This window comes from Meleagris gallopavo, chromosome 4, assembly GCF_905368555.1.
Source record: "Meleagris gallopavo chromosome 4, MGAL_WU_HG_1.1, whole genome shotgun sequence".
Lineage (NCBI taxonomy): Eukaryota > Metazoa > Chordata > Aves > Galliformes > Phasianidae > Meleagris > Meleagris gallopavo.
In genome coordinates, this window is record NC_139407.1 from 14,157,654 (window position 1) to 14,403,160 (window position 245,507).

General features: G+C 39.0%; 7 protein-coding genes and 1 long non-coding RNA gene across 16 annotated transcripts; 6 read left to right on the forward strand and 2 right to left on the reverse strand.

Annotated features, from left to right (window-relative positions):
- Positions 1-9,428: 9,428 nt before the first annotated feature.
- LOC104910564 (uncharacterized) lies at positions 9,429-69,902 on the reverse strand. 2 transcript variants are annotated; one of them, XR_793197.4, is made up of 3 exons: positions 69,476-69,614; positions 42,799-42,970; positions 9,429-35,890 (listed from the first exon to the last, which is right to left on the reverse strand). It is a non-coding gene; the product is annotated as an uncharacterized LOC104910564 (long non-coding RNA). The 2 variants fall into 2 exon arrangements; XR_014882763.1 differs by having other exon boundaries at positions 12,212-37,059; positions 37,183-42,970; positions 69,476-69,902.
- SLC20A2 (solute carrier family 20 member 2) lies at positions 12,181-42,787 on the forward strand. The gene is made up of 10 exons (XM_003205466.5): positions 12,181-12,469; positions 16,693-16,833; positions 18,054-18,139; positions 19,722-19,818; positions 21,869-21,985; positions 22,662-22,865; positions 24,262-24,850; positions 35,979-36,164; positions 36,853-36,937; positions 41,301-42,787. The coding sequence occupies exons 1-10, from the start codon at positions 12,181-12,183 to the stop codon at positions 41,463-41,465; spliced, it is 1,959 nt and encodes a 652-aa protein (XP_003205514.1). The 3' UTR covers positions 41,466-42,787.
- Positions 69,903-69,906: 4 nt separating the features above from the next.
- Positions 69,907-109,172, forward strand: INTU (inturned planar cell polarity protein). Its single transcript, XM_010709585.4, is given in 17 exon segments — positions 69,907-70,168; positions 71,818-72,404; positions 80,204-80,289; positions 85,984-86,098; positions 86,101-86,186; positions 90,897-91,015; positions 93,786-93,875; positions 94,436-94,513; positions 95,588-95,777; positions 100,393-100,446; positions 101,632-101,694; positions 102,337-102,558; positions 103,048-103,470; positions 103,987-104,084; positions 104,734-104,923; positions 107,238-107,392; positions 108,300-109,172. Coding segments are annotated over 17 exon segments (2,799 nt in total). The 5' UTR covers positions 69,907-70,037; the 3' UTR covers positions 108,412-109,172.
- A 7,442-nt stretch (positions 109,173-116,614) lies between these two features.
- Positions 116,615-137,993, forward strand: HSPA4L (heat shock protein family A (Hsp70) member 4 like). Its single transcript, XM_085221842.1, has 19 exons — positions 116,615-116,968; positions 120,151-120,208; positions 121,589-121,729; positions 122,531-122,653; positions 123,938-124,037; positions 125,672-125,805; positions 126,735-126,979; positions 127,067-127,143; positions 128,368-128,519; positions 129,022-129,128; positions 129,517-129,650; positions 130,237-130,439; positions 132,616-132,717; positions 133,217-133,354; positions 134,224-134,349; positions 134,860-134,967; positions 136,089-136,208; positions 136,734-136,895; positions 137,311-137,993. The coding sequence occupies exons 1-19, from the start codon at positions 116,862-116,864 to the stop codon at positions 137,503-137,505; spliced, it is 2,532 nt and encodes an 843-aa protein (XP_085077968.1). The 5' UTR covers positions 116,615-116,861; the 3' UTR covers positions 137,506-137,993.
- A 16,770-nt stretch (positions 137,994-154,763) lies between these two features.
- Positions 154,764-169,740, forward strand: PLK4 (polo like kinase 4). Of its 2 annotated transcripts, none has more exons than XM_085221840.1 (16): positions 154,764-154,942; positions 155,443-155,538; positions 156,299-156,394; positions 156,497-156,611; positions 158,522-159,554; positions 160,451-160,551; positions 161,865-162,235; positions 163,140-163,244; positions 163,581-163,683; positions 164,482-164,631; positions 165,446-165,576; positions 166,311-166,402; positions 166,739-166,874; positions 167,797-167,937; positions 168,391-168,497; positions 169,148-169,740. In XM_085221840.1, exons 1-16 carry the CDS (start codon positions 154,913-154,915, stop codon positions 169,245-169,247), a joined length of 2,907 nt encoding a protein of 968 aa, XP_085077966.1. In that variant the 5' UTR covers positions 154,764-154,912; the 3' UTR covers positions 169,248-169,740. The 2 variants fall into 2 exon arrangements, with proteins under 2 accessions (XP_085077966.1, XP_085077964.1); XM_085221838.1 differs by lacking the exon at positions 154,764-154,942 and adding an exon at positions 155,141-155,341.
- A 694-nt stretch (positions 169,741-170,434) lies between these two features.
- On the reverse strand, positions 170,435-180,903 carry MFSD8 (major facilitator superfamily domain containing 8). 3 transcript variants are annotated; one of them, XM_085221862.1, is made up of 12 exons: positions 180,752-180,903; positions 179,912-179,997; positions 178,861-178,904; positions 177,502-177,742; positions 177,082-177,195; positions 175,596-175,740; positions 175,033-175,091; positions 174,434-174,542; positions 173,534-173,668; positions 173,048-173,151; positions 172,698-172,954; positions 170,435-172,387 (listed from the first exon to the last, which is right to left on the reverse strand). In XM_085221862.1, the coding sequence occupies exons 1-12, from the start codon at positions 180,826-180,828 to the stop codon at positions 172,172-172,174; spliced, it is 1,587 nt and encodes a 528-aa protein (XP_085077988.1). In that variant the 5' UTR covers positions 180,829-180,903; the 3' UTR covers positions 170,435-172,171. The 3 variants fall into 3 exon arrangements, with proteins under 3 accessions (XP_085077988.1, XP_085077989.1, XP_010707890.1); XM_085221863.1 differs by lacking the exons at positions 178,861-178,904; positions 179,912-179,997 and having other exon boundaries at positions 180,752-180,872; XM_010709588.4 differs by lacking the exons at positions 178,861-178,904; positions 180,752-180,903 and having other exon boundaries at positions 179,912-179,996.
- Positions 180,904-180,972: 69 nt separating this feature from the next.
- Positions 180,973-204,168, forward strand: ABHD18 (abhydrolase domain containing 18). The gene is made up of 14 exons (XM_085221906.1): positions 180,973-181,107; positions 184,040-184,175; positions 184,871-184,979; positions 188,514-188,598; positions 189,586-189,686; positions 191,492-191,570; positions 191,651-191,745; positions 192,416-192,433; positions 194,180-194,318; positions 196,214-196,303; positions 196,951-197,052; positions 197,894-198,263; positions 200,288-200,450; positions 201,417-204,168. Exons 3-14 carry the CDS (start codon positions 184,888-184,890, stop codon positions 201,466-201,468), a joined length of 1,386 nt encoding a protein of 461 aa, XP_085078032.1. The 5' UTR covers positions 180,973-181,107; positions 184,040-184,175; positions 184,871-184,887; the 3' UTR covers positions 201,469-204,168.
- Positions 204,169-206,632: 2,464 nt separating this feature from the next.
- Positions 206,633-239,945, forward strand: LARP1B (La ribonucleoprotein 1B). 5 transcript variants are annotated; one of them, XM_085221829.1, is made up of 19 exons: positions 206,633-207,151; positions 213,723-213,784; positions 214,860-214,919; positions 217,791-217,971; positions 219,330-219,473; positions 221,698-221,841; positions 222,094-222,262; positions 225,949-226,093; positions 229,398-229,572; positions 230,352-230,524; positions 231,001-231,369; positions 233,311-233,434; positions 233,758-233,960; positions 234,355-234,461; positions 235,002-235,162; positions 235,587-235,731; positions 237,604-237,713; positions 237,931-238,058; positions 238,920-239,945. In XM_085221829.1, exons 1-19 carry the CDS (start codon positions 206,878-206,880, stop codon positions 239,133-239,135), a joined length of 3,090 nt encoding a protein of 1,029 aa, XP_085077955.1. In that variant the 5' UTR covers positions 206,633-206,877; the 3' UTR covers positions 239,136-239,945. The 5 variants fall into 5 exon arrangements, with proteins under 5 accessions (XP_085077955.1, XP_085077954.1, XP_085077952.1 ...); XM_085221828.1 differs by having other exon boundaries at positions 206,634-207,151; positions 233,755-233,960; positions 235,005-235,162; XM_085221826.1 differs by having other exon boundaries at positions 206,635-207,151; positions 233,755-233,960.
- Positions 239,946-245,507: the final 5,562 nt, after the last annotated feature.

Genomic DNA, 245,507 nt, shown 5'->3' on the forward strand with positions numbered 1-245,507 from the left:
CTGTGTTTGATTTTTGCCCTTCTCCGTAAAAGCAGGAGGAGAGGAATGTTCCTTTTGGGATACCCTTTGCTATTACTGACCTCTCAGCTGTATCCATGCGGTCTTTCCTCCTTTGGGCAGCCATCGAGGTGCTGTAATGCATCATTATCGCCATCACAGCTTAGCCATAAACACCTTTTTAAGAGGATAAGGCATACCAGTCACTGGCACTGTTTGCTGGTGCTATGTACTCAAGGAAATATCTCCTGCTACCTTAATGACTTTCTCTTCTCTTTATAGCTTGTATATCAGCAAGCAGAGAAATTTTAGCTGTTTGAGCTCTTGCCACAGACGAATGCACTTGTCAGTTCACTGGAGGCAAAAGCGTGTCCCATTATCCTGCCTGTGCCTTTAGGACCCTTCCATGTGCTCCACTGAGGCATGGGCTCTGGACTGCCAAAGCAGAAACACTGATGTTACCAGGGCTTGCTTGCAGGTTAGAAGAACCCCAGATAAAATACGGAGTCATCTCTCCATCAGCAGTCACTCATCTGAGGGAATATTCTTGATAACAAGGTCCATGACCAACTCCCTATATTAATCTTCTTTGTATGTCTACTTTTCCCAAGGATTTCAGCACTTGGTCTAGTATCAGAGAAGCACTGAGGTGGAGACTGACCCTTTGCAGAGAGTTAAGCCTGGCTTTGCTTGACCTACTTCACAGCACATGCCCTTAGTAAGTCCCTTTTGCAGGTGTTTGCCAAGCCACGCACCCAATCGTGGGACATTCTTTGGCATGTCACACTGGCAGTGATTTAGTTACCAGCCAATGTGACAGGTCTGTCAGCCACCTGTTTGCTCCAACAGCACCACCAGCCTACAGTGAAGCAGCATGTTAACTCTTTCTTATAGATGGATCCCGTCTCACCACTGTGCTCCCCATGTTTGTAGCAGTGAAGACTGTAGGAGGTAGAAGTGGACCACTACACGGACTCTGAAGAACAGCAGCTATTGATCTTTGAGGGCAAACAGATCTATTGGGTGGCATGTGCTGTTATTCATATAACATATGAATACAGCATGTACTGGAGAGTGTGAGGAGGGAGCTCTCTCTGGTGACAGAAGTGGCTTGGACCTTTCTCCAGACAGCATTAAAGCCCATGTATGTCATTACCGGGCTCCTAGGTGTCATAGCTGGCTACTGTTCCAACAGCATGAAGCCGTAGCCACAGCTTTCAGTGGCTGCATCAGTGTTGCCATCTTTATAATTTCATCACTGGTTCTTCCTGCTTTTAGCAGTCAGCTAGCTCATTTCAGCAGTGCCTGATCTTCTTTCATGGTGGATGTGCTGGTTTTGGAGGATGCCAGCGTGGCCACTCAGGATGCTTGAATGTGTTGATAACTGCTTACTCATTCTGCCTCCCTCTTGAGAGAGAGGTTCACTGGCTTCAGGGGAGTCGTAGAGTTCTCTTGTAGCTCAGTGGAGAAGACATCACAGCAGTCACGTGAAATCCCAAACAAAATGAGAATGGCAGTTAATTTGGGGATTGAAGTGTCATACTTCCTCTATCTGAAAATTTCCATTATTGAATTCTGGCAATCTCATTCTGGCTTTTTACCAAGGGGATCTTTGCATAAGCCTTTGAATTTGTGAAACATTGAATTTCCAAATTGCCTTTAGCATTTTACAGCCAATTTTTGTGTTCTACATGTAGTTAATGTAAGTTGATTAGTAATTTGGAATAATGCTACTTGAATTGTCAGCAGCAGCCAGGGTTTTTAGAAGTGCGTTGCCTATGTTGGTTGCTTACTTTAGAGGTGGGGCTCGGGAGGGAAGATAGTTGATAAAGTCCCAGGAGACGCAGGGCAGCGGTTCTCCCATTCCTTTGCACTTAATATGAATGTTGTAAACCCAGCCTCAGTGAATCAGCCAGAGTTGGGGTGATACAAGTCCAGTTGGTTCCTGGCATAAACTGGAGCAGTGCTCGAATCAGCACTGACTCTCCAGAATGGTTTTGCTGCCTTTGAAGTCCTGCTGGCTCAGCATGGGCTTGTTCTGTGTCAGGCACTGGAATCAGCCTCATTCTCCCAGCCTCTGTTGTCCTCCAGACCAGGCTTGGCCTCCAGCAGTTCCAGCTGTGGCTTCCTCCTTTCCATTTTCCCAGGGCTTACTTGCTCAAAAGATGATGGGTGGCTACAAGTGGAGTCACACTGCAGTATGGCAGCTCTCCCTGCATGCTAATGTAAGTACAGCAAGTTCACCTTAGCCATTGGGAATGGAAGTCTACTCATTGGGATGGCCTGTCCACCCTGGGAGACCAAGGGCTTGCTGGAAGAAAAGTTTCATATGACGGCGTGACAGAATTTGGAGTTGATAAAATAAGACCCCCTGAATTTTTTGCTTTCTCAGAGCAAAAAGCGCAATCCATACCTGAAAGTCCACCAGCTTTTTAATTTTTATGTATATGACATTGGACTTTACAGACAGTCCTGAGATTGTTTGAGATCATTGAGTGAAATAAAGATATATCTCTTTCTATTCGGAGATTATCCTGATAAATTACAGAATGTGTTGGAGCTTGACACCCAAAATGCAAAAGCGAGTACACAGATGTTGATCAGAGCAGGCTAATTCCAGCTCAAACAGTGTTTGTGGCTTTGCTCAGGAGTGTCTCTAGGTCTGGCATCTGCAGAGGAGATATTCAGAGCCATCCATCCAGCTTCATCTTTCCTTTATGCCTGTTCATTTTCTCTTCGTCATTTGAAGGTGGGGATTCCCAAAGTATCAGGAGCACAAGCACAGGGAAATCAAAAGTGCTGAGTACCAACTGCATGTGGCTCCCAGTTTTAGAGTATCAATATGTATGCCAAAGTCCGAAAACTGGTCAATTACCTTATTTAAGACATCAGAGTGCAACTGGAACAATGTTGTGCAGCTTTTGGATGTTTTTATTGCATTGCTTTTTCTGACTAAACACAGGTTGCAGGTATTCAGATTCCAAATCCTACAGTTTTTCATGTTAGAAAATGACAGCCAACCCCCATTATTTTCTTCTCAAACTGTATGCATTTTAAAATACCTCTAACTGCATAAATATGTAGCTTTCCCATCTGAATGGGGAAAAAAAAAAGGCAGTTACTTTTGATATAACAGTGCCCAGAAGTTGCCAATTAATGCTGCTTTAGTTACTGATAAAAAAGAACCTTGGCATCTTTCAGAAAATAATGCAAATTGATTATTTTAATCAGCACATCCTATTAGTCTATTTAAAGCAGAATATAAATCTGTCGACACTGGAATTGTTGAATCAAACAGCGATCCCTCAGTTGTGGACTTCCAGAGTAAATTACAATCAAGAAAAAAAAATTACAATATCTAATTGTGATTGTAATATGCAGTATTTATAATTTCTACAAATATTTGTTTTGATGGGAACCCAACCGGTGCCACCACTGCCAGAAGCCAAACCTCATCATTTATTTTGTGGTCGTATAAATTTTCCTTTGCCTGTTTCTTTAGTGGTATACCAAATTGTAACTTTTTTTAATGATCAACCTATCTTGGATCGACTTTTCCCATGCCTGAGGTCCACAGTGCTGATTTAGCAGAAAAAAAGCTTGAAAGATATTTCCTTTTTCTCTGCTGTTTATTATATCCTTTGCAATTGCTCTGAAGTTTACGTCAACAAGAAACCACGGCTGTGGTCAAGCTGGCTCATGGGAAGTGGCACCCAAAGGGTTCTACTTTGTTGTCTGTGTGGGTCTGAGATGGTTCCCACAGCGTTGGCTGGCAGCTTTGGCTTTGGGGAAAGATGGAGGTACCTCCCAAGTAGCCCGGCCAAGGGGTATCCTCTGGAAGGCCTTCCTACCTGCATCTGCACGCTTGTGGAGGCACTCCACGCTGGATGAACCATTGTTTATGGGGAACTGGAGGGGGGCTGGATCTGCTTCTGATCCTTCGTGTCTGAACCATGCTTTACCGTGCCAGTCATCAACAGCATGTCGGCTATAAACAGAACGTGAAATAATATTTTGTGTTCTGTTTTTTTCTTAAGTATTTTTTTCATTTGTTTTTCCTACTGTATAAAGCTAAATAAGTACTCCAAGAAAGTTTCTGTGTTTGTTTATTCACTTCCTTAAATCCTTGGAATCTGGACCTATAAATACAAGCTGACTTCATGTTTACAATCAGGTTCACTCTCATTTGGATTGATTGATGCTGCTTTTAAAAACTAGGATAAAAAGTAAGATATGTTTAGATCTTCAGGAAAAGATTTACCTTCTCACTGTCAACATGTGTGGCTTTTTTAAGAAGGGAAAACCAGTTTCTCACTTTTCTAAAACTGGTGAGCTTGTTTGCCAGCAATTACAACATGAAAAGGAGAGACTTTACATCCAGACCTGAGATTTAGCTGTGCACAAAGCTGTGGGCCTTGGGGCAAGCTTATTAGTGGTTGGGTGTTGACCTTCTGTAGACATTTCTTATAAGAATTATAAGAATTAACATTTCTTATAAGAAATCCTGGCCTGACATTTATCTTTTTTTCTTTTTTTCTTTTTTTTTTTAATTGGAAGATTTTAATGTCATTTCTGCCTTAGAGATTTCCAGCTGGAGATTTGCCCTAATTCTCTGTAGAAGATGATGTAGGTTTACTAATCCACCTGAGTTTTTTTAACAAATATAAACCACTTTTCAGATTTACCAAATTATCCCTGACTGTGATCTGCAGCTGAGCTCAGTTTGGAAATCGTTTACCTCCTTGTTAAGCAATATTATGACTTTATTCGAACTTGAAAAAATAGATGAGGTAAGAATTAAGTTTCCAACTCTATGTTCGCAGATTTCTCAAATGTGGAGGACATGGCAAATTTGAGTTTGTTATATTTGAATGCGATTTAGAATGGAGTCAAACCTAACAGTTTAGTAAAAATGTTAAGTTTGAAATGCCATTTACTTATAAACCAGAAGCCAATCTACATGTATCAGGTTTTTAAACCACAACGATGAAGTTTTTATTTCAATTCCTTTCTGCTGAATTAAATAGTTTGATTGTATCCTCTGGTATTCAAGAACATATTTTATATAAAGCTAAGCCAGGTGCTTTTAGGCAAACATTGCTTTTGCCATGACACGCATGCAAAATTTCTTCCCACTCCAAGGAAGGTGGTTCAAGGAATTATGCCTATGTAATCGAGGCTGAACTTTTGTATGTGAAGTTGCTTGCTTAGGCATTGCTCCAGCCCACACTCATGCACATCTTCAGCTTTCTGCAGTATGCGTAGCCTGTGAGACCTCTACTGACATGGATAAAATAACGAGCGTGCAACATCTTTCCTCAATCAGATGTGCATACTTTCTTGCTAAATGCACTTGCACCACTTACATGAAGCGTAGGCTCAGTGTGCTTGCAAAGTGGGCTTTTCAGAGCCCACCCCATCTCCCCAGAATGCCCAGCGGTCACTGCTCCTGGTAAGAGATTTTTAAAGAAAAAAGAGGTTCGCTGTCTGGTCTATGCTTGTGCTTGGGGGGGAAAGAGAGAAAGAGAGAGAGAGAGAGAGAGAGAGCGCGTTTTGTTGTTTTAATATGAGCTTCCTTGGATTGGTTTGCCTAATGAGTGCAATTGTGACGCAGTGTTGTGTTTTATCAGTGCCCACCCCCAGCAGAATTCTTTGCTTAAGAGGAGGCAGATTTCCACCTCCTGAACACGGCTCTGGACTCGTGCTGATGCTTCTTGGAGCTGTCTTGAGGGCTCCCCTGTGCTGGAGGGAATTCTATCCGAGGACTGCCTGTGTAAGTCGCCAGCACTTTTATGCCCTCTGGAAGTTTGCATGTTCAGATGTGGCTATGCTGAATGATAGGCTATCTATTTTAGACTTCAGCCTCTATTTACAATCAGGAAGGCATGTTGCTGGGAGAACTTAGCTCCTGTCTCTCTTGAAACAACTTTTAAGTATTGGGTGAGTTACAAAGGTTTCTGTGCATGGCTTTCTTTTATAAATAAATGTAGTTTAAATATCCACAAAGCACTTGTTTGTTTTCTCTGAACAGATCTTAGAAATCTGTTGTGCAGAATCATAAAAACTATTTGCATGTTAGAAAGACGTTGCTCAGGCACTGAAAGATAAAACTGTTCTTTAGTACATCAAAATATCTTTATCAACAGGTGAATGAGAACTTGTTGGTACCTTGCCTAGCTTACTTCGTTGGAATTACTGCTTATGCATGACTGTTTTCTATCACTTGAGTGAATGTTTTTGGCAACATGATTTCACACTAAATATTTTATCTGCATTTTTGGCCTTTCAGTAGTGGGAACAGAGGTTGTTAGGGTCTAGGAAAACACAGCATCCTCTGCAGGTTTTGGGAGCTGAATGTGACAGTCCCTCTCTGCAGTGTTAAACTTGATAGGAGTCCCTGGAAAACTGTGAACTTCAGTGCCATTCCCATATCAAGTAGTAGTGCCAAGTATGCACAAAAACATAGCGACTGCATGAAAATAGGAACTGATTGATACAAAATTGGTTCTGAGTATGTGGTAATTGATTTTTAAAAGTACATTGGTGGGTTTTGTGTCCTGGAGCATTAAACTTGCATCACACTTGGCCTTGTGACAAGTCCTGTGCATGTAATTTAGAGCCATATAGGGATGTTCTTAGTCTTGAATGACTTGAATTGTACCACCTTCCATATCACAGATGTAATATTAGTAACTTAAAGCAGATACTTTGTGAGTCTTACGGTCCGAGCAGGAAATAGAAAAGATAAGAACTATTTTTGTGAACTGTCAAGGACTTTGCTTATTAATCAGGTCTGATTTCTGTGCAGCACTGTATTTAGTACCAATAGGCTGTAATGCCTGAGCTATTGCAAATTTAGAAGATTCCTGCACTTATATACATAGGTGGCAAGCCTTACAAATGTATCTTATGTAAAGAACAGCACACAGAAATTTGGGAGGGACGGAATAAACTCCTGAAAGCCCCAGTGTGGTAAACGTTTGAAACAGACTATTCAGCCACCGGTAATGAGAAGTGAAGGTCCTGTCGGTGCAAATTAAACACAGCAGTCTAACAAAATATTTGCTTTTTTGAGCACTGCAGGGGAGAAGAAATTGTCCTCCCCTGTATCTCTTGTAATAATGTAAAGTGGAGTACTTGTAATAGTTGTCTTTAGAAGTGCTACATTAGTTGCTGTCTATTGATTTTTTGTTCATACGTGATCAACAGCAGAAAAAAACAACAACAAAACAAGAGTTGAAAATGGAAACTCACTGAATCCCCATCCTGCCTGTAGCAGGGTGAATCTTTACACTCCAGGACAGGGCAGCTGCTGAGAGCAGGTGCTTTGCATGCAGTGTGATTTATGTACATTTTAATGTTTCACGTGAATGCAGTGGATTCTCCCCTAATTTTCAGGAGAGAGAAGATGAAAGAGCATTTATCGGGTCTCTGTTTGTTCCTCTCTGTCATCCAGCTGGACTGCTGGTGGGTAATGCACTGGGATCGCTTCCTCAGACTTTGAACCTAGTCCTTAGCATTTGTTTAACCATTTGTCCCTGTTGTTAGGTAGTTTTGCTTTCTCTCCACTAGCAATCTGTTTGCCTAAAAAATAAGAACTGACAACATCATCTATCCAACTTCCTGTTAATTTTTCACCAAAAAACTTGCCTACGCTTAGAAATGTATTATGAATAGTTTCCAGAATAGCTCTCTTAGTAAGTACCCACATATAAACATGTCCTGAAATGATCTCCTGCTTCTCACTTCCTGACTTTTCCTGCCCATCTGCTTGTCGCTCACAATGAGCTGCGGTGCCCCTCTCCTGGCAGTCCTTCTACTCCTTTCCTCCGGGGAGGAGACAGTCAGCAAGAGGCAAACTAACATCACAGGGGCTGTCTGGGTCACCTGCCAGCGCGGATGTGCTTAGCATTTCCAACAATCAGGTTTTTTGCATTGAAGTGCAAGTTAATAAGTCCACTGAAAGAGCCCATTTCACGAGGCCCAAGTATGCCACACTAATTATTGATCAGAAGAAAGCCACGTAAGCTAAAAACTTTGCCTTTAATGCCAAATCAGCTTCCCGTGGCCGGAAGACTCGCCCCAGCGTCATTCCACATGCACGCATCACAGCATCCCACAGGGGTGTGCACTGTGGCCCTGAGCCCTGTGCCCTGCGCCCTGCAGGCCCAGCCTCGCCACAGACCGCAGGGCCCTGTGCTCTGACAGGGTAACCTCTCTGTCTGGTGCAGCCAGCTGGGGAGACCATATCGGTCCCACAGGTGAAGCTGAGGATCTCCCAGTGCTGAGCAGATCAGGCTTAATTGCATTTGGCATCACGGAGGCGTATTAAGAAAATACAAAAGGGCAAAATGAGTTGGAGGCTTCCAGACGTCATGCAAAGCCGACAGTCTGTCAGACTCTCCTGTGTGGTGTTTTTACCCATTTCTTTTTTGTCCCAGCAACAACTCAAAATACCACAGCTCATGGGCTAGATTAGGTGAGGAGGGGCATAGCTCAGCGTGCCCAAAGCATGCCAGATGTATTTTGGGCTCCAGAAAGAAGCACGCTACAAGATTTAGTCTGTATTTAGTCACTGGCCTACTTTGCAGGATATTTTGCATTTCTTTCACAGAGGAGCAGATATGACCATTTTTTTCTTCCTTCTTTTCATTTCTTTCTTTAAGCTTTTAACATCTCCTACTTACTTAAGGAGAAACTAGTAACACCGCTCAAACACTGCCTGCGTGTTAGTTTCTAAACATGCCCATTCCCTTTCCTCTTTTCACTTGGATTTTAGATATACTAAAGACAAGGCATAGCTACTGCTGTGTTCTGGCCCTGGTAAAATTGAGTCAAGACTTCAGAGGAGGACCTCTGTTTTGATCCTTGCAGTGGCACCTTGCTGCAGACATCCCTTCCTCCCCATATCGCATTCCAGGGATGGCGGTCATGTAGCTGCCCCTCAGCCCTTTGCCAAGAGCCCCACCAGCACACTTTGAGACTCTGTGGCCTTCATCAGGAGATTTTGGAGCTCTTTGCCTCGGCACATCTACTTTCAGCCTTCATTTCTTTGGGACCACCTGGAGCTCATCCCCCAGGGAAGCTGTAAGGGCAGCCTTTTGACTTAGCAGTTTATTATGGAAGCTGGATGAACTGGTTGAATAAATGCTGTCCTATGAGCTCTGCTGTAGTGGGGAATGTCACTATACCCATGCTTTCCCTCATCCGAGAGATTGGGTCACCACAGAAAATTGGGAGGTAGGTTGATAAGTAGGAGACAGACCTCTGCTGGAAATAAGGATTTGTTAGCATCTCATGGGTCTGTAGGAAACAAGACTTCATAACCACTGTGTTTGTGGATACATGGGCATTTCAGGCAAGTTTTCCCATTTTCTGGAGAGGATGCTGAGGCACAGAGGCTAATTTGGCCAAAGTGCTGTACAAACGCATGCAGAGTAAGGAATTTAATCATGAATCTCCAGTATCAAGGCAGGAGCTTGGTCCAGCACTTCATCTCAGCGAAAATGCAACATACATAAATAAAAATGAGTGAATCTAACAGAATAAGGAAAAATGTTTCTCTGTCCCCATGCCTGCATGCTTATGCTCTCTACGGAGAATTTTGAAGCGACAGTTCTCAGCTCAGGCAACAGTGAGTCAGTTCTCAGAATGCCTTGCAGGCTGAACTGCTCAAACCACCACTTCGTTAACACTTTATCTTGAGTAATTGTGTTTTCTGTTGTGGTTCCATCTGAAACAAGGTATGTAATAAGGCTCTCAGTATGAGGATGACTGGGAAAGGCTCCCGAGCTATGGAATAGGCATTGGCATATCTCAGTCTCTCATGGTTGCACACGACAAGTTTTGTCCCCCTTCTCAGGCAGACAAGCTCTAACTTAATCAATTCTTCTGAATATTGTTAGCCTTTCCCCCTTTTCAAGTCTTTTCCCCTCCAAGGGCTGAGTGCTCATGAATTATGGGCAACAAGTCTTCAAATATGAAAAATGCATTGGGGCTTCGTTTTCACATGTTATCTCATAGTATAAAAATCCTTATACAAATGTTTTCAGCACTTAAGACCTTCCAAGATGTTATTTTGGAGTGCAAATCATTCAGGGGTTGATGTCTGCTCCATATCTGGAAAAGACCGGAGCAACAATCACCCAGCCTCTGCGGAGTCTGGAAGAAAAAAAGAGAAATCTTTTCTCCTTAATATGTATGTTTGGATAAAAAGATCAATCCTTGACATAAACTTCAGGGTTTTTCAGGGAACGATTACTTAATTATCAGTGTGATGTTTCCCTTGTGGTAATTCTCAATGATCCAGCATCTTAGGAGTATGCAAAATCTCATTATTTTCTAATTTCATCATGATCTCTGAGGTTTTGGATGTTCTCTGCAGAGACCCTCCTTCCCTCCTAATTCAGACCTTCAGTGTATTCAAAAGAACTTCAGCATGGTTTTGAAACCATGTGTGTGGATTTATTGAATGAGGCTGAAGAGCAGTAGTTGGGCTCAGTGTTTGCCATCTGACTTCCCCCAAGTCTCTGAAATGTTTTTTGCAAGGTATGCAGTTGGCTGGCAGGTATTTCTTGTTGAATATGCCTGTGACCCCTCACCACCTTCAGAGTGGCACTTCCCTGGAGCGTAGATAGGAAGATGCTACAAGATGGCTTCATAGATGTAGATGACTGCTACAAGAGAAGCAGCCAATAGGAGAGGCAGATGGATTTCTCCAGGCTGGTGCTTGCTTCCAGCCTTTAACCACCTTCGTCCTTACTGGTTATGGGACCCGTGAGTCCTTACAGGCTTGAGTTCAGCAATGCTTTGCACCTGTGACATCTGATTTAAAGATGAAGAGCTTAGGGGGCAAATGTATGAAGGATTCATGCAGTCTGCCTGAGCCAAATCTGGAGAAGGGTAATTTTTCCCTACATACTCTCAAGAATACTTTGGTTTTAAACTGCCTCTGTTTCATAGCAGTCAAAGGAAGCTAGGTGACTGCTGAATGTAGAAGTGTGGTTTTTAAGTTTGATTTATATAAATATACTTAATGGCTTTCTCACTGATCTGGAGATCAAGATATACCCTTTTGGATGGTGAAGCTTTTATTTTTAAAAGCTCTGCATTTTTGGCTTAAAGATCTCACTCATATTTCAGATTAAACTAAGTAAAGACTAAGACAGTTCAAAAAGGATTTCATACAATCAAAGTCATCAAAATATTCAAATATAAGAATGGTTTGAGTATAATAAGCTTATTAGTAATTAGTAACTATCTACAGAAAAGAGGAGAGAGCTTAAAACTTTTTAGTCAGACTTTTCCCTACACTTAAATAGATCTATAGGAATACATGGGAATATTGTGATCACTGTGCTGATTCAGTGGCTGAGAAGCTGTAAGAAGATGATATCCTTACTGCCTGGAATGTGATAATAGCAATATATGAATATCAGTGCTCTTGAGAGTATTTTGGTGACGTTTCATAGACAAAATCATTTTCCAAAGCAGTGCATCCCATTTACAGCTGGTAAAATGAGACAGCTTTGCAGAGGGAACAGAACTGGGCAATGCCCATCAGCTGGGAATGAGACTGTGTGGTGTAGTCTGTATGTCCTACATCCTATATGCTTACGTGGTGCCAAGGACCAAAATGAATCCTTCTAGAAAGAGAGCTGCTCAGTAAATGCGGCAGAAAACACCAACCTCTTTGAGTCCTTTTAAAGCAATCAAAATATTTTCTCAGTCAGTGATACTTCAAGAAGCGTGTTGCTTTGGAGGTGACCTAATTTTAACCTTTTTGAATTGCTTTATGATTTAGAACAGTCACATGCCAAAGCAGGGTCCCATTAGGGGATTCAAATCATCTGTTTACTACAGAAAACGCACACTGAGACAGGCTCTGCAGGCTCTTTTTTTTTTAATTTTCTTTTCTTTCTTTCTGCTGCAGGACAGGACACCACTGCTGTACCAGTTTGGGAGCAAAATATGGAATGTTCTTCACTGCTGACTGAGTGCAGGCAAATGAACAGTATTTATAGTAGTGTGAAAATCGGCAGTTAGCAGTTTCTTCACATTCTAACACTACCAGAGAGAACTCATTGTTTACAAGAAATCTGCTTTCCAAATCCGTTACGGTTCCCTTCAGCCTTGACTATTAACTATTTGCAAAGGGGAAACTGATCTACGCTTTGGGGAAAGATGGCAATGGAAGAGTACCTGTGGATGGTCATTGTGGGTTTCATCATTGCTTTTATTTTAGCATTTTCAGTGGGTGCAAATGATGTTGCCAATTCTTTCGGGACTGCTGTGGGCTCTGGTGTAGTGACTTTGCGCCAGGCTTGCATTTTGGCTTCAGTTTTTGAAACTACTGGCTCGGTACTGCTGGGAGCAAAAGTAGGAGAGACGATTCGGAAAGGTATAATTGATGTTAACCTGTACAACGACACTGTGCCGCTGCTGATGGCAGGAGAAGTCAGCGCGATGGTTGGTAAGTAGTGCTTTCCTGTTCCAAGTAGCAGTCACTGCATGTTTGTCATCCTGCTCATTGTGAATGTTTTAATTAAATTTACATCTTCCCATCTTCTGGACTCACGTCTGGTTTTGTACAAATAGTGGGGTTTGCATTCCCTTTTTAGGCTCCTACTTTTTAAAAGCATTTTTAATCATTTTCATTTTCCAGCTATTCAGCCATTTAACTAATAGAGGAAAAAATGTTTAACGTAATGGATTGTATAGATGTATTCCTAGAGTACCTAAAAAACGATTTTGGAGATTTACATTGTGGTAAATGGAAAATATGTCAGCATACCGTTTGTGACTGCAGAGAAAATCCTGCAGGAAGTTTACAATGAATTAAGTATTAAAGCAGTTGCCTAAATAGTTTTTAAAAATTAAAGAAAATGAAGCATATTTGCTTAAACTTGTGGTTTTTTCTGACTGATTGCAATTAATCATACGTTTAATCCTGCCCCATGACAAAACTTCAAAGAGCAATAAAGATATATGGTCACACATTAAAGGTATTTTTACTTTTTCTAACTCAAACCAGCAGCAGTTCTGCGTACCTCTGAGTCTACTCTGTACACTTTTGTTTGCAGTTAAATTAATCTCTGTTCAGAACAAGTGGCATATTCTGAGGTAAGTAACATTAAGCCCTGGTATTTCTCCTTTGTTTGTATGCAAGAGGCTTTGTGAGCTTTTGGAGAGCTCCCACAAGGATCAACAGCAAACCTGCTTTTAAAGGGCAGGATACAGCAAGCAGGAAGCACTCTCCCCAAAGTTTTCAAACAGAACCCGCACAAAAAATAGGTGATTCCATACAGAGATCTACTACATGCATTTTTTCCCATTTCTACACTTTTAAAAAATTCTAATGGATCAAGATGGGCTTAGACTGCCACTTTCTGGGCTGGACTGACGTAGTTTTGGTGAGTGAGAGGGGCAATGCTCCTCTTCGACCTTCACCACACCTGAGCTTCCTGAGAGCTGGCTGCCTTCCCTGGTGAAGAGGAAGAAGAGCCGATTAGCTGCTGTCTCATACAAGGCAACTGCAAGGAACATCTTCAGCACTTGTGAGCTACATTTCTTCCTCTATCTTGATGCCTTGCAAGGCCAGCTGCTGATTCCTGCTCTTGCCCCCAGGCTGTGGGATGACTAAGGAGTGTCACTGTGCTTGCAGTATTTACCCTTTTCTTCCTGAGATAGCTCCATCATTTCCGACTCCCACCTGAGAGCAGCTCACACCACATGAGACGTAAGTAGTGACTTACATCTCCTGACCACCACCTGCAGAGCAGGAGTCTTTTCCCCTTTCTGTATCTCTTCATGATGTTCTGATCCTGGCTGGGCAATGTTTTATGTCCCTTATGCCCCCTGTGGAGGCAACTGGCCAGAAGCTCAAGGAAAACAACTTATTTGCATGTGTGTTTACGTAAGCCTGTGTGAACTTCATGACCGGTTGCATTCCCTTCCTTCACTAAGGGCATTAAGAACAAATCCCACATTTTAAATCTCTGAATTAAGCACAAATTACCAACTGCAGGTTCCATTTTTTTTCCTCAAATCCACCTCCAGCTCTCCTCTGTATGTACAATATTTTCTCTTTGTTTTCTCTCCTGTATGTTCACGTTTCCTCTTTTTCATCTGCACATTTCTCTTCATTCTCTTATGCGTCATGGTCACGGTTCCATGAACAGAGTTAGCTTCTGAATTTCACTGAGGCTTCCACGAGCCAGCTGTATGGAGGAGACCAACAGTCATGGTGTCCTCTTTCAAGTTGTTACTGGAAGATCTCTTGATGCTTGCAGACAGCAGATGGGGATTTTCAGAGCAACCACCTAGTCAGAAGGAAGGAAGCAAGGAGCACTGGGATTGTCTGGGGATGACATAATCTGCATTTACATTCTGTAATGCAGCATTTTGTAATAATTTGTAACCTACTAAAATGTTGATTTTTGGTGGTGCGAATATTTGAGACTTTCATTTTTGGGATGCTGTAGCATACTTCTATACTGGAGCATTCGTGCTGTGGGCCAGGAAAACCTCTAATGAGCCCTCTGGTTTCAGGGCTGGTTTTGTCAAGGTTGGAAACATGCATTTTTCATTGGAGAGGAGTTAAGGATCGATGTTGATAGTTTAGGTGTCTGCCTTAAGGCATTGCAAGCCCCAGAGGGAAGTCCTGTTGTGGCTTAATTTGTATTTTCTTCTGTACTCTGACATGCTTGCTTTAACTTCTTTAGACTACAGATTGTCCTTCTTAGGCTGCTTATCAATCCTCTAATACTTTCCCTCCTGTTTGTTTTCTGGATTGATTAAATAAGAAATAGTGCCATATTCCCTGTTTCCCCATAAAAAAAACCCAGCTATCTCTGCATATTTGTAGTGCAGCTGTGACTTGGAAGCATTTTCTCTGTTTTTTAAAATGACTTCTTTTTGGTGCAATTATGTGGCTGACTTATCTCTTTGTTCATTTGGCTCTTCAGAGATGTTACCATGTGTGTTCCCTTTCACCTCACTTCCACTTGCTGATCTCTTACGTTCATGTCAAAGATTTCTGAGGTATTTATTATTGTTATAGTGTGTGGGAAGAGAGGCCAAAAAATGAAAGGGCAGGTGTTCTTTGATTGATCTAGAATTTCCAATACCAGTAGGAGTACCAGTTGTTTTGGGATAGCGCTCCAGGAAAGATCAGTTTTACAGCCTGATTGAGTTCCACACTGCATATGATGCCAGCAGATTGATCTGGCAAGACTAAGTGGATGGTATTTATAAGGCAGAAACTTGACTGTATAATGGCTTGTTTGAAGTGACAAACCAGTCTCTGAGGCTTGTTCATCAGAATGCCTTTCATTCTTCTCTTCAATTCTCTATACCTTCCCACCTGTCTTCTCTACCAACCTCTGCTGTCAAGACTGTTCCTTCACCATGTCTCATCGTGTGCATCACCCCTACGCTCCTTGCACTGGAGCCCTTGTGCAACTTCAAAAGGCATCAGTAATTGGCTCCTTGCTCTCTCCCTTCTTAATGTGTATGTCGTGGAGCTGTAAAGCAGCTCTTTTTCAATACTTTTAAACCCTGATTTGTAGCCAGAGTCCATTTCAAGATCTTCAAACCATCCTCCCCTGTTGGAATTGAGAATGGAGGCTGGGATTTGAGTGACAGTGTGTGTTCAGCAGCCTTGCTTTATCACCTGTGTCCGCTGCCGATCTGTGAAGACTGATGGCATGAGCCAGAAAATATGGGATCTCTCATTGCAGTTTGATTGCTGTCACCTTGGAGCTTCATAACATATTAAGATTTTGTCTCAAGACCACAAAGTCTTAAGATGAAAAAGAGATATTACTAAGAGCTCTCTAATATTCGACAAGCAGAAAACTTGAATCATGGCCCAGATGATTTTGATGTCCCCACGCTAGCCCATTGCAAGAGGAGCAGAGGACCTTTTGTGCTGCAGTATGAAAAGAAGAGCGTGGAGCTGTATGCTGGTGGGCTCGCTGTCCAGCTGTGGTCTAATCTAACCATCACAATCTTGAACCAAAACTGAATACAAGGTTCTCTCTGTGGTGCTAGGAATCTTTTTTTCCACAACTTGAATTCTCCAGTGCTGCAGTGAGCTACAAATGAAGACAGTGAGCATCTTCACTCCCTCCTCAGTCAATTTATCCTGTAGAGTACTCTGGATAGTGGCTGCACATCACTGAGAAGAGGCATGAAAGCCCCTTGAGCCAGGATTTGAGCCTTTCTCTGGTAGCATCTGAATTCAGCATCTGGGGTATCTCACCAGTGAAGCCATGGTTGGCTCCTAACACTGGTCATTTGGAGGCTTCCAGGTTTGTTTCTAGAGAATGAGGTTTTCTAAGCTTGATGCATACCTGGAACTGTTTGTTCATGTGATTCAGTGAATTAACTGAATAGTGAAAAATAGTGAAAGCCTTCAAAAAAGAACAGTCTTGTTGTGCAGTGTTAAGTGCTGTTAATAACAAAAAATAATAAATAAGATGCAGCGTTCAAAGCAGCCATTAGACTACTGTAGTATCTGCTTTTGCAGTCAGAAAAGGAACAAAATTCTCTTTAGGAGATCTCTTTTGTGCATGTGGAGTGTAGTCTGTGTTCATAAAAGAGCAAGGGTATGTCAATGAGAATTTTCTGTGTGACTTTTCTTTTACTACTGTTGTGTACAGTTTATGCTTTTTCCCCTTCCTCACTTTCCAGGTTCTGCTGTTTGGCAGCTGATTGCATCTTTCTTGAAACTCCCAATATCGGGGACACACTGCATTGTAGGTGCTACTATTGGATTTTCCCTCGTTGCAATTGGCACACAGGGAGTTCAGTGGATGCAGCTTGTCAAGATTGGTAATTGCCATTTCCTTTTATGTGGGAGGGTCTGGGAAAAATTGTGCACTGACTGCAAAAGCTTTCACAGAAGCATGGTTTTTCTGGCAGCACTACCTCTTTAAATTATTTTTCACCTGCGGCTTGCAGTGCATCTCCAGGCCAGCCTGGAGAAAGGTAAAATGCAAGTTATGCTTTTCCAGCAGTAAGCTGAGGAAACATTTTGCTTCCCAGACGTGCTTCAAGGTGACATTCCTCCTAATGCTTTTTGCGGCAGCTCACACCACCTCGTTCTTACTCTGAGGAATATGAATGCCCATAGCATGTGTCTCCACCCACCAGATCTAGGAAGGTGGAAGCTGAGTGCACAGCACATGTTTACATCACAATCTCCCACTGCCGCCATCAGCACCGCCAAGCAGGGATGTCAGGGAGGTTTTTGTATTGTTTTGGAAGCCTTGTAACCCAAGTCATATCCTGAATTCTGCATTAAAAGGATTCAAGGTTAAAGGCACAGGAATACAGTTGAGCTTTAAAGAAGTTTTAGCAATGTGTATTTTTTTTGTAATTCTGTCAAAAGTAAAATGAAGTTTTTAGTGAGCTTGGAATGACAGCAGAATCAACCTGTTAGCCATGTCACAAACAGTAAGTTTCTGGATCCAATAAGAAACTGGATGAGATTCCAGAGCCATGCCCTAATCCTGTTTTATTGAAATCAGTGGGAGTTTTGCCACCCACTTCTGTTAAATTAGTACTGAACATTTGCAAATCTTGCCCGCAAAAAAATTTATGTGCATTGTTCTCTGCAATTTGTGCTTCTGTGGCATTTCGGAAATTGAGACTCTTACCCTGTGAGCCGCATGACATCCTGATAGATGCAGTTACTTGCCACTTACTTGCACCGTTCACAGTTACGGCGATCAGGAATTTTTAGTAATTCTCTTAGTCAACTCTGCATCAGCTCAGATAATTTTTTCCTGATTAATTTGATAACTAAACTTGCAAAGTTATTTGAAAATGTTTTGGCTGATGTTTCTAATAGTGCCTAGCAGTAGCTTGACTTTCAGGAATGTCAGTAGAAATTGAGCTGCGCCAGTTGTAAGTAAATATCTGAAACATTCCAGTTCTACAAGAACAATTTTGAATGCATTGCTCATTGACTCTAGCTTCTTGACTATTATACATGTATATAATACTATATATTTCATGTTCTTTTCTGTCTGTTTTTTTTTTCAACACAGTTGCCTCTTGGTTTATTTCCCCACTGTTGTCTGGCTTGATGTCTGGAGTACTTTTTGTGTTGATTAGATTCTTCATTCTAAAGAAGGTAAACAAATTCCATCATTATAATGAGTGCCTGTTACAAACTGCTATGTTCTGGCCCATCATTTGAACGTGGATATTTCCACAGAGTTGAAAGTTTGTGGCTTGCTTTTTGGATAGGAGACCAGTCATTCTTTACCTAGCCATTGGAACTCTGTTTGTTCTTAGCAATTCTGAAAGCTCAGATTAAGTAACAAGACGCATATTTGAGGCTTAGAAAGCGCTGTGCAAGTGCTTCATAAGCTAATTAATGTAGTATGTTCTGTTTCGTTGAAAGATTATACTTTGACATTGCTGCTCTATTAGTACAAATATTTCAGTGTTGATTTAGCTTTATGGTAGCAATTCAAACTGTTATTTATAAAGAATAGTTCTCACTGGGAGAAACTCTCATTAATATTTCAGAGAAATTTTAAGCTTTGGTTTTCTTCTGCATCAGATATTAGAAGATGGGCATCTGTTTATTTACTAGATTCTCATGAAACCTGAATCAAGGGGTTTTAGTGATCTCAGTCAGCTTTGAGGTAGTATTAGTCCATATATCTCTAGTGTGGAAGATGACTTTCTTCCCACCCAGCAGAGACTGGAAACCAGAACACTTTTATCTGCTCTTTTCATTTCTCTCACACTATTCAACTTGCTAAAATAGGTGGTACAGCACATGACAAGGACCAAAAATAAGGGATACCATGTTAGTGGTTATGCAGGGAGCTTAAATAGACGAGGAACTAATTCTTTTGCTATATATAGCACCACCTGTAACCTCAGCTTTATCATTCTTTAGTTCTGATGTAAATAAACTTCAGTGATAAAAGCAGGTGGCAAATTTGAACAGACACAGCTTTGAATTTAAAATGACTTGATCTGCATAAAGGGTGAGATTCTGTAGGGAAAACGTTCCCATTCAAAAACTTCACATGAAATTAATCATCAAGATCACATGAACGTGCCCTTGTGCACGTAGCCCTGGTGTCTCTGCATGACTTTAGGAAACAAAATCTGGCCAACCACCTCTCGGCTTGATCAGGCTCTTCCCAGCTATGTAGAGCCCATCAAAAGGCCAAGGCTCTCTTTTCACAAAGGCTTTTTCCGTGCATTGCATGGTGCATTTCCTCAGCCTCTTTCCTCAGCACTGTCAGCTGAGCCTCTGCTTGTGAGCACCAGGGGCACAAGGCTGCACAGCTGTTTGCCTTCTGTGCCCATTGCTGAGCTCTGTGCTGGGCAGTGAGGCATGGTGACATGCCTGCTTCAGTTAAAGTGCTTGGTCTGGCAGCCAGGACAGACCCCTGCAAAGTAAAATGCTCACAGAAAGAAGCTTGCCTCCAGGTCAACCGACAGGTCTGCAGCAGACCTGAAGCTACAAGAACAGTGTTAGGCTTCCCCAAAATACTGGTGCTTGCCAAGACCATCTCTGGAGGTTTGACTGTAGCCATCCAGGTCAAGATCCTTTCCTCACCATCCACCTGAAGGCTCCACCTGCTTGGCACTGGCTTGGGAGGATGTTTTTTCCTTATGTTGGTTCATGTTTATATTAATCTGTTGGAAAACCTAGCTAATGCTTACTTTTTTTCCTGATTTTTCTGCAGGAAGACCCTGTGCCCAATGGTCTTCGTGCACTTCCAGTGTTCTATGCTGCTACCATTGCTATTAACGTGTTCTCCATCATGTACACAGGGGCACCAGGTGAGCAAGCTGTCTGCAGCCAGAGGCATGGCTGGGAGGTTTCCCGCAGTTGTGTTGTTGCGTTCATTGTGGATAACAGTTTTCCACCAGTGTGCTTTTGGGTAGCTGTAAACGCTACATTGCTACTTCTTTCATTAGGAGTTCACAAGGGCAAGAGTAAAACATGTACTTGCATGCATTCTTCTATGTGTACTTGTGTTTTTGTGATTCCCCCCTGAACACTGTTTAGTGCAGATGGGCACAGCTATAAAAAAATTTTCTTTTTAGAGGAAAGGGAAATATCGACCTGCCAGCTTCAGCTTTATAAATCTGAGGTGCAAATATGTAGAGCAAGGAGGGAAGATCAGAGCAGTCTGGTGCACTCCATTAGTGCACTCCATCTAATGCTATAGCTCCACTGAAACCAGCAGAGTCATGGTTCTGATGAATCTGGCACAGAGTCTATTAATTAAATATACTTCTTTATTTCCCTTCAGTGATAAGGAGCCCAAAGTCTTTTCTGCATTTAATACATCTTTTCTCTTGGGTGCTTTTCATTGCAACTCAGTAGAAGGAAATGATACTTCATTTTCCTGACTTTCACTACATTCGTATTTTTGTTTTTGTCTATTTATATATTTTAACATGTTTCTATATTTACATACTTTAATTTGCATGTATATTTTTATATATTTGCACTTATGTGTTTATGTTTAAATTTGCTTAAGCAATGAGTACTTAAACATAACCTTGCAGTAAGATAGTTCAGAAAAAAGTGTTCAATTCTCTCAACTACATTACTGAAGAGTCTGGTCACTGAACGTTATCTTTAGATTAGATCATTGCCCTGGAGCAGTGAACGATCACACAATTGGAAAGAGACTCCAGTCTTTAACGTGCCCCCTGAATTAAGAAAACAGGTTTAGAAAGTGACCTTTTCTGAATGGAAATCTGTTTTCTCTAAAATGTGCTGTACTAAATGTACTAGACAAATGCATTTGTTAAACTGCGGTTTATCAACTGTGGTTGATAGCGTAGCATTAATGAAATTAACAAAAAGCTTGCAAAGTTCCCACTTTGAGGGAAGCATAATTCAACTTTTCTTTTTTCTTAAGTCAAAATCCTCATTGGATGGATATCCAAGATGTTTCACAGTAAATCAGCTGTATAACCAACATTTCCTGACTAATTGTTTTGCAGAAGTAGGTCAGGCAGTCTGCAGTGACTCATTAAGCCAAATAAATGAAATAAGAATCTTAATGTCCCTTCTGTTTCAGCTAAGCAGTCTCTAAAGTGTGTGAGTGAAAAGGTAGGATTCCATTTTTGATATGAAGAAAATACGTGTTTACAACATATGTCAATTCTCTATCGCCTCTACTCTGGCAGCGTTTACGAAGAAGTATGAATCAACAACATAAGTTGCAAGATAAGCACGCATTGATGGAACAGAAGGGTCAGAGTCCGGGCTCTTTCTTCATCAAGGGCCTGATCACACTGGTTAATTGAACAGGAGCAAGGAGATCTCTTGGGAGAATGGAAGCCAAGCGGTCTTAAAGGAGTACAAGTTGTTTGCACAGTTTCACATTGCAGGACTGGAGCCTCGGTTCAGAAGTGCCACATGAAGCTATTATTATAAGCAGATAATGGCTTAGATTAAGCTAAGCAGCAGGTTTTATTGACCAGAGCAGAGGTCAGGTAAATACTTAACCTAATGGGCAACAGAGTTTAACATGCATTAGTATATACAGCAGTGACAAACTAGTTTTATAGCCTGATACGCTATACAGCTTTATACCCTGATACGGGTGTTTTGCCACTGACTTCTTTGGAAATGAGGTCACTGGGAGGTAACAAATTGCTTGGAGGATCGGTCCCATAAATGTTAGCAGGTCATCTAGACCTTTGAATATTGCATGTATCTGACATATTCATGTTAAAAATGAGCAGCTCATTCATGTTGGGTTTGAATACAAGGCAAACACGGGCTTTTGCAAGTCTGATGTTCCACTGCTTGAGATAAATAAGTCAAGTTAATTTACAGTTTGCTTGGGTTTTACTTTTGTCTTCACAGTACTTGGACTGGTACTGCCAATGTGGGCTATTGCTCTAATATCACTCGGCGTGTCCTTAGTATTTGCTGTCTTAGTTTGGATTTTTGTATGCCCCTGGATGAAGAGAAAAATAGACAGTAAGTACTTGCTAGATGAAATGTGAATGATTTCAAATTGTGGAGAGTTTCATTTCAGAACTGAAGTGCCCTTGAAATGTCATCTAGTCTAGTCCTCACCCAGGCAGGGCGAGCTGAAGCTGTTCCTCATGTATTTATGTAACCTGCTCCTAAAAACCTGCAGTAGAAGAAACTCAAAACCTCTTTAGGCAATCCATTGCAGTGCTTATGCCTTCCAGAATCTAGCAGAAACAGGAAAATAAATCCTGGAATATAATCCACTGTATGTTTTGTTAAGGAAATATTTAAGAAAATCTGGCAGAATGATTATCTTCAAGTGACTAACTCCACAGTGAGCTGGACCGATCGCAGCTTTTACTTTTACAGTGTTTTACTTGTTTGCTTTGCTACTTTCAGCAAATAGAGCATTGCAAAATCAGAGAAAAGTTTTGGTTTTCATTAATTAATGAGCAGCTTGGTGCTTCACGTCATAGACCTGTGCTGGTGAAGTTATAGAATACTTTAGCATTTTCTCAGATGAATTTAACAAAGCTAAATGTTAGAAATAAATAATGTGTAAGAAACAGAGCCAAGCTACTGTATCTACGTGGATCTGTTCCATTGATGCAAGCATTGGAAACATAAGCAGTGTGACAGAGAGGCTGAGTTTAGAATTACAGTTCTGTTATTTCTTTAGGCCGGTTAAAGAAAGATGCTGCACTGTCAAGGATATCAGATGAAAGTCTTGATAAAATTCAAGATGAAGAAACACCAGTCTTTAAAGAGCTTCCCGGTGCCAAAGCGTCTGATGAGAGCTCAGTTCCCCTTACTGGCTCAGTAACAGAAGCTGCTGGGGCATCAGATACTATTGCAAATGGAAACCATCCACGTGTACCTTATGGTAAGAAACTAAGACAGACAACAGTCTTCTTGTTTTGATAGCATGTTTTGCATGTAAGTCTCTATCATAAATGATAAGTTAGTGTTTGGGATGTTTGGCTCTAATCCCTCTTCACCACTTGTGGAGAAAGATTCTCATTTATAAGTGACATTTTCTAGAGAGAGCCTGAAAACAATTTTGTTTGGTTGCCTGTGCATTTTATGAAAGCAGTACTTACTTTCCTTCCTGCTTTACTTGCTGTTCTTAATGATCTTTCTATCCTTCCAAGTAGTGGAAAAATACAGAGAACATAAACAGCTGATGTTTGAAGGTTATGTGCAGCATAAAGATTACTAGCGGGAGATGAAAAGATTTGGGTTTTAGTTGACAAAATGTATGACCATTTGGAGCATGTCCGCTAGAAAAATCTCATTGTTTTCTGAACGTATATTCATCAGAAGTATGCTTGTGTGCATAAAGCCCTTTTTGTTCTATGTGGTGGCATCACCCCTCTCCCACCCACTTGGAGTCAGCTGACTCTCATATCATTTTACTACTGTCTATGCAACCCCGTAATTTGGTAAGTAAATGCCTGAGGTATTCAGCTGATTCTCACAAAATCAAAGAAGTCACTGTGGGAAGCTCTTTGAGCATGAGCTTCCACTTCAAAAACAGATAAAACAGTTCTGAATGTTGCACAGTGGTAATTTGAGTTTCTTCAGAAATATTGGCTTAGCTGTGATACGTGTTCTACTGCAGACATTGATGCTAAATGCGTATGGTAGGAATAACTATGTTGATAGAAATAAAATATACGTAATACTTGAGTAGCTGAGAACATTTTTTTGCAGAACGTGAGCTTTTTGTTTTGTTAAATTATTTTTGAGATGTGTAAATGTTTTTTAAACATAGGGGTTTTTGAAATGTGACCTCATATTCAGTATCAAATTGCAGAAAGACCACCTTTCCTGACATACTTACACATATTCAAAGTAAAGAAAACCTCAGAAAAGAACTTACTTAACAGATAAGGAATTTTTACATAACTGAGTTTTCAAAAAAAAAGAGCTCTTGGGCTTCAAATATCACCTTTGGGTGGCGGGTCCTAAATGACTTACTGCAGGTTCTCCCAAATGTTTGTGGAAGATCCAATGCTGGAACAAAGATGTTTTGTTTTGTTTTGTTTTAATATACTTTTGATGCAATCCCAATTTTTGATGGGAGAATTTATTTTGCAGTGGATTAACTCTTCACTCATTCAAAGCATGTATTGCAAGTTAGCTTTCTTTGTCCCATACCCTGTGATGGCTTTTTCTTTTTTAGCCATTTCCTCTCTTTTTTTCATCTTGTGAAGTGGGAGGGGGTTTTAAAATTGCGTTTCATAGAAATAACATCTCTAAATCTCTGCTTTTTTTAGGAAGGGCCTTTTCTATGACGCACACTTCTGTGAAATCCCCTGTCTCTAATGGCACTTTCAGCTTTGATGGCCAGGTGAGGAGTGATGGCCATGTCTATCACACTGTGCACAAAGACTCAGGTTTATACAAAGACTTGCTACACAAAATGCACCTGGACAGGTCCACTGATGAGAAGCCTGCTCAAGAGAACAACTACAAACTGTTACGACGCAACAATAGTTATACCTGCTATACAGCTGCTATCTGTGGCATGCCTGTGCATTCCTCATTTAAGGCAGCAGATACATCAACTCCTGAGGACAGTGAGAAGTTAGTAGGAGACACGGTGTCCTACTCTAAGAAACGAGTTCGCTATGACAGCTACTCCAGCTATTGCAATGCAGTGGCTGAGGCAGAAATTGAGGCGGAGGAGGGTGGAGTGGAAATGAAGTTGGCCTCTGAACTCGCAGATTCTAACAGGCCCCCAGAAGATCCTGTGGAAGAGGACAAGGAAGAGAAGGACACGTCTCAGGTCCATCTGCTTTTCCACTTCCTCCAGATCTTAACAGCCTGTTTCGGATCCTTTGCCCATGGAGGGAATGATGTCAGGTAAGAGTGTAAGATTGCACAAACCAGCAATTTTATAATTTAAGTGCTTGGAGCAAGATTTGATAGCTGGTCAGAAAACTTATTTTGGCAGGCAGATGATAATCGGCCTTGTATTTTCAAAGATTGTTATGCTGATGTCCACAATGCTTTTTACAAGTTTGGCTGCTAGGTCTATAGCTTCTTTTCTTCTCAATGGCAACATCTTTTCTCAGCTAAGAAACTGTGTAGTAGCTAGGTTAATTCAGGCTTAAGCACTGAGAGTCCCCAAGAGATAGATGCCCTGGCATACTGACCACTCTAAAAACAAACAAGACAGTCGCTGTCCTGCAGAGTTCACAGCCTATTTTAACTACAACATTGGTGACCAACAGCAAGTGACAGGTTTAGGCTATTTTCGTAATTAGATTAATTTCTTCTCTCATCATATTACATGACAAAAAGAGGTGTATGAAGAATGTCTTTCTGTGGATTGCTGCAGTCTTTATAAAGTTCCTTTTGCTTTGAGTAGTCCAGGCACAAAGAGGGTCAAGGACTACGTGAGGCGGTATGCCACTAAATAGCCCAGAAACTTTTAAGAAGCCTTGATGTTATTTTGAAGTTTATAAATGCAACACTTCTCCATCTGGCATAACTCTCTTACCAAACTAAATGTCGCTAACCCTGAGGATCCCTGGGCATGTTTCTGTGCCTTGTGCAAGAAGAGAACATGAACTGGGACAAATCTCCTCAGAGCTCAGTTAGAAGATTCCTGTCTCCTGACGCAGTTCTGATACGCAGGATTTTTATCTGGAGCTGCTAGCACTGCTGACTTACTCCTTTTTTTGACAGAAGAAGCCAATCAGCTCATTTCTCAGTCATTTGGCTTAAGAATATCGGTCTTCAAACACTGTGGCATTAGCATCATTTTCAAGTAATAAAGAAAAAGGATCATCCTCTGAGAGTCTTACTTCCTGTTTGTATTGACTCAGCTGACAAAATCTTGGAATTAGCCTTAGAAATAGTTTATCTGCATCTTTTTGCCATCCACTGCCAGATAATATTCTGTCAGAAAAACACCCTTACAGAGAGACAGTGTCTCTTTACTCTTTTGCCCATCTCTTTCCCTGCTTTTTTTTTTTACTCCATGACATACAAGACTTTTGACCAAAGGACTCAGGAAGTAGGCTCAGGGTGGAGCACTTTATGCCTTCCTCAATTGCTCATCTGCTTACAAAATAGCTTTATCTGCACAGACATGCTGCACCCTGCCCTCTCAGTGGGTGAAAAGTGGTTTGCATGCTTTTCCTATGGGAAAATATTTTCCTTTAGGATTGGTCTGAACTGCCTCTTCCCCATGCCTGCACTGATCCACATGATAATGTCCCCGCAGAGATCTCCTGTGACAGCCTGCTCAGAGGGCCTGACTGTAGAAGCAGCAGTCTGTTGGGTTAAGCTTTGGCCATCCCGAGTCCCCTTCTTGCTGAACCCTTACAGTTGTAGATGTGAGTTACTGGTGTCAGTTTCAACATTTGCAACGGGGCTTTACAGCAATCATAGCTTTCATAGCCCTCCTTAAGCATCTGTGCAAACACTGTCCCACACAGCAAGGAGAACAGTTATTGCTCCTAGCTGTTGTCAGCTGCCCAATTTAACTCACAGCTCATCTCAAAAACACTTAAAAACATCTCTGCTCTCCTCATCCATCCAGTGTCCTGGAAATTCAGCTTTTTGAAGAGCCTTCTTGTCCTCACTCTTGCTACTGCTCTCTTCATTACAGGGATCTGGTTCTGAGAAGGATGCCTTCTGTCTGTGATGATGTCTTCCCTCTGGATCAGAGGGCAGCATTGTGACTGTCTTTTTACTTGGATGTTTCCCACTGATCAGGACCCGTGCTCAAGCACTCTGAGCAGGAGCAAAGGCCCACGGAGGAGTGTACCCAAGTTCTGGCAGTGGCCAACAGCAGGTGTCAACAGGAAGATCATATGAGGAAGAGCAAACAGTACTAATATTACTTCTCATGTATTCCTTCTCCCAGCATCTGTAGCTGAGAGGCTGCTTACCACAGAGCTTTTGTCTACAGCTCTGCTTTGATGGCTTTCTATTCTAGGACTTTGTCCCATTACTTTCTGAGCTCTTTTTGTTTCTTTGCTCGTGCTGAAGATCTGTTGTCTGTTTAACTGTTGCGTATATGGGAGCTGTCCTTTTCTTGCTGCACTCTCTGCATCTCATCTCTTCCAGGTTGCCTTTTTGAGACTGAAGGGAGAAGAGACATGCCCACGTAGGGTATGGATCTGACACTTGTATTCCTTGTTTCATTCCCTGCTCCTTTTGTAATAACTTGTGAAGCCCCTTTGTCATTTGTAAAGAGCTGAAGTGCTATTTGAATAGATTTACTCACCATTTCTGTTTTTCTCTTGCTCCCTTTTAGATGGTTATTAATCCCGAAGAGAGGCTTTCCTGTCATCTCATGACAGCTTAATTTCTGTGAGGGCCCTTGTTGAAGGACCCTGTCAAAATCCAAGCACAGTGCATTCATTAAGTCAAGTCAAGGAGGCAGCACTTGGTTATGTCAAGATTTCTCTTGTGTCAGATAATCTTGAGCTGAGCTTCTAACTTTTGTAGCAGATGAATGGCTTTCCTTTGCCTCTCTTCTGGGGAAAGACCATTGTGGGAAGTTTGCACTCTACAACAATAAGTACCTGTGACACTCACATGTGCTCTCTAACTGATGTCTATAGGTATTCCTCAAGGACTGATATGTTCTTGCAAGCACCGCTTGTCTTTTCTGTCAGCAGATGAAGGTAGAAATTATTAGAAGTGAACTGTAAGGATGCAGTCCGTTCAAAAATAAAATTTTGAGTTATCATAGAATCATGGAATGATTTGGGTTGAAAAAGATCTTAAAAATGATCTAGTTCCAGCCCTGCTGCCATGGGTAAGGACACTTGCCTCTGTATCAGATTGCTCGAAGCCCATCCAATCTGGTGCTGACCACCAGGGATGGGGCATTCACATTTTCTCTAGCCAGCGTATTCCAGAGCCTCACCACCCCCTTAGTATAGAATTTATTCCTAATGTCTCATCTAAATCTACCATCTTTTCACCTAAAGCCATTACCCTTTGTCCTATCACTACACTCCCCCATAAAGATTCCTTTTCCAGCTTTCCTGTAGTGCCCCCCCTTTAAGTACCAGAAGGCTGCTATAAAGTCCCCGCTGGTAGTTGGTAGGAGTTGGACAGGATGAAAGACGAAGTTCAGACCCTGTTTGATGGTGCTCTGTTGTGCCAATAGCATAGTTCCCCCAGAATTCCCCATTTAGACTGGCTTGTTGCCTCGGCAATATCCTTTCCTGGATATTTTTTTAATGTTTTACAGATCTGTACTTACTTCTGTCAGTGTGATCTTCCCAAACTTGCTAGCAACCATGTGTTTTTATTAAATACATTTCATTCCAAGATCTCTTTTAAGCTAAATTCATGTAATTGCAAAACAAAGAACAAGTTAGCACATTTTGTCAGAGCTGTTAAAAATGCAAGAAGATGGTCATGGATCTAAGATCTTATCCCAGGTTGCAAATGAATCCATTCTTGCAGATTTACTGAGTTCCAACTAGCTCATGGAAGCTAAAGACAAAAATGCTGAGTTGATAAAATGCTCTTGGGATGCCGATTTCTATCCTGTTGATTGTGTAGCGCAGATATTTTGCCTGTCTGCGTGTCTAGCAGAGCAGAAGATTTCTTACTGGGCTTTTGGCTCCTCAACATATTACATAAAGATCTGCAGAGCTTAGGAGACAGTGTGTAATTTTAAAAACAAGGGAGCAGAACCTCACTAGTAGCACGGCTTTCTGTCCACATTTCTGTGTGAAAGCAAGCGTTGGCAACCTGTCTTCCATCACTCTCTCCTATTTTTTCTCCTGGCTTCCTCATTCCCCTTCCTTCTGCTCCTTTTGAGTGCTGCTGCTGCTGCTTTCCTATTCTTTCTCATCCTTGAATCCTGACATTAAAATCCTGCTTGCCTCTGCATTTGATTTTAAACTCCTCACTCCTATGTTCAGGGCAGCACCTACTTCAGCCACAGCTTTTTCCTTGGATTTGCCTTCTCCACTCTCTTTTTTTTTTGTCTCAGAACTGTCCCTCCTCATACTTTTTCTATTTATTTTCCATCAGGCTGTTTGCTATTATCCTAGAGATGGACAGGAGCAGATGAGAGGAGCAAAGAGAGACAAATTAAAAGCTGATAGAACAAGTGCAACTTGCAGGTGGTTAAATGGTTACAATAAAAGGCAGCAGCATATGGTATGGACTGAGCCATGTTACTGCTCTGAAACTCTTGATGGAGCAGAGGTGCCTTGTATGGTTTGGACAGCAGTGTAGCGAGCAAAAAAATCATATGTGAATTTCCCTTGTTTCATTCTGCAGTCCTTTCCCCTGGACCTCGGAGAGCTGAATCAGTAGTCTGCTTTTGACTGCAGAACTAACTCAGCATAAGGGTAGATAGACCTTAGTTTCTTCAGAGCTCATCTCTGCCATTCAGTGTTGCAGTGATAGCTATCAGCAGAGATAGCAATTGCTATCTCTGGGCACTGATGTTTGTCACTGGAGTTCTGGCCAGCGGCTGCAGGGATCCTTGCCAAGGCAGCTGTATGTTAAAAGGAGCAGGGAGCCATGGTGACTCCTTATTTGGCAGCCTGCTCTGTTCAGACCATCCCTTCCTGCTGCAGTACTCATACACATGGTGTTGGGGATGCTGGAGCTCTTCCAGGGCCAGGACTAACTGAGCCAGGCCCAGAGCCGCCTTGTGACACTCTGATGCACAAGGGCTGAATGAAATCTAAAGAATTAAAAATCCCAATGAAATGTGTTGGGACAGACCCTCTGAAAAAAATGTTGTTGTTGGATTTAATCAGTGGCGCTGAGTGAGCAGGTCACACTGGCTTGGCATCCGAGCACAAAGGGAGCACGTCAGGTCATTGCAAGGGCAACGGAAGAATAAAAAGGGCAGGATGGAAAAAAAAACCTGGGCCAGGAGCGTGACATGGGGAAAGCTGCCAGCTTCCTAAACGCTTGTTCAGAGCCAGCTTTCCAGAGAAGTTAGGCTTTATTGGTCATCAGGGATTATATGCACCTATGGTTGTGCTGGACCGAGTGCATTTCTGTATTTCTGTAAATACAGTTTTGTTCAGCAGGAATCCTGGTGATCCACAGTTCAGTGCCACAACTGCAGCAGCCTGCAGTTACTGTATAGATGCAGACAGGGAAGAACCATCAAAGCTGTAGGACTGATGCTACATAACAAAGCCTGAGTTAGTCCTTTCCCGAAAGCCAGGGAAGTTTCAGACCTATTTCAGAGCTAGAGAAAAGTATTTTGTATATTTCTAAAAATTATTTTAATGTCTTAGAAGCTGAATCTCTACCAGACAGGGAATATATTGTTACTGAAAGTGATGCGAGTGAAACTAGGAAACATCTACTTGCCCAAAGATGGATGAAGGAAACTTCTCCTTTCCCATCCCTAGGCTTAACTGGACTTAAGGGTCAGAGCACACCAGCAGCACTGGGACTCACCTTTTCCCCTCTTCTCAGAGTAGATGCAAGGAAATGAAAGGAGCAAAGGGCTAGAACTTGTCAGTATCTCACTGCACACAGAGCGCTTAGTGGGATTCAGTTTCCTTACTGAATAAGGGATCTACAGGAGATAGATATAATGAGGCCAGATTACAAAATAAACATTTCTTATTTCTTCCCTGAGAGCTGCAGCCAAGATCACTTAGAATATTTTGGAAGCTAATCTGTCTGTTACTACTGAGAGCAGCCTGAAATCTGATTTCTTTGGTTTTCAATAGCAGAATGTCCTGAAAGTGCAGCTGGTCTCCTGAATAGATTTGGATCTTGTGTCTTGAATTACCCAGCTAAGTGCCTCTGTAGCTGTGCCATCACTTCCTTGCCACACAGGCTAGTGAGAGAAGAGCAGAAAGAGACTATTATCTCTCCGTTTGCCGGAATCACACAGCACAGACATTTTTGGGAATGGCTTGTCCCTACTGGTGGTGCAATGGCTCAATGCCGTTTGGGAAGCGGCATTTCTTCCCGTGTGTCTTTATCAACCCTGCCTCTCGAAGAGGTAGGACTGGCAGGAATGTGTATTATTCCTGTGCTGCAGTGAGTGGTAAAATGTATTTCATCCTTTCATGGAGCCTGCAGGGATTTATGTTTCAGGGCCACCATTTACAGTGCACATGAGTGAGCTACAGGAAGAAACATGTGGTTTTCGTGACTCAAAACACGCCCAACGCTTGCACTTCATGGGGCGTAGCTGTGACACACAGTTGTCACACAATGGTGTGTACGCATACCCATGATACGCAGTTCTGTAGATTTTTGGAAGTAGGTTAAAAGCAAGAGCCCTTTCTTGATAATCTGAGATCTTTGGAGATTAGGATCTATTTTTTGCTGTTGGCACACTGCGTGGGCAAACTTTCCTTGCAGTGTTAATCAGTTACGTGATGTCTCCGAGCAGGACGGCAGTATAGAAAAAAAATATATCATCCCACTTAATTTCCCAGTTGAAGTTCAGAGGCAAGTTTACTGTCATTTGTGAAAGCCTGTTTTGGAAAATACTTGAATGAATTGGAAATTCGTAACTGTATGTGTAGTACTGGAAGTTTAATATAGATTTCTCAGCTATTTTGCCCATAGTTGAGTTTGAATCAGCAGTAGCTTCTTCCAGTCAATTTGGAAAAATGGCAAAAACACAATCTGACTTTCAGGTAGCAAAGAATCAAAGCATGGTCATCACATAGCCTGCAGCTCACAGATTTTATAACAGAAAGCTTAGTCAGAGTCTAGCATTCAACTACAATTAGATTTTCTTTTTGAGCAAATCACTAAAATAAGAAGTAGCTAGGAAATAGAGTGTTGCTAGTTCACAAAATATTATGGCAAGTTGCATGAGGTTTGGTGATTTACAGAGTTCTCAACTGATAGCATCCTTTCACTTCTGAAAAAATATTGCACTTTAAAAAAAAAAAAAAAAAAAAAAAAGTTGTGATCTTTGTTCCTATAGACAAAGAACTGGACATGTGACCCAAAAGCACATAAAATAAAATCTCTACTTGCATGCATGTGTGTGCATGTATGTTTGCATGGCAAACTGGTAATTTCTAGGCCTGTCTTATGACAGCTGAATGTTTTTTGTTATTGGTGGTAATACTATCTGTCTCTCAGGGGAGAGGCGAAGCCAACTCTATTTATAGTTCAGATGAACTGTCAAGCGTTGTCTTTCACAACAGTTTTATAAATGCTCTGGGACAGATTCTCAACTGGCACAAATCAGCAGGAAAAGAGAAGTCATGCCAATTTATGTTAGTTGAGAAAGCTAGAAGATAACCAGGAAGATCAGCAAGCACTTTGGAAATGGTCCAAGCTGCTTGACCGTGCCATAGTGACACGTGTCTGTGAGTGCAAGTGCTGCTGTAGGTGTTTGCTAGTCCTGGATCATGTGTCTGCAGGCGGCAGGCAGCTTGACACCTCTCATGCAGCCAAGACCAGCAGAAATAGTAAAAACTGGGCATGGAGAGCATGCTTCGTGGCAGACTCAGGAGCTGGGACTCTCTTGCCATAATGTGTTATAAATGCAGCATAAAATTAACTTGCATTGGAATCCTCTTGTGCTCAGTGAAAAAATGCATATTATGACATTGATTTGTAGATATAGGAAACTAAAGTAGCACCCCAACAGAGTCTGTGTTATCTTGGCTTTTATATGCAAAACTAAGTTATGCAGTAATGTGCTCCAAAGCATCCCAGTTGCATAGGAACCTAATGGCAGTTTTACAAAGAGATAGAAGCAGATGGGAGTCCAGACCCACTTGGTGACTACCTCAGGCCTTTTTCTTTTTTCTCTTTCTTCTCCCTCTAAACTACTATGAATAAGACTTTCCCAGGTGGGACCTCCTGGGACAAATACACACTGGTTAAAGCAAGTAAAAAAGCTGCCATGGGAGGGTAAGAGAAAATCACAACTTCAAAATATTTGTGAAATGAGTGTTGGCCAAACGCTTGGAAGATTTTAGGTCTGTTTTTCTTCTGATCCTATCTTGAATCAAATGACACTGGTGGGAAATATTTTGCAAACCACATCCTAGCATAGCCCATATCATGGTTCAACTGCTTAGTCACTGAGCTGCAGGAGACATCTGTTCACCACAGAAGGTCTTAAAACAAAGTCTTTTATCAACCTATTACTGATGTGTTATCTCTCTCTTACTCTCCTGTTGGGACCGGTTGTCTTCCATTGATGAACTCTTCCTAGTCCCAAAGATGGCTGGTTGCACATGGTAATAGCAGTGTCTTGAAGATGACACATGGTGTATCAAGATCCTAATCTCAGCAGTTTGTAAATCAGATTTGTTCATTGATAACTTTTTGGCAGTTTTGTGGTGGGACAAGGCCAATGGCTTCTTCTAGAGATGTTTCTCACTTGGCACAGGAAGCTCTGATACCACAAGTCCCTGGGACTGGACCTGCTGAACAAACCCGGAAGCCATGCAGGTAGTAGATTGGAGACCCCGGCTCCACACCACTGCCAGTTTGCTGCTTGATGGTAGCCTCTTGCAGGTATTTAGTCTGGGAGATACAGTTGTTCCTAGGAGTTGAATGTTTAAGCCATATTGAAAACAATACATAGAGAGGAGAAATGTCTGTGTGGTGTAAATAGCTACCCAGTGGTGTAGATACCTATGTATGACAGTGCAGTTAATTACCTTTTCGACTTCTCAATATACATTGATCCAGCGCTCCTCTGTTTTCTTTCCATCCAGAGATGGTATCAGAAGTGTTGCCCTCTGTGGTTTGGTACAGTCTCCTTCGATCTGCAACATTATCCACTTCAATCCTCCATAGCTAGGTACAAGTCAGTGGAGTTTTGCCTCTCCCTCTCTTGCCACAATAAGAAAATAAGCTTTTCTTTGAGGATTAGGATTAGTTGATTCGCAGAGTTGTAGCATTTGCAAATAATTAAAACTGGATTTTAGTACAAAAGACCATCGTTTTCTGCTGTTGTTTTTGAAGCCTTTTCTGCCTTCCCATTTATATTAGGACTGACAATTATCCATGCATAATCTCTTCAGAACAGTCAGGAATCAGTGCTTGGGCTTGCTCCAAAGGCACTTGTTATTTTCCACAGGAAGGTTGTCCCTATCTCATTCACCATTATAAGAAGGGAAAATCAGTTTTCCCTTTACTGATCAGATCAGTGTTTTAGTTACTCTCATCCACAGCTGCCTTCATTAGTTGAAGGTACAGCGAGTTACCTTTCATGCACAATAAGGCATTAAAACATGCATGTAATTTAATCTGCACCTGCAAACGGTGGCCAAGAAGTTGCAAGTCAACTTAAAAATAATAGAAAAATGCTTAGTTCGTGTATCTTTTCTACTTTCAAAACAAAGCAATTCTTGCATTCAGGTATTAAAGCATGACTGTACTTTGCATTCACAAAATTCAGCAAATCAAATGTATATTCAGGTATTGAGATAGAGCAGAATGTCAAGGTATATTTGTTAATGGAATTCACTCTTTATTTAAAAAGTATTTAGTTCTTCATTGAAGTGTCTTCAAACCCACTGGATTTTATTATTCATGTTAGCTCACAAATTTATTTTCAGCACTTTTCTCAAAATCTTTAAGAATTATTCATTCCTTTTTATACCAGAGAGTGTTTTCAAGCACTTTTGTTTGCCTTGGTGTTTGAGTGTTGTGTATGTTTACAAGGCAAAATGCCTTCCTGGTCACTTTTCTGCAGGGGCACTTCTCAGTTTTAGGGTCTGGTTCCACATGGACCAGGAGAAGGGAAGGAGGATGTGTTGTGTTGCTCAGACATGCTGTGCTGGCAGTACTGAGAACTTGTCTGTTAGTGTGCAACCTCTTCCCCTGTAAAGATGAGATTCAACTAAATGATTGACTGTAGGTTGCAGTAGCTTGCTTTGCTCAACAATTGACGTTAAAAATGTCCCTTGTTCCAACTGTGTGCTTTGGAGCAAGACCAGCAGCTAAATTGAGACAGGGTGAGCATAGCTGTTGGTGCTGCACGTGTCATTCACCACCACCGGCTCTCTGTTATCACTTTACAAAGAAGGGAGCTTCCTGTTCCTATTCAAACTTTTTGAATGACATTGGGCAGGTTTGTGCTGCTCTTTTTGTTATTTAGATTTACTTATAATACTGCCTTGCTCTCTATGCTTTTACAGTTTGTGCTAAATGCTACTCCACAGGGCAAGCTTGGTTTTAGTGAAAATGGAAAAAAAAAAAGAAAAAAAGAAATGTCAAAGTTCTTATCTGCTTTTTTTGAATTTAAGCCTCTACAATAACTGGATGCCATCTTCCAAGTTCTTCTGCTAACTCTCATTCTGAGAAATGTCATGTGTTTTTTCAGAATAAGCATAGTCAGAAGCCTTCCTGCAGGCACTGGAGCGCGAGCAAGGCACCAATATCCTGCGGCATGCCTTTGGAGTTGGGGACTTCAGTGTCACTGAATTTCCATGGATTTCTAGATAGCAGTAGCAGGATAGTGAAATGAGCTTATGCCATCTAGATGTCACGAAGCAGTTCTCTCTGATCCATACTAATCAGTTATGCAGTGCATTTGGAGTCACCTTCCCAGCCACATTCTTCTCATACCTCTAAAAGTTGTAGGTTATCAGACTAGATAATATCTACATCTTCTCTAAAATTCTCTAGAATTATTCATTAATTTCCTTCTTTGACAAAAGATCGTTTAATTCTTGAATTTTAAAGATGCAGAGCTCTTGAATTGGTAAACTTTTAATTAACTTCAGTATGATACTGAAAATGCTGCTTTTTGTCCCAGAACAGACATGTAAGGTATTACCAACTCTGACATTGCTGGAAATGATTTATTAAAGGTGAATTGTTTTTAGTACTTGCTATAGTTATCAGTGGTGAAGTAACATCTGAAAAAGCAACACGATAAGAGTCCACTGCTGCAGTCTTCACAAGTGAAGAGGAGTGTTGCTTGTAGGGTCAGCAGTTCTGCACACACTATGAAGAAAAATCAAGCACAAAAAATTCCCTTTGAAGGCAATTACCTACATTTTTATAACTTGAGTGATGTTCTTTTTTTTTCCAGCAATGCAATTGGTCCACTTGTTGCACTGTGGCTAATCTATGAACAAGGTGGTGTCATGCAAGAAGCATCAACTCCTGTCTGGCTGCTGTTTTATGGAGGGGTTGGGATCTGTGTGGGTCTCTGGGTCTGGGGCAGAAGAGTTATCCAGACTATGGGTAAAGACCTCACTCCAATCACACCCTCAAGGTAGGTGATCAGTTGTCATTATGCTGGTTGATCTTTGTGTGCGAGCCAGTCTGAGAAACTGCTGTGGCAGTACTTTGCTGGTTTTGCTGTGCTTTAATGATAACCTGGCTTCGATTTCTGTGTCTTTCTAAAAAATGAGAAAGAAGAGAAAGAAAGGAAAGATGAAAAAAAAAAGAGAGAAAGAAAGAGAAAATTGAAAAATATATATATACTTGTAAACTAATACAGAGTGAGTTTGAGGTGTGGAGGTCTGTGTGAACAGAATCTTCTGCTGATGACCTGACTAACATGGCACAAGGTATATGTGGAAATTGTGAGGTTACAGTAGCTTTCCTGGTGTGCTTCAGACTATTTAAAACCTATGTATTTATTACAGTAATTTTTGTCCTTGGTACGTATTAGAGCTCTACTGGTGCTTAACCAAATCACTAATCAGGCATGATTCACTGCAGCATAACATAGCAAAAGCTCCTGACGCAATGAGCCGTGCCACCAGTTGCTGCAGGTGAACTAGCTCATACTGTTTCCATTATTCAGCAGTTCCTTGTTCTCTTTATTTGTATGACAAAAATCAGTTGGAGATAAATGGCTGAAGAAGACACAGGTAAGACTTTGGCAGACCGCACGTGGTATCAGTCCGAGCTGATGCAAAGAGTGATTGTGAAGTGTTTTCTTATGCTTCCCGCAGTGGATTCACTATTGAGTTGGCTTCGGCGTTCACAGTTGTGGTAGCTTCCAATGTTGGACTTCCTGTCAGTACTACACACTGCAAGGTATGCCTTCGCCGAGCGACTGCAGTCAGGGCAGTCTGGACTATTCATCTTTAACTATGCTGCTCTGATCAGTGGATAATGGCACATTTATGCAAGGGAAGTGTGGCAAAGGGAAAACAGCCCTTAAAAAAAAAAAAAAGATTCCAAATATTGCATTGACGTCACAGTAAAGCTGTTGCAATCGGGCATGGCAGCCACCAGAGTGTGAACTCCTTTAGCTGTGGTTAAAGAAAAACATTGCTTACCTACACGTGAACTCACTTTAAAGCAAACAATTGCAGGGGCATCTGGCAGTGAAAAGCCTAGTTTCCTCCAAAGGTGCCATTAGAACCTGGTCGTGTAGCGTTTCTCCCTTGTTCAGAGGCTGCACACCATTCATCATTTATACTTCACTTTCTTGATAAGTGCATGGCATGGGATTTCCTGCATATAACTCTTTTACTACAGGTTTTCCATATGTCTTTTTTTTATTTCTTCACAGTGGATTTTGCATTGAAGTAATGTGTGCGCTAACGGTACTTGTAGCCTCAAATGTGGGTATTCCAATAAGCTCCACCCATTGCAAGGTATTGGAGTTTGCAGTGACCCCATCAGTAAATCACATCACTAGGACAAACCATAACAAAATACGAGATATACCAATTGCTGCAGATTGCCTTCACTACGCGATGCACCATGCAGACAAAACACCAAAGACTGTAGAAAGCAGGTACAGCTGAGCAAAGTTAGCATTACAAGTAATTGCACAAAAGTCTGGAATGTCTTTGATCCTTGCTTAGTCATATTGAACTAATATAGACTTCTTAAAATAACATAGGTTCGTGGTTTGTGTGATCCGGGTTACATGTAGTTTAGAGCTGCTTGTATGAAAAAAAACAGCGTTACATCCTTACGCTAATAATTTAATTTCTTTCTTCTATTAAACCAATTCATCCTCACTTTTGTGCATTATAACACAGAATACAGTCTCTGTAATTTGATATTTTATATATAAATATATGTACACACATATATATTTTTAAAAGCCCATCTTGAAGTATAGCCAAGATTAATAAAGATTGTGTCACATGTTATAGGAGGAAACCTGTGTAGAACCTTGTAGACATCACAGAGCATTTGTACATTTGCACTGCAGAAAAACACAGTTGGAATTTCGAATTTGATTCCCCAGGAAATTCATGAGTATAATTTTTGCCTTCCCTTTGCTTTCCCATGGACTCCTGGGCACTCAGAGCTGGCTGTATGCATCACCTTCCAGTAGGGCGTGGTGAGGATCCCCAAAGCCAGAGCTGCCAGGCGCTCTGCTTTGAGATGTACCAATAAGCCCTAGCAGAGCCAGATCCTGAGGGATTCTCTTCTGCACCTGGGGGACCTTGCAGCCCTCCCAGCTCTGCCAGGGCAGGTTTTTGGCAGTTTTCTCACTGCTCTGCAATGCAGCAGGCAGGCAGTGAGATGCTGGGATTACTCACCAGTGGCATTGAAAGAATCTTAAAATCCACAAATCTCGCAGAACACCCAGAGTTAGTTCAGTTGGCCTTTTCTAGTAAAAACTACTTCTTCAGAAAGCTCTCGAGTTGCAAAATCATTTATTTCTTTCTGCTGTAGAGTCCTTTGATCAGTAGCCAAGCCTGGACTGTTCTGAAAGGCTGTTCCCAATGTTGGCCTAACTGCTTCCTCTGATTCAAGCAGGAAAAAGTTTCTAACACATGAACCACTTGTGAAAATGGTAGCTCCAAAACATCTCCCTTTCAGCTGACTCAAAGTCAAATCCCCAGTGAAGAATTTGCCAGAGAGAATAATGCAGCTTTGATTATCTGCACTGTGTGCTTGGAGCCTTCTAGTCAGCCATCAAAAAAGAGAAAATGCACTTTGGTGCAGACAAATAGACCAACTTTAAATGCAAAAGGGAAATTTCTTGGAAGCCATCAGCTAATGAGAGGGCTGTGTTAGAATGTATTCATTGACTCAACACAGTCAAAGGCTTGGTCTTTTCGAAGGGCAGGGCACATTAACTCTTCAAAAAATGCTTCCATAAAAGTAATTAATGTGGTTAAGTCTTCACCTCCTACCTGCAGTTTGCTATGTATAATTAGATAGGTTGTTCTTAGTAGGAGGATCTACTTCCTAACAGGATTAGGCTGTTCTAGAACATCACGCTACTACACCAACTCAGTGTTTCAGCAAAACAAAACTGTGAGTTGAGAGATCAATTGGTCAAGGGCCCAGAGAAGGCATAAGAGAATGATTATCTGTCATTCAGTCCATGGGAAAATGTCTCCTGACAGCATTGCCAGCTCCTCCATCTTTTCCTATGGAATTTGCTGCAGACACATCAAAGAAGCAGTTGCCATTGAGACAGAAGTGTCTTTTTTTTTTTAAACAGCAGAAACATGATTTCACCTGTTCAGCCTGGCCTGAGGTTAGCATGTAAAAGCCAGTGTGCTGTGAATGCATGCCTCCCCCTTCTGCTGCCCAGGTAGGCAAGCAGCCAGTGGTGGGTCTGATACACAGTGCCTGTTGTTTACTGTAAAATGTGAGATCTACAAACAGGTGCTTCTCAGCTGTAACACACTGAGAAAAGCAGAGTGCAGGAGGTAGGTGCTTTTTCTGTACAAAAGTAACTTTGTTGAGGTCATACTGCCAGATCTATTTTGCAGTTACTATTTCAGGTGTTGTAAACATTCTCTGTGTTGCTATTAACAGTTATGGTAGTTTGGGTATTATTTTGATGCACCACTGCACAGGAATTTCCTGTTGATCTGCTCTGAGCAGAGCATACTGAAGGCAAACTGCGCTGGTTTCAAACCAATCTCGAAGTAGATGTCATCTGAAATTCCACAGAAGGTGTAGTTGCCCTACACCAAAGTTTTAGCTACTCTCCTAACCGTTAGTCCATCTGGATTACTATTAATCAACTAAACTTTGATGATGTTTAAAACAAATTACCAATGCCGTCATTGCTGATACCTTTTAAATTTCAGGAAGGACTCAGAGATTACCGTATGTAAATTTCAGGCTTGCTCAATAAGCAACGCTCCTTGTTGTAGCATGTCACTGGTGCTAAAAGCATGCAAAGTGTAAAGCAGAGCCTAACAGCTGAGCTTTTGGAAAAGTACTGTTTCCCTGGATTAACACCTGAGATGTTCAGAAGCTGGGAGTTCCTTTTTTCTGGGCAAGGTGCTGCTTTTTCTTGAGATTCCTGCAAGCCACATACAGACAGGCCTCATGTTCCCCCAGCTAAGCCTAGCACATTATCCAGTCCTGGTGTATTCAGATTAAATATTATCTAGCAAATTTCCTTATTAGATCAGGTCAACCTACAGACAAAACAAAACAATCTTTTAGTTTTATTCCCTCAGATGAATACCTCCTGTAAAGCATGGTCCTTCGTGTAATTTCACACAGCCTTGAAGTTGACCTTCAAAGCATTGGGTCCACTCCTCTGTGGGGACTTCTCACGCTTTTTTTAAACCAAGGCCTTTCAAGTCCCAGAACATCAACTTAAGTTTTTCCTTGTTCTGTCAAAGGAGCATTTGTTTCAGTGATACGAGAGTGATAGAGTTGTCAACAAAGCGCTTTTGCCTCTAAAAAGAGGCAGCAGTTAGAAGTTACATAGGTATTAACAAAGATGTGGATCAGATATCCTCTCCTATCACACTCCAGCATTTATAACTTCCCTGGCTCCACGCATCAGTTGCTTGTAGTCTAAAGACAGGGACTAATTCTCCCATTAAGAAAATGAACAAGGAAGAAGCAGGGATGTCATTTCAGCCTGCAGGAGGGGAGCATAAGCCTGGTTGTGTTTTGGAGTTTCAGTTCCTTCAAAACTGAATATTCTTTCCACATTCCTTAATGCTTTACTATCTGCTTTGAATAGACATGTATGAGTCTACAGGTTTTGTTAGAGGCAGTGAAGGGTTTACACCCAAGTTCATGAACTGAAAACACAGTTGAAGGAATAAATGATAGACAGATAGTAGCTGTAGCTTTGCTTCAGCGTGTTTTATCTGAAACACTAATCTCCTCAGCTGCCCTGTTTGTGTCTATGAGGATATTTTCCCCACCTGAAGCCAAGCTTCTTGATATTCCTGTAGTTTGCATGCCCCCTAGAATCAGGCTTATGTGTTCATCTGCAGGGAGGATGTTAGCTCTGGGTGCTTTGCTTGGTGGTTTGTCTAGAAAGGCTGACTTTCTGTGGAGGGCTTGACTGAGGGCAGCCATCATCACCAGAAGCTCTGTATCTCAAGTGCACCGGTTTCAAGTATCGCCTGGTATCAGCTGACTGGCATTGGTGCAGACATGGTGCAGGAACTGGGACATACCCCTCACATCTCTTCTTTCTCTCTCTTCCCACGCTTACAAGGTGGGTTCTGTGGTGGCCGTTGGCTGGATCCGCTCCAAGAAAGCTGTTGACTGGCGCCTCTTCCGCAACATCTTCCTTGCCTGGTTTGTGACTGTCCCAGTGGCTGGCTTGTTCAGTGCGGGGATAATGGCACTGCTGATGTATGGTATCCTACCTTACGTCTGAAGGGCCACAAACAGGGGAAGTAGCCAAGCTAGCATCAAGGAGATACGCGTTCCCATGAAAGGACCGGTCGGAGAGAATCCATCTTCCATATCTAACTTCTTATCTACTGTACATAACTATGTGTCATATTGGTGACATGGTGATGTGGTGCCATTCTTATGTATTAAATAAATATATATGCATATAGTAGGTAACAATACCTAAGTTATATTATTAGTGGGGTGAAAATAATTGCCTAGAATTTAATATTTAGGAAAAAAAAATTGTACATAGTATATCATTTTGGTGGCAATTTTTTAATCTTTTGAAGAGAAGTATGGATTAGGAAATGTTTCTTGTCCATTTGATATAAGAAGCGAGGTACAAGACTGCGTAACACATGAATTTTTTTAAAGCTACTAAGATACTGGAACAAAATGTGCATAAAGTGCTTTTCATAAGATAATTGTTCATATCATATTGATCTTGGTGTATCATAGCATAATGGTTATGTCTTTGTAAATACTTACAAACAGTAACTCTTAAATGGTGCATTTCCCCCTTATATATTTTGGATAAGAAAGTTTAGGAAGTACCAAAGAAGCAGGGGAAAGAAGCTTGCCAATAGTACATTCTTGTCTACACGTATGGATGTGTGTTGTGTTTCTTCACCTCTAATTTAACACTATTTTCACCAAGCTACCAACAGCCAGGCTCTTCCCATCTTAATGTAACTAAAAACAAAACAAAAGAAAAAAGCACACAAAAAAAGTTTGTTCTACTTGTTGTTGCTTAGTAGGCAGAACACTGTTGTCCACGCTAGCTGGCAGTCCACTGACTTTGTTTCGTGAAGTGTCTCACTTCTTACTTTCCACCTTTCCCTCAAGCCCTGGTCCCATAGCCCTGCCATAAGTCTCAGTGCCAGCACAGACCATCAGTCTTCTCTGTCTCTGTCCAGTGAGCCATGGCTGCCTGCCTTCTGGTACAGAAGTGGGGCTGCCTGGCGTGGCTGCGGGGCCACAAAACCCACTCAGCCCCACTCTTATGGCTAGGGGCTTTGGCTATTGGCGGCCTGCACTTGGGATGCAATTCCTCATGGCAGCTCAGGGGACTTGACACAGGAGGTGGTGAGCTAAATCCCTGCACAGCTTCGGGAAGCACATTTGGGTGAAGGTTACTGTTTGGTGGGTGGGAGGCAAAGGGCAAGGGGTGTCTGGAAGAGGTTTGGCAATCTCTTACTGTTTAAATGCTGCTAAAATTTTGATAAACGGTCTTGGTACTCCATTGTGACTTTTCCATTGGTCATTCATACTAAATTTATAATAAAAGATAAACAGCCCCAATCACTTTTTACCTCTCATTTTTTAAGCGTTTCTCATCTGTGTTAGCCGTGCTGGGGAAGGGCACCAAAGCAGGAAAAGCTCACCGACTCATGCCGTCTCCAAGGTGGTGTCTGTGCTGCTGACCACAAGCAATGTATGCTGCTCCCAGGGATATCTGAGATGAATTTGAAAAATTGGAAGGGCCTAGAAAGTTGAACAAAGGAAAGGAAAGTATGAGGTTCTGTTGGCTTTTGGGGCATCATTTGCAAGCTGCAGTGCAGAATTTAGAAGAGGACACCTGCAAGAATAACTCACTGGAGGATGAGGAAGAAACAATGACACCATTCTGGCATAGCATCATATAAGAAAAACAGTGCATACAGCTCAAAAATCAGAACATGGTCCTAGAGTCAAAACTGCAGCCTTGTACCGCAGCCAATGCCCAAATACACAATAATTGCCTACTGTAATCTACTCAGCTAGAGCCAGTTTGGGTGATAGCTTCCACATGTGCTGAGGCTGGGGCCAGGTCAGGAGCATACTAGCTTCACCCCAAGTCTCCTAATCTCATCCCTCATCCCACTATTTTCATGTTATATTATTTAAATTAAAGAATTGTAGGTGTTGGTAGGTACCTCCACAGATCTAGTCCAACCCCCATGCTAAAGCATGTTCACTAGAGTAGGCTGCGCAGGAAACCATCCAGGAGGGTTTTATGTATCTCCAGAGACTCAGAGTCTCTCTGAGCAGCCTGATCCAGCGTTCTCTCACCCTTGCAGTAAAGAAGCTTTTCCTCATGTTTGTACGGAAATCCCTATGTTCCAGTTTGTGCTCACTGATCCTTGTTCTGCTACAGGGCATCACTGAAAAGAGCCTGTCTCCATTCTCTTGAGACCTGGCTTTTAGGTATTTACAAGCATTGACAAAATCTCCCTTCAGTCTTCTCCTCTCCAGGCTGAACTGTCCCAGGTCTTTCAGCCTCTGCTCAAAAGGAATATGCTCCAGGCCCCTCATAATCTTTGTGATCCGCTCTAGAAGTCCCCTGTCTTGAACTGAAGGAGCACAGAACTGGACACAGTACTCCACATGTAGCTTCGCGAGAACAAAATAGAAGGGGAAGGATCCTCTCCCTTGATCTGCTAACCATGCACTTTTTCATGCAGTCCAGGATCACGCTGTCTTTCTTATCCACTGCTGGCTCATGGCCAACCTATTTCCCACCAGGACACTCAGATCCACCCTGTGCTGTACATCACACCTGCAATGATCTAAAGTATGAACCTTGCAAGGCTGAAGCTTTTTGAGGCTTCCTGAAAAGATCAACCTTTTGAAGTAGAATGGTTATGTTGCAGTATCACCTTTCATTAGCAAAAGGTTTAACGTTTTCACCTGTGAAGCATGAAGTGTGGTGGTCACCGGTAGGGCTGCTAGTGTCTATTTTAGCACCAAAGAGATAACCACCAAAGGAGCCTAATACCAGAAAGATCTTAATTTTACGTGTAATCAGTTCCAATCAGAACATGAAAATGAGGACTTTCACTCACACAAATAATTTTTACCAAGATGGGTAATCAAATGTGCTACAAAACCTAGCTTCACTCCTACCCACTTTCTCTACCAGTCTAAATGCTTATTAATATATTTAATACACTTTTTCTTTCCCTCCACAATTAGCACACTGTTCTTTCTTAACACGTATAGCTAAACCAAGAGACAACAACAAAGCTATCTAGCCCCTCTCAAAAGGGTAGAATTTTTATATTCTACCCCTTATTCTTCCAATATTCAGCTTCTCACTCAGAAAATCCCACTGAAAGCCTCATGCAGCAACATATGTGGTAAAAGCAGAGGAATCCCAACACAATTTCTGACCTAAGTTCCAGTACCTGCAACACTAGTGCTGTTTTCTCAGCCATAGCACAGCTGTGCCATGTGGAATGACAAGGATGATTACAACCCCAGTTTTCTCACCTCGTTACCCTTGCTAAATTTAAAAAGAATGGGAATCAAAGAACTGCTTAAGTGCAGCAGCCAGTTTAGTTCAGCCACTATAAAACACATTTAAGTGTGAAGAAGGAATGCAGAAACATAATTAAAATGTTCAAGACAACTACAACTCCTTTCTCAGAGGAAATAGAAACACCTTCAGAAAATGAACTGTCTGCTTTCTCTTACATCATATGAAGGACCAGTGGTAATATCCTTAATTCAAATCAGATAGAAGAGAGCTAAGTAACTAGCAGGGCTAGTAAGGGCTAATAGGCCTCTCGGGTATCTCCGCTCTTTGGCCATGGCTCATAGCTCTATAGAAGCCCAGTCTGCACTTCCCTTCTTGGAAGATGTGCTGTAGAGTGGTTGGAGGTAGCCTTGTTCTCTGTTAGACCTCGCTTACTTGCCTTCAGAGCTGCTTTGCTCTTGCACATCTTCTTGATGGTCTCTACTGGGACTGGTTGTTGCTACTAGTTGTTCTTTGCTTGGCAGTGTGATTGCACTAGAGAAGCTGCTGTCTTGTGCTGTAGCAACCTGTTTCTCTGTTTGTTCTCCTGGTGGGAGCATCTCTTTTTCCCGCACCTTCCTGTTGGACTCATGACTCCAAAGTGAATACTCCATGTTCTGAAGGCAGTTAAAACTCAGAACTCCTGGATTTAGGGAACTGCCTATTCCAACTGTGCTGAGATTACTTTTGTTGGATATAACTTAATGCCGTTTGCAGGGTGTATTTGTGTATGTATGCTCCTGGGAAATACATAGGGTAGTGTAATAGAAGGTTATGGGGCACTACTTAGGGCTTCTTTGTTGTTTACTATTAGTAGAGAGACTCAGGATTCTTGGTGAGAGCTTATAGCCTAGACCTGGGAACTCTTGAGCAGTGAAGAGGCAGAGTATGGTCTTTAAGAAAAACAGTTGATACTGAAAAGGATCTGGATAAATATGTGCTTTTGGAGAACAGAAGGCTGTTTGGATGAAGGTCTATTTATATGGTTCTATTTATATGTTGATATTTCTCCCTAAGGAAGGCAACTGTTGGGAAAAGTCTTTTTGAAAGGTTTAAAGGTGTCTGACCTTGTCTTTTACCTTGTGTTTACTTTTGCTTTAAAGATGCTGAGGTGGTATGATAGATCTGATGGAGCACTGCTTCCATCTCCTGGTCTCAGAGAGAAAGAGAGCTGGAACTGAAGCAAGATTTTATTGCTGCTGTGAAGATCTCTAAGCCCCTTCCTTTCTGCTTAGCAACAGAGCCGAGCAGAAAATTATTGTAAAACACAAACATTGGCAGAATATGTTGTTCTATGGTTTGTTTGTTTGTTTGTTTTTGTTTGTTTTTGGTGTTTTTTTTTCCCCCCAGAGCTCGAAGGTGAGTTTGTACAAAGATCAAAATCTAATTGTGTTGGGTGTGTGATACTTAACTATCTTAGATCCCAGGAGAAAAAGATTACTTCAGTTGCAATGAATCAAGTTAGATTGTCACACTGATCGTCACACTGATTGCCACAAGTGAGCTTGGCTTGTGGTTATCCTACCAAAGTAACCTTTCTCTGAAAACATGTTACTGACCAGTGATGCATTTTAGAATTGCATGGTTGAACACTTGGTCCAGAGTGTGTTGTTGGTTTGAAGGATCTCATATGCCTATTGCATCACTGTTCAAGCTAACTGGAGTTTCCAGAAATACTTGGAACACCTACAGAAATTTGCCATACTGTTGATCAGCCTCTAGATACAGAGTCTGTTTGTGATGTGGGATCAGCACAAGCAACAAAATCTGGATTCTTTCCTTATCAGTCTTTATAATTGAAGTTGCTGTCTCAGATGTGGTAGCATCAGGTAACTTAAAGCACATAAAAAATAGAGGATGTATTTCAGAGAGATGTTGGGGTATCCACACTCAGTAAAACTAGTAGTTATCTGCCCTGAATGACTTCACAAACGATTCTAGGCAGTATGCCCAAGAGCATGTAAGTCATCAGCACCAGTGCATAACACTACTTGTTTCCCTGGATTAATGGATGGTAGAACCAAGAGGATCATAAGTAGATCTACTAGTTTTCAGACTAGCGTGGCACATACAAACTTATAGCTCATATATACAATGCTTATGAGTTACCACTGCATTTTCAGTTCTGGTGGAGCCGAGCAGCAGATATTACCCTATATAGAACTCCTGGCAAGAGCAAGCATTCAGGATTTTAATACTGCCCTGCACCATTAATGGAAATAAGTCTGCTGTGAGATGTTCTGGTAAAGAGTACTTAAAAGGACTGAAATGAAATTAACTTCCAAACACAGGGATGAGTTTGTCTTATGGTGACCTTGAACTCTACTGCTCTCAAATAAATTGTACCCAGTGCTATGTCTGATGGCCAACACTGCCCACTTCCCTTTGTAGAAAAAAATAATGTAATTGTGCAAGAAAAATAGTATGTAGTCAGTGGGTAATCACAGCTGTGTTGAAGCAGGTGTTTGAAGCAATGAAACAGTGAAGTGTCAAGGAGAAGAGCAATGTGAGCAGTAACTGAAGGACTATTTAGGTACAAAGCATCAGTAGTTTGTGGTGAGCAACATGCAGATGCTTGAATCAGGACCACGGAGGTGTATTTCCCAAAAGCTAACAAAATTATGATGTTCTCCAAACAGCTTGTTCTTACTGTCAAAAGAACTAGGATGCATCAAGATTTCTCAGTGTTGATAAATTTTCTGACCAGGGATAGTTTTATTGGGTCTCAGTTATGCTATGTGACTATGTTTGTCTTCTCACTCAAAGCCATTCTTCCCTGGAAAGAAGTCATGGGACTGTAAAGGGGCCCTCATTGACTCAGAGGTGTTCATAATGCTCATGTTCTGACGTGGCTCAGAGTAGTGTCTTCCTTGACAGCATTTATGTGGAGCTGGGGGGTGAAGATAGAAAGGCAGAAGATGAGAGGAAACAGCAATAATGGCAATACAATATCCTCATGTATTAGTCTGAGCTGGAATAGAATTGTTTTCTTCACAGTGTCTGGTATGATGCTATGTTTTGGTTCTAGGAAAAAAATGTTGGTAACACACCAGTGTTTATAGTTGCCTGCTAAGCAGTGTTGTATAGAGCCAAGGCCTTTTGTAGTAAAGGATCCAAGGAGCTGGGAGGTAATAGAATTAGGATAGCTGTCTGAAAGTGACCAAAGGGATATTCCATACCATATGGCATCATGCAAAAGGATTTTTGAAAGGAGTGGGAGCTCATTTGGTTCTTCAATGCTTGGGGGTCTAGCTGGGCATCAGTCTTGTGCATTGCTTGTTATATACATTTATATATGTTTAGTCATAACCATTATCCTTTTCCTTTTCTGCCTCTTAGTAAATGGTATTACCTCAACTCATGAGTTCTACTTTGTTTTTTTAATTTTCTCCCCAGTCCCACTGGGAAGGGGGAGAGTGAGAGAATGGCTATGTGGTGTTGAGTTACCTGCCAGGCTAAACCACAACACTATGGCAAGTAGATGAATATTGTTTCTAATAGTTAAGTGCCTAGAGAAAGCTATTGGCTTTGCAAAAGTTGTATTGTTGTAAAGTTGTCAAGTTGTATTTGACCATGTTTGCAAGCTATTTAATGGGTAGCCCAGGAAAAATGAGAGGGGGTAAGAAACCAAAGGATGCATTTTTCTTAGTATTTTAAGTAGTTAAATGTGTTGCATGATGGCAAATAGTCTTAACTACCAAGAAAGTGTGAGCAACAAGGAGAAGTTCAACAAAAAGAGAGTGGCAAGAAATAAAAGGTAAGCTAGTAACTGTACTGAATCACCTCAAGAAGGAAGGAAAAGGAGGGGGGAGCAGACTGTTCGCTGAAACGACACATTTCAAAGCGTTTATTGTTAAAATTCCAGGCACTTTCTCTCACTACAAAGGCTGTTTGAAAAGGAAACGTGCTGCTGGTGAGGACATGGCAAAGATGAGAGAGAATTGGAATGTAATATGAGAAGCAGAGGCTCTGATTTAAGGTAGTCAAAGAAAGTGAATATTTGACTTGGCTTCTTCCAAGATGCTGACTGGCAGCTGTCCTCTGCTTAGCCAAGCTTGAGTAACTGCAGCACTGTTACATAAAGAGTGATCTACCCTCTGGTCTTCAGCTCTTCTGCTGTAACAACCTGACTTCTCTTTAAAAAGCAAACCCTAGATGACTTTTCAGTCTCTATGAAATGGACTAAGCCTATTTAGAGGGTCAGGGCCAACGAAATTAGAAATCTGAAGTGGTATCTCAAAGCTGAAAGATGGAAATAGCTCATCTTTCTTCACTGTCTTAAAAATGAAGTTAACATAGGAAGTTTCAATGAATTCACCTTTCCCTTTCATCTGCTCTACAGTCTTACTGCAGCTCATAAGAGTTCTCTGATTTCCAAAAGTATTTTGTCATAATCCCTGACGTTGCGCCGGAAGGATAAGAGCTGTGCCAGCCTGCAGCCATCGCTAGGTGGTGCACGCCAACAAATTAGCCTGAGCTCTGCTTTCCTAGTGTCAGGGGGTGCACAGCACCCAGCCCAGGGCAAAGTAGCTATAAGTGAGTTACAATGAGAAAGCTAAGAGAGAAACATATCTGCGTTGTTGTGTAACCTCGAACTGATCATGCTTGTCGATAAAGATGTATTTTGGGGATTAGGAAAAATTTCTGTAGGACAGGTTTTTTTCATGATGAGACAGTGTTGAAAGGAATATGTCAGTCAGCTGTACAGCTGTGGGTGCCAGGGAAAAGAAAGGTGAGCTTTGGAGTTCCTTAAGCAGTTTGTTGGCCTGCAGAAATGTCTTGTGGTCCATTAATGAACCATCTGGTACCACATCAACTCAGTGTCATACAACTAGTTTTCCAAGAGTGTTTAGATTTTAAGTCTACAGCCTACAGGGATGAGGAATACATTTTGTAACAGGAGAAATCAGGTTGATAAGCAAGTTAAAAGCAAGCCAAAGGAAATGCTTTCTTGTATATCATGCAGTTAAATCTGGGTAACTTGTCACTATAGCATGGTGGGGCTGCAAAGACCTTGCAAGCACTATGTCTAAATTCAGAAAAAATCAAAAACCCTGTCCTCAACGGCTTTTTGACCCTAGACTTTCCAGTCCTTCAGTCCTGGAGTTTTATCTTGCCTTGTTTACTCTGGGCTGATACCATGGAAGCAGGCCCTGTGAGAAAAGAGCTTCACTTATAAGAAGACAATCATGAAAATGCTTGCCAAGAAAGAGCTACTCTAAAGATCTCTCTGATTAAGACCAGACACATGATAAAACGAGACTCTGATGGGCAGGGGTAGAGCATGAAAGAAAGTGGAGGAGAGAGAAATGAGAAGGAAAAGAGTTCAAGTAGTTAGAGGTAAGCTTAAAAATAAAAACGGAGCCAGCATATTTAAAAGCATACGATTAAGAACTAGATTAAGAACTATGCAATGGCCTTGCTGAGAGATGGATGGCTTGGAAGAGAAGAGGTTGAGTTCAGCCACACTCTACAGCCACGACTTGACCTAGGTTGAGTGGTAGTCTGTTGTTTGTCATAATAAATGGTTTGATTTCATTTGGCCTTTATTCTCTCCTGAAAGTTTGTTTCTTCCCGTTTAGCAAAATGCCGTATATCCTGCAAAGGCATCATGTAAAAAGGTCTTCTGAGTGCATTTTCTGCCTAAACCAAGAAGCAACCCACATTCTTGTTGTCTGTTGCCTTTCCTTTAATGATTTCTATAATAATTTTTGGTTTTGAAGCAGTGGACTGACTTGGCCATATGCATCATTTGCAGGTTATGAGATCAGCTTGTGTGTACTTGGAGTTAACCACAGGGAAGCTCTCTGTTTCTCGTTACTCTTTTTTGGGAGGAAGCTTTTTTTTTCTCTCTGGCTGATAGGGCTAAGTGCTGGGCAAGGTTCTCCTCGGAGCAACAGAAATAACAGTGTATGCCCACTTCTTTCTGCATATGTATGAGAGCCCTTTCTATAGTCTCAAATTGCTCAATATGAAGTTTTTATGTAGTGAAATGGTATTGCCAGCATTTTCCAGCCTTTAGTCAATAGCACCCTATTGTTACTACAGGCCCCTTCTGGAGAAGTGATCCAACTGTGTTTCCCTCCAGAGACAATTCCTGAGCCTTTGCAGAATCTCTTCAACTAGTGAGAGTGCAATCCTTCGTGCTCTCTGTTGCAAGCCAAAGCATCCTGTGTTTTGTTATATTGATCCTAATCCCTTTGAATTAAAGCTTGGAACAGAGTCAAGGTGTTGACTGAGTAAGAGGGTGCCTTAATTTATTAAAACTTCGGAGAGGGCATGAGGTTAAAAAAAAAAAAAAAAAAAAAAAAAGAAAGGAGAAGGAGAGAGTGAGAGGGGCTAGGGAAAAAAAAAAAGGCAGAAAAGCAAGTCACTACTGCAGATCTCTCGATGTCTTGAGGGTCAGTCCACCTGCTTGTTCTTCTGGGCTGGTCGAGGATGTGGTGGGGCCTTGAGCCACCAGCTGTGGGATTGGCAATGCCTTCTGATGCCATATGATGGTTCCTTCAATTGTCCCAAAAGCTGTTGCTGGGTGGAGAGTGCCCAGTATTACGTGCCATGTGCGTACCATACTGGCTGCACTTCTCCCTTTGTATGGTGGTAGTGTTTGGCAGGGGGAACACCAGAGGCCACATTAAGTCAAGAGTTAGCCTTCTTGCTTCCTTTGAGCTTGAACACAATGTGTGTTTGTTCTGCACCACTCCACAAGTTTTTGTTCTGAGGCCTTCACAAGATTGTTACAGTTCAGTTTCACTAGTCACCAGCTAGCTGCAAGTCCCTCTCTTAATCAGAGTGAGAATTCACAATTTTACAGTTCTGTACAGTGTTGTGATAGTGTCTGAACCAGAAAGAAACATGACTTTATTCCCACATTGTCTCTCCAAGGAGCTGCCTGTTGCCCTACAGGATGGTGTCATCCATGTTTCAAAGGATTCTGAAAAGTAACCTGCTAGTATTTTAATGTTCTTTTGAGGGGTAAAAGAACAACCTGAACTTGTTCTCTCACTCTTCAGTGAGAAGTTACTCACAGATCCAAGTTTAGTTGCATTGACCAGCTGGTGTTCTCACAGATCTTTGGTTATTCCTCTCTGTTTGGAACATTTATCTCCAATAAAATTAAGCAGGATGTTTCAAAACATTGATATGCAACAGTGTGCACAGCACCAATGTGATACTTGTCAATACGATGAAAGATGAAAGAGACAGTATGATCATAGGACTTAAAATGTGTTTGTATTTTAAATTGCTTTAAAAAAATACTTCTAACATAATATTAAGTATGACCACAGGTAATATGAGCCAGAACACTCAAAATTTTTCAGAAAGTACTGCGGATCTAAAAATTACTGTTTACTATAAGTTGGAAACTAGTACATAATACAAACAGTATGGTTGCACCTTGCCCTTCTGGCAGTGTCCAGTAAATTTGTAGTATGACTTCATCAGTTACCAATCAGAAAACATTATGCTAAGTTACAGTACAACGTTTATTGAAAACCTTGTCACTGATTTATTACCATCATGAAGGCCTGTTATACATTTTGACGTAACTGGGTATTAATAAAAACAGAGCAGCATTAGTTCTACCTTTATAGATATTTCTGGAATGCACTGGTATTATTTTGGCTTGCTCTTATAAATTAAAAGCGTGCTCTGCTGTAACACAGTTGAATTTTTCTTCATATGAACCACTTGTACTTAAGAGAGTTCACAATAAACACAAGTTGAAGTGGCTTGGGCAGCAGCTGGCAGATATTATAGTTCGAAGTCAGATTCTTTTCTATTCCAGACTAACAGATGAGGATTCAGGACAGGTTCAGGTTGAATACCAAGAAAAAAACTCTTCTCCAAAACAGTGATAAGACACTGGAATAGACTGCCCGGAAGGTGGTGAAGTCATTATCCCTGGATGTGCTCAAGAAACATGTGGATGTGGCTCTTAGGGACGTGGTTCAGTGCATGTGGTGGTGATCAGTTGATGATTGGACTAGACAATCTTAGTGGTCTTTTCCAACCTTAATGATTCTATGACAGTTGTACTGACTCCTAGTTTTCAGTGGTATGGTAGCTATTAACACTTAATGTCATTTGGAAGCTGAATGTTGTGGATTAAAAGCATGGATCATTCTGCTAAGTTAAGAAGTTCTCATTAGCTGTAGCTAGAAAAAAGATGGTATCATTCACTGCTGTCTGAGGTGCACAGTAGTTAAGGACTGATCAGCTGCAAAAGTTGCCAGCTACAAGTGATTAAGAACAGAAGCAATTCAGTTTGTAAAGAAACCAAGCTTTTAAGATGCACATGACTAGACACAAGGTATTTGTGGTTCAGCAGGGACACATATGATGTTCCAGTGCCTTAAGATCTCTCATTTACTAAGTTCCATGTCTTCAGCACCAAGCTTTACACTTAAGTCCCCAGCGTTACCAGCCATTAGTAAAAAGCAGAATCTGCAACCCTGAGCAGAAATATTTGCAAATGACATGATGCAATTGTTCTAGTGAACTCAATATTGTCAACTCCCAGAAGTATGTTTTGGTTAAAAATAAGCTGTTAGCAGCAAACTGAACCGGGGACTACAGATTTGATGCTGCTCCACTGGGAAGCACTGTGGGAGTAGAGCTCTTTTGTTTGTAAGCATCCTCTGCAGATTTTCTGTAATTTCTTGAGATATTTCTGTGTAACCACAAGCCTTAAAGTTTTTATTGACTGCTTGTGATTCATGCAATAAGGTTTCCGTTATTTCTGTAAGCCCTGGGGCTTATGACAAAAAGAGAAAGTCCTTTTGATGATCCCCCTTGCCAAGAATTGTTCTTTATGCTTGTTATTATCAGACAAATACACAATGCAGTAACTTGGCCACCTGTGTTCTCAGAAGTAGTTGCATTGCACTTTTTTGCGTATATTTGTTTTGGTCAGATGTGTTGAAAGTGAATTTGCAGCATTAGTCTGGTGATAGGAAAAACTCCAAATTTCCTTTGTTTTTTTTTTTTTTTTTTTTTTTTTTCTTATAAAACATACTTTTTCCAAAACCACTTCTGTATTGTGGCCATGGAACACAATTCAGATCCTCAAACTACTTATTTTCTGCTTGTAAAGGCACACCTTAAGCCAGTATTACTATATGTGCAGATCTAATACTATGATTGTAATGCTGGGATTCTACATTGGAATTTGCACCAAGGCTTTGAAGTAGCAATGAAGAATGATTCTCCTTTGGAAAAGAAGTGTCATCTTGTTTTCTTATTTCAGGATGCGATTCGTAGGATTTCTAGCTACTACGTGTTTCAGTTCTCCAATGGGAATATGTCTTTTCTGGGGCTCTGTCACAGTCATGGGACAGAATAATTTTCATTGGAGTTGTATTTTTATCTCTCTGCATGTATCTTAGCTCTGTATAACGTGTACTTCATTTCCACTCATTTTTCCAAAAGAAAACTCAGTCATAAAAATGAGTAATGACTTTTTCTTGATTTGTACATCCTTAAGGCACTTCAGCACTGTTCAGTTGTGACAGACAATGCTAAGGGAGCTACACAGGCTGGGGAGCATAGCAATATGCAAAATGACTAAAGAAAAAAAAAAAGACAGATTTCATCATTTTTTGTCACAAAAAGTTATTTGGATATAAAATACCACAGAACTACTTACAGATAAAAGCACAATAAAGGCAAAAAGTCTGGACAGATCCTTGGCCTGTGATGGTGCATAGCTCAGCGTAGGTTTGTAAAACTCGAAAGAATCAGAGAAGCAAGAGGAAGCGGCCTTTCCTTGCACCATTTCACACTGCTGTCTATCAGTGTGTCGGGATCTGTGCTTTTCAAAAGAATAAATACCCTTTTGGGCATCTGCCATATTATAGATACATACAGACATGTAAAAGAAATAAAGGGATAGGAAAAGGTAAGCAACCTCTCTCCTCGAGGGCCTTTCTCGGTTGTATTTCATGTGCACAGCTGTGTCTCAGGAACTTTCGCATCCTTGGAATTTTCTTTACAATATTCTTTCCAGAAAGAAAGATCAATGAACATGTATAAATATGACATGGGAAATTCTGAAGAGCCCACATTTTTTTGCAAGAAAACCAAAGAAACATCTTGCAAGTTCTCCTATCACTGAAAAATGAATTCCAAGCTATTCCTAAAATCCCCCTTTGTGCGTACTCACTGTCTTTACTTTGCTTCTCTATGACAAAAACATTGAGTTTAGAACTCACTTGAAACAGCTGCTAGTGAAATTATCAGTAAATCTGTTAAGTTTTTAATTGTATTTGTACAACACATGGGGAACAAAAATATATATTATTTACTAGGCCAGATATATCCTGGTGTATATAATCCTACCAGCTGCCCATATCATACTGGTGAAATGCCACTTTCAGAAATGGATCTACCTAATGTTGTTTTCCTTCCTTTTTCTGAGATAATAACGTGCAACTTCAATCATGATAGTTTGTACTGTGCATGATATAAGTGTTTGCGGACCAAAACAATCACACTAGAAGCTGTTTCTCTGTCTTGAGGTGGCCTTCACAGCTTTTCCCATGACACTAGTAATCTTTTATATACTCATTCCATTGGGAAGATTGCACAGAAGAGTAATGTGGAGTTATCAGACTTATGTGTGCAGGATTTTTAAGGCTCCCCAGTGTTTCTTACTTGAGAATTAGAATCTATAGTCAGTGAAAAGACTTAAGCATAGCTGGTTACTTGGATTTTTAAGTCCCTCTGTTGATACTGAAAAAAAAACCATTGCAAATGCAGCCCTATTATGAAGCAAAGAAGATTAAGTATAACTGTTATCAACTGAGAGAGGCTGTGGGATGACTTCAGTGTTTAAAATTAAAGCAGTGTGTAGCAGGACTTCAACTTCTTTCTCAAATTGCAAGACTTGGTTTATTGGTAAATCCATGCATTCAGCATGCTCCTGCACAAGAAACACAACTAATAAGTGCTTGTACCTACAAGCACCTAAGGTATGTGGTGAGAGGGTAGCTGTGATGTGACACTATCCACTGCCAGTGCATGAACTTCCAGAGGCTTTGGGCACCGATAGCCCTGTCCCTGTAGCGCCGCAGTCTCCAATCAGCTGTATGATCCTATGTGCTGGATGAGGATGACCGAGCAGAAGGAATCAAAGTAGAAAGAGGCCATCTCAGATCAAAGGTCCTTGATAAGATGGAAGACAAATAAGTGAGATTCCAGATATTGGAAGCAGCTGAAGTAGCACGATAATTTGATTAAAACTGCAATAGAAGAGAGCATTCTGTCCCAAACGGCTCCATTTTTCATTTTAATTATGGCAAAATGTCTGCTACTGTAACACAGCAAATTTGAACCTAAGTGGCTATTTAAATAAAATTTTACAGTCTTGAGTTCAAGATCTGATCCAAAATGTTGGATGTAGAGATTTGTTTTTTAGCCTTTCATAAGTCTTTGTGAATTAAATATGGGGACTGGTGATGTAGCCATTACGTGGCTTCCACACTTCAAGTTTTTATGCACCCAGACATGGACACTAACAAGTACAGCTGCCCCACAAAAGCTGTCAGAGCTGAAGCAAAAGACTTTGGAAGACAGGCTTTTGACATCTGTGGATAGGAAAACAGCTGTGAGATACATAAATATGTTTTCTGGCTACCTCTTCAATAATTCATGCAATTGAATGTTTCTTTTTCCTCCAGCATGTTATTTCCGGCCACCCTCAGGTGCATGGCTATATCACTGAGGCAGTTTAAGTGTTATTTACTTAGCCAAAATTTCCTTCAGGCTCCAGGTGGTAGGATATAGACAGTGCAGGCTATTGGTGGAAAGAAGTGGGGATGTGGGAGGCTGCCATTAAACTATAGGAGAAGGAACACAAAGAAATGAGGAGAGGTTCTGGGAAAGCAGGGTCTTGGAACTCCCTGGGTTCTCTGTGTAGTACAGACTTTCATATTGCATCCATAAATATCAATTTACTACTTCAGTAATTTCCTGAAAATTGTCCAGTATATACTTGATGAACAGTTGCTGGTTATCTTGTTCACAAAGTATCTCCACTGGAATCATAAAACAAGCACCAAAACTTACTAGCAAATTGCTTTTGCACTTGAGAGGGGGCAGTATCAAACAGCTTATGTTTAGAAATTTCTTTGTGCATAACATTGTTTTCTGTGGCTTTACATGGCAACAACCAACATAAACTATTGAGTGCCTCAACCTAACAAAATACAGTCATCTCATAAGTATTTTAATCTGAAGGACAAGAAAATGAGCTCAACGCTTCTCTGAATTCATATACGATATCCCAATACATCAAGAGATGGACTACTCTTCAGAGCTGTTCAGCTTAGAGAAGTACCAAATATTTGTCAAATACCAGTGTAGTCCCATACCTGAGGATGTTCACACTTTCACAGATGTAAACTAGATAGTCAGGACAGGCAGAAGACAACAGGCCCTACTGTACTAACAGAACAGGACCTCTATCATAGATTATTCCTGCCAGTGCATCCTCTCCTCCCTGGTTCCAGCATCACTCTGGTCACATTACTCCTACCCATCCCACTGGCCAGCAGAGCACCAATAGTGGACTGCCAGGTTGAAAACCTTGTTACAGGCAAAGCTGAACATCCTTCATGAGCTGTACAATACAAAATATATTGGTTTTATTAAAATTATTTTGTCATTTTACAAAAAAATACATGCAAGGTGTTTTTTTTTTTTTTTTAATAGCATAATGGTGACATCAAAGTGAGCTTTGTGGGACAAACGGACCAGAATATTATTCTTGGTCATTAAGGAGGAAGGAATGGTAAACTGCAACACAGAAAAAGGGGAAAAACTTCAACCAGGTAAAAGACCTCCTTCTTGCTCTTTTATGTTCTTCAGAGTAAATAGCAGTCAAAACAAGTTAACCTTTTTGCCAGTATGTAACATTTTGTGGCAGTTTGTCATCCAATGAGTTCAGCAGGAAGAAAATTAGGCTCAGTGTTTTTCCCAGGTGGGCTTATGTACTGCTTAAGGGCAAGACAGGTAAGGAAAAATACAGCTAAACTTGGTAGGGCAGGGTTTGTTTTCAATTTTAATGATGTGATGTTGGTTTCCTTTCATTATTTGTGCAATCTGCAGAATCAGAAAGCCTTAAAAGTGATGGCACATTTGGACACTAAAACCTAAGCTATAATTCTAGGTAGCTACAAGAGGGAGATGGAATTTAGTGTTTCTGCTAGGCTGCCACATACAAAGGGTTTTTTGTACTTCTGATGGTCAAGATAATTGAGAACCTAAATACTATCTTTAATTCTCTTATTTGGAAAAAAAAAAAAACACCAAAAAAACATCTAGAGATTGAATCCTTAATTGAATTCTTAGGGCTACATCCTCAGGCAATTCCCATTGATTTTGACAGTTTTCAGGCATCTTTACTAAGTCCTTTCAGGATGTAGGTCTTAATCTCAATCAAGCTTTTCCTTCCAAGGACCCTGTGGAAGCCCAGAAATAAGTAAGAAATTTTAGCTTCCCCTCCTCATATATACACCAGATGGAGAAAAGACTAGAAATAAGATTTTAATTGGTAACTTTTCATGTGTCTAGAATGTTTAATCTACAAGAAGAAGTTACTTTTATAAGTCCCTAAACACTGGTAAATAATGGATAAGGATTTAGAAAAAAAAAACCTATAAGAAAGAGGGCCAGGAAGCATTAATAATAGAGATAGCAATAATGTAACATCCTTGATTTGACCAGGAATCGTTTGTGAAAGGCGTTAGCTTAGCAGTACAGCAATTATCTCAAGTTCATAAAAACTTTGCTCAGCAGCAGGTGGTGCTATTCTGCTTTTTAAAAGAATCTTATTAACTACTAAAATATTAATTAAGCTCTGATTGAAAGTAAAATTCAATCAGATAAAAGTACCTATTTTCTCAAGCTATAAGCTATTTCTGGGGCTGCTCTTTGCCTTATGTGTTCATATTTTTAAGAAGTAGATGATTGTCTGTACACCTGATAAGAAAATTTAAAAAGTTTTTAGTTTTAAAAATAATTCTACTTAAGTTATGATTAACCTGGCAATATAAATTGTTTAGTCCAAAAAACAAATGCTACCTATGCCTCTTCAAGCAAGAAAAATCAGCTGAATTCAAAAGCACTGGTTGTGAAATAGCACATAAAATGTACAAGCAAATTTTGGAATTATGGACTGGATATTGAACTTGTTCTCTATAATTTTCCTTGTTATATTTTATCAGTCTTTGCAACATATTAGTTTTATTTATATTAATTTTATTTATATTAATTTTTAGGTCTTTTTCTGAGAGTAAATGATACATTGATGCGAGCTGAGTGACGCCATCCTACACTGCAGATTATCAATTGTGCTGATTGTGGAATGGAAACAGCAGAATGCAAAGCTACTTTTTACACGTCTTGAAGAGTGATTTTTAACAGTCTGATAGTAATAGGACTAGGTGATGTAGTCTAATAGTGATTTAGGCTAGGTGTTAGAAGGAAATTCTTTACTCTGAGGATGGTGAGGCCCTGACACAGCTGCCCAGAGAAGCTGCGGATGCACCATCCCTGGAGGTGCTCAAGGCCAGGCTGGATGGGGCCCTGGGCAGCTGAGCTGGTGTGTGGCAGCCCTGCCCACAACAGGGGGTTGGAATTGGGTGGGCTTTGAGGTCCTTTCCAACCCAAGCTGTTCTATGAATCTATGATTCATTCTATGACTCTATGAAAACCCACCTGTGCCACAGCTGCCTTTTAAACAGAGACAGGCAGTAGCAGCCTAAGTACACATCTTGTGAGTGATAACCTATCCTGTTGTCTGAAAACAAATATCCACCTGACAAAATTGCTGTCATTATCCAGTAGTAATCAGCAGAAGACCAAGCAATACTGGAAACAAGCCAACATAGACTTGAAGAAAGTTCCTACACAGAATTGCAGAATTTATGCATATTTGTCTGTTACAGGTCACAGAAAAACAACATTTGGAATTATCTGTGGTTTTAATACAGCAGAAGCACATTTGGTAATGAACCCATTTACCAGAAACAGCAATATAACACTGAATGACACAGTGCTAACTGACCGGTTTCTTTATTGGTTTTCATCCTCTGTGGTAATGTATAGTCCCTCCTTGCCCACTATATAATACAAGCAATTTTCTATTTATAAGTAAAAGGGAAAATACATATGACCCTCTCAGATGGAAAAAAAAAAAAAATCCGCAGGCTGTCAAATCTCTGTATTTTCAGATGAGCAGAAAATGTGGTCTCTGGTTTGTTATTCCTGGATCCCTTCATTTACCATAGCTTAATGAAATAAGAGATGTGAACTTGATACTGAGCTGCCCCAGTTTATAGCTTGGCATAACAAAATAAATGGAAGAAGACAGGGGCTTAAGTTAATATGTTGGACTGTGAATTGCAGCTGGTAGGACACATTCACAGTGCCTGCTTCGCTGTCTGTTACAGGAGTGGCTTCATAAGGAGAGACGTGAGGAAGGATGCAATAGTCAGAAAAGTAACCTTGTGCTCAATCAAGGTTTGTCACAGTCCTTAGTTTCTGAGCTAAGTACAGTAAAACACAACATTCTTCACTTGTAGGCATGATTAAACTGAAATAACAGCTTTTCCTATGAATGTATCACCAGGACAAAAAACAAAAAGAGCAAATACAAACCAAGAGGAATCAATCTTACTTGCTTAGCACTCCTTATTTCAATCAGATCCCCTACAGTCTAGTCACAACTTTTGTTTTAACCAAATGGAGTTGCAGCTGACTCACCTCCACACAAGCTTCATACTTATCCCATCCCGGGTTTGCAGCCAACAGCAGCTCAGAGTTGGCAACTTTGCAGTATTTTGGGCTAAAGAAGTACATGCTGACTCATGAGGAGTGGAAAAGTAAAATATGTGTAGAACTGATTCATAATTATCTAATATTTCATTCTCCAAATTCAGTGGAATGATCGGATACTTTTCCAAAAGATTTCAGCTATCCACACAGAGCTAACAACTCATGGCTAATGATATAAGAGGCAAATGATAAGCACAAAGCAATGATAAGCTGATTTTCATCTCACGTAGCTAATGAAAGCAGATAAGTCTTTGATTCCCAAGCACACTAAAACTTACTAGCCAACTCAAAGAGGGTGTTGCAATATGGCAAAAGTAGCTTTTTTTTGTCTTTTCCAAAAAAGTGTGATGATCCAAGGACTTCTGAGACTGATCCTACAGGGAATTGTTTCATACCCAAGAGACTAACAACTACTTATTTAAGAAAAAAAAAAGTAAAAACACTATGTCAGAAAGAGATCTCTTTCATAAGCAGAGCATCACAATACTTTGCTATTTCTTTTACATAAGAAGCACCAGAATAGCTCTTGAATGCAGTCAAAGGGCCTTCAAAAGGCAGCTCAACTGGCAGTAAAAGTGCACAGATGGAAGGGGAGCCCAGGCATGCTACAATTATTTTGCATGCCAGGGTGCCTGCTAAAATTCATTTCTGTTGTAACTGCTCTGTTTTTACCAGGCTTAATATCCCTAATGCTTTTGTTTCTTTGCATTGCAGAACTTTTTAATTTTTCTCCAGTTGCATGAATTTCACTTGATTCAAAAAACACTGCAACACCACGTTCTTAATACATAGTTAAATACCAGAACTGACAAACCTCCGATGTAATGATGACCTTACTTTTCTGTGGCATATTGTACACGTACTAAAATCTTGCTGAAAATACAATAAAACAATACTTTATATTCCAGGGAACCTTTAATCTCTGACTCTACTAAAATAATTCTTGTAAATGTCAAAGGCAGGGGGATTTGTAGAAGTTGCTTTGAGAATTAATCCTTCCAGCACTGAACTCTCTTTTAACTTTAGAAGCTCGCATGCAGCAAAGGGAACATAAACTTATCCAGGGGAAAAAAACTGTACAGCTCTGAATGTATTCATTGTATCACTGTTGAATTTCTGATCCCTTTTTCCAGTTGTTATCTGCAAATATTGAGCTTAGCCACACTAAATGTGATAAAATTCTAATTATTATCGAGGAAAACATTCTATTTTTCCTGTTTATCAGCAACAAGATATTGTCATTCTGTATCTGTTATTTCATAATCTACGTGCCCCCCCCTTCCCCTTTTTTTTTTCCATTTCAGCTCTCTTTTTTATGCTTAAATGCTTCTTTGGTGAGTTGTAAGCAATTCTAATGCAGGTTTTCACAATCAACTTTAGGCTTGAGTACAAATATTAGTATTAGACGATAGGTCAGCATTAGCTGGTTGTAAGTAACACAAGACAACAAGTGGACTCCTGTGAGAAGGATCACGAGGACAAAGGAAAAATGACAAATATCCTGGACAAGCCTTCCGGCGATGCCGTGGGGGTTTGATGGTAATGTCTGGTCATCTTGTTCTCTACAAGCAAACTCCAGCCCTACCAACAAATTTTGCATTGCCCTAAGCAAATTGGGAAACCCAACACCAAATTAAACATCACTGCTCCCTCGGGCATAAAAACAGTATGAAGAACAAAAAATATTTGTACCAAAGTAAATCTGTGCCGCTTACTGCTCTGCTGCTGTTATGTAATGCTGAGCTCATAACCATGTATAAAGGACTGATGGGAATGCAGTGCTCCAGATAAGCTGTTCAAATCCCAGGTCTATGTTAAATTCTAGACTAACCTTTACAATCTTAGCATGCAAATGAAGAGATTTTTGCTTCTCGTTTGCCTGAGAATAATAAACACTGCTAGCAGCTCTGGTTCTTAATCATGCTGCAGTCAGATGTTAAGCTGCTGAAGGCTGATTATTTCAAGTTACAAAATATTTTTTAATTAACTGATGCTACTTTCAGCAGCACCAACTTCACTTTTCATTTTTCCAGTTCAGCTTAAAAGATCTTCATTTACTCTTTCCCAGTTTCACAAGTCTCATTTACCATAGCAGACACACTGTGAGAACACAAAAGTAGCTCTGTAAATGGAGAAAAATTTCTCTTCCTGCCATCTGATGCATACTTCCAAAAACATTTGTAGGTGAAACACTCCAAGTTTTCATAGCATGTTGCCCATTGATGTAGTCATCCAGAAACCTGAATTGTGCCTGAGTGGTATCTCAGGGGATACCTGAGATGGCCTGAACCACTGATTGATCACTTGGGGAAAAGATCAGCTCAGCCCTGGAAGCACATGTGAAGGCAATTCGGCTGTGTGACCAGAAGAGGTGGAGCCTGGCTGCACCTCTTTTAAACCCCACTTAAGGGCTGATTGCCAGTAGGGAAGGATCTTTATCTGGTGTTCCCTTCCTTGTATAGTTTTTCCCTGCGTGCCTATGTCTTTGGAGACAGGTGAGCATTCTTTTCCTGTCTGTCTCGTTGCTATTCCACTGCACTACTCTCCCCAACTGTAACAGTGTGGTATTTTAGAAAGCTCTTCTCACAGTGCTTGGTGTAGAAACGTTATGGTTATTTAGAGACTGAACACCCAAAGCTCCATCAGTCACTGCTTCTTAGATCTAGAATACTGACACACTCTCAGTTCTCCTATCACCACAGCCCTGGTGCTACAAAGCATGGCAGAAGTTTTAGAGTTGTAATCCTGGATAGTACTGGTGCTGTTGCCCATCTTAGACACAGCAATTTGGCTGTGGGTAGTACCCCCATCTCTGAATGCAGTAGGATTTTAAGGAGATTGCCCTTCCCTTATAATTTTTAGCTAGTATAAAAGGAGGAAAAAAAAAAAAAAAAAAAAGGATGCTAAGAGAATCCTATTCCTGTTCATGGATTCCTGGTAGTCCTAAAATGACTCTACAGATTGAGTTGTTGCCACTGCGTCTTTAAGGCAAAGTCTTCAGAAAGCTTGGAACTTTTGTTTGAGGTAATGGCCAAAATTCCATAGATTTGGATGATAAAACATGCAATAGCTTACGATTTGTTACTCATCTTGTATTATACAGTAATTCTCCTCCTAATGGTCCTTCTAGAAAACATCATCATTTTTGTCTTACTATAATTATCTCAAGTACAGTAATTGAGAAACGAAATCCTCTATTTTCACTAACTGATTGCAAGCTCTTACTAGCTATTGATCTTAAATTGCTTATAGAAGAAATCTGGATGATGTGCTCAACTGAAGCATCACAGAAAACGGACCTCCCTCTAAATGGGAGTAGAGAACACAAACGATGGCCATGCACAGGTGAGAACTAAGAACAGCAGAGATTTGGGTCACATCTCCATTCAGCCAGTGCACTGTGTCAGATGGGAAATTGTTAAAGGGCCCTGCAACTCTCTCTTCATCTGGAAGGACTTGTAAGTTTATATATATATATTTGGGGGGAGAGGGGGAAGGGCAAAGGCTGGACTAGATTTTGTGAGATTGACAGTCTTAGCACTGATACCTAAGGAAAGAGAATCAACTGGATAATTCGATTCCCTTAACCAACAGGAAAGCAAGTGGGGAAAAAAGGTCTTCTCGCCCCGCGGGGAGGCTCTGGAACGAAAGAGTTCTACGGCTGTCAGTTTGAAAGGATCCCACCGAATCTGCGACAGAACGCCGTTTCCTGAAAGCCGCTCCCCGCAGGTGAGGACCGGGACGAGGCAGGCGTCAGGAGGCCCCAGCGGCCCAGCAGCGGCCCGGCCCTACCGCCCCCGCCCCTCGGCGCGGGCTGCGCTTCCCCCGCCCCACGGCGGGCTCGGGGCCGGACGGGCGGGGCGGCGGAGGCGGGCGGCTTGAAGGGTTCCCACCTGCCCGCTGCCGCCCGCCCGCAGTCCCCTGTACCGCGGGGCGGGCGATGAGGGGGCCGCGGGCGGGCGCGATGTTCGGGGCGGGCAGGTACAGCATCCCGCGGCCCGTCACCAGGAACCTGGAGGACCTGGACTCGGTGCAGAGCGTTCTGCTGCACAGGTCAGCAGCGGGACGGGGACGGGAGGCCGTGGCGGGGAGCGGGCCCCTCGGTGCAGCCCCGCTCGGAGCGAGGGAGGGGCGGGCGGCGCTGGGGCCCGAGCTCCCCGGCCCTGCGGAGGGGCTCCGCGCGGCGGCCTTTTGTTGCCGGGGCAGGAAATGAAACGGGCCGAGCCCGTGTCCGCCCTCGCCTTCTCCGGGCGCTCGGGCTCCCGCGGCCCCTCGGCAGGCAGGTGGGACGGCGCGCCCGGCTCCGCGGTAGCCCTGGGAGAGAGCGCGGCGTATGACGCGGGTGCAGAGATCGAGGCGACAGAAGCTGTTAGATCGGTTCGTGAGCGCTGGGAGCGCTCCTTCAAGGAGAGGAGGAAAAACTGAACTCGCGAGCAGATCTGAGGTGGGCAATCGTTAGTCAGTGTGCGGGAGAAGCGCTGCCTGCTTTATCCCTGCCTTCCTCATCTCTAACGTGCAACGTCCCGCGCTGTTCCATCACAGACAAATCGTAGCGGTACCACCTTATCCGATGGACCGTCCGTGGGGCTCTGAGAGCCGCCTCGGTGCCGCCTGCTTTGTGCTTAGCTGTAGGAGGGAAGCACCGACAGAAGCGCGTCCGCTCTGTGGAGTGCCCGTTTCCTCAAGTATTTTCTTGGCCGTGCTGATCTATTTCCCACTAAAGAAAAAGTGCGCTCTCGCCCAGTGCCAGCTCCAAACAGTTATTGCTATGGGAACTGCCAACTGATTCTTAGCTCAGCTTCTCTCCAGCTGAAAGCACCCAACTGAATGAATAGTTTGCTTGAAATGCCTGAGAATGAAAGCAGTGCTTGCAGCAAGCGGAGTGCTCTGCAATTGGGCTGTTTCTACGCTGCTCTCTGGAGCAGCTCTGTAAGCAGAAAAACTTGCCTGTATGCTACCAGAGATCCTCTGGTATCTGAAATGCCGTGAATGCATTTGTTAGTGTCTTGATAAAGAAACATCTTGTTTTGAAGTCGAATTAAATACGCTGCCCAGTGGTATTGCTTACATCAGTGCAATTTCAGTGCAATCAGGTACTTATTCATACGTGAAATATTTGCATGTTGACATTGCAAACAGTCACTTCATTTCAGGCGTGCTGCTATGTGCAGCAGGTGATGCTGAAAGAGCTTGAAGGTTTCAAGTGAAGTAAAAACAGTGGGACAAGTCGTATTTGAAATTACAGCTGCTTTCCATGCTAAAGGGAGCTCTTAACCATACAAGACTTTTCCTCAAAGGAATGAGACAGTTGGACTACTGCTCCTGAATTCTCTGCCACTGCCCTCAGTTGCTTTTATGCCCTTGTTCTGAAATACTATTTGTGATCCATTTAAACAGTTGCATAGAAGGGAAGGGATGCAGGAGCTTTAACAAAACAAAGAACAGTCAATTTTATTTATGCAGTATTGATTTGTTTTCGTATAAAAATTCAATTATTTTGGTCATAAAGGTAGCTTTCATTCTCCACAGTCTGTTGAAATGTAAATTTGCCAATTAAGATGAGTTCCAGTATCCCTACTCAATTTGTGCTGCTTTGCTGCGAATGTTGGCTATGCAGTTATGTCAGAAAAGCTGTGAGCAGCAGCTCTTGTAATCATAGTCTTATTTGTGTAATCTTGTGTCAACCTTACTGTAATCACAAAATCTTGTTTATTAAGAAAAGCCTATGAAAAGTGCCTTTTGCCCCTCTTAAAGAAAGAAAGGCTTTAGTTGAGTAGGGAAAGCTGTACTGTTGTCATTAAACTTGAACAAAAAGGAATTCATTCCTTTTTTGTATTTTTGCTGATGCTGTGTACAGGAGAAATAAAAATTGAATAGGACTTCCCAGCTGAAAGAACTGGAATAGGTTCTGCTTAGCAGTCCACTACTTTTTCCTGTTTGTTATCCTTCAGATGTTTGAGTAAAGGTGCTAACCTTAAGAAACAGAGATGAAAGTATTTTTCTCTTAGTACTGGTTGCTTGCAATGTATCATGTCTTATTTATAGTCTATCATTTTATGTCTGCCCAGTTGTCAATAGAGTCATGTCGGAAATATTACTGGAGTTGAAAACTCGTAGAAAGGAAAAAACGAAGGCATAATGAGCAATTTAGGCTTTCTTATTTAGTCATTGATAACTAGGAGCTTGTAACTTGAACTAAGTAAAAGCAAAGGGACGCTTAAAATCTTGATTAAAAATGGTGACTAGATGAAGAACAGATTCTGTTGTGAGGTGCAATCACTAGAGAATGTTCCCAGCTTACAGCAGCACAATTGAGACGGTGCTGCAGTCACTTCTACTGTTCATTCACACCAGCACTTAGCAGAGGAAATGACCCTGAAGAGGCACGGGAGGCAGCTGAAGGCTCAGTACCCCATGATCCAATGTAGTTTCTGGATAGTGTATTGGCATTACACAGGCCAATAAACTGGATGCTCCTAAGTGTCAGACAGAGTTCCCTTGTGGTGAATGGAGCAGTCATTTGCTCCTGTATACAAAAGACCTAACGCTGCCCCTGTTTTTAGCTTTGTGTTGAACAGAGCACAGCTACATCCATATTCAGGTCTAGCACACCTTCTTGAACGTGAATCAGTGAAATCAATCTGACATACTGTCAGTGAATCATAGGTCCTGGTGAAACTGCTGAAGTTTGGAGTAACTATACATGACCCAACAGGACAAATTAGAGTAGTTACACAAATGCTAACTTTTCCTGTGCTCTTACAACTAACTGCTAGAAAAGATGGCAACTCCAGTCTCCTTTTTTCGTCAGGGTGGAGAAATCAGTTGTTGATGTATAACACTGGAAAAACTGTTAGTAGTTGAAATTTTCAAGGACATGGATAGGGATAGGAATAGGAGATAAGTACTCCTTCAGCCAGACCTAAATTGAAGTTGTATGCTTTTTTTCCTCCTTCATTAGAAAGGACCAGTATACCTCATTGATATGTCCTATGCATTATCCCCTTTTAACTACAATCTGCTCCTGAACACAAATGTGGATCAAGATAGACTTATTTTTAGAGTGTGATACATTTTGAAGCATGACATTAACCCAAAAAGAAACAAGGAATTTCCAAACATAAGAGTTAGTTCCTCCAGAAAAACCTTCAGGCAAAAGAGTGTTAAAAAGCACTCTTCTAATCCTTTACTCTTTTAATTATTCCCCTTTAAATGTCCGTTAACCAGTTGTTCAGTAAGAGTGAGCAGTAGGGCGGTAGCAATGATGTTCTGTGGCAAATTTTGACCATCTGCTTGTCAACAATAGCAACAAAGTGCAGAAGGGTTAGGGGTACTTTAGCGAGAAGCATCAGCCCAACCATTTGGCCTAAATGTAAAGGATCTACCAGAAGACAAATTGTTTCAAGTCTTTTCCTAGTATTTATGCACAAGAAATGATGGGAAGCTTTCTTAAGCAGGATGGTGTGGGAATGTTTCCTCACTCAAATGAAATCCTGCTGCGTGAGATAAATCCTTCAATTTTTAGTTGTTCCCACAGCACCAAAACCCCATGTTCATTTCAGAAGTGTACTTAAGTGATTCCCAACTATCTCAGTGAACTAAAATCTTCCAGCATCCTTTCCTCCATGATAAGTTTATCCCTGTAAAATTGCAAGCAGTGTAAGACCGCTTCCACTTTTTGGAGAGCCTGTGTTACTCACTTATTGAGCAAACAACTGAAAACAATTAACCAACTCTTGAACTCAGTGAAATTTGACATAAGTAAAAGGATAATCTAGCAGCTGTAACTTCTCTACAGAAACACTTCAGTGTAGTATTTACTGTATTAAAAGTGCTTGCAAATAGTAGTGGAATTAGGGTGGATGGAACTGTATCTCATCTACCTCTTCTAAAAAAGTAACTCCTGCAGTATTTCTTCTAGAATATTATAACTCATCAGGCTCTTTGGGAAATGTTGTTTATGCAGATTCTGCTTTTTGTGCAGTAAATTGTTTGGAAAATTGGGTATTTCTAAAACATTTTTCCACCTGTTTTTCTGGAAGCAATAGAAATTACACAAGTTGTTGCATAGCTTGCATTCTGGCAATTGGAAACAAAGATCTAATTTATTTTAAGAATCATCTACCATGCTTGAATTATATACTCTGCATAAAGTGGTTCTTGCCAATTTGGTTAATTCTTTTCACTCTTTCTACCATGACTTGTCCTAACTTGAATAAAATCATGCTGGAACAAACTTGCCTCTTTTTTTCTTTAGGTAGGGAATATTTGTCTTCTCCCTTAGATAGTTGCTTATTCAGAAAATCCACACAACAGTAACATTTCCTTGAAAGAAGCTTTTCTACAGGCGTATCAGAATTGCTGCAACATTTGATCTAAGTATTTCTAACTACTCTAGTTGAAGTTGAATCACTGGGACACAAGTCCAAACCGTTCCTGTCTGTTAATTCACTTGAAATCACGTTGATCAACAAATGCTTCCCTAAGACAGTTTCAAAGGCAGGAATCTCACACCAGAATTCTGCAACTCTAGCAAAATACTGCAGTGCTATAAAATCTCACAGCTGAGGCTGTGCAAGCATCCCACTGAGCAGAGATTAAATCCAACACGTTAAAAATGTTCCAACAATTATTCTCCATCCCTTCCCTTATTCACCATGCGTGTCTTGATAGGTTTATTGACACAGCTACACAGCGAGTTGCCTGCAGGGCTGCCATGGGTCTTGTTTTTCATGCATGTGAATAATTAAAGCCCTGAAAACAGAGTTGCTTTTTGTTTTTCTATCTCTCTACTGTGCATTTACTGCTTTTAGAGGCCAAAACACGTAGCTGGTTTGGCTGTGCCTCACATCCCTGCCTTTTTCGTCACTTACCTGCTGTCCTAAGTTAAGAAGCCATCTTCGTCTTTTGTGCTTCTTTAAATGATGATGGGATGTATTCTGCTGCTAATGGTTTGATGGTGAAAGTCAGTTTTTAATTGGATTTTCTTTCTCCAGATAAGTTTTTGATTATAAGCAATGCTTTGGAGTTCAGCCCGGGCCTGTGGTTCCATCAGGAGTCTCTTTTATGGGGCTGTTGCTGAGGCCTTGGTAACAGACAACCAAATGTTCTATTCTCCATTACATTTTCAGTGCTGGCCCACTGAAAGATGCTCAGAAGTCCACTGAGACTCGGATGTTGCTGCTGAGGGAATAACAGGGGAGGCTGGGCGCTTCCAAGCCTCTCTTATTCCGTTTAGCCCGAACACAGAGGAGAGCGGCCCTCCCAGCTCGAGGTCGCACTAACGCTTCCCGCACGTTGGCGGGGCCCTCACAGGCGGAGCTGCGGCCGTTAACTCTCGCGCGCGGCACTGCCACGCGCTTCCCTCGTCTCCATGGCGCCGGGAGGAACCGCCAATCAGAAGGCGCGGCGCCGGTCACGTGCGGGCGGACAGTCATGGCGTCCGAGGAGGACGGCGCGAGCGGAGGAGCTGCAGGCATGGAGCCGCTGCAGGATGGCAGAGCGGGGTGCGCGGACTCCGGCAGCGAGAGCGGCTCGGACAGCACCTCGTTGTCCGTCAGCTCCGAGTAAGGGCGGGACAGGGTGCAGCCCGCGGGGAGCGCGGATGGGCTGAGCGTTGGCGGGCATCATTTTGGGCAAGAGTGAATAAATGCGATGTGCGTGACATTTGTCCTACCTGCAGCACCCTTACGCGCCCCTAAGTCCCTGCGGTTCCAGGCGGAGAGCAGTATCACTGTGGGCGTTTTGTGAGCTTTTTTTCCAGCCAGACCTTTTCTCTGAGTCCTAAAGGTGCTGCGGTGTGGTGTCTTTATTATGTTCTTTGCTCAGTTGTGTTTTCTAATTAATGCTCTATTCAAGTTGTGTGCTGATGCTAGTTTTAAACAAAGCTTTATTCCTCAATGTAGTCAAATTATCTCTTTCTAGTGCAAGATTTATGAATGCATGCTAGCTTTATTCAATTATTGATATGAGTACATATGTCTCCACTGTGCTTTTCCTTGTTTGATTGCTATCGGGGCAGTCTCAAGTTGGCAGAAGAGATCTGGCTGCCTTCAGGTCAGCCTGAGTTGCACTTGGCCATTCATGAGAATCTTTCGTGTAGAATATCTTAGAAGTTTCTTACAAAGCTGCTAATACTGATTTCTACGTGCATGAAATCAGAAGCTTTCTAATGTTCACCTTAAATGTTTTGATAAACTAAATCACTGATGACTTTCCCTGCTGTGATGATTGCTGATCCTCATGCTCCCGTAACAGCGCTCTGAGGTTCATCTTGGTGCTGGGAGTGGACAGTTTGGCCTGTTGCCTCCTCAGCTATCTTTTTTTTTTTTCCTCAGCCAAAAGAGTGTGATATCCTTCAGTCTCTTTCCATTTAAGAGATGTTTATAAACTACTTTGTATTTGTCTCTGTGCTCTGGGCCTGTTCCAGGTATTATGTCTTTTAGACTATACGATCCAAAGCTGGACATGGTTGACTTGTCACCATTGCCAAACTAGAACAAAAACTTTTTATGCCTTGCAGATGGCGTTCTTGTTAATCCATCCTGCAGTTGTATTGCCTTTCCTATGCAGTATCTTGATGCAAGTGATCTACTCCAGCTGCTAGAACTCTGTCTGTAGCAGTGCTGCCTCTGTATTTTATTATTTTGTATTTCTGCATGCAAATTGTGTTATTTTGACATGTCTTAAAAAGTGTTATGTGGATTTCATTTTATTTTTTCTTTTTGTTATTTTAAGATGATTTAAAAATGCTAGTCTTGTCTTTCAGCGAGGTTGCAGAACCGTCCAGCCTTTAAATGCATAAAGGGAAAATAATGGGAGAGAACAAATAGGTTGCCATTTTTTCTCTAATCCCCATCATGCCCATGAATGTAATTACTAATTAAAACTAATTAAAACTTAGATATGAAAGAAACTTTTTTTTGCTTGCTTGCTTCCACAGAAGTCAGTAACAGTACTTTTTGCAATGGCTGGAAGGCATTTGGAGAATCTGTTTTAGTGTTTGAAAGGGATGTCTTTTTTTCCCAAAGCTGTTTTGGAAGAGTTCCCCTTCCCACGGCAAACTTAAAGCGTTAAACTTTTAATAGTCAGGAGATCGTATGCTTTCTTGCCTTATACTGTCCATATACCTTCCCTGCTTGAAGTAAGTAGATGTCATTTGCAGAGCAGTCTTTCTTATCAGTGCTATCACTGCTTATTTTTCTTTGTTTCCCAGTGATCTTGAGCCTGAATGGTTGGATGGTGTGCAGAAAAATGGGGAGTTATTTTATTTAGAAATGAGTGAAAGTGAGGAAGAAACTTTACTTCAGAATGCCTGTCCAGAAATACAGTCGGTGAATCACGTCAGATTTCGTGAAAATGAAGCCGAAGTTATTCAAGAGGGATCACGGAAAGAAAGAAAGTATGAACTGAAGAAACTGACAAAAATATTAAAGAAGAAGAATCTTTTACCAAAGCATTCTAGTAAAAAAGGAAGTGGAAGCTGTAATGTGCGCTCCAGTGGTCCAACTTCCATATTGAAACACAACTCCACTCAGAAAATGGGTGAAATACAGCAGAAGTACAAAGATATATATGTTTATGTAAATCCCAGAAAACTGTTGGAGAATGCTGGAGAAGATGAGCAGCACAGGCTGCTAGAGGCCTTGGTAGGAATTGTCCATCAATCTTCATGGAGCAGCAGAAGAGCAGAAAAACAAAGCAGGAAGGATAAGGTTACCAGAGGAATCAGTGAAGAGAAGCTTGTAGTACATGGCTTGGTGCCAGGCAGTTCAGCAATGAAAACAGGCCAAATCTTGATTGGTAAGTTAGTCAAGTGAACACACTCTTCTTTTAAAATGAGTATTTTTATTTTATTTTATTTTTTGAGAGGCAGCTGCTTTGAGTATTCCCAAGATATAAGTAATGCTTACAAGTACTGTTTTGTAAATTCCAGAGGTACTATTTTAAGTAAATGTCACTGCGTTTTGGTGTTTTGTCACCTATTCAATGTTACTGTATTAGTGGTTTTAAGAGTATGTGACGTAAACCAGAAGGCATTAAGGAGATGATTGTCCCTTTAGCCTACAAGGAGCAAGCATCTTCAACTTAAGAAAAAGAAGCACTGCCTCACATCTTCAATTTAATGCAGCATTTACTGTGTAGATAACTGTGCCTATGGAAAAACCTGAGTGTGCCAAATACTGTATTTTGTTTTAATTCTTTTCTACCGCTCTTCTTATAATATGCTTTGTATGGATTTTGAGACACACACAAAAAAAGAGAAAAAGCATGGAGTAAATATATTTTTTAGATTTCGTGCACAGTCTTGTTTAGTTTTTCTTCTGTCTAGCAATGAGAAGAGCTTCTTCAGCAGTTGTGATCAGCAGGCCTCTCAGCTGCAGAACGAGAAGGCAGTGAGCCAGCGGAGCAGCTCTTTTGTGTTGGTTTGGCTCTTGCCAGACGTAAGGCAGTGCAGCTAAGTAACCTGGCAGGAAACAAACCCAGAAGAAAAACTGTTCATCTAGTTTTTGCTGGTGCGCTGAGTTAAACCGGGTTGCAGAAAGCCTGACAGGCACCAGAGCTTGAATAACATACAGCAATGAACTTTCCTGGCCAGTAGTGAAGGAGCAGATGCACATGCTCCTATTTCCAGCATCAAGAGGCCAGTGAAATAAGTGACTTAGTACTCATGAACTCCCAACCTCAGAGACTGTACATGTGAGACAGCTAACTTGTGTCTGCAAGGGGTGGAAGGTGGTTAATTGCCCTTGAAGTTGCTCTCTACTAAGAGCAAGCATTTTGGTTAAAAGATCATGAAAATCTTAATACTTTAGTAGCACAAATTGCACAGACTCAGCATGAGTGCTTTTGGAATTCCAATGTTGTGTGTGTTAAAATGCAAATCATGCTTTGACTAGCTCATTCTTCTAGAAAAGGTCTTCAGTACATTGCTAAAGAATACTCGAGGGAAAATTGGATAACTTTCAAATGTTACCAGAAAGAACTGATTAGTCAAGAAGTGAGGGATGAAGAATGAGGGGGAGGAGGAAGAGAGTTTCAGCTTGATCTACTGTGCTTAATGGTATTTAATCTAATTAGTGTAAAGCTGGGTATTTATAACCTGTAAGTTAATTTTGGGACACACGTTTGTTACGTAACCACCTGTTTGTAAGAGCAGCTGTGAAGTCAGAACAACACAGACACATACCAAGTCCAGAAGAAAATGCTAACCTTCTCAGTGACAATGGTACATTATCTGCAGCATTCAGTGTTTCCTTGAGTTGATGAGCACAATTTTGTTTTTTGTTTTGTCTTCTCTTAAATAGAAGTTTACATTTAAGTTGATCTAAAAAGTCCAGCAACTTCATGTGTTGTAGCGCTGACAACCAATAGTGCTTTGGTTTGGGATGTTGGAAAGAAGTATTTTCAAGCATATTACAGTTATCCAGCTTTCAGTCGGGAAAATGAGCTGTATTCTGTGCCAACAGTATAAAATGTATAATTTGGAAGTATTTTTATATGAAAATTACACATCTACACTGAACACTGAGTACTCTAAAAATTTTATGTGGTGTCTAGAAACAGAGCTTTGCATAAATTAGGCGTTTAGATTTCAGTGCTGTCAGCATAAAGATATACAGTAAAAATAATTTTGATTCTCTCAGAAAAACTGCTTGGCTTACTGTCTCTGTATTGTACTTCGGACGATGAGTGTTACATTATATACCCAAAGCCTTACTTAGAAACAGCTGTAGTTTAGTGGAGGGCCTTTTTGGATCCTCACAGGAGCTGAAGTTACACAGAAAGTTCAGGAAAAAAGTCAATACAACTTTGCTTGTAAGTTTTAGGAATTTTGTTCAGAATTGTGGACAAGCACAGTGAAGTATATTTCTGGGTCAGTCTAAAACCTGATCAATATAGCATGATGTTAGCTGACTGGTTTGGGTATAACTTTGTTCATCTTCATTGACCTTCATATGCACAGATGTTAACCTGTTCCTGATATATTTTTTTTAATATTCATATTTCAGTGGCCTGCAATGGGTGATGCAGACCGTTTTTGGTTTTTTTTGCTCTTTGTTTTTAAGTGAATGCCAAGTATATTTTCCCTCTTAAAAGCCATGCTTTAAAGTGGTATACCGTGGGTTTCCTGGTGACCAGTTTGCAGTGGGTGTTGCAGGCATTTTTGTCGCACGTACTGTTACTGAATTTGATCTGTTGGCAATCAACGTAAAATTTGAAGTCATTCCAGTATTGAGAAGACAGAAACAGAGAAGAAAATTAATAGCAATTTAGAAAGTGCATTTTGCCACCTTCTTTGTGCTCAACCACCTCTCCTCTCCCTCTTCCTCATCTCAGCCCCCCCGTTCTCTCACTGTATGGTAACTGCACATCTCCATCTCTTCAGGAAGGTAATGAATGGGGTGGGAGGCTGGGATTGTACGGGTGACGCCTTCTTTCTGCCACCCCTTGCTTCTTGTTTTCCTTTGCTGCGTCATAACTCTTCCACAGGCTGTAAGCTTTCAAGGAATGAGTCCTCAGTCCTCTGTGGGCCCCAGCCCTTCCTGTAGTGGCTGCTGCACTCTTAAATACTCGGGCAGAAGTGCCACTAGCTGCCGTAGCTGGGCTAGATGCGCTATGAGTTGGCTCCACTGAGTGGCAGGAGGTGGTTCATGGCTTTCCACGCAGGTCACTGCTGCAGCACTCAGCTCCCCACATCCTGGCAGGGCTGTTTAGTAGCATAGTCTGCCGCTCTGATTTTAAAATTTGAACACTCTAGATTTTTATGTTATTTTCCACCTCACTATTTGTGTTTGTGATATGGTAAATAATAACTGAGTTACTGGTTACTTCGTCTTCTCCTTAGCAAGTTAGTTATAGGTCAGCAGTAAGTATGGTTGCCACTGAAGTGGCTGCTAAGGCTGAGTCATGGGGGAGGCTGGGATTTTTTACTTTGAATGACCAGTTAAAAAGCTGTTATTGCTTTAACATTTTTAGTAGAAATAACTGCTTTTTTCCCAATAAATAATAACTTTCCTCTGATGACTTCTTCAATTGATTCTGATACGTATCCCTTACAGCATCAAACATTAGAAAATAAAATATCTGTTTATTATTTGTGGAGTGTACTTCACTTTTTTTTAATATCGGGTATGGAAATCATAATTCTTGTTGCTATATTTTATCAACCAAGTAGAACGCAGCCACTGACTGTGTGAACATAAACATAAGTTTTGTAAGCTAAGAAACTGCTGCTTTACCTCTGTAAAAAGACCGGACTCTGTTTTTCAGTTCTTTTTAATGTTGTTTGGTTTTTTTTGTATTTAAAAATCCATTAGTCTTAAATTGTCAAATAAAAAAATCCTCATTGCTTTTAAAATTCTTGCTGTCACTTAATTTGGGATAAGAAGTACAGTTGCCTTTATCTCATGTAACTTAAGGGTCTTTTTTTTTTTTTTTTTTTGGAATAATTTCTCAGACATGAATTTCAAGAAGTTTTCTGTGGGCTTTTATTAATTCTCTTGGTGTTATGTGGGAGGGTTATTGATTTCCTCTGGATGAACGAATGTTCAAGTAGTAATCTTTTCTCCTTTCATTTGAATAGTAAAAACACAGATAGTCATTGTTGGAGGTCCAAAGCTCGAGTCCTATGCACGATATTGTTATTCAGCAATTGATTACAGATTGGTAAAACAGGCAGTTGTTGCTGGAAAGCAGAGTGCAGCATGAACTGGTTGTTTAAAACAATAATCCATTTACGTAAGCAGCTTGCAGTCATCTTCTGACAGTTAAGGTAAATAATATTGGTGGTTGTTGTTGCTTTTTGTCATTTGCTACAAGCTAAGAGTTCTGTTAGAAGAATGTTCTTGAAAGGACCACAATCCTGTAAGAGTCTGAGATTTTCCATGGGAAATTGCCATATATGGTGTATTGTTGAAAAGTCTCTCCAATGTAGAGATGTTAAGCATGCAAGATAGAAATACAGAGCTTGCGTAAGCCTTGCTGTGCTCTCACTGTGGAGTTTGGGATGTCGTTTATGTTCTTTTAATCTCCTCTTGAGGCATAACAGCATTGGTTTGGGTCGAAGCAGCCTGCTAACACATAAAACAAGTAATTGATCTGGCTTTCTTCAGTAAAATATGTTCCACGCTTTGCCTTTTTTGGAAGGGAGTATGTGAGTATTTATAAGCACTTTTATTGAGCCATTAGTAGAACAGAGGAAATTACATGAAATTAAAAAAGTCTCATTCCTCTCCCATGTGAATGGCATGGCTCTGATTTTTTTAAATTCAGATTAAAATGCTCACTTGCCATCACAGCGTGGAAGTGACGTTCACTCATCAGCCAGTACCTTCTGGCCTAATGCAGAGTTCTGCTTTTAGAAATGGTGTGTGCAGGTTTAGTTGTATGGAACCAATATTTAACAAAGGTAATAAACCTGTGCCTCATGGGACAAAGTGACAATCTGTCACTTGACTGTCTTCTGTGTCAGTTATATCACGTTAGTTCTTGGTTCTCTTTGGCACTGTGTGGAGAATGTATATGGGCATCTAATAGTTTGTGGACTAGGAGCAAGTTTTTGCAATAAATAATAGAACTCAAAACTTGATGATTCATTCTTATTGAACACACATGCACACGTGAATAGCTTACTGTATTCCTTTAAGGATACGTGTGTTTCTATATTTTTATTGACTCTAAGTTTGATATCCTGGTGCTGTCAGAAGAAAAAAAATATTTTGTCAAGTGCAGTTGCTCAAAATCTCTCTAAAAATGGAAATGAGACCTTGTCCTAATGTTCTTCATCTCGTGTCTTTCAAGCCAGGCAATAATGAGCTCAGGGACTTACAGAATGCAAGCCAATAAGAGCAGGTCAAGTGCTATTTTACATAGTATTTTATTATGCAGTATAATTTGAATTTGCAACTGTATTAATGAAAAAGCTAAAAAAAAGTTTTATGTTTCTCTATAACAAGTTTGAAAAAAAATATTTCATAGAAACATGTGCTCTTGTAATGTCTACCTCAGCAAAACAAGAAACATTCAATGCAGTCTGTGTACTTAAGAAAAGTCAATTGTGCTTTTTAGGTTTTTTTTTAATCTACTTTGTAGAGCACAAAAATGATTGAAAAATGTACTTGCGGTGCCATCTGTACAACTTTTCTATCTTCTAGCAAAATGTCTTTTTGCCTGTCATTCAGCTACGTTTTAGTCTGGAAATTGATCTAACTCTACAAATTACCAAATTTAATAAACAGTGCTAGTTAGGGTTTTTTTAGTTTATTTAATGTAAATTGATAAAATATGACTGACTTCAAATTTTGTATTTTGCATACAGTCTTTTTGATAGATTTAACATCTAAGAACCTTTCAAGTTGTTCACACCTTGAAAGGGAAAGAAATGTTTCTTAAAGAAAATGTTGGAAGCAGTATTAACAAAGGAATACTTGCATATATAAACTTTTACTGTCATTAATTACCACACTGGGTAGATCTTGTGGCTGTGTTCTGCTTTAATGTGCTCCATGTTTGTACTTTTACATACTTATTATTGTACTAGTAGTGTCTTTCATTCTGTTATTTAATAGTCTGTGTTCACTGAATTCTGTTTTGTTTGGTGAAAAGGCCAAGAGCCCCACCATCTCTGCTCTGAAAAGTCAGTACTGATGGGTGTAGTTTTTCTTAGTCAATTTGCAGTTCTTCCATAGCGATACTGCATTTTCTGGCAAAATGAAGGTAGCCTTATGGGGCTGCTTTGGCAGTGTCTTCTGGAAAGCTGTTCCATTTATGGTACGTGATTACATTTTTACAAATTGAATGGAATAAATATTTATCTCTCCAATGAAAGTTTTACAGACGTACATTAGATGTCAAATAAATGGAACACTTTGAGTATAAAGCGTGTAAATACTGATGGATTTTCTTTCAAAGAGTATTTGTGTATTCCACCCCATCAGATGTGGTCCAAAAACATTCCTTTGAAGTGCTAAGGTGCATATATCTTCACTAAGCGTACGGAGTTGGTTTGAACGCCATCATGGAGCAGAAGATCAGATGCCCACACTTTGTCTTTACTGTAGAATTCATAATTTCCCTGACAGAACAAAAAGAAGACAAACAATCTTTTGTTTAAACAGTGCTTCAGATTAGTACAGGAGCAACTTAGGTTTTCTCCTGTATTTGCGAGTGAGTATCTTAAATATGTGGTACTACAGTATTCTTCAACAAAGAAGCTAGTAGTTCTGATGATAATTATTTATTGTATTAGTGCTGCCTGAATGCTCCATTCTTGGTTGCTTGCTGTCAAGTCCTAGGACTCTGGCTTGGGCTCCTCTACTTGCTTTTAAATACTGCTGCAACTTTCAACTATCCTATCTTTGAGTTGTTCTTGTTGTGGTGACAATTCACTAGATCAAAACTTTACTGTGCTACGCATCTAAAATTGCAGAGATTAGGGAGAGAGCTACTCATACTTGAAAAAAGAAGTCCTTCAAAGGAGCAATAAAAATTTTTTTTCACTGATTTCTCTTGTCTTTCTTGCACTCTCCATTGTTAAACCTTCTGTCTGTTTGAGGAGGATAAGGCAGAAGTTATTATAAATTGTTAATACCTCTACAATATTTTCCCTTGCTTGAAATAGAAATTCTACTTTGATTTTTGTACCTTATAGTTGAGGACGGATTTTAAGTTTGTAAGCTTTAATTTGGTTCTCTTTGCTTTTTATCTGTGCCTTTAATTTTTCAATCCTTTTCCATCTGCAGTTCAAGACTTTCTGTGGGATCCTGTTTTTCAGCTATATTTTTAGTAATGGAAAAAGAGCTTGATTTTAGTAAATGCAGGATGTCATTAGGCAGGAAGAACTGGTAGATTAAAAATATGGAGAGGGCTAAGAAGCCTCAGAATGGAGCAAGGTGTGGGAAAGAAGGGAGAGCACTGAACTGTAGTGTGCCTTAGGAGACCAAGAAGGTATAGGCATGAAATGAAGTAGCTGTGATTCTGAAGAAGATCAATGACATTTCACAAGATGATCAGCCAAACTAACTGTTCACCATGCAGCGTGACAGTGGCCAAAGTATCACATACTGTCTATGCAGTCCTTTTTTTTCCTTTCTGCTAACTTAAGAGCTCATTTAGAGCATCTGAGATTCAAAAATTATCTACCTGGGGAGTGCTTGATTTTCTGCCAGTTTACTGAACTAAGCTGAGTTATTGAAGTTCATGGGAAATGCCAGCACTACTTCAAAGAGAAAGGGGGAAGGGATGGTGAGGTTCTCCTTCAGCTGATGCTTGAAACCTCTTCTGTAAATAAGGGCATGGAACTTGTCAAGTGCATATAGGAAGAATGAATCAATAGGATGGACTGAAACCTGGATGGAGGGAAAAGGCTTTGCTGGTTATTTTTGTAAAGCAGTACAAGCATGGCAGTAAAGACTTCAGAGCATTCAAGTAATAGACTGCTGTTTTTAAATACAGTATATATTGCAAGTAGATGTCATCTACTTAATTGCAGTTAAATCATTTATAATTGAATGCCATATTCAGTTTTAAAACAACATTGTTTGGCTTTGTACTTTGCTCTAATAGCCTCTAATTTATGCTTTTATCTCTTTTGTCTCCAGGAGATGCTCTAGTTGCTGTAAATGATGTTGATGTGAATTCTGAAAACATAGAAAGAGTTTTGTCTTGCATTCCAGGTCCTATGCAGGTACAGTTGAACATTTATTCTTAATTTCCGTTGTAAAAAAACAAACAAACAAAAACCCTCAAACAAATAGTATATATAGTCTTTTTTTTTCCTTCAGGAAAGAAATTTAGTTGATCTTTCTCTCAGATGAGAAAATTCTAGTTTTTGACTTAATTCAGTGAGGTGTGCAGTCTGACAGTAGAATGTATGAAGCAAAGTATTGATGTATAGCTTGCAAGTAAGTGTCAGCTGGTGTGGCAGTGAGTGGATACAGTGCTATTTTGTTCTCCCTTGGAAATATGTATGATAGAGCCAAAGAATGAAGTATAAAAGAATGTATGTTTGGCTTTTTAAATTTGATTACATTGTTCTTAAAATAATAATTACTGTATAAATACTGAGATGAAATAATTCATCAGTATAAAAGAATCACAAATCCTGATTTAACATGTAGTGCTATTAAAGATATTTAAGAGGATTTAAATGGAGATATTGATAGTTTTTGCGTTTAAATAGAAAAATAGTGTTTAAAAGCCTTTAGCTTAAATGTTTTTAAGATCTTTCAATACTGAATAGTGATTAAAATGGATATTAAACAAACAAAATAGATAAATAATGTATTTTCTTACAGAATGCAACTACAGTTGTCTTCTAACTGAGCAATAATTTTGGAACGTAATAAAGAATTAAATAGTAAAGAATTATAACAGTGAGTGCAAATTACCTACAATGTTAGTACCATAAAATTAAGTGTTTTCCACATCCTGGTGGACAAGAAGACAAGGTAAAAGTTGTAACTTGGTACAAGACAGAGGAGGTTAAAATGATAATGTATCTTACACTATGCCTGTAATCCCTGGTACTTTTATTCCAGGTAGAATATAGAGGTGAAAATAAAAATGTTTTACTGTCCAGAGGTAAAAAGAAGTAGAAGTTTTTGGTTTTGTCAAACATGCTTCTGTTCACAATTTGGTTTAAGTGCCTGTAGAACTGCATCTGCACTTGCAATAAGATTGAATACTACAATGTCAGTTTAGGAAGCTTTCCAAGATACTCAACAGTATGAAGCTTGCCTAAGCTACCAGAATTGTGGTCAGGTTTTGGCACAGTTCCATTGCAGAAAAACCTTGTCCTGGACCAAATAAGGAATTGATGTAACTATTATTAAATACAGAATGATTAGAAAAGCAGAGATGATATAGTTTCCTTAACTGTATCTTTGCTAGATTAGAGTGTACTTATATATTGGTTGCTTAAATGCAGTGCAACCCTTTGCATAGTAGTGATTTTTTAACGCAACGTTAACATTTATGTTGTCAGTAAATTTGTCTAGTAGACAGTGATTACTTAAACCATGGAACTATTTGTCATGTTGGCTTTCCAAAACCTTTTATTAAAGTGCAATTATTCCTTTTTTACTGTGTAATTTTAGTCAAGCCAAAAGAGTGATTGCTGAAATAGACAAGCGGAGAACTTAAATACGTAGTTTTATTTTATTTTATTTTATTTTTTTGCAGTGTAGAACACTGTGTTCATGCTGCTGAAGAAGCAGAGGGTTGTTGTTTCTAGGATGTACGATATAAAGATAGCTGTTACACAAGCAAAACTGTTAATAACTTCTCATTCATCGTACACTGCACAAAATGATTTCTCATTCATTGTACATTGCATACATTTTAAAAAGATGCAATTAAAGCAGTCTTAACATCATTATGAGTTAATTAAATAAAAAGCTGAGTCACTGCTGTTCTGGGACTCACTGTAAAAATTACTGCAGGTAGTATAAAAAATGACTTACCTAACTGCTTTCAGATGCAACAGTTGGCTTAACATCTCTCGTTACTGTGTTACCTATCCCAAATTTTGTTTGTATTATCTGAGATTTGTCAAACTCGCTTTTGGGCATGTAGGGACAAGAATAGGGCACTTAAAAAGCAAGAACAATCTATAAGAGCAGATTGCTATTTCCTATTTCCCCTGCTCCCACATCAGAACTGTTTCTGTTTTTGTTCTTGTGTGTCTCCTTAGTCAGATAAAGTCTCAGTTCCATTTAACTCATTTCAAAGTTCTTCAGCACTCACTGAATGTGACTGGCCAAAGCATACCCCTCCATTAATGATTGAGACAATATAATAAAGCTGTGTTCTGTGATCTGAGCAATTGTACATTTCTGAAATCAAAATAGCTGCTACTTAATTTGATGCTGATCACTGCTTATGCGTTCTCTTTCTTCTATAGCTTTGTTAACGAACATTCATAGATTTGATATTACTTCTCATTTTTTAAATGTATTCAAAAAAGAAAATCGGAACCTTTATTCAGGCAGACTTGAATAAGCTTAGTGATTTATTTTAATCTAGCTCACTTTATGGTATTTCTGTGCATCCGATGAAATTACTAAATACACATATGACTATTTACTTGAGTCACTGAGATAGCACAACAACAAAAGAAAGGAACTCCCCCCTTGTATCATTCTGTGATCTCTTCTAAGCACGTAACTTGCAAATATCCAAATGGTAATGTACCTTCATTTTTGGTGAGCTTTATGGACAAACTTCCTACAGAAGTTGGTAAACTTTAGAGAAGCTAAATATTGCTCACAATAATGTGGTTATTTTTGTGATTTAAAGATCCAAAAAGGCAATTCTTCAACTTCGTTATTATTGCTCTTTAGTATACAAGAATTGAAATGATATTGTGTGCTATACCTGTCTGTGACAGGTAGCAGTGATGCTTGAGATGCTTGTCTCTGCAGTCACTTATTCTTCGAGAGTAGGGTTGGAAACAGCAGATCCTCTGAGATGTTTAACAGCACAAGACTGAGGAGAGACTGCATAGGAAGGAGATAAGCATAGAAGAATACACTTTTCTTTAACCATATACTTAGAAGTTGCAGTACTTTCTAAACTTTCTAAAAATATTCAGCCTGAGGCAGATAGTCAGAATCAAAAATCTCAGCCTGAATTTTTAAATTATGGTTTGGCAAATCATAAGCACAGTCTTAAACAGGAAGTGACAGGCGATCTAGAAAGGCAGGCAATGCCACCAGTTCTGCCTGTAATAAAATCCATATTCTTGAGTGTATGACTTTCTTACAGATAAACATAGAGCATGCCTTTCTGGGATAGACCATAAGTGTAACAGGAATATTTTTCAATGTATTGACACTGAAAAATGTTAAGATAAAAAGTATTAACAAAAAAGTCAAGTATAGAAGGATTCTTGCATCATATTTTTCTGGGTTCCAGCAGTCCTAATAACAGCTTAGGGACTTGCTGGATCACACATTAGTTTCTTCTTAAAATTCCTTTGACTTCCACAGCATCCTATAGCAGTGATTTTACTTAACTGATTTTTATTCTGTTCCTTTCTGGCTTTCAAGCTCTTCCTAGTAATTGCTTTTAATGCCTACAGATTCCAGTGTCAGGAATAACAGTTGTCTGTATCTTCTTATTCTTCTTATCATTCTGTGATTTTGGAGAGCTCTGTCATGTTTAACTTCTGTCTCTTCTTTCCTAAGCTGAAAAATCCCTATCTATGTACCTCATTATTGTCATTTTCATCAGTACCTTCTTACAGCTAGACAATTTTTTTTTGAGAACTCTTATAAGTATTGAGAATATATACGTGTTGTATATTTATGGAGTGGAATATCAATATTTTCTGTGCTTTTTCCAATTCTCCATTTTGAAATGAGGTGGGGTTTTTTTTCCTGTTTTCTGCTGTATATTGACTTGATTTTCTTAAGAGAACTGGAGTCAGAGCTGTGAAAGATTTCATACTCGGTATTCACAGTTCTTCATTTGTCACCTATTTAATCAGATCTTGGTACATTGTTCAGGACAGAGCTTCCTTGTAGAAATGTAGTCTCTTGGTAACATTCTGTTACAGCATTTTCTAGCCTACATGATCTTTTTCACAGCAATTTTTTAAAGGCTCATTTATAGTAGAACTTGGATGAGAGTTGCTGTATAGAATCTAGTAAACTTGGAAGGGAATAGGAAGCCAAATTATGGTGAGAGACCTTTCTGAAAGTGTAGTGACTCCTCGTCTGAGTGGTGTGGCATTGCGTGCAGCCATGTGGGAGCCAGCATGGAGGCTGCAGGAGGAAGGAGAGTTATAGTTTTGTTTGGCCCAATTCATTCGAGCTCTTGCCTGAAGAGCCAGATGGTTATGTCTCTAAGACAAGACAGGCAGAGATTTTTTTAGTTTGAGAGGCTAAAAGATAGACTGCAGCAAGAATTACATCTGTGCATCATTAGTGTAGGAACTGTAGCCTAAGTGTTGTGAGTAAGTTTCCACAGGCAAGATGTAGTAGAAGTTAAGAGAAAGAACTCTTGAGTCTTGAGGAAATCTGCAAGATGTTAAGCAGGGTATGAAGAAAATCCTTTGAAATACATGCAGATGGATTGACGTAGAAAGAGAACTGAGTCACAGAATGCTGCAGAAGGAAACACTACAACTGTGAACGATCGAGTTACTGGGTCATAAAAAGCTGCTGTTGCTTAGCTGGATGCCAGTATTCCTTGAGTCCTTTTAATGCATAGTGCACTGAATTGAAACTGAAATGATGAGGAAAGAGCGCAGGATGAGTTGCTGTCAGAAAAAAAAAAAAAAAGGGGGTGGCACATGACAGGAGAGCATGATGGAATGCAGTGCCATTCCAAAGAATGGGAAGAGAAATGAGGGGAATAAAAAGCTGACAGCAGCCAAAATAGGCGAGGAAAAGATTAACGAGTAGTGTTGGGAGGGAATAGAGTGGGATGGGGAGGAGGCAGCACGTGACACAAGTAGTGTAGCTACAAGAGATGATGGCATGTCTCTCGGAACTAGTTGGACAGGCAGTGAGTATTTTAAAGCATCACAGTTTCTTGCTGGCACTCCTCTCAAGGCTTGTGTATGCACATACAGGCAATTATGAAAATATAAAAGTATCTATATTTAGACGTATAAGCTGCCTCTACTTAGGCTTTTTGGATGTATTGCAACTGGAAAAAAAAAAACAAACTTGAATTTGCACTCATCATTATGCTGAGTTGTCACTAACAGAAGTGGGATTTGGTGTGCTACATTGTGTTTCAATCTGCCAAGTCAACAAACGTTTCAAGGTTATTTTAATGCAGACAAACAATCTCATATGAAATGAGGAACTGAGAGTGTGGCTACTTAGTTTTGCTGTCCAGCAAAAATTTATTTTCCTATTCAGTTGTACCTGCCAGCATGCTCAAAACAGCAATGAAAAGTCCATGACGTAGCCTTGAGGATATATACGTACAGAAGTGCTAATATTTAGAGTCAAATGTAGTGTATGTTTAAATATGGTGGTAATACGTTTTGTGTTCAAACAAACTCAGAACAGTAAGTATATTTTTTCCATTCTTAAAGCCATAAAAATTGAGAATGAAAACACACCAAACCACATGCTTACTTACATGGCTCACAGAGCATATAATAGCTGGCTTTGTAGTTAATAATAAATGGTTACGGAACACTGAGTATATAATTGCTTTTCCTTAAACAGCAGCAATTCTTGAATGCTTTCATCTTCTACGGATGCTTACAAAAATTTAGCACTGTGCCACGTAAAAGTTTGCTCTTTAATAAAGCTATGAAAACGTCTCTTAAATGTCTCCAACTACGTCCCTCTTATCTGACGTTAGAACGTAACTGCAAATGCATCATCACTTTCACAATAATTAATTGTTTTAATAGGTAAAACTCACATTTGAGACGTCGGTATTTGAACCTGAAGGAGCCTGTCAGCAAAGATATAAGCAGGAACAGTCAAGTATGAACAACCTGGTTCGGCTTTTGTGGGGGGAAGACAGCATGGCCTTCAACAGGCTGTGCAGAGCGTTCCTCATATTGTTATGTTCCTCTCACTGAAACTGGACTCTGAAACATCTAAGGATGAGGTATGTGGCTAACTAAGAAAAGTGAAGAGGAACGGTAAAAACTGATGGCAACGAATGCTATGTCTTTCGATATTAAAAGAAATAAAATCTTGCTGATAAATTTGAGTAATGAGTAGTCTGCCAAATGTCTGTTTTGACAGAAATAAAGCCTGAAATTTCAGGGAGGGAAAAAATGCCAGCATCGCTGCAGACAAACTAATTGGGCTTAAAATCACTTCAACACCACTGGTTGTCTTGATAGAGAGAACAGTCCAGGTGTTAACAGAGAAAGCAGAGGCAAATTCAGAATTTCATTATTGTCTCTCAATTGCTCACTGTGACATTTTCAATACATGACTCAAACTGATTGTATGAAATCTGCCTAATCAAAAAAGCCTTTTCCTCAGCAGGAGCTGGTGGCAGTCCCCATACATCGTCTTTCTAAACGGGCCCCTCCTGTTTAGAAAAGCTAATATGCCTTCCCTCAGAAGAGTCTTGCATGTCTGCTGTTTGCAATTGACTGTTGATTCTTGCTTGGGCCATGTTTTTTCAGCTACCAGTGCTCTTTCTTTGTCCCATAAAGTTTCACATCTCTTTACTTTGGTGTTCCTCAGAAAAATTTTGCCAGTCTGTGTATAACCTTTTGTAAGTTTGTGTAGATGTTCCTGATGTAGCCATAGCTACAAATGTTCTGCTCCACATGCTTGGCAGATACAGAACAGAGTGGAGGGCTGAGCTTGGCCTCTTACCTGATCAGAAAATGACTGGTGGCCAAAGTGTACTCGTCAGGAGCAGACATTTGGGGAAAGACTCTTGTCCCCTTATGTTTTCCTCACATTTAGCACAAGGCCCCGTGACCTTTATTATCTATGCTATGGATGAAGCACAGTTTTTTCTAGTCTCCAAGGTCTCGTATAGCAGGACAGTGACAGTGTGTGGAGCAGAAAATAAGACAGTTTTGTTTCCTTCCTGGAATGAATGCTAAGGTCCAGGCAGTGCTCCATCCCTTCTCTGGAATGTCTTTATCTTTTTAATACTTTTTCAATTAATATGAGTCTATATTACTGTGATAATCTACAGCAGAGAAAAAAGTGTTGCAATTATACCTAATGGAATTTGGTTTTCTAGAGCCACGACTAGGGAGGAGAACCATAGAAAATTGCATATCATGATACCATTAAAAATACAGTATGCAGAGTGAAATGCGTGAAAACTAGAAAATGACAGATTTGTGGCTACTTGTGCAACTTTAATTGAGCCATTTAGTATGTATGCAGCATGATATTGTCCTTTGTTTTGAAAGATGCTAGGCTTGCACAGAGCCTAAGATGGGCAGGTGAGTGTGTATAATTAAGACTTGCCAGGCAACCATAAATTCAGTACTTTGTAACTCTGCAGAACTTGGCTTTGCAATATAAATCACTTTTTTTTTTTTCACTCTGATACTTTTAACGTACCACATGCTTCATTATGTATTGCGACTACATGCTAGCACTGTAAGTTTTGGTTTGCGGTTCTTTCTGATCTCATTTAAGAGACTACAGGTTTTCATAGTAGATACTTTGATTAGAAATTAGTTTATATCAATTTCACTTACAAATTTTTTAGCCTTGCATGTTTTTATCTCCACCATAAGACTGCTTCCATTAAAACATTCAGTACAATAGTATTTATCTTCTCTGTTATTTACCTATAATAAAAATAAAAAAAACTAATTTAACAATTAAATAAGTTTAAGATGCTTTATAAAAATTGACTTGCTTGTTAAAAACACCTCTTCTACCTTAAGCTCTTTGTTTGTCCTATGTTACATGTACAGGACGTTCATGGGGCAATTGCTATAGACTTAGACCAGTGTTTTCTTGGTCACTTACATAAATTCTATGAAATATCATGAAAAGAAGCAAAGAAACAAAGTAATTCAAGGTCTCTGACTCTGGTGGATAAATAGGTATGCAAATGCCTAATGGCAGTTCCTGCACTTCAGAGTAAATGAACAGTGTTTTCTTGCCCCATTATTTCTCTACTTCCTCCCAAGAAATGGGATTAAGCCTGAATGTTGAGTGGAGGTAAAAGAAGGATTGTAATGCACTTGTCGTCCTTTCACACCATGGAAGAATTGTTTCCTGATAAATCTTGGCAGTTATGCAGCCCTAAATAGGCTCTGATATTGAGATATGCTTTGCTGGTATAACCAAGCCCTTTTTGTAACACATATTTAAAAAAGAATGCTAACTTTATCAGGGAATTTCTTTTATTTTCCTTTGGTAAGCAGTAAGTGACATTTGTGATGTAGAGGTACTATTCCTAATTTAGTTTACGTTAGTTCAAATTAGCATTGAATTATTATACACTCCTGCCATCTTGCACAATGGAAAAATATAATGATCCTTCACTAAGCTTCTCTACCCGTATCCCAGATGAGCATGGTATGCAGATCACATCTTTATAAACAATGGCAACGTGGGCTAGTTACTAATTCTTCCACTTGTGAGCCTTTGGCACCCAAAAATAGATTTAATGGTCTCTAAGACTTGTAAGCTTTATCTAATAGTCCTTCAGGAAAGCAGCCTTAGACAGTATTTGTGCATGTGTCATGAGTCCCAGATGATGATGGTTTGATCTGGCCTTTTATGGTTTTAACTCCAAGTATTCTGATTATAGCATACAGTATTCATACCAACATATGTTATTTGCATCACCAAACATTATATTATCTTTATGCATTTGAATGATGTTTTTTTTATGATACTGTATTTTAAAATGAAGTTCATATTCCTTCATCACAATAGTTTTACTGTTATAAACTGTTATGTAAACATGAAAAGTAGGTATTAAGGTAAGGTGTTAAGCTATCTTAGTTCATACAGATGCTTGTGCTTTCTGGGGCATTTCATTCAGTTTTTCTAATTTCTAAATGAATCTTTAGGAGTGCACAGTGTTCTTTTCATCTACTGTTTTTTTTGTTTTGTTTTGTTTTTGTTTTTAATTTAAGGAGTAACTAAAGCATCTATTGTCAGTGCACTGTGAAGGCTGTAAATTTCTTGCTGGTCAGCATTCTTCTGATATAATTCCATTTCATTTGTTGTTGAGGTTGCACTGAATGGAGGGGAAAAAAAGTCTATTAAGATTTAGTTTGAGACATAAATAAAATAGTAATTTAAAAAAGAGAAACTTTTAAGTTAAAGGCTAAACTTTAGTCTAGGTGCTCTGCCTGGGTTTCGGGTGTTGAGTTTGGTGTAGGGGGTTTAGTTTTCTTCTAAATCAGCTGCTTCTAATTTAGTAATTCTCTTGTCTTTGCCCTGTGAACTTCAGGATAAAGTGATACTTTTTATTTTGCTCTGAGGACAGCTGATCCTGTATGGTGATATGTGCTGAACCTTGCTAGTTCATTAATATATTTATGATTCAGCTATGACCTTTTGTTACAGTTGTCTTTTCTTTCCCTGGGAAAGTGTTCAGATAATTCTCAAATGAATTTTGCGTAAAAGACCCCATTCATAGTGAGGAGAGAAAAAGAGAGAATGTTTTCTTTTTAGCCCTTTGTAGTGCTGTAATTAGAAAGTGGTGGTTTGTTGGGTTTTTGGTTTTTTTTTTTCCTGCTGAGGGGTTGATTTAAGAAAAAAATCCATGTTACTAACGACTATTTGAAAGTAAAGCTAATTAAATTGGATGAAGAGTTTGCCAGGTCTGTCTACCATGAAACATTACAATAGTATTAATTTAATCGTGATGAAGGAAAATTTTCTAACGGGTATTGGCACCGAACGATAAAATAGCAAAGTTAATCACATCAGGGTTTCTTTTGTTTGTGTAGAAAAACAATTTAGTGTTCTGATTGTGTTGGATGGGCTGAACATTACACATCCTGATTTGCCAGAAAGCAAAACTGTGGAGAGTCACACGTTTGCTTATTAATGTTCTATTGTTATGGTGCCTGAAGTAATTAATATATAATTTTGGAGCATGCTTACGTAATTTATATATATAAAAGATAGATATAGAGATATAGAGATATAGAGATATAGAGATATAGAGATATAGAGATATAGAGATATAGAGATATCTTTATCTTTAAGAACCTGTAAGAATAATACCAATAACTGATCTCAGCATTCATCCTCGCTGATCTTCAATTTCAACCCAACCTTTCTAAGAGAGTTGCCAATAAATACAGTCAGAGCTTTGGTGATTAAATCGTTGATGGTGTATGCATGATTTGAATATATACCTCAGTTTTATGTTTTGCACATGTAGAGTGAATAGGTAGGGATACAGGGAGAAATTTGAATCATCATGTTCTTACTTGTTGGTTTTAAAGAGCTGTCTGTTTGATGGGCAATGTGGCTCTTAATTAACAGCTTAAATATTGAAAGAAACAAACAAATGTTCGCAGTCCTTTGGAATCAGATTTGTTAACAGTGTACATAAAGCTGTGAAATGCAGTGGACAAATTGATTGTCATTTCTTGTTTCTCCATATGATACTGATTTACTTTTCCATAAAACAGAAGTTAAATTGTCAGAAACGTTCACTTGTGTTTTTGAACTTTCCAGTGTGTCTGTGAAGATCACTACTTGTTTTGATACTATGCAAAAGTATATGATAAAAGCTTTCATGTTTAAAAATAAAAATTGATGCCATGAAAAATATCAGCTTGTTTTCTGTTTTGTTGTTGTTGTTGTTTCTTTGTTTTTATTTCCCTTATCTAACAGTTAACTTTGTTCACAGCAAGAAATTCTTTATCAGTATCCCATATCAGAGGCATCCCAAAAACTCAAAAATGTGAGGGGAATATTTCTCACCCTGAGTGATATAATGGAAAGTGTTACTGGTGCCCAGATTCTCAGGTAAAAATAGTTGAGATTTTATGTGTTACTTCTTTTATTATTCTATATGTATGTGTACAGAAAAATGCACATGGGTCACACATCCAGGTCTGGACAAAACAAGAACATGTCTCAAGTTGGACTGCTTAGTTTCAACACATGTTGATTTGGGGTAATGTTTTTGTCATAGGTATCAGTGATTAGGATTTTTAGTTCAGTATAACTGATTTTATTTTATTTTATCAGGTCCCTTCCTAGAGCTCTTAACATGCTTAGATAAACTTTAAACTTCAGTTGTTTGGCGCTGTACGTTGGCATACTGGAAATTCAACAACAGCGTCAATCAAGTTAATAAACCAACATGTAAATATGTAATTCAGTTAAATTCATCAGCATCTGTGCCTTTAGAATTCACTTTATTGCACATTTAATTTGCAACACCATAAATATTTTTGTATCCACAGACCAGAAGTCTGGTTAGAAGACTGATATAGATGACTTTGAGCTTTTTGGAGGTGGGTAGGGGTGGTGGAGATATGCCAAGAGATGATTATATATTTGAAGGCAGACAATTTTATGATGGAATAATTAGGAGTGAGGTAGCAGTTATCTTTCGGTTTCACACTTCATTCACTAAGAGTTTGTATCTCAGCTCACATCTCCTGGGTGCCTGGGTCACAATTCTCTTCTGCATAGCACTGCCTTCCACTCACACACAAGGTGTGAATAGTTTTGGTGGTTTCTTTGTTTTGTTTTCTTTTTTTAAAGAGCCAACTGTTAGTGGGATTTCAAGCCCAAGAATTTTGATTCAAGAAGGATGAAGGCAGACACGTTGTACAAATAGTGGAAAATATTGCCAAGAATAGAGAATTTCTTGAAAGCAGAAAACCTCTTTCATATGTGGGGTTTTCCACTTATGTTTTTCTCCTAAAAAAGAGTTCTTAAATTGTTTTTAATTGCTTTTGTTTACCAGAAAATGAATACTTGCTAATTTACTATTGTTTACATTTGGTTATTTTCATTTATTCTTTCTTAGACTTGCTAGTGTCTTGTTATTTTGACTGAGAAGTTTTAGCAATGTGTTTTTGCTGTGCTTACAAACTTATAGTTGGCAAAAGCTCATGAAAGTGTGTTACTGATTTAGTGACCACTGCAAATGGAGAATGACTCTACCAAACACAGGCTTTAGATCTTTTGTGTATGCTAATATTCCAAAATAATGCTGCATTAATTAGCACAGGACACATTTACCAATTTTCAATACTTGTGTGTTATTATGGAGATTATCTCCAATAGAAGCATTTTTTACTTGTCCAGATTTTGGCTTTTAGATGTGTCTGAAATCAAGCTATTTGTTGATGATCTATAAGCATGTTGTAGACGAGTTATTAAAATATAAAAAGACCTCTGCTAGTCTCTAAAGACTGTTTCATATTTTCAAAAAATATAACAGCTCTCCCATGAAGCTCTGTCAGAAGAGAAAGTTATGATAACTACTCAAGTTTTATGCATCATTTGAGATGCATATGTTTGTTTGTTGTTAATTGCATAATCAATTATATTATTTGTTTTGCTTGGAAAGGTTGCTTGAAGGATAAAAATTTTCTGGAGTCCTATGGAAATAGTTAGGAATTTCGTAACTAATGAAATGACAGTGCTATGGTTTATTCAGTTCCATCAACTTCTGCAGTATGACTTAATCAGTGGAACAACTTAATCATGGAGTCATTTTTTTAAAGCTTAAAGTTACATATCCTTTGCTTTGCATCAGTGTTATGTTATTTAAAATTTCTTAGATCATACTAAGAAAAGTCAGGAGACAAAATCAGTGCTTTTTAATAACTTTTCTAGATAGTCTGTAAAACAGTTAGCTCTAAGATGTTATACGCAGTCAGTCTGTTGTTTCAAACTCCCATCGTAACAGCTACTAACTAGTACCAATTCATTACCTGTTCACTCACAGGAATCCTACGTGTCAGAGAGAAATTATTATAACTTAATTTATAAATGACGAACTGAGTTATATAATCTGTGTTCATAGTCACACAAGTCATGTGTAGCAGGGCTAAAAAATCAATTCTAGCTGTAGTCACAGCTGAATACATGAACAAGTTTTTTTCCTCAGTTTTAGAGCTGCTATAAATTTAGTGTTGGAGATGTTTACAGACCTTACTTTTAGCAGCAACCAATAAATTAAATTTTATAATCTAATGCATAATAATTTATTTATTGCTGACTAGAACCTAACCTTCTGGGGTTGATGAGCTTTGTAGTGCCATTTCCTTTATAGGGAGATAGCATGAGCTTTCATAATTGTCACTCAGATAATAGGCCCAAATAGCTCTTGGTCTTGCTATCAAAACCTGTTTGTGGGGTCTCTTGAAATGCTTTTGTGAGTAAGCATTAGGATCTCAGTGTGACCTGAAATGCCATTCACTTTTTAAATTAACTGTATTGAAAGCTAGGCAAGGGCATCATAAAAAGACCTTAAGGAAGCATCTGAATCAATTCTCTGAGGAAGAGTGTGCTGCTTGAGTAATGGTTATTCCTCCTTCATGCTTGTACTTGAAAATGTTATTGCTACTGATGTGACCTCTTACGTGGAGTGGAAGTCAGAGGGTCTTTTGAGTTTTCTAATAATTAGGGTAATTATGTATTTCAATTGTATGCATGTCATTTTATATGAACATAAGACTTTATATATACAATACATATGTTCCAACTTGGAAGGTGATTTTATTTTATTTTTACAACTTCATAGTGCTAACAGAAGTACTTCTGGCTTTTCTAGTTCCTCCCTCTTCTTATGTGAAAAACTAGTTCAAGTTGTTTACTGGAAAGAATGTGGCAAGTTGCTTGTGATTGGCCTTCCTGAAGAAAAGTGAGTTTCAAATACAATATTTTCTTTCTGACTTTGTTTTACATTTTTCCCGAATACCAACCTCGAATTGTACTGTTCTGCTGTCAAAGAACAAGGAAGGGAGGGCTTGCTATGTTCTCTTCTTACTTTAGTTAGATTTTATAGCTGGGATCTCACTGAATGTATTGACTTTGCTCACATCTTTTAAATACCCCTCGTTACAATTTCTTCTTAATAGATCTCCAGAAATACATATAAGTTGTAACAGTCACTTTCAGTGTTTTGTGAAGTCATGCCTTGATTAGAGAACACTGAGTAACAGTAGTAATATTAGATATTTAGGTGTTCTGGAAGTCAAGAACTTCTGAATATTTTCTTCCAGCTTTTCTATTATGTCTGTGTGATCATGGGTAAGTTACTCAAAGGAAACAAAAGGATGTTCTCATACAGTCCTATGAAATAACTTTTGTTTGCAAATGTATCACTGGTTATTGAGACTCTGGAGAAGATGCCTATGCACATTCACATTAGTAGAGGACATTATAAACATAAGCAAACGTTTTATTGTTTTTTATTTTTAGTGTGTCACTTACTCAGCTGAGGAACATGATTGAAGATGTTGTCAGGACCTTAAAATTTATGTACAGCTCTTTAGACAGGTGAGTTATTTCAGAAGTATTTTCTTTTCAGTCACTACTTTTTAATTGATGCATATGGAAAAAGAGCATTAATTTCTAATATTTACATGGATTTTTTTTGCCTGTTCTTTTATCTTTGCGCAAAACCAGGATTTTGTTCTTCTTAATTTTGTTTCATTTTTAAAACCAGTAAGACTCTTTAAAAATAGTCTTTGTTATTTCAGAAAATGTTGTCCTTGATTAGGTTAAATCATTCACATAACCAAAATCACTCTGGATGTCAACAGCACTCTGCAAATGTGTTAAACCACTGTCTGCAAGATGTATATATGAATCACAGTGTTATATTTGTAATAAAATAAACACTCTAGACTTCTCAACTTTATTTGGCAGAGTAAATGTCTTTCTCTACATTTGGAAATTACCCAGAAAAATTTCAGTCTGTCTGTAACCTAAATAAAATTGCCAAGGTGGGCTATTCGTATGCTTGCATTCACTTCAGGATTGAAGTGTGTATGCCATGGAGAAAATCCTACTGTTTCTATTACTGTTGCGCTGTTCAGCACAGAAAAATGTTTTAGGTAGAACAGCCTCATGTAATGTCAAGTCGTAGCGTTTTCTCATAGCATTTTTAACAACAAGGAGCAACTTATATTTGTTGTACTTGAAGCTGTTTAAACGTATCTCAGAAAAAGCTTTAGCTTTGAATATGAAGAATAAAGTACTTGATTTTTCTGTAAGTATAGGAGACCATTTGGAATAATAGTTTTTTATACCTTCTGAAGAAAGTAGCCAGACAGCACAGAGATATATAACACACAAAAATATTTAAATAAATTATTAAAATAAAGAAAAAGAAAATCTGATTTTTTTTTTTAAATACAAAGCTGATCATTGCCTCATCTTACGTTGCTCCAATAATGCAATGCTGCTTTCAGCATGTCTGAGTATTAGCATAGCGTTTGCTTAAAAGGAATGTTAAAAGAACCAAATGTAGTTACCATGCTGTAAAGAGGCTTCGACAGCACAGAGGGTTATATAAACAAGCTACAAGTTTTTTGATGATATTTTAACTTGCAGTTCATGTTTGTTCAGTGCTTTTTGCCAGGTGGAACATGTTTCTCGTCTGGATCATTTTTTCAACCTGTTCTTCCAACGAGCACTTCAGCCTGCAAGACTTAACTCAAATGCCAGCCCCAGTGTTCAGCACTACACTACCTGCAGTGCATTATTCTTAGACAGTCTCCCAGGCTTGCGCTGGCTGACTTTGCCTCAGGAAATCAAGGTGATCTTGTTTTCAGATCTCTTTAGAACTTGTCTAAGTCACGCCAGAAAACCAACACAGATCTTGCATGTATCTTTTGCTGACATAGTGTAATATAAATGCGGGCTGCCTATTTTCCTACAGGACCCTTCTCTTAAGTTTAAAGCTATGCAGTTGTTTACATTGGAAACAGAATGATATTACATACGTAGTTCAGTGACTTCAGAGTTACCTAAGAAGAGAACACGATGATAAAGCAATTAAGATGACTTCAAAAATGTAGTTATCTAAATGTAGATATGTCATAGGGAAAGCACGTCATGGTGTGTAGCTTTATGTTTGATTCTCATCATTTATGTACTTTTAGAAATACATTAAAAAAGTACTAACAGTTAAAATTCTACTACTATAGATAAAATAATACTCCAGAAGCTCATGTGTAACTTGTGATTTAGGAGACAATCTTATATTATCTTTTATCAACGCATTGAGTTACGCAAAGGAAACAGTATGCAATCACCAAAGAATGCAAGGGAAAACTTGTGAGAAATGACATTTAGGACAAATGCTGGTAATCGCAGCTTACATGCAGAAAGTTACTCTGAAATGTTTTTTTTCTTTTCTGATTTTTTTTTTCTATTATGTATGCAGATCATATTTAACTCAGTCTTCTGTTCTTTATGTTTTCTGTTAATTCTGATCTCAAATGCTTTAATAACATAACTGCATGTATTTGTTTAGAAATGAACCAAAAGACTTCTGGTATCCTTCAAAGGGCAATTTGCAATTTTTTTTTTCTGTTTTTGTGCTACAATTTGCTATAATGTGATTTAGTATCACTATCTAAGGGTTATGTTTTCCATGGAGAGCAATGTTAGAACTTATTTTCATCTCACAGTAGGTTCAGATGTAGATAACAAGGTCTTGTTGGGTGCAGTTGGCTGCCATATTTTCTTATATGCTGCAAGTACAGAAGTTAATCTGTACTTTGAAAATGTGGAAATCAATAAGTGATTGCTTCTATGTTGTTATTTTGTATTTGAGCAGTGTCCTGCTTTATGCTTCCCCAGTCAAAAACAGAGCTGTATATTACTTTCAAAATAGAGAGCTGATAATGAAATATAAAAGCAATCTTCGTTCTGAACCACGTAGTCAGTATATGAATGAATCTCAGTTCTGTACCTTTTCCAGGGTACATACAGCAAATAACTGGTTACATGACTTACATATTTTGACTATAGATTAGGAAGCAAGCCTATTTTTGAGTATGCTACTGTAAAGTGCAGCATATAACTTCCTCATTGTGATTTTATTAACTTTATAAGTGACTTCTGTTATTCTTTCTGTTATTTCAGTCTGCTTTATGCCTACTAGCTGTAAGTACAAAATCTGATGCGAGCATGAAAAAACAGTTTCTACTTCAGGAAACTCAATTCCCAAGACAGTGGTTAAAAGTAGTTTTGAAGATGCTTTATATGTATTTTGTAGAGTAATACTAGATCTGAATTGCTAAGACCTCTGGATCTCTATATGTCCTACGAGTTGCAGCTGTATTACGAACATTAGGTCTATTAATACTTTGAGAGAGCATTTCAAGAAGTTGAGGATTTTATCTACATTGTGTGTAGTAGCTTCAGTATAACTCCCCTTCTGCTGTTCCTAATGTGTCATATTTCTTAACTGTTTCCAGAGTTTCTCAGAATCAGGTTAAACGTTCATATATTCCATGCAGCTACTATTTGTTCCATTGGTGTGAAGACTTGGGGTAGCACCCATCTCACCTTCTGTTAGACCTATGATATAAATTACAACGGTTGAAGTGCTAATCTTGAACTCTTTCTGTTATTAGTGGGGAAAAATCTGGCAGTTCAACTAATTTACTCCAGCTTTTTGCTTTAGTATTAGATGAATAATGTCTTAGGACTCCAGTACAGAGCAGGACTCTTCTGCATCAATTATGAAGCCTCAATCAAAAAGTCTAGCTCAAAAAGGTACTTTTGTACTGTAGGTATCATTCAAGGACCTAAATGTATGTCTAGACAGCTAATTACTTTGTAAATCTATTGATCTTTAATGTGACAGATGCATTTTAAAATTGCACCACTTTTTCTATTTGGAACAATCATATAGAGTTGTCATATAACTCTAGTACCTAGTCAGGTTCCAGTTGAGAAAGTAACTTTCCATACAGTGTACATGTTCTTTAATAAACTTCAGTGAATTGAAGAATCATTTTTGCTTTCATGATTTTCAAGTATATTCGACTCTATTTTAGGAAATTATTTTCCATTCCATGTGAAGAGCAGTTTGCCTATCATATTTATGTGTGTAGAAGAATTTTAGTCAGATCTCTGCTTTTGTAGTATATGTTTTAGTGACTGAAATACATGTCATGCTTGACCAAACTCATCTCCTTCCCAGACTGGGTGACCAGATTAGTAGATAATGGAAAGGCTGTTGATGTAGTCTACCTAGACTTCAGCAAAGCCTTTGACATGGTTTCCCATAGTATTCTCATGGGGAAACTGGTTGCCTGTGGCCTGGACAGGTATAATCTTCTTTGGGCAAGGGACTGGCTAGAGGGCCATGCCCAGTGGTAGTAGTTAATGGAGTTAAATCCAGCTGGCGACCTGTTACAAGTGGTGTCCCTCAGGGGTCAGTACTGGGGCCCATCTTGTTTAATATTTTTATTGATGACCTAGATGAGAGAATTGAGTAAGTAAGTTTAAGTAAGTTAGTTTCCTCAGTAAGTTTGCAGATGACACCAAGTTGGGAGATGGTGTCAATCTGCCTGATGGTAGGAAGGCCCTTCAGATGGATCACAGAATCACAGAATGACCAGGGTTGGAAGGGAACTCAAGGATCATGAATCTCCAACCGCCCTCCCACATGCAGGGCCACCAACCTCCCCACTTAATACTAGACCAGGCTGCCCAGGGCCCCATCCAACTTGGCCTTGAACACCACCAGGGACGGGGCATCCATAACCTCTCTGGGAAGCCTGTTCCAGCACCTCAGCACTCTCTCTGTAAAGAATTTCCACTTGACATCCAACCTAAATCTCCCCTCCCTCAACTTAAAACCATTTCCCCTTGTCCTGCAGTTATCAACCCTTTCAAAGAGTTGATTCTCCTCCTGTATGTAGGGATCTAGATAAGCTGGATAGCTGGACTGAGGTGAATGGGGGATGAGGTTCGACAAGGCCAAGTGCTGGGTCCTGCACTTTGGCCACAATAACCCCATGCAACGCTACAGGCTTGGGGCAGAGTTTCTTGAGTGCTGCAGGACAATTGCTTTCATCTCATTATTCCAGTTATATCTGCTATCTAAGTGAAAATTTGTCAAGTGTGCACATAGTCCTTGTATCACACACCCATTCACTCTCTTGCAAAATCTATGCTCTGTGATCGAGGGGATTAAAATGTTTATGCAATTCATAGTTGTAAAATGTGGTTAGTCAGCACTCTGATGTATGTTAGAAATGTTACTCAGTGCACTCTATTACACATTTTTTTCCTATCAAGAAAATGATATTTTTATTTTCTTGTACTATTTGGTGGTGAACCTTTATTTTCCTCCGTGCTTTTTTCATTCTTTCTCACGTTTCTGTTGAGACTGTAATGCTTCAGTCTCTATTTTAGTTTGCAGGTTGTTTAACTTCTTATAAAATGGCAGGGTTTTAGAGGGATTTACAAAACAACTTATTTTAATATGTATGATATGAACATGGATTTCCAGAATTATCTTGATCGTCCACATCTGCAAGATTTTTTTTCTAGACAAAGAGCAAATTTTCTGGTAGATAAATTTAGTGAAGATGTTTTTTATTTGTGTATTCTTCGGAGAATACAAATGTTAGTTCTTTCCTTGGGCCGAAAGCCATTTACATTTTAAGTGAGGAAAAAGCTGGGATGTTGGGTACATGTCAGCTACACTGTTGGCAGTCAACATTTCTGGTTGTGAAACCGGCTGTATTTCAATTAGAGTCAGCTTGTTTAAATAGCCCAGGGAACTCGTCATGGTGGGTTGTAGGTTCTTTTTATTAGTAGCGCATTTATGTCATGAACTTAGCAGCTACTGACAATCTTTAAAGCAATGTATTTTTACTAAAACTTGGATTAACCAACAGCTCTTGCATTAAGAGAAATGCACCCGCATAAAGTGGTTTCAGTAGAACAAAGATCATACGTTAGAAAGTTTGGGAAATTTCCTCAGAGGTAAAACCAATCCATTGTGGAAAAAGATTTTTGTAAAAACTCAGCTGGATATAGTAGCTTGGCAGATCTCAGTGTTGTCTCTTGCCTTCAAGGAGTAGTCTCTAGACTTCATGTTTTTAAAACATACTGAAACTAAGCATGACATCTTTATATACAGCACAGCGGGTTCAGGAGGCATACAAGAAGAGACATTTCAGTTTTAAAGAAGAGGGAAATGCATGGCAATTGAATATTTTTCTTTAATCTGATGAATTGAGGTGTTCTTGATATTTGATATTGCTGTTAAAAAGTATGTGCATTTTTGTCCATTCAACTTTGTATTCTAATCCTCTGAGATTAGCAAGATAAAGTGAATTATGCTTTTACTGTAAATTATTGTGTTAAAAACCTCTACTAAAATGTACTGCTTAATATTTCAGATGGAAATTGACACAGCACTGAGTGATCTTGAAGCAGCTGATTTTGCTGAACTGGTAAATATTTACTTTTGTTGTTTGCATTGCACAGTACCTCTTTGTCTTTCTCATATTCAGTAGCTTAGGAAAAGCACCAGTTAGTCAGCAGTACTTTGTAAGCAAGTGAGATTCACAGCAAAAGTACACTGTGTTATTCCTGTTTTAAGATAGATTGATGTTACGCGTTTTCTTTGTCCTAAATTTTTTTTGTTGTTGTTATAATGATAACCATATTATAATCCTCTAGGATTAGTCACTGAATAAACATGATTCATTGTAATTTAAGTCCATGGGTTGTCTACTAGGACGCTTCTAATCTCAACAAATTTGTTGGTGGTTCCTTTTTTTTTTTTTTTTTTTTTTTTGTATAAGTAACTGTTTCCTTCCCAAGTAATAGTGAATACTACAACAAGTTTCAGTGGAGCACTAAGAACTTAACTTACCAGTTTGAATAAAGCAATTACAAGTTATAGTTAATCTCAAAGGAGAAAATAGTAATTTACTTGAGCGTATGCTTTCTACTTGGTGAACAGGATGGTGAGATATAAGCGCACAGAAATCTCGTTCAAATAATTGATGATGTTAAAAATACAAATTAGGCAGACATATAGTTAGTCTTTCAAAACAAATTTTAAAAAATGGTACCAAACAGACTGGATGAATATTTTCCGAAGAGATTCCAAGTATTTTATTGCAAATAAATTGATTGAACCCAATAATTCAAAATACTCTATATCCACATAAAGTTAGTCTTACTACTCTGAAAACAATGAGTAGCTAAACTAAAAGACTACTGAGTAGGCATATTTGGGGAAAAGTTGAAAAAAAAAATAGTAAAAATGCTTTGACTTGGAAGTTTTGCTCAATGAGGGCCTCTGGTGTCAGTAGTTATGCTTCATTTTGCTGTAAGAATTAGCATCTCTTGAAAAGTTTGTTTATGGACAGATAAGCACTGGATGAGAGTTCTGAGCATCTTATTTTGAGCTGAAAACTATAGTGACATGAAAATTCATAATATAGGCTAAAACTTTGTAATTAATTTAACTGCTCAAAATATTCCCATTAATGCCATTTTGATGCCCTACTGATATAAGTGGTCAAAAATGAAAATGTAAAATAATACTGATTGACTGGAATTATTTTCCTTGTATTCATTCTGTAAAATAAAAAGCTTGAGCTAAAAATTCATGCTTTTGTTCACAGTCTGAAGATTACTACAACATGAGAAGATTATATATGATTATGGGCTCTTGTCTCTTCTACAAGGTAGTATTTCCACTTAAGTCCTACAGGTTAGGAAAACAAAACATTTTAAAAATTCTGTCATGCAGAATTCTTCAGAACCTCACAAATACAATAAATGTATGTTTGCTTTACATATGAAATTCTAGTAACACATCAAAAGCATCAACAAAAAGATCATAAACTGATATGTGCTATGTGATCAATAAAACCAAAATATTTGTTTGAAGCTGTCTTATGGAAATTCTGTTGCATGTGATGCAAGAATCGAAGAAAAACAGTAATACGAGATGTAAGACTCACCTGAATTTATTTGCTATATTCTAACAGGATTTTTCTTTGCATTGCCGTTATTTAATAAAGATGACAGCCAGTCATCTCTCTTTGATCTGTCTTCAAATCAAAGATTTGATTGGGTTGCCAGCTTTTTCAGTTTGGCCTTAATTGTAAATTTATCTCTTATTAAATGTAGGTAGTGTATTTGACAATGTAAAGACAGAGAAAGATAACACCTTTTGCTTTAAGGAAGCTAACTGTCATGCAATTGATCTTTATACCAGTAGTATTATTAGAGTAAATTGTCAGCACAGCGTTTATTTTTTGTTTGTTTGTTTTTTGTCAACGAGTTTCTTACTGAATATGCTTCCTTTTCTGTGTTCAATTAAGGGTTACTTGATTGGCAATCATTTGCCAAAGGAAGATCTCATTGATATAGGCTTATATAGCCAGCACTATTGTCTGTTACCCTTGGCAGCAGAACAGAAGATAGGTCAGTTAGTGATATGGCGGGAAGTGTTTCCACAGCATCATATCCAGCCATGTGAAGTGTCAGATTTTACAGGATACACTGAACCCGAAGCAAGATACTTCTTACTGATAGTTGGCTTGGTACGTACCGAGTTATGTATACCCCTTTTTGTATGCTCTGTTTTATTATTGTGTTTTGCCTGTTGTTCAGCAAGATCATAATTGTCCACGTGTTAATTGAGTAATTTTAGAAAATATTCATATTATATTTGTTTCATGGCATGTTATTTCTTACGTAGTACAAATATTTGTATCTTGTTTTTTTTTTTACTTTTCCACTTCAGTTGGAAATGTTTTACTTTAATGATCCTGTATTTTCAGATAACTCACTGAAGAAATGTTTTTTAAAAGCATTATGTTTTTTGTCTAATATCTGATGAGTATGTGAACCATGGCTTTCATTTGCGTGATAACTCAGGTAATGTGAAAGGAAAAAGGAAAAACTGCTCTGGGGAGGAGGAAGGGCTCCTGAATATAGTACTGTTTTTTGTCTAAGCATCTGATGAGATATAATACAGTAAATAGTATATTTTCAGTCAAAGGCTAATGTTGCTACCTCCATGTTTACAGAGACACTTTATGCTGTGTGTTCTGCTAGAGGCAGGAGGCTGTGCATCAAAAGCTATTGGGAATCCAGGACCAGACTGTATTTATGTAGACCAAGTCAAAGCCACTATACTTCAGCTGGAAGGAATAGATGCCAGCATTGAGGAGAGGCTAGATTCTCCTTCCGTTCCACCTTTATCTTGTGCTGACTGGTTCCTGCCTCCAACACGTGACAAACTGGAGAGCTTAACCACCTCACCTATCCTAAGTAAGATACAAAATGCTTCCAGAATAGAAACTACTCCAGCAAGCAAAAGGACTCTGTTTGGTGACTCTTCCTTAACAACACGTAAGCCAAGTCCTACAAGAAACAGTGGAGGACCTGACCATGGTAATGAAGGTCCTGCAGAAGATGAAAGCAATAATCAACACTCTCTAGCAGATCAGGTCTGAGAACAGAACAGGTTTTGGTGGGCTTGGGGAAAGTGGCAGTCCTTACCAAAATTCAGTAACTTAAAACAAGCAAAAGTCCCAAAGCAGAGCTGAATAAAATGTCAAGAAAGAGCCCCTGAATTCAGTAGAAGATACTTGAGTTGCTTTGGGAAACTTTGAGTCAGCCTCCCAGCTGTCACATTTTTATTTGGATTATTGTTGCTTCTAAATATTTGGTTTTCAGCTGACTAAACTGGGGACAGCTGTGTTGGAATCAGAGTAAGTAATTGGAGAATATCCTCAAAATAATAATGGTGTAAACAAAAGCAATAAGGACAACTTGCTGTATGGTTGTACAACTGCTTCTTATCAATTTTGGCCAAAAATAGACTAAAATACGTTTTATATTAATTGATGTGACTGGGGCTTCTCAAAAGCAATACATTATTTTTATTTTAAATAGGTAATTTTTTTCTTTATTCTTTCCTTAGCTATATTTTCTGTTAGTTCACCCATCTACTTGTTTTTCAGGTTGCTAGGAAAAAACATACCCTACCAAATCCATTTCATTTAGGAAACCTTAAGAAGAACTTGTCAGAGATGGACATGGAACTTTTTAACACTATCAAGTAAGAAATTGTTGTTGTTGTTGTTGTTGTTTTTAAAAAGTGTTTCACTTTAAAAGTCATACATGCATGTTTTTTGAAGATGTACATATCCTGGCATAATTTTATTGTAACCAAAACTTTGCTATGCGAACTCTTAGTTAGAAGACTTACTCAGGAATATTTCAGTGGAATGTATACATGTCCAACATATATGTGAATGTAGAAATTCAAGTAAATGAACTTTTGGCTTATGTACACCTCATTCCTCCTTGCTGCTTCTAGGTAGGTGAACAAAGGACAAAGAAGCCATGGCTCTTCCTATTGTCCCTTTGTTATTTGGACAACACACTCTGCTCTGGTACTTAGTTGCAGCGTGAAAGAAAGCTTTAGGGTTTTTGGTTTTTTTTTTTTCCAAAACTTTTTCTTTTCTTGTGAGAATTTTTGAGAGCACAAGTTCAATAGCTAACTGCACTTATGTGTTAAATTTTAATATAAGCAGTCCAAATTAGCAAATTTCCTCTATATAGAAACAAGCACCTTTCTAACGTCTCCATTTTAGTACTCCATTGCAGCTACCAGAAAAATGATTATAAGAAAATTGTACGTATTGTTTAACTGAAATTTCATTCGTATTTATTTGAATATTAAAATGATTATCCCATTTTTGAAGGTTGACATCTGGTCCTGAGAATACTCTCTTCCACTATCTATCTTTGGAAACAATGCATGGAATCTTTATTACTCCAACTCACAAGGAAGTCGCACGGCTCGGGGGCTCCATCCACCCTCAGTTAATTGAGAATTTCCATCGTTGCTGTCTTTCAATTCGTTCAGTTTTTCAGCAGTCCATGATGAAAGAAGTATGTAAGCTTTGTCTTCAGTCTCTCTACGTTGTTAATTTATTATTTCAATACTGATTTCATTTCTTTGTTTAGAAAGTTCACAATAAACTGAACATCCAACCATGTATGCATGTAACTGTGGTTCAACCTACCATGCCCTCAAAATAAATACTCCATGTATTCAGTATGGTATTTTTCTGTTTGATTTTAGGGCTCTGTAACTTAGCACAAAGTTCTCTCACGTTGGGTTGAAGTGTAGGAAATAGCAAGAGAAGGTTGTTGGATTCTTTTAGTCATATTAATCCTATAAGGAAATTTCAGACTGTAGGAGAAAGTAAATGGATGCCCTCTTTTTGCACAGAAAATGTTTGATATGAGCAGTGCCAATGCTCCCCTTGCTGCCCTGATGGTGTGTCTTATCACTGACCTGAAGAGAGCCTCTCTGAAGCTGAGGGAGTGTTTGTTCTCAGTGCCTTTGTTCTCTGAGATTGCTTATACATTTGCCACACACTGATGTCTCTGATAGCTTTCTCACACTGATATCTGTCTGGTTGTAACCTGGCTGGTTATAATGATCAATTCTTTTTAATTATGCTGCCAAATAATCTCTCGGATTTTAGATTATATGGGACAACACAACAGGTGAGTATTTTTTCTCTTAACAAGAAGTTCAAGCCTTGCTCTAGCCTTGGGCTTAATCCTGATCTCAGCTGCCAGAGCTTCACTTGAGTATTTGGTATTTAGGAAAGAAAAAAAAAAAAAAAAAAAATTAAGGAAAAAAAGGGGATAGATCTGATATCAGCAACTCTTCTGCCTTGAGCTTGATATTATAGTTTTCTGTTTACTTCACATGATCCATCCAAAGTAAATTGTAGTAACAGTGCAGAAATCTAAACAATAGCTATGAGAATCAATTTGAGATGCTCAGATCAGATGTTTTGTGTTCAATAACTGTTTTGTTTTGTTCAGAGTCTGGTTTGTTAATTCTGCAGTTGATTTTACTGACACAAACCAATTAGGGCAGTATTTAATCCCTGCTAAATTTGTGACCTGTTTAGTTTCTTTGGAAAAAAGGAAATAATTTAATATTATCACAAGTGGACTACTGCATACCACTTGCATTTCTTTAGATCCTTAAGTGACAGTCCAAGTGCATTAAATGAGAAATGTGAAAGAACAGTACAAATTGAATCAGTGCAGCTTGCAAGTATCAGTATTATTTTTCTCTGTTTTTTCTTGAAACTACTGAAGAAGTTATTTCTAGTTAGACTGATGTACCTCAAATCTTATTTTTCTTTTTTTTTCTTTTTTCTTTTTTTTTTTTAAGTGTTAGGAAAAACAGCTTAAATTGGTGCATTATGCTGTCAACACCATAAGATGCTGAGGTTAGGCTGAATAAGACATTGGCAGTGGGTCTTTTTTTCAGGGCACTTTGGCAGGAGATCTGGAAACCCAAAAGCAAACAGAGAGAGTACACAAATATTTCTTCTGATCAAATGGCCTTTCGTTCAAGTTGTTAAATAGGCAGCTTGTAGTTCAAGCCAAAGATACCCGAGTAAACAAAACATTCAGCTATTAAGTGTAGTTCATAAAAAGTGAAGAACGCATGCTTGAAAGTGACAACTTCTGTTTTAGCAACAGCTGTGTCAGTATACGTTTTTCTGGGTTTTTCAAGTGTGTGTCTTTACCATAAGCAGCAGCTGGGTTCATTGTGCCCTGAAAGTCAGAAATAATTGAACATGTGCTGCTGAACAAGTTTCTTTTAGAGGAAAATCTAAGAAACCTATGTAAGCCAGCTTGTTAGCTAGAAGTATTTGACTCCAGAAATCCAGGCTAGTTGTTGTTAGTTGGCTTCAACAGTTAATGTAATTGCCGGGTTGTATTAGGGCACAAGGAAAATGTAAAAGAATGAGTAGAACTTCTGAGTTCATAGGGCTTGACAAAAAAAAAAAAAAAAAAAGGCAAAAAATGTACTATTATAGTGTTAATTCAAAGGAAGAGATGCGAGCTTTAGCTGTTTTAACATAGTTTGTTGTTAATGAAGCTGCTTTACCTCAAATGTCCTAGTAGAAAGAATGTTGTTTGGCTAGACTAGAAAATCAAAATGAGGAGAGCACTTCCAAATTGTGTAAGAATATTAAAAATCCTGTAGATACTGAAGTAACAAAACTGAAGAAAAGAATCACATAAGCAAAACAGTTATATCTTCTATCTGGATTCTTGACAGCGATGTCATTCAGCAGCTTTCTGAAGAAAGCATGTTAAAATTACATATACTAATGTTAGCATTAAAAAAATTATCTATACCAACACTTCACCATCTGTTTTACAGAAAAAGAAGAAAGCAGGCAGTAAAGTCTCAGAATTTAGTAGTACAGATGAAGACTTAGGTCCTGTAAGAGAACATGGAGTTTTATTTGAGTGCTCTCCTGAGAACTGGAATGATCAGAAGAAACCACCACCAACACTGAGTTACTGGGTTGTGGGGTAAGTTTAAAGACAGACAAATCTATTTCTCTCCAAACTTTCCATTTTGAGTATGCTTCTATCATAATAAAGAGTATTTTTTTTTTTTCAATTGGGAAGACCAAATCCACTTACTGGTCTATCTGAGATGTTCTGGGGAGGGAGCATTCTTTCCTGGATTTGCTTTCCAAGCTCTGCTCTCAGCACAAATAATCTATTTACTGTGATGTCACATAATTTTAATTTAAACTTATTTGCATGACAGAATAGTGTGCTGCCCTAGGTATTAAATATTAAAAATAAGAGCTTTTATTCAAAGTAATCAAACGTAATGAGAAAATAGTATGCATCATCACTTGACAGTTCAGAAAACTGCAAATAATTTAATTGTTTAAGAGCAGGCCAGCAAGCCACATTCTGCAGCCATCACTTCTCGCCGACTGTGTTCTGTGATGCCTAATATTTAGCTGCAGTTAGCAGTCGTGTTAGGATGACCGAGGACAGTCCATCAGTATTTACAGAGCTCTATGCTATAATGCTACATACTGTTATGCAAAGGTATATTGACAGCTTTCCTATTTTAGTTCTTTCCCTGAAAGAGTCAGTTGGAGTGACACATAGGAATGTACCTGCCAGGTTGTATTAAGTTTAAAAATGAGTAAATATGTAACTACTGGGGTTTGCTCCCATGTAACCCAGTGCAAAAACAAAAGTAGCATCAAAATACATACTAAAAACATAAACTTTTTTAATAGGCTTGAGAAAACTGAAGAGGGAGTAATTTTCTTTAGGAATCTAACATATGAAAACAGTAAAATCATGAAGAAGGGCCACAGAGATTGGCTAGCTATATTATGCAGCAACTGGAAAAAGCTAACACCTGTGATTTCTTATTTTTGTGGGGGTTTTTTGTGTTCTTTTTCTCCAGGAGACTCTTCTTGCATCCAAAACCACAGGAGTTTTATGTTTGTTTCCATGACTCAGTCGCAGAAGTTGCTGTTGAGCTGGCCTTCAAGCTGTCCTTTGGTTTAGCTACATAGATGAACTTTCTGAGTATTCAGCATCCTTGTTCTCATCTCTCAAAGCATTTAAAGGTAGTGAGAAAGGAACTCAATTGAGATGCCTGCTAATGGCATACCTTTGAAATGCTTTTAAAAAGGTAAATCTACCTTGTGATTTGACACAGGTGAAACTTCAGAGCTGATTCTAATGACCTAATCAGTTGAATACTTATAAAAAAAATTTCAGAGCACCAAAGTTTTAGTATTTAACTATTGTCAAATTATTTATCCTAGTTGTAACTTCATTATGTGAAAACCTCACATAGTTAGTACATTCACTGCTGTTCACTGTCCAATATTCAATGTAAAATGATACACTGATGTCCTCAAAGTGCTCTGTGAATATTTGGCAATCACTGATAAGGAAATTTCCCAATTAATGAGAATTTTGTGCCTCTAAGCACATGAAAAATACAGAAATATTTTCAGTAGCATTTTGTTAATCACAACAAAAAAGAAACCTTTTAGAAGAATAACGATGTTTAGCCACCCAAAAGTGAGGGTGTAACATTTTTGCTAGTGCACATTGTTAGACACTTGAGACCTACAGTGTGACTGATGTTTTACCTGATTTCATGACTTTGATCACAAATAATGCTTACATTTGTTAAAAAAAAACAGTTTTGAAGGCACAAAAGAGGTGTGCTGAAGATGATATTGTTGTTTAAGACCAATGCATGGATAGCTACTTTTGTATTATATTCATAATTTCATAATAAAAAATACATATTTTTAAAAGACCAGTACAGTGCAATTCTAATTTATTTTAAAGTTGCATATTTTCTTTTTGTTCATTTAAATAGTATTTGTTTAGCTAGATCTTCTACAATCTAATGCTGGATACTGAAACAAAAGTTAGGTTACACCTGTGTGAGGCAAGAGAAGGAATGCTTGCAAACTCAGGCGGCTTCTACAGAATTCAGCTTTCCTACTAATTGCTGAAAGGTTTGCGGTAGACAGACTAGTTGCTCTGATTGTCAGTTTGTTTATTTATTTAGTTTTACTGAAGGTCTAGTTTAAAATGTTTGATTTTCTTGGGTCTTTTTTTTACCCCCCATCCAGCACATTTAGATTTGGTCACCTGCATGGTGTCCACTCACATACTTTGTCAATACTGCAATTTTTTTTTTCTTTTGCTGCCTCTACTTGCTAACAATGGGATAAAAAAAAATATATAAATGTATTTAGGAAATTAAATTCAGTTCTTTAGGTTCTCATGATCAAATCCTTAGCTCATTTCAACTAGTAAATTGCACTCAGAGTAATTCTAAACCAAGCCTTTAAATGCCTTTGACTGCTCATACTTACTGGCTGATTCACAGCTTGGCTTGAATTGTTCAGGAGTTGCTTTCATTTTATGCAGTAGAAGTCTTAAGCCTGAAGTTTAAGTGTATGATGGATGTTTTGTTAATCAGCCCTTTCCAAAATTGATGGTTCCTTGATGACAACACATCAGTTTGAGATGTACAGAGCAGAGTTGCATCAGTAGTGCTTTTACATTTCCATTCTCCATCCATAAATAAATTATCTGAGAGAATTCTGTGTTTGATTATGGATAATATATGAACACCTTTAAAAACGGTCTAAAATAAGTTTGGAATGTTGTGTTTCTTTCTAGATCAGAAAAGGAACACGGGGGGGAAAAGCAATTATTGCAAACAGTGGACACTGAAAGCTAGGCCTAATTCATTTTGTTAATTTGTTTTAGATTATTTTCTTTGTTGTTTTGTTTTTTTTCAGGGCACTTTGCTGCCAGTGTAGTGGACTAATCTCAGTTGACTTATTTGGGTTAAATCATTGCAGAAAAAACAATGAATATGTAGTGTGTGTGGAAGTAAGAAGAAGGACTGAAGGAGCTCCTTCAGTAGCAATCAGCTACGACAGCTGCTCTGAAAGTAATGTCTCCTATTTTATTATGTTGGCCCATGACATCAGAGATAGATGTTGATGGTACAGCAGTAGAGATTGAACCTTCCCACCAATGTTCCCTTACATGTTGTTGCCATGCAGCAGATGGCAGCAGAGGAGCCCTGCCCCTAGGACTCATTGAGAGCAGAGGAATGGTGTGCCCTGAGGTAACACGCCCTGCTGCAAGGGACTGGGGAGCAGCTGTTGGCCTGGTGGAGCAGTGCCAAGCGCTGTGGTGGATATGCAGAGCCGGTGGCATGGTGGCTGCTCATCAAGCAAGTGAAGCTGCTGCTGCAAGTGAAGGCCTCATCCAAGCAGATTCACGCAGAGCAGCAGTGCAGGGTTACGGTCGACTGCTTTGTGCGCATCCAGACAGAACAAGGTACAGACCCAGCTATTCTCTTTCACCACTATGCTTAGGAAAACAATTTCAGAAATATCTCTGTACCCACAGTGATGGCAAGCCAATTGCAGGCTGCTGGCGTTCAGAGGAGTGCTGCTAGGTGGCGGGAGGAGGTAGGGAGAAGGTGCACTTCCCTTCAGGATTCTTGTTGATCTGAAAAACAAACCTGCAGCCACAGAGTCAGCACGCTTTTATGTGATGAAGCAGTAAAATTATGCTTAGTGGTGGTTGCAGACATTTTCCTTCTGATGGTTTCTCAGAAGCAGCAATTATTCAGTACACCCATGTTGATATGAATGAAAGTGTACTCAGAAAAAGAAAAGAATACCCAGGCTTGATTTTTCTTTGCCCTTATGGTATCTTTGCGTTCACCCACAAGAACACAAGAAGATACTTAAGTGAAGTGCATGGCTGTGTGTTACGAAGCTCAGTCTCACTCCTGCTCACCACTGCCTACCAGCATAGGCGGGAACCACGCACGGGGCAGGGGCAGTGATGGCAAAAAGCATATGCTTTTCTCATGGTTCACATAAGATTTCCCTCCTGTATTAGTTCTTCAGCACCATTTAACTTAGTGCATTTACATTAGCGTCCAGAGGAATCCTCTTTTTGATCTAGAAAAAGTATATCACCACAAAAGCCCTGCAAAGTTTCTGGCATTATTATTTAGTTATTGTTTTGGTATGGAGTCGGAGCACCCCCTGTGGAAGCTAACCTGTATAGGCAGGCTCCTTCTAGAAAAGGACACAGGTTAAAGGGAGTCCGATGCTCAGTGGTTTCTCTTGACAGTTTTTTTCTGTTTTCAGACTGGAGTTGATGCAGGTATCTCTACTCTTAGAGAGGTATAGAAGTTGGTGAAAAGTTATGCAAGTAAGGAGGCTGAAAGTGTTTCCCATTCCTCAGCATTTGCATTTACAGTTTCTTGTGCTAACACTGAATGCATACATTTTTTGTTACACATAAGAATAAATCCAGATTTCTAGCACCAAATGCCTGAAAAATAAAAGACCTGAAAAGGAATATTTCTAACCTTTGTTATATCTCCTGTAAGTAGAAACAGTAGAAGGGATGCTGTATAAAAAACTCCATGTAATACAAACTGTGGATGTTTATATTATGTTAAAGAATCCATTTCTTTTTCTGTAGGATTTTTTCAGTTCTGGCATGGCAATTTGGTAAATGTAATACACTGTTTTCCAACAGAGGCTCCGAACTGTGCTTTCAAAGACAGGTACAAACAGATTTTAATGTCCAAAGTGGATAAGTGGATAAACTGGTAAATAAATAACTTCTTGGTTCTGCTTCATAAACTAACTAGATCTGGCCAAGAACTGTGAAGTTCTTTCTCTCAGCACGGTTGGTAATTCATGGTAGTGTGTTGATAACATTTTGGAATTAGCATATTTAAAAGTGGGCATGGTTTACTGTATAGCTTATTGTTGAAGGTAATGAAGTCTGACTTTTTCACTTCTGTGATTAATAACTTTGTGATGTGCATGTAAGTAACTGCTCATAACTGCAGTCAAAATTTTCAAAGTTTTGTTTAGAACTCAGTGCTTTTGGTGCTAACTGATGGAATTATTAAGATATATATTGAAAATCTTAGATTCAGGTACCAATGTTTCTGTTCTTTGTTAAAAAATCCCAATTACATTTTAGCAGTTAAGATGGCACTAGCATGGATTCTAATCTCAAAAATGTTTTTATATAATCTCACAAATGAAATTAGAGCCGTTGTTATTCTAATGTGTGGAGTTCTTATGTTGTGTCCCTCAAGCAGAAATCTGTCTTTATCTTGTTACTTTTCTCTGCGTTATTTGCTTGCTATTGTTACCGTGCAACTGCCTGAAAGAGCTCCTACATATTAGAATATGCCATACATTATTGGAGTGTGTGCTATCAGTGTAGCTAAGTAATGGCCCTGTAAACTTATTTCTCGCTATACATAAAGCCAGAAACATTTACGAATAGTTGAAAGATTTTGAGGAGTCTAGTTTTGTACAAATGAAACATGAAAAAGAAAGAAACAATGTTAAGTTATGGCTCAAAATGCAAATTATACTTTTGAGCTATGCTGTCTTACCTTGCAAATTTGTTCACTTCAAGAGGAAGGTGCCTTAACTTGGATGGATTCTCACTGGGACACAGAGGTCAGCACTCAGGGAATTAATTGCAGGGAATCTTGATCCTGAAATATAAAGTGTTGATAATGGAATTTGAAAAATTACATCAAATGCATTCATATCTGAACAGAAAATAAGTTAATATTTTTTTAATGTAGAAATTTGCTTTATTCGTGTTTTTCTTAGGTTATCCATTTCACACTTTCTTTGATTATGTTTTAATAATTTAAACAAAAGTCTGGGTTCTGTGGTTTCTCTTGTTGACAGTTTTTTTCTGAGATGCAAGAAAAATCTGCCACAGGCAATACTTGTGCATGAGCTTTCCTGGTGTTGCTTCCCAGGAAGAATGTTGTCAGTCCTTAAGTTTGGATTGATCCCCTGGTATTGCATGCAAATTCCTCAGCTGTCCTTTTTCAGTTGCAATTCCTTCATATGTAAAGAGTTTGAAGTTGCTGTTTTCTTGTTCTCGTTAGAGTGGAAAAAGTAAAACATGCATGAGATACATGTTTATAGTTCTTCAAATCTCCTTTCTGCCTTCTAGAAGTATTTCCAGATGGCTTACATGTGTATGTGCTTGTGACTCAAAATTTAGAAACATACCACAAATAGCATTCAAGATAAATTTCTTCAGAAGGCTATTTAACAGAGTACCATTATACGTTATTGAAGCTCAGAGACTTGGGATGTTTTCTTACATACTTGATGCAGGATAGGAAATCCAAAGTATGGTGGTGAGCATGATTTTTGCTTGGCTGGATTATCTTTTGAAAAAGATTTCTACAAACTTTAGCTTGTGGGGAAGTAAAGTGCAAAGAACTGAAGAAAGCAGACTTAGCCAACTAGCCAGGCACTGTTGGTATTGACAGTAGTACAGGCATGGTTGAGCATCTTCAAATTGCAGCTGTCCCCTCCTGCTTGCTACGTGGACTAGATTAAAAAAAAAAAAAACACCTGAATGCTGCCCCCTTTTTTTTTTTTTTTTTTTTTTAGCATTCTCATGTTTTTACATTATTGTGCTACTCAAAGACTTAACATTTTTTTTTAAAACATTGAAAAACAGCTGCTTGATGGACCATTGGTTACTGATCTGAATGTACACACTGTGAAAACTGTTTCAGTATGACTAAAGGAAAAAAAAAGCTGTGAAGTTTTAATAGCATTGAAACATTTCAGAGCTCCCTTGAGACTGGAGTGACCTCATTTAATTCTTAAGCCTTCTAATTGCCCAGTAAAGAAGCACCAGAAGAAGGATCACAGCCTTTCTAAATTTAGCTGTTGGAACCAGCTAACAAGGCATTACATCAGATAAATGTTAGGTAAAGATCTCTCTTTTGCTGTAGGTGAAACAAGAAGAAAACGTTCCTTAGTGTTCTTTACCAAAGAAAAACACTTGGCTAAGCATCTGAGTTTCCTTCTCAGTGTAGTGCAATAATGATTTCTTTTGATTATTTGGATGCAGAATGAGGAGAGGAAACCCATTAAGGTCCCATTTACTGCTTTTTGACATCACCAAGATAGCACCTCTTTCATGGGGCACTCCCCAATATCCTTCATGGGACAGGAGGAGCCTTAGGGCTAGTTCTTTGTCCTGCAGAGAAGGACTTGGGGGTTCTAATGGACAAAAAGCTGGACATGAGCCAACAGTGTGTCAGAGGAGTGACAGTATACTGGGCTGCATCACAAGTCGGGTGGCCAGCAGGGAGAGGGAGGTGATTGTCCTCCTCTACTCTGCCCTTGTGAGGCCCCATCTGTAGTACTGCGTCCAGGCCTGAGGCCCCCCAGTACAGGAGGAATGTGGAGCTGTAGAGCAGGTCCAGAGGAGGGTCACAAAGATCATTGGAGGACTGGAGAAAGGTTGAGGCAACTGGGCTTGTGTAGCTTGGAGAAGAGAACGTTCTGGGGAGACCTCATTGTGGCCTTCTGGTACATGAAGGGAGCTTACAAGCAAGAGGGAAGCTGAGTTTTTACACAGTCTGATACTGATAGGATAAGGGGAATGGCTTTAAACTAATAGAGGAAATTTAAGCTATATGTTAAACATAAATTTTTTACTCGGTGGTGAGGCACTGGCACAAATTGCCCAGAGAAGCTGTGACATATCTTGCTTAACATAGCTTGTTTGTGCGATGTCTGTGATCATAGCATAGCATGTTTTTAGTTGAAATACTAGACAAGTGATACTCTTAAGTCATTTGGTTGTTTTTATAAACAGGCATGTACCAAGTTAAATACTTCAAGGAATTAAGGAGTGCTGTTTCGATATCATTCAAGAAACTAATTCAAGGAAAAACAACCTTTTGCACAGAATGATCTGTATTGCTATCTTGTTGATACTAAGTGTTACACATCTTGAATTAAAGCCCTCGAAATGTAACAAAAAAATGTGGAGACCAAAGCATATAGGGATTTAAGCAAAACGTCACTGATTCTTTTTCAAGAAAAATTTAAGTAATCCGCAATTCTTGTCAGAAGGGAGGATAAATCTTATGGTGTATACAAATCTACCCATCTTCATTTCATGAGACTTCCTGTTATTTCTGAGACAGTCATTTTCAGTAAGAGAAGGGGAAAAAAAATTGCTGTGGAATACTGATAGCTTACAGACTTATATAGGCTTCCCAGTGCTATCCTGTGCTTTGTTTCTGAAAAATAAAGGCTAGCAGGTTCCTGACATCTCCTTGCAGACTCTTTGGCTCCACACAAAGCACTCAGGTCCTCCAGCTACTACTACAAATACTTTTTAGCCCCTGCAAAATAGATTTTGTGATGTACAGGCTGAGAACTGGGGTGATGGATATCACCAGCTCCCAGGACCACAGCAGCAATGGAGGACCTGGGGGATAGGATCTGGGCGGTAGATGGAGCAGAACATGGACGTGATAGGACTCAGGTTTGCGGCTAACCTGATGTGTGTGAGTTTTGTTCATACTTGCAGACTGAGCAAACAGTGTAACACTAATGCATGCAAGCAAGACTTCTATGAACAAGTTCAGCTTATTGCAAATATGCAATCTTATCTCTGACTCATAGTGACACACTTGACAAAGTGAATGTAACAGCCCATGGCACTTTCTTGTCGCTATCACCAGCGTCTGCACTGTCTGTGTTCCCAGTGCAGCAGTCTGTCCTGCTGCTGCCAGACGCGCAGCACTCGTACGCAGACAGCTTGCCCCATTGCACAGCAGCTTTGGGAGTGGCTTGGTAAATTGCACTGCTACACAAGAGCATTGGCACGGAATGGGTGTGTCTCGGTTTCTCTCCGTCAGCAGTGAGCACGAGGCGGTGCTGGAGGAGCAGCGTGCTGCGGTGCCTTGAGTCACAGGGCTGGTTTTGTGCCCAGCAGGAACTCCGCGGGCTTTGGTCATGGACAGATAAATAAAGTTCTCGCAGGGCTTTCAATCCAGTCAGCGCTTCAGCGCTGATTCGCAGTCTGTCCGGTGGAACACAAGAGTGCAACAGTGTCACCTGCTGTGCTAAATCCAGGTGCTCTTTTCAGAGGGGAGCAAATACTGAGGGTGATTTTCCAGCATTGTTTTGTAGGGTTTTGAGTTTATGCCTAAAGTGGTACCCATAAAACCAACATACCTGCAGTGGGGGTAAGCAGGCTCTTGACGCCTTTTTTTTTCCGAGAAGGCAAAGCCAACGGCAGCTGTGGGAAGCACCGACGAGCGCGCGGCCCCTTTAAGGGGGCGGGCCGGGCCCCGCCGCAGTACTGACGCGCGGCGCAGGGCGGCGCTCTGGCGACACCGCCTTCCCGGGTTTCCAGATCTTTCTGGAATGCGCGGCGCCTGCTGCCTGCGCGGCCCGAGCCCTTCCGGAAAGTGCCGAAGCCGGAGCCGGCGCCCGGCGGACTGCCCGGCGGCCGGCACAGCGCGCCTGCGCAGAGGCGAGCAGGCGCCGGTTGGTGGCTGGTGCTCCGCAGTGGGAGAGAGGCGGCGGCGGCCGGTCCCAGCAGCGCAGCGGTCGCAGGCCGGCGGGGAGCGCCCAGCGCAGCCATGTCTGTGGTCGGCATCGACCTCGGCTTCCTGAACTGCTACATTGGCGTGGCGCGGAGCGGCGGCATCGAGACCATCGCCAACGAGTACAGCGACCGCTGCACCCCGTGAGTAATGCAGCTCCCGCGCCGCCTTCCCTCGGGCCGCAGCCGCTGTTCTTCCCCCGGCCCTGCGCTCCTGGAGGCGGCGGCGACAGCGCCGGCCGGGCTGTCTCGCGGGGCCTCTCCCCAGCGCGGCCCGGCGCCGGCTGCTGCCCTGCCCTGCGCGCCGCGGGCTTCCGGGAGCGGCGCGGTGCCGGCAGGAGGGCTGCGGGGCGCTGTGCGACAGGCGCCGTTCTCTCCATCTCTCGCCGTGACTTCTCCGTGTCCTTGGAGGACCGCGCCGTGCGGCGCGACATAGCGGGCACCGCGGGTTTCTGTTTCCGTTGCGATGGCTCTGCGCTCGCGTGCGTGCGTCCCCACAGCTTCGCTCCGGAGCGGCCGCCGGGTCTCGAACGGCCGTGTGACCGAGACGGGCGGGCGGCGCGGAGCTGCATCTGCCTCCCCGCGGCCGCAGCGTGCTGTGCGCGCCCCGCGTCGCGTGTGTGCGGGCAGCGGAGACGGGAGGATGCGCAGGGATCCCCATCGGTCCCTGTGGCGCTGAGAGACCGAGAGCCGGCTCTGAAACTTGTGCCGGGGAAACCCTGCTGCCCGTATGTCCCCTCGCTTTGCTTGGCGTGCGTTCTGTGCAATTAGACCTGCGGTAGGTTTCTGTGTATCGAACGCCTCGTTACTAATTTATGAGTCACTGTACTTCTGAGGCTCGTGCGAAGCGGCTGTGAAAGTGAGCTCGGGCACGGCTAGTGAGGTAGCACCGAGTGCACGGGTATGTAGAGGCAGTGGTTACACGCATCTGGATTTTTTCTCCTTTTCTCGAAATTGTCACATAGATGGGGAGGTACAGTATAGAAAAGAACTTTCTCTCTAATACTGTTGTCTAAAAGCGAACTTAACAGTATGAAAATTCTTATATCACAGAAGCTTGTTGAAGTAACTGGGTCTTACTTCAAGAGGATTTGAGCATATAAAACAAAACCATCCAAACTTCTCTGTGTCTCATTGAACAGTGCAGTAACTGAGCACTTTATCTCTCTGTTCCTGTGGGAGAACTCACATCACTTAGAGGTCTGAAGTTAACCAATAGCTGACATGGATGGGATGTGTCCCAAATACTTGGCACGTAATTCCAGATTTACCAAGCAACAGTGTTTGTTGTGTTGGTGTAATGCTCAGTAAAAATACCTGAACCAGCGCTGGACAAGCTAGGACACTCCTGTTCACAGCATGCCATTAAGCTTCCTAAAGAGAGGGCAATCCTGGATGTGCTTCATGGGGCTCATTATGCTTTCTGGGCAAGACTTAGGAGCACAACCAGCACCTGGCTTTGGAGCCTGTTCAGATACCTGTGCAGTGCTGGTGCGGACAGTGGGGTGTCAGTCAGAGTCTGCTTTGTATCTAAATAAAAGCAGTATATGTTTGTGGAAGATGGTGCTTTATCACACTTTAATGCAGCACTCATTAAATCCTGAATCCTGTGTCCTGATTGTTAAAACATTCTGGTCATCCTTTGCATCAAACCCATCTCCTATAATTTAAGGTGTAGAGTTGTTGGCGTTTATAAGATGTGCATCTTTTGGATAAGCACTGCAGAAAGAAAGGTTCTGTTGTGAAGCTATCTATGTCGGGAGTTGTGGAATGCTCTTTGGGGCTCCTGACCTTGGTGTCTGGTGTTTACTGGGACCTGGCTTTTTCCAACTGGAGAACTCCAGCAGGTCAGCTGCACACGTTTGCAGTGAGCCTTGGCTGCTGAATCCAGGGCAAATGGCTGTGTCTCACCACTATGGCACTGTGCAGAAAAAAAAGTTGATTGTTGATAGCTCATAATCTTTAATAACTATTTTTCAGACCACATGCAATTATTGTAGTCGCAAGCTGTAATTAAAACCATTCTTTAGAACATCTTCAAAACAGAGTGTGGAGAAGATTGCAGTCTCCTGGTGAGGAGAGCTGTTGCTGTTAGAGCAGTCCTTGTCCTGCTCAGATCCTTGCTTTAGAGGAAGGCAGGATGCTTCCTTAAGGGCTGTGCTCAGTGTGGTGGTATATAGAGTAGAAAAGTTGGTTGATGGTGCTATCCAAGTGTATGCAGTGCCTTCAGTGTGGTGAAGGTGGGGAGGAGGCAGGAAGTAGTCGGCTGCACTGACCTTTATGCATTCTTTAAACAGTGAAATTTAAACCTTATGGCTCCGTGTTGTTGTTGTTAGTTACTGATGAATGGCCTCAGGCAGATCCGTTCCCAGATGGGAATCAAGTCCTACTTCCAATCTATACAAGCAGAGCTCGTGATTGGGGGTGGGCAAAAAAAGCAAGAATCGTTGACAGTACTTGGAAATACACTGGGATGATATACTGAGTGCAGAACGTGTTAGGAGGAGGACGTAATACAGTATGTGTTGTTGGAGAAAGAAAATTTGGTAGCTACTCCAGTTTTACTTAGCTGCTGGTGGAGTTAGCAGGGCTCTGAGTGGAGTTCTGTTGCCTTGTTAGGTGTTTCTTGCAGGTTTTCTTCTTCTTGACAGTGGAGGGAAGGCTGCTGGGGATGTAGCCGGGTGGTGTCTGTGCTCCTGGGGCAGCCCTGGCAAAGGGGTTTGGATGCACAGGGCTGTGGGCTGCTGAGGACCTCCCAGACCCATGATGTCTGGCAGCTATGGGGCGTCTGCCTGCAGTTGGCCGTCATTGGGAGTGCTCGTGTGCTGTGGGGTTGGGCTGCTCAGCTTCCTCAGGCCTGGGTGTTATTTTTAATTACTGTTTCACAATGATTGTTGGAAATTAGTCCTGCAGTGTGAGTGTAGTACTGTCAGACTTCAGGGTTTTTGTTTCAAGATAACTTGCCTGGTGAAGTTCAGAGCTTCCTTTTTGGTGTTTCAGACTACTTTGGTTCCAAGCTGTCACCTGGAATTAACTATTAATTCCTTACCTTTATTGTAGAATCTGTAGAATGCTTGTACTTTTAAAGAATTCCCTAAATGCCTTGAGAACAATTGTGGTTGCCACAGTTTCTACACTAATTTGCAAAGAATGAAATACCAGAATTCCACAGCAAGTTCTGGTGCTTGATACAGTGATGCTGTCAATACCACAACCATATTCTTTCACTGTAGTTTTGGAGGCTTTGTTTTGTTTAGAATCACGTGGATATAGTTTATAACAGTTTCTTTTAAAACTCAATGTCTTTTTTTCTCTTTCTTACTTAGAGCATGTATATCTCTAGGATCCAAGACACGGGCCATTGGGAATGCAGCAAAGAGCCAGGTAAATGGATGGAGGGGGGCAAGGGGGATACAACAGCATATTACTTACCTGACTTGCTTCCTATTGAGCTGCAGAAAGAGAATTAGTGAATAAACTTGATATTGCAAAGTGAGTTGTCTGTTACAAGTGTGCATTTTGCAGTATTACTGCTTCCGTATTCTTTTATTCTAGCATTTTTTTTATTCTATTACAAACAGTTTTGTCATTAAGAGTAGAGAATGGGAAGAAACGGGACATCTTTCGCAGTTAGGGTATTTTTTTCCTGACCATTTGTGTCAGTAAGAGTACAGTTCCAAATTATTTCTCCGTGTGGGGAATGGGATGGATTCTGTGCTTACAGTTTTTGAGAAGTTGAAACAGCTGTTCAACAAAAGCTTGATACTAATGCTAATTCTTTGCAACTTCACTTGCGGCTTAGGAGAACAAAGAATTGCTTTGCAAGGAAAATACTTAGGAAACTTAAAATAGCCACTGTGAATGTGGAAAGCCAAAGCAGATGAGGTTTTACCCTTTTTCTTTACACTCAGACATCATGTTAGCAAGCTGAAAGGAGGAGGCCTCCTTTCCCATAGTGGAGTGCAGTTAACCGGAAATTGAACAGCAGCTTTGCTGAGCGGCTGTAGAGGTGATGGAGCCCCCGGTAGTACCATGAGCATTCAGTACACGGCAGATGCTGTGATACCTTTTGTTCTAAGAAACTTTACACTGTTGATCTGAGCTCAGCCCCTGAACTCGCTGGTAGGAAGGTGTTCTGCTGGTAATGTTTCCAGCTATTCAGCTCGTTGTTTAGGGTAGTAAACTAGACTGGCTGATGCTGAAATAGGTTACCCTGGAGTAACGTCTTTTGGTAAATCAATTAAATATTGTGTGTGTTAGTGTGTGATTCTGACAAAATCTTTCCTTAAAATAATCCAGGTGAAACACTCATAAAATAATAGATGGAGGGAGGGCTTTATCTTCTTTGCAGATGGAATCTGAATTAAAGCACGATTTTAAGAGAAAAGGAATGCAGTGAGTACATTTGTTGAAGCTTCATATAAAGTGAATGTAGGTAATGGCTTTATCTGTTACTTCAGACTGCTGTTACTTTGATATGTAATCCATCAAATCTTGTACATGATGTCAGAAAGCTCCTTTAAAATAAATGGTGCAGCAGTTAATGGTTATTAAAGGGGAAAGTAAACTTGGGTTTTATAGTAGAGACCATAGATCTAAAAAGAGTCCTGCTTTCTTTGCACTCTGTGTTTTCCAGTAAATGTGTGGAGCTTGAAAAAGTGTGTTCAGTACGTGCATTGAGCGCAGCATAACAGGAGTTATCATCTGAATGGGTTTCTGTAGTCTGCGTGTAAGAGATAACTGAAAATTAAATATCTTTCACAGATTGTTACAAATGTAAAAAATACATTGCATGGCTTCAAAAAGCTGCATGGAAGAGCATTTGAAGATCCTTACATACAAGCTGAAAGGGTCAAACTTCCTTATGAACTTCAGAAGATGCCGAATGGCTCTGTAGGAGTAAAGGTAAGTTAGAACTTGGTGCGGAATTATCTCTTGCAGTAGAGACCAGCACTTCAAACCTTTGCCATGTGCATATTATATAATTGTGTCTCTTAGTGTACATAGTGTAAAGAGGTATTGCATTGTTTCCCTTGCAGATGTCCTATAAAACATTATTGTTACTAATACCAGAAGCATTAAGCTTGGATTTCATTCAACTTGAATAGAACTGTGCAATAAACCTGCTCTTTTCAAGAGATGAAGAGCACCTTTTTCTCTGCAGTAACATTTGCTGAAGTATGGTACTTTCTCTGAGATGCCTGTTGTGGTTTCTTTTCCGTAACTTTCTGTAGTCTCATTAATAGTTTATGCCCTACTAGTTTTACCTTTGCATAGGTAAAATTACAGTGTGTGATTATTTGTGATATCTCGTTTGTCTTATGGCTGTATGGAAACTCAGTTGCCGAAAACCAGGTAATTCTGTCTCAACATTTAATCTGAACAAGTTATTTTTAAATTACTTCCAAACTAAATAGTTGGAAACAGCTGTTCTCAACATTCAGACTTTTTGGCCTCAGTCTCTGAATGTAGGTCTTAGAGAAGAAATTATTATGTCTGAAAAGGTAATTGATTTTTTTTTTGGTAGGACTTTTTCTTTCGTTCTTTCTCTCTCTCTTTTTTTTTTTTTTTTTTTAATCTTGGGCAAAGCTCTTTGCGTACCTTTTTGTTGGGAAAAAATGCTTGTTGGTGAAAAATGCCATCCATTGTTGCTTACAGCATTTAACGTGGGATGATTTGTTATAGAATTGCAATTTTGTCTTTCAGGTGAGATACCTGGATGAAGAGAGACTGTTTGCAGTGGAACAAATTACAGGAATGTTACTGGCCAAACTTAAAGAGACCTCAGAAAGTGCTCTGAAGAAACCAGTGGCAGACTGTGTTATTTCAGTAAGTTGTCATCCATTTACTGTCATTTTGCTCATGGATAACTTTTTGTAAGTTTGTACCATTATGCCATAATGTGACAGGGAAGAGTTAGAAGTGGTGAGTAGGAATCACATTGACAAAGACTTGGGCCTTTATTACAGATTTTTCCAACTGATAACACTGCTGTTGTCATACATGAGAATATGGAAAACTTGTTGAGTGTGCTTTGGGAAAACATACTACATAGGCTGATTGGGGCTGTTTTGTTGGAATGTAACTTGCTTTCTCTAAATGAGAAATATTCTTATGTAAAGGCATTTCTTTCCTAGTCTCAAAGAAGTTCCCCAACTGTATGGTCAGGTTTGTTGTTACGTAGTTGAGTGCTGTTTGGTTGTATTATATTTGAACGTTGCCTGGAACTTACTGCTTTGAAGATTATGTACTGGGGATTTAAGAAACCTGAATTACCTATGTCCGTTGAAAAGGTCCTGTTTCCTGTTTATTTGGCTCATCTGCTTGGTGTCTTTTTTGCTAGGCCGCTCACCATGGCGGTGAACAGGGGCAGTAGAACTTAGGCAGGAGGGTTTAGAGGGGATCGTTCCCAATATAGAAGTCCTAGATGTCTGCTTTTCACATTGTAGAAAAGTGGTAGCCAACAAAGTAAAAAATACGAATATAATTTTGTGTTAAGCTTTGCTGAAGTTGAAGAAATGGCAACTGACTGCAGCCAGTTTCATTTAGAAACATTTAGGTCTCTGATTCTGCTTTGGCTATTTTTGGTGGAGTTGGAGATTGCAGCAGACTGTAAGCTGGAACTGTCGGTTAGGTGATAACTAAAAATGGTACAGCTTGATATAGACCCAGTTGTAGCATAAAATTTAGTTGAGAGGTTCTGAACCTAAAAATACTGCAGTAACTTCTGGAGCTGTGTATTTATGCATACTTATTTTAGTAAATCTTTTGACTTTGCTGTATAAATGTTTTGAGCTCGTAATGATTTTGAGATCAGAGACTCATCAGAAGAATGAAAACTTCATGGAGGTTTTTTGGTGCTTAAATACAGTTTTTTGAAACACAGGTTTAAATTTCACTTGCATATTTTTGTCATGGTTTGAAATTTTATTTAAAATATGCCATAAAGTGGATTGCTTGGCTGTTCTATTCAGACTGCTTTATTAATCTGAGGTTCGTTTATAACAGTTTCTTGTGGTATTGAAATTTATAGTCTTGTTTAGTGGGTAAATCCGACTTCTTTGATTTATAAGTACATAAGTCATGTCCTATGTAATTATTTCTTGGAAACAGGTACCAAGTTTTTTCACTGACACGGAGAGAAGGTCTGTAATGGCAGCTGCTCAGATTGCAGGATTAAATTGTCTGAAGCTAATGAATGAAACTACAGCAGGTAAAGTCCTGTATGCACAGAAATAGAGCAGCAGTGCATATGAATGTTTTCTTAACAAACTGTTGAATCTGTAAGGGTTGTGACGCACTACTGTTACACAATTATGAGCTTGGGAGAAAGCTGTTGAGGCTTGTATTGGCCAATCCAGCTTGGGAACTGGAAGCACAGTAACTGATGAAGCTTAGGGGCCCCGAGGAGAGTTTGGGTTTGGTAATCACAATACAGTGCCATTTAAATAGCTCCCCTGCCTGTGAAGTGGGTATCTGTGCTTTCCTCTGTACCGTGGAGCTGCAGTAGGTAGGTCAGGAAAGCCTGAGCTAGCTTCAGAATCAATCCAGCGGGGATATGCACCAGACTTAAATCCTCAACTGTTGTATTAAATAGTACTATAATGTTGTATTATCAGATGAACTGCATATTTTCTGTCTGAAAGATTACGATAAATCCGTTATTTATCTGAGACGTGTTACGGAGTCTTATTTTAAGAGTGATATTTTTCCATGGGTTTGCTCTACATCCAAATGACCTCATCCATATCCCTTTCTAACTTGTAGTTAGCTGCAAATAAAGTTATTTCCAGTTCTTGATCAAACAGTAACACAGCAGATTTTTCTTTCCAGCTTATTGTCTGTGCTGGAATAAAAATAAATTTCACAGAAGTGTGAGGAGGAAGTTGGTTTTTGTTTTTTTGGGGGGAGGGGTTTTTTAATTAAAATGTATTCGGGGGGATCTTAAAAGTGTATAATAAAAACCCCCTCATCTTTAACTTCTCATGTATGGTTTAAAAAGGTGCCTCTGTACAAACTGCATTGTTACAGAGTTTTATCTTAAGGCTCATTTGCTGATCGTATTTAGAAAGTTAAGTTACGGCTTTTAAAAATATTCAAATTGAGTCAAGTCTGTGGGAAAGTGACAGTTTAAGCTTGTTGCAAATCTGTCAGTTGTAGCATTAGCAGGATTGTTATTTCTATGAAGTAACTTATTTACTCCCCTTACATGGTTTTGATGAATTCTATGGCAGAGTATTAAAAAATACACATGGGAACTGAAGTTGGAGCAGTTTAAACCAGTCATGTAATTTGTATTCATATAAATTCTTCTATGAAATCTCAGCAAGCTTTCTGGGTGAATGCTGGTTTTGAGAACTTAGTTTTTCCTAAACTAGTTTGAAAACTTTTTGTTGAACATACTTGAGTTGTACAGAACTGAGCTAAAATACTGGAAGTAATTTCAGAGGAGAGTTACAGGTGTGACCTTCTTTATATATGAATAATAACTGCCAACAAAGCCTAAAAATTATAAATTAGGGTGGAGCATGCATTGCTAACTAACATTGTGCTTTGTAAGTACGCAGCGTACAGTTGCTGTCGGAAGAGGTGATACAGAGTGTTTGAATGGCAGTTATGAATTAACATGAGCTAATAGTAAAACTATAAATCAAATGACAACACAGTATTAGGCAACTCATAAGGCCTGAAAGTCATGTCTCTTTGCCCAAATATTCTGTGAGAGCAGAGTAGTGGAAGTATTTAGTTTTAAGTATAATTAGTGCCTTTCTTTTGGTAGTGTTTCTAATGCATGCTTTCCATTTGTATGCAGTTCTGCCTTGACGTTCTTGTGTTGTTCTTCGGCAGTTGCACTAGCCTATGGGATATACAAGCAAGATCTACCGGCCTTGGAAGAGAAGCCAAGGAATGTGGTCTTTGTAGACATGGGCCATTCTGCGTATCAGGTTTCAATCTGTGCTTTTAACAAGGGAAAACTGAAGGTAATCTGTTAAGTCTTTGCAGTAAAATACCATATTTCCAAAGCACTGAACTAAAAATACTGTTCCGTGGAAAGTTTTGTAACTAAAAAAAAAAGTCTACAGCAAATAGTATTGAAATGCAGAATACCAAGATTGCCTGGCCTTTTTGCAGTCAGGCTAAGCAGTTTTCATTAACAAAATGCAGAAATGAAGTAGTCCAAAGATTGCTTTGGAAAGTGCTGGACCGTTAAGCAAATGTGTGGCTCTTGAGCCTTGTTTTCCCAATGAAATAGTTGTGCGTTCCTAGTAATCTCACCAAAAGAGTTGTGATGGAGTGATTGACTTACCTATCGGGTATTATTCAATTGCTTTAAACTGTTTCTTATGATGATGTTTTTTCCTACCATGTATAATCATGTAAAGTCTAAATTCAATCAAATGTGAAACAAAACAGGATTCTCTTTACTGTTTTGAGATTTTCATCTTTGAGGTTTGGCCTACTGCTGGCTGAGTGTTTCTGTAAATTGGTCTTCAGTAATCTTCAACTAAGGTCGTGTGGAGGATGATAGTGGTGTGAGGTTTTTGTTTTTGGAGAGAGGAAGAGTGAATGACAGGGCTAGCATAAGAAAACAGCTAACTTGCTTTTTCTTTAGCAAGCTACTAAACTGAGCAAAGGCTGTAGCATAGTGGAAAACGGCATGATAAATGTAGCTTTTATTTTTAAAATCATAACAGTTGCATTTTATTTGAGGAGGGCAGAAAATAAGTGAGCTGAGTCATTTGTTGTGTTTATTTTTTAAGTTGTTGTTGTGTCATGTAACTGACAGTAGCTGGTTCACATCCACAAAGGATGTGAACTTTTAAAACTATATGAAACCTATCCCTATATCTAAAGAAATGTCATTAGATAACTTGTATTTTGTTTTGTTTGTTTTTTCACTTCTATGCAGGTCTTAGCTGCTACCTTTGACCCTTTCTTAGGTGGCAGGAATTTTGATGAGGCTTTGGTAGACTACTTCTCTGAGGAATTTAGGACAAAATACAAACTGAATGTAAAAGAGAATCCCCGAGCACTGCTCAGATTGTATCAGGAATGTGAAAAACTAAAGAAGCTTATGAGTGCAAATGCTTCTGACCTTCCGCTGAATATAGAATGCTTCATGAATGACCTCGATGTCTCCAGTAAGATGAACAGGTACTGTACGTTATTTTCACTGAAGTGTTACCAGACGTGGTATCTCAGCTGTCTTGTAATATGAAACATTTTCCCTGTTCCTGGCAGAGCTCAGTTTGAGCAGTTGTGTGCTGCCCTTCTGTCCCGAGTGGAGCCTCCTCTAAGAGCAGCCATGGAACAAGCTAGTAAGTAGAAGTTGGGTGCTAACTTGGTTCTAGAAAGTAATCAGTAATGTGGTTATCCTAGATCTCTTTAATGATTATCTTTTTAATGTATTTTTTGTATTCATTAGAATTGCAAAGCTAAGTACTGAAAAGTTAAATGTAAGTTCCATTCATATGCTTGCCATGTATGCATGAATCCCATTCCTGCCTCATTTAGTGCACAAATGCATATGCAACCCTGACTTATTGACCTTCATTCACCCTGTATAATGGAAAAGGTTGGGCCATGAAAATATATGTGTATTTTTTTTAAGGAAAAAAGAAAAAGAGGGGAATGATGGGGATGGGGGAAACCAGCATATTCTGTACTTCGAACACTTAGCAACTGTCTGGCCAGCCTGTTCCATATGTGATACATAAGTCTTCACTGACCTGAGAACTTGGCAGTCTATTCTCAAAATATTTGAAGCATGTGCAAATAACAGTTTCTTTTTGTTTGTTTGTTTAGTGAGAGAAGTAGACTTTCCTAGGAAAAGGTTTTACCCTGTTTTTAGCATCTTCAAGAAAAAGGGAAATATTCTGCTTATTTTTTGAGTTGGCTCGATAACTAATGCTGGAATTAAGAACTTGAATAACTGCTGAGCAAAAACATAGAAGACTGACAGCTGTTTGAGATTTTGAGATCACTTCATGCTTATATCTTGAATCCAGAATTAAAGTTAAGCTGCAAGCACAGTTGAATATTTATTTGAAGTTTTCAGTCAAGGGTTTTGCTTTTCTCATTGGCAACTAAAATTAATCCAAACATACGATGCGGTATGTTTGGGCTTTCTTTTAATCTTGTTTGGGAGGAATGAGAGGTGTTGTGCAGTAGTACAGGGCTGCCAAGGGAAATGATTGCACATTTGGGTTTATGTCCACCAGAAAGGAGAGGGTGCACATATCCAAGGTGTTTCTGAAGAACAGCTGTCACCACGTGAACTGTATTTGATGCTTTGCTTCTGCATTTTCCAGAATTATGCAACCAGAAAAATTTTTAGCCTGCAGGAGGGATAAGGATTTTAAGGTGCTTCACTGCAAATCTGGTTTTAAAGATTTTGTTGCGAGTTTAATCAGTGCTTGTTATTAATATGTAGTTAAGAAGAGATCTCTGTCTAATTTTTGTTGTAAAGACAGCTTTTTGGTATCTTGATGATAAGTAAAGGCAATTAATTATAATTATAAATAATACGCTCTTTCTTCTAGGACTTCACCGTGAAGATATCTACAGTATAGAAATAGTTGGTGGGGCTACTAGAATTCCAGCAGTGAAGGAACAGATCTCTAACTTTTTCTGTAAAGAAATAAGCACCACACTAAATGCTGACGAAGCTGTTGCAAGAGGCTGTGCTTTGCAGGTATGGATATTAAAATTCAGCACTGCTTGCTTAATGTGACGTTCTACTGCAGTGTAACTAATGAAAACCAAATATGGGTGGAAGGAGATCAGCTCTTACTTGCTTATTTGAACAGCTGGTGACAGATCACATCAGAAAAGATTGTATTATGTTTGGTAACTTGTCACTGTCGCATTAAAGGGAATGACCTTGTTAGAGACCTGTTGAATTTGATTGTCTGAATTTATTGGTCCACTTCTGCGTAAGCCATTTGTAAGATTTGCTTGAGTCTTTACTGATGATGACCAGGGAAATGGTGTTCATTTAATTAATTAAAGTCAGCCAGTTAATTATCTACCACGTCAGTTCAATTAATTATCTGCCAGGAGTAAGAAGATTCTGTTTAAAAAATGCTGTGGTAAGCTGGAAGCGCCATATGACCTTATGCACTTAGATATTAATTGCTGTATTGCTATTTATTTTACTACATGGATATAATAAAATTCTGGTCTTTGTTTTCTAGTGTGCAATTCTTTCCCCAGCTTTTAAAGTGCGGGAATTTTCCATCACTGATGTTGTTCCATATTCCATAACATTGAGATGGAAATCGTCTTATGAAGAAGGAACAGGGTAAGTTGTACGATTTCTGCTGAGAAGTGTGATGGTGTGTTTGTATAAGGAAAAATGTTGAGTTGTGGAGAAGGCCTTTCAGAGTTGGAAGTTGTCATCTGATAAACAGTTCTTCTTTTGTTTTTTTTTCCTTGATTTCCAATTATTGCTTAATTGAAAAGATACTTAATTTAAGAAACGTTTGCGTGAACTTGCCTAATTTTAGTGTTTAATGTTTAGTCCATCTTGAGACCCACTGGCCTTTGATGTGCAGCTCTTGTCAGAAACATTCAAGTAAATAGGTTATTTTGTGGCTTACTTAGCATGGCTGCTGATCTGTAACATAAGCTGATAATCCGTTATGTTACACTCAATGGTTTAAATTTTACATAATATTTTACTGTTGTAGGGAATGTGAAGTCTTCTGTAAGAACCATTCTGCTCCATTCTCAAAAGTAATTACTTTTCACAAGAAAGAGCCTTTCGACCTGGAAGCTTTCTACACCCATCCACATGAAGTGCCTTATCCTGACTCCAGAATAGGTAAGAACTTGTAAATAAGAAAAGCAACTTTTGTTGACAAGGAAGAAGTTTTCCCTAATAATCTTTACTTCCATGTTTTCTATGTTATAATAAAGCCTCAGTTCTGTAGAACAGCTGAGAACAGTGTACTTGACTTTGATGCAGTGCTCACACTGTATCAGCATCAGATGATGGCACTTACTAGAAAATTTACTTTATTTTTTCACTGTTTCTGAATGCTTCAGAAATGTCACTAGAGAGAGATTTAGTGCTGTTTTGTCTGGTTCTTGCAACTTCTGTAAAATGAAGCAGGACCCACCAGCACAGATTTTTTGAAGTAGAGAGATTTAACACTTAATAGTGTTATCTTGATTTTTCTGTGAATAGAAAGTGAAATTGTCCTGTGGATGTACAACATAACTGTAAGTGACAGGCTAGTTTTTAATTTGTCTAGCTTCAGTTTTTGTTACAGAACTGAAAACTAAGCAGGAAGTTTTAAAATTTTATTTAGATCACATTGTGATTTAAATTAGCCTTCAAGTTGTGGTTTTGGTGGTCTAATGTTGTTTTTGTTTTTATTTTTAATTTTCTGATCTTTTTTCTTAAGGGCGTTTCACTATTCAGAATGTTGGTCCCCAGCACGATGGCGACAACTCCAAAGTGAAAGTTAAAGTGCGTGTCAATATTCATGGCCTTTTCAGTGTGGCCAATGCTTCTATCATAGAAAGGCAGAACATCGAGGGAGATCACAGTGACGCACCGATGGATACTGAGTCATCAATTAAGAACCAAGGCAGAGAAGACGAGCTGGTATGTAAACTTGTAAATATCTACAGTCCTTCTAATTCTGACAATAGAGATGATAATTGGAAATTGCTATGATTTCACCTTCAAAAGCTATATGCTCTTTTTCACCCTTACATGATTTCTTCAATTACATAACACGTTTTTTTGTTTATTTTTGAAGTACTGGTGACCTATGAAAACAAGACTATGTAAACAAGTAGATTCCAAGGGGAAATTTTCTTCCCCTTTTTTTTAGCATCTCTACACTAGTCCTCATATTACTGTGTTGCTCTCAAATGGCAATACAGTTAATGTGTTCTGACAGATGAATTCTAAAGGTATGGGTTTTTTTCCAAGTACTACATCTTCATTGATTAAAGAACAGATGGTATTTTTTTCGTAAGCCTTCTTTTGCTTAGGGTGCTGTATGTACAGGTAGTTCTTACCAATTGGCTTAAAAGCTTTGAGGACAAGTTAATGGAAATACGTGAGTGATAGTGTTGCCATCAATACTGGAGAAATTACTGTTTTAGGTATCATTATGTCACTGCTAGTCAATGCTGTACTGCTGTAGAAGTGCTTGCTCACAGCATTCTGCCTGTCAGTTCTCCCATCCTAGTGTAAGGATGATTATTTTCCTTGCTGGTGTCTTGCATACTAGAGGTAGATAGCTGAAAGTTGCAAGGTACACTGACACGGTAGGTCTTAGGACTGGGTGGCAGGGAGTGCTTTTGTGGCTGGGCAGTGGTATCTGGCAGTTCCTGGTGGATAAGTGCTTTGCATCTGACATTTGCTTAGAAGTGGAACGCCTGGAAGTGACATAGCTGGCATTTTATGTTATCAGCTTGCTGTATGTCCAGGTTATTAATCTTAGTAAGTACACTTTGTTCAGTACAAGGATAACCACTTCCGTCCTCAGGCTTTGTCAGTTCATATTACTTCCATTTATCCTAATACTTCTTCTGTTTTACAATGGTGCTTGTCAGCAATTACCTTTCATTATTGAGGATGATACCCTCGACACTGAGGATGAGGTTTGTAGTGTATATGTGTATTTCCCACACCCCTTCACCCCCAGCTGTTTGTGTAGGCAAGATAGTTCCTTCTGGTCATTGCCTTTCCTGTGCGAACAGTAAGAACAATAAATAAGGATGTTGTTCTGTTCTGAAATGAGAATGCTTAACTTTGGTAAAAGTAGCCTATTTATGTCTTACTTTCATCACTAAAACTTGGCCAAAGTAACTAACGCAACTAACGTACAACACGTGCACCTGTGCTAGAGTTTGAAACCTTTCAAATATTTCTAGTATTTCATCAGACTAACAATAGCGTATTATATGCATATGTGGATGATAAATTTATGAGTTTAATTCTTTGTGAGAAGCCAAAGACTACTTCAGTTGCATCTTGACTACTCCTCACAGTCTCTTTACTATTTATTGATGCTTTGGATTTCCAAATATTTCCAAATAGTCATTCTGAAAATTTGAAACTTTCATTTATTAGGATGTTACTAAAAGTTTTTGCACTGACAATAAGGAATCGGACAACTTAAACTAAATCAAGTGATCAGCTCTTGTAATTAGAGTGATATCTTTTAAGACTCTCAAATCTAGAATAAGGCATAGTGAACTAATTACTGATAAATTCAAGTGAAACATGGAGTGACCAATAAAGACAATTGGTCACAATTGCTATAAAATGCTATTAGAGAAATGAATTTCTGTGGTTCTGTGAGACAGGTGCAGGCAACAATTACAATTATTAAATTACTTCTGCTTTAGATTATAAAGTTAAGGGTTGGGGGTAATGTTATGTGTTCAACGTTCTGGCTGTTCCATTCAGGATCTGTAGTTACTGCCTGTGTTGGTGTTGTGCTTCTAGAATTTTATTTGCTTATATTTCATATGTATTTATTTTGAAATTAAAATGGAGTATTCCCTGGGCTTAGTATAATTCTCTGGATAGCAACATCATAATTATTTAAAGAGGGACAGGCCAATTAGAATCTATTTAATTTGAGATAGAAACGGGTAGAAGCAGTGTTATCAAAATGCCTGCTGAAGTAAAGCTTGATTAACTAAATCAAAAACTTGTTGAGACTGAATTGAGCACATAAGGACAGTGATGTATTTCGATTGACATCAATCTTAAATCATACCACAGACCTGTGCATTCCGTTATGCAATTCTTTGTGTAGGATAAAATGCAAGTTGATCAAGATGAAGGTGCTCAGAAAAATCAAGCTGAACAGCAAAGCCAAGCAGACGAAGAAACCGAAAATGCAGGAATTGAAACAAAGGTATGTATTGAGCATTGACAAGGAGATGCAATATTGCTTCCTTTAGAGTTTTTTGGTTTTTTTTTTTCTGCCTAGTGTTCTCAGATTTATTCCATTTATCTCCTTAGTTGTGATTCATAGGGACTGTATTTGGAAGAGCAAAGAAATTCTACCTTAGCATTTTGCTTTTCAGCGTACTAAGCTAAGACATTTGAAGTAAGTTTCCTTGATTTAACATAGGTTTGAAGTGAAAATGAACATTAGGGAAGCTTGAGAATCTTGGAGAAGAATATGCAGTATCTTTAGTTTTTTTGAACACCTTTTCATGTTGTTTGAAGAAATTTAATTCCACCAGTTTGGTTCAAAAGTAAAATAATGGTGATTCTGAATAGCAGATGTATAGCTGGTGCTTCATTTGCTTACAGTTAATTTGTAGCTCTTACTAATTTTTGTCTTTTTTGTGCATAACTGTAGCAATATTGCAATTCTTAGAAGTTCCTTACAACTGCAAATCTTACAGGCTTCTTCTGGAGACAAGCAAGATCATCCATCCCTGCCAAGGGCTAAAACAAAAGTCAAGAGTATTGACCTACCTATCCAGACAAGCCTCTATAGGCAACTGGGACAAGATCTTATCAATTGTTATATAGAAAATGAGGTAAGAAGCATGAACAGGTGATTACTTACATTAACATCAATAATTACTTCGTGTGCACAGCCTTAGAATCTTTTGAGGCTTTCCTTTCAGTAAGGTCTTTGATTCTGCCTACTTTTAGTTGGTGTCTTTTTATTGGTATAATAAATCAATTTACTAGTAGTGCTTAATTACCCACATCTGAACGTAATCTAGTAGACTGCCCTTACCTTGAACAGTCAATGCCTTTCTTATGCAAGAAATTCCAATAAGGGCTGCATGGTCTCTTATAGGAATGTAATTGTTACTGACTAACCTGGATGGGTCAGGATTAGCATTTGCAGACTGTTTTTTGTGCTCTACCGAGGCTGTGTGCCTGGCTAGATCAGGTTTTTGCCCTTAATGTGCTTTATCAGCAGGAAAGGTATTGGAAAGCATTGCTTCTAGAACACTTGTTTTCCACAGAATACTGTCTTTGCAGCATTTTTACAGGTCTTATCTGCCATTGCAAAGATCACACCAGTTTAATGTCTTCTCTGAAATATGGTCAGTGCAAAGACTAAAATGGGAAATATGTTTTATAGAGCAGAATGACTTCCAAACCAGTCAGTACTTCTCTTCTGTTTTTGTGATGGTCAGACTACAATTTCTACCTGATCCGTTTACACTGAAGCACTTGACAAACAACTTCTGAACAGAGGGGTGGACAGTTCTCAACCCCGTCCCCTCCCCATTTTAGTTCATCCTGAGGTGAGAATAAGTTACATGGAGGTGAAAATTAAATAAGTATTGGTCCTTCTTGTGGTACAGTTTGGGAAGAGTAATGCTCAAGCTCAAATGCTTATTTTGATACTTGAAATTCTTAGTTATAACTAAGCTTTAATCCACCCTAGGGGAAAATGATGATGCAAGACAAGCTTGAGAAAGAAAGGAATGATGCTAAGAATGCCGTTGAAGAATATGTGTATGACTTCAGAGACAAACTCTGTGGAGTCTTTGAGAAATTCATCACTGAAGAAGTAAGATTAATCTGTGTGTTTCAGCTGTTGGAAAATGATTTTTCTAACAAAAGCTTTGAGTGATACTTGTGGAGGCTGCAGGAGTCTATTGAACTTGTCTCAGAATGTGAAATGAATTAACTTCAGAAATGAAGTTAACTATGCATCAGCCTGGCATTTGAATTGCAAATATGAAAATGAGCAGAAAAATGAGTGCTTATAGCTGTTAGATTATCTGCATTTTATTTATTGAATAATATGGTTAATTTCCCACTTAAGTGTGGTGAACCTGATGTGTTGCTGAAGCCCAAGTAAAAGAGAAAGTGGTACACTTGGCTTTTGCAAAAGCAGAATTGAAAAAACACTTATGTAATAGTTTCTAACGGCTGTCTGTGGAAGTGTGTGACACACAACTTTCTGAAACAGTCATTCAGCAGCAGCGATTTTAAAGTCTACTCCATGAATTACCTGGTTATCCAGCAACGTATTTTGTTCTTTGCTAATTAATAGTGTCTCTGACTTGCTTCATAGGATACAAACAAGCTGACCTTGATGTTGGAAGATACAGAAAACTGGCTTTATGAAGATGGAGAGGACCAGCCAAAGCAAGTGTACATGGATAAGCTTCAGGAGCTAAGAGTAAGGCTTCAAGCTCTTATTTAGAAAGAGAGGAAGGGGAGTAGTGTATATGCACGTTGTGTGGCTAGCATAAGTACGTATCTTCTAATGAGGGATGCGTGTGTGCCTGCCTACATGTGAACTTGATAAATCCAGGAACTCAGAAGTAAGGACATGCAGGTTGTACCTGGATAGTATTTAGTTGTGTGATTGAATGTAGTATATAGAACTAGGAATACTGTTACTGTCAGTTGTCCTTCTGATATGAAGATGGTCAGTTGAAGTGGACAGTGTCTAGTGATGAATAGTAAAATTAATCACTGTGAGAATTTTCTGTAGCTTTTGCTACGCACTGGAAAAGGCTTTTAAGTATTTGACTGTTCTCCCAAGTATTCAAAACTACATTTGAAAACAGATGGCTCTGGTATCCCTGTTTACAATGGTCTTCAATAGCTATGTAATAAAATAGAAGTTTTGGTCAAATGATAAAGGTTAATGAATGCTTTAACAGTAGCTTCCACTGTATTGTTTGATTGGTAATGACCAAAAAAACCACCTTAAGTACTTGTAAATTTTCATAATTTTGTGAGCAAGTGTAAATTGTGATGAATGGCTATTTGGTTATTCAAGGCTGTTTCCAGCTTTAGTTCTAACTGTTTCCTCTCAAGTGACGTTTTCATTGTAGGAGGGGTAATTGATGGAAACATTAATATGGGCAACTGCCTTCATGCCTGGATACCAGTATTCAAGAGAAGGTGAAAAACAGACAATACATATAACTATAACTTTTTTGACTGTTTTAAAATTCAAATCATCCCTGCAAATGGTCTTGTTCATCTTCCAAGTGCATTGTAACAAATGCTCTTTTTGCTGAAAATAACTCTAAAATACTAAGCCAAGAAAGAGCAGAGCACTAATCGTTTATTTAGACTTCTAGGTTTTTTTTGTTAGTGGTGGCACTGCACTACAGCAAAGGGCAAAGATTAAGCTCTTGAATGGGTGTGAGAAGGAGGGAAAAGCCACGCTGCTTACGATACCGTTTTTATTCCTTGACCAAAGTAAAAGAAGCTTGTATTATATCAAGATCTTTATTTCTGGGAAAGTGAATTAGTTGCAGTATCTCACTTGGTTTATGTTTCCAGAAATTTGGACAGCCTATTCAGGAGAGATACATGGAACATGAGGAGAGACCAAAAGTTTTAAATGAACTGGGGAAGAAGATTCAGCTCCTTATGAAAGCAGTAGAAGCATACAAAAATAAGGTAGAAGTGTGGAATGATCTATGGGTGTTTGAATTTGACTATAGGATTTTTTTGTGTATATGTTCTAAAAGAAAAAAATCCTCTAGGATTTAACTTTTAAGCTGCTCAAAAAATGACTTGTGCTTACAGTCCTGAGAACTTCTCAAACTGTTCTTGAAGTTTCTCTGTGAATGTGAATTAAACAGTCATGTTCCTTGTGGTGACATCTACCACTTGAAATGCCTGCCGCAGTGTTATTCTTGTTTCTGTAACCCAAAAGGTTATACGTTGGGGTTAGTTATTCAGGTGAGTCTGCGTGTTCTCTTGCAACTTCATTAGTCATCTGTGCTTAAGCAGTGTGCATTTCAAAATTTCACATGCCTTAAAATTTCCTGTGTTTTGTTCTACAGCTATTCTTCATATCAAAGACTTGTTTAAAAACACTGATTTCTAGTGGGTTGTAGTAATGTTACTCAGTTGTGTCCATTAAGCTCTTAATTGATTTAGAAGTGTGTAGTAATTGATTAAAAACATCTTTCTCCCTAGGATGAAAAATATGATCACCTAGATCCTGCTGAGATGGAAAAAGTTGAAAAATACATTAGTGAAGCTATGAACTGGTTGAACACCAAAATGAATGCACAGAACAAGCTAAGCCTAACTCAAGATCCCATTGTCAAAGTGGCAGAAATAATGTCAAAATCAAAGGTAAAAGAATAAAAATTGTCATACGTGTTGCAGTCCATTAAGCTTTTCTTGAATAAGATTTTGGCCTCTGTATTGAGCTAGAATACCATGCCTGCAGAGATGGTAAAGCTCTAAGGTATAGGGGTGGCAGCAGCAGTTTTATTAGCATTCAGTCCTAACTCTTTACTTTACAGCAGTACCTTTGAATAACTAAAAATATCTGGAGCTATGACACTAGTTTTGCTAGAAAACTGATTACTATAGGATTTTAACAAATCAGAAACTTCTTTCTTTTAAGCTTCTAGATTTGATAGAAGTCTAGTCCTTGAAAATGTAGTGCTGATCATTACATACCTGAAAGAAGTTTGAGACATTCAATTTTAATGCAATTACTGTGCCACCAAATAACTTGTTCTTTCACTTTCTTTATAACTAGGAGTTGGATAGCTTCTGTAATCCCATTATATACAAGCCCAAACCGAAGATAGAACCTCCCAATGATGGGCAGTCAAAAGCTAATGGTGAACATAATGGACCAGTGAATGGACAGAGCAATACTGAAACAGGACCTGATCCAGCAAAGGACAATTCTCAGCAGACCAAACCATCTGGAGAAATGGAAGTGGACTAAATCCTGCATTTCTGTTACTTAAAATAGTGCACAGGGTCCATTCTTTTGGTACACACCTCATATGTTCAGTTATAGTTAGCCAACCTTCTGTCATTTGTTGCTGAGTAGTTCTGGAAGTGTTTCATATTAAGTACACTCTGATGTTCATTTCCACTGATGCTGCTTATGTGGAGCTTTAGCCAAATGTAGATTGTATAAGTCAGTTTAAGCTTTCCCAATATATTTTATATCAAAACATACAGAATTGATATATAAATGGCAACAATCTACCTTATTTAAAGCTTTTATTGTGGATAAACCTCAGCTCCTTTATTCAGGAAAGGATACTGTATTGCACTACTGATGCTCAAGTGTAGATCTAATTGCATCTTTATTTTGGAAAAATATTGGAATTGAAGTGGCAACACTTGTCACTTGAAGCACTGACCTTTTCTAGTTATTGTATTGTTATAATTTAAATATTAAAATAGAGGTTAGTTGGCATACTAGTCCATCTTGTTGATGTACCATGAAAATTGTATGGTCTCTTTCATATAAACTAATACAAGCATAAACATTTTTTTAGATTCCCATACCACTAACAATCTTAGTTAGAAAATATCAGCGTAATGGCTCTGCCATTTGCTGAAATTAAGTGAATGGTCTCATTGCACATTGCTGTACATATAGGATTATGCTTATAGGATGATGCTAATGATAATAGTATCAAGTGGTAGAATATACAAGGACTTACATAGCTTTCCCTTGAAAATGTCTTGCTGCACACGTTACCGTTTCCACTTGGTTCGTTTTGAATGAAATCTACACCTTGATTGCATATCGTGCTGGGGATGAGAAACAGCAGAAATTGTGCTGTGTGAGCTGGATATTGGCCTAACGTTGAGGTTGCTTAAGTGCTGTCTGTTGCAAACTTGAAACAAATACTAAGCGCTTATTTAAGCCATGGTACTTCGCATATAATCCTTTTGATCAAGGACTCTAAACAAAAGTATGCAAACTGGATATTACTACTCTAAAGATAAAAATCTCCTTGATGAATTTGCATAGCTTATCAGTTATCCTTGCTCATTTACTTGATCTAATGGAAGTGTCTATTACGTATTATACAGCTGAGTCACTAGTTTCTTTGGTCTATCTTGGACATCATCAAGATCCAGTGTACATTCATATATACTGAATGCTTCAAGCCAGTCATGGTGGTACTGTAGCACTTGTTAAAACAAGCCACTCTTCTTTTGCTTTAAAAACCTCTATTACCAGAATAGAAATGGACTACTTTATGGAAGGTAGTTTATTACCCAAGTTAGCATAACTGACTGAGATGAGTTGCAGTGTAACACTTCAGTGACTTGAACTCTATTGCAGAAATGGATGTAGCTGTTAAGGCATCTCATATGAGCTTGTTGCTGCTGTAGACAAGCAAAGGTCATGCTCTTGCTTGCAGTTCTGGCAGCCATGTTATTTTCAGCCATGCCCTGATATTTTACCACTGCTCTCGGGTCTCTGAGTGATACAAGTGACTGACCTCTAAACAGCTCCCCTAACAGCTGTGTGTAGTCTGGCACCTTTTGTTTACATATTTGAAGCCTCTCAACAAAATTTGAGTGGTGTTGAACTGTAGCTGCTCTGCAATCTCAGTCTTTATTTCCTCTGCTATAATTCACCCATCTTTGGCATCAGAGTGACTGCAGTTCAGTGTCAGCTGTCCCTAGTGTAAGCCATTACATAACTGGGCAAGCTTTGGTCATGTAGGTGTTAACATTACGAATATCTTAATGGCTTTAATACAGTAATGACTGGCGTTCTTAAGTACTGGCTTCCTGAAACCCATCTAAATGTTATTTTGTCAAGTAGACTTGCTGATACCTGGCAGGTGAAGAGCTTAGGCAGTGGGAATCTCCAGTGTGAGCTCTCCAATAACGAGATGGAAATGTCATATATAAGAAAAAGAATCTTTATTATGCTCTTAATGGTTAAATGTTCAATATGGTATTACAGGTGGTACTGGTGGTGGAAACCTTTAAGCATGAAGGACAGAGTAATTTTAAGCTGCTTAGTGTCTCAAGCTTAAAAGCAGGCATAGTAAAGAGAGTCTCAGTAAGGTTTTCGTACAAAAATAGTGATGTTTTTTGCTGTGCATCTGCTCTGTCTCTAGATCCGTGTGGACCTCTGCTTGCACTCAGCAATTAGCAACTGGTTGCTGGTCACAAAATAGACGTTACAAATCCCATTTGTAAGGGGAAATTTGTTCTTATTACAATGAAGGTAAAATTAGCATATTAACATATGACTTGTTAATGAGTAATCTGTTTTCTGGTACAAAGAGGAAAGCTTTACAAGAACACAGACATAGGATTCTCAACTACTTGAACCATGCACAACTTGAACAAGAGGTTTTGCACACTGGACTCTACTGAGTTACCTTGTGGCCACCCTGGTGGGCAGCTCCAGAATGAGTATCTTCCAGTATAACACAAATAACTGTGGTGACTGACAGTAGCACGCTACCTTGCATCTTTTTTCATACTTACTAATCTTTTGAGGGGAAAAAATATCTAATGTTTGAAGAGGTTCCCTCCATCTCATAAGAAAAAAAAACAAAAACAGGAAGCAACACTATAATGCTTTTGTTTGAGTGGAAAAAAAAAAATGAGTCTACGACTTCACATAAAAATTCAGTTACAAAAGAGCAGCACTATTTCCTTGTATTTTACTAGTAAGACCTTTTTTTCTTGAACAAGCACCAGTTCTATTCCTCCTTGAGCATTAATGCCCTTGCTTAACAAATAGCTTTAACTTGCTACTAGCTATTTTAAAACTGCTTCATGGCTTCATTTTCACACTTTTTATCAACATTTTTTACTTTGGGCTTTTACTGGCAATTCATGTACATGTGTAACACAGTTTTTTAACCGTCACTTAAGTTTATGTATTTTTTTTTAATCTGACAAAGGAGTTTTAATGAGGTACACCTGTCTTGCTTGTTTAGTTACTGATTTGGCTATGGATGTCTGACATTGAACGAAGAATCTTCTCCTTTCTTTGCATTTGGTCGTGCCCTCCTACTGTTAAAAAGCTGCCTTTGGAATATACTTGCAAAACATCAGTAGGCAGTTGGATAAAAATCCTGCAAGCCCTTTGTGTGAAACACATAATGCATGTTAGAGCTGGGACTTCACAGGCGGGTAGAGGCATGTTCACACCTTGTCTGGAGGGGCTGCACTGAGGGGCAGCTGCTGTTGCTGACCTGTTCCTTCTGAAGTGGTGTACACTGACACCATGCAGATGCCTTCAGAGGGTACCTTTGATGACCTTGCTTTAAGGACATAGTACAAAGGTTTCATTTGTTCTACTTAAAAGAGAAAGCTCAATCTAAGCATCCAAACTGTCAGGTGCCTTTATATCTGCAGTATTTGAAATTATTTCATTTTTTGAAATATCTCAATATGTTGAATTCCCATTTCTGCTATAGCTTCTTCCTGTTTAATAAGTTTTCTCAAATATTCCATGGTTGGTTTTCTTTTTTTTGCGGTGAGAAGTAAGTTTAAGCATAATCTTATGGTACAGGCTAAGAAATAGAGACTTTTTTCCTAGGTCTTTCTTGACATAGGTATTACTAAGTAGTTAACAGCTTAAAAAAAAAAGAAGTCTTCATTATTCTTAGTACTCTGGTTGTCCGTTCATTCTGATTACCTGATGCCAGTTCTCAAAAACACAAAGCCATGTTACAGGTATGCTGCATTTGCTGGTTAGGAGTACCTCCCTTGTTACAGGAAGAGAAGCTCATTGCAGTTCCTGTAGAGAAGTTTCAGCGTGACCCTCATCCTCCAAAGCAGGGCTTTGATTGTTGTGTTACTACACTGTAATACTTCAATGGGCTGATACAGAAGCCCACCTGAACTGAACTCTAGATGACCAAACTTGAGTTATGAATCAATACAGTATCTAGAAATGCTTACATTACCTGCTGCCATCTACAAGTTTTCTTGAAACTGGATGAAAGAATATCATTTCACTACTTGTCTCATTATCCTATATTTTCTAGCCTTTGAAGCACGAGAAAACACAGGTAGGAAAAACTGCACTGCTTTACAAAAGCCATTGACAGCCTTGTAAATTTTCATTTCAACTCCACTATAGTATTTGGAGTGGAAATAAAAATTGTTAACACACTAGAAATTGTGTGCTAGCTGACTCCTACATGCATTCTTAGTTCACCACAGTTGAACTTGAGGATATTAACCACCGACTATACATGTAAGTAACAAGTGAATACAACAGGACAGTTGGTGCTACAGCAGAAATTTGCTCGTGTGACTTACATGACCATTGTTAAACCCCATTTTTTGTCTTCCTTATGAGAGGAAAACACATGAAACAGTGAAAATTGGGAATCACTGCAACATAATACACGAGGAGTAATTTAAATAAAATGCAATTCAGAGCTGTGCCCACCGGCCACCCTTAGGGAGTGCTAAAATGGTTTAGTTAGTTGAAAAGGAGTTAGTTACTGAATGTTGCATAATGGGAAAAGTTTGTTTACATATTCTGAACATATTTCCACAGGATGGGGGGGAGAGATGGGGATGTTAGAATTAAAGGCAGTGTTAAGTATGCAAAATGTTTACTATGTATGTAAATGGGATCCTGATTAGTGACAGATCATGTGCAAATTGACAATACTCAATTTATTTTTGAACGGCAATATAGATTGTCAAGGTTGTGTATAATGATAATAAATATATAAAACGCTACTTGAACTATAAATGACCACCGAGACCTAATTTTTCCATCAGTGTTCTTAAAAGCAACTTTGCCTGAGTTAATGGATGCATTTAATGCACGTTTGTCCAAAAGACCACAGGTAAGAAACAACAGGCATTTTTGCCTCACTCTGTCCAAATTTGCTCAGAAAGGCAGGGTTTCTCTCGTGCTTCTCAATCACAAGTGCTGGAGACTCATGTCTGCAGACAAACTTCCCGAAGTTGGAGCCCGAAGGTACTACTGCTCTGCCTCTGGGAAAATGTGGTCATTTCCACACCCGAAGTCACATGTGAGCATTTGGAAAAGTACAAATTGCCAAATGTCAATTAATTCCTCTTTCTCTGAATGACTTATTCCAACTTTTGAAAAAGTTCTTTGAACTGACTGGGAAAGTTAGTGGCTTCAGGTGTTGTTGGTTCTCTGAGAAGAAAAGATCCTGAAGCATAGCCACAAGGCAAGCAGTTTAGCACCTGCATCCTGCAGGACTTCTTGCTGCATGTCTCAGTGGAGCAGTTCCTTCATGTTCTGCCAGAATGCTATGACTGTAGGATACCTGCATACCCTGTATAATTCTATGAAGACACACCATTATTCAACATCTTTATCATCCTGAATATGTTTTAATTAAAAACTTATCCAACTCCCATTTCTTCTGGGTCTTACACGCTTGAAGCAGAGGTCAAGAAGTAAACTAATAAAATATTTCAATGGTATTATTCATTTTACCAGCAAGATTAGGGACTTAATTAAGAGTAGACAAAGGTGCTTCTTTAAAAACAAATGAAACAAACATATATATTTATGAATGACAACATTCATGCAATATATGTATAAGATGAGTTTATGGAGTTACAATCTAAGAATTAAATCCATATGCTTAATGACAAGGGGAGAAAATGTTACTCTGTGTCATCTGGTTTTTGATAAATCAGTATTTACCAGAAATAGGTTTTCAATTTAAGAATCTAGAAATCTACATTCAAGGGACATTCAAGGGAGGATTAGGGTAGTTTTTTCTAATAATTTCCTTACAAGTCTAAATCACAGAAAAAAAATGGTATTTGCATTTGGTTTTGCTTGCAAAGAAATACAACAACAGTCTAATTTACTAAATTATCCTGATAGGTCAAGACAAGCTACCTTAGTCCATTCAAGAGAAACTGATTTTGTAAATATGCATCATCTTGGTTCTATAACAAACCATTAGAAACCTACTTTGTCTTGCTTTCCTTTGTCACCATGACAGAAAAAAATGCCAAAGAGATCTGCTTGCCTCAAAAATGTGCTGGTAAACATCATTTGTCTTAATATGCTGACCTAAAGCCTTTGTCAATAAGCAAATTAAGCTGGACAAAAGCATAAACTATATCTTTATTCTCAGCAGCGTTTTGTTTTCATGGATAATGTCAATAAACAAATGTTAGAAGCCAAAAGGGCAGATGATAATGTATGAACAGGGAAAAAAAGGAAAAAGGAATTTTTCACACAAGCCAGTATGTTTCATACAACAGGAAGTATGGTAGGCATTACAACCAAGACATCAGCCCTATTGGCAAATCTTAGCAATAGTCTAATTGTTTCCATAATGATACATGCATGATGTCATCCTGGCTCTGGCATTAAATCAGTGGCTAATCTCACAGGTGCTACTACAGAGGCAGGATTTGACTGTGCCACACAGTTACTGATACAGTAACATCACTAAGAGATGCAAAAGATAAGGAGGAAAAAAGCTTACGCTGGCACAAGTGGTGAAATTCTACTGAATAACATCTTTGCCAATGCTACCTAGCATCACAGTTCAGTACAGTGAGCAGAAAGAATACCTGCCCAGCTTTGATGGCATTTATATAAGCAACATGGTAGTCCTGTAAACTAAACTGAGGCATGTTGCTGTAAAGCTGTAACTTCATGGGAGGGTTCAAAGCTGGAATGCCCGTAAGAATTTATTAGGCAGGGAAAAAAAAGCCTTGTGACATATCTAGGTTTTATTCAAACCAGAATAGATCTCATAGCTAGCATTTCAGAAACAATTACTCTTTGCACAAGCTATTTTTTTTTTGTTGTTGTTGTTCAAATATATCACAAAACCCCTCCACCCACACTCCTGAGCCAAGGAAAAAACATGTTGTCAGTTTTACAGATGAGTAAACTGAATCACATGGCTGACAAGTTTGACCTATTTCTTATAGATAGGGATTTAAACAAAACAAATACCATTTTGAAATAAATGGATTTTTCGCTAGCATAGAAGGGTGAGAAAAGAAAAAGGCCCTCTGCATATTTTTCTGGATCAGTATGGCCGTGGTGCAGTCAGTTATGGCATGGAGCTCTCTTTTTGGTGTGAAACAGACATTGTCCCTGGAGAACTTGCTGTCAGGCAGACAAAGGGGAGTTGCAGCCCGCACCTCTGCAAACAAGGCATCAATGCTGACTCAGCTCTCAAGAGACCTGTCCAACTCCCAGCCTCACAACTCATACAGTCTGATATCAGTCTGCACGCATTTCCTCTGAACGTACTTTTTAGAAAAATGTCATTCTCAGCAACTGCATGAAATGAAACTGAAGAGGAAAAAAAAATTGATATTGAAAATAATAATAAAAAAGCTCAGGCTGTAAGAAAAAATAGAGACTGTACTGCAGCAATGCTATTGTTTCTCAGCCTTAAGAAATAAAATATCATGGTTACAAACATGCCATGGAAAGTTCTCAAGGAAAACCAGTCTGGTCTCTTGATGGCAGGGCAGAGTATCAGGGAGGAGAACTAAAAGCTCAGTAATTAAAGCTCAGCACAGGCATTTGTTTAAGGACCGAGTTTCAAAGCAAAACCAGCATGTACTCCAACCTCAGTCATGCTGTAAGGATACCCATGCCAATTTTAAACTGCCTTAATTCAAGCAACAAGCCTCAACAGAGGCTCATGAGCCCTGAAATACAAGCCTACTGTCAGATGCTGCTAACGCTGGGCAGGCACTGATGCACAAGTAGTGGTGCAAATGTGAAGCTGTTTGGTCAAATTAGTCCTGAGACTGGAACGTGCAGAAAAAATACAACCTGACAGTATGTGAATTTTACTGGAAAAAAACTCACCAAGATTATTCTTGTTCTCCTTGCTGTTCATTATGAGTAAGGCTGTGTACAACCAAGCTGGTAATGTCACAGAAGAAATGTAGCTTAATGATTTTTGAGAATCTTAGAGCCCAGTCTAGGAATCAAAATTTAACCCTTGTACTAAGCAATGCCCATTTTCAAATTTCAAAGTTCAAATTACATTTGTTTATGTTTAGAGCTGAATGTAATCCACTACTGTTTGTGCCCTTGGAAAGGGATGTCCTATGTTTACTTCTGAAGCTCCATGGTTTAAGCAGGAACTTTCAACAAGTTCTCAGCCAAGACTGCGGACAAAACCTGCATGCATTATATTACTGACCTATTGCTAAAATCCACAGAAATCTTACTCATTTTGTTGCTAATCTCTCTTACTTTAGAGGAAGCTGGGGAGGTTATAGCTAGGTACACCTCTGCAGTTACACAGATGCTGATGGTTGTTTCATCTCCCAGGATTACAGACATGGCCATTGCAGATCATTTACTCACTCAGGACTCTTCTGTGCTTCATGTGATGGTAGGTAACATTTGATGCTTCAGTGGAAAATGTTGATAGCACAAAAAAACACGCTTCATAATACTATTCTGTACGTGTTTCATCCTAAAATTTAGATAAGCTTTACTTACCTCAGGGTAAATCCATTTGTTCTCTTTTGATAAACCAAAACAAACAGAATATTCCAAAAGGCGGTTTAACTCCCCTTTCCCTTTCCTTTTCTTTTCCTTCCTCTTCCCCTTCTCCTCTATTCCCTTCCCCTTCCCCTCCATTCCCATTCCCCTCCCCCCTTCCTTTTCCCTTCCCTTTCATCCAGGAAGTCTTAAAATAAAAGCTTATCTATACTCAATAGGTTGCATTTTTGCTAATTTGGAAAGACCGTTCAGATAGGAATGAACCATTTGTCATCAAAAACACTGCTTACTATACTCATGTCTTCTTGCATGGATGTATTACTGTGCAGTTGAAAATCCAGTTGTTTTCTATTCGGTGGTCTTTTTGTATCCTATGAAACATGCAAAACCTGCTCACAGGAAGCTCAGTGCACAGGTAAAAGCAATGAGCTGACTTCTGAAAACACATATAAGGACAAATGCTAATTAGAAAAAGGATTAAAAATTACATAAGACAGTATTTACTCTCATGACTATTGTGTAATTCCAAACAGTTTGGAAACATCACTAACAAAGGAATTGTGCCTCAGGGAGCAGTCTACATTTGCAAACAGAACTGGCTGTCAACCCTGGAGCTTACACCCACTGCTGGCAACTGAATATTCAAAAATGTAGACCAAAGAAACCTCTAGTGAGCATCTAAATAAACTAATGTGTAAGGCAACATATCTGGAGGGGGGGAAACAGCATCGTACAAGGATAAAAAACAACAGACTAATGAATCCTCATGTACTAAACCACATTCAGCATATGCTTCAGCCAGTATGTCTATCTGTGGACTCACAACTCCAGTGCAACGAGTTGTCATCTGTTCAAGAGAAAAAATAAACACAAGAGGAAAAGGCTTTCAGAGCTGAAGCCAAGCAGCTGAAGTTCCACCTGTGTGTCAGCTGCAGGCTGGTAGGCACTGGTATGCTCAAGACAAAGAAATTGGAGACTGAAGTCTTTACATGAGAAAAAAAAAAAAAGCATCTACAATAAAGTAATGCTGCAGTGTTCTCAAGGCATTTTGGCATGCAGAATTAAACACAGATGAAATTCAAAGTGGAACGAGGCGATGAGCATATTCTTGCATTAGCCAGCACTTAGAAAATTGGGGTTCTATTTTCTTTGTGTGGAGTTTTGGTTGGCTTTGCTTTTGTTTTTTGGATTATTTTCTGAAAGATTATCTTCTCAGCTTAAAATCATTCCTCCTTGTCCTATCACTATTCACCCTCGTAAACAGCTGTTCTCCCTCCTGTTTATTATATGCTCCCTTCAAGTATTGCAAGGCCACAATGAGGTCTCGCCAGATCCTTCTTTTCTTCAAGCTGAGCAAGCCCAACTCCCTCAGCCTGTCTTCGTAGGGAAGGTGCTCCAACCCTCTAATCATCTTAGTGGCTCTCCTCTGGACCCTCTCCAACAGCTCCCTGTCTTTCTGGTATTGGGGACCTCAGACCTGGATGCAGTACTCCAGATGGGGCTTCATGAAGGCAGAGTAGAGAGCGACAATCACCTCCCTGTCCGTGCTGGCCTGGAGCCCAGGATACCATTTGCTTTCTGAACTGCAAGAGCACACTGATGGCTCATGTTAAGCTTTTCATCCACCAGGATCCTCAGGTCCTTCTCTGCAGGGCTAAGTGCCTCTAAATACTTTCACTAAAGTTCTGTGACTGTATAATTACAAACTTCAGTTTTAAAAAGTAAGTCCCTCTTCTTGACAGTGGTTGTGATTTGGCTCCCGGTGATGAAGACTCACGGAATTGCACAGAATTATCAAGCTGCTAATGCACACAGGCAGCCTTGCAGCACAAGCCCTGGTTCCTGAACTGCCTTGCCTGCCTTTCTTTGCCTCAACAGTTTGCTGTTGCTGAAATACACTCCTGCACAAGCAGGCTGCTGTTGAGCTCACACCTAGCAGGTCACAGCAATATCTTGTGCATATGCTGCAAAGCTAAGACATAATTCATTCTAACATTCAGAATATGAAGTTAACACATCAAAGCAGTACCTGACAGGGATCCTTTCAGCACCTTCCTGTGCCACACCTTCACTGTCTTGAGAGAGTGAATGACACATTATGTGGTTTATTTCCCTTCCTTCTTCCTTTCACCCGAGTTGAACAAGTTATTTCTAACATTTTCACATACTAAAGCAGTCTACACAAGAGAAATTAAGCAAACTTAAAAAAAAAGACCTGAAGTTAACAAAGAACTCATCAAACTTTGTCATGTTTTCTAAAGCTTTTTTCAAAAGCACAGCCATTCTCCCTGTTCGTGGAGAGGTGAGGGATGATGTCTCTGAGTCATTCTCCAAGTGATGTGGACTTTCTTCACTAAGAGTGTCACTGCTAGCAGAACACTGTAAGAGCCAGCAGATGTCCTGTAAATGCAGGGGTCAGCTTGACCACCCCTGTATTACACAAGAAAAAAGCTTTTAAAAGCAATCTTATTCTAAATAAAACAAAGAAACAAACTAACAAACAAACAAATAATATAGTAATATCAGAAAGGAACAGTTTCAACAAAAAACTACTGCAGAGTGCAAAATCTGTACGGAAAAAAAAGCAGATCTGCAGTTTCTGATGAGATTCTGACGATTTTACTGCTGTATTCTTCTCAGTCTGAGAAGACAAGCTGAAACAAAAGCCAACTGTACACATTCATATAAAAACGGACACTTTTCAGGCTAAGTAATCACAATCCCAACTGAAAAGAACTGCCCTTTCTACAAATTTCAACATATGTGTCTCACTGGGGAAACATCTGTCTGGAATGCCATACGGTTTTCATTTACTACTGAAGCTGAGCATTTACACTGGCTCTAAACTTAAGGCAGAACAAAATAAAGAATAAAGGATGGCAATCTTCTGAGATAACAAAATGGAGGAGGCAAAATAAATCTGATACTACTATCTACATTCAAGACCAGGCTGAATGGTGGTGATTTTTATTATAGCAGAAAAGAAATAGAACTAAATGGCATGAAGCCAAAAGTAAGTATACTTGCTTCAGCACAAACCTGTACGTTCAAAGTGGGGGTAATTAACAACTGAGACAACCTAGCTAAAGGCAAGACGCACTGATTGTCATTTGACATGTTTAACATGGAAATGAGATCCCTGGAGAAGCGATTGCAGAGCTGTGGGCCTCCCAGGCAAATGCACTATCACCACTCTTCCTTCTCTTCTGTGTAGAAAAAGATGTCATTTCAGTATTTCTGTTCATAGCAGCTGCAGCAAAGTAACACGGAGAGGTTCCCCCCTTAAACAAATTGGTCCCATTTTACAATAGTATACATCTGGCAAAGGCTGGTAAAAGGTTTGGTATTCAAAGGACAAATATCATTTAATAATTAATCCAAAATCCTAACCCAGTTCTTTGTTGTTGTTGAGTTGATGTTGGGTTGCAGTATGATGATGATGATGATGTGAGAGAATATATATGCTAGGAATACCAGAGATAAAATAAGGTCAAATCAACGAGGGGACTCAAAACTGAGGTTTAGATATGTCATTGGGTAGGACAAAATTCCCCCAGAGAAAAATCGGATTTAGATAAGATTCAGGAGTTCTTGTGTTACTGGAAGGAGAAATATTACAGAGTGTCAGCGTGAAAGATTTCAGCAAATGAAAGGAAACTGAAGATTAATTGAAGTCCTTGCCATATGTTGGCTGAGCCAGAGTGGGGTGACTGGAACTAGCAGAACTGCCATAAAAAAAAAGCTGTTTACGGAAAATAATTGGAGAACCATTGCTCATGTCTTAGCTCAGCAAAAATACAATTCTCTGATATGAGGATTTTGGAGCCTAAATACGGAGAGGGATTAGAATTACCTTTCATCAAAGTTACAAAATACTGAAAATTGAATTGGCCATCAGTGGCTCTGTCATGAAAACACGAGAAGTGCAACAATGAGATTTAATGACAGCACAAAATTAGAAGCCACCATAAAAACAGCGGGTTGGGTATCATAGATGATGAATCAGATGACCCTCACAATTTCTATAACAGAGACAAAGTGAAATTCTGTTCAGGAACCATTTCCAACAAGCACCAAAGACAAGGCAGCACCACCCTGGCATGCTCTACAGCATAGTCCTCTAATATTACCTTTGCAAGCCTTGAGCACATATGCATTTCAACTTCACATTACATCAAACGTGTCTATATCATCATTCCAGAAAAACACAGCTCACTGTGTAGCAGCTCACTGAACATTTTCTAGAGCTTCAGAAACAATCAAAGTCGATGACAAATGTGATGGAGATTTCAATATTTGTGAAAGAGAATGAAAGAGAAGGGAGCAGCTAACATAGGCTGTCTCCAAATCATTCCCTTTCTTGAAGTTTGGCAAGCCTGGCACCTTGAGCAGTCTAGCCGTGATACACCCAAAAAACTAAACCCAGCATATTCATAAGGTGCATTCCCATAGCTGATGATCTGTTACAGCTCAGCAAAACTTCAAAAGCAAATACTCAAGTGAAAGTTATTTTCTGAGCCCCTCTGTGTCTCGTGGCCTACTTTCAGAGAGAAGCACCTCTAGGGTAAACAGCCTAAATGTCCAGGGAGTTGTGGAGCAACCACTCCTATTGATGTCCATTACCCTTACCACCAGGTCCTAAAATCTGGCATGAGCTGAACTCTGGTAGGTACAAGTTTATGTTCTCTGTTTGTTACCAGTTAAACATTAAAAAGGGGAATGGCAATACTGGGCAGCCTACACAGGTAGCTCTGTTTTGAGAGAAAAGGTGGCTAGACTCATCAAGCTAACTGTTGAACAGCAGATCATGATGGAATGTAGAGCCTGAGAATGTGCTCTGGTAGTAGAAGGGTGAAAAAGTCATTGTTTTCCACTGAATGATTTACACAGCATGGCAGAAGAGGACAGAACGTACACTGCCACAGTGATAAATTCCAGAGCTGGACACAACTTTCTGCTGTACTGCAGCAGACTCAGTGAGCACACATCTGCCAGACAGGAGATCCCTTTCAGAGATCTGACCATAGCCACTCTTGTGTACCCATCTTCACTGAGTTGCTCCTGCATGGTTAAAGAAAGGAAGGCACTTTCAAAAGCAGCTCATTACTTGCACATCCTACTCCTCCCACATGTACTCACGCTCCTGGGTGTAAGCAGCATGGCTTGGGTGAAGTATACATTGCAGCAGCTCCTCTCTCCCAGTGAGCTTGCTGCTCTGTATAGTTTCAAAACACAGATGTGTTACAGCTCTACAGGCTATACAACCGTCATCTCTGTTTCATCAGTCCCCAGTGAGGCACCAGTGCCTGATCCAGCTGGGTTTGGTAGAACCTTTGCCTACTCAGCATGCATGGATGGGAGCATCCACACCAGCTCTGGTGTCCTGGGCAAAGTGGGTAGCGGTCTGCACTGCTGGCTGGGGGATACATCTCAGACCTGAGCCCATGCCTCCTAACTTTTGGTCTGGTCATTGTCACCCTAATGGGTAGATGAGGGGTTAAAGGGCATTTATTCACACAACGTGGGCTGTGACACACCATTAACCCCAGGACCTGAGAAAGGTTTGAGGCTCTTTCAAGTTACTAGCACAGATGCCTCCAGCAGGCAAAGGGAAGAGTTACAGAAGCTGAGTTACGCCTGGGCAAGAACAAACAAGCTTAAACTGACTGCAGATGGATATAGAGAAGAACATTTTAAACCTTCAGAACTGTGAGTTCCAAAAGAGCCTTTCAACAATTGCAAGACTTCATATTTTTAAGATGAAAAACTGTCAGTTTTTGAACCAGACCAGAATAGGCTGCCACAGCTTAACTGTATGATCCTGAAGACTCATTGCAGCATAATGTATAAACACAGTGAGTGAAAATCAGTGAATAGGAAGAACTGTTGTAACTTAACAATTTCTAAAATGCTGAAATTACAAAGACACATGCAAAGCAGCATTAATTCGCTTGGCGAAAGAGATCAAGTCTTGGCAACAGCATTGCAAGGGGCAGAGGGGATGAAATCATTTATGAATGCGTAGATTCCCTCATTCAAACATTACCTTCTCTTGGAGCATGCTGGAGGCTTCTGGAATACCACAACATAATTCTTTTGAAATTCTCTAACTACTCTTTGCTTTTGGTTCCTATGACAAAAGTGACCCACTGCAGTCAAGGTTTAGTGGGATATGTTTGCTGAAGCACTGTGCTGTACAAAACAATGTGCCAAATTCAATTTGAAAATAGCAAATAGGGTGAAGTTCCATCATAAAAGAAAAAATCCTTTTAAGAATTGATATTTTGTGCTGATTGATTCTCAGTTTAATGTTACTGAAAGAGAAAAGTGTAAAACAATGTTTTTTTTATTTGTCTGTTTGCTTTATATATAGAGAGAGAGAGTCCTGATTGGAAAATAAAAGCCACAGCTTATGGATCATTACATGCTTTCAATTCATCATTTACTCAGGATATACCAAGAACGTTGTTGAAAACATTATTAGCTGCTATACTAGCAGATATATCTCCTCCCTGCACCTGTCAAAAGCAGCAGTGAAAAATAAATATGTATGTATCAAATCTGTGAATCTATTAGTGTCATGAACGTGCTTGCCAAGACACAAGCAAAGCTGCAGAACAACTAACAATGACAGATTATCATTTGCAAACTATAACTTAATGCCCTGTGGTCAAGCACTCTGAAAGTATTCCCAGTGTGGATTCACAACACATTTATTTAATTCTTACCTATATGGACTTCACAAGTGTATTCATATATCCTTTAACACACCTTTACAAATGCACTGACTGCTTAGAAGTTATTATTTCCTATATAAATAAAAAACTAAAGTCAAACCAAAAAGCAAATTTTAATCGATGAAGTTAACATGAAAAAAGTCTGCTAAAATAAAAAGTTAGTTCATGGTCCAATCCAGCAAAATCTTGTGTATTCCTAATGTCAGAAATAAATACAGAAATAGACTCAATTTTATCAACTTCAATTCTTACTATGAAATTCATCACAGTAAACTGTAATTGCTGACTATTTACAATCTAAACTAGCACATGGATATAGGACTACATCATGTACACAGTGTTAGCTATGGATGAGTACTGGAACCAATGGTCAGAACAAGATAATTACCCTCCCAAAAAGTAACCTTGGATCATGCTGTTTGCATGATATACAACACTTTTTTGAGTACACCTGATTACAGTGTAAAACAGAAAAGGCCTGAGCCATAAAACCCTTTGTCTTTTTTTTCCATCTTTTTTTCATGACAGTGAGCACATTCTAACTCATCTACAACAAAGAGCAAATTACAAGACTGTATTGAGAATAGAACAGTCCATCAGTCTACAAAACACTCTACACGTACATTTGTGTAAGTACTGACACTGCACCTCTGCCATTTTGTTCAAGGTCAAAGTTGATTTACCTCATTAGTGATAGACCCAGATGAATTTCAATAGCAAGGCAATTATCGTTACTCATAGAATTAGACTGTGCCCTGAAGCACATACGCTTCTCCAGATATTAATATTAAAAGGCATTATCTCTATCTACAGACAATGTCTTTTGCATGATCATGCAAACTTTGAATGCTGTTAATTAGCTGTGTAGCTGGCCCAAATATCAGTATGCATTGGTCATACTTTTGACACATGAACTCACTCACACAACTTTACTCATCACTATTCAAACTAAAATTCTACCAGTGAAGCTCAACTGAAAGTCCCACTTTTGCTGATGTTCCGAACTAATTATTCAAACCACTGATGATGTTTAATAGCACACAGCTCCACAGACTAATCCATTTAGTCAGCCACACAGTTTCCTTTTTAAGGACTGTCAGCAACTGAAACATAACACTTACCCACAATGATCAGGGACCCATTTTACAGCCATTAAGGAGGGGATGATTCCATACAACTTGCAGAGCAGCCTCCTAGAAGGTGCAGCATGCAAAATGCTGTATTTTATTCCAGTGATGAAAGCTGGCAGGCAGCAAAAACTGTCAAGACTTACAGTCAGCAAGTTGGCAAAGACTAGAAAAGGTGGAATGCCACATCAGTGTATCTGCATGTCCAGAGAAGGGCAACGAAGCCAGTGAGGGGTCTGGAGCACAAGTCTTATGAGGAGAAGCTGAGGGAACTGGAATCATTCTGTCTGGAGAAGTGTCTTGGGGAAACCTTATTGCTTTCTACAACTCCCTGAAAGCAGGTTCTCGCAAGGCGCAGGTCAGCCTCTTCTCCCAGGTAACAGCAGTAGGGTGAGAAGTAATGGCCTTGAAATGCACCAGGAGAGGTTCAGGTTGGAGATTTGGAAATGTTCTTCTCAGAAAGCACGGCGATGCATTGCCACGGGCTGCCCAGGGAGATGGTGGAGTTGGAGTCACTATGCCTGGAGGCGTTCAAAAGCTGTGTGGATGTGGTACTGAGGGACGCGGATTGGCGGGCACAGGACGATAAGTTGGTGGTTGGACTAGTTGGTACTTTTCAACCGTAACGGTTCTACGATCTAGGACACTGTATGCGGAGGGCAGCCAGCTGTACGCACGGGACCTTCCTCAGCAGGGTTATGTTTACCTCAGCGCTTCCTAAGGGTCGACAGGGAACGGGTGTGCGAGTCTCTGCGCATGCGCAAGACTAATCTTCCCCCCCGCTCCTCCAAATTGAACGATGGCGCCACAGGCCGTTCCGCGCGACGCGATTGCGTCAGACGCAGGCTCGACGCGGGGCGGGGCCGGAGCGGTAACGGCGCGATTTTTCAAAATGGAGGCGCAGGGGGAGGGGGGCGGCCGCCGGGCCCGCGAGCGAGCAGGCCTGGCACGAGGCGGGCGGCGGAGGGCGCCGTAATGGCGAGCCGCGGCCGAGGTCCCGAGGAGAACCCCTAGCGAGACCCGAGGAGAGCGGCCGGCGCCATGGCGACCTGCATCGGCGAGACGATAGAGGTGGGGAGCGGGCGCCTGGTTCGGGCCGCCCCGCCATTTGCCGTGGGCGAGGCCGAGCCGGGCGGGGTCGTCCCCTTCCCGGGCGGGAGGCGACCGCCGGTGTCGGCGCGGCGGTTAGGGCGGCCGGGGGCTGCCTTGAGGCGGGGCGCGGCACGAGCCCTGCCCCCGCGGCGCCCTGGGCGGCTCGAGGCGCCGTGCGTGGCGCTGCCATGGCAGCGGCGTCGCGGCGGGCTCCCCCGGGAGCGGCGGGCTGGGCGGCGGGAAGGCGGCTGCCCCGCGACGCCACGGGAAGCGGCGGGCGCAGTGTGAGGCGGGCACGGCGCGGGGAGGACGATGCCGGGCTCGGCGCTGAGCGGCCCCGCCGCCCTCTGCTTGCGCGGCCCCGAGGGCTCCGTGCGGGTACTGACCGTGTCGCTCCGGCGGTTGTGGGCTGCGGGCCTTTTCGGCGGTGCGCTCGCCGTCGCGCTGGGGCTGACGGTGGTTTTCTGTTCGCGTTGCAGGACTTCAAGGTGGGGAACCTCCTGGGAAAGGGCTCCTTTGCCGGGGTCTACAGAGCGGTATCCCTGAAAACCGGCCTGGAAGTGGCTATCAAAATGGTAAGGCGGCCAGCCGGGGCAATCTGCGGCTTCTGGGACCAGCAGAAGCGATTGCAGCAAGCCAGGGTGGCTGTGCCTGGACCTCTTGTTTCTGAGTAATCGATGCTGAGAGCAGGATTTGTCCTGGGAGGTGCAGCACAATCAAAAACCCGGGAACTACTAGAACTGTTAACGTTGCTGTTAAAATGACTTGAGCAGAGGTACTCGGTTGTAGTTGTACAGTTATCTCTGTATTTGTGATTCAGAAATTGGCACCTACAAAAACATCTTTTAGACTGTTCAGCTGGAGAGATTCTGAGCACAGGAGAAGATTGCAGCCTTTTAACTTGTGATGGCTTTTAAACGTTTCCCTCGCTGTAAGGGCAAACCTTTACCAAAGGAACTCTTGTTTCAAATACGTTTTGCTAGTTTCTATTACAACTTACAATACTTGGGTTTATCCACTTTTTTAATGCTAACTGTCTCTAGCATGTGTGCTTTGCAAGCTCAGCATTGGATTTCACTCTAAATTTTGCTACTGTTTATTCATTATTTGAACAACTGTGTCCTTCTCTTTTTCTTTAAGATATTTGCATGAAAATGCATCTATATTGAAATGCATACTAGGCAAAAAGCATCTAGTAGGCAAAACTAAAACCTTGTTTATATGTCAGGGTTTTCAGGCAAAACATGCATCGAACAGTTAAAATTTTGAGTTCGGTTAACAAAACGTATGTAATCAATGCTGCACGACTTGAAAAATTTTGTGTTCTATTTTCAGATAGACAAAAAAGCCATGCACAAAGTGGGAATGGTACAGAGGGTTCAGAACGAGGTGAAAATCCATTGTCAGTTAAAGCATCCATCTATTCTTGAGGTAAGATACATGTATTTTTAACAGTAACTGCATATGTGACTTGCTGTGTGGTCTACAGGTATTCTAATTTGCTTGTTTTGTTGTTTTTTTTTTTTTCTTTAGCTTTATAACTATTTTGAAGATAGCAACTATGTGTACTTGATACTTGAAATGTGTCACAATGGTGAAATGAGTAGATACATAAAGAATAGAAAGAAACCCTTTTCAGAAGATGAAGGTGAGACTTTTTTTCTACAAAGCTCTCTTTGTATTTATATGCTGACTTATTCAGTAAGTTTGATTCCAGTGAAAGAACACTTAAAGCAGCTATCAATCTGAAACTGTTCATCTTAAAAACTTGTGAGAAGTGGTAATCTAGAGGTAAGTTATGATAAACATTTCCACCTGAATATTTCTGTGCTTTTATTTCTGTTGACACCCTTTGACTTCAACAGTAGCTTGTGCTATTTGGGGTTTCAGAGAACATGTCAGTGTCTACTGAAAGGTAGAACTTAACTTTATACACCAAATTACTGTATTGGCCTTCTGGATTCTAGCTTATCTTATGTAGGATCATTAGAAATCTTCAGTGTTTTCCAAATGTGTGTGTAAATGAAGATAAAGCAGTTAACTCTGTACAAGTTGTATAAGGGCAAGTTAGGAGAAAGTCCAGTACGAGGAAGAAATATTCAATTTGATGCTTGGTCTAGGTTTGTTTGAAAGACTGGCAACTGAGGAGTAATCTTGCTATAGTTTTACTTCTGTTTCTCATGAAAGTCAGCAGACTAAAACAAAAATGGTATCTTACATTTAGAGTTCACTGTCAGTAATTTTAAAACTTTAACTTGTGAATAGTGTTTGCACAAGTCTAGCAAAAAAAAAAAAGATTAACTGCACTTAAAAATTTACTAATTTTTTGTTTTGTACAAATAAGTGTGAGAATTTCAGATGTAGCATGGATCATTGAAAGGCAAAGCAAAACAATGCAGCTCCAGAAGAAATAACAGCTAAGTAAGCTGCTGTGTGCAGTGATTTACAGCACAAGCAGACACGCTGTTCTGGTTTCACCCCATTTGGATTCATTGTTTGTTGCCTCTGCTATTCCCAGAATTTCTGAGTTGGTTGCTTTCTGCACTGCTGTTTTAATTTACCTGCTTGTCAGTTTCTAGTCTTATTCTGTCAAACTACTGTAATTAGTGACTTTTTTGGAAGCTATTATAGGGCTGGATTAAAGGGGTACTATTACACAGGCATCTGTTTAATCCGCGTCTGCTCCAACAGAAGTAGTTGATCTGATCAGAACCTTTGTTCTGAAAGCTGATAAAACTGCTGACTTGGATTTAGGAGAAAAAAAAAAAAAAAGGCCTGTTTCTTTGATAACTGATTTCTGCAAGTATTTGTTCCTCTGCAGTTGTTGCCATCTGCAAAGAGAGAAAGGATTGTAAATTGTTTGCTTTAAGAAGAATGATTCTTAAAATTGCTGTAGTTGAAACATCATAATAAATGGTGCTGTCTGAGCCCGGGTGAGGTTTTGTTGTTCTTGCTGTAAGCTGTAGCTTGAGTATTTTCTGAATTTTGTAGAATCAGAATTCTAGAATGGCCTGGGTTGAATCTCTAACGAAAGAGAACAGAAATATTGTGCCAGTGTTATAAATATAGAAGGTTACGAGAAACTGAAATACTTCTAGGTTTGCCCGTTTGCTAATGATGAAACAAATATCATCCAAATTGTCTGTTTTTATAACTGGTGTATAATGAAGATTTTTGGCTTCATGTATTTGTTTCTGAAAGTGATGAGAGCAATTCAAAAATTCAAGGTCTTAGAAGCCTAATTTAAGTTAACTTTGGAAGTACTTTGGCCTATGGTAATTGCATGTTTCTGTTATCACAGAAACAAATTGGATTACTGCATTACAGAAAGGTAATTTATGGATTGTTGTAAAAGACATTAAAGCTGTGTTGCTTCAAGCAAAAAATAAGAAAGTGTCGTTCCTATCTCATTAACATGATACTTAAACACCTTTGTAACATCCTCATGAGTTAAGACAAGATAAAGGAGAGACAAATAGCGAAGTTGAAAAGGTTGTTATTTTCAGAGCTGTGATTTCAGTTATTGCACTAAGGCTTTTGTTGTTGTGCTTTTGACAGCCCGACACTTCTTACATCAAATTATCACCGGTATGCTGTATCTTCATTCTCATGGAATACTGCATCGGGACCTCACCCTTTCCAATCTTTTACTCACCAGTAACATGAACGTCAAGATTGCTGACTTTGGACTAGCAACTCAGTTGAAAATGCCTCATGAAAAGCATTATACCATGTGTGGAACTCCTAATTACATTTCTCCAGAGATAGCCACGAGGAGTCCACATGGACTTGAGTCTGATGTGTGGTCTTTGGGCTGTATGTTTTACACTCTTCTTATTGGAAAGCCACCTTTTGACACTGACACAGTGAAGAACACACTGAATAAAGTAGTATTAGCAGATTACGAAATGCCAGCCTTTTTGTCCAGAGAGGCACAAGACCTTATACATAAATTACTTCGCAAAAATCCAGCAGATCGTTTGAGTCTTTCCTCTGTGTTGGATCATCCTTTTATGTCTAGGTGTAGCTCTGCACGGAGCAAAGATTCAGGAACTTCGGAAGATTCCATGGACAGTGGAAATGCTACCATCTCTACTACTTTTACAGGCTCTTCCAGCATCAGTAGCAGTGGCTGCTTGAAGGAAAAAAAGAAGCTGTTAGTGGGACAGCCGCTCCCAAATAAAATAACTTTTTTTCCTAAAAACAAGAATCCGGGTAATGCTTCATCTGTCAATGGGAGTGGTTCTTTTCATCAGTGGGGAATTCAAGGGAAAGAAACTGGCACAAGTGGCAGGGGAAGAGTCATGCAACTTGCTGAAGAGAGACCACATTCCCGCTACCTCCGAAGAGCCCACTCCTCAGATAGGTCTGGCACATCCCACAGTCAGACTCAAGGAATATCAAATGTCATTGAGAGGTGTCACTCCATGGAACTGCTTTCCAAGCCTATAGGAGGAACGAGGGAAAACACAGAATGCTTTTCGCCTGCAAGCAGCTATACTGATATGGGAGAAATATTTAAGGAAAAGACTTCTGGTAGTTCTGGCTCTTTTGAAGGGCAAATATCTCCACCTGTAAAAGATCAACCACAGTAAGAATGAGTTGTTATTACGATGAAATTTAGAGTTATCTTATATTAGAAGCTTTTTTTTTTTTTTCTTGGAACTAGACTGCATTAAGTACCGGAAGTCGCTATGCTTGTAGCTTGAATACAGCATATTAAGGGTAATATTTGATGTTTTTGGTATGGAGAGGTTCATCTTCCGCCTGCCCCGTGTTACAGTTCTTAGATATGCAGCATGAGTACCAGCTGGACTGTAGGTTTTATTGATCCTGCTAGAGCTCTACTAATTACTTACTTCACTGTATAGCAAGCTGAGTACTTCATTCTCCACAGTGACTGTAGTAGAGACCTTTGCTGACTTATCCCCTCATCTGTGTCTCTTCTACAAGGAGTCATTCTGTGCATGACTGTCAACATATGTACTTGCTGCCCTGGGGTATTTCAGTTCATCTTTAGCAATGCTTTATACCAAGACAAGATTTTAAAAAAAGTACAAGTTAAGGATCATAAAATGAGCAACACTTTCTGTCCCAGAAAGGAGGAAACAAACAAACAAAAAAAGTAGTCAAATGTAATGACTTGAAACTTAATTCTGTATTTATATTTCCTGCAAGAGAACTCTGGCTTCTTTACTCTCATTTGACAGATTTTCCCTGCATAAACAAACCAGCCCAGATGTTTAACATGCAAGGGATGCTGGGGTGTTTGGTGTTAGATGGAGGTCTGATCTTTGTTTTTTGTGCACTGCTGTGCAACACGAACCTTTCTTTCTCATAATCTTCATCTTTGAATTCCTAGAAGTTACTTTCCAATTTCAATATAAGGTGTATTTTGAGTTGTCACTTCTACAGTTGTAACATCGTAACACTTGTGCAAGCATTGTTGATGTAGTCTTGATTACATACCTAACTTTTATTTTGCAGCTCAAATTTTCTCTATCCAATGAAGCCCCCTCTTGGTTTGTTAGAGCAGAAGTCCCAGGCTGAAACCATGCAGCAGTGGCTTGGAAGCATGCAGACAAATAGTGAGTTACTAATCAGTCATGTATCTCTGCACTCAAGGTGGAGTTGTAACTTGTGACTACTTCTGCTGTTTTTCCGAATTTTATTTCTTTGAACTTAGATAGAAGGGATTCGCCACATAAATGTGATGCTGGAGTGTAATACTAGGATCCTAAATATTAGTGACTGGATTTCAGAAGGCTTTTTAGATAGTACTCTTCCCAAGTTGATGTTGGATTGAAGTAATGAGCTATATATAACTGCCTTCAGAAGAGTCAAGAAACAGTTATTTGAATGCTTAGTTTCCCAAAATGTGATTCTTTTTCAGCATTTTAGTAAAAACAAATAAAGATGCAAAGAAAAAAGTAACAGTACTCATGTTATTCAGTCCTTACCTGAACTTGTAAATAAAATGACAAGTTGGGCAGATGACTCAAAAGCTCTGTTAGTTTAGATGGGCAAATAAATAAGCCTTGAAAGAAGATGTGATCTCAGTGAAAGAGAGGAAAGATAATGAGGGTGCAGAAGGAGGGGTGGAGGAAAGGACAAAAGGCACAGAAGGGAGGGAGGTGTTCTTGTCATGCGTTGTGTTACATCGTTTTCAAATAATGTAATTTAATCATAAAATTAAATCATAAATCCATTCATGCCCTTTTTTTCTTCTAATATTACTGGACTCCTTACCTTCTTATCTATAGGAAACTGGAATCATGTGACGTACGGTCCAAATAATCCGATTTAATTTTTGGTTGCTTCTCGGCTGTTTTACAACATGATATGAGTGGGTTGCTTATTAGGGTGAGGCACCTTTGTTATTTAAGCCCTTAATCATGGGCGTAACTATCAGAAGTAGAGAAGCAGTTATAGGAAGCTCAAATATCAAAACATAGTATTTTTTTTCTTTTAAATAAGCAATTGGAAGGCTTGTAGCATGTACATTTAACATCTGGAATACTAAAAACCCAGTTGATGTTAAACACTATTGCTAGCTAACTTGAATTATGTTAATCTTAGTGGTTTAATAAATTATCTTCCAACAGATTGATTATGCAAGTCTTAGCATTTTGTTTCACATTGCTTTTGTGAGGTGATTTGACACATATTAAGGCTGTCATAAGAGACATATTTATGACAACCTTAATTTTAAATAAACTTTATTTGAAATAACCACTGAAATTCTATGAGGTCTAATATTGATTGAACTGAATATTAAAGAAATCACGTTGCCTGCTTAAATAAGCTGCCTAACATTTTTAAGAGCTTTTCAAAATATAGTAGTAATTTTTGGCTTACTAAGACTCTTTAAATCTTCAATGCTCTTCTACAATGCTTTCAGCTCAGCTGAGGCCACCTGAAGACCTGACTGGTAACAGTAATGCACATGGAGGCTTTCGGTATCATCTGGATATGCAGCAAGATGCATTGAGAAATGGATGGAACACCTTGAAGGATATACGGAATCATGATGCATCCCATGATTATTCACATTCTTTGAATCAGAGAAACCCAAACAAATACATTCCCGAAGCTCTCTGCCAATCTGAAAAAGTTCAGACATCTTCATGTGGCCTTTGGCCAGCTTCAGAGCAAAACCAAGCGTGGGGCAAAGAACTATCAGCACGTCAGAAACCTACACTGCGAAGTATAGTGTCACCTCTCAGTGCTTACAGGCTAAAACCAATCAGGCAAAAAACGAAAAATGCAGTGGTATGTATCCATTTTTAAAACTGAAGTTTAAAATACGTGAATGTCTTTTAAAAAATCACTTAAGAAGTCAGAAACTCTTTTTCCTAAAAAATCTATAGGTAAAGTTAGGTTATGAAATTACTGCTAATAATTTAGTTCAAAAATATCAGTAAAATTCATTGTAGTTTTTCTGAATATGGAATACTGCAGCCTTGTGGCCACTTCTAGCAAATACTGTCGCTGCAGTGCTTTAAGCTTACAAGCAAGGAACCTACAAGAAGACCTAAGAACTACTGACCAGAAATACATTGCCTACAGTTTCAGATATCTGGACTGCTTATCTGTGCAAGTTGCATTTAAACTTTTGATATGGTTAAAACACTAATACTTTTACAGATGAGGTAAATAAATGGATTATTATTAATATGAAAAGAGTTTTACTCTTCAGTACTTGAAAGTTTTTTAAGTGCTGCTTTTTTCCTTTCACATAAATGAGGGAGAAAACAAAACAAATCAAGTTCCGTTAATCCCTCTGATTGTGTGAGTGTTCTGGTTGTTGTCTCTGCTTTCATTGCCTTTTGTTCCATTTCCTACAGTCTTGCTCGTCTCTTCTCTTTCCTCCATTTCTTAATATTTTTTTTTTTTTAAGAGCATAATAGAGCTGACCTGTCTTGGTTTGGTTTGTCCCTTAGGAAGCCACATCCTCCCTGACTAGGATTGTGCCATGAAGAAGCAATCTGTATTAATCTACAAGTTAGTGTGAGAAGCACTTATGAGTTTGTTAAATTATTCTAGAAATATTCTATTGCATATGTTCCTAGAATAAAAATGTGTTTATAAAACGTGTGGAAAAAATGTGAACTCGGCCTGCTAGAAAGGAAATTTTTTAGAGTTTAACTTGCTGGTTTTATTTTATATTTTCTAGGTGAGCATTCTAGATACTGGGGAGGTGTGTATGGAGTTTATAAAAGAACACCATTCACAAGAATTTGTGAAAGAAGTTCTCAGAATATCTTGTGATGGAAATATGGTGAGAATTTGTAGTTGATTGAATGTTACTCCAAGAGCTTAATGTATTTTGTTCTTTCAGTGTTAGTTTTTTTAAATTAATTTTAATTTAAGCAGTTATGTGCTTGGAAATGCTTTGTCAGTGTATGTGCAGACATAAGCTCTCCCTTGCTCTCATGCACTGCCACAGCACAGCCATAAGGATTTGGACTTATGGAATAGTGAAGCATTGTTGAAAGATGCTGCTGTTAAATAATCACGTGGAGGAGTACAGCAGTTGTTTGTAAAGTACATTAAACTGTGCCTTACTTCCATGGAAGTTGCAACTGTAAATAAATTTTTTCTCCTTCTTTTGTAGATTGCAGTTTATCACCCGAATGAAGGAAGAGGCTTCCTTCTTGACGACAGGCCGCCCATTCTTCCTGAAGACAGCTGTATGTACAGTTTTGACAATTTGCCAGGTAATGTGACATTTATTTTTAAACCATGATGACTAATGTGATGCTTAAATGAATCTGGAGATTAGCTTTTACCCGCTGCTTCTCCGATAATCAGGAGGATGAAACTGCCTTCAGAATCAGACTCGAAGTAGTCTTACTGGAAGCTTTTCTGAAATTTGCTGAGAATGTAAACACATGTTTTCAGTGTTTTTTTATGGAAATAATAAGGAACTGCTTACCCTCTTTACCATGCAGTGTACTAAGCTTGAGATTTCCGTATTTATATTATTCACATTGGAAACAGTTTAAATATGATTTGAAGAAATATCAAGTAAACTTAAAAAAAAAAAAAAAAGTTATCTGTTATTTTTACTTCCTAATATTTATATAGCATGGGGTGAGAAGGGGAAAAAGATATTTGAAAGCATCGACAGAATACTTAATATAAACAACTAAAGAGCAAACATAAGCTAACTACAAGTTCTTAAAAGAAATAAATTGGTTTCCTAATTGGAGAGCAAAGTCAGGTTTCACCTGGAGCCATAAAGCCAGCTGGACCATGATAGCTACTTTAATGATGTATGCGGTACTTTGCTCTTTTACACTGATGTTCAGAACTATTTTAATTGAAGAAACAGAGACTGAAGTTGTTTGCTTTTGGTGGATTGGTGGAAATTCAACTCAGTTTCTTTCATATTTCTGTCAACTACTGAAATAATAGTTAAGGCATTTAGCTATAAAATGGATATTCAAGCTAGTGCAGAGTGTTTAATCTGACAAGTGATAAATGTTTTAAAATATTGTGTTCTTTTGCTTTAGAAAAGTACTGGAAAAAGTACCAGTATGCAGCCAAGTTTGTGCAGTTAGTGAGAACAAAAACCCCCAAAGTTACATTCTACACAAGATATGCCAAGTGCATGTTGATGGAAAATTCACCTCCTGCAGATGTTGAAATATGTTTTTATGATGGTATGTATTCATTTTTGCAATTATGCAAAGTGGTATTTAAAACAATGAAATACTGGTAAGCATGGATGCTTCTGGGTGAAAAAATGCAAGAAACATGATCTTTATCGTTCTGTCTTTATTCTAGCACTCAAAGATCAGTTATTTATTAGTTTGTTTCTGATATCTTCTTCAGTGAGTGCATTACAAAGGTATTATTGACCTACCTGTTTTCTTCTATGAGATCCTTAGCTCTGCTTTTGGAAGTTAACCTGCTTACTGGAAATTGTGTTCCTGCTCCTCCAAGCTTGCTTTTGTTTTCCACTGTTAACTTCAGAAAGCAGATGGCCATCTTCTCTAGCTGTAGCTTTAATAAACCAGACTGCACTGACTTCTTTTCTTATCACAGGCTTCTGTGAACTAGTTCAATTTGCCACGTGTAGATAAACATCAATGAAAGTTATGATTAAAAAATCATTTAGTAACATTCTGTGACTGAGGATCTGCCATCGAGAGAATGATGTCAAATAATAATAGGTCATGCTTAACCAATTTTTGGCAATGCTGTTTTATCTCAGATGAATGTTTTGAAAGGCGGTTCTTAATACGTAATAAATGCATGATTCAGCCTATTTATATAATGACATCTGAGCATAGAGGGTATTTCACTGTCACAGTTACAGTTTAAGTTACAGAGCTCATCCAGAACTGGTTGTATTATTCAAGTAATTCGTAAGTTGGTGAATTGCATTTCAATTGAGTGGAATGTAATGGCACGGATGTGTATTTCATAGGTATGGTACTGTATGCAAATCAGATTAGAAAATGCTTTTTACAGGAGCAAAAGTACACAAGACAGCTGGTATAACTCGTGTGATTGAAAAATCAGGGAAATCCTTCACTTTGAAAGGAGAAAATGAAACGGGTTTGAAGAAGGAAATGCAAGTATATATGGATCATGCAAATGAGGTAAATGGCTTGTTGTTGCTCTTTCAGATGCAAAGCAGCCTTAAGAAATTAGAAATTCTTTCACAAATGTGCTTCTATGTCACTGTGTATTTTTCATTACAGCTATGAGAGGTGGAAAAGGGCTTGTGGTGGTGACTGGTATCTGTTTTTTTTTTTTAAAGAGCAAATATTCATATGGGGTAACAGTTATGCTTGCCTCACGATGAAGGCTTAGAGAAAATTCTTACTAGAGTTTTTCTCTGCCTTACTGAAGGGATAAAACAGAACATGCAAAGCTGCGTTAAGCTGTTCTTGAGAATACAAGAGAACTGCTCATGCTTAACTGGGTTGCCTGCTATCTCTTCTCATGTTACAAGTCACTCAATTAGCAGTCACAGAAGTAGTTATTATGTCTTTGAACTTGAGAAATAGTAAAAACATTAAAAAAAATTCTAATTCAGCCTGCCTTCAGTTCTGTGACTTTCTGAATAGAATGTAGGGATCTGTTATTCCCCTCTTTAGCCTTTTGAATGTGGAGGAGATGTGGATTAAGAGCATAATGCCAAATGTGCTGAAATTACCAGGGAGTCTTATGATAGTATAGTTGTTCCGTTTTTTTTTTTTAATGGCAGTCATGGCTATTATCAATATTCTGGAAGAAAGCATTTCCCTATGTAGGCTCACCTGCCACAGTAAACGTGTGAAACAACTAGACTGTTCTCAGTCAAACTTGAACAAGCTCAATCTAATTCCAGGGACATCGCATATGCCTTGCACTGGAATCTGCTATTTTGGAAGAAGAAAAAAGGAGTGAAAGTCTTCCATTTTTTCCAATAATTGTTGGAAGGTAATGTTTTTACCAGTACATATTGATGCACTTGAATATTCCTTCTAAGCAGCCTTCTGCAGCTAATGGAAGCAGAAGCCAGGTTGTTTAACAAAGGTTCATAGTCAACAGCAGAATAATCACTAATGTTATGGCATGTATAAAAATACTAGGATACTAGGACAAAAACCACCTTAACCAAACTAATAACTAGCATGTATAAAAACAAGTCTGCAGAAAGCTGGTGCCATCAAGTGTAACCTGTGGTTTACGGAATGGAAAAGCTAAATCTCCTTGCTTGTTGCATTAGTCCTTTTGGGAAAGGTAATTTTCTTCCTTGTCTCATTGTTTTTCCAGAAAACCTGGCAATACTGAATCTCCAAAGGCTGTACTGCCTCTGTTGGACAACACCAACTGTTCAAAAGAAGTTACGGCACTGGATAGAAATACAGCTGCCAGTTCTACTCCTGTTCAAACTCCAAACTGTACTCCTGTAAGTACATGAACCTACAGCAAACACTGTCCAGTAGGAACTGAAAAACTGCAGGTCTATTTTGAAATAATGTAATTATTATGACTGTATGCCTTTACTAACCATCTGTAGGCAGACTAAGTAGAAACTTTTGCTTTCAATTAACTTGTCATGTCTAAATTTGAAATGGACTTCTCAAATGATGTCCTCCAAAGCTTTCTCACAAATGTTTCCTGGGAACATAGCTTGAAAATTGTTTTCTCAAGTTACACAGAGCTGTCTTGAATTTGTCTTTGGAGGGCTCTGATTTGCTGTCAGGCCTGTGTAGCAAATAGCAGTCACCTAGGATGTTAGCAGTTGAGGCTAACATTCTGAAAAGGTGCTGCATTTTTTTTTTTTTAAGTGTAAGTGTAAATATTTGTCTACCTTCAACGGACTCTATATGTGCTATATGATTTCATGATAGAACTGGGTTTAAGATGGAATATTCTATTCCTCAAGTAATAGCAGTATCTTTATTTCCATAAAAAAACAAACAAACAAAAAAAACCCCCGCAAAAAACCAAAAACCCCACTGTCCTAATGGTCAGCTGAATGAAGGCAATTTCATAACCTGATGTATTGCTCAACAATTTTCCTTAAGATGGATGGAACTTCCTGACAATCAAACATGGAAAGAGTGAGTTTTAAGTAACAAGTCTGCTTAGGGCAGAGTTTCACTGATTTCCCCATTTTCACAATACTGAGCCTTAATGTAGGAAAAGTCCTCTGAAATCTCATAGGCTTTTACTATGTAGTACTGTTAAATGAAGCATATAGGGTAAATCTCTCTGTACATAGGAAAAGATTAAAGAAACAAGGGTAGTAATTAGCCACTACAGCTGGTGTATAATCTGTTGGTCTTAACAGTAAGACTGCTAATGCTGTTGTTTCTGGGCTTTAGGTGGTGTCATATGAAAAATCTATACTTAAGGCCAATGCTGCTGAAAGTACGTGCTCCTCTGTTTATCAGACAGAATGCAGCCCAAATTCAGCTCAACTTATAAAATCAGTCTTTGTGAAAAATGTTGGTTGGGCTTCACAGGTAAGAAATAAATAGCGATAAAGGAGTCCTTCCTTTTTTCTTTTTCTTTTTCTTTTTTTTGAAATAATGAGCTTTTAAAATGTGATTTGTGAAGTATATATATAGAGTTGTGCTCTGCTACAGAGATAGGAAAATTGTGGAAAGATCCTGCCAAGTAAGCTCGTTAGATGAATACTGTGGTGCACTACATAAACTGAAAAACCAAAGTAATGCCAGTTCAGTATTGCATTGGCAGCTGTCACCTATCTCTTATGGCTGCTATCACCTATTAGAGTGCCTTCTATCATTAAAATTTCCCTCTAGATAAAAGCTGAAGTTGTTAAAATACAGTTTGCATATGTAGAAGTAAAGGTGCTATAACAAAGCATTTCAGCTTCATTTAATAGAGTAATTCTAAATGTGTTATCTTCAATTTTTATCTTTCCAAATGATACTGCACTGCACTCTTGTTAGCTGACCAGTGGAGCAGTATGGGTTCAGTTTAATGATGGATCCCAACTGGTAGCCCAAGCAGGTGTTTCTTCTATCACTTACACCAATCCAGATGGCCAGACAACTAGGTGAGTGTCACTAGTGTCACTTGAAATAAGTAAACTTGATAACTGCTGCTTTTTGTTGCTATTAAAACTTAGCTTTTTGTCATCTCTTCAGCTGGTTAGCTTTCATAAGCTTTATGAATAAAAGCATAGAATTTAGGATAACAAATGTTTGGTTTTTTTTAAAAAAAACAAAACAAAACCTGATCATGAAGACTACTGTTCAGTCTCAAAAGCTACTATATTTAAAAGAGGGAAGGGAAGACATTCTTTTTTCCTTTTTTTTTTTTTTTTTCCCCCCCCCCCCCTCTTAAAATACTGCTAGTTCAGGGAAAATGTGTTAGGGAGATAATACATCAACATGGATGCATAGACCGAAAGATCAGATGAAGTTTTGGACATCTTTTGGATGCAGGGTACTTGCCTTACTCATACAGCTATGCTTCCTCTGTGTGATGTTCAAGTTGGTAATACGTAATCTGGATATTATTATAGCTTACCAACATTTTTAGATTAAATGTTACTATTCTGAAATACTTTTTCAGTTAAATACATATAGAGAGCAGAGGGGAACAGGCCATCAAACTCCAGTTAACTTTTTATATCTCCTTATATATACATACCTGATTTAGAGGTTTTGCATTTGAATTTTATATTCTTACTTGCCTTTGCAGGTATGGAGAAAATGATAAGTTGCCAGAATACATCAAAGAGAAGTTGCACTGTCTGTCTTCTATTCTTGTGATGTTTACCAATCCAACTGATCCCCACTGATAAAAGCAAAGCAGGTCTTCGGGCACAAGAGCTTAATAAACACACTCACTGACATGATAGTGACTGATTTTACTAAGCTTATCCAGAAATTCTTCAAAATTCTGGTTTAAAAAAAAAAAATAGGAAGGGGAGGGTTGTTCTACAATTTTTGTAAGATACTTTACAAGCACATTTTTCCTCAAAATGATGGATAAACTTGCTCAAGCAAAACATTGAGCAACTTAATTCTAAATGACCTCACATTATTGGAAATAATCTTTTCTATTTTTTTTCTTCCCCCACTGCTTACTCAGTGATGATAATCAAAGAAAACTTATCTGTGCTGTTGAAGTGTTTGTGTTTGTAAATAACTTGTATTTTTACCTCTTACAAGTAATATATGTAAATATGTACATGTTTTATACCTTCTTGTTTTTATTTTTGTAGCAGCAGCTTTTCAATTCCCTGCACAAGCATTTTATACCCCCAAAAAATAAATGCAGTGGTAAGCGTCCAGCTCTCTTTGTTTCATATTCAAGTTCAGTGAGACCCTTTTCCTCTAAGTAGTCAAGTTAAACTGTACCAGAAGCTAATGTTATTTTAGAGCATCATATGTTGGCATATGGATGGGTGAAGCTCAGGGCAAATAACTATGACACGATTGTACAAAGCTTCTTCTGACTTGCTGAACTGAACATTCGCACAGTAGTTTGTATATTTAGTATTCTACCCCTGGGCTACAGTTAACTGAAGTATGTACAGATGAAATTTGATAGGAAAGCAAATGATACATCGTCTGGTGAACTGATTCCATCTGTTATATAACCATCAGTTTTTATTAACTTCAGACACTTACCTTATCTTATATGTTATGAATCGCACTTAATAAGCAAGTAACAAACTGAACCAGCACTGTGAGTAGCTGTTTGAAAGCATTTCTTATGTGTCGATATTCCCATTTATATTATTATCATTCATGGATAAAATGCGAACATTCATTCAGCTCTTGGATAAACCAGGTAGGCTGCAAGGCAGTTAGGGCTTATTTCTGTTATCTTTCAACTATAGTATGCCTGCCATTTCATAGTACCAGTTCACTCTTGATGACATGTGGGCCATCACTGTGTGTTTAAAAATGAAAATCTTCAGGCATAATCCATTTTTGATGTGCCAATTCAGTGTACATACAGTTGAGAAAAGCCAAGTAATCAACAGCAGGAAATGAAATGGCATAAATGCTTAGAAAATGGTTCAACTAATTTACAAAGAAATGTGACAGGCAGTTAAGTTACAGTATAGAGCAGAAAACCTTTCAACAAGAATAGTTTACAAGATTTAAAGGCTGATAACCTGTAACAATCATGCAGCAGCTTAAACAACAGCAGAATTGGTGAAAATGCAACTCTTGTGGCAAAAGCATTTGAAATCTTGCAATCAATGTATTGTTAAGGGGTTTTAAGTATTTTGAATATTAACTGGCTTTATCCTTAATCACTGAAAATAATAAAAATGCTACTGTTACATGTTTTGTCCTAACAGCACAAACTTAGCTGCAGAACACAAAATTCTAATTGCTGCTTGCCTCCTTGAAAACTGTTTCTAGCCTGTAGTTTCTCATGTCCTAAGAAGTCATGATTGATGTACCTCTAAGTTTTTCTTTGTTTGTTTTCACCATTAGCATAGCAAAGTCATGTTTCATAACGTTTTGGAATTCTGCAGCAAGAATTTCTGCATTCACTTGAGCAGATATTGAAAAAATTGTCTCCTAATTCTGTAGTCTTTGAATGCTTTAACAGTTAATTAAGTTTATTACATAGAATATATTCAGAAAACATCAGATATTAGGTATGTTAAACAGCAGCTACAACTTGTATTTACTGGAGTTACTTCATGTTTTTTTTTTTTTTCCCCCAGTAGGACTGAAACATCAAATGAATGCATACAGGTTAACTTAGACCCAGTTAAGAAGGAAAAATAATTCATTTTTTAAAGTAAAAATAGTTGATTCAAAGGTAAACCCGTTTCTTACACTACATTATCAGAAAATGTCTACAGATAATAGTCAACATCTAAGGAAACATCAGTTTCTTGCTTTTTACTTAATTAGCAGTAGTTCACTTGGTGGCACAGTGCTCACAATTTCACTACTTTTTTTTTTTTTTTACTACTAACAACGAAAGTGTACACTACGATGCTTAGTAATTCCTTCTTAGAGTAAGGTTACGAAAAGCTATATATACTTCTGTGCAGGTTAACCTTCTTGCTATAAAAAGGCATTTAAAACCACAGTACCAAAACAGTGCATTAATTACTGTAGTTCAAGTAAGTCACCAAGATTGATTTTTCCATGGCTCTTAACCAACTTAAGTAGCTAAATCCACCCATTTTTGTGAAGTAGGCACCTGTTTCCTCTACAACTGTCACACTTCAAGTCCTTGCATTGCTAATTAAGAGTTCCAAGTAAAACATTTTACATGAACCAGTGCTCAGAAACTAGCAAACTAGCATCCAGTAGTTAATTTATGTAGTGATTTTTCTGTACAAAGTGCTTGCAGCTCAACTAATCTCATAGTTAGAAGAGTTACTCATCCTGATTCACAGAATCAAGATAAACTGCTTCCTGAAAGGGACATTCTTAACCTGTGACCTTCACTGTTGCACTTGGTCCACACGTGCACAGGTGAGCATTTCAAATGTGCCACTGTATTGATTCAACTCATTCACATCCTTCCTCTGCTGCTAGAAAAGTGGAATACAAAAAGCTTTACTGCAGCAGGAATAAACATATATTAGGATATGATGAATTAGTGTTCTGCCAATGCGTAAGTATATATCTGCAGTTCTTATCACACATCCAAAAAGGTCAGTGGTTAGCACTCCACATTAAAAAGTAGCAATGAACTGTTATTTTTTAAATCGTTTTTATCTTCTCATTACTTCTGTAGTTAACTCCTCTCTTCTTGCATCCTTCCATATCTGACAGAAAATGCAATAAGTCTCTTGTATACTATTTCCAAGACTAACAGAGAGACCACAACCACTCCACATATTAAGCTAAATGCCCAGCGTGGTCCCAAGTGCGTGTATATTTGGCTCACAAAAACTGGTCCCAGTATGCGTGCTCCACTTCCAGAAGCAGTTAACCATCCCATGTAGACACCCTGAAACAGAGACAGTTGCACAGGATTTAGCTAGCCAGGAATTCCCACCACTTGTCTGAATTACAAAATGTGGAGATGCTTAAGCGCTTCTTATTTTCCTGAAATTTTATTAAATAAATTATTAGTTTAATAATTATGTGGCCTCACAAGAGCTGAGTAAAGGGGAACAATCACCTCCCTCTCCCTGCTGGCCACTCCTCTTGTAATGCAGCCCAGAACACAGTTGGCCTTCCAGGCTGCAAGTGCCCTCATCTTAATGAAGAGAGTGGGAAATAACAAGTGAAATAAACTGAGTAGGCATTGTGCTTACCTGAGGTTTTGGGCCTAGAATTTTAGAATATAAAGTGTAGGACATAACGTTACAAACTGGATAGCCCAATCCTATTAGTATGTCAGAGCTGATATACTGAGCCAGATAGATCATGGGAGTATTCAGGCACCAAGACTGTGTGACGGGACAGCCTGCAGGTTCTGAGTGGTTGGAGGGAAGCAGCATTGCTTGCAAATTCCAGAAAGGCACCACCATTTCACTGGGGGTTGTTTGGGGAATGGAATTATTCTTTATAGCTGTAAAAACAAAACGTACCATTAAGAAAAAATACAATAAAGAAGTTTCAGTAAAGCATTATGACTGTAATTCAGCATAACTTGGAATTATACCTTGCCACTGGATATTTGGTAGTTTTTTCCCCCAAGGCAATAAGATAAAGAATCCAATTAAGACAATCTGTAAGCCTCCATGGAGTATGGCACGTTCACCTGTCCTATCAAACAATGAAATTAAAGATATTGTTTAATTAAAGTATTATTTGGGAAGGCGTTAACGACAGCTCACTCACTAACTTCTAGGAAAGATGCCCACCAAAACATCTGCAACAAGAATAGTAAAATCACACTGACTTAAAGCTTGCTTTTCTTGTTACTCTAGGGTGAAAGATATACAAGGGAGGGGTTGTGTTACCAGAACCAAAAAATAACTGTAGTATCATGGCTCTGTCAAAATCAGAAGTACTTCACTGTCTTAGCTTGCCCAAATTCACTGACAAGTAGGAGACTTCCAGAATACAGATTTAAACTGGGTATAAAACTTCTCAGGCTTAGCTAACATAAGTAACAATAACATTGCAAGAAAATCCAAGAACTCACTTTTTAGACAGCGTTTTCACCACCATGAAAACAATAACTGATTCAACGCCAATCGCACTAAGGATTATTCCATTATAAAAAACAGCCTTTTCCCTGGTCCAGGAATACATATCCATCGTCAATGGAGTAGCTATGCTAAATTGACAATGCAAAATCCCATTATTATTATTTATTAAGACAACATGTAAACAAAAATCCAAACATCTTCTTTACAGCACTTCTGTATATGTAGATAAATTATCCTTAACATCACAGTGGTTTAGAAGCATTTTCTTCCAGCAGGGACATCAGTGAACACAGACTAATTATAAACTATTTCTGTCATTTATAAAATAATAAATCCACTAGACCAAATTCAATACTGCAAAACAATAGCCAGCTCTTGAAACATACACAATATCTTTCAGATGACTTACGAAAAGATGACAGAATTATTTTCTTACGTAAAGAAAATAGGAGAGTGAACAGATTACCTCTTTATATGTATTAAAAAAAACAGGTAGTGTAGAATTGTGTATTTAAAAATATTATTGCATAAATAATATAAAATATTGCAAATATAACTGCATTATCAATTGTTTCAATCATTACCGAAATAAGCTTTACTGGAACTTTCAGAGTTAAGAAGTTCAAGATATGTATATGCATTCATTCAAAACCTTCTACATGAATGTTCCACATACCACACTGTGCTACATATTTTTACTTATTACTGCACTTTAATTCATTACTGTCTATCAGGATACAGCAATTTAATTGCATATGGTTTGGAACATAGAAACACTTCTATTTATAAAGACTATGATTAAGAAAATGAGTACAACAGAAAAAATTGACATGAATACTCTACTAGACTATGTTATATGTCACAGTATTTTGGGAGAACATAGACAAACTTACGTTTCAAAGACTGCAAACACAAACAAGATGACAAAGAAAAGAAAATTTACTGCTACAACAGCAACATGGTCAATGTTTCCTTCTGCATCCTGATCCAGAACACCACTTTCTGAAACAAAAGAATAACCAAATCTGCAAACTAAGCTTTTTTACGTGATGATTACAGACAGTAATATATTTTTTTACTTTGTTAAGTATTTGACATGCAGTTTGGTGGGAAGGTAGACAGTTATGCTTTGACCATTTAAGTAAAACATTTTTCAGATCCAAAGGCAATTGCTAAAACTCCAATTCCTCTGAGAGGAAATGATTTCAAATTGTTTATGCCATCTGCTGTCCCACTGTAATGCTGAGACTGACAAGGCCTGAGCAGCAGCAAAACAAGCAAACTGCTCTACACATCTTTACAGTGGAAAGCGGCACACCTGCAGTTCCTCTGACAAGGTCCAAAATACACAGCAGTAATGTGTAGCAGCTGTGTAAAAAAGACAGTGGAGGCTTTGTTTCTCTGACCCCCCACAAAGCATTTTCATGTGTAGCTGTAAAGGAATACTTCTCACTTATAATCATATGGTAAACTTCAAAGAAAACACAGATACCTTGTTCTTCACAATTGATACTGTTGCATTGCCGTCCCATGTCATCCACTCGGTGCTCTCTGGAAATGCAGAACTGTTTTCAATAATATACATATTCACTTGATTTATTACTAAGCATATTTCTAAATGGCATCATCTCTTATTCTAATTACTCCCAGCTCCTTTCAATACCACCTGCACAGCCTACCTTTAACTGCAGTGACCAGCACTGCATTTATAAAACAAAATACTCTGGTGGGAGAATATTAAACATCTGTGCACTGTCATTGCCACTAGTGGGATAACTGCATAAAAATCCCCTCTCAACATTCTTAAAAGAAAGCCACAGAACCCTGTAAGCAGGCTACCTTTATTTCTCCTTAAAGAAAAAACATGCACAGAAATCAATGTAATGCAGAAGATCTATATTACAGAAAGCAGAAAGTCTGAAGTAATAAGAAATAAAGATTTTCTGGAGTTTCAGCACTCCAGATTTCAGGCTTACTATTCCTTCTAAGCAATGCAAGGTTCATCGCGATCCACCCACTAAACCGAGGGAGAATATTTTGTTATTTTTCAATTACCTGAATATAGCAAAGATGAGAATAATATTAATAATTCCTAAAAGAGCACCAAATAGAACTGGTGCTGTATACATGTTCAGCTGAAGATGAATTGATTTCCATGTTATTCCTTCCTCTCCAATAAGCGTAAAACAAGTCTGAAAAACTAAAAGCAAGCATATTAAGAAAATATTACAGCATGTAGAATAAACATATAACAAGTTTGCTTACCTAGTTTTATAATTGCCAAATAAAATATTTTACCTGTCAATCTTCTTACATTTTGAAAATCCTGTTCTAAATGAACTCATGGATACCAGGGGAATCTCAACTAGCCAGGAAAGTTCTTTGTAACATTTAAGTAATATGCATATAACATATATATTATACACAAAACTGAATGACATTTAAGTAAGTCAGTTTTCAGTTCTGAATGTACTAGTGGTTAAGCTTTGCCACGTGCAGATGATTGATTTACTCTTTTTCCTAATCCTTCTGTATGGAAACCCTTGGCCCTGGAACTGGAGTATCTCTAAAGGAGAGCTAGAGAGAATAATACCATTTTATTTTCAATGAAGTTTAAATCATCGCAGAGCAAAAGAGATTATGTCATTTACCATGAGGAAACAGACAAACAGTCCCTATCAAATTAGAAAAAGGAATTAGCTGTGCAAACTGCAGAAAGAATGCAAATTTGTTTGCTGCTTGTAGACTCCTTAATACTATATCAACAGCAGCTAGACAGCAGTTGTAAGAGCAGTCATAACTCAAAAAAATGTTCTACCCTAAACTTCTTCTCATTGTATCACTGTACACAGAGCACTTCAGGCCTAATGACTGATTATCTTCATCTCCAACTTTAAGAGACAACTAAAGAGTAGAGGCTGCTTAGGATAACTGCTGGTCACTCTTCACAACACAAGCCAAGTCCAACCCAATTTCTCCCACTAAGTTGATAAGGGTATCTCAGGAGCTACGTAACACCAGACAACAACAGCACTTGAGCTTAATTCCCTGAGCTCTCTGTAATATTTGTTAGTTCTTTTTAATTTTTGTGAATATGAAGACTTCCTGATGCTCACTATAAGATCAGAAAGATCTCTTGGATGTTATTTTCTACAACATGTGAAGCAAAGTAGATTTTCAGTCATTTCTGAAAGGTGGTAGGGTAACCTTAACATCCCTTCTCCATGAATAAGTTTCCAGTATAACAAAGCAGCTTGGAAACTGTTTTTCCAGCAGTCAGTAAAAGAGAAGTGCTAGTTTTTAAATTACAAACAATTAGAATTTTTTTTGGAACAGAATATTTTGTGTATATTGACATATGCAAGCATATATGAGTGATTCCCATTTATTCATGACTTTACTTTGATATCATTGGTAAACTGCTTTGAAATCATCCCACATACAGCTGTTGAGAATTCCTATTCCCAAAGCCCAATTTCATCCTGCAAAATATTAGAGAAAAGTCAGCTCCAGAGAGGTGAGAAAGTAAGAAATGCTCTACCTGGTCCTAATATGAAGCCCACTGCTTGGCAGGCACTGGTATTGGCCATGGCACTTGTTCTTTCTGTAAGGGAAGTGGCACCCGCAATGTATGACCGAACCACAGCCACGTTTCCTTAAAAACAGAAACAAATAACAAGGAAGTGTTCAAGTCAATTCTAAGTTGCATTCTTAAATTCTCCAGTGATATTTTCTTATTTGACAAGAAAATATTACCCATGTGAATACGTATATTCATTTACATCTACACAATTACATGATTTCATAATAAACTAGTTCATACTGACCGACTCTTTACCTTGCTTATTTACAAATTATCATTCACATAATGATAAGTCAGGTACTAAAATATCACGTTAACGATATTGCATGAGACACAACATCTATTAATTTTCAGAAATGTAAGTTCAGCAGTGATTACCTGCTCCAAATCCCACAAGAGCACGTGCAGTAAGCATGTAGTATTTGTTGTGTGAATGAGGTGCGTGAACATAGGCATAAAGACAATTAGCAGCTACTGAAATTGCAGTTGAAACGACAAGAGGTTCTCTCCTTGGTCTGTAGTTGGACCATAAACCAAACAGAGGAGAGGCAGCCATTTGGCCAATGCTGTATGAAGCTATAATCCACCCCAAGAAACTTGCATCTGCTGTCGGATCAATCTGCAAAAACAAACGAAGCAGCTGTATAGGTAAAGTATTAAAGCTTTTTACAACATCAGCAAAACCATTTTAGATTCTTGAACTTCCTAGTACTTGAAACACCCGACTCCGCACTGTAATTCTGAGTGTATATGCAGTATTACCATTACAGTGTCCAACATGAGCTACCACCGAACATGTTGCCATGGCACTGTGCAGCATTACATAAACACACTACACTGGGCCTCAGAAGCAGTAGCTTTTGCACAGCGCTTAGTATGGGCAATAAAGCTTTGCTAACTGACTCAGTCAGGGCACCAAAGCGACAGCAAGTACTCTCCCTCTGAGACTGGAAGTGGCTCATCTGCAGCAAATTCAACTATTTCTCATACAGCACCACTAATGTTACAGGCTACAGACCTAATTAAGCAATAAAGTTTACAGGCTAGGAGCAAAGAATCACTTAAGTCACCTCTGCACATGCCTGAAACTGTCCCGATTTACAAGGCTGATGATGCATTTTCTTTTCCTCTCCAACACAGTACCAGCCTCAATTTTAATAGTATCTCTAACATCATTCTGCCCAGGATATGTTCTACCAAATTTGCATCTGGAACAGTCTTCTACAACTGCATGAGAAGTACAATCCTAGCATAAATTAAAAAAAAAATTTTAGAGACATATTACATTGCTTTTGACAAGAACGCAACAAAGAAATAAATCAAAACTCTCTCTAGGAACACAAGAAATTTCCCATTACTACTATCAAGGTCTATGTGTAACAATCCAAAACAGAAAGAAGAGTTTCTAGATTCAGCTTCCTTTTGTTCAAAATGCAAACAAGCATTACGTATTATGCTTTAACACTACAAATATATTCAGATCAATAGATTTCAATTGACTCATTGTTCAACAGTGAAATAATATTGGAAAAACAAACATTTTGGGATTATGATGTACCTTCCTCAATTCAAGCAACTGACAGATTTTATGGAACAGTATAAGCAATCTGTGGATGGCAAAATAAAAGTGTAAATAGAACACATATTTCCCCTTGCTGCACCTCTGTGTAACACTACATAATTTCTGAGCAGAAGTTCTGTTCTCTTATTAATTCAAAAACATTAATATTTACAAACCTTTTGGAGATATGGCCATACAGACATAATTACAATTGAGAAACCTGCAATGCAGTAAAAACACAACTGAAGTTACTTTGTTTGCCATGCCTACCAGTAATTCAGTTTACTGAAACAACTACTGTGGGTTCATTTTCTGCTCCTAAGTCTACTATGGCTTAAAACTCAGTCTGCCACCTCAAAAAACTATGTGTTAGTGCTTGCTTAAAGAGTAGTTACTCTTCTCGAAAGAAGGCCTATTTTTAAAAAGGATGTAATACAGTTGCATACGTGCTAAGCAAAAAACTCCTATGCCAAGAATACAGATGCACAAGCTGTATGGAATTTTTCCTCTCAATGGAAAGACAACGAGGTCTCTGAGTAAAAAGAATGTCTTGATACACAGATATATTTGTATTAAAGAATTTTTAATACATCAAATGAAACAACAACAACAAAAAAAAACCCTGTGAAATATCTCATAATCTTCCAGTTTTTTCTAGGCCCTCAGAAAGCTGCTGGAAGGCAAAAATCAACAGAACTCTCACTTGAAGGGGCAGCTGTTTAGGACTGAAACAGGAACTTTTTCTGCAGTGGAGACGCAAAATCCCTTAAGAGAAAACAAACTCTTGGTTGTTTGAAATAGATAACACACATTCTCACAAAGATCTTATCTCCAAAGAACTAAGCTTCTACTTTCATTTCCTGAAAGTTTTACTTTGGATTATAGAAGTGTGACCTCTCCGTGGGTTATTTCTACGTCACAATCACTACCTTCTACCATTACCCCAGACTACTACAAACTCAACGAAACAAAGATTTAGATAAAATGTAATTTATTCTCAAAACACAGCCATATTTATTTTAGTAAAAGTAAATCTCTGTTTGATTTGCAAGCCTTATCTTCTTTTTTGAAGGAAAAAAACCCAGAATGCACCTTTTTATGGGCACAAAAGTTAAAAGAGTTAAATGTTAAAGGAGTTAAGTAGTTAAAATCTGACAACCCTGTAATTTTCACATCTAAATGTATCCACTAAGCAAAGAACACTGAAATCCATCCATGCTTACTCACCTACACTACTGAGAAACATAGTCAGATACATGATCCAGATAGATCTCCATCTGCTCTTGTAATGCTCCTGCGTTTCCACAACATCTCTGGTTTTTGAGGGGCAAAAGAAAAAAAAAATCACAATCACATCCTCTCGGGACACTGTGAACACTTTTCATGGACATGGCACAGGACAACTGCACGAAGCGCTTTAACTCCCTTGCAGCAATGGACTTCTACATAGAAGAGATCACTGTTTTAGAAACAGGTTCAAAAATACTACATTGAAAGATGTAAAAATTAATAGATAAAGTATCATAAAAATATGATAACACATGTGATTGTATTGTACTATAATGAAAGGGAGACAAAAAAAGAAATAGAAACATACCACCAGGTACCACCGCATTCACAAGCGTTGCACTAGAAGAAGCCCATCGAGAGAGATCTCAATACAATCTCTGCATCTGGAGCATCACAGATTTCACATACACGCTTCAACAACCACGTATGAAGCCACAAAACCCCAGGCACCTCCCAGAGCTGTGACTAAAGCCAACAAACCAAAGCCTCTGATCGACCACTGCCTACGCTCAGCGTTGCAGCAAGTCTAGTTTTACTGCTAGCGAAAGGAAAGAATGACAGCTGCTGCCTACATAGCAAAGGCGCTGTGAAGGAACGCCGCAGGAGCGGGCTGCCGGGCAAAACCTCACGGCCGTTCGGTCGCTGGAGGCCCGACCCGCGGGACGGAGGGCCGCGCCGCGCCGCGCCGCCGAGGGCAGCCGCCGGCTCCGGGGAGCCGGGAGTGACGCCGGCTGCCTGTTGCCGCAGCGCCTTCCACCCGGCCCGAGCGACCCGTACCTGCTCCGCCGCCGCCGCTGCTCCCGCTCCTCCTCACCGGCTCGCAGCAAAGGCTCCCGCCCCTCAGCGGCCGCCATACCGTGCTCCGGCCGCTTCCGAGCCCCGCGCCGCCGGGATCCTCGGGGATCCGCCTCCCGCCCCTCCCGCCCCTCCCGCTTCTCCCGGTCCGCCGCCAGAGGGCGCGCGCCGCCCCCTCTCCCCAGGGCCCCGACGGCGACCGGCGGGGCGGGAAGAACCGCCTCACGTCGGGTGCCCGCTGGGCGCCTGCGCCGTCCGCCGACCCCGCCTCGTTCCATACCTCCCCACGCGGTGGCCCAGCGGCGCCTGGAGGAGCACGAGCAGCGTTGTGGTGTCGGGTGAGTGACCTTCGCGGGAAGGGGACGGGCATGGGGAAGTTGGCGGTTTTCACGCGGCGGGCGTCTGAGGGGTTGTGGGGGAGCGCGCGTTCCCGCCGCGCCTCAGGGCGACCTGTCTCCTCGCCGCGCCGAGCGCCGCTTCCACTCGGCGGACTTTGAGCCTCCTGGAGGTGGTGGGCGCCTGCGGGCCGCCCTTCGTCGGGCCCCACGTGTGGGCTGAACGATGCACAGGCAGCGGAGCTCTCCTGGCTTAGGCCGCGTTGTTTATCTCGCGCTAATCTACATCCAGGCTGGTGAGATCTCTGTGCGGCTCGCTTGTGACTCGTCGCCATGAGGAATTCTTCGTTTACTGTTTTTAAAGGCGTTTTTCTGCTGTTGGGGGGGAGCGTGATCTCAGTTGGAAGAGAGGTTTTTGTTTATTTATTGAGGTAATACGGCCGGGAAAAGTTCGGGTTCGCAGTAAGTCTTTCAGAAATGAATCCAGTCTCTAGTTTTATAGATATAGTCTATCTAGGATTTCTTGTTGCTTTCTTTGTAGGATAATGTTTTAAAATGAAGGGATATTTTAGCAGGCCGCTTATTAATGTGTCTCTATCTCTGGTACAATTTCAGTTTCGAAATACAGTTCTGTGAAGCTTCCTGTGTAAGCACCGCATGGCTGTATGCTCAGAACACAGCTTCTGGCTCTTGGCCTGCAGAACTGTGCAGCATCTTCCTCAGGTCGTGATTTCCAACCGACCTGACTTTCAAAGGGATCTTGGTGCCCCCTCCCTGGAAGCATGCAGGGCCAGGCTGGATGGGTCTGTGAGCAAACTGGTCTATGGGTGGTGTCCCTGCCTATAGCAGGGGTTGGAACTAGATGGTCTTAAAGGTCCCTTCCAGCCCAAAACGTTCTATGATTCGATTGTTTCTTGGAGCTTAAATTCTGCAATAATAAATCTTTAGCCACATCAATAGTATTTGCCCCTTGTGTATTCCTCTTTCCCTGTAAACATCAAGGGGCAGTGGCTGAAGTTTTGTACCACCCATTGGTTACTGTCATAAGCAAATAGGGGATGTCCTATTTTATTTCAGTGGTATTTCTGAGGAGTTCCATACAACGTTCTTTAGACTCTTTGAATTGTTCTTGTAGTATTTTCTGCACTCTTTCCAGTAGTAGCCTAATCTCGAAGCATTCTTATTGAAATATCCTGAATTACTTACCTGACTCCATTTAATCAATGAAGTAGAATAAAGAATGAGACAACCCGTTCATTTCAGCCTATGTTCCATTTGAATATAATGTATTTGTCTAGGAACCTTGGCACTCCTTTATTGTAGCAGAGAGCTCGTGCCAGCCTCTGAACTCATGGCTAAATCCTCCTCGTCATTTTTCCCTCTCTGGCTTTTATTTTGGAAAGAATTTAAAAATCTCCAGGCTGCTTTGCAAGACTTCGGAGCATTCATTCAAACTTCTTTCACGATTGCTGGTGAGCAGTGTAGTGATGTAACTGCTATGCTAGGGTTAGCACATCTCACCGATCGCTCTGCATGTATTTACTCAGGCCTGCTCCTTCCCAGCCTGCAGGACACTATCTCAGGCTGGCTGTCCCTCGCTGCCCCCTATTCTCCCCCAGCATCAGGAACATCCCAAGCTGTCTCCCTGCTCCAAGCAGCAGAGGTGCCCTGTGAGGCTGGAGGAGGTGCTGTCTGACATCCCTACAGCACATGGGGTAGGTATCTCCAGAGTCATAGAATCATAGAATGGCTTGGGTTGGAAGAGATCCCAAGGATTGTCAAGTTCCAACTCCCCTGTGCCAGTATATCATTACAGTATATTGCTGGTCACCTCCAGAGCTGAGCTATTGCTTTCCATTTTCCACAGTATTTCTGACAGCAGGTTTGCTGTGCTTTGGTAGATTCTGGCAGGAGCAAGATGGTGGTCTTTGGGGTCTTTTCCCAGGAAAGCTTGAATTGAAAAATGTGGGTGGAAACTTTTCTTTTCAGAGAAGAGTACACAGGGTTGTGGAGTGCTAGTTTTCCTCTGGTTTTCTGGTACCAGAAAATATTTACTGCGTGAAAAAGAGTAGGAAGACTGGAGAAGTCTTTATTACTTCGTTACAATCAAAAGGTGGTTAGAATTTTAAGAACCAATTTTCAGTGGTTTCTTTGAGTTGAGAAGAAGACAGCTGTATGCAGATCTTTGTGAAAAGCTTGCTTTTGGTAGCGTGTCTATGGTGGAAGATTCCTCTCTCTTTCTCCTCCTGTTCTGTTTTGATACCAAAATATGTCACTCGAGTACTACCTGTACTTGTGTTGTTGTATTGATGTTAGTTATGTTGGTTCATAGCTTATATTGCATAACTTAACGTATTGTTTGGGAATTTCTTGTGTGTGTATTTCAGTACTAAAATAATTTATTCTTCTAGAGCAGGCAGATATGAATCAGCAATTTAAGATAGGCTAGTGGAGTAACACCTAATGCTTTCTGCAGTGTTCAAATAAAAGTTTCTGGTGAATAGCATATCCTTATTTCTGTCATATAATGACTGAATATGATTTTGTGGGTTGCTTGTTTTAGCACTAATGTACCCTGTTCTATTTTGTTATTAACTTTCGATAAGCATTAAAGCTTTTTCTGCTTATTTTTTTGGTATCTTGAGTCTTAATGATGTATTAAATATTGATTATTTGTTTTTAGAACAGCGAAAGAATGTATTCATCTAACAACACTTTCAGCTCGTTACATTCAGACAAGTTCAGAATGACCGTATTAAAATACAGTCGAATAAATTTAATTGGAATTAGCATAAGAAGCATGAATGAAATCATACTTGTTTGGAATATTATGAAGTTATTCAGGCCTTTTACTATAAATGCATGTGGAAAAATTAGAAGGTAGATGAAGGCAACTTGTTAACCACGTCTTTGTTATATTTTTTTGTTGTCTTAGGTGTAGGGCAAACTGTGGACCTTATTTTCATTGAATAACCTGTATCCTGCTGATCAAGAAACCAGATTGTTATTGTTTGTTTATTTGTTTTCCTTCCTTATTGGAAGAGCACAGTAGTGGCTCCAAGCTCACTTCAGTAAGTATTGCTTTGAAAGTAAGACGGAGTTGGCCTAAAACCTTGTTGGTTTTAATTGCATTTGAGCTAATGCATTTCCTGCGTATGAAATGGTACTGCTGAAAGGATTCTGGTGGTGGTGTTTCTTTTTTTTTTTTTTTTGTTCTCTGAAGGTAGTGAGAGCTTTGTTTTCAAAATCATAAGAAATGAGTTGGGGAAAATTGGAAAGGAAGGGATAAAGGAAGAGGTTTCCATTCTGAGACACACTGATGGAAACTCATTTAGATTGACAAGTATTTACCGTTATCATTATATTGACAGAGGATGGAGATCAACACTGCTCTTTTTATTGGTCTAAGTAAAATACACTTAGAACAGGCTGGAGATGTAGTACTATGACCTCATGTGCTTCTTCTGTAATCTTTTCATCAATAATGTGATAACTTTCTGGTTTTTTAGGTGTGTCAAATTCCTACTACTACATTCCACTTCTTTTTTTTTTAAGCAAATGCAGAATTTGTGTTAACTGCCTTTATGCTTTACTTAAAAGGCAAAGAATTGACCTAAGTATCAAGGTTAACTTCCTTGTAATAGATTGGTATGGCTTTTCATTGAGATAGGTGCCAGAATAAGAACCAACTTAGACTAATAAGCGATGAATTGCCCCTCAAGTTAACCCCTTTAACTGCCTTGTTTTTACCTGTTCTTTTTTCTAGATGTCAGTTTGCTGCTAATGGGTGTAAGTAAATTAGATGTCTTGTACAGAAAGCTTCTCCTCACTAAACTCTTCATCAGAGGATGGGGAAAGCCAGAGGATCTGAAGAGGTGACTTGTTTAAAAAAAATAATAATAGCACGATCTGTCCTTTGTATTAAAAGGAAACAAAACAAAATATCAGTGCTCTTCCGTATTCTTTTTTAAAAAGTTATGCTGAAGTTTGTTATGGTCAGAATATCGTGTATTTCCGTATTGAGGGAGTAACTGGATTTAGAAGTCTTAAAGGGATCTCTTAAATGTTTTTCTGTTTAAAGAGGATTTTCTTGAGAGAATGTGTGTGTCCAATCACATTTTTCACTTACGAGTATAAAACAACCCATTTTAAGTAGTGGCTCTCAAAAGTCTCAACCAAGAAGAAAACTAGCTAATTCTTTCCAGAGGAACTGTTCTGTTTAACATGAAGATGATCTCACTAACTTTAATTGCTGAATAAAAATGCATTTTAGAAGGATAAGGTGTATTCAGAAATGTCTCTCATCCCCAAAGCAAGATCTCCTCTTAGAAAATGAGTTTATTATCAGCGATTAGAAGTATCTAAAGGGCAGTTGTCAGGGGCATGAGGCTGGGCACTTTTAGGTGGTGCCTAGCGACAGGCAAGGGGCAGTGGGGTGATCTGGAACAGAGGGAATTCCATGTGAATATGAGAAAAAAGCTGTTTTTTTTTTTTTTTTGGAGAGTTACAGAGCCCTGGATCAGGCTGCCCAGAATGGTTGTGATCTCCTTTTTTGGAGTTTTTCAAGAGCCATCTGGGAGCTTTTATGTGTAACCTAGTGTAGAGAAAACCTGCGTTAGCAGAGAGTTGAACTTGATGATCTCCAGAGGTCCCTTCCAACTCCTATGATGCTGTGATTCTTCTTTGGTTTCTTTAAAATAAGAGAATTACTGCTTAATTTTTAAATTTGCAGGTTTTTTCAAATTGTGAGTAACACTTGAAAATTCAACACTTGTGTATCTTAATTATCATTTTTGTTTTAACCTTTAAGTGAATGAATATATTCTGTATCATGTAGTATACAAGTAGGAAATGATAAATCTTTATTGCATAAGCTAATTTGTATGTGTTTGAAAACCAGTGAAGAAAACTCGTAACAGAAGCTTTGTTTGCTGTGGAGAGTGGTGGAGTCATGCAGGCTGTTTGTTTTTTAAATCTCATTCCTTAGTTGATATATCTCAAGTAACAAAACAAAAAAAATTTAAAACATTAATGCAGTTTACTTCTGTTAGGATAAGCAAAAACGTGTGCTTCGCTTGGTTGTGACTGCAGCATTTCTGTGTCATATGTAGTGTGTGTTTATCTGAAATAGGATGTCTTTCAAATCCCTTCCATGAAAATTTTTAGGTTGGAGGACTTACCTATGTTTCACTGACCCTTCTCCCCATCTTTTCCCCCCACTTACTGTGTTAACTGTGTGGGTTAACTTCTGACTAAATCTGCTGTTAGCTGTAAGCGTTCTGTAAGGGTAACCTCTAATGTCAAACAGCAATGAAACAGCTTTGCTGATGGTATCAGCTACAGCTCCTCCTTTTCATGAGCTGGAGGAATTGCATGAAATCCAAAGTTGTGAGCAGTACATGGGACAGACTCGCTGATCTGAAAAAAGGAAGAACTTTTTCTACATGCCACACCTGGGTGAAAAGATGAGCTGTTCCCTGGCAGCTTGGCTTCACCCAGATGAAGACAGAAAGAACACTGCCTCTTCACACCAGCCAGTGGGAGGAGGGAGTACACTCCCTAGCATGTTGATCATGCTGGAAATGGTGATAGTGTTTGTTTGTTTTCACTTAGAAAACCCATTAGAACAATTGATGAGATTTCTTAGCATTAGCTGAGATTGACTGATGTCACTGACTATCTTACTTGGATGTAATCTGAAGATTTGCTGAGCACACCCTTGATATGATGGCCTGTTTCCTAATTCTTTATCCTCAGCTCATTAACAAGGGTTAAAATTCCTCAATATGTAAAAGGTTTTCCTTTCAATAGGTTTAGTATTCTCCAGGCTACAGAGGAAATATGTACGTGTATTTTTTGAAGAATTAGTGTCAAGCAAAACATCTTTGCATTTAGTTCCTCCATACTCATGTCTCATACCTGTAGCCTTAGAAATATTTCGTGTTATGTTCTGCGTAAGAAAAGCAGGGTATACAGTACAGCAATTTTTGTTGTGGTGATAAACTGCTTTGTATGGTGGCTTTCTTTGCTTTTAGGAAGGTGAATAGGTTGTTCCTGTTGTACCATTCTTCTGTACTGGCCATCCAAATCTGCTGTTTTAGTTTGATCAGGTGATGTATTTGCATGTGTTTAGACACATAAGAACTAACTAGTAACTCATAATTAAGTACTCTATGCTAGGAGTCATGAGACATATATTGAGGGCATCTTGTCTCAACCCCCACTGAAAACCAAGCTAGCCTTTGTAGTTCTTTCAAGTCACACAGCACCTCCTAGTGTTGAGTTTGAAGTCCCTTGAAGATAGAGATTTCAGTTGCCGGGGTATTAGGTTTTCAAGCGCTTAAACACTACCATTGTGAAAAAATATTTCATTGTTTCAATGGCATTTTCTAATGTTGCGACTCACAAATACTGTTTCTTGCCCTTTCACCTTCTACCACTGTGCTAAGTTTTGTTTGATCTTCTGCAATACTTTGTAGCCCATTTAAGTAGCAGAAGGAAGCAGCTCGATTTGCCCCTAAGCCTTCCCTTCCCCAGGCAACGTGTACTCAGTTTCTTCAGTCTTTTTTTCATACGTGATGTGTTGCAGTTATTCTAGCAGCGCTCTGCTCAACTCTGAAATATGTCAGCATGTCTTAAGGACAGTGGTCCCAGAACTGGGCCAAGTATTCCAGATGTGATTTCATGAGTGCTGAGTTAGAGGGTGATCACTTCCTTTGACTCTCTGTCTGCCTTTTTGCTGAATGCTGAGGTGATACCAATGGTCTGCAGAGTTGCAAGGCCATTCTGCAAACTCATGTTCAGTTTGCTGTCTGCCAGAAGCTCTATGCCCTTTCCTGCAGAGCTGCTACCTGGCTGGGTGGTTCCTAGCTGATATTGTTGCACAGGTCGAGGTGCAAGACTTGGCAGTTGGATTGTTGAGCTTTAGGGTGTTTGCTGACTTGTTCTTCCAGCTTATCCAGGTGGCTTTGAAAGGTATCCAGCTATCAACCTCACACTCCAATTTGTGTCATTTGTGAAATTCACTGAATATGGCTTGTGACTTGTGGCAGTTACACCTTGAGCCACTGATAGCTTGATGTTGACAGTTTTACCTTTTCTCTGTTCTGTCTGTATCTCCCCAGTATGTCTTCAAGGGTATGTAAGAGTAGGAGGTTCCTATGTCTTAATTTAGCTCTGAAAAAGGGCATTAGTTTTTTACATATCAGGCTTAAAATACTATTTAAAAGCTGTGTCAGCTCTAGCTATATGTGGACATTTTCTTTTTTCTTTTGAACTTAAAAATGGTCTTACAGACCTATGCCATCATAGTCTGACTGATCTGTAAATGCAGTTTAATATTTTTATAGACTTAATATTTTAAATAGACTAAAAATTGAATCTTTTCTTTACTTGTTTCTGTTCAACAGAATATTTGAATTCAGAAAGATTATTGGAAACAGGGAAAAATGCCAGACATTGGTTTCAAAAGATTACCCGGTTTTTATTGACAAGGTACGTAAATGCAAGGGATACAGTTTAACTAAAGTTATTTGCCTAATGGTATATAAACGTGAAATAAATTTAGTTGTTTCTAGGCTGAATTTAAAGAGTAGAAGTGTTGAGTTTTGATACATATGAATCTGTATTTTCCTGATGTTATTACAGAATGTTCTGCTGCTGGGACTGGCAGTGGGGAACTTGATTTGGGGACTATGTGTACGTAGGGTGACAAAAACACCCCTGATAATACTCACTTTTCTTTTGCTCATCAATGATTTTCTAGCTGGTGGCATTAAGTAACTTCATGTGTAGTGCCTGTTGCTCTTAACAAGAAAAGGATACTAGAATTTTTCTGTGAAGGATGTAATAATACTGCAGTGGCAAAACAAATGTAGTGTGATTTTTCCAGACGGGTTAGAGAAAGGAGGCCCTATGCTTTCAAGTGAAATGCAGATGTAAGCAATCCTTACCCTGAAGACTTTTCAACTGAGGAAGTGTGTATAAAGGGTCAGAAAAAGCCAATAGTTCTTAAGTCAAATAAATACACTTGTGATCAGTTCTGTGGCAAGCTAAATGCTTTCACCACTAAAGTGAAATTAATAAACTTCGCGATTAATTTTTGAGCCACTGCGAGTAGAAATAGGAGGCAATGGCAGACAAGTAAACCTTGGTTGGAAGGGATAGGAGAGTGGGTGATCACATTTGTTATTTATAGAACTGAAGTAAGCTGGAAGATTGAAGTAATGGTTGCACAGATACATTTACATTTTTTTCTCAGTCAATAATTGGGAGTGGGGAGCATCAGATTTTAATTGCTGAAGCTCAAAAAAGGCTCAAAACATGGTATATATTGTTGAAGTATATGCTACTAGGGCAGCAGAGCTTAAGCTTATTACTTGGTTCTTTAATAGGTCATTTATAAGGAAAAATGAAGGTCATTTATAAGGAAAAATGAAAATATGTGGCTGTGTTGATAGATATGTATCATTCCCTCTGCAGGTTGAGGAACAGTCAGACTGTAAAATCCTTGAGGGGCACTTCATTTCCCCGTTAGCTCATTACGTTCCGGGTATCCTGCCTGTTGAGTCTCTTGTAGCCAGGTAGGAGAAATCAAGAGGTATTTCCTTTCTGAAGCTGCTACTGGAGAGAAATGGAAATGATAATCAGTAGTTTTACCACGAAGTCAATATATCGCTACACTGATTACCTGCAAAATAAACTGCCTTTGTTTTTTTCCAGGTAACATGTTGGAATATGTTTTGACCTTAAAGTTTCAAATAATCTTATTTGCGTGATAGTTTTATCTGTGTGGATAACATACTTTGGTAGGGTGCTTTATTGTAAAGTGTAGAGTCATATTTGAGAAAGATTGATTGAATTATGTTCTGAAGCCAGGAAAAACGTGAGCATTACAAGAGATGGAAGTTATGCTGTGATTATGTGAGAATTTGTCTACGACTAGAGGAGAGCTTCTGTTATTACTAGTAATAATGTGGAAAACTCTGTAGTCTAATCTTAGCTGAAAGTGGATGATGTAACTCTTTATGAAAATTTTAAGCCACAGTGAGAAAAGTTAAAACCTGGGGTTACTGTCTCTGCTAGTCACAGGCTTTTATTCTGAAGTCTTGTGGGATTGGTTTGTTTGTTTGTTTTTGATTGCAGAACTCATATTGCCCTTAACTAAGGAATGTGTTTGTTTCCCAAACAAAGATGATGCTAGAAATCAAGGTTACTAGAGCTTGGACAGGAGCTTTGTTTTACACAGAACAAGAGAAACTTTTTTTAAGGAAACTCCTTACATTGTATTGGAAAGAACCATTCAAATTCTGTAAAAAAAAAAAAAAAAAAAAAAAAAAAAAAAATACTGTGTGTGTACAGATGTAAGTGAATTTTATTGCAGCAAGAGAATCTGTTACACTTTGCCAAGCAAAAAAGAAAAAAAAAAAAGTACCCATTCAGAAAGCTTAATGATCAGTAATAGTCAAGATTGCATTTTTGCTATTTTGACACTAAAACTGCTTTGGAGTTGAGAAAAGGAGAGTGTAATTTTTAGGTCAAAACTAAAAGCAAACATTTTCATGGCAGTTGTTTTCTTTTCCCCAAGCTTTATTTACTGTCTTAAAGGCTGAACATACAAGTTCAAGCATCCCTAATTAGTACCATAACTAAAAATCTAGTATACTGCCTGTTTTCTTATGTGTTCCTCTGCACTGTGAGGTTATGTTATGCTATTGCATTGGGTAGTAGTACTGTTAGAGTTTTGAAACTTCCCTTAAAATTGTCACACATCACTTTGTTGTTGTTGTTTGTTGTTTTTTTCCTGAGTGTAATTTAGTTGTAGGTTTGTGCTCCATCTTGTGGAGAAAATATTAATGCCTTAGAAATGATGGTTTTTTTTTTCTCCCAATAGCTTTACTGTAACTAACTTCTGTGTAGCAGCAGAAGGCATTAAATGTTGGGTGTATAAAATTGTTCCGTGTTTATGGGTTTTTTAAACTCTTTACATTTCATTTTAATGTGAATGTTTTGCTCATCTTATTCTTCAGTTTCAGTTGTTGTGCCCTCAAGAGAAAAATAGCAATATTGCCTAGGAGAGCTAGGCGTTCATGTTCAGGCAGCTCTTTATCTGAAGTTCCACTTCTCCACTCTGCACAATTTGAATTGTGATGATGAGGTAGTGGTCTGTTTTAGGAGCATGATCTTTCTGCTTGACTCCTTTTGGTGTCTGGAATTTATACGGTCATACTTAGGATTTCTTTCTTTGCTGGATGTGTTTATGAAAAATGATATTGCTGTATCAACAATTTGCCTGAGTGTGTTACAGAGTGTATTGGCTTTTGTTTGTTTTTTAAACTTATTTATATGAAGCAACAGATACTCTTACTTTAATGTATGTTTCTCATAGATTTCAGTTCATAACACCCAGAAGATGGAATGGCAAGCACAGACCTGTATGCATTCACTTAGCGGGCACTGGGGATCACGTAAGTAAAATGTGAAATGAATTAGTGAGAAAATAAATATTTGGATTTGATCTTATTATGATTATGCATCTTATCTTTAGCATTTCTGGAGGAGGCGCACCTTAATGGCTCGTCCAATGATAAAAGAAGCCTGTATGGCTTCCCTGTTGCTTGAAAATCCCTATTATATCCTTTTGTGGAAAACAGGATTCTTAGGCAGTTTTCAGTGTTTTCTCCACAGGGTAGAAACCCACAGAATGGGACATGAGGTGGAACACAATAAAACGTGCTACTGTTACACATTCTGATTTTTCTGAAAACAACTTCTACAACTCCTTAGGACAGTCGTCAGAGTAAAGTTCTGGCTTCACATTCACCATCAAGGTTACTAATGTGATCGATTACTGTAGTCATGGCAGAGTGAAAACCATGCCTTCTTTCTGCATCATGCTGCATGACTTCTGGACATATTAATGATGGAAAAGAATGTTATTTCCTTTGCTTCGCTTTTTCAAATGCTTTTGAGAAATTTCATCCTGGCATTTAAGATCTGTTTCAGAATAAAAAAGTTTTCATCAACTCATCAGCAACTTTTGTAACAATGTTACCTCATTTCATTAAATAGAATCTCAGATTATATTTTTTTATACCCGCATACCTGATAGAAGTAAAACCTAATGTTATAAGTTACATAATCAAATTGTATTTAATGTGATTTACTTCCAGTTAAACATTTAGAGTTTAAATTCCAAATTTTAATTAATCAGTCTGCTATTTATGTATGTGATTTGTTTTTTATTTTAATTGCCAATTTTTGTGTAGACAATTCTTACTTTCCTTAACTTGAGACTTCTACATGGCTGCAGAAAACCTAAGGATCAAATGTAAGTATTGCAAGACACAATCTTTTCAAAATACAGCTTGTTTTTTTTGTTTTTTTTTTCCCTCAGGAAGCTCAAATGAATATAAACTTTGTGAGCATATTGAGAAAAATAAAATCCCAAACATCCTGTTAACCTAAAATCATCAGCCTTTGCTGGGCTACTTTACTTCTGTTTGTGTTAAGAGATCACTGTGATTGGGAAGGTTTGCATAAGTTGGGCTTGCAGTGTAAGAATGAGATGAGTGTGAATGCAAGCAACAGTTTGTTTTCCTGATCAGCTTCTGTATGTGTCTGCATGCTGCAGTTATTTCAGTCAAATATGAGTTATCTTTGTTCAGATAGTTTATCTTGTTATTTTTGTAGCTCAGTTTTACCTTTTTCTAGATATTTCAAAAGGACCACAGTAAGACATAAGGAGTATTGATGTTGCTTGTTTGTTAGCCTGTTCAAAGTATGCAATGTGTAAATTCTAATTCCAGAAATGGTTTCTAAGTTTATTTTCAAAGCAGGTACAGAACTTTATTTTGATACTTTATTTTGAACTTCATTTTATAAAGAACCACTTCTTTAAAGGTAAAAAACAAAAGAAAACACTAAATTGCCAGCTGATTGTTAAAAAACTACTTTTTTAATAGGAAAAACACTTTTAAAAAATATTATTACATTTAGAAGTATAAGATTATAGGAGAGGGACAAGAGTGTGCTGGAATAGGTCAAGGTTTGTTTTTGTTTCTCCTTGTAGTTAAGTAATTGATGCAGAGAAGTAATTTGGTGAGGATATTTCTAACTCCTTTTTCTATTGTCCTAGCTTGACAGCTTAGTATATGAATGATGTAGACAAGGATTCTCTGAAAGGCAAGTGCTCAGTCAAATACCCCAAGCAATAACTGTTACTCTTCTGTACAAGCTTACAAAGCAGCAGCAGTGTTTTTAGTTAATGCAGTAGTAACAGTGCTTAGTAAATACAGCAGCTATGGAGGATTGATGAATCTTTCATAACAGAGCTGTCAGAAAGAATTACATTAGCTGGTCTGCAGCAACTGCATTCATTTCTCCTGTGACTAGCACAGTATATTTCTCCTTATTTAGAGGTATGTTAATTGCTCTGTAAAATACTTTTGCTTTTTGAGAGTTCCTCTGATGGTTCAGCTGAGTAGCTTTCTCCTTTTTGTTTCCTCTGTTTTGATGCTTTAGAGTACACTACATGAATTTCTCAGTACTGTGACAAACTTCCCATTTTACAATTTCATTCTTACAATGACACTGCTGAGTTCTTCCAAAGCTGGCGTACTGATTGCTCTTTAAATGTTGTGTGCAATTTTTTCAGTGATGTGAGACAGGTAAATAAGAGGAGGAAAAGGGAAAAAAAGGATTTTTTTTTTTCTGCAATTGAGATAGAGCATTTCAGTCCTAGACATATGCTGTCTCTATTTCTCAAATACCCATTATAACTTGACAGCACAGAAGATTACTGCTAATGAGATTCTAACGTTGCTAATACTCGTTTCTAAACAACCACATGCTGAGTTATGTTAGAAGCTTAGCAGGTGTCTGTTCCTAGTCCTTGTTTAGAAAAATTGCCAGAGAATCTGGACTTGCTTCTTCTATTGAATCAACAGGAGTTAAGATCCAGAATTCTCTGGGAATATGATGAGGCTTTGTATGGAAGTATGTATAGAGTGATGACAGTTGTCAAAATCTAATCTTAGAAAATAAATCCTGTCTTTTCCTTTTCTGGGGAGAAAAGACGGTCATGTTTAAAAAATGTCTCGGACCTGTTTGTGATGGGAGGAGCTCTTGTTCTAGAATCGGCAGCTCTTTTGCACTGGCTAGAGAGAGAAGGCTATGGACCGCTAGGGATGACTGGAATATCCATGGGAGGACATGTAAGCTTTTATATTTCCTGTTTAGTAATTTTTTTTCACTTCTCATTTGATCTTTTAGCACATGGAAATAATTTGTTTTATAGTGTTCCTCTCTGAAGTACTTTAAAATATACGTTGAGACTCATGAGAAAAATTTTCAGCAATTCTCATGCTCAGTAGTCCTGAATTAGTATAATCCTTGATAAATACTGACAAATCTTAGCAACCTTTGTGAGCCATCTCCTCAGAGGCTTCGTATGAATATCTTCTCACATAGTTGTTTTTTTTTCCCAATGGGGAAAAAATCTTTTTTGAAAGAATATCTATATTGATCAATTGCTTGCTTAACCTCCTTTCCTGCATTCTTCTTAAAGTTGTTTTTGAATGCATTGAGTGGAATGCATTCTCTCTACAGAGGTGCCATAACTTTCATGACTTCTGGTGTTGGGTCTGTTCTCAACTTTTTTCCTTATCTTTGATATTGATTAGAGAGGATTTCTGGAGTGTGATGGGTAACATTTTATGTGTGACTGTGCATATTCTAACTCAAACAGTAGTGTATTCATAGTAAGATGCTTGAAATCCTGATGCACATTATTACTCTTGTCTCCACAGATGTCGCTCTGAAATACATGTATAAAAAACCAATTAAAACAACATATCTCCTTTTTGGCTGATCCTTTTATGTTTATTTCTTGTCAAGAACTGAGTAGAAAATTGTAATGATAGTGTCTACTGAAAGAAAAATAATTTTCTTCCAAGCACAATTTTACATCTCTAAATGTCATACCTGTTTAAAATACTTGACGTTCACATAAATATCATCCTGATGAGACAACTTCTGCGTTAAATGTATCTTCCCTGTCTTATTTATAAGCTGGGTTTTAATTATTAAACTGATGTGTCCTCTGCTAGCTGCAGGCTACTTCTTAGGCTTCTATGTGAATACTGTAGAATGACAGAGTGCTGTATCCCATTCTAGTTGTCATACAGCATGAGAATAGCAAGAGGAAAGATCAGAGAAAGTAAGCTTGGAAACTCCTTGGGAATATTTTTCATTAGTCCAGAAGCATACATTTTTTTACTCATCCTGACGAATCTTAAACAGTCTTTAGAATGTATTCTGTAACTGAAAGGAAGTGGCATTAATTCAATTCTAATGATGGAGAGAACAGGAACTAAGGACAAAGACATCTGGCTTTCTGACTATTGTAACATATCTATGTGATGCTTCTGTCCCTTTTTATTATTAAAAATAATTTTAATAAAATTATAATTCAGTTGTATAAGTCTTCTTACTAGAATGTCTAGGACAAACATGGGATATTTTGTAGGAGAGATTTTACACTGTTAAGTACATTGAGCTTTTCTCCGATATTTCTGATGTGATCAGAATAGTTACCAAAATATGTCCTGATTTAAAAACGATAATTTAGATTATGAAGAACAGGAAAACAGTCCTCTTAACATACTGAATTACTTGTCACCTATGTTTTGTTTCTAGAATACAAATTTGTGTGAAATTTTAAATAGTTCTTATAGATTGCTTTAGTTTTGCCTTGAAATAAGCTTGCAAGAGCCTGATGACAAGGCTGCATGAAGTTTGTCATTGTTTGGAATAACTGTAGGAACAAATATCCCATCCAGAATTCTTGTAGTTAGAAACCTGTTTATCTGCGAAATTAATCCTGTCCACAACAATATTTGTTACTGGGGAAATCACTGAAGAGCAGACTGAACCTTCTGAATTCCAAAGAGGTGGAAGGATATCCAATTACCACAGTCCTTAAGTGCTTTGGTACGTCTTATTTTGTGCTATATAATCAAATAAATTGGAGATGAGAGAGTTGTAAAAATACCTTCAAAAATATTATGAATTTAGCATTAAAATATATAATAACGGTGTTTGATTCTAGATGGCTTCCCTGGCAGTGACAAATTGGCCTAAACCATTGCCATTGATTCCATGTCTTTCGTGGTCAACAGCTTCTGCAGTCTTTACTACGGTAATTGTCCAATATTTTTATATTAATATAGTGAAATGTGATCAGATACGTGAGGTAAAATGTTTGGGTTGGCTACATTCGCCTTCGCCGTTAGGCATTTCATTGCCTTCTGGCCTTTATTAGCAACTAGTGGCAAAAAGCTTAGGATTTACAAAGTGATGAGAAGATAGCTTCGAGCTACTTCACTTCCTAAATGAAGGGCAAGGGCTGATTTGTGACACAGTGATTGGAGTCCTTTTCTGAATGTGGAAGGGTGAGGAAGGAAACTGAAAATATGCTTTTTCTGGTCAAAGCCTGTCTTAAATAGCTGGATGATAATGTAGGAACTGTTTTTGCTACTTCTACTTGGTAAGTGATTTAATAGACTGACATTCATAGTCATCTCAGGTTTAGTTCAGTCTAAATGTGTGTTTTATTATTTTTATTTCTTTAAGGAGAAATGTATTTCTATGTCCTGTGTGTTTGCTTACGATGCATGCTTAAAAGCTTCCAGTAATCCTAATGGTTGTCTGGAAACTTAAGCCAGAACTGCACTGGAAAAATCAAATCCCAGGATCAAATCCATTTTCTCTGCATGTCATTACTTTAGAATAATCTTTGGCTTTTGCTTGTGTACTAGATACTTGTGTTGTGTTGTGTAACTTCAGGGTGTGCTGAGTAAGGCAGTGAACTGGAGAGAGCTTGAGAAACAATATTATACACAAACTGTTTACGAAGAAGAAATCATTCAAATGCTTGAATACTGTGGAGTAAGTATAGTTTATTTTCACTATTTGCAAATGTTTACATGTGCATAATATTTTAGTTGAATAATACATGTTAAGTATAGCCCTTACTACAGAGTTAATGCAATCCACAGTGTTAAATGTATTCAGTAATGGAAAATACAACTTGGAAAATACAGATAATTCATGCCAGTAAATGGCTTTGTAATCTGGAAAGCTGGCAGCCTGAAACATCTAATGATGAATTTTTGTCCTTTGAATTTGGAATTGCTTCCAAATACTCAATTTGAATAGATTAAGCAGGGGAAAAAAAAGAGAGAAAGATACATTACAGGAAGTTCAGCTTATGACATCCTATTATTTGAAGGAAGTGAATTTGTATACTTTTCAGATTTTTTTTTTTAAACCAAACATGAAATTTGGTCAAATATATTTCTTGATATTACCTATTTTCTTTCCCGTCTGTTAAAAAAAAAAAAACAAACATTGTTTACTTTTGGCTACTTTTTTAAAAAGACAGTACTACTATTTTGAGAGACACAAATCTGAGAAAAGCTCAGAAGTGTAAGCTTGCTGAACTGCAGTCATGAATTCAGAGTTTAATGCAGAATTTAAAAGAGACAAACGTTTGTATCATGTATTACTGTACGTAAGTACTTTCTTGAGCTGACAAATGTAGAATTAAAATATCAAAAGGCTATGGCAATTGGGATTTAATTCATTGTGTGACATGTAGACTGAAAATAGCAAGTACTGCAAGCAGTGCTCTTTGCCTCCTTTTTACTGAATATTGTGTTGATTTGAAGACTAAGATTAACTAGCGGAGGTAAACGAGTCCCTTAATAAATGACTTGTCTTTGTTTAGACAGATTCTTTCAAGATGGGACAAGATTTTGTTAAAAACTTTCCTGACAATGTGGATAGTCTGGAGGACATAGATGTGGCTTCCAGAATGTTCAGCTTTGATTCATCAAACAAGACTGAGTCTAAAGACGCTGTCCACAGCTTTACCACAAGTAGAAGTCCTCTAAGTGCCTCATCAGAAAGACTCCTAATGCAGGATGCTCCTAAAATTCAGTGCATAAATCAAACGTTTTCAACCAGTAGCAATAAAAACTTAACCATACAGCAGGGACACAGGATAAATAGAACAAAGAGTGACACTTTACAGAGAGAATCATTAAGGTTCATGAAAGGAGTAATGGATGAATGTACTCATGTAGCTAACTTCTCAGGTATGTATTCATTTGTTTCAGTGTGGAGGTTGGGAAAACTAAATTAGAATATTATGCAAGGAAAGGTATTCTCTAATTGGGCAAACCTGCTGTCACTTGAGATGGAATATGAAAGCCTTCTGAGTGCTGTTCTGTAAAATCTATTTAACACTCAATTTCTTGGTGATTGGTTTGTTTCTTAACAACCAACTGATGATCAAGTCAGTTGAAAATGTGCCTTTCTGTATCTGTGCACATTTTTTCTGTGCTGTGGCTATTTTCAGATATGAGATAGAGCACATTCATATTATTTAAAAGAGCAAAGTGTGTGTGATATGATTAATATCTAGATCTAATTAATCTGCTGTGTCCTGCTAGTAAGGTTTTTCATGCAGATTAGATTAAATCTAATTGGGCAGAAACTTAGTATAGACTTCAGGCAGAAGGTAGCCTACATAGATCAGAGCTAAACTTGAATGATACCTTAAGACAAATGAGACCAGTAAGAATAAACCCTGGTCCTCTGGGATGATGCAGTTTGGTGTACATAACGTTTCCCAAGACAAGCGCAGCATATAGAGGAAATTGTAGCCCTGTGAGTCTTAAATCTGATGAAGCTGAATTTCTTGGTGTCTAGAAAAAATCACTTTTAATGGTCTGCTTGCAGGCAGTGCAAACAAGTGATTTCTTCTTATTACTGATTGAGGGAGATCAATTGAGATGAAGATTTGGAATGGCTTTTGTAGACAGTCTGTTAAGACAAAATGGTTCTACTGTGCATATACCGAGCACTCAAACATGTCCCAGAAAGTGCTTCAATTTCTGACAGGTTTCTAACAAAGTTATCTTGATTCTGAGACCCTGTGCCATCTCAGTTTTGTAATTCTGGCATTCAGTGCCCCTCTGCCAAATGTAAATAGTTAAAAAAAAAAAAAAAAAATTAAAAAAATTATACTTTAAAATAGGTACCTTAACATGGAAAATGTCCCAAATCACAGCTATGTTTTGTGACACATAGCACTGAAGTTTTTTCTCTAAAAGTTCAGAAGCTGTTTCTGTAGACAAAAAAAAAAAACAAAACAAAAACAAAAAACACACTTTATTCTAATTACAGATGTTGTTTTATATCTAATCGCTTATGCAGGTATCACTTAGCTAAAGCACTGAGCTTTCTTGAAACTTAAGAGGATGTGTGATCTCAGTGAGCTTGTTAAGGTGATGTAGTCCTTTGTCCCAATTGTCTCTCAGGTCTCTTGATGCTCTGGGAGATACTGCATCCCTTGCCAGGGTATGCTTGACGTGTATCTGTAGAGGAGATCCGGAAATCCACCTAATGTTCAGATTTCATGGAAAATGGAAGGAAAAGATGGGATCTACCTTAACACTGTATATCTTCTATTCATGATTTACTATATTTGAAAAGAAAGTTTTTGTGATCCTCCACTTGCAAATGCCTTAGTTTGTCACTATCTGCCATACCACATGTATTTTTCTGAAGAGAGTGGTGGTCTGTGCTCTACTTTTGTGTTATTTTAGTGTTATTCCAGTTGATAATCAGATTAGTGCAATTGTGGTGATAAGTAATAAGTCCATATAACAATGTATTAGGATCCTCATGCTATAGACAAAAGAAAAAAGAAGTAGGAAACAGAAAAGAAAGTGAACATACTGCACTTGCTGTCTGACTTCTAATATCAAAAGTTTTTGGTTGTTTTTTTTTCTCCCTCTCTGAGGGAAATATAATACAAAGCTTCTACTCTATTGAATTTCAGCTTTTTTCTAGTTCTTTTCCCTGGGCGAGGGGGGTAGCTCTCTTAAAACTGACCTGCATGCTATAGAGTTTTGTCATTAAGGAGAAAGACAATTTTCTACTACTGTAGCATTAAAAATTAGACATTGCTGGAGACATAAAAAATAAAATTTGACTAAAGATTACTGGTATTGTTTTAGTAATTGGGAGCATATTGTAGCAGAAATCTTCAGCTAAAATATTTCTATCATTTTCTAATCTTAGATTAATTCAATTTTGAGCTGTTTTTCTTTAGTTCCAGTTGACCCCAGTTTAATCATAGTTGTGCAAGCTAAGGAGGATGCGTATATTCCTCGAACTGGAGTGCGCAGTCTTCAAGAAATCTGGCCCGGGTGTGAAATAAGGTATCTGAATGGAGGTCATGTCAGTGCCTACCTCTTCAAACAAGGACTCTTTAGGTAAGGTAGACAGGAAATCATAAAAATATTAGAGAGCTTAAAACTATACTTTTGAGAGATCACTTTTCTTCTAACAAATGAGTCTATAATTAAAGCAACAAATACCGAACACTGCTTGTGAGATCAAATGATTGGATCCTAGAGGATGTCACCATTCTATTCTGTGAGCGAGGATGATGTGTAATGTATCTCAAATCATTCACTAAGCCTTTGACAATAAGGTCATGATTATCGCTCTTGCTTTCCTATAGTTCTTCATTTGTTTCTTGGACACCAGAAAATACTTTCTGAGCAGTGACCTCTTACGTTGTGTTGCACAGCTGTTGCCTTTTTGCAGGTGTTATCTTCAACTGTTTACTCACAGAAGACTAGAATTAAAACATAAGCTTTATTGCAGATGAGTGGTACTTGCACGAAGTCTTGCCTTAATAATACTAGGTGTCGACCTCTTAGAGTCAGTTACATAAATCAGTTATAAAAATGCATTTATATACCTGCAGTTCCTTAGTTTTTAAAAGGTAAATACTTGTGGTGTTAATTTTAAAATATAACAAATAAGCAACTGAGTGTACATCCCATTTAGGAAGTCTAGGCAACATCAGAAAGGAATAGCAATATACCAGCTCGAAATATGTGAACTCCCAGCTTACTGCTATTTTAAAACATCACCCTCAAAAATAATTTATGTAGCATGTCTGACATACTTCCTGACACATTTGAATACAAAAATCCTCATCAATTGAAACTTGCATTCCTGTGAAAGATGGTAAGTAGTCTGGGTAACTTCTGAAACATATTACTAGATTGAAGTGAGATATAAATGAAGGAAATAATGCCATATTTTTTCTGAATGCTATTTTCAAGTTGTGATAATATGCTTAATTTTGAAATAAATGGAAATTAGCAATTTTGTCTATCCGTTCCTAAATTATACATCTACAATTAACTTGTTTCTTCCTGCTTTAGGCAAGCCATTTATGATGCTTTTGACCGCTTTCTTCAGAAATATGCTGTTTAACAATCTTCGTCATGGATTCAAACTGATCTCATTTCATTTCCCATTATTGGAACTCATCTTTGGAAGACAAGCCTCTTGCAGTGTTGAATAGTTGATGGTCAGTTACTTTGAATGTTGTAGGTAACAAATAAAAAAATGATCAAGTCCCAATATTACTCGTCTTTCAACCAAGTGCCATTCTGACATGCTTCAGCTTTACCTGTGAAGAGCAATGGTAGCATTTGTTAGTGCAAGAATGGTTCATATACTTCTTACTTTATTGCATTGTGTATCAATTCTGTGTAAATTCTTAGTTGTGTATCTGTTGAAAACAGACCAATTTAAATATTGATGGAATATAAAATTTGCTGTGGGGCTAAGATGCTGTCTTACGTTTAGTGTATTTTCAGTTTGTTCCAGCTACCATGTTTTCCTTTTGCTTCCTTGTCACTTGCTATTCCTACTGCATTTTAATATGGCTTGGCCAGCACTCTGCCTCTTATTTGTCACTGATTTTTTTCTTATTATGAATTGAAAATGAACTACAATGGATGAGGCAGAATTAAATCTTGCAAAAAGCTTTTAAAAACTGAATGAACGGTGAGAGAGACATTTGAATTCAATGCATCCATTAGATTTTTCTGCTGTTAAATTAAATGGTGCCATTCCAGAAGACTCATGTAGCTATTCATTGTTTTTACAGAACTGGAATAACTGTAAATGGAGTGTCCGGTAATTCATTTTTTACATACATTCAATTGGATAATGAAGTTTTTCTAGTAGATTTTATTTTTAAATTGATAAAGGGAATAATAGTGTAATAACTTCTATTGATAAACAGTGGCAGAAAGAGTCTGATTCTAAGCAGATAAATCAACAGCAGATTATATGGTGCTATAAACATCTCCTTGAAAGCAGGGGTCCTTTTTAAAATGCATTCAGTGCTGATATGCAAAAACACGTTATAATATTGTAGATTGTTAAGAACATATGTGAGACTAAGGGTTATCAAAACAGTCACATTAACTTCTTGTTTTTCAAAAGTTTTTTTAACTGACCTTAAAAAAAGAAAAAGGTAGGATTAGGAACACATTTAAGTAAATCCCATTTGCTGCTGCGTCTTTTGGGATCAAAAATGCCAACAAATAAAAGTAAAATTAAAGGTCATCATGAATCAGCTATGTGTGGTAGCTGTCCGTGTCTTATATAGTGGTAACGTCCTGCATCGTTCTTTTAAAGCAAGTTTGCAGGGAAGTTGAAAGGCAAAACACTTCAATATTAGTTTTAGTACTGTAATGGCTGATGTTACACAGAAACAAACAGAAAAATCTAGGTGTTTCTTGATATACGTGACTTACGTATCTTTCAAATCATATACTTTATTGATTTCCATGGTTACCATAATGGTTTTTAATAGTGCATGAAGCAATCAAAGCTCTATTTGTTCCAGTGTCTGGCAGATAGAACTGGTAACTGCTAGTATTGCTGGTCAGATAAATTGAGATAAAACTGAATGCAACAATTTGTGAAAACCAAAGGCAGTTAACATCAAAATGTACTGAAAATTTGAAAAAAATGATATTCTGTTGGAAGTTAAATTGTTTCAAGTGTTTTATCGTCATTTCTGCTAGGCATTGTTGGTTTTTTATCTGTATTGGAAGCGAGTGTCAAGTGACTAGCATGTTTCAAAATCTTAAAATACTGAATTTTGGAAGATTGGGAATGAAATATGTAAGCTCTGAATTTTAAAATTAAATACTTGAATACTAAACTGAAAGTTTTACGGGTTTTACCTTGATAATTAACTCACCTGTCAACTAAGGGTGTTTGACAAGAAGGCTGTCGGATGTTCACCAAATCTTTTGCATCTCCATGGATGGCTACATTTAAATGTATTTATGTGCTTTGTCCTATTTCTGTTGCAGCTGTGAAAGAAAGGGAGATAACTGGTGGCAAGGGACAGGGCATGAATAAATGGAAGAGAAAAAAGATTATTTTATAAGGCCAGGACTAAGCATAAAAAAATCAACTTCTCTGCACTACAAATGTAACATGCCAACATAAATATTTCTAAAGCGCACGATACTAGGAATTACACAACTGATGGGAACTTGACATCCTGAGGTTAGTGTTCTGATGACGTTATTAATGAGTTGAACTTTCCAAAAGGGCATACTATGCAATGAAGCAGATATGTATGAATGTAACTCCTGTTTCTGAGAAAGACTTTTGAAAGTAGTCAAGGATCAGTCTCCAACAATTGAGAATCACACTTTGCTCTGTAACTAAAGCAGTGTTGTCAAAAAAGAGAGTACATTAAGAAACATGTAAAAAAAATTCTCAGGTTAAAAAAAAAAGGATGAAATTATGTATGTGGTTCATGTCTGCCAGTTATCAAACACAGGAGGCCATCAGCTCGTCTGTGTAGGTGTAAGTGTACTGTGTAGGTGGAAAAATTGCTGCATCAGTGTTTTAATTTTAGGAAAATTGGCTTTTAAAAGTAAATTCTGTTAGTCCTAAGAAAGTATTATTAGCAAACCATTTTTGATGTTAAGTGAGAATGTGATATTAAATCCAGAAATTGCTTGAGAAAAATATTGGAATAAGGTTCCTGCAATAAATCCCATTAGCAGGTAAGCCATTCTGCATATCTTAAACTCCCTGTAAAACTGACCTTGATCATTTTTCAATTTTATGTTTTTCAATAAAAATCCTACAGAACGGCTGTGTGGTGGTCTTTTCCCTTGTCAACACAAATTAAGAGAGACTCTCACTGTCACCCTTTAACTCCTGAATATTCCTTCTAGCACTGTAGCATAAGAAGAGTAGTTAATTTACAGCACAAGATAAAGGCTTTACATAATAAACAATGTAATCGCTTTCATGTTCTTCTACATTCAGCTCCTATCAGCTAATTATGATATCACAGTGAGTCTAATTTTAGGCTTCTCCATGGCTTCATTGAACTTGTTTCCAGCTTGTTGCTGTGCTCCACAGAAGGGTATACTGTGCTGTAATGTGCTCAGAAGTGGAAGTAATTGTTGATGGCTGTTCTTCCATCTCTGTGGGGGGAAGGAAGCGTTGGGCTGGTGGAATGTCATTCAAGAGGTGAAAGGAGGTGGCTTCATCATCAGCAGTAGTCCCTCAGACAGATGGGAATATCGCACGCAGGCTGCTTGGAACAGATAGCTGTGCATGTTACTGGCCTTGCATCTCTGAGGCTTGCTGATGTTTATATACAAAGAAAAAGAAAACACTGGAAAACGGTTGTGGCTTGGTTTGTGGAACTGGAACAGTCAATCTAACTGCAGTTTGCCAGCTGTTTCCAGCAACCAAAGCACAATCGTATTGCAGTGTTAAGTTACATTGGCTAAAAATTCAAGACTCTAGTAACACCTCAGCATGCTAAGTTTGATAAAACGTGAGGGGGACAAATGGTGTGGGAAGTGGGCTTTGCAGTTGGAAGAAGCAGCTTTGAAATGTGTCTAACCGGTGTCAAGTAGAGCTTTCTGTAATTTTTCTTCTGAAGTCCAAAAAAGGTCCCTGAGAAGTGACCACTGAGCTTGTGTTGTAGCAAAGATAAATCATTTGTGTTGTGTTACTCTTAAAAGTCAAAACACCCTTTCTTGTCAAAAAGAGACCTTGGCACCAAATAATGGAGCCTAACTTTGTTTTACTAGAATGCTGTAGAAACTTAAATAGAGACTCTTTAAATAGCAGATTTTATTATAAAGATTCTCGGTGTGGTATTTTTGCTGTGGGGGGCACTACATGTTTTTATTAATATTTTTAATATATCTTATCACTTTTCTTTATACATGTTGATTGTAATTACAGTTGGTGGGGCAGGGAGCTTTCTTTATCTTAAGTTGTCAGGTTCTGTGTCAGCTTGGCTGTAATGATAAGTTACAAAGTGTTGAAGGAAAGTTTGTATAGTCTATAGGCATGTCATTCCCCATGCAAAACCATGACATGAGTAAAATGCTATTCTGTAATGCTACCATGTTACTGCTCCTTGCCCAGCTTTCCTCCACTCTTAACAGATTTCCTGCTTTTCCCTGGTCTTCAGGTGCCAGTACTGCAGTGTTCCTCATGTCCTAGCTGCCCTGCAGACCTGCTGCCTCCTCCCTAACACTTGTAGAAGGAAAAGGAAGCGGGAGGGGAGTGCTGTTCTACCAGTGACTAGGTAGGGCTTTATGCTTTCCTATTGCTCTGACAGTGGTCTTCAATGCCTCTGTCTAACCTTTGAGTTTGGGACACCAAATAACTGCAAATTGTACTGAACTGACAGTGTGGGAAATACTCCTCAGGAGCACAGAGGTAAATGTGTGCAGATAATGCCCTTATTTGCTAGCAACACTTGCCTTTCTTTCTTTATTTCAAATGAATTTGTCACTGTGATGTGCTATTGGCACGTCCTTGCCTTGTGAGCATTGTGCACCTGAAGAAGCAGAGCTCTTACTTGCAAAGAAAAATGCTTCTAGGTGTTTGAAAACTTGCTGTCAGTAACTGCACTTTTTTCTTGCTATCAATTAAAAATGAAGAAAAATGACACGTCACTTATACAGAAAGTGCTTCAGAAGCATTTGTAAATGTATTTCTAGAAAAGATCTCCCTTATTTCCAATGTTTTCAGCTTAAATCTGCAGTGACAGCAATGTGCGCTAAGTTTGGCACGGTTTGTCTCCACATAACCTCTGTAAAGCAGAGTAATGGTGTCTCAAATGAGAGGTATTTCTGCCGAGGCAAAACTCCAGAAATTTGGTTATTTGTAACGTTCCTTTTAAAAATATTTAACTAGCTTTTAAAGGAATTGTTGTCAGACCTTCATCGTATCGTACAATCATGTATATAGGGGTGGGAAAGGCCTATAAAAACCCCACGTGCCCCACCCGCCGAACTCGAGCTGTGACCGCACGGCCCGATGAGCGCCGCTGCCTCCCGGGGCACGCGCCTCGCGCTCAGTCTGGTGGCGCAGCTCAGCCTGACCGGCCGCTTTCGAGCAGCGCTGCTACACGTGTCCCGTCTAACGCAGCTTTTAATGCGGTTTGCGAGGCGGGCCCCGTCCCCGAGTAAAACGAAGCACTCCCGGCCGCCTTTCCTGTCGCTGCGCGCGGCGCCGAGCCGCGCTATGCCGGCCGGCCGCTCGGCGCGTGTTCCCCGTCGAGCCCGGGGCGCGGCGCGGCCCTTGTGAGCTCACCGCGCCGCCGGGGCGGCGGCCGCCCTCCGAGCCGGCGGCTGGCAGCGAGCGGCCTCTCTCGCTCCTCCCCTCCTGCCCCCGCCGCGGTCGCCGGCGGAGGGGCCGCCGGAGCTGACAGGGGAGCCCCGGGAGACGGGGCGGAGCGGCGGCTGCCGGGGGAGGAGAGACGGCCGCCCCGCCTCGGCGCCCCGCCGCTTTCCCCCGAGGGCCGCTCGCGGCGGCCGGCAGGGCATGTCCGCCGCGCAGGTGTCCGCCGCGCCCGCCGAGCGCCCGGCCTGGGGCGCCGAGGGCCGAGACGGGCCGGCGGAAGGGGCCCGGCGGAGAGAGCCCGGTTCGCCCGGCGGGAAGGAGGCCGCGGAGAGCGGCGGCCGGCGGGAGCCCGACCCCGACGAGCGGCGGCGGCCGGCGGCGGCCGAAGCTCCTCCGCCCAAAGAGAACCCGTGGACGAAGCGCAGAGCCGCGCGGGACGGCGCGGCCGACGGGCAGCCCGTGCCGCGGGAACCAGGTGCGGGGCGAGGCGGCGGGCCGGGCGGGCGGGGTGCTGGCCGGCGCCGTGCGTCGCTTTCGGTTCCGCGAAAACACCGCGTGTATCGGGGAGAGCGCGTCCCGTCCCATCCCTCCTACCCCGGCTCCGCTTTCCGCCGCGCTGCACGCGGCCGGCCCCGGGAGCTTCTACATACATGGGCACGGCGGCTCGGGGGAAGGCTGCGGCCGCTGCAGGCCCGGCACCGCGAGCGGAACGCTGAGCGGCCCGTGCGGTGCTGCTGACATGTAGGAGCGTTGCTGAATCCCCGCTGCTTTCCTGTAGGTCAGCTCTTTGTTTCTGTTTTGCTTTGGTTAGTTGTTTTGTTTTGTTTTTTTACCTATTTATAGAATTTCCTTGTTCGGTTTGCTTCTGAGTTTTGCTTTTCAGAAGGTTGGGCTTGCAAAGGCCTTAGTGTTAACAGCTGTAGTGCTGACGGTTCGGGCTGCTTCCGTGGGAAGAGATGGAGACCAAGATGGGCAGTTTGGTGCAATTTGCTGGCCTTTAATTACCGCAAATATAAAGTAAAGCTGTGTGAGAGCTCTATAGGGACTGGGGACTGCAGACCTGGCTGAAATTGCCCGGCGTTAGCCTTGGGCCCCTGTGGAGTTCCTCGAAGTCAGCACTTCTTGGAGTGCTGCTGTCAGCCTGAAGCAGCTGCCAGCCTCACATACTTAGCTCGGCGTGTGCTCTGGCCTGTGCTCCTGAGGGCTCCTGACAGCCCCACTTGTGTTCTCATGGTCACTTTTATCCTGGAATTAATTGTGTGCCTCCCTCACAAAGAGAAATGTGTCCCTGGACAGTTCCAAGCAGATATATCGTGTAGGCAGAGAGAAATGCTTTCCAGACCACAGAACTTTTATTTAGCTGTAGATGAAACCTTTTGGCAGCACGTGTGCCCATCAGTACCGTGGGGCCATGCTGTCTGTGTGTACTGACGCACTCGTAAATGCCGACTTAGCATTGCTCCTGCAGCCCAGCACTGTGCCGCAGCTGAAGTCCTGCCCGTACATGACAGGGAGCTCGTCACCTGCCCGAGCTGCTGGGGCAGTCCCAATAATAGTACAGCGGTGCAGTACTGCCTCGTGGGCCTGGTTGGGCCTGTGCTGGAAATGCTGCTCTTTGCTGAGGTTTTGTTTCCCACTTAAGGTAAAACACAAAAATAGTTGTTGGGGGAAGAGAGAATGGAGGTGTGGAGTTCATGCACCACGTACGTTACGTGCTTAGTTTGATTATTTCAGAGAGCTTTAAACTTTTTCATCTGTGCAGAAGTTATTATTTATGAAATTACCACCTAACTGAGCTGTTGCACTGGGGTATCTTTTTCAGTGGCAGAATTCAGCAAATAGAGGAGTTGCTGGTGGCAGTGGTACCAGTAACAGGCACGTGAGGAGGGGTGTGCTGCGGTGTGGCTGCCACGGGTAGCTTTTGGGTGAGCTTTGGAGTGGCTGATCCATCAGGGCTTGACTGTGTGCCCCAGTCTGCAGGTGATGTGTTCTGAAGCAGTGAACTGGCAGCAGCGTCACTTGCACTAGGCCCTTATAAATGTGGTAGTATGGAAATTACACATGTGAAATATTAAGTAGGTGAGCAGAAGCACTGCTGGGATGGAATGTAAAACCGTCCATACAGGGGATAATAAAACGGAAAAGAATCTCACATCAAAGTAGCAGCTGAAGCCTGTTTAACTCGTTGATCTTGGCCTGATTTGTTGAAAGTTTCCTGACACATGCATGTACAGCGGCGTGCTCAGTGATAGTTACACGCCGAGAAGGCTGCTTTCAGGCAGTCATGCATTGTGGTGTTACTCATCTGTACCACAGGCAGAACTAACTCCTCCTTTTGAAGGCAACTGCTAAATCACTGGACAGACAATAGAAGGAAAAAGTAATGGAAAAAGCTTATAAGTCTTTCCCGGTGAAAGAATTTTCTACAAGCATTGTTACCTTTTAATTTTGGGTGTCGGATATGTCAGTAGGTTTTAATAACATGGTGGTAAACCAAACACCTCATATGAACGTACTTCATGTTTTTATGGTGTGTTTGTTGCTATAGTTGGGTGTTCTGGAGTAAGCTTTTTATTAAACTTCTAAGTAGAACAATTTCAGAATGATATAACTGCTGCTGTTAATCTGCAGTTAATTCATGGAGAAAGATGGGTAGCAATATGGAATTGCCAATGAAGTTCATGGGTTCCTATCTAACCCTAGGATCCATGGCACAGGCAGGCAGCTTTGGCAGGGGCTGACCATGGTTAAAGGCAGTTCTTGCAGCACACACGTTCCTCCCTGCTTCTCCTGTACTGCTGAGCTTTCACTGCGTCTTCATTTCTTCAAGTTGAAACTCGGTAATTAAGAGAGGAACGCTGCAAGGAGGAAGTGCCGTGTAATCATGTTGATAACCATTTTTTACCAGGTAACAAGATAAGTTTTGTTTTAAATGGAGCCAAGGAGATGTGTCGCTACTGAGGCCGTGTAGCAACCCAGCATTATTCCTGTTTTCCTTGTCTTTACTTTGAATTTTGTTTTATTTTAGCCTGCTCTTGGAGCCAGGCTCTCCCAAAAGAGATTAGTTTACCCTTTCTCCGCTTAAATAATTCCCAGCATGGAGTTGTTGAACTGATTTTATTCAGAAGTTTTCCCTCCTCTTTGATGAAATACTGCCTTTTTTTTATAAGCTTTTAAAGGGGAACCCAACCAAGAAGTTCTGTGGTCTGTATAGCTGATCCTGGACTCTAACGAGTCATTAGGTAATTGCTCAAGAAAAGTCCATGAAATTTATGGAAGTATTCTTTAAAGCAAAGTATCTGTGGTGAGTTTGCTTCCTAGTGTTCTTTGATATTGTAGTTAATCTAAGTAACTGCATGCTTCAGTCTTTAATATTTTGCTCAGTTTGTCATTCTTCATTGATTTCTGCACATTGAGGACTGCCTTCATCTGGTTGATGTTTCAGTAGCAGAAACTGATTCACATGTGCTATTGATTAGCTATGGTCTGTTAATAAGTAGGTGTTGCAGGTACAGCTTAGTAAAGATGTGCTGTGTTATTAAGGATAACAGACTTTACAGTTTTGATGAATAAATGGGAAAATGATCTGACTATCAAGTGCTTTGATGTATCTCGTGCAAATGCTGTCATTATTTCTCATTAATTCACTGTGAGTTTGAGTAGCAGCTTTTTTATTTTAAGAATTATCAAGAGATACAACATCAGCAATTATCCTACCCTGCAGGGTGTAAAAGCATTCTCAAATCTGCTGTTTGTGTTTTCCAGGCCTATGACAGTGCATAGAACACAACATACATCTGTTTGCATGGTACGGTATTTTTGGTTACTAAACTGGAGACTGCTGAGAGAAATGCATCCTGCTGCCCAGAGCTCCATGCAGACCTGGCTGTGCTCTGGCACGTGCTCCTGCTTCAGCATGAGAGCTTTTGTAGAAACTGAGCCACAGGTTGCAGCTTTCTATGAAGCAGCTAAGAACCAAATAATAGTAGAAATGAAGCAGAGGTTAAGAAAGAAGTGTAACGATTAACACATCATATGTCGGGGACTTTTTTTCCTTTTGATTGTTCAGAACTTGTTACACTGAAAAGCTGATTCTGACTATAAGCACATGGAAGGATGCTGGTGGCATAATGCAGTGCCTTGGTTTGTTCAAGTAGTGTGAGAAAGTTGGTCCAACTAATGCTGTTTTGCTATAAAGTGCTTGAACTGCTGTAGGAAAGGATGTTAACATAGATGACTGCTTTTTAATTTCCAAGAATCTTGGATCATAAATCCATGCTTTAAATTGAAACTAGCATATGTTCCAAGGAATTATTTTGTCACGTTTGCAAGACCTATACATTTGTTTGTTAAAATAAATAAAAGGTTTATAAAATAAATAGGCTAAAATAAATCTAATTTGCTTTTAGTTGGTGATACTTTGGTGATGCATCTTTATGCGTAAACTTTGCTCCTCTACCTCTGCCCAGCATCTGGTTTCACCTTTTCTTTGCTGCTGCTTGAGGATTGCTGCTGATTTGGCAGTTTGTCTTTTGTTTTTTGCTAACTGCTGTCTCATACCTTGAAATACTGCACTTGACACGTTGGCACATCCATATCTTTCTGCAGAAGATACCTTGAGTTAGGATGTGATGTATAAGAAGACTTGAATGAACCATTTTTAAAATGACTTTGAAAGGTTATTTCAGTTTTCATGCGGATGGAACTGGCGTTCACTGATTGAATTCTGATTGTTAGCAATTAAAGTTGCTCATCCTTGATTGATTTTTCTTTCAGCCCACTCCTTCAAAGTTCAGCTAAAACCCCCCAGGTAAAGTAATTGCAGACAGTTGTGTATTTTCAGGGGCTGCTGGCTTCTGTTGTGGCCGTAAACTGAAGATACCGTTTCTGGTATTCAGCACTGTTACGTGACTCTAAAACCAAAGGCTGGGTTAACATTCAGCATGGAACTCTTATCTAAATGTATGGTAGAGTGAGCTTTGTCTGCGTGGAGAATATGACAGACTTGATTGAGGTAAAAATTTCAAGGGAGCCCATGTTTTGTTCTTTCACTCTCATCCTCCTTCCCCCACCCCTTATCTTCTCTTTCATGCTTCACGCCAAAATCCAGCTCAGAAATGATAAGCTGGCTGGGCAGGAGACGTCAGTTACATCTGGGTCTGAAAGAGACCCTGGAAACCTGGAGGAGCTCTTGCCAGTGAGCTCAAGCATGCTCCCCAGCCTTTCTGCTCAGAATGGGCACCATCAGCTAGGCAATGTTGTTGCCTGATGTTAATTTTCTTTTCACTTAGTGTGCAAATGTGTCTTTTAAGTCTTAGATTACTAAATGTTAGATTTATAAACAGATAAGAAAGGTTACCGACAAAACAAGTTGTGTCTCATTTTGCTTGATTCAGGTGGCCTCTGTTGCTGCCTTGAATAATGTCCTATGACTAAGGTACTGCGGTGAAGCTGAGTTGGCTTTTTTTCTGTGTAATTCCTTGCTTTACCAAGGATGCACTGAGAGAAGTTGTGACAGAGCAGTCCTTGGGTAGCAATTTAAGTACAAGTGCTGTGAGGTGAAAAAGGTCTTTGGTAAGGTAACCGAACAGCTAAAAGGAGAGCTCTGTTCAGAGAGCAAACACTATGGCTGGTCAGTTTGCTGTGGCGGGCAATTGGCAGCTTTGTTGTTGGCACAAATTAGCTTGTTGCTCCATGACTACCACCTTTTTTTTTGCCTTATTTCATAGAGGGTAGCAGTTTACTATTGAATGGTAAGTAAAAATTAGGATCATACATTCTTTGTGTGCGCTGGGCATAAGGGTGGGGTTCCCAGGGTGAAGCTGCAATGAGGAAGATTAGCGAAGTCAGTGGATGCCAGAGAGATAAGGGCTAAGGAGATGATGTTATCCTCAAGGAACTAACAACCCCCTAGTGATTTCAGCCATGCTCAATGGTTTCAGCTCGGCTTTCAGTAAAAGGCTGAAAAAAACTTTTCCATTGAAGGTTGTAGCTGCTTCTCTATGGGAAAGAAGCAGCAATGAGAGTGAAACTAAGGCAACTGGAAGAATGTAATTAAAAAAAAGGCATATTGAGAACAGAATGAAGGTAGGAGAAACTAAAATGCGATTTTATCTGTCTGGATCTACTCTCTCAAGAGAAGTTATCTAGTAATAATTCTGTTGCTATTGAGTTGTTTTTTTTTTTTCCCCTTGAATACTCAACAAAAAAAGAGCACAATTAAATGGGAGGAAAATGAGAAAATTGCGTTCATGTACAGAATGGAAATGGCATATATATTAAAAGGCGTAATGACTTCACATGGGCACTGTTGCTCAGGAGGAGTATTGTTATTATGAAGGTTAGGTCTTAGGATGGTTCTGAAAATGTCTGACTATCAGCTTTCTGGCAGCTGGTTACATTATCATAAACAGGTTTTGTAACTTGTGGAATCTGAACATAAAAATGTATCAACTTTACATTTATTTTGTCTTTGCACCTTTCATTTTATTTTTTCTTCTGTTGCTCTGATTTGTTTCTGAGCAGTATGGCTCACTTCTTTAGCAGTTGTGTGATTGCTTATGAATTGAAATTACTAGGAATTTGCCCATGTGTAACAGCTTTTTTTTCATGCTCACATAATGGTAAATTTCTTAAATGAATCGTGTGCTTTAGTATAGCTTCTAGTATTTGGGTATTTGTTTGTTTGGGGTCTCATTTTTGCTGATACCTGAATTAAAATACCAATGCTTAGAGAGTCTTGGCATTGTAGCTCATCAAATGCTTACATACTGTTATGTAATATTCTGTTCACCTGTTTTTTTTTGAGGCTATTTACACTTGTTGTGAGTTGAATTTTTTGATGTCATATGCTATTAGTTATCTTGTGGTAATACTCTTCTAGTAATTATGTTTATGAATGTGCATTGGCTTCAATACCGAGGCCACTAAAAAAACATTGGTGTAATATGCTAGATAGCAGAGAAATTGTTAAAGCATACCTTATGCTTCTTAAGCACAACTTGTTACAACGCTTGAAAGTATTTTTTGCTGTTGTTCTTTTTCAGAACTAGAGAATTCCACTAAACATGTAAAAGCAGCGAAAGCCAGGACGAGGAAATGCAGCAAGGTTTGTATTTGCCAGAAGAACATTTAGCTTGGAGTTAGTGGGCTGCTTGAATTAGAAGTCCCAGTTAATGTAACCTGCTTATCTAAACTGGCATTTAGCGCTGCTGATAATACAGTTGAAAAATGAAATGATTTCAAGGAAATATTTCTGATTGTAAATATTCACAGTAGCAAACAGCTGCTGCTATTAAAAAAGAAAAAAAGAAGATATTTTGAAGTTAAGAACAGAAACTTCTACTTCGTCTTCTTATACTTTGACAATGCTTAATTTTGAAGACAGAAAGGTTTTAAAAAAAAAAAAGACAAGAAAATTGAAATTAGAAAACTAAAGTGGTGTGTATACAAGGGGGTTTGAACAAGTCACAAGATTATATAAAATGGGAAGGGGCCTATAATGAAACAATGTAATTTGAGGACATGGGATGATAGGTTGTTTTGGAAATGCTATTTCTGTATTATGTTAATAATGAGTGTACTTTATTTTTTGTTGTAAAATGACTATGACAGGAGAGACGTTGAATCTTCTTACTGAGCAGTTAAATTTCTAACATTTTGTGCAGCCACGCCTTCTTAGATTGAGTAAAACCAGTGCTCAAAGGTCTTCCAAATGCTAAAAGGTGTTTAAAGAGGAAGATACCTTTAAAGCAAGTAGGGAGTCATCTGTAAGAAAACAATTAGCCTTGAACGTTGTTCTTTGTGTACTTGAGACTCATTAGTCTGTTCTAACAATAGAACATAAAGAATTTTGCTTGCTTATCATCTTTATTTGGCCATGTCCACTTACATGTTACATGTGAGGACATTCTTTAGACAGTTGCTATCACACGGTAGGTAAGATGTGTTGTACCTCGTTTGGGATGTAATTGCAAAGATTGATTACTTCTGCTGTCGATCTATTCTGTTTAAAAAAGCTGCTTATTTATTTTGTTTTGTATTTCCCAGCTTTTAAGAATTGCTAATTCTAACAGCATTGTTCAAATGGGGATAGTCTTGTCATCAAAGTCAGGACAGTCATCTTCCATGTTTTAAAAGGGGCTAGATCTAGGAAGTAGCACAAACTCTGACTGTCTTTGCAGGCTGGTGATTTTGTTGATATCGGAGACTGGCCAACACCAAGTGAAACAGCAAACAATGAAGTAAGTATTTATTGTTACCTGCAATACTATTTTATTAAGAATCACGTGGCCTTCTGTGATTAATGTGGTTGCCATATTCTAGAGTTTGTATATAATAATAATACTACTATATCTATCTATCTATCTATAAAAAATAATTCCAAATGCTGGTCTGTGCTTAACTGTCTGTCCTAATAAAACAATGTCTGAACCTTTCACAAGCATGCACACATGCACTCATTCCACCTTTGCCTGTGTGAACATGCAGAGTAAAAAAGTGCTGTATTCAATCTACTATGTATTTCTTTTATTTCCTTTTTCTGTTCTTTGAGAGGTTTATAAAGAGCCACAGACCTGTAACTTTTGGGACTGTGAGCATGCTGCACTCTCTCATCCTCGAATTGTTCTATGCATAGGTGTCCTGGGAATTACCAGAGAAGTGGGGATAGAGAAAGGATTTATTTTCCTATTGCCAATGTCATCCAATTCTTTATTTTACAATATCTCAAGTGATACGTGCATATCTCAGACCTCTTGTGTTAAGTTATTTAAAGCAACAAAGCGTAGACAATTCCTGTATATCCGGTGCTGTTTCACTCTGTGCTTTAGTCCTAGCAGAGCATCTCTGATTTTTCTGCTTTTTCATGGTGAGGAAAACCAGAAGATTTGGGTTCAGCACTGTGTGTTGTATAATTGAAAACATGCAAATAGAAGCTGAAAAAGAGCATATTAAGGTAGTTCAGTATGAGTCGTTTGTCCTGTAGGCTCAGATTCTAGCACCTTCTCTTTCCCCTAATTAAGTCCTCGGGTTTCTCACCAGGCCTTTCATGTTGCAGGTCAAACTTCTAGATGTCTGTACATTTGACATAGCACTATGTTTTCTTCTAGGTATTTGCCTCTTCAAATAGCTTTTTATACAGAGAATATTTTTTCTGTTTCTAGAAGAATCTTTAAAACCTGAACAGACTACATGCAGATAAATTGCTGGTTATTCAGTTACTGAAATAGCATCTGAAATATTTTAGTGTAGACATACATGCCACTAAGGTACAGGATTTATATAAGATCCTTGATTTAACTTCTCTTTAGTATTGATAATTTCTGTCACTAGCATTCCTGCCAGTTGTTGAGATGCTGCTGCTCCAATTCTGTTCAGGGGAACAGTGGTGATATATTTAACGATACCACGAGAGACACTTGTTGATAGACTCGCCCTCTAAGACTGCTAATTTACTGGGTAACATTAGAAGTGTGTAACTTTGCTGGGCATCAAACTCCTGCTTGATTATTCATAAAACTATAAACAGTTTCATCTGTGCATTTCATACCTTTGATGCAAAATGCACATCCTCTTCATTTGGCACAGTCTAATGACTCAAAAATGCCATTCCTGAAGATTATGCTTTCAATTTCACTATGGAATGCTTCTTATTTGTAATTTTTCAGATACACCTCTTGTAATATATGAGATGTAGGAGGCTGCTGTGGTGCAGAGAAGTTCTATGACAATGCCTACAAAAATAAATTTCATACCATAAGTGTTCTGATTCTCAGAAAAGGAGAGAGTCTCCCGAGCTTAGTTCCACCAGTTTGAATAGCATTCAAAGAACAACATTTTATATATTTTAATAATATTTTCAAATGCTAATGCTGATCTATAGTTAAGTCTAGAATATGCTTATTTTACCAGCTCCTTTTCTTTGGGGGGTGTCTGGAAAACATACACCCTTATCTTCTGTATTCTGTAGGGGCACAGTGCTTTAACATCTGCTGGTTGTGTGAAAGTTAGTGTGATTGATGATTTCTGTACAGTACTAATCAGAGTGGCTGAGACAAAAACAAAAATGTCTGATGTTTTCTGAAGTAGTCTCTTTCAGGAGTATTTTTTTTTTTTTTTTTAAGATTTTTTGCTTTCCCAAATGGTCTAGATTGTATTGCATGAATGTTAATTAAACTTCTGTTGGCTTCAATATGTGAGAATTTAATCACAGAAATTCAAGTAGTGTCTGTTATACCAAACAATCAGTTTGTATTTTATCCCAGTTGATTTGTTTAGGAGAAGGTTTTTTATTCAAAGTAATTATGGGGATAGTACTGCAGTATCTACTGTATGCATTCCAGCAAGTTCAAAGCAGTCTCCACAAGATAGGAGAACTTGTTTGGCAAAAATAATTGTAAGGTTTAATCTTGTGTGAAGATATTATATCCACTCCAAATGACGTTTTCCACTATTTAGTGAAATCCTGTTTGTTTTATGTTCTTTGAAACTTGCTGTTCTACAGGTTTCCAAGAAATGATGATTTGCAGGATGTTGGCACTACTAAAATGCAAACAGTTCTAAGTAAATGCTATATTCTAATTTTGGGGGAGGAGGGGAGGAGTGTAAATCTAATCATACAGCTCCACATCTGTTTTTGGCTCATATTCTGGTTTAATGAAACAAATTTGACAGAGTTAAGAGCTGTGGCTCCTTATAGTTTACGTGGACAGCTGAGGTTGGTAAATCAAAAAATCACATGCTGCTGTGCATTCACAGTTCTGTGAATACAGCTTTAAAAGTCAATCAGTCTTAACAGTAGATACCAGTAAGTACATAGTGTTTCTTTTTTTCCTATCGTATGCAATTCAGTTTTGAGGTATTGAAGCATGATTGTTGTACATTCTGTAGCTTTGCATCTTCATGTTAAAAACCAAACCAGACCCTGTTCCTTTTAAAGTATTGTCTTCATAGTCTTGCTAGACTAGCAGAAAGAAAGACTTCACAAAGCAACACAGTTGTTAAAACTCACCATCCTGAAGATTTCAGGAACAACTAATAGTAAAAGAATTTTAATAGTTGAAAGAAATTTATCTTTTGCTATCACCAATTGTGCTGTCAAAAATAATTACCAGTATCTTTTTCAGTGCAAGTCTCTAAGTCACAGTAAGAAGCCAACAAATAGAAAAGAAAAGGAGGAGAAATTTGATCAAAAAGGCAATAATGGAACCAAGGACAACCTGGAGGCTAACCCAAATGGTCCAGGAGATACCATTAGTGAAGATGAAGGTCAAACTAACAACCAAAGGAAAAAAGGTTTGTCTGGGTGTAATCTAAGTGTAATGCAGTAATTAATCGTTGATACATTTATGTTAATTCCAGTTGAATGACGTGATGGAACATTTTGTTTTGCATTTTTTAGGTAATAAGGATACATTGTGTTGGGAAGATTAAAACTGGAGTCCTTTCTCATATTTTGGAGTGTCCTATTTAGTCAAACAGAAATTCTGGAGAAAAAACAATTCATGTCCTCCTGATGGTTATATGCAGCTCTGATGTAAAATCACTGGAAAATTATGGTTTCATTTGATTATCATCTTTCATATTTTTATTCATTGAATAGTTAGAACTATGGTCATTTAATTTCATACACATACGTGCATGCATAGCATTATAGGTGTTATCATTTTAATTTTCATATTTTGCTACTAGCTTAAACCTTGAAATATCGCTTGAGAACTGAACCAGGTTGGTTGTTTCCTCTTGATCCATTCTATTACATTAAAAATAGGAAGCAATCATCTGTTTTTCTTAGTCAATAAACTTGAGTGAAACGAAGACAGAACTGAGGTAGCTTTATAATACTGCTGCCATAAACTGCTTTATTTCTTGATTACTTGCTGATAGTTCTTCAGAAAGGTCTTCCTAAAGACCTTTGTTGTTTAGATTTGTTAATCCTGTTTTGTGTATGTTAAAAAATAAAATCCTGTAGTGCTTTTAATTTTTTTAATCTAAGTGAAAGTACAAAGCAAAGCATACCACAGAAACCAACTTAGTTTTCTTTTTTCCTTCAATGTGGATTATGAGTGTTATGTGTCACAAAGTTCACAATATCAATCAAGCTTAGAACAGTGAATATTATCACTAAGTAAATGGCCAGTAGATGTTCAGGCCAGCCTTCAGCAAGGTACAGCTTTGCTTACTGTTTTTGATGCACAGAAATGAATTTAATCTGAATGTCTTGATGTAAAACTGCTATACCACAGCAGAATTCTCAGGAAGTTTTGTATGGTTAGTGATTATAATCTGTATTTCAGTAGTTAACCTGACATGCTATTTTTTACATAATGTTTCATGTGCAAATTGTGAAATTATTTAATAATGAATTTAGTGTATGTATTTAACTGTATATTTATGGAGCATGCATACGTCTAAATTTAGTTCTTATAAGGTTACCATTCATTTTGAGAAGTTCTTGCTTACTGCATCTGTTGTTGTTCAATCTTTTATTATATCTTAAAAATACAATTAGTATTTAACCTGCTTCTCCTAGTTTTTTCACATGGGAATTTACTGTTATTTACAATTTTAAAAGCGGTGTTAAATAGAATCTTAAATCGGATTTGAAACTTCAAGCAATATTATAATTAAGAGAAAGCTGTTAACTTCTTAAGGTAACAAGCAAAAATGGGTTCCACTTCACTTGGATGATGTAAGGTCAGATAGTCAAGAAAGATCAAGCTCTCGAAGTAGCTCAAGATGTCAGCTGGAAACAAACAAGTTAATACTTCATAACAACAGACGGAATGAGACAAGAAGTAAGTAGTTTTCGATCTCTTTGTGTCTTCCTGTTTGTCGCAAATGAAGTGTGACTTTAAACTTGTTGGCTGTTAGCGTAAGTCCAATCAAACTGAACCAGACACATTGGAAGTGCTACGCTGCTCTTCTTTTTTTTCTCTGATGGGTGAAACCATAAGAGTAGGCATTAGTTTGGCAGCTGATGTTGAAATTTGACTTTGCCAATACTAAAATCCAAACCAAAACAAAAAAATAGTGTTAATGTTTGCCAATAATTCATAAAAATAAATGAATTGTCCCATAGTGTAACATTCAAGTTTTAAACTGGAAAGTCTTCTTTAAAACGTTATATTATATTATTATTTTTTAATTCTTCACATATTCATCAGAATTGTAACATCTCAGTCAATGACTCTTCTGAGTAAAAGAGCTTGGTAACAGTCTATTTTTACAGTCTGTGCTGGTTCAGAGCCATGTGTTCTCCTGATGGCTAACGAGTATGTCTTGGACCACAGTTTCACGGTGCAGAAAGTCTGATAATGTTCTTGTAATGAGTTGCTCTGTCCTGCTCTACTCCTGTTCCCGCAGTTTGTTGCGGCCAGAGCAGCTGCTTGCGGGACCACGCTTTGAATTCTGCATTGGCAATTCTTCTGGTACTGTTCTCTTTTAAGTTCACTTCCCTAGTATGTTTCTCAGCATGGCCATGCAAAAAGCTGTACTAGCACAACAGAGGGTACAGTGCACCGTAGCTGGTACTGCCTTTGGTCCTCAGGTGTTCTAAATACAGCTTGTCAGAAAGTAGAGACCTCAGGCTAACTCTAACTCTATGGTTTGTACATTTGCATTTAAGTTTCAGATTTGTGATATGCATTAATAATTCAAGTGTTTGCTCCCTATAATAATAAGTGCTGGACATCACTGAGATGAGTTCTGTTTTTGGAGTCATTTTAGAAACACTGATAAAAGGGTTTTATCTGGATGTCTGAGGAACAGAAGTGGGCAGGAGAAGGATTCTTACTAGTGCTTCACTTTACTCCAGTTTCATCAGGAGCCCCATGGTCAAACAACCACAAACTTCTAGTGTAAACTTGACATCAAGGCTATGGTCGTTTAAGATGAATTTCAGGGTGAGAAAGCATAAAACCTCTTCTGTTCTTTAGAAATATTGATTATTTAAATTCAAACAAACAAACCGAACCTGTGTCAGGCTTAAATAGAACAGTTACTCTTGAACGTGTTATTTGTAGGGCTTTTGCATGTGTCTAACGAGTTGTGTGTACACTCAGTGCAAAAATGAAACTGGCTAGGGGAAATACTTGAACCAAAGCCACATTTGGAATCTCTAAGAGGTTCAGATTCCCATAGAGAAAGACATATATTGATTAGGACATTTGTAAATTTAAGTTATTATTTTACAGAAGATAAAATACAGAAACTTGAATGTACAGGCATACAGATTTTGTTGCAGGGTTTCTTAAAGATAATTGCTAGTAAAGCGGGATTTCTAATAGGAGCCATGGCTTTAGTCAGCCCTATGTTGAAGTTAGCAGACCTCAGTGACATCACATGTGGTTTGTACAGCCAGCCATTCTTCTGACAAAGGAGTTTCCTGGAATATGGGGATAATTTACGGAGCTTAGATTTACCTGTGTTATCAAAAAGGGATTCTTAAGTTAACAGCTCCATTTAGGGGAAGATCAGTAGAGAATAAAATATTGCTGTTTAAAAGGCTGTGTCAGGGGAGTGGTAAATGGCTGCTTCTGAGAACAAAAGGGAGGTTCCAGAGAGCCTTGGAAATCCTCCCCAGAGCAGAATTATCAAGAGTTAGCAGCCCTGTGTAGCTTTCTGTAACTACTGGGAGTTGTCCACAGAAGAGGAGAGTATTACCATGCCTCGAAGGAGAATGGCATGATGATGCATTCCTATCCTAGACTTATTGCATATATTGTGATCCCTGAGTTGGCATGAGCATCCAGTTGCTTCGGAAGCATTTGAGATTGACTGCCAGTCAGCTCATTTACTCCTTATTGCTAGCAGTTCCTACCCACTCACGCTTAGGCACTGCTCCACAAACCTTTCTTCAGCAGTTTCATTTCCTTCAACGTTTTAGAGTATTCAAAAAATAGAGAGTACTTTTCTGTGCTGTTTTTTAAGGTTAATATCTAGGAATTAATCAGAGACTAATGAATTGCTCTGTGATGTTTAATTATGATTGTATGATACTTTTTTTTTTTTCTTTTAAAGATTGGCATCGTGATAGAGAAAAGAGAGATGATCACGATGAAGTGTGCAGTGTGAGAAGTGAGGGTGGCAGTGTTCGAGAATTCTCCAGAGGCAGAGGAAGAGGTAGAGGCAAAGGAAGAGGACGAAGCAGAGGAAACCCTAGAAGTATGCAAAGAAATAGATGAGTGGCATCTGTTTTTTAAACTATATTTATAATGTTGATGTTTTCATATGAAGTTAGGGTAATCTCAAGGTACATATCCTATAGCTTGATATTTTCAAGTGGTTGGTGGGATTTCTGTTTCTTTTAAATCAGATGTTAAAAGCCAATCATGAAGTAGTGTGTGTATCATATTCATGTCTTAAATTATGTCTGACTTAATTGAGTTAATTTTTATTTTCACCTGCATTTTGAAGGGAACTTTGACTATTCAGTTGGTTATCAAGAACTGTATGGTGAAATAACTGACCAAGCATTTCAACCTGAGCTTAACTCTAGTATGATGTATTACTACGATGATGGAACAGGAGTGCAGATGTATTCTGTGGATGAAGTTCTTCTGAAAGAATATATAAAACGTCAAATGTAAGTAGATTGTTTAGTATGCAAATATTTTGAAAGATCATTTAAGAAAAGGATTAAACACTCTTTGGAATGAGTTATCAGCCATAAAATGGTGGGGAAGAAGGCATTTCAACTTGTTTTTGATTTGACCATTACCAGTGTCTGTTTAGCTTACTCACAAATGGGGTGAAAAAAACACGAGCGATGGGGAGGAATTTTAAGGCAGCTGTTCTGCATCTTGTGCTGTAGTGTGGCTCTAACTCATAAACCTTCTTTATTTATGGTACATAGCCCTTTTTTATGTTGTCATGTAATTGAGATATGGATGTCTCTGAGCTTGTGTTTTTGAGTACCATCGGTCTGTTTGCATATAAAGCTCTTCTTGGGTGGTGCAGCGAGAGGTTTCTCTTATTTGCTCTCGATTTCACTTTGAGTGTTCTTGTTAGTTTTATGTTTTCAGAGTGTTTCACTTGAAACATTCAACTGAAAGAGTAGTTTCGCATTTGATACTTGATTTTCTAGTAATCTGAAATGTTTACTTTCTCGTGTATACCATTAGGAATGAGAAATCATCTGGAAGACTGATTATCACCAGGAGACATGTCAAAAGGGCCTGGAAACCACTAGTTCATTTTAAAGAGACAGTTTCCACCACTGGCAGATATTTCATCTTCTATACTTGTAACGGCATTTCCCCGTGATGCCTGTGTGGTGGTTTTTTATTGCCCTTGTATTCCATAAAGCAACTTGCTTATTTTATTCTTGCTTCTTTTGTTACAGTTGACGAAAAAAAGGAAGAAAAAAGCCTGTATAAGGGCAGAAAGTATCTGGCATGTGACTATCAACTTCAAAACTTCTATTGCAGTCTTTTTTGTTACTCTTGCTACCAGGCCCCTATGACACCTGACAGTGGACATGTACCCCCATGTCAGGATAATCGGCCTGCACTGTCCTCAGACAAGTGAGGGAGGAGCACAGACACTCCACTGTTGGCCAGATTTCTGGGCATGCAGTGTAGAATCCAGACCTTCTAAGGTAGGACATGATGATGTCCCCCTTTGGTGAGAAAAATGTCAGTTGCAGCATTGGTCACATCTGACTTCTGGTTATATTTGTGTCTTATTTTAGAAAAAAGAGGTTGGCAGGTGTCCATGAAAGACAGCGTAGCTGGCTAACCATTGCCATTGGTTGCTTGTCTGATATAGTCTCCCAAGGCACATGGATTATGGAATTTGCTTTTCAAGAGAGAGAAATTCTTGAGTAGGTTTAGAATATAACTTTACCCTTTTTGTGCTCCTTAAAAAAGAAAAAAAAAAAAAGTGGTTTTATTATACATTTCTTGTATCACATAAAAATGATGGGAAACCGACTTTGTTCATCAGTTACGTGTCATTAACTCATACATGGAGATGGTTTGGTCTGCCTTTTGTAATCGAGTCCTAAAATATTGAAGTGATTGTGCCAAAGAAGGAAGCATGTACAAAAGAAAGCTGAACATAATTGTTGGATGTTGGAGTTCCTTTATGGAGTCTGAGATAAATGAGGATGTACTAGAGAAGGGAAATGGTTTTCTGTAGTGTATTGATGAATTTTAGAACTGTTTACCTGCTTAATAAGAAAAAATGTTAGATGCTGTGTCCAACCGAGTTGATTTGTAATTACAGTAAGAAGTACACTGCTGTCAAGCAGTTTACGCTTGTCCCAAGAAACAGTTTGATGTGCAAGAGGAATATTTGTATTACTTACCAAGAATATCATTACCACTTTTAATTATGGGCTGACATAATCAGCCTGGAACGTTTCAGTGCCTTGAAACTCCTCAATGTGCACCATACAGTAGAACTCCAAGTTCTCTTAAAAACAGATAAATAAAAGCTCAGATGTGCATCCAAGTCTATATTGATTCAAGAATAAATAAAAGGATTCTGAAGAAAGTAAGAAAAGCGAAGCTGGAGGGTGTGTGTTTGTGTTTAGATTTGTCCCTCCACTTAAACAAACTTGTGCATTGTCTTTATCATTAATGTTCTTTCAAATTCCTTTTTCTAGAATGATGGACATCAAATGAGGCAGTTTGAGTCAAGTTCAGTCATTGTCCATTTCTGCTTGTGGAATTTTAAACTAGGTGAATCATTACAAGATTTTTACCTTTACTGTATGACTGTAAAGGTACCATTACAAAAACATTGACATGGCTTTTGTACTTGTCTATCTTCTAGACTTTTAGGGGAAGAGAATTACATTGGTTCAGCACAGTAAATAGAATATTCTTGAGAGAAACCTTTGTGCACAATTGCTTTGCCGATCGATTTACTTAGATCTGAGTAAGAGCTTAATTCTCTAGGAGCTATGTTCTCTTTGCTGTTTGTTTCAAGTTAATGGCAGTGTGTTCATTTGTCGTATGTCTTATTGTCCAACTTTGAGGCTTTTGTTTTCATTCTGTCTTGGAGCTGAGTGTTTCATATAGCCGGCTTTTGCTTTAAAAATTTTTTAGCCACCAAAAGTTATAGAAAGTAATGGTGTCAAGCTTCTCTTTGGTTCGCTGATAGCATTGCGATCCGCTCCATTTGGTGACTTTAGCTTTAAGCCAGCTTCACTGGAGATGCGTAGCATTTTATTCATTGTTGGAATTAAACTTTATATTTGCATGTGTGCTTTTTCCTCAGCATTTTAATGCTTTTTTGTTTTATTTTGCACAACCTCTATTTAAGTCACAGAATAAACATTTCACTGCTTATTTTTTCCTGAACCTGATGAATAGTAGTATTCCTTGGATGTAGGATGCTAAAATATGGAATGGTGTGCAAACCCTGTTAAAGGCTTAGATTTTAGTCACAATTTTTTTTCTGTTCTCCTCCATAGGTTGTTTTCTTATTCCCATGCTTTGTATGTCTGATCGTGATTTCAGTTCTCCGCTTTTTCTCATCACTAAGTATAAAAGATCTTGACATCCTTATTGTTTTATACATCGACTTCATTGTTTAAGATGTTGTCTTTCTGCAACTTCTTTGTTACTTGTCTCTCTTGTTCTGTAGCATTGTCAGATTCGTGAAATGATCCTTGTCCATTTTCTCCTTATTAACTAATATCATTTATTCATTTAGCCTCTACCTTTTTCCATGATCTCTTGTGCTGTTTGGTACAGTTTCATGAAAAATACGTGATTACTGGTTTGGTTCTCTCATCTTCATCTTCCCGCAAGCATGCTTCAAGTAGTGGTTCAGAGTGCATATATGTGCCTCAACACTCAGATAGGACACTTAAACCTTCTAATGTACTGGAAACTGGGAAAGGATACAGTTCAGGATGAGGTTGCACTGCACTGCTTAACAGGAAGTAAGATGTAAGCAGTAATTGTCCTTCATCTTTTATGGAGGCTAAGAGAATGTTGTTTCTGTCTGTTCATGTAAATAATAAGGAGGGATGGGTGAAAGAAAAACTGAACAGAATCTTTCCACACACAGTTCATGCAAAGGTTCTAACAAAGCTTTAATGTGTATTCCTGTGTGCTGTACTGGATCATAAGTCATTCCTAAGATGATGAGAATGCATGCATGCTGTTCCAAAAGTTTTGTTGAAAGAACAGTGTTGTTGTTGATTACGCTCTATTTTTAATGGAAGACTTTACCGAGGAATATTTTGGCTACTGTTTCAGGATTTACTCTGTTATAATAGGCTCATATTTGCATCTTTTTTGTTTCTCTGTCCAGTGAGTATTATTTCAGCACAGAAAACTTGGAAAGAGACTTCTTCATGAGGAGAAAGATGGACCAACAAGGATTTCTGCCTATTTCATTGATTGCTAGCTTCCACAGGGTGCAAGCTCTGACTACGAATGCTACACTCATTTTGGAGGTAAAATAATACAGAAGCATGTGTGTAGACAGTTTTGGTGCTTTTTTTTCTTTTGTATGGATTTTTGCACAGTCCCATTGGAACTGAGGGTAGAATGCTGCAGAAAATGTTTTCTTCTGCAGTTTGTAAACATTCTAAGAGTGAGGCTACAGAAAGGGGAGATTAGATGAAAGGAACAGACATCTCTACGTCTATAGACAAACTGAAGAATTATATCCAAGATGTTTATAGGGTCAGTAATTTAGTGCATTAGATTAAGCTTACTTCGTTTTTCTTGTCAGAATCCTATTCACTTCTGAACTTTCAGTATCCTGTTTTGAGTCAGAAGTTGAGAGAAATGTGGTCTTGAGTACCCACGCAAGGTGTTCTCATGTGCATATAATATAGAAGCTCCTTGCTGCATAATTCAGCAGAGTGCTTGTACATAGCAAAAAATGTAGAGTCATTCCAAGGTCATTCTTTTAAGAAAACGAAAAGGAGGAGAATGTAAAAGGGATGTTATCTGATGCTGAGAAGTTGTAATATTGCCAAAACCTAAGAAGCATATTAAGCCTTTTAAAGAATATACTTGCAAGACTCTCTTTTGCAGAGTCAGTCATCTGTTATTTCTTTGAGGATTCTGTGTTTTGAGAGGTTGAAACATGGTAAATAGGTGTTCTTAGTATAGGCAGGTACGTTGAAGAAACTTTTGATGATTCCTTTGCAAGCTAATCATCATGTATTTAGAGTGCGAGTTGGATAGTTGCACAAATAGCCTGGCAGGTGTTTTAAAACAAATAAAACCAACTATAGGTTATGAAGGTTCAACATCACAGACCTCCATTTGAGCACTGTCAAGAGAACCACTTCTCTGTGTGTGCGGAGTGAGAGTGGAAAACATGTTTTGCTTGTTTTGCTGTGTTTCTTTTTTAGAGCAAAAAGAGTTGCAGAGTTTATTTGAGTATTCAGGAGTCCAGAGGGGGTTTTCACTGAGCCTGCCACTACTGTAATTTAGGGCAACTGTTAGATTGACAAAATCTTCAGGATGTTAGCACAAATTATATTGTTTGGTCAGTGTCTATTGCCAAGGTGTACCAGATATTTCTAATAGTTTACAAGATTTTTAGGGAGAGCGGTTCTTACGCCTTCATTCTGAGTGGGAAAATTGGGCTGCCAAATTACTTTTCTACTAAAATAAGAACACTTTGTGTTAAGATTTCTGAAAGGGAACAGATCTTTATGCCTTTCTCTTCCAGATGAATTTTTTTTATTTAGAAGGCTAAAATGGGTTTCTGTTTAAATTACAGCATAGCACACTTGGCCAAGCTGAGGTGATCTTAACAGTGTGTTCCTGAATGATGTTGAATTCTTCTCTGGCAATAATTTTCCTCAGGTCCAGAGATACTTGTCCAATAGCAGGCTTGCCTAAATTGTAAACACTGCCAGCAAGCAAGAAAATGGAAATTGTTCTGCAGAATCCACTTGTTGTTTAGCTCCTATTTTATTTCCGTTGACTCTCATAAGATGTATGTCAGCTCTCTACTGACCTTGTCGTTAAATGTATTGCCCAGTCCTTAAGCTGGCGGTTGTCATGCTGCTGCTACAGGAAGATGCTTTTCTGCTTCTAGCACAGAAACCTGTTGCAGTATATTGCTGATCTGACCAGAAGCAGGGATACTGTGCATACTTGATGTTGTCCTTCTCATGTGGCTCTGAGGCTGTCCAGTACTTCAGCAGCTTACTAATACATGAGCCTGATCAATCCAGAACAGAATTGATGATTGTAGTAGGGGATCTTTGGGACCACAGGTTATTCACTTACCAGAACTGCAGTACCTTACTGTTTCACAGCTCTCTGTCTATGATCTCTCCAAATTCTTTAATGCTAGTTTTCTACTTACTGTGTGCAGTCAAAATAGGGTCTCAATATGATATGTTTTGGATGCTACTGAGGATGTCTGGGAGGAGTCTTTTTGGTATGTTGTTAGTCTAAGGAGTGCTTTGCTGTTACATAGTTACCTTAAATCACATTTAAATAAGATAAGTCTATGGGAAACTGGAAGCATTCTTTCATAAGATCTAAAATAAGCAGTGTAGCGCGAGTGTTTACAGAGACCTAGGCTGCAAAATGAAAGTGAAAATAGTCTTAATGTACTTGAACTAAGCTTCCATAGCAGTTTCCTTTAGTTAGTTGAATTCATGCTTCTCCTGAGGGTGATAATTGGTTTCACTTGTACCTGAAGTTGCATTTAGTGGAAGCAGCTTCTGTCACAGTGCTGCAATATCCTGCACCCCCATGCCCCCCTACAAATGGATCTTCCGCCAGAAAATGAACACCTTCAAGAGAAGCTCCAGCAGATTGTTATCAGATCATTCCTGGACTTGTTGTCTAGGAGTATGTTATATTTTCTACCCAGTCTTCTCTCTGAAGTCTAGTAAGTTAAGGAAAAAAACATATTTTTTTACACCGTACAATCATACTATTTCCTTCTTAACCAGAAGATAGTCTAAGCATCTTTTGTAATTAAGATACGGGTTCCCTTAGTTCATAAATGCAAGTATGCATAATAGACTAGAAGTCCTTATGTGTACTTAACTGGCTGGAGAACAACTCGATGTTCCAATGAAAGACAAATTTCTCCACCCTTCGATCTTTGGTTATTCTTTTACAGAATTTCTCTGGGTCTTACTCTCTGTATCAGTCTACATGCTAATGTCAGAAAGGAAAAATATTTGCAGTTTGTTAGCTTGTGACTTTATTAACTTTTTTTTTTTTAATTTCTATCTTACTGTGGGAATGGTTGAACACTGTTATAAATTGCCCAGAGAGAGTGTGCCATATGTAACCTTGAAGGTGCTCAAACACAGCTGGAAATGGCTGACCCTGCTTGAATAGAGGGTCTAGATAATCTTGAGAGGTCCTTTCCAGTCTTGACCACTCTGATTCTGTACTGTCTGTTAGCTGTGCTTAGAATTAAGAAGAAAATGCATGGGGTTGGAGTTAGTTTTGGGGAACTAGAAGAGTGGATAGAAGAGCTAGGAAGGAGTTGGTTTGGTGCCCTCTCACAAGGAAGGGGTTGCAGATTGGGGAGAGGGAGGAAGTGATATTTGATGAAATTTAAAAAGATGATGAATGGTTATCCTTGAAAATGAAAAGATTGTTTGCACCAGTAGAAGAAAGATCAGACAGTCATTATGAAGAACGAGTACAAAAAGCTTGAATTCCCTTTTTAAGTACTATAAAAAGAGTTGACTGTCTTCCATGGACATAAGAAGGTGCTGGATATGTAATGTTTTCGTAAGCTGTAATGTGCTTGTCCAACAGGCCCTAAAGGACAGTACAGAAGTTGAAATTGTGGATCAGAGGATAAGAAAAAGGGTTGATCCAGAAAAGTGGCCAATTCCAGGTCCACCTTCCTGTAATCTGTCAACGACTGACTTTTCTCAGCTCATCAATTGTCCAGAATTCATACCAGGTCAAGTCTATGGCTCACATACTGGTAAAGAATTTCTTTAATAGAAACTTAAGTTTGGGACTGTCTGTCTAGCTGAGGAAATTTGCCTCTTAATAATGTTTTCGTAATAGAAATTGTGCATTTGGTAATGGTTCATTCAGCTAATATGCCTGCCAGCTGTACGGTTGTGGCTGATATGGCTAATACTAAGTAGATAAAAATGTCTTCTGTGTGCTATAGTTGTGAGCATTCTCCAGAAGGTATAATGGCCTGGAATCCTTTTTTATTACCGGTAGCAGAAGCAGTAGTAGTCTTCAGATAGTCATAAAACCTACTTCATTTTGATACTAGCTGAAAGTTAACTGTATTTTATTTACCCTAGTTTTGGATGGGTATTTCATTCACACTATTAATATGGAGATTGTTGCAAACAAAGCAGTGTTTGGCTAGTAAATCTTTTACTAAAGTGTTGGCTCAAAGTAAATTGGAAGAATGAAGAATGAGTTAGGCAGCCATCCGGAGAGCTGGTGCCTGGTGTAGGGAAAACATATCTCTGATAAATTAATTCTTGTTTTCTGAATAACAGATGATTTCTCTGAGTCTGTTATATACGTTTAACTTAAGTAAGCTGATAAATTAGTATTTTCCTAAAATACTATGAAAATTGATCTCCTAAAATGAAAAGAAATTGTGCTAATCAATGCTAACTTGAACCACAGAGGTAACAAGTAGTGGATGAGGTTATAGGAAAGTCCAATGTGTAAAACAAACAAACAAACAAAAAACAACACAACAGGAACTGAACTACTGTTTTTCAATGCTAGAGTCTGCACCAAGTTCTCCAGGAATGGGAAGCTTGTTGAGTCTGAAGGAAAACACTGAAACAAATAATTTTCAGACAATATCTAAAGGGTTGTCTACAAGTTTGCCTGATTTGGACTCTGAACCTTGGATAGAAGTGAAGAACAGGCATCATGCATCCACTGCTAGAGTAAAGGTAAAATGAGAAAGAACTTTATTTAAATAAGCAAATGCAAAGCCTTCCCACTTTCCAGGTGTAGTATGAAACAGTTGTTTTTGTTTTCTTTCCCACACTTCAATATATGTGATACTTGATTATATAAAACTGTTAGTGTGGGCACTGTTCTCCGTATCCAGACTTAGAATAACCAAGTGCATTTCAAATCCCGGTCCAAAGCTCACTGTGATGAAATGTAATTTTTTTTTTCTGCTGATGAACAATTGTACATGTGCTTAATTGAAAAGCTGTTGTGCTATGAGAGAAAAACTCATGATGCTGAATTACTTAGAAGAGTAATTTACTTGTCAGCTTGATAAATATCTTATAGTGGCTGTGTCATTTCTAATTCTGTATGTTCATTATTGAAAGTGTTCAGTTGTGCTCTATTTGTCTTCGATTTGGATGATCATTATCTATTTCAAGTATAAAATGCATCGCCTTTTCTTATTTAGGAATGCGTTCCTATGCCTGATCAAGTATCAGGCCAACAGCCACCCCCACCTCCAGAGGAACAAGAACAAGAAGAACTTGACTTTTTGTTTGATGAAGAGATGGAACAAATTCAGGGTCATAAGAATAAATTCACTGATTGGTCAGATAGCAGTTCAGATTATGAAATTGATGATCAGGACGTAAACAAGATTTTGATAGTAACACAGACACCACCATATATGAGAAAACATCCTGATGAAGGTCGTGCTGGCAACCATGTGTGTCATGGAAAAATAACATCAGAACTTGCTAAAGTTATTAATGATGGCTTATACTATTATGAACAGGATTTGTGGACAGTGCAGAGTGAAAATGACACTACAGTAATGGTAACTCTTCTTTCTTTCTTTTTTTTTTTAACCTTAAAAAAACTATTTTGGCTGTCTGCTACACAACTAAACTATTGGCCTTTCAGTATTTGAAGGGAGCTTATGAACAGGAGGGGGAATGACTGTTTACAAGTGTGGATAGTGATAGGATAAGGGGGAATGATTTTAAACTAAGACAGAGGAGGTTTAGGTTAGATATTAGGAGGAATTTTTTCACACACAGGGTGGTGACACACTGGAACACATTGCCCAGAGAAGCTGTGGATGCCCCATCCCTGGAGGCATTTAAGGCCAGGCTGGCTCTGGGCAGCCTGGACTGATGGTTGGTGACCCTGCACATAGTAGGGGGGTTGAAAATGGGGTGATCATTGTGGTCCTTTTCAACCCAGGCCATTCTATGATTCAATAGACATTTTTGAAATAAAGTTGATAGTTGAATTCAATAGAAATGTAAATAATGTTTATTTTCATGATGATGTAGACAGTTGAAAGCAAAATTTTCTCATGTCAGAGATTTGACCAAAAGCACAGAATGGATATTTTGTAGAACAATTTTTAATGTTTTGGAGATGGTTCAACTTTTCCAACGTTTTCTTGTTCAATACATAGCTTGTTTCATAAAGAGCACTTTCAAACCCCTAGTATAGAGGCAATATAAGGACATAATTTTTATGTAAGATAGAGAGGAGGACATTATAGTCATTTTTAAGTAGTTTATTTAGAGGTTTCTTTATACTTCAGCTTGTAAGAATGTGCAGCTCTGTGAGCAAATTGCAGTTGGGTTTGCACACCTTGCTTTATTATAGCAACCCTTTTATTTCCTAGCTTGTATTTGAGGCCCCTGTCATTTAGGCTTTCAGAACTTCAGAAGGAGCTTGTTAGTTTTGTGGGTTTTTTTCTACTAATTTATTTTTATACAGTAAATAGCTATAAAATTACAGATGTGTTGAACTCCAGCACTCTATAGCTTGAAGTCAACTGGGAACACCACTGTCCTATCAGTTACTGATTTTAGTTCATAAAGAATCCACTTTTTAGGAAAGCAAGCCCAGTGAGTGGCTTATCTGTACACAGTGCTGCTTTATCAATAGCAGATACTGTGCACATAGAAATAACGTTACCCAAAGACTAAAATAATGAGATGAAGAAGCTTTGCCTGTTGGTAAGGACAAATGTGTGTTATATGGGAAGGAGAAAAAGGGTGAAAATAACTTAAGGGAATGAAGCATGTGGGTACAAAAGGGAGTTGACAGAGTTATAAATGAATGTTGAGAATAAAAGCAGGAAATTAAGGTGGGATTCATAATATGGAATTTTTATTATGAAGAAAGTGGTCCAAGAAAATCAACAGATTGGAACAAGACAGTCAGAAATGGCACACAGGAAGAGAAAATATTTTCTCTTTGTTGTCATGTTCTTGGCCATAACCTAAGTGAGGTTTTTTTCTTATATTCCATGCATGCATGCCACACTACCTTCAGTTGAGTAGGAGCATGAGGGCTTTGAGGTGCTGCCGTTTCATTTACAACACTGGCATTTCTTTATATGTAGCCTGAGGAAAGGAGCAGGTCATCTCCTGACCCCCTAAGTTGCTTTTCTTGTCAGACTTACTGCAGAAGGCAGACTGCTTTGGTTTTGGCAAGAGATAGGATCTCAGTTGTTTCTGTTTCTTACCCTGTTAAAAAATCCTGAGCATGGCCCCATTGGCCTCTATGTGCCCATGTGGTGGCCTAACTGTTTCTTGCAGAAAGCACAGTGTCAGTTCTGTTATTCATGTCAGCTAGGAACTCCCATTTAAATTTAACCAGATCTGTACTGGCTTGTGTGAGTTTAGCTGTGTGTGAATTCTAGGTTCCTGATTATCTCTTAGGACATTCAGCCTTTCCTCAAGATGATGGCTGTTGTGGTTTGTGTTTACACTTTTTCTTTTCTCTAATTCAGCAAGAAGTTGAGAACTTCAGAAAGCTAACTCTCGTTTGTAAGGAAGAATTCGATAATCTTGCACCAGAACTGATTGCCAGTCGATCCCAAGAAATTCCTCTGGGTTCTTCAGAGTTACAGATAGGTAAGAAATGTAACACAGGTATTTCTATTTTAGAATCTCTATAATGAAGCACGTATTTTAACTTTTTCTGCTTGTGTAATGTTTTATATTTTGAGATAATTTTTCTTTGCAAAGAAATGTTTATTTCATCGCTTTGAGCAGTCAGTCAGTACTGCTTCTGCACCAAGTGCTTTTTATTATTTCAGTTATCCTTTTGGGGATGATGTAGTTCACTTGAAGTGAATCTTGTCTTTAAGATATTAGGTATTTGGAGGAGCTTAAGATTTCAAAGCTCAGTTTTCTTTTGAAATAAAGTATCTCTTTCCTTTTTGCTGATTTAGCAGAGGAACCAGTTTGTAATTTGTTCAGTACTGAAGCACTTCCAGCAGCAACAGTGGCTCGGTCACTGCCAACTGTGGTTCCAGAATCTCCCCGAGTTCACCCTGGTTTCACCCCACGAACACCTCGCACCCCAAGGCTACAGGATCCCAACAAAACACCCAGGTTCTACCCCGTTGTTAAAGAAGCACAGTGCATTGATGTGAAGGTAAATGGAAAGAAAGGCTTAATATCTTTTAAAATCTATGGAAAGCCTATAAAATTATTGCGTGTGAAGTAATTTGTAAGAATGTCAAGGTAAAAATGAAACAATTGTACTTGATAATTGTTTTTCTTTAAAAATGTCATATTAATCCTTTTTTGTTTCTACAAAATGATTCCTGATTTTTCTCTGTAACGTTTCTTTAAAGTCCATGATGAAGAAGTGTAACATCTAAAGGTTTTAAACTTGTTACATAAGAATAAGCTTCAGGTTATGAAGCTGGAGCATTGTGACTTTATATTTGGTTAGATATAATATAAAATGGGCAGCATGCTGTTTTGGGAGGATAAAAGTGAGTGAAATCAAATTGTGAAAATAAATGCTTCATTTACTTCCTTAGGCTCCAAGAAAAAGAAAAACGCGGCACAGTAGAAATCCTCCCTTAGAATGCCATGTCGGTTGGGTGATGGATTCCAGAGACCACAGGCCAAGAACTTCCTCTGTGAGGTGAGGGTTGGTTGGTTGGTTTTGAAAATTTCTTTTTGTAGCATCGTTAGTTCTCACCACCAGTGCAGAAATAGGCTGCGATTAATTGAGAATTTCTACATGCAGTGGAAGCAAAAGAGAGTGATGGAAGAAAGGCAAATGGGGACAAGAGACAAATCTAGAATTTACAAGTAGAGCCATGTAGAAGTGAGCTAATTAGCCTAGTCTCATTCTGTTCTTTGCTGATCCATGATATGATCTCATTAATATTACCTGAAGTACTGATGGTCATTGGTGTTCAGTGACTCTGTTTGCCTTTAAGCGGTCATTTAATACCGTGTATTATATTAATGCTTAGTTAGCATCGTCAACAACTTTTCAAAGATAATAGCACAGAAGTAGATGTGCACCCAAAAACAGGGGTGACTGGGAATCCGAGTACACATCACAGTGCTTGTCGGGCGATCATACTGTACTGACAGTGGTTGTATACAGCTGAAAGGTTGAAAGCTGGTTCTGTGGAAAAGGACTGTGTGTAGAACAGAAATGTTTCTTTTGCAGCAGTTCCAATGCTTCACCTTCAGAAGGAGCTCCACTTGCAGGAGGTTATGGTTGTACTCCAAATTCTCTTCCAAAATTTCAGCATCCTTCTCATGAACTGTTAAAGGAAAATGGCTTTACACAACAGGTGTACCATAAGTATCATCGAAGATGTCTAACGGGTAAGCCACTATTGTACTTCCTAACTTTTTAGCAAGAAATAACCAGTTGTCACTTGATGGCAGTTTTCTCCATATTGTTCTTGATCCATCATTTTTCTTGGGGAAAAATGGTGCTTTTATTTTATGATACTTTCTTTCTATTTAACTTCAAATTCCCTGACAAAAAAAATACCCTCAAAATCCTTGACATTTTCCAGCAACTTTTTCTGTATTAATATTCATTGCTAAAAGAAATATTGAGTCTTTGAGAGAAGATAATTAGTTGACTTTGAGACTTAATTAATAATGTTAATGAAAATATCTTTTGAAAATTCAGAATTACAGTTCTTGAAGATCTTATGTCAGTGTTACTAATGAAAAAGCACTTGAAAATAGTCTGTTGAAGAAGTAAGAATTTGGGGCTGTGTGTTTGTTTCCTTTTCAGAGAGGAAACGGTTGGGAATTGGTCAGTCTCAGGAAATGAACACACTTTTTCGTTTCTGGTCCTTTTTCCTGAGAGATCACTTCAACAGGAAAATGTATGAAGAATTTAGACAACTTGCTCTGGATGATGCTAAAGAACACTACAGGTAGGAGGTTTTTTCTTGGAATTGAAATTAAAAAAAAAAAAAGACTTTTAAAGTTTGAGATCTTTACCAGTCATTTTAATTACAGTGATTTTTTTTTTTCATATATTTTTTTTTTACATGTATTTTTTTTACGTACATCTGAAGTGAAGATTTCTATTGTTAGATTTGTCTCTTTGTAAATCTTTAAAATAGCAGTCTGTGCAAGTTGTTTTAACACCAAAAATGTGTTTGTATGTATAAGTAGCTAAGTGTATGGCATTTCCTGACCTGTAGTTGGTCCTGAATTCTCCAAAATCATGCAACTTGTTGACTCTGACAAGTCAGCTCTACTCTTGGGAAAGTTTCTGTGATTTTTCTCATCCATTCTTGACCTCAAATTTCTGCCTACAATAGCAGAAAAAGTTACCAGTGCCGCATTTGCTCTGATATTCCCTCTCTTCTTCCCACACACCTCTTCCCTTTCCCTCCCCAGCCTATATTTCTCTAAATCAAAGACACAGGGTAGTCCAGTGTATTGAATGCTAAGCGAGGAAGTTTATAAAAATTACAAAGTTTGGATATGTTGTCCCTCTAGAGTGTCAAGTCTGTAGGATGCAAAGGTGGTCTTAATCATCATTTGTATATCTGTTGAGAGCTTTCTTTATGCTTTTGTGATTATCCAACTATATATTTTCCAAGAGAAACTTGAGAAAGCTCTTAAGGGATTGCACATAAATGCTTGACAGAAGGAGGTCCCATTTATGCTTTCCTTATGTCTTTGCCAAATGTAGCATATTGTGGTATCATAAAGAAAAGTTGATCCAGATCCTTCCTGAAAAAATAACTTGTGTATATTTAAAAAATACTCCAGGTAAGTGCTACTGGCACGAACATTTCCCTAGTTAAGTGTTCCTTAAAGTTGTACTGATTACCTAGATGGAGCTTGACTTGAGGAGCTCTCACCATTGCATAATTTCATATATTCATAGCATGATACTGTAGTCATCTGGTGACTGAACTCAGCGCTCAGATAAAAGGTGTGTGTCTGCATGGTAAGAGTTCAGTGTTATACAGGAACACAATGGCTGGTTTGGTACTGGGAGCTGGATTAAAACATCCATTGGCCTCAGTTCACTTACCTAGACAAGTGGGCAATTTATTTTGACCTCCACTTGGCTGCCCAAGGCAGACTTCACACACGCATGCTAAAAATTCAGGTGGGTCCACAAAGCATTAAACTTGGCAGGAAAGCAGTAATAACTGTAGTAACTTCTAGCAGTAGGGCTTTTTTTTTTTTTTTTTTTTTTTTTTTTTTTTTTTTTTTGTGACTTTCCCACTTTCTCAGCTAGTATGGATTAGGAAAAAGTTGAGTGTGACAGCAAGCTTAATGCTTCCAAGTAAGGTAAAATGATGGTCGGTACCTTACCTCAGCTCAGAGTAGATGATTAAGAAGCTTATGATTGAGTTGAATAAGGGAGTGGCAGGTAGACTGGTGTCAGTTGTTTATTCCCTCTAATAGAAAACAGGAGGGGCATGGAAGGAAACCAGAGTCCAAAAAAATTGGAGGCCATTTTTCATGTGGGAGCTGTGGGTCTCAACATCTTGGAAATGTAAAAGCATTTGTTTTGAAATTGTAGGCATACATAGAGTATGCAGTTCATAAATTGAAGCCGTGTGACAAAACTGATATTCCTAGTTTTGCTTATTTGTGAAGGTGTTTCAGAGAACAGAACTGTTTAATAAAAATTGAATGTATAAGGAAGCATTTTTTGTGGAAAGGGAAAAATGAGACTATGCTATTTACATAAATGCATGGAGAGATTGAAAACTTGGATGCTTTTGAGTAATTAGAGTGTATTCCTAAGATTCCCATACCTGTTTCTTCTCTTCTAGGTACGGGTTGGAATGCTTGTTTCGATTTTACAGCTATGGCCTAGAAAAGAAATTCAGGCGAGACATATTCAAGGACTTCCAAGAAGAAACTAAGAGGGACTATGAAGCTGGTAATTATCATAGGCCAGTCACTGCTTACAGCAGGGTAACTTTAGCTGGGAGATAATCCCCTTTCCTTGGCACTTACTTGTTTAGTAAGCTCAGTTTTAGTTTAGTTTTTAAGAGCACCTTTAGTTTATCTTTCATATATAGATACTGGTGAACAATTAGGTTTTTAGTTAAGTCTAGCCTTTGTAAATCGGTAAAATTATCTTCTTTTGTTATTAGGCCAGCTTTATGGGCTAGAAAAGTTCTGGGCTTACCTAAAATATTCTCAGCACAAGACACCAGCCATTGACCCCAAGCTGCAAGAATACCTCAGTAAATTTAGGAGACTGGAGGACTTCAGAGTGGATGTAAGTTTCTACAGCTATTTTAAGTAATTTGGCATATCCGTTACTTCAAGTTAAACTGTTTCAAAATAGTTCTTCAGTTCATGAAAAGGTAAATTTACAAATCACATCAAGTCACTACAAGGCCTGATTAGAAAAAGTTAAATGGAAATGAAAAATGTGTTGTTCTGTTCCAGGTGTTATTTTTCAAGCTGAAATATGGTTCATATATGAACAGTGCTGAATTTCTCTTTTTATTGTATAATGTAAATAGCAAAAATACATAAAAGGACATTTTACTGATCTAATATGAAGTGCTGAGGAAGGAGGACTTTGAAGGTTTTTCAACTCAATACATAGTTTATTTGTCATCTGCTAAGACAGATTACTTCTATGCTCTTCAGGAATTTGGCAAATTAATTAACACCTAGCAGTTCCTTAATGAATTGTGACAGGCATTGTCCTTTGCACGCCAAATTCAGCGTAACCTTCTTATAGACAGCTGATTTCTTAAGCTGCACAACTCCAGACTGCAGTGCTGCTGTGTTTGTTCTAACAGGATTGTGATGTACTGCTCCAATGCTGTCATGCTCTTCACCCCTTCTTTCTGGGAATTGTGGCAAATATTGGGCACTGGCTATATTGTAGTGCTCCAAGATGTTGAAGTCCTAAACTTGTCATGTTTTTACACTCATAGCTTAATGGCCAGGAAGGTTTAAGAGTATCAGTGGTGAGTGATATATCTATATTATAACTATTAATATTACTATGTCTAACTAAAGGCTCAATTACAGAATGCTCCTTTCTGCTCCCCTAAGTATAGGAAAGGGCAGATACCTGGCCTTACAGAACAACTCTTAACAAGGTACTGATGTTAATTTTCAGCCTCCTTTTAGTGAAGAATGTGGCAGGAGGCAGTTTGCTGCAGCAGGTGAGGATTCGGGTCATCGCAGACATCTGGCTCGTTCCTGTAGAACATTTCCTGTGGCTCAGCCTGCAGTGCTGGAGCACGTTACCAGTGGGAACACTCTGCAAGCACCCAGAGCAGACCATCCTAATGCTGCCACAAAATCAATAGAAAGTGATGTACCAGAAAAATAGACTAAGACTCACAACCATTGAAAATCAGCTTTTTCATCGCTCTTTTTAGTTGGAGATCTCCAAGGTGAGCTCGTCTAGTACATGATTAAAAGTGTATGGGAAGACAAAGGACTGCATTCTTTTTCGTGGGATTAAGTTCCAAAACACCCTAGGAGAGTTGCTCTTGGTTTTGGGATCATCAGAAGGGTCCTAGGGAAGATTCTTTGGCTTCAGTATTGCTTTCCTCAAGCTTTTGTTTACAAAAAACTGCATTCCTTGTATATGCATAAAAATACTTTGGGGATGCCTTACATTTCAGCTCATGTTTCTGGGGGAAAAAAAAAAAAAAAGGTATAGTATATCCATCTTACTGACTGTGCTTTCTTTGTCCCTTTGTTTGTATTTTACCAAAGCAAAAAAATTACAGTATACATATAATTTTAAATGTAAAGAAAGATCTATGTGATTGGTTTGCTTTTGAATCTGTAACTATAAAGGTATGCTTTGTGTGAAAGTGCACTCAAGAATGTGCAGCTATATATGATACAGCACTGCTGGATTCTATTTAAAGACATAGTTTCTATTTTTTTCGGGGTCTCCAGAGTTAGTATTAAGTATGGAGTTGAGTGGACATAACTGGGATAGCTTTGCAGATACTTCTTTCAATACTGATTCTTAAAAAGCCACAGTAAAATACAGGGGAAAATGGATCTGTTGATTCAATGTCTTAAATTAACACCTAGCATCTCCAGTTGGTGCAGGTCATTCAAGTAGCTTCAGCTGAATTCTCATATGATGATTATAGAATCACAATAAAGCACTCTAACATGAGAGGCATTCTTTTTTCTTTTCTTTTCTTTTTTTTTTTTAAGATTTTTTTCCTCTGTATTTCAAGGAATAAAAATTAGTTTGGAAGGAAACGAAGTAAACTTGTAAATTTTTTTTTTTTTTTGCTTAATTTTACAATATTTGAATGAAGGTCTGCTTGAATTGTGCTAGCTAAGATAAGATAATTTCACACAGTCTAAGCACAATTTCACTGAATGTAAATTATTGAAATATACGTTCATTCCTGTAGCTAAAATATGAGAGTGTTTATATCATGCAATTTCTTTTAATTTCATTACTTTGATTTAAAAAACACTGCACAAACTGAGTGGGTCACTTCCTTCTTCCGAGGGAAAATGAGAAGAATTTCAGCTTTCTAACCGATTAGCTACAAAAGAGCCCTCTGTTGAGAATTACAGCTAGTACAAATGCCTTAACCCATGAAGGTGTCCAAACGGAACGACCATCCAAAGTCAGTGTCAAACTACTATCAGCTGTTAGAAGCTGTCATAGTAAGTCCATTATTATTTTTTCAGTCATTGTCTTGTGAAACACAATGAATTATGAATGTCTGCATTGTAAATGAGTACATGAGCAGTGGCCTTCCCAGCAGCTAAAAGAGTTACAGTACAAAATAAAGCCTTTTACAGGGGCCCTGTTCTAAGTGTAAAGGAAAAACAAATTTAAGCAATGTCCTTTCCATAAGCTGAAGTGACACATCTCAACCCTGTGTTTGATCCATGACTCTTGCTATCCAGGAAAATGATGCAAATGTAAATTTGAATTGAATTTGTATATACAAGTAAAAGATTTAAAATATTTCACTTTTTTTCATTGGAAAATGTGCAGACTAAGCTTATGGTGTGTAATTTTGTGATATCTTGCCAAAGTTTATAAAAACAACCCAGAAAACCCTCCAGTAATGTTGTATTACAAGCTTTGTTGTTATTGTTCCAGAAGCGTGAAGAAGTTAGACTTGTATGGAGTCTAAGGCTGTAGGTTTGCCTCTGGTTGCCTTCTTAAAATGCAAGCCAGCTTTTTTTCAAGTTTTGTGATGACTTTTCATATGCCTGAGTGTTTTTTTCAAAGAAAAAATGACAGGTGAGTAGAAAATGCGGCTGGAGCTAAAGGGAGAGAATGCTTTACTTCTTACAGGCTTTGTTTAGAGTGTGGCACTTTATTTTGGTGGATGCAAGGGACATAGGTCTGGCTTTATAGCTCTGTCTACCTTCAGGAATGTCCCCTTTGTTGTCTCATGGACTCAAACCTTCTTTCCTGCCTTGGTTTCCTGTCAGAGTGGTAGAAAGAATGACAACTCCAGTGCTGCTGTTCACATGCTGAGATGAGAACACAAACATCAAAGATCAGAACAAAGCCCCAGGACTACTGGTTAAGCAGTTCCTCTGTAAGGTTCAAAGTTGTTAATTACCTTTCTGTAACTGGCATTCCAGTTGTGGAGCCGTATGTTTGTCTTTGAGCAGGCATATATACGTACAGCATCCTTTCTGCTGCCTTCTACATCCTTTTTAAGGTAACCTGCAATTCATCTGTCTTAAGACTGATTGTATTCTAACAGGTTTTTGCTAAGTACTTATCAAGTTTTTGACCTTTCACATGTCTAAAAGCTCTTGTGTGTTTAATGATAGAATGCCTTCTTGTAGAGACATTTCTCAGCAAATACTTCAAAATTATACTATGTTAAAAGCTCATTCATTAAGGTTTTCCTTCAGCCTTGCTCAAAAGGCTTTTCAGGGAAAGAAGGAAAACTGTTGTTCCTTATGGAGAGCAGATATTTTCCTACAATGAGAAGCAGTAGCCTGTCTGCGTGACCGACTCTTCTGGAGCTTAGCAGGGATTTGGGTGACTGTTGGAAATAAATGAGCAGAAAGCAGCTCGTACTCACAGCAGCCTGTGCTCCGTGTCCACTGGAATCAGGCATCCTTCTGTGCTGAGATGGCAAAGCACCCTTTTGCAACTCCAGACTGAGGAAGAGACTTAATTCTTGGCTGATGTTCTTTTACGGAGAAATCGCTCAGCTATGCTAGACTACGCCTGTGATCTTAAAGCTTTCCTCTCTGCTTTCTTCATCCTACAGTTTTGGAGGGAAAAGGCAGTGCCCTTTGCTTCAGCTTCTGCAAACTCCACTAGAAATGCAGCAAACAAACCCCCAAATTCTAACCCAGTAATGGGATTTATGTAGAAAACCAGCTTTTAACTTGTCTGAGGTGGCACTATTATATGACGCAAGTGACATGAGACTTCAGCATACAGCTACACTAGCATAGAGAAAATTCTGAAGAAATTTAAGCATCTAGGTTAGCTGTTTTAAGGCAACGCTTTGGATTAATACCTTCAAAGCTCATCAGTTGTGGTTTCTTTCCAGTAATAAGTGATGCCTTCAACTACATAAAATGAAATGACAGCCTTTACACTCCCATGAAATCAGGGCTCAAGTCAGGCAGCAGAAATGTGTTTTTATTTCAGAATGCTCATGGCAAATGACAAATCCAGACCTGCCACCACAACTTGTCACCTCCAGAGAGTTTTATTCTTAGGTGCTTATATAGTATGCTTGTAGGCTTTACCCAGTTACCTAGAAATTGTGACAGCTCAGTAAAATATCGTCACAGAAAACAGTTCGTAACCAGAATGAGGATAATTAGCTTTTTTTCATTAATTTTGCAAGAAGACTGTTCTGCCAGACTGGAACTGTGAAACACAGTAAAGTTGCAAACTTCTGGTACAGCAAAGTGCACAGAAACACAGGAAATCCCACAGAGGGGAATGCTCCTTGGCTGGGTGCATTGGGTGTATTTTTCTCAATAAAAAATACTTCACTTGCATTTGAACTAACCTGGGTGGATATCTGTTCATATTTAATTACATTTTCCATTTTTAAGCCCTCAAGGCCAAAATGACATGATTACTAGGACAATATTGCCAAACTGACAACTGCAAATGCATCATCCCATTCATCGCTGAAAGAGCAATCACTGGTTGAGCTTTTTTGCCCTCCACAACCTATTCTTTAAACCACAACATGGAAATTGGACGGAACTAAGACTGCAAGAAGCAAGCTAAGGACTTCATCACAAACATACTCTAGACTTAGTAAGGCAATTTCTAGAACATCTTGTTTCTATATTAGACAGTCAGTTATGCTTCATGAAAAACTACACAGTTTGATCCTAAAACACCAACCAAAAAATCAACAGCCGCGAAGCACGAATAAAACATAGGAAGAAAATTATATTCAAAGTTCTACTTTTTGAACAATATTTTGTTCTATTACACACAACAATGCATGTTTCAGGGTAGGGGGAAAGCTACCAACATGCTTACTGTAGCACAGACAATATTAAAGAGTCTGTCAGTCCAGTTTAACTATTTCTTGACCTTTTCACTAAAGAGGCTGAAAGTGATCTGATTTCACAGGGCAAGAAAAAAAGCAAAAACAAGAGCAGAAAAATAGCTTAGGTTATGATGGTTTATAATAGCTGTAGTGTAGCAAAACAAGAAGCAACTTAAGAAAGCACTAAACTGCTACTGCATATGCTGAAAAGATAGAAAATGCAAATCTTAACCAAGGAAAAGCAGATCTGTGTCAATAAAAAGATAAGAACATCTACAAGCATGTGGAAGGACAGTTCCATAGCCTCCAGTGAAAATTTGCTATGTTCAAGATAAAGTAAAAATGTTTGTTTAAAAAAAAAAAAAATAGATCAAGATTTAAACGTACATTTCCTACCACCAGAACAAAAACTTGGGAAGTGGTGTACAAATAGGCCAGAAACATTTTAACAAATGACTGTTTCTAACCCAGAGTAACACTAAGTCTAGCCCAAGAAAACAAGTAATAGCAAACTGGAAACTTATTTCGCTTCTACTGAAGATGAGACTAGTTATTTATGTTGCCTAAACAAAAATTTTGTCATTATCGACCTGTCATTTTTATTAATTTAACAGTGAATTTTGACCAAGTGATTGCTATAACTACTGTAAGGATGAGTGTCTCCATTAAAGTTATGATACTGATTTCACTGAAGCTTCCAAGGATGTGATGTTGTTCTGAACTATGAGCACCTCCTATATGCATCGACTTCGTGTTAAAATGAAGGATGTGGGGTGCTTTTAAAGCACTGTTTAGGTTGTCATTCTCTAATCACTAGTGACTTTTAAGGCAGGATAAATGAGCCAAAGTCAGATCCACTGGGCATCAAAATATAGGGTTTTATCTATGCAACATGTTTCTGCCAAAATAAGACTTTTTTTGTGTTGTAGTCTTCAGTTACTGCTAAGTTGCTTGAAAGCAAAAATAATCCTTCTATTCATCTCTGATCACTTTTTTATTTAACCAATCTTAAATCATAAGTATTGGGGCATTGCTCTTTTAGAAAGTGTTCAAATTTAAAAAACAAACAAACAAAAAAAACCCCACACATTCACGTAGTTTTGATCTGATTAAGCTTCACTGCAGTTCTTTGAGCATGGGAAAGGAAAAGGCTGCACTGGGTTAGGAAGGCACAGCGTATGAAAACAACAGCTCTTTCCCCAGTAAGAAGTTTCTATGTAAAACAGACAAAAGCAAGATAAACAGCTCAAGCTACAGCTATGCCAGATGTAGCAATAGTAATAGCTGTAATGTGTAAATAACAGGGTAACTCATGTCAGGTGGTAGGAATCTCCAGCCACGGCTCTGTATGGTAGAAGCTGTAATACAATCAGTTGTAGAAGTATTCTTATGTGGAGGCCTGAAAAAACTTGATCTGATTGTCTCATTTGATACGGGCATAAGCCTTCTATTTCCAATCCACAGCTGCATGCATCTTGATGCTGTAATGAGGTGCAAGAGCTGGAGCAAGAGCTAAAATGTGATAAGCATACTCCAACTACAGTGTAAACCTTTTAGATTTAGTTCAAATGAAGCATTAATGTGTCTGGATAGCAAATTAGCACTCAAGTACTCCTAGCTGCTGTCTTGCACAAGAAAGCTTTTCTTCATTTGTTGGCAGCTTCTGCTCTTCCATCTAAGTTGTATTCCTGTAGTTAATTATACTAGCCTAACAAACACTGCAGCAGTGTTCAATGATTAGCAGATAGATACTTATTATAGTAATAATGCACAATCAGAATACTGGACACTGCATCTACACTTGGTTAACAAGGATGTGACATAAACAGAAACCAGCACCTTAATGAATGGCACACACTAACTGGCCAGCCATGTACCTAACTGCATTGTTCAGCTCCTATGAGAACTTGCAAGTGGAGCCTGTCTTGAAATGGCTTCAGTTCTGTTATTTCTTCTGCTGTGATAAAACTATCATGTTTCAGGCTTGCATATGTAAGGAAAAGAATTTAATCTGCCTTCTAGGACATGTGAGTTACAAGCGATTCAGTGGAGGATTTTGTTTTTTTCATTTATATTGGCACAAAACTCTTTCAGTCAAACAGTAATAAAAACATAGGACTTCCTGAAATTTCAGGGTTGACAATTCAACAGAATGGATATACAGTAATCTGTTACTGTAAACATAACGCACATAAAATCTGCAAGCACAGGTG

Excerpts from the sequence above, each read along its gene's own strand:
- ABHD18 (XM_085221906.1), top strand. The coding sequence starts at position 184,888 with ATGGGTGTAAGTAAATTAGATGTCTTGTACAGAAAGCTTCTCCTCACT. Across the intron at positions 194,319-196,213 it reads GAATATCCATGGGAGGACAT|ATGGCTTCCCTGGCAGTGAC; the intron begins GTAAGCTTTTAT and ends GTTTGATTCTAG. Across the intron at positions 200,451-201,416 it reads TTCAAACAAGGACTCTTTAG|GCAAGCCATTTATGATGCTT; the intron begins GTAAGGTAGACA and ends TTCCTGCTTTAG.
- SLC20A2 (XM_003205466.5), top strand. The coding sequence starts at position 12,181 with ATGGCAATGGAAGAGTACCTGTGGATGGTCATTGTGGGTTTCATCATT. Across the intron at positions 22,866-24,261 it reads CCATCCACGTGTACCTTATG|GAAGGGCCTTTTCTATGACG; the intron begins GTAAGAAACTAA and ends TGCTTTTTTTAG. Across the intron at positions 36,165-36,852 it reads ACTCCAATCACACCCTCAAG|TGGATTCACTATTGAGTTGG; the intron begins GTAGGTGATCAG and ends TGCTTCCCGCAG.
- PLK4 (XM_085221838.1), top strand. The coding sequence starts at position 155,276 with ATGCCGGGCTCGGCGCTGAGCGGCCCCGCCGCCCTCTGCTTGCGCGGC. Across the intron at positions 163,245-163,580 it reads TATCTTGTGATGGAAATATG|ATTGCAGTTTATCACCCGAA; the intron begins GTGAGAATTTGT and ends CTTCTTTTGTAG. Across the intron at positions 168,498-169,147 it reads CCAGATGGCCAGACAACTAG|GTATGGAGAAAATGATAAGT; the intron begins GTGAGTGTCACT and ends TTGCCTTTGCAG.
- HSPA4L (XM_085221842.1), top strand. The coding sequence starts at position 116,862 with ATGTCTGTGGTCGGCATCGACCTCGGCTTCCTGAACTGCTACATTGGC. Across the intron at positions 130,440-132,615 it reads AAGGCAGAGAAGACGAGCTG|GATAAAATGCAAGTTGATCA; the intron begins GTATGTAAACTT and ends TTCTTTGTGTAG. Across the intron at positions 133,355-134,223 it reads ATTGTTATATAGAAAATGAG|GGGAAAATGATGATGCAAGA; the intron begins GTAAGAAGCATG and ends AATCCACCCTAG.
- MFSD8 (XM_085221862.1), bottom strand. The coding sequence starts at position 180,828 with ATGGCGGCCGCTGAGGGGCGGGAGCCTTTGCTGCGAGCCGGTGAGGAG. Across the intron at positions 175,092-175,595 it reads CTCATCTTTGCTATATTCAG|AGAGCACCGAGTGGATGACA; the intron begins GTAATTGAAAAA and ends CTGCATTTCCAG. Across the intron at positions 173,669-174,433 it reads GTGTTTGCAGTCTTTGAAAC|CATAGCTACTCCATTGACGA; the intron begins GTAAGTTTGTCT and ends TTGTCAATTTAG.
- LARP1B (XM_085221826.1), top strand. The coding sequence starts at position 206,878 with ATGTCCGCCGCGCAGGTGTCCGCCGCGCCCGCCGAGCGCCCGGCCTGG. Across the intron at positions 222,263-225,948 it reads GAATATATAAAACGTCAAAT|TGAGTATTATTTCAGCACAG; the intron begins GTAAGTAGATTG and ends TTCTCTGTCCAG. Across the intron at positions 226,094-229,397 it reads ATGCTACACTCATTTTGGAG|GCCCTAAAGGACAGTACAGA; the intron begins GTAAAATAATAC and ends CTTGTCCAACAG.